This window comes from Mirounga angustirostris, unplaced genomic scaffold, assembly GCF_029215605.1.
Source record: "Mirounga angustirostris isolate CCGP_5_RB_7025 unplaced genomic scaffold, mMirAng1.0.hap1 SCAF_6, whole genome shotgun sequence".
NCBI lineage: Eukaryota > Metazoa > Chordata > Mammalia > Carnivora > Phocidae > Mirounga > Mirounga angustirostris.
Window position 1 is genome coordinate 107,762,751 of NW_026991714.1, and position 283,968 is coordinate 108,046,718.

Sequence of the window (283,968 nt, forward strand, 5' to 3'; positions counted from 1 at the left end):
TGTACTGTTTCCTGCAGGTACATTCTTGGGGTGACTGCTGTGGGAGGGGAGCCAGCAGTCACTTGACCCCGTTGCTGGGGACCAGGCCTGTTAGTCTATGGGGTTGGGGAAGGGGCATCGGACCCAACCCTGGTGGAGGGCTGGGGCCTGGCCAGAGCCTGCTGGGCACCTGCTGAGTTCCAGGAGTGTGGGAAGAGGATCTGGTGTCCAGAGGCATCTGGAGAAAGGGCCAGACTGGGACTAGGAGGCCTGTGGTCAGCAGGGGGGTGGTCTCTGCCTGCATCCTCCCGCACCTCTCACTCTGATCCACCTCTCACCTCCACCTTCTTTGTCTCTCACCCACCGTCTCTCTTGGTCTCTCTGTCTGCAGGGCCTATGGGTGGAGGGGAGGCCTATACAGAGGGCTCAAACGTAAATTTTTGTTATATTCGAATAAAAACATATGGATGCTCATATTTTGGAGTTAACCACGTTTTGGCATATTTCCTTCTCTCTTTTTTTAATCTGGGACCCTTACAAAGTGGAACCGGCCCCCTTTAGCCAGGTCGTGTCTGTCCCTCAGGTCTCTAGACCTTGGGAAACCCATTAAAAGGAGCTCACGCTCTGTCGCCCCAGCCTCCTGGCTGCGCCTCCCGCCGGGGCCGCCAGGGGTCGCTCGCGAACAGGCCCGAGGGGACGGGCGGGGGCGGGGCCTCGAGGCCGGCCCGGCCAATAAAGGCGGCGACGCGCGGCCGTGGCTGACTCTGTCCTCTGCGCGCGCGTAACTGTCGCTTCCGTCGTCTCCGCTCCTACCGCCGCTCTCCCGCCCCGACCTGCCCCCGCGATGCTGGCGCTGCGCTGCGGCCCCCGCCTGCTCGGCCTGCTCCCGGTCCCGCGCTCCGCGCCGCTGCGCCTCCCCGCGCTCCGCGCTTGCAGCACCAGCAGCGGCGGCGGCGGCTCCCGGGACTCGTCCTCCGCTTCCCGGAACCCGCTCGTGTACCTGGACGTGGGCGCCGACGGGCAGCCGCTGGGCCGCGTGGTGCTGGAGGTGAGCGCACTGCACCCGGCCGCGCCGGCCTGGGCGTGGGGGACGCGCCCGGCGCTGTGCGCGACTCGCTGGGTGACCTTGCCCCCGACACCCGGCCATGGGCCTCAGTTTCCCCATCACTAGAAGGGCGCATCAGATTGGTCTCTTCCGGTGTCCTCTCGGCACCTTGGAGGCGGGAAGGAGGGCAAGTGTGGAGGAGAAAGTTCAAGGTCAGGTCGTCGACTGTGAGAGCCCGGCCCTGCTGGCTGGCCCCGGCGTCGGGGAGAGGTCCTGAGACCTCGCGGGGTCAGCGCCCAGACCCGGAGCTCCGGGGCGGGTGTCGGGGTTCCCGGCAGCGGGCCGGCGGGGTGCGCTCACGCGGCGGCCCTTGCATAATGCAGAGCCGACCCGGCCCTGCCCCCTCGGTGGACCTCACCCGCCTCCGGGCGCTGGGGCAGGAGCCGAGGTGGTTTCTGGCAGGCCAGCCGGCCTCCTCTCGTGCAGGGCCCCCCCGGGCTGACCCGGGACGGCCCCCCTGCAAGTCGGGGCAGTGTCCCCGGGGCCCTTCACCCCAACTCCAACCCCCCCCCCCACGCTCTCGGACTCGCAAAGTAAGAAACAAATAGGGGGAACAAACGGGGTCGGGGGGAAGCTCAGGTGTAGCCCTCAAGCCCGAGGCCCTTTTGAACAGAGACCTCCGTTAGTCCTCCGTTTCCTCTTCTGGAAAATGGAGACCACCCTCCTTCTCCCTTTTATTTTAGTGGTTCCGCACCAGGGTGGCTCTTGAAGCTTGGAGGCAAGAGGCCTGCTTGGATGGGGCTCTGGTCTCCCCTTACCCACCCCCCACCCCACTCCCCTGCCTCTCTAAGCCTGTTTCCCCTCTGCGCATTGAGCTTGGACTGGCCTCTCTCCCGGCCCTGAGTCTCTGATGCTTGGGGCCCAGCTGTTGTAGCTCTGCCAGTTTTGCCCCTGGAAGTAGGCCAGGATGGCACTGTCCTCTCTTCCGATAGATAGGGAAACCGAGGCTGCCTCCTCCCAGCCTGGTTTCAGGAAACAGCTAGCAGAGATGATAGCTCCCTAGGCTGCCTCTGGGAGCCACAGGCATGGAAGGGGCTCCTTGGCCGCTGTGGGGGTTGGGTGGTTGAGGAGGTTCCCTCGGTCACCTGCCTCTGGACTGACCATCTTCTCTTGTCCCTCTTCTCGCCCCACAGCTGAAGGCAGATGTCGTCCCAAAGACAGCAGGTAAGACGGGGCTTGGGGCCTTCTGAGTCTGGTCCAGATGGAGGACAGAGGGGCCAGGCCAGGTGGGTGGGATGATGAGAGAAGTTGGGGCACAGAGGCCCGTGACCAGATGGGAATTCCACGTGAGGCTCAGCTGCTGGGTACCCTGGGCCAGCTTTCTGTCCCTCTCTGAGCCTCGGTGTTGGCCCTGCCCACCAGGCCAGTAGAGCCTTGGAATCAGTAGAAGCACATGTAAATTTCCACCAGGACCACTTCCTCCCCGCTGGTGCCCGATGGGGCAGTAGCTACATGGCCCAGGGACTCCCTGCCAGGAGCGTGTGCTCTTGTCTCAGTGCTTGGACACTGGGACACCGAGCTGTAAGAAGGAGGTGACTTGCCCCGGGTCACACAGCCAGAGCAGACCTAGGGAGCGGGCCTGGGGTCTGTCCACCCCCTGTTCACCTCCTAGGGGGTAGAAGGGTGCTCGCTAGAATGAGCAGTGACCCTGCAGTTGCGGCCTGGCCCTGTTGACCTGCCTCTTCCTTCAACCCTCAGAGAACTTTAGAGCCCTGTGTACCGGGGAGAAGGGCTTCGGCTACAAAGGCTCTACCTTCCACAGAGTGATTCCATCCTTCATGTGTCAGGTATGGTGGCCCTGTCTGCCTCGGTTCCCCGTGTGTGAGGGGGGGTGATAACAGGGGCCACCTTGTAGGGTGGTTGTGAGGATTAATGAGATACCGAAGGGAGAGCGATGGATTACTCTGTGGGCCTGTCTTCTCACCCAGAGACGGTGGAGCGGGTGGGGCGGCCCTGGCCCTTGAGCAACAGGGCAGTGGCAGGATGGGCTGGCTGGCGGAGCCTGTCGGGGGGACCGGCATTGAGATCTGGACGTGCACGGGGGCGGGGAGTAGATCTTCAGGCTTTGGAGGACCAGCGTATTCAGGCAGTCTCTGACCAAGTCCCCCTGTATGTCCCACTGAGCCCTTGGCACGCTTGGCGTGGGAGATAGGGAGGGAGGGAGACAGCACCAACAAGACCGAACAGGTCTGGACTCGGAGCTTCTCCTTCTAGAGCGGGGCATCTTTCTTGGTTAAATGAATGTTCTTTAGTCATATGTGCTGCCTGTTTTTCAAAAACATCAGTAAGGCTGTGTCAGAAGTTTGGGAATAGACGTGGACAGCAGGAACTTCCCCAGGGGTCGAGATCCCAGCTGTGTGGGGGTCATCCTCTGTTAGGTTAGACCCTGCTAAGACAGGGATTGGGGTCTTGAGGCCCACAGACCATAGAGGCAGGGGCATGAGTGTCATGATCTCTTTGAAGTCCTTCCAGCCCAGAATTCTCTCCCCCATTCCCTCCACTCCGACCTGGGGCTGTCATCCTACTGTGGTGAGTGGCAGTGGGTGGGGGCTGGGCCTGCTGACGTGTCAAATGTGGTGACTGCAGGGATGGGAAGGGAGGCTGTGGCCATGGGACAGGCCTGGCCAAGCCTGTGGCTTTCTGCCGCAGAGGCCCTCCCAGCTCTGCCCGAGGGAGGATGTGGATGACGCAGGAGCTGGAGGGGCTGTCCTGAGCCAGGCTAGGGTCTTCCTCTGAGCAGCATCGGGCAGGGGCGGGTCCTTCCAAGGCTGGAGGGCTCTCTGAGGCATGAGTTGGCAGCACCGGGAGGCCCAGGCCAGGGTTTTGAATCATCCCTGTCTCGGGACACCCTGCTGGCATTTGTGGGTGCTTAGGTCAGGCTGGTCGGGTCATCCCTATCACCTGAGGATCATATCTCCATGAGACCTTGGCCAGGGGCTGCGGCTGGGGCTGACAGCCACTGGGCTCTTCTGGCCACTCCTCCCTTGGAAACCTCGGGCAAGCTGTGAGGAAGGATACCGGGCCTGGGGGGATTCCGTCCTGGGTCTGCAAGGCGTAGGGAGGCTACCGGGCCTGGCGAGGGGGGAGGTGCCAGGCAGGGAGTGGGGCTCAGCATAGGGAACTGGCTCTGTGCTGCTCCCCCGACAGACCAGACATGGGCACTGGGTCCCTCCCCTGGCCACCTCCCTGTCTCCCCTCCAAGAGTGTGGGTAGAAAACTCTAGGTCACTACCTACGAATCATCTCAGAATGGCCATTAGATCCTTTGAGAATCATTTAAAAAACTTGCCCAGATTAAAAAAAAAAGTGAATCATGTGAAAGGTAGGGTAGTTATTAATGGCAGAAAATATTGAAGCTTTATTTTTGCTTATTTTCCTTGTTATTTTATGAGTCCGGACAACCTTGGATGTTTTCTGACCCCTTGGCCTGCGGGGCTTCTGGCTGGGTGGGCCCCAGGTGGGTTGGGGGCCACCTCCTCACGCCACGGCAGCCTCCGCCTGACAGTTCTGGGGGGTGGCCGCTCAGAAGGTGCTCTGTGCTCACAGGCTGGCGACTTCACCAACCACAATGGCACCGGGGGCAAGTCCATCTATGGAAGCCGCTTTCCTGATGAGAACTTTACACTGAAGCACGTGGGACCAGGTGAGTGGGGGCCGCCGTTCCCCGGTCTGAATGCCCTGAGCTCGGCCCGGATGCTGCCATGCCCACCATGCCCACCATGCCTGGGAGGCCGGGACCGATTGCCCATATCCGGTGATGCTCCTTCCCTCCTTCAGCACTCCGGGTTGGAGTGTTGGTTTTCCTGGAGCTTTGTCATGCTGAGCTCTCCATTTAAAAAACAAGCCTTCCTTTGAGACGCTGGGAGAGAAAGCCTTTCAGCAAAACCCAGCGTTGTGTCACGTTTAAGACCCAAGATACAGAGTGCCAAAGTCCCATTCTGGCCCTGCCACAGAGAGCTTCCACAAGGCCCTCTCGTCCCTGGGGCAGCACGGGTGGGCAGGCCCCGGGGAGCTGCTCATCCTCTTCAAGCTCCAAGACCGTCAGACCCCAGTGGCCTTGTTGTGGGGGGAGCAGCGGCTCTTGTCGGTAGCTTCCCAGCGAGGTGCCTCCTGGGGCAGCATGGCTTCCTCCTGCCTGTTTTTTTTGTTTGTTTGTTTGTTTGTTTTTTAAAGATTTTTTTTTATTTATTTATTTGAGACAGAGAGAATGAGAGAGAGAGAGCACATGAGAGGGGGGAGGGTCAGAGGGAGAAGCAGACTCCCCGCCGAGCAGGGAGCCCGATGCGGGACTCGATCCCGGGACTCCAGGATCACGACCTGAGCCGAAGGCAGTCGCCCAACCAACTGAGCCCCCCAGGCGCCCCCTCCTGCCTGTTTTTGCAGGTGTCCTGTCCATGGCAAATGCAGGCCCCAACACCAACGGCTCCCAGTTCTTCATCTGCACCATAAAGACAGACTGGTGAGTCCCCCGCCGCGGGCTGCAGGCCCGCTGGGCATGAGGGGTGGCCTGGCAGCCAGAGGAGGGTCTGTGTGCTTCTTGGGGAAGGTGGCTTGAGGCTGCACTGCCACCTTCCCCAAGGGGCAGGAGCCCTCAGCTGGGCTGTGTGGCCATGTGGGAGAAGGACCAAGTTTGTAAAAGGACTGAGGGAGAATGTGGGTTGTTCTTACAATTGTGTCTATGTTAGGCTTCCATTTGCTGTCAGCTGGAATTTTCTCCATGTGTTGTGCAAAAGGACTTTTACCACATACGTTTGGGACCTGCTGCAGAACCTACCAGGCCTCAAGATGGCCTGTGGAGGCAGCCTGGTTGCTTGGTTTAAACTGTTGTTTCCCGGCTTACCTCGAGCTTGGGACGCACCTTGGAGCTCTCTTGCCCACGTGCCTGTGGATCCCACCACCTAATAAGTTCCTCTGCCCAGAGTCGCCTGTGTCCTAGCTCTGAGGCATATGGGCTTGAGGGGACAATAGCTGGCCAAGAGCTAATTCTTTAATAAAGCCCATTTCCTAGGACTTTAGGAGACCTGAGTGGTAGGTGGGTACCAGCTGTCTCTGGCCCCCAAGCCGGAGGGGACAGACATGTCAGGGCGTAGGCAGGCCGTTGGCTGGCTCCGCCTGTTCTTCGCTCCTTCCGCGGAACCCCCAGCAGGGCCTGCAGTGCTGCCCTTGGCTGTAACCAGTGTTGACCTTGCTGCCACTGGACTAAGCTGCCTTTTGGATTCTTGGAACTCTCTCAAATGGAGAGCCGTGCTTGCTATCTTGGCTCTTACCTTGCCACTCATGACCATTAAGATGGTCCTATTTACACGGACCTCTTATTTCTTGAGAGTAGTTGGATACCCTGTTCACTCCCTGTGAGGAACAAGAATAATTCACTTTCCATAGCTGAGGTTACCAGGATTCAGGTGAGCGTTGGTGGTATAGTGGTGAGCATAGCTGCCTACCAGGATTCAGGTGAAGTGGCCCGGGGGCAAGGTCACACGGCAGGGCAGGCAGCACGTGCCCCGGAAGGGAGGGACCCTCTGGTGTATTTGGGGGAGCTCCGCAAGGCTTGATACCGGAGCCGTAAGGGGTGGGTCCAGACTTTCAGAGTGAGTCCCTTCCAGAATCGCTGTCTCCGATAAATAGTTCCATGACCAGGTGACAATGACATTGGGTGGCATTGCACTACTCTTATTCTTCCCTGGCTCAACTCACAGGTTGGATGGCAAGCATGTCGTGTTTGGCCATGTCAAAGAAGGCATGGATGTCGTGAAGAAAATCGAATCTTTCGGTTCCAGGAGTGGGAAGACGTCCAGGAAGATCGTCATTACAGACTGTGGCCAGTTGAGCTAACCGGCCTCGGCCACAGGGTGCTGGGCTGGTAGTGGCCGCCCACATGGTGACACACCGAGGCGGCCACATCGGACGCCAGCAACAGTGCCCCGTCCGGTTGCCTGCGTTCATGCCGCTGTCACTGCGTGCTGGAGGAAGGCCTCTGCAGAGCGTCCGCTCTCCACTGGGCCCGCCACGCTGCTTCCCCAGTGTCCGCCCTCCCTCACCGCCCCATTTCTGGACAAGTATCACGGACATGATGTCACCACTCCTCATCAGGCCTTCTCTGTGATCCCCCAGCCCAAGTTCACCCGTGCCTTATACTTGGGGGGGTGGTGATGGCTCAGCTTTGGGGACAGGTTTCTGCCTTTTCCTCGGCCGAGCGGGGAAAGCCAGCCGCCGCAAAAGGGCCATTATATCTGGGTAATGACCTCTTTTAATTGGAATAATTTGACTAACAAGATTGCCAAGAAATGAAGCTGTGGCACTTAACTACTCCGTGCCATGGCAGGACCCCAGTTGGTGGCCGAAGCCACAGAACCCCAGAGCCTGGCCTTTGGAACGTAGTTGGGGCTTTTGTGCACGGTCCTCGGCCACGGCATTTACCCCCGGCCACTGTGAATCCTCTTGGTTTGCTGCTGGGGTTTTTGAGGAAGGGTCCGTGGGGGTAGAAGCAGACGAACCTGGGAACAAACCCACTGCGTACTGTGCCTAGTCCGTGAATTGGTGAAGAATGGAAATGGCCCAAACGTGCTCTGGAAGAAAGCAAACATGTCTTTTCTGGAGGGCTTTGATTTTTCTGTGTTTAATATATCTACTGATTTTGTATATGGTACACTTGTGGGACATTTATTTGTGTTCACTTGAAATGTGAAAATAAATCCTATTTTCTATGAAAGACTATCTGGCGTCTGGTGGTTTTAGGAAGCAGGGTTTATAACTCTAGTATTTAGAGCCAACCTTTATTGAGTTCCCGCACACATGTCTGGGCTATGCTGAGGGCTTCTACTTGGACTATCTCAGTTAATCAGTCCAGCAACCAAGGACAGTACTGTTGCCCATCCTCAGAGATGAGATGGGCTCAGACAAGCGATCTTAGCACCCACCGCCTGTCCGTGAGCACTGGCTGACTTTCCCCCGCCCCCAAATCCCAGCTCCACTTCTTGGTGACCCCGAGTCTGTTTTCCTCAGCTGCATAATGGGGTAATAGTAATGGGCCATCATTTTAATACACACTCGAGTGACAGGGATGATGACATTTCCCATGCGCCAGAGTCTTAGAGAAGGATCCGTATTCATCTAAAGTTAGGTGTGGAGTTGACTATCCTAGATTTGCCACTTACACTTGGGATTCTAGGTGATTCTGAACTCACCGGGAAGGCAGACTGGGGAGTGGGAGAGCAGGATTCAGAACTCAAACAGCCCCAGAGATGGCACAGTCTGAGCGATAGAAGAATCGCATTCTGTTCACAAGGTGAACGGAGTTACTTCACGGGGTTCCCAGAGTCCGATTATGTGTGCTTCCTGTCATTCTGAGGTCACAGTGGCTGGAGTTGGGTCATTTGGAGTCCTGGAGGGTTTCCATGAGGGCAGTTGCCAGAGTTCAGCTGCATGGACCGGGAGCTCAGCTAGCTTAGCAGTTTTTAAACAATTCTCAAGAGCCGTAGGGGTCCTCAGAACAAGGGGGAGACAAGGGACATGGGCCCCTAAGCTCCATTTTCAATCAGATACCCTCTTTCCTTATTGAGGCTCTACAACGGGTTTCACTTGAAGAATGAGCCCAACAGTAATCAGGATAATGGTGATAATAATTGGTGATTACTCATCCAGTCCAACATTTTACAGATCGGTGAACTGAGGCCCCAAGCGGGGTCACGATGTCACAGGCGACCCTGTGAGAACAGGGGTGTAGTACCTGGGACGCACCAATCCAGAGGGCTCCCTGTGGGGGGCCTCTCCCAATGCCCCTTGGTCCTCCCATCCCCACATACAGAGCTCTTGTGATTTCTGAGGTCAAAGCCACAACTTCTGTCCCTGTGGAGTTTTCTCTTGACCTCTGGGGACTCTAGGGAAGCAGTGATGCCGGTGACAAGTGTGAGGGGCAGCCCCTTGAGTTGTGACCTGCTGGCCCCATGGTGATTTCTGAGAGTCTCAGGGTCACAGAGCCTGTGGGGCTTGCGTCGTCGACTTCACAGAGCCTTTCCCTTTCCATGAGCGGGGAGTGTGTGTGTGTGTGTCCCTCCATCCAGAGGAGTGCAGTGTGGAGCAGGGGACTGGAATGCAAGAATTGCCTAAACACGGAGTTTCCAGAAGACGGGGCCATTCACTGCACTGGCCAGTTCTCTTCCAAGCACCCCGCCCAAGGGCCTGGACCTGGTCTTACTGGATCAAGCGGGAGCCTGATACACAGGTAAGAGGGTGACTTGCTGGCACGTAGCACCTAATGCATGAAAGAAACGGTGAGTCATACACATGCTGTCGGATGTCATCGTGTGATGCCATGGGAGCACAGGGTGTAAATATCTGGAATATCCTTTTTCTGAGACAACACATGATAAGCTTTTCAAAATGACTTCGCTGAGGTGTGATTTGCACATAAGAGAACTCACACATTTTAAGTGTACAGCTCCATCACTTTTGACAAATTCACACACCGGATTAAGTTCTGGAGCATTTCCATCTCTCTGGAGCTGCCCCTGTGCGCCTTCCCAGGCAGCCGCTGAATCCCGTCACTGTATATGACTCGCGCCTATTCTGGGACTTGGTATAATATGGAGTCATGCAAGATTTGCTTTCTGTGCCTGACTTCCTTCGTGGAGCGTGTGTGAGAACATGGGAGAATTTAACGCACCTCTGGACTCTCATGTGTTGCTCCATGAAAGGAATGTCTGTGAATGTTTCCCGGGTCTGGTGAGGCTGGAAACAATGCTTCTAGGAATCCTGGGGTGCTGGTAAAGCACGCACATGAGACCTATTGAATACAGATCTCTGTGGGTAGGATGTAGGAATCTGAATTTTAAGATAATAATTCTGAAGTTTGAGAATTTGAGCACAGGCCAGGGTGGGCGACATTCAAAAGGAAACCACTAGACCACTAGCGTCATTGGATACTTCTGGAAACACTTTTTGCTGGAAGCTCTGGGGATCTGGAGCAAGCCCTCCACTTACAAAAGGTGCCTCGTGACTCTTGGATGGTGAGGGCGAGCAACCTGTCCAGCCCAAGCTTTGTGGGCTACTGTTCTTCCACAGGGCTGGCAAACATGGCTTCCCAACGCCACAGCGTAGTGAGGTGCCTTTGAGGGGAGGACCCCTGTGTGGGGGCCTCAGCTCTTCCTTTGTCATCAGGAGGAGGGTCTGACTTGGGTGGGTCCAGACTGGACAGCATTTCTCAGTGAGTGGCTTCTGGGAATCAAAAGTCAGCTGGGTGTCCGGGCCACTGGAACAGAGTGGGTTGAAAAAGTCTTGGCACCACTGAGCCTCCCAGATCAGTCTCAGCCTTAAGAGGCTGTCCAGAATTATGATGGTATTATTATTATTATTATTATTATAACATTATGACGGTTAATTTTATGTGTCAATTTGACTGAGCCATGGGGTGCCCAGCCATTTGGTCAAGCATTATTCTGGATGTGTCTGTGAGGGTGTTTCTGGAGGGGATTAACTTTCCAATTGGTAGACTGAGTAAAGCAGATTGCCCTCCTTGGTGTGGGTGGGCCTCATCCAATTGGTTAAAGACCAGAATAGAACCAAAAGCTGAGTAAGAGGAACTCCTCCTACCTAATTGCCAGAGCATCAGCCTTCTGCCTCCCAACCGAAACATCTGCTCTTCTTGGGGCTTGAGTCTGCTGGCTTTTGGACTGGAGCTTACACACATCAGTGCTCCTGGTTTTCAGGCCTTCAGACTTGGACTGGAGCTACACCAACGGCTCTTTGGGGTCCCCAGCTTGCCAATTGCAGATCTTGGAACTCCTCAGCCCCCATAATTGCATGAGCCAATTCCTTATAATAAATCTTGTTCTATATTTATATATATATATATATATATACACACACACACACTATTGGTTTGGTTTCTCCAAAGAATCCTGGCTCATTTTTTCTTTTCTGCTTATAAAACCAAAATATGCTTGTAAAAATTCAAATGTTACATAAATATATAATATAGAGAATCTAAATTACCTGTAACCCTATTATATTAATAGTCAGTATGGGTTTCTGCATTTGCTTAGGGTATAGAATGCTGCAAAAAACACTCTTGCCCCAACAACCGAAAAAAGGCGAATAAACTATAAAGTCATGACTTTTCTTGAGTTCATCAGAAAGGCAACTAGGCAATCTGAGTTCTGAAGAGAGAGGACAGCCAAACCATCTCACCTATGGCAGGAGCACTGCAGAAAGATCCGGCCACAAGACAAGTGAGGAAGATGAAATCCAGTAAAATTTTATTGAATTGTTAAGGCAAAGGATGGACTAATTTGTCTGGAATGGCTGGGGCCCCTCCGCGCAAAGCAAGTTCACATTCACTTTCAGGATCTCTTCCCCAGGCCTCCACTGGATGCTCAGGAGAAGGGCCCGAGACCTGCCTCTCTGCTGAGAGTCTGCAGTGATTTTCAGCTCTTGGCATGAAGCCTTGCTCACTTCCTCAGATGCTCTCCTATGAAGCAAAATTCTGAATCCACTAGGGAAAGGGCCATATTCCCTTCATCCCCAGGAAGAAGTAAAAGCTCATGCTGGCTGGGGGAAAGATAGAAGAGAACATCCTGTAACCCCCTGGGAGGGGCAAGAAGCCATCCAGGGCCCGAGAACCCATTCTGATACCAACCAGAAATCAGCTACCCCTGGAGAAGAACAAAAGTGCACCCAAGACATGCCTAAGACTGAAGCCGGACCAGGGTAACATGCCCCTACCCGAAGCTGCGGGACAAGGAAAGGCATGGAGAGGGATACCGTCTATGCTGCCCCAAGCTGGAAGTAAGGTACAAACACTGAGAAAAAGGCTGCCACAGCCCAGCTCCACCCCAAGCCCAGGTGGCTGCTACTGCAAGAGTCTGCATGTGGGCCTCTGAAGGTAAGGACGGCGACCACGGAACCCATCCCAGCTCAACTCCTGCCTACATCAACTAGTTCCCCACGACAGACCCGAAACAAAGAGCAGCATGCCCACTGCCCAGAGCGCACACTATACCTGCTGTCTCTTCTGTTGTGCAAATAGCATTCAGCATTCAAGGGAAAAACACTGTTGATAAATAAAGCCGTCAACAGAATCAGGCTCAGATATAACCCTCCCAGCTGGGGACATTAAAATAACTGTGATTAGTATGTGGAAGTAACTAGTAGGAAAGATGTACAACATGCATGAGCAGATGGGGAGTAATTTTAGCAGAGAGAAATGGTAAGAAAGAGTCCAGCGGAGATACTACAAGGAAAAAATATCTATATATACCGAAAATGACACCAAAAATGGAGATGTCGGGGGATGAGTTCAACAGTAAAGTCAGTACAGCTGAGGAATGTATCTGATTTGCCAAAGGATTATAGATATGACACCAATGGACCATCAACAGAAGAAAGAACAGATAAATTAGACTTCATTTTAATTAAAATTAAAAATGTTTGTGCCACAGAGAACACCAACAAGAAAGTGAAAACCCACACAATGGGAGAAACTATTTGCTGATGCTAGGATGTAAAATAGTCCAACTGCTTTGGAAAACAGTCTGGCAGTTCCTGGGATGACTGCACACAGAGCTACCAATTCCACTCCGTGGTATGCACCAGAGAGAAATGAACATCTACACAGCGACTTTTATGCAAATGCTTACAGGAGCATTACTGATAACAGTCAAAAGGTGGAAACAACCCAAATGTTCCTCAATGAGCAAATGGATCAAAAGTGGTATATCCACATGGTGGAGTATTATTTGGCTATAAGAAGGAATGAGGTGCTGATCCACGCTACGACCTGGGTGAGGCTTGAAAACATCATACTCAGTGAAAGAAGCCGGTCACAAGAGACCACAAACTATATGATTTCATTCATATGAAATGTTCAGAACAGGAAAATCTATAGAGACGGAAAGTAGATTAGTGGTTACCTAGGCTGAAGGGGTCGGTGTCGGTGGGGGGCTAAGTGGGTGATAGGTAAAATGTATGAGGTTTCTTAATGGGACGATGGAAATCTCCTGAAATGAACTGTTCTGGTGGTTGCATGTATCTGTGCCTAGACTCAAAACCATTGAATCGTGCGCCTTAAATGGATGAATTGTATGACGTGTGAACCATAGCTCAATAAATAGGCTTAAAAATATATATTAGCGAAGTCTCACAATTCTTTGGGTGTATGATCTGTTTTCTCTGGAGTCCTCTCGTTCCTCTGGAAAATGCTGAGATTTGACCTAGTTATGGGAGCGGTGGAGGTGGGTCTTGGGCATGGCTGTTCAAAGCATCTGCCCCAAATGAAGTGCTCACAGTGTTTGTAAGCAGAGACGCCTGTTCTTCTCTAACACAGAAAGTCGAGCTATTTCCACTCGCAAGGGGGGGATGGGATGACATGAGGGTTCAAGCTGTTAGTTTCATTTGGGTCCAACCAGATGTCCCCATTACAAATTTCGGGATCCCATTCTTGCCCTTTCACATGAAAAACTTAGGGAGACTATGAATTTAAATGAACTTAATGAATGGAAATTTAATTCAGCAACCTACACAATTAAATGTTGGTTTGGTTTTAAGGGATCTCAGTCTAGTGTCTGTAAGAAATGAGAGAATCTTTTCAGAGTTGTCATGGAAGCTCTCTGGTTCTTGACCAGAACTTAAGCTGAGAATTTGTCATTTTCTTTTGGTAAACAGTCAAGCATGCTCAAAATAATTCATCCCACATCACAGTCCTTATGGTCATCATCACTGCTGTAATAATCAAGTGGGGCAGCCACCTGGCCTCCCAAGGCACATGCCTCTCTCGTCACATAACCACAGGAGATAACGTGATTCATTGTGATGTCACTGCATGCCACGCATTGCTAGTATTCCACTGCCCACTAGCAGGTAGTCCAGCGCTGCCTTCAAGCCTGAGGACACAGCCAAACAAATCTCTAAATCCCATCTTTGTGGGGTTATCCCCTATGACCACTGGCCAGTGTTAATTCTATATTGGTCAGGGTCCAAACAGGATAGAGAAACAACACAGTAATTCATACAGGGAAGGTTGAATATAAAATTTATATGCGGGCACAAGAATAGACACATAGATCAGTGCAACAGAATAGAGACTCCAGAAATAAACCCATGCTCTTATGATCAATTAATCTATGACAAAAGAGGCAATAATATACAATAGGGAAAAGACAGTCTCTTTAATAAATTGTCTTGGGAAAACTGGACAGTTACATGCCAAAGAATGAAACTGGACCACTTTCTTACACCATACACAAAAATAAACTCAAAATGGTTGAAAGACCTAAATGTAAACCTGAAACCATAAAATTCCTAGAATACATAGGTGGTAATTTGACATCAGCTATAGAAACATTTTTCTAGATACTCTTCCTGAGGCAAGGGAAACAAAAGCGAAATTAAACTATTGGGACTACACCAAAATAAAATACTTTTGCACAGCAAAGGAAACCATCAACAAAACAAAAGGCAACCTACTGAGTGGGAGAAGATATTTGCAAATGATGTATCCAACAAGGGGTTAGTATCCAAAATATATAAAGAACTTCTACAACTCAACACCAAAAAACCTTAATCCAATTAAAAAACGAACAGGGGATCTAAATAGACATTTTTTCAATGAAGACATACAGATGGCCAACAGACACATGAAAAGATATTCAATATCACTAATCATCAGAGAAATGCAAATGAAAACCACAATGAGATATCACTTCACACCTGTCAGAATGGCTAAAATCAAAAACACAAGAAACAACAAGTGTTAGCAAGGATGTGGAGAAAGGGGAACCCTCTTGTATGTTGGTGGAAATGCACACTGGTGCAGCCACTGTTGAAGGCAGTATGGAGGTTCCAAAAAAAATTAAAAATAGAATTACCATATGATCCAGTAATTCCACTACTGGCTATTTATCCAAAGAAAATGAAAACACTACTTTGAAAAGATATATGCACCCCTATGTTTATTGCAGCATTATTTACAATAGCTAAGATATGGAAGCAGCCCAAGTATCCATTGCTAGATGAATGAATAAAGAGGATGTGGTATATATATACAATGGAATACTACTCAGCCATAAAAAAGAATGAGATTTTGCCATTTGTAACAACATGGATGGACATAGAGGGTATGAGGCTAAGTGAAATGAGTCAGTCCAAGAAAGACAAATACCATAAGTTTTCACTCATATGTGGAATTTAAGAAACAAAACAAACAAACAAAAAAGACAAACAAAAACCAGACTCTTAAATACAGAGAACAAACATGGTTGCCAGAGGGGAGGTGGTTGGGGGATGGGTGAAATAGATCAAGGGGATTAAGGGTACACTTATCATGATGAGCACTGAGAAATGTATAGAACTGTTGAATCACTATATTGTGCACCTGAACCTAATATAACATGATATGTTAATTATAATTGAGTAAAAAAAATTATTAACCATAACATGGGTTTATCTACTAAGGGGAAAGAGAACTCTGAAGAATTAAGTGTCTCTCCAGCGCCCTCTACTGATAAAGTTTAATATAATTCCAGATGGCAAATGAGAACTGTTAACAGTATCACAAACAGGGCAAGGGAGAATTTAGAGCTAAGAGACAAGGATCACATGTGGTGCATTGAGCTTTGCTTTCTTATCCAGTCTGACAATCTCTACCACTCAATTAAATGTTTAAACCACTTATATTTAATGTAATTATCAATATCATTAGATTTAAAATGACTGTCATGCTATTTATTTTTTCCTTGTCCCATCTGCTTTTTGTTCCCTTCTTCTTTTGGATTGAGCTTTTTCTCTCAAATGATTCCATTTTATCTCCATTATTGACTTATTAGACTTAATTCTTCATTTTATATTTTTAGTGGTTTCTCTAGGGTTGCAATATATAGTTTAACTCACCACAGATTACCCACAAATATATTGTACCTCTTTACATATGTGTAAGAATTGCTGGAACATATAGTAATTTTATGTTGACTGTTTTGAGGAACTGCCAAACTGTTTTTCAAAGTGGCTACAAAATTTTACATTTTCACCAGCGGTGTATGAGAGTTTCAGTTTCTCTACAGCCTCACCACACTTCTGATTATCTATCTTTTCAATTCTCTCCATTGTAGTTGGTATAAAGTATTATCTCATTTCAGTTTTGATTTCACTAATGATATTGAGCATCTTCTCATGTGTTTATTGGCCATTTGTATGTCTTCTTTGAAGAAATGTCTACTCAGATCTTTTTTCTGTTTTTAAATTGGGTTGTCTTTTTATTGTTGAGTTGTAAGAGCTCTTTATATATTCTAGACACAGTCCTTTATCAGATATGGGATTTGTAGAGATATTTTTGCTGAGTTAAAATTCTAGGTTGACAGTTTCTCCTTTAAGTAATTTAAAGATGCTGCTTCCCTGTCTTCTGGCTTGGATTTTTTTTCCCCCTTATGCAAAGTGTGCTACAATTTTAATCTTTGTTCTTCTGTATGTAATGTACCCTTTTCCCTCTATCTACTTTTAAGATTTTCTATCTGATCTTAAGCAAATTGGATTATGATGTAATACATGGTTTTCTTTATATATTTCTTGTGTTGGGTTTATTGACCTTCTTGGGTTTATAGATTTTACAAATTTTGAAAATTTTTCTTTTTTTTTTTTAAAGATTTTATTTATTTGACAGAGAGAGACATAGCGAGAGAGGGAACATAAGCAGGGGGAGTGGGGGAGGGAGAAGCCGGCTTCCAGCTAAGCAAGGAGCCCGATGTGGGACTCGATCCCAGGACCCTGAGATCATGACCCGAGCCGAAGGCAGATGCTTAACAAATGAGACACCCAGGCGCCTGAAAATTCTCATTAATTATTTCTTTATATATCTTTCTCTTCTTCCTCTCCTTTGGGGATTCCTAATTTGTATATTAACCCAACAGGAGTTGCCCACATCTCATTGATGCCCCGTTCTTTTTTTTTTTTTTTTCAGTCTTTTTATATTGGTGTATTTCATTTTGGATAGTTTCTACGACTATGTCATCAAGTTCACTAATCCTTTCTTTTTTCAGACCACCACCACAATTTTATTCTTAAATAAATGCTCAGTCTAAAGCCAGGTTAGGCAGACAGGTGGGCCTAATGCAGAGGAAGTGCAGGTTTTACTAATCCTTTCTTCTTTTCATTTGCTGTTAATCTCCAGTGTATTTTTCATATTTCAGAGATCCAAAATTTCAGAAAAATTTTTTCATCACTAGAAGTTTGATTGAGGTATCAAAAAATATTGTTTCCATGTTTCTTTTTAACATGTTCATGCTTTCCTTTACCTTCTTAAAAATACAGAATAGAGTTATAACTACTTTAATGTCCTCTCATCCATTATCTGTGTGATTTCTGTGTCTGCTTTTACTTATTTCTACTTCTTTATATGCCTAACTTTTAATGGATGCCAGACATGTTACCTTATTAAAATGTGTTGGATATGGTTGTGTTCCTGTAAATATTCTTAAGCTTTGTTGTGGAATGCAAATAAGTTATTTGGAGATCATTTCATTCCTTTGAGGCTTGCTTTTGAGCTTTGTTGAAGAGACCAACGCATCTGTTAGTGAAGGACTAATTTTGTCCCACTTCTGAGGTCATATGGTTCTCAGTGTTCTGCCCTGTTTATTATGAGGTTTCTCAATCTGGCTGGTGGGGACTATTTCTGTCCCCCTGTGAGCTTTGGGCATTTAGTTCTGCCTGTTCCTTCTGGGGTGGGCAGTGGTCCTTCGGTCAGCTTTGGGTCATCTCCTCACACGTAGGCACCTATCTGTTCTCAGCTAACTGGGTGAGGGGGCCCCTCTGCACAGGTCTGGACCCTCTCTCTGGGATCTTCCTCCTCTCCATGCCACTTTCCAATCTCAGGGCAGCTGTCTTCTTTCCAGTGTTCTGATTCAAAAATTCTACCTAGCCTCTGCCCGTTAAGTTCCCCAGTCTGTCTCCTCCAGTAAGGGAGCTGGCTGGGCTGTGTGGCTTCTCCTGTCCCGCCCGGTGACCCGGACACTCAGTCCAGGCAGTACTCTCTGCAAACCACAGGCCTCACCTCATTTGCTTGTGCTTCCTTTTCTCAGGAATCCCTGTTCTGTCCAACAGCTGGGCCCGTTGTGTCCCACGTTTTGTCTGTTGATTTAGTTGTTTAAAGTGGGAGGGTGACTCCAGGCACTCTGACCCCAGAAGCTGAAATCTTCTGTATTTTTTGAGTTGTTTACAAGGGGAATACTTTCCCTTCTTACTTGGGTGATATACAAGTCAGCTCAGGGCGGGGGAAGTGGCTGTGGATGCCCCCAGGCCCTTCCAAGAAAAAGCAGCTGGCCCAGCTGCCCTCAGCAAGCTGCAGGAGAGGAGTGTGGGTCAGACCTCACTCTCCCTCAGGCAGCCCCGTCCAATACCGGGCAGCGGGTAGCGTTGCAGCCTGTCCCTCGCCACAACTGTCCACGCTCCCACTAGGCCAGGCCTCCTCCCCGCACCAGCCCCAAAACTGTATGGATGATCCCAGGACAGCCTCTGGGATCACAGCTCAGAGGAATCATCAGAGCGAAGGATTCTAGATGGAGCCAGATGCCCTACTGTGTAGGTGGGGAAACGGGCCTGGAGGGGCACAGCAATGAGATCAGTGACAGTAGCCTGGACCCTGGCTCTCCTGACCCCAGATCTTCCTGCTGCACAAAACAGAAAGGTGACTAAGAAAAAAAAATCGACCAATCAACAGGTACGTCACATTAATAAAAGGATAAGGACCATATGATCCTCCCCATAGGTGCAGAAAAAGCATTTGACAAAGGACAACATCCATTCGTGATAAAAACCCTCAATAAAGTAGATTGAGAGGGAACATACCTCCACATCATAAAGGCTTTCTATGAAAAACTCACAGTGAATATCATCCTCAGTGGGGAAATACTGAGAGCTTTTCCTCTATGGTCAGGAACAAGACAGAGACCGTCCACTCTCACTGCTTTTATTCAACACAGTACTGGAAGTCCTAGCCTCAGCATGCAGACAACAGAAATAAAAGGCATCCAAATCAACAAGGAAGGAGTCAAACTTTCACCATTTGCAAATGGCATGATACTATATATAGAAAACCTGAAAGACTCCACCAAAAAACTACCAGAACTGATAAATGAATTCAGTAAAGTTGCAGGATACAAAATCAATGTACAAAAATCTGTTGCATTTCTATACATAATAATGAAGCAGCAGAAAGCGAAATTAAGGAATCAATCCCATTTACAATTGCATCAAAAATAATAAGATACCTAGGAACAAACCTAACCAAAGAGGTGAAAGACCTGTACTCTGAGAACTGTTAAACACCGATGAAAGAAATTGAAAATGACACAAAGAAATGGAAAGACATTCCATGCGCATGAATCAGAAGAACAAATACTGTTAAAATGTCCATACCGCCCAAAACAATCTACACGTTTAATGCAATCCCTACCAAAATACCACCACCGTTTTTCGCAAAACTATAACAAATTTAAAATTTGTATGGAACCACAAAAGACCCCAAATAGCCAAAGCAACCTCGGAAAAAAAAACAAAGCTGGAGGCATCACAATTCCGGACTTCAAGCTATATTACAAAGCTGTAGCAATCAAGACAGTACAGTATTGGCACAAAAACAGACACATAGACTAATGGAACAGAATAGAAAACCCAGAAATGAACCCACAGTTATATGCTCAATTAATCTTCAACAAAGCAGGAAAGAATATCCAATGGGAAAAAGAAGTCTTTTCAACAAACGGTGTTGGGAAAACTGGACCACTTTCTTGCACCATAAACAAAAATAAACTCGAAATGGATTAAAGACCCAAATGTGAGACCTGAAACCATAAAAAATCCTAGAAGAAGACAGTAACTTTTTGACATCGGCCATAGCAACTTCTTTCTAGATAGGTCTCCTGTGGCAAGGGAAACAAAAGCAAAAATAAACTGTCAGGACTACATCAAAATATAAAGCTTTTGCACAGCAAAGGAAACAGACAACAAAACCAAAAGACAACCGACAGAAGGGGAGAAGATATTTGCAAATGACATATCAGATAAAGGGCTAGTATTCAAAATATACAAAGAACTTATTAAACTCAACACCCCAAAACTGAATAATCCAATTAAAAATGGGCAGAAGACATGAATAGACATTTTTCCAAAGAAGACATACACATGGGCAACAAACACATGATAAGATGCTCCACATCACTCATCATCAGGGAAATGCAAATCAAAGCCACAATGGGATGTCACTTCACACCTGTCAGGATGGTTAAAATCAACAACACAAGAAACAACAGGTGTTGGCAAGGATGTGGAGAAAGGGGAACCCTCTTACACTGTTGATGGGAATGCAAGCTGGTGCAGCCACTCTGGAAAACAGTACGGAGGTTTCTCAAAAAGTTAAAATTAGAACTACCCTATGACCCAGAAATTGTACTACTAGGTATTTACCCAAAGAATACAAAAATACTAATTCACAGAGATACATGCACCCTGATGTTTATAGCAGCATTATCTACAATAGCCAAACTACAGAAACAGTCCAAGTGCCCAAGAACTGATGAATGGATAAAGAAGATGTGATATAGATAGATATAGATATAGATATAGATATAATAGAAAATTACTCAGCCATAAGAAAGAATGAGATCATGCCATTTGCAAGGACATGGATAGAGCTAGAGTGTATTATGCTAAGCAAAATGTCAGCCCGAGAAAGACAAATACCATATGATTTGACTCATATGTGGAATTTAAGAAACAAAACAAATGAGCAAAGTGGAAGAAAATAAAGAAAGAGGAACCAAGAAACAGACTGTTAACTATATCAAACAAACTGGTGGTTACTAGCGCGGGGTGTGGGGGGGTGGCAAGATGGGTGAAATAAGTGATGGGGATTGTCGTGATGAGCACTGGGTATTATATGGAAGTGCCGAATTTAGTACACCTGAAACTAATATTACACTGTATGTTAACTAACTGGAATTTAAATAAAAACTCTTATGTTTATTTATTTATTTTTAAAGATTTTATTTGAGAGAGAGAGAGAGCAAGAGACAGTATGAGTGGGGAAGAGAGGGAGAAGCAGACTCCCCACTGAGCAGGGAGCTTGACCCTGGGATCATGACCTGAGCCAAAGGCAGTTGCTTAACCGACTGAGCCACCCAGGTGCCCCCAAATAAAAACTTCTTAAAAAAGGTAAAATGATTGACTTTTAAAAACAATAATGCTTCAAATCCTTCTATAAGGAAATGACAGATACATTACTCAACAAAGAAGTACAATCAGCTCTTAGACAAATGAGGCAGACCTGTGTGTTAACAGGGCAAGATGACGATATAGACAAAGCTGGTCAGAACAGCATGTCAAGTATAATCCTGTTAACGTGTGTGTGTGTGTGTGTGTACATCACATGCACACAGATTTGTAGAAGCAAAAAGACTATGGAATGATATGGCCAAACCCCTGACAGTAGCGCTCTCTGGGGGAATTTGGGCCACTGGGTATTTTCACATCCTAGTTCCTATTTCCCTGTGTTATACCCACTTCATATCGTGCATTCATTATTTTTATAATCAAACTCAGGTATTAGCACTTGCCGATATTGTTCATAGGTGATGAGGCAGGTAGCCCTGTGCAGGTGAGGTCAGGACTTAACCTGGATTTGGGGAGGAAAAAAATTCCCCCCAGGAAGTTGCTGTTCTCAGACTCTGCCACCAGAGGGAAGCAGAGGACCGGCCGATTGTTGCAAGAGGCCTGAGGGGCGGCGCGGTTGGGGGGTGTGGGGGCTTCTGAACTGGCAAGGATGTCAGGCAAGAGAGAGCCTGACCACAAGGTTTGAAGCAGACTCCACTGTGGTGCGGGGCTGGGGTCAGTTTCCAAGGGAGAGGAGGACGAGATACATTCTAGGCAGAGGTTTCTTGCCTCAGCCCAAGGAGGAAACTGAGGCAGAAGCCCAGTCAGCACTGAACTAACAGGGTGTGGGTGCCTGGGGAGGGGAGGAGAATGGTCTACTGCCCAAGAGCCGGCAAATCTAAGTCCCTTCCCAGAAGCAAGGCCTGGGCTCCACATCTGCCTCCTGGTCAGGGTGAAGGTTTCAGAACACAGAGCTCAAGGGTTAAGAGGCAAAGGCGGAGGGAACCGGGGCTCAGAGCGGGAGGTGACTTGCTCAGGACAACAGCTGATAAGTTGTGGTTCAGTGTCCAGTCCATCTGACCCAGAATCCCTGCCAGGATGAGGGTGGGCAGGCCGAGATGGAGGTCGAGGCAGGTACCATGGTCCCAGACTTGGACCCCAACTCGCCCCATGGGCTGCAGGAGCTGCGTGTGGAGGGGCCATGGAGGCCGAGCCCGACCTAGAGGAGTGACCAGAGGTGGGGGCGGTGGCACGATGAGAAGGGGGTAGAGGGCACTGCTGCTTGGCTCCCAGCTTGGTCTGCATGGGGACAGGAAAAAATACTCTTCACTTCCTGGACCAAGATGCAGGATGTGGGAAGGTGGCTGGCCTGCGTGCACGGCTCTGGGGGGAAGGAAGAGCAAGGATGCAGGGAGAAGAGGCACAGATGCTGGGCCTGGCTGACCCTGGGGACAGCGGAGGCAGAAGCAGTGTTCCCCCTCATCCCCCCGAACTTTTCAAGGGGGTGGCGGGCAGGTTGGGGGCCGTGATGGGGCTGGGCCTGGGCTCTGGCTCCCACACGGCCTGCAGGAACACCACAGGGCCTGCACTGCGTGGTTATTGGCTCTGAGCAACTGCAGGAAGGCTGGCAGGCCAGGCTGGGCGGGTGTGAGGGGGCTGAGGACAGGCCAGGCCAGCCCGGATGTCTGACTGGCTGTCTGGGAGGGCACACACCTGCAGGAGACAGGCATTGGGCCTTCAGGGCTGGACATAGCCCTGGGGACAGATGTCTCTGGGAGGGGGTCCAGGGAGGGGCTCTACTCTTGTAGCCAGATGAACTTGGACAAGTCACTCCACCTCCCCGAACCTCAGCTTGCCCATCTGTCAAATGGTACCCATCCTCACACCCAGCTCCCATCACAGGGTGTTTGCAAGCATGGAAGTCACATGCTCAGTGGCTGGGGCAGCAGGGGGCCCGCTGAATGCTGGCCAGAGCTTATTTACTCATTTATTCCACATTCAACCTGCCAGGTGCCAGGCCACATTGGCGCTGGAGACACAGAGAGAGCCCTGGCGCCAGGCGAGAGGACCGTGGAGGGCTCTGGGTGTGGGTGAGGCCATGTCTGGGGCGCGCCCCCACCCCCACTCACACCGACACTTTGCCTCGGTGCACTCCCTCGGCCTGGCTCCCCTTGCAGCTCGTCTCCTGCCCAGGAGTGGAGAGTGCAGGACATCAGGCCCCAGGCACCCATGCCTCACGGGAGCCAACCTCACCATGCTGCCCATCCTGTATTCTGGATGATTTAGAACCAGAGCGCAGGCCTCGTCTCACCTGGCCCCATACAGCCTCCAGCATCTAATAGACGAGGACGTGGTGTTCACGCCCCTGATGCTGTCTCTCAACTGTCTGAGATACAAGGATGGACTTTCGCTCCCTGTGTCAGGTCAAGGGTTGGGGCTTGGCTTCTCCCACCTACCTGAGGGTTCCGCGGTCCCCAGCTCTTGGGGAGGGACTCGTGGGGAGGCGGATGGGCAGATTCACATGGGGTCCATGACTCTTCTGGCTGGAGTTTCCTCCTCCCTAAAAGTGACCCTTGGGTCAGAGGGGTCAGGGAGAGGGGCCACCCTGGGGACCCCCCAGCTTGTGGACACTGCAGGAGCACTGTTCTGGCTGGAGACGGTGTCCCAGGGCTCCCCACTCCCACGGGACTCCCCAGGGGCCACAGCCAGGCGTGTCTGTGGGCGGGTGTGAGTGCATGTGTGTGAATGTGTGTGAACACGTGTGTGGTGGGGCGAGGTGAGCGCGGGGCCTCTAACAGCTCTGGATAAAGTGGGTGTGTTTAGAGGGGCCTTTGTGCCTGAGGACAGACTGTTCCTGGCTCTGCACAGCGTCCCAGGGAACATCCAGATGCCTGACCTTGGAGGCGACAGCCCTCCCCCCGCAGGCCGCCCCCCCTTGTCCCAGGTCCTCCTGCCCCTTCTCCCTCTCCCAGAGGCCATGTGGGAGCCTGGCCAAGGCAGCCCTGGCCGGGGAGCCGCTTGGGTGGTGTTTGGACCCTGGGTTTCCCAGGCCAAGGGGAGAGGGGTCAGGGTGTCTGAGGGCAGGCGGGGGCCTGACTCCCAGCTCATTGCGGGGCCCAGCCACAGCTCAGGGCACCAGACCTGGCCACAAGGGAGTCCACGGGGAGTCTCCTGTCAGGATCAGAAACTGCACCGAGTGTGGAGGTCAGAGGGCGCAGCAGAGCACCCCACTTGTCAGTTTGGGGCATCATAGCCCCCTCTCCCCCCGGGCCTCCGTTTCTCTACCTGCCATATTGGCATACTGTTCCCTGCCCTGGCTCCTGCCGGGGCCGTTCGGGGCACCCATGGGGCCAGCGAAGACACGGGCCTGCGGCTGGATGGCGGCGTGGCCCAGCCTCCCGGTGTGAGGAGTCACAGCGCAGGCCCGGGGGACGAGAAGTGGCCGTCACAGAGCGTGTCCGCCGCGGCCTGCCAGGGTGGCACCATTGCCCGCGGCATGCGGATAAGGACGCGGAGGCCCAGCGTCACACACTCTGAGAAGGGTGCTAGGAGCCTGGTCTAGGTCCCACGAGGGGTCCTAGGGCCCCCAGTGGGCGCTGGTGCTGAGACGGGAAAGGCGCGGGGGTCGAGCGCTCTGGCCTTGGCCTCCCTCCCCGTGTCTAGAGCAGGCACCGAGGGGGCTCCGTGCGCCAAGGCCTGGGCCCAGCCCCAGTGCTGCCTCCACACCCCTGCACGGGGCCTGAGAACTCGGGGCTCAAACCCCGCCGCTGCCACCTGCCCGCCGGGCGAGCCCGGGCAAGCCTTCCTCTGGGGGCCTCGACGTGGGCCCATCAGAAATGTGAGGGGTGCGAGCCGGTGTCGGGCTCCCAGGGAGGCAGGGGCAGGCCCAGCGCGGGGCTGTCCCCTCTGGTGCCCTGACACCCCTTTCCGAGGTGGACTCTGCTCTCTCCGGGGCCTCGCAGCCAGCTGCCTGACCGGAAACCCTTCCTGTCCAGGGGAATTACTGGTTTGCACAGCTCCGGGAGATGGCGAAATGCAAGCTGTGTTTGCCTTGGGTTTGTTTTCTTTCCACGGAAAACAAAACCAAACACACACATGGGCGCAAGCACACTGACACACCAGGGCAGATAACCGAATGTTAACCTCGCGGCCTCTGCCCCCACGCACAGTGGGTGCCCAGTGAGCGCCTGCGGGGCCAGTCAGTGGGCCTGGGGGCCCTCGGGGGGGGGGGAGGCTTGGCTGCCCCTCTGACTTCCTGTGTGATCTCTGGCAAGGTGTTGCTGCCTGAGTCACGGACAATGGGAGCAATGGAGCCACGTCCCTGGGGAACCCCCGGGTGCCAAGCCAGGCACTGGGCCTGGTGCTTACAAGGCCATCTGACCTGTCTGATCTGCACACTATCCCTGGGGAGGCCGGGGCTCAGAGAGAGGCGGAGGCATGGCTCAGCCTCCCACGGCCAGGGGCGGCAGGGCTGTGCGCACAGGGACACTGACAGAGCAGGGTTCCGGTCCCCGGATCTGTGCAGATCCCTCCTGGGGAGGGCGCCCCCTCCTGGGCTGCCAAACAGGCACTCCGAGGAGGTGATCCCCGCTTCCTCCTACCGTGCTGGGGTTGGTCCCCTTCTCCACTCACCTGCTTGGCTCTGGTTCTGAGTTCAGGTTGACTCTGGCCCTATCGACCGCATCACTCACCATGAAGGCAGGCATCTGGGGGTGAATGTGCTGGCAAGCAGGGAAGGGCTTGGTGGCTTCTGGGAGTCACTGGACACTCCAAATAACACAGGGGGCGCACTCCCTGCTTCTGAAGTCGTACTCTGCTCCTGCCTGTTCCCCGCCCCTCCCCCACTGTGGCCCCTGATCCCAAAGATCCACATTTTTTTCTCTGCTCTGTCTCAGAGGCTGCAGTCTGGAGGCAAGGGCTGGCCCACAGACACATGGTTTGACCTATATACTATTTACAACTTTAGTAGGCTAGTTGCCAAATTTAAAGTTGGAAAATTTCACATAACCACCTGGATTTCCAGGACATCCCCACCCCCATCTAAGCAGTATTTTCTTAGATAGCAGTAACTGGCCGGAGCTGAGGATGGGGTGCCCCGCCAGTGTGGTCAGAACCTCTGCCCACCGGCTTCCCCGACCCTGACATCACCATTGGCCCCACAGGATCATGAGGGACCGTTTCAAAGCCTGACATTTCTCGACATTGTACATTGGACTTCTCTGGGGGCTTTAAAGACCTGAGGACACAGGCCAAGTTCTCGAGAATCTCTGGGGTGGGGCCACAGCTCCCATCGCGATTCCAGTGAACAGCAAGATTGAGAGTGACCAGAGCACTGGCCCCGGGCCAAGGGGCCCCATGTGTGGGTGGCTTCTCGAGATCCATGACTTCCTGTCTGTGGCTCTCAGCTAGAGCCCCACCTTGTGACAGCCTGGCCTCATCCTGGCTCATTCAGAAGAGAGAGATCCTCTGTTCCCTCTCCTGGGGACTTCCCAGGAGGCCTGGACACTTCTGATTGCTCATTGTGTGATGCCCGGGGTCTGAGGCCCAATCCTGGACTTGGCAGGAGGGCCAAGTGTGGCCACGGCGGTGGGGCCCAGGGCTGCTGCCTCCAAGGAAGATTCACTCCTATATATGGTCACCCGGGAGTCCCACTGCTGAGCTAACGTGTGACCTAATGTGCTGACAATCTCGCCCAGTCTGGGGCCCGAGTTGGGGAGGGCCCTGACTCTGGAGAGAGTGTCCACTTGGGGGCAGAGGGGCTGGGAGCAGGCAAATCAACGGCGTGGAGGCAGGGCAAGGACTGGATGACCCAGACCCAGGACAGGAGAAAGGCAGCTCGAAGTCCTTCCCACCCCACTTGGCCTCATCAATCTGTGAAGAAGTCCAGCTCCCCACTGATGCTCTGTGTAAACAAGGAAACCCATGAGCCTTTCTTGCTTTTAAAAGTTCTTTTAATACAGCATGAGAAGGCTATATTGCTATAGGCAAGCTGTATACAGATTTTCCAGGAATAAGGCACACAACGGAATGCCATCCCGAGGGCAGCCCTTCGGAGAGGTCGGGAGCCTTCTCCATGCACCCTCCGAACTGGGCCCACGGGTTCTGTTTGTCTTTTCAGCTGGACACACACGTATTAACAGATACAGACACGGACAGGGTCACCACACGGGAACGGAGGAGATCCGACGACGAGGTTGGCGACAGACGGCGATGGGCCCTTCTGCCACCAGCCCTTGGGGGACGGCTCAGCCACCTCCCTGAAAGCTGGAACGCCTCCCAAACTTCAGGATTAGTTGTTGCACTGGGCTACAATGTAGTGATGTTGGATTAAATATTCACTTAGAGTAGATTCAACTCTATTAGATGTTGGAGGGCAGGTGTAAGGGCTCTAGTTGGCACATCCTAGTTCAAAGAGCATGGGGCTCAGAGGCGAGGCTCAGATGGCCAAGCCCCAAAGAGGGGCACGGAGAAGTCTGCCTCCCATTTCCTCTTCCGTCCTGGGCCCGGCTGACCCGAGCCCTCCACCAGGCCAAGGAGGCCATCTCTGGAGCTGAACAACCATGGCGGGGCTGGTTAGTCATCCTAGGCTGGCTGCGTAATACTGCGAGGCCCCTTCCTCCCCTGGCCCACACCCTGCCCCCCGACAAAGTTAATAACCATAATAACAAGATAAGAACAAGAAGGTGCAAGAGAATGGAATACAATGCTGTGTTCGTTACCCTCAGCTGAAGAGGATCAAAGGGGTCACTATTCCCTTTTTGGCTACGTATCTAATAATAGCTTCCCTTAAAAAAAAGCAATACTTTCCAAAATACACATATGTATAAATACAGGACACGAACATATTAATAAGTCTAAGCACTTGAATAATATGCTTGGCTACTTAATACTGATATTTTCATCCAAGGAAAACAACACAGAATAACAACAATATGGCTTAAAGAATTGCAAAGATTTTTTTTTTCCTCCTCAGAATTATGTACCAACTTCATATAATATTCTATGTAGACAATATTTCCTTCTTAATGTAGTTCAGTTGCATACTTTTTACAGATCAAAGCATAGTAAAAAATCAAACCAAAAACAAAACGAAACAAAAAAAAACCCAACAACAGGAAAAAAGAGAGTTCTCACCATAAATATTTTCTTGCAGCTCAACCAGAAGGTTTGCAAAAATATGTCCAGAAATCTTCATTTGATATTCTAGTGCCCTCCTGAAAGCTCCGAAGTTTTGAAAATGCCTTTGTTTTTTTTTAATCTCAAAAATCGAGCAATTATATTTTTCTTTTTTCTTTTTTTAAAAAAAAGGCCCTCAAATATATACAGACAAAGATCACTGTGAAGATTTTTTTTGGGAGAAGGTAACAAATTCAGTGTCGTGAGAAAAATTGGTAACCAGAAGAAATTTTAACATCTATGATTTTTTTTCAAAATACACACATAGTATTTTTCTTAAAAAAAAAAAAAGGAATTCTGTGTCAAGTATAACTCAAAATAAATACAAATTCACAAGTAGAACTATCGAATACTTCATATGGGTTAAACACTGTTATCTCTCAACTAGATCACTAGATCTACTGACTGCAGGCGATTGTCCCTTTTGAACATACAAACCACACACTTTCTTGTTTCCTGGGCTCTCGGGCCCTCTGAGCACTTAATCCTCGCGGTACCCGGCCTGGACAGCATCGCTTCCTGCTGCCCACAGAGAGCTCCCATGTTTAGCCAGACAGAGCCATGCAGGGGTGGGGAGTGCGGAGGGGCTGCCTCGGGCAGGAGGGCCCAGCCCCCACGTCGGCCAGCTCTGCACAGATGGGGGGGCCCGGCAGCTACCAGCTGGACAGGCCTACTGACAAGGTCACTTTGGGGTGATATCCCATTTCCTACTGGCCCGGGGAAGGCTCTGGCCTCTAGCATTCTGGAGCCTGCATTCTTTTTAGGGTGTGGGCTGCCCCCACCACCGCAGCACGGTTGGCAGGCTCCGGGCCTCCTGGGGCCAAGGTCCCCCTCTGGGGCCAGGTCCCTGGAACGGCTGGGAGGGATTCCTCAGTGGCATTGTCGGTGGGAGGCGAGGGTGTTCACAGTTGGTTGCTGGGCACTCTGCCCCTCTGGGCAGCAGGGAGGTGGCCACGGGGCTCAGGCTGGAGCAAACACCCTCTTGTTAAGTGCTCAGAGGGCACAGCCCCCCGACATCTCCCCTGCAGCACCCCTCCTCCCCCAGGCTGCAAACGCACTCATGCCATCTCTTCAACTTGCTCCCTGGACCCCTGGTTATCACTTCACTGTAACTCCTCAGTTGTACACAGTATTTTCATTTGAAAACAAAAGGCGACCGGGCCCCAGTTGGGTGACCTTGAGCCATGGTAAACACTGAATTTCAGGTCCATTTCATGGTCTGATTTTTTTTTTTCCACAGAGGCATAATGTTAGGGCAAAATCAAGTGACCCAGTCCTGCCAGCCGGCTCTCTCCCTCTCCCTGGGAGAAAGGAGGGATGACAGGACAGTAAAAATAGGGCTTCTCATGGGGGAGAGAGGAGAGAGGCGAGCGTGATCCCTCCCGCCAGCCAGGACAGCGGTCTCCCTGACCAATGTGACTTGCCCAGAGGCCTCCCTGCTCCCTTGGGAGGTAGGAAATCATTGTCCCCATTTTATAAACGAGAGGTTCTGTAGCTTACATTGGGGTTGCCCTGTGTGAGGGGGGGATCCTTCTCCCTCATTTTTGCAGGGGTGGGGTGGGGACATCAGGCAGGGCAGGGGTTACAGGCGGTGACGGGGGGAGGACCGGCATCCCTCAGCTCTATCCTAAGTGACTGACGGGTGACCGTGCGCAGTGTGGTACTCGGTGGGCCTCTCCAGATAAAGCTCCACATGAACCCCACAACACCAGAACTGAAATGAGCCTGTGTGCCCTGGAGCCCCTCTCTCACTTAACCAGTGGGCGCCCTGAGGGCCGGAGATGAGAAGTCCTTCCCGAGGCCTCGTAGTGTGTGAGCAGCAGGACCGGCACAAGAACCTAGGTCTCTAGACCACCAGGCCTGTGTCCGTCCTGCCCGAGGGCCTTCCCTGCCGGGCCCTAAGGCGTCGATCAGGGGGTAGACCCCAGCATGGGTGGGGGTGAAGGAGAAGGGTAGGGAAGGGGCCTGACAAAATCCAATCCCAAGCGGGAGAAGTGTGTGGTGTGGGGCGGGGGAAGGCGTTGTCTGATGGGCCCCAGGTCACACCGTGGAACCCTGTCCAACATTCAGCGCCTCCCTGTCCCTGACCTCTGGGTCTAGGGTGTGCAATGTTAATGATGTCACAGGCAGTGGGGTTCGGGGCTCATGGTGGGCAGGGGGCAGAGATGCCCACTCCCCAGCAGCTAATAGAACAAATGTCAGCTCACCAGGATTGCTGACTCAGACAGGACAGAAACATAGGGCTCTCTGAGAGTGGCTTTGCACACAGGGCAAACTGGAAGGTTCTGGGTAGAGAAGGAGGCCTGGCTAGTCTTGGGGAGACAGTCCCCTGCAGGCTTTGGGATTCACAGTACATTTAGTGCACTTGTGGCCAATACAAGGCTGCTCACCCCAAAGGGAGTCTCAGAGGAAGACCGCCGGCAGGGGACACCAAGGGCTTTATGGGGTCCTGGGTGCTGACCTCTGCTCACCCCTGTCTCCTGCACACAGACCCCAGGCCCACCTGGAGAGAGCCCCAGAGAGCCGGTGTTCCGTGGGGGCGGCCGCGTCCGTAACACTGTCAGCACACACGAGACGAGAGCGTAAGACACCCCTGCCCGGCGCGTAAGGCCGCGAGGCTGCCCCCACGCACACAAGGACACGCGGCAAGGCGGGCGGACACGGAGGGGCATCTCCTGCGGCGGCGGGGCCGGCTCACTGCACCCGGCGACAATAGTAGCCCAGGACCTTGCACTTCTCGCAGAGGTGCTGGGGGTGCTCCTTGCTCTGGTCGGACACGTCCAGGCCATCGGGCTTCTCCAGGGGTCTCTGCAGAGAGGAAGGGGGGAGTGGAGAGAAAGACAGAAACACAGAGAGAGGCAGGGAGAGTGAGACAGATGCAGAGAGAGGCACAGAGAGAGCACGAGACAGACAGACAGACAGACAGACAGAGGTGGGGGTGCCCGGAGAGAGAGCCTGGAGTCACCGAGGTTGTTTCCCTAGGGGCTGGGGGCCCTTCCTGCCCCTTGCCTGTGGCCGGTGCGCGGCCCGGGGCTGGGGCTCCTGGACCCGCACGGTCTGGACGCCACTTTGCCCTCCCCCAGGACTGTCGGAGCGGTCACCCCCGAAGTTCACAAAAGCCCAGGACCCAGGCAAGACGGTGGTGCACGGACATTACCCGGATGAGGGTAGCGAGGCCCAGAGCGAGGAGGACCCAAGCCCACATCTCCTGACCTCCAGCACACCCGGGGCTTCTTCCCAGGCTACCTGTCACTGCTGTGCTTCGGGCTTGGGGTAAATGAGCCCTCAGCTCTGTGAGGTTAGCAGCCAGTGCCCCTCGCCCCAGGGCCTGGCACAGTCCTCGCCCTGTCCATTGAGTGGCCAAAGGAGCAGAACTCCACGTGTCCCAACAGGGAAACGGAGGCCCAGAGAAGGGAGGTGGCTTGCCAGACCTGCGATGCTACTCACGCACTATGTGAGCTCAGGGGGCCTCAGTTTCCGCATCTGGAAAGTGGGTCATCATTGCACATCGGTTGTGGGGCCGTGGGAAGAATCGGATGTCGAGATGTTTGTAAACTAAGCAGCATGAGGCATGCAGGAAAGAGCACTGCTGCAACATAAGGAGCTCCCTGCTCCCTCTTTCCCTCCCATCCTGGCTCACAAAAGCCAGCAGAGACTTGTTTCCCTGGAAAATTTATGGAGGCTATTAGGCACACCTCCTGAGGCACAGAGTTTCTTGGCTGGCAGGCAAAGCCCCCAGCCCAGAACGCCCACCTGCAGAAGGGTCCCCTGCCTGGATTGCGGGGACTCAAAGGAAGCTGGTCGGTGACAGCTGGGATGCACATGCTGAGGAGAGGGGTCAGGAAGCAAAGGCTGCTGTGGGGTCACGGAATCTTGATGTCAATGGCCGTGACCAGGGATGGTCCTGGAGGGAAGCTGCGGGCAGACTGCAAACCTCCCAAAAGCAGTACCTGGCTTTTCTGGCCCCTCAAGCAATACCCAGCCCAAAGCGGACACTGAGAGCAGTCTGCAAAATGGAAGAGCCACAGGGCTCTAGGAGGTGAGCACGGAAACGGTGGAAGGGCAGGGCTCTGATCCAAGGGTCATAAAACCCATCTCTGTGCTTTCAAGCCTGAAGCCACGCAGAGAAGGTGTGCGAAAAGGACAGGAGCCTTGGCCTTGTCCAAGGGGCTTTAAGATGACCGCTTTCCTGGCCAGGGGAGAGGAGGAAGAGTTTAGCTTGAACTACGTACAAGCTGTGCAACCTTGGACAAGCCACCTGGTCCCTCTGATCCTCCATCTTCCCATCTGTAGGAGGGGGCGTTGGCAACACTTTTCTTGTGGGGTCCTTGTTACAACTCAATGGAAAGAAAGAGCAGAGCAGACAAAAGCTCTTCGTATAGCTTGTTATGATTACTGATGGGGGGGGGCGCACCACCAAGGAAAGGGGCACTGAGGCGGTGATTTCAAGCTGGAAGGCCCAGGAAGACCCCCTGACCTGCTCTCCCAGACATCTCAGGAAGACCAACAACAACCCATGGGCACGGCCTGCAAGCTGGGGCTGGGGAGCTCCCTGGCAGCCGAGCAGCCTGGCTGTAAGAAGGGCTTCCTGACCTGGAGCTGAAATCTGGCTCCCCATCCCTCCACTCTCATTATCACCTCCACACAAGGGCCACACACTCCCATAGGTCTGAGAGAGGCGACCCTCAAGTCTCCCCTCCCCCAGATCAATCAAACTTGGCCTGGTTTCCAGCTCTCCATGCTGGCCAGGGCGCCTCCCTGAACCTGTCTTCCAGGTGGGGCCACAGAGACCAGAGTCGGCAGGCCCCACGCCACCCCTGCCCCCCATGGTTTACACCCCACAAAGCACTGCCACGCAAACCCTACCACCTAACCTGACAACCTCGCTGCGAGAGGCATATTACTCTCCTCATTTTTTTTTTTTTAAAGATTTTATTTATTTATTTGAGAGAGAGAATGAGAGAGAGCACATGAGAGGGAGGAGGGTCAGAGGGAGAAGCAGACTCCCTGCCGAGCAGGGAGCCCGATGCGGGACTCGATCCAGGACTCCAGGATCATGACCTGAGCCGAAGGCAGTCGCTTAACCAACTGAGCCACCCAGGCGCCCACTCTCCTCATTTTTTACAGACAAGGAAACCAAGGCTCCAAGACAGTAAGGGTCTTGCCCAAGGGACTGCAGCTTCACCAATCTACCCAGGGCTGCCGGGTAAGAGCTTTCTCCTCTAGAACCTCAACGCACCCTTCCGTAACCTGGGTGGGAGCTTAGTAACATATACTGTGTGCCTGATGGAGAGACCAGGAACTGAGACGACTGTCTTAAAGCACTTACTAGCCTTCAAGAGCTCTGTAAGACTTAATAATGGCTGTGTGACCTCTAGAAGTTACTTAACCTCTCTGTGCCTCAATTTTCTCTTCTATAAAATGGGGTTACTAAGAGTACCTACTTGATAAGGTGTTTGTGAAGAGTAAATAAGATCATACATGCAAAGTGCTGGCCAGTATTAATAGCATGTATTATCGCTACTATCGTTAGTATTATGGAGGGCTGGGGGCAGGCTAGGGGCAGGGAGCTAGCTGAGTCCCCGGGGAAATGCCCCTGCAATATCTTCACCATCCCTCCTCCTTGGCCGTGACCCCATCCGTGCCCTTGCCCTCCACGGGTCTGGGCTCCGCTGAGTGGAGGAGCTAGGGGAGGCCGTCAGGACGACTCCCCTCCACCGAAGGAAAACATCCAGCTGCTGGGATAGATCACCCCAGGGCCGTCCCCACCCCCAGCAGGGAGGCAGAGCCCTTCAGTGTTTTCTTCTCATGGGGGGCAGGGGCTGCAGCTGGAGCCTGACGGGAAACAGATGTGGCAGGGGAGGGAGGAGAGGGAAAGTGGAGGGTTCTCAGGGGATGGATGCAGCACAGGTCAGAGCTCGGTGGGGGGGGGGGGGGGTTGGAGCAGGAGAAATAAAGCAGCCCCTCTCCACCACGGGGGGCTAGGGGGTGGGGACTCCCAAGTCCTCCTCTCAGCTCTTCAAAGGCCCCTGATTGCTGGGGAGTAGGGTGGGGGCACCCCCTCCCCACCCAGCCTGTAATCTCCCTGAGGGAGAAAGGCCAGGAGAGAAGCACGCGGAGTCCAGGAGAGGAGACTAGAGGGGCTAGGCGGTGGGAAACTGGGTCCTAGGCCCCCTTAACATCGCCAGGCCGAGGAGCCTTGCTCAAGCCCTCTCATTTCTCTGGGCCTTAGTCTCCCGGCTGCATGCAATAGGGCTCAACAAATAGGGCTGTCTGACTGCAAGAGGGGACGAGCAGAGCCGCATATTCTCAGATCCTTCCGGATTGGGTACCTACACAGAGGCTGAGCCTGAGCGTCAGGGTGCACTGCCTCCCTGCCTGGGTTGCAGAGGGTGTGAGCATTATAAGCACCAAGGCTCGCAGACCCCCAGCACACACCCAAGCCCCTGTACATCTGAGCCCCCACAGGAAATGGGGCCTTACCGACTCCCCTCCCCAGCCCGCCACCATGACCTGGCCCCCCTGCTGCCCTCCCGCTCTGGCCCCAAACTTGATCCTTCTTCACGAATCCCAGTTTCTCTACTGACTTTGGGTAAGTCACTTACGCCCCTTGCCTCAGTTTCTCCCTCTGTACAATGGGAAACCAATAGAGCTGACCGCATGGGGTAGCTAAGAGGTATCAAGTACTGGTACGATTTTTCCCTTCTTGCCCTCTCCCTTCACGGGGATGCACCTGCGGCCTTGCCTCCTCTCTCCCGCCCTGGGAGCACGCTGAGCCCTTTGCTCCGGCACCCCCAAGCCTGTGCGGCTGAGCGGGGACACATACTGATGGCTGCCTAGCCTCAGGCCTGGGCTCCCCACACTTCAACAGACTGTCTCCAAACACAGCTGCAAGTGCAACTCCACTTGTCTCCTGCGGACCCTGGGAAGACCACGTGGCTTCTCAGGGCCCTGCTTGTTCTCCCTGTAGAAGGGGGACGAACAGAACACCGGGTCTGAGCACACAGTACGCAGGAAGGGTGTGGGGGCTGCTCAGCAAACGGCACCCAGAGGATGATGCGGGCCAGGGTTGCCCCAGGCACCAGTTGCTAACAGGCTCCTGTCTCTCCTGTTGGAAGGCCTGGCAGCCCTGGAACTTGGTCCTCCTTCAGCACCTACTCAGATCTGGGTCCTGAGGAGCCCTTGACGAAGTGCGCCCAGTGAGAGAAGCCATGAATCCCGCTGAATGGCACTGGCCATGCCCAAGGGGCCCTGGGAGAGCAGAGTGCAACCCAAAGGGGAGTGTGCTCTTAGTCTGACAGAGTGGGCAAGGGGTTTTTGGACTGGGGTCTCAGACCTTCTCAGGAATTGGCAGGAAATCAGGAACCAGGACACCGTGTCTCCTTTAAACTGCCCACCCCTGGCCCCATAGCCTGGACATGCTCCTAAAACACCGGGCCTACCCACTGGGTCATCAGGCCTGTCCTGGCACTGCTGGGCCTCAGTCTCCCCCTCGACGCCATTAGGATGTGGGCCGGGGCCTGCCACTCAGGAGACCCCCGTCCACCGAATCGCCATGGCCAGCTTTGAGTCTATTTGTCCGTGTACCACAGTGTGGCTGATGGGAACCACAGAGACCCTCGGGGGCGGTTGGGGGGGTGGGGAGGGAGGGTCTGCAAACAGAGGCAGTGGAAGCCAGCATGAGGGGCATGAAATTACAAAATGTTTCCACCACGAGAATCTGCTCAGAAGGCTCCCCCGTGCTCCTAGTAGAATAAAGACCAAATTCCAGGCCACAGCCTCTGAGCCAGCCCCATGCAGCTGGGACCCCACCTCCAACCTCTGCTTCATCTCTCAGCGCCCCCAGTGCTCTGTGCCTGACCCTGGCCTCCCCATTTTGCACACGCTGTCCCCTCCCCCTCGGCCACTCCCTTGCAGCCCCCTCCACCCTCCACCAGAGCTCAGCCAACATCAGTGCCTCAGGGGAGCCTTCCCCAAGAGCCCCAAAGCCCACCTCCCTTTCCATCCTGCCTCTGCCCCACCCCCCCGCCACTGCTCCCACCATCCTTCTCAGTGACTCAGCCTCCACAAGGAGGACTGGCCCCAGCCCTGGCTCCTCAGTGCCCCCACGATGTCATCAACATGACCTCTCCCACCGTCCCCTTGGCCGCACCCCAGACTCGGTCTTCTTCAGAACCCTGCTCCCTGTGCCGCCCCACCCAGTGCAGGCCCCCCGCTCCACCTCCCTGCCCATCAGGAACCCCCTGGCTCCCCAGGATCACGCACCATCACACTTTTGCAAATACACCAACTCTTCAGCCTTCTTCCCTCGGAAGGTGAACCTCTGCCCTGTGCCGCTGTCCCCAGACTCTGGGCCGCATCTGCCCCGTGACCCCCGCTGGGGCAAGTCACAGAGCCAGGCTGGCAGTGCGGGTGAGAGTTATGACCTCACACACCTCCCAGCGCCGGGGATGCAGCTTGATCTCTCCAGGAGGCCCACTTCCTCCTTCGTCCTTCCCCAAGGCCACCTACCCCTCCTCACCCTCATGGCTAGTTGAAAACCTCCTGTCCCATTTCCCTGAGAAGACAGAAGCCTTGGAAGGGAAGCTCCTCTTCTCTGCACCAGCAAACCCACCAACCTCCCTAACCACCCGCCACGTCCCGCCCCCCTGAGCCCACGGTAAGGCATCACCCTCCCCTGCCTATATCATCAAACTTTCGCTTCCTTCTGGCTCCTCATTTGCCTGTAACGTGCTCCAGGCCTTCCCATCTCCATCATACCCGCCTCAATGCCACCTGTCTTACTGCAGCGACTGCCCCATCGCCCTGCTGCTCTCCACAGTCAAAGCCCCTCGAGGAAGAGGACAGTGAAGGTATTCCCTCTGCAGCCCAGCCCCACAAACCCCTCCCTCCCCGGTCATGGCTCCGCAGCCACTGCCCCAGCCAGCAGGTCCCGTGAACCCACATCCCCACTCTGCCCTCACTCCTGACCTGCAGGGCATCAGCTTCGTGGCTCGCAGAGCCGAGATGCAGTTCAACAAGATCTCCACGTCAGAGTGGTGCCCCATGAAGTTTGAGGACCACCTCCTTAGTGCCAAATCCCAAGGGCACTTTTCCACGGCCATGATAGCTGACATCTCTGCACCAACCACACCTGTCCCCTCAGATGGCACAGCCCCGACCCCAGGACTCTATGCTCCTCCATGCTCCTCCTTGATGGACTTCTCCTCCATCTGACCCCCCAGTGTTGGGCTTCTGCAACACATGGTCTGGGGAATTTTGTCTCCACTTTGTCTCCATTCTGCAGGAAATCTCATCCACTCCCTAAATACCTTAAGGTCAATGATGCCCAAGTATGTAGGAGCCACCATGACTTCTCATATGAGCTGCAACATAACAAATCCAACTTCTTGACATCTCAACTTAGATTTCCAGGCACATCTCAAATGTAACATGTGTATCAGAGAACTCTTGCTTTTATCTGGGACACCTGGGTCTCACCCTGCCCTGCCTCCAGCCCAGGCTGCCCACCCCAGTAAGCCCATCTCCATCCACTCAGGTGTGACTGTGCTCATGGATTCCTGCCCCTCCCTCACCTTCCACATCCAACCGGTGACACTTTGTGTCCAACCCAGGTCCAAGGCCAGCTCTTTTCCCAGCATGCACGGGACTTTAGCCATGACTTTCCCACTGGTCTCCTTACTTTTGAGCACCCAGCTGCACTAAGACTAATCTCTGCATACATCAGAATAGTCATCTCAAAATAAAGCTGAAAGCTCTTTGCTGTGGGTTTTGAGTGGCCCCCAAGGCTGGGAAGCACCCCATTCAGCTTCCCACCCCATTCCTCTTGTTTGGTTCTCCTGATCCTTCACTGAGGTTTAGGCTTTGAGCACCCAAGTCCTTAAGGCCACAGGGCATTTGCACCAACTGTACGGTCTTCTTAAGATTGCTGTCCCCCCACGTGTGACAGGTCTGGCTTCCTCCCATCCTCCAGGTCCCAGAGTAAACAGACCTCCTCTTTGCAGCCTGCAGTGAGTGGATCCTCCGTGGGACAAGCTGCCTCACCACGTCTGCCCCCTACCCTCCAGCATGCCCATGTGCACCTTGGCCGCTAGCCCCACGCACGGTGCCTGGAACACTGGAGCTGCCCTGTGTACATGAGGCAACTGGGCGAACAAATGAACAAGACGCGTGTTCTCCGCAGTGCCCAGCTGCCCCACATCCCCGCTCATCCCGCAGTAGCACCTCCACTCATCAGTTTCAGAATTCACCTAGGTCTGCGGTCTCAGGGTCTTGCTGAACCTCCTTCCCTTCCCGGGAAAATGGTGCTCTCTCACTCCCATTTCAGAGGAGACCAGCAAAGGGCCAACTTGGAGAGATCTGGTCTCATCCTTGTCACATGCAGGAGTAAACTGAGGCCCAATAAGGAATAAAATCGGCCCCGAGACCCTTCAGAGAGCCCCTCCAGCCGCTGCCTCCCAGCCCCCAGCCCCGCCCGGCTCACCTGCTTGTGTGGATACACGTTGATGTGGCACTTAATGCACTCCTGCCCCATGTTGGCCCACGAGTTCCCGCTCATCCATTTTCTCTTGCACTTGGGACACTTGTACTCGCCGAAACAGCGTTTTTTGCCCTGGTACGGGGTCAGACCCTCGCCTTTGGGACGTGCCTACAGGACAGGAAGCAAACACAGGGCACTGGGGTCCACCAGGCCAAAATGATGCCCCTACAGGGTCCCCACAGTCTTCCCCGTGCAGGCGGGGGGGAAGGCGCCTTTCGTCCCCAGCCAGAGAACACCAGGGCCGCCCCCAGAGCACGCACGGGAATCCCAAGGCTGGGAGACCCGATACACATCTTTTCTAGATTTCAGGGAGCAAAGTACATGACAGTGGCCAGGAACAACTTCTCTGACTCACGGCATAAAAGGCATCTAGGGGTCCCATGCACCTGCACACAGGTGCTCTCCAGCCCCCGCCCCCCGGTGGTGTGGTGTGCATGGTCGCTGGCAAGGCAACACGGGCCCAAGTATGCAGTCTGGGGTGCAGTGAAGGGGTGTCTCCCCTCCCCCGGGGCCTGGCCACCAGCTCCCTTCCTGGAGGCCATTTTCATTTCCTTACCCCAGCCCGGAGGTGGTCTCTCCATTTATAAACACACGCAGCATACGCGGATGCACACACATCCCTGACCCTCATTACGCTCGGTTCTACGCCTTCCCTGTTTTCATAATCTCTCTCGGGCATGTTAGTATTATGAGATGCATAATGACATATCTCTTCCCTGCATCAGGACACACAGACCTACTGACTTGCGCTTAACAGCTATACCAGCATGGAGTCTCCGCGAGGTCCCGTGTCTGCCAGGCGCCATGACGGAGCCTCTGGGTGGGTGCACTCTTGAGCTCTTATCACAGACAGCGAGTGCTACAGTGAAGAATTGCGTGGGTGTGTGTATCACATTTTGCGCAAGGGAGAGGACATTTGTGGGATAAATTCTCAAAAACAAAACTGCGGGGTGTGTGCACTTTTAATTTTGAAAAGTAATGACGAGTTGGCTCCTGCCTCACCACACTGCAGGGGCACCAAAGTAATGACCCGTCTGCTTGCCAGAAGTTTCCACCATCGCCAATCTAAGAGGTAGAAAATCTCAGAGCGGCTTTGACGTGTATGCCTTTTATTACGAGCAACGGAGAATTCCCCATGCATTTAAGAACCGTCATGTTTCCTTTGTTAAGCGTTGGTGTGTGTCCTTTGTGATCTTTTTTCTGCTGCGGTTTGTTATTTCTCTTGTTGATTTGTAACTGCGCTTTATCTATTAAAGAGACTGGTTCTCTCTTGCATGGTGTTTTTGTTTTAAACAGCTTTAGTGACACAGGACTCACATCTCCACATTTCACCCGTATAATGTATACAATTCAATAGGTCTCAGTATACTCACAGAGTTTAACAACCATCACTACAAGCTAATTTTAGAACATTCTGTCATACTCCCCGGAAAGAAACCGTGTATCCATTAACAGTCACTCAGACAGACTACCTCCACCTTCTCACCCTCCCCACCCCCTGGGCAGCCACCAGTCTATAGATTTCCCTGTTGTAGCTAGTCCGTTAAGAGGAATCATACAATAATTGTCCTCTCGGGCCAGGCTTTCTTCTCTCCGTGTAATGCTTTTAACCTTCATCCAGGTAGTAGCACCTATCAGTACTTTATTCCCTTTTGTTGCCAAATAATACCCCATTGTATGGACACGCCATGTTTTATTTACTCATTCATCAGATAATAGGCATTTGGGTTGTTTCTAATTCTTGGCCACTATGAATAATACTGCTATGAACATTCATGTACAAGCTGCAGGGTGTTTTATAAAGTTGGATTCGTTACCCCAGTATTGAAAATGGAAGATGTCCCATAGAACTACGACCACATCGGTCCGGAAATCTCAGTGGTGACCATCAGCTGGGGCCGAGGAAGGTCCTCTCCACTCCAACCAGCGGCTCCCCGCATTGATGTCTTGTCCTTGATGCTTGTAGGCTCTGGGTCTGAGACGGGCTTAAACACAGGTTCTACGCTGGGACTCTTCAAAGTATGGGTCCTAGACTGCATCAGCAGCATTCCCTGGGAGCTTGTTAGAAATGCAAACTCTCGGGGTGCCTGGGTGGCTCAGTTGGTTAAGCGACTGCCTTCGGCTCAGGTCGTGATCCTGGAGTCCCTGGATCGAGTCCCGCAACGGGCTCCCTGCTCGGCAGGGAGTCTGCTTCTCCCTCTGACCCTCCCACCTCTCATGTACTCCCTCTCTCTCATTCTCTCTCTCTCAAATAAAAATAAATAAAATCTTTAAAAAAAAAAAAGAAAGAAAGAAATGCAAACTCTCAGGCTCCACCTTAGATCTACTGAATCCGAATCTGCATCTTACTGAGAGCCCCAGGGAATCCATGTGCCATTATGCTTAAGCAGCTCTGGGCTACGAGGTGATCTGTTTCTACAGGAGTGTTTCTCTGGGTAATTGCCCATTAATGAAGGAGTGCATAAAGGTTAAGCGCCCATACTCTGGATCCAAATCCTAGCTTTGTGATCTTGGGCAAGTTACTTCACAAGGATAATGACAGGAACTACCATATAAAGCTGTTCCGAGGATTAACCGAGATAATACGTGGGAAACACTTAGGACAGTGCCCAATACATAAAACAGCAGTGTTAGCTATTATTATGATTTACTAATACAGAACAACAGCAGCATATAAAAGTGATAACTGCTTCCTTCGGGAATCATGTCTCTTATTTCCAGGAGCCAGTACCACCACTTGGTGACAGCCTACTAGAATTTCAGGCAAAACACTGAAAAGGGACATATGTGCTGAGTATGTAAATCTAAATCTAGAAAGTGACAAGAATATTGCCCTGATCTTTTGGGTCTGCTGCCGAATGTCTTTTACTGGCCTTCCTGGCAGCCATGATATCCTGGGAAGGAGGTTCAGTCTGAGCTCTAAGGCAGGGCTGGCTCTCAGCACTGGCAGGTCTGTGAGAGCGGCTCATCATGCCAAGGGGAGCGCTCAGCGTGTAGTCAGCGTCCAGGCTCCAGTCAAATTGCAGTAGAGGGCCTCTTACTTACGCCTCTGAAGGCACTTTGAGCTCTGTTGGTCTCAAAGTGTATGTGGGTGTGCAGTGAGCCCTCTAACCCCTCCCGGGGCCACCTTTCCTACCTGGTGCCTGGAACGCACGGCATCTAAGCCACCCCAGCTTCTGTGGCCTCCCTTCCTCAGTAATCCTGAAAGAAGTACTGCGTGAACTCTTCCCTAGTGTCTCCATTCACCAAGGCACCTCCATTCAGAAGGGAATGATAGGGAGGCCTGGGGGGCCTCACCAGTGGTAGGATTTGAGACTCCTTGATTGAAAGAGGCAATTTGGGGGCCATCGCCAGCCAGGCCCACTCTGGGATCTGGCTCCACAGGCTGCTGGATTCTGAAACTGACAGGTCCTGCAACTGGGGCAAAGCGGGGGCCAGGCATCAGAGGGAGGGGGCACTCAGCCGAGTGAAGGGTGAGGATCTGGGGCGGGGGGGCAACAATTCGGTTCCCAAAGAGTCTCTGCTTCAGAAATGAGCAGGAAGGAAACCCACACGAGAAAGATGATACAGAGTGTGCCCCAAGACTGAAGCAGGCGGATGAGAGGCAGGAGCGGGGAGGGGGGGGGTAGTCGGGAAACACCACAACACCAAGTAATTAGAAAACCAGCCTTCTGGAGCCATCCATCACGGAGTGTGAACTGCTGGGCAGGGCCCAGGGACGGGGGCTCCGGCCTCCTGCAGGACCAGAGGTCCTCAGCACACCATTCCCACCCTGGGAGGGCCCTGCTCTGACTCCCCACTACATGGGATGTGGCCCACACCACGGATGTCATGGCCAGATGCTGGTGATGGCATTCCACCTCTGCCTGGGACGATCTGGGGGACCCTCCATCAGTGTCTCCACCTCTCTGTGCCTTGGTTTCCTCCTCTGGAACACTAGGAGGATGGAAAGGGCCCACCCCCCAGCGCTGCTGGAAGGATGGGATGCATTCATGCCTATGAAGATGTTAGCTGGGTGGCTGGGCATTGCAGGGGCTCACTGACCATCAGCAACTTCAGGATGATTTTCTGCTGGAGCTGGTAACAGCTGCATTCTGGGTGAGGCAGACTCTGGGGCTGAGACCAGGGGGTAGAAATCACAGGAGGAAAGCTCCGAAGATGGGAGGGGGCCTGGGTAGAGGCTGGGCTCACTATCCCCGGTGGGGGGGGAGGTGGCAGCCAAAAAAGAGACTGCGTTAGGTGTCTTCACCTTCTAGAATTTTCAGAGAGGAACCAAGAAAGATAGAGGAAGGCCTCAGAAGCTCTGCAGGTGCTGCTGGTAGAGAACAGAGGAAAAAGCAAAGAGGGCAGACGTTTCTGAGGCACCACCATGGCCTGTCAGGCTCCCACTCAACTCTCCCCATAACCCTGTGGGGCAAGGAATATCATCAACCCATTTAACAGATGGGGAAACGGAGGTGGCACGGGGAAGGAGCAGGACATGCCAAAGAGCTTCCAGCGTGTGAGGAGCAGGACTAGGCCCGGCAGGCTTTGCCACAAAGCTACACTTGGCTGCCCTTTGCTGTCTGTCTCTCCGTAAGTGTGTCCCCAACCACGAAGCTGAGGCCTGTGTTCCGGAGGAGAAACCCCCCAGTCCCTCTGCACAGCCCAGCCTGGTGGTTTTGCCCTCCTGCGGGCAGAGCAGAGAAGTGACCTGCAGGGCAGGGGTGAAGAGGCAGTGGATGCAGGGAGGGGAAGACGGGCCAGCGGGCAGCTCTCTCTGCTCAGCAGTGAGGAGCCGCTTCCTGGAAGGACTTATTCCAACACTGTTTATGATTACAGAGGAGGGCAGGGCCAAAGGGAGGAGGAATTTTTGATGGAACAAAGACTTCTCTACCCGCCCCCCCCCCCCACTTTCCCCCTGCCTCCTCCCAGAAAGGCCAGCCTCTTCTCATAAAGTTCAACATGAAACAGACGGTGACTGCCCACGGCTCTGCAGGGGCCGCCACCGGCCCTGGCTGTGGGAAGGATGCCAGGTCTGACCTGCTCTCTTGACCCGGGCCCCTGCCACGTACTCCTCTGGGGAATCACATCAGCCAGCAACCCGGGCAAAACTCACTGGCGCTCAGACACCACCCCCCGTAGCACAGACAGGGCCTCTGGGGGTCAGAGAGGCAAGGCAACTTGCTCAAGGACACACAGCAGACCAGGGACTGAGCTGGGAGGTGGGGCTGCATCCTCGGACCTCCATACCATGGCTAGAATCCCCACACAGGGCAGCCTGGGAAGTGGACAGTGGTGGCTGCTGTGGGGGAGGGAAGGGGGAGCTGGGCCAAGGAGCAGCGAGAGCAAAGCAGGGCGGGTTGTGGGAGGGGCTATTCAGGCAAGTTTGGGAAGAAAGGAGGGTGATGCTGACACTATCTGGGCACTTCCTCAGAATGGCTCCGTGCTTTTTTCCCAACAGCTCATGAGATTTCTTACGGTTGATGGTAAGATGGTGAGCTCCCTGTCACTGGGGGTATGCAAACAGGGGACTGGGTAAACAACTATCAGGAAGGCTGCCGAGGGGGCCTCTGTCTTGGTCAGGCAGTTGGACCATGTTATTCTGAGGGCTCTTCCATCTCTGTAGTACTCCAACTCCTGTTGCTGGAGAAGGCCAACCAGCAGGTGTGGAGTGGGGGCCCTCTCAGACACTGCTGGGGGTGGGGCTGAACAGGCGTATTTCCTATTAGATTCTTAGAGCACAACTAGGCGACAAGCCTTCAAACTTTTAGAAATGTCCATTCCCCCAGCAAATCTATTTCCGGGCAACCGTCCTAAGGAAATGATCAGAGATGTGGACCAAGAGGGTGTTCAAGAATGTTCATCACGGCATGATTTATGACATGAAAAACTAGAACGGGCTAAACACTCAACCCCAATGCTCTGGTTCCCTCAGTGATGTTACACTCACTGGATGAATGACAGCGAAGCCATTAAAATCCTCACGAGGAATTTTTTTAAGGGTTTGGGAAAATGTTCATAAAGAAAGCAGGACAAGTGATAGGCTATAGCGGTTCTCCAGAGCCAAACCGTAAAAAGGAAAAGTGGGCATGAAAAGGGCCGGCAGCAAGAAGGTCAGAAGCGTTCAGAGGTTGCCTCCGGGAGAGAATTCTCTATTCTAATTAATGAACTGTCTTTAATGAGTAGGTATGACTTTGATGGAGAAGATGATGACGGTTCATCAGCCGGGCCAGCCAGCCCCTCCTGCCCACGAGGGGGCGCCCTATGCTTTCCCAAGGTGGTGGCAACCCATGGAGATGGCAACTCAGTCCATACTTGCCCCCCTCTTTGCCCCTGCAGGTGCGGCCGCTGGGGCCCACGTGCTGGACGCTGGCCGACCTCTGGCTGCCGGCTGTCCTGTCCGTAGAGCTGCCCTGCCCCCAGCCACGGAGCAGACTTCCCACCTCCTAGATCCTAGCCGCTCCCTCAACTGAGGACAGCTGGGAAGTATCCACACCTGTCACATGACATAAGAGCTTGGCTGGTCACTCTGCCAGTCAGTTTCCCTGCCCCTGCTTCCTGGAGTCCCACCCAGAGTGAGTAAGCCTTGAGGGTGAAGCTTGCTCTCCTCTTGGCCCCTTTTCGATAGAGTCCCTTTGGCAGGGAGAGGACATTGTCGTCTTTGGTTAGTTTGTGGCAGAGAATCCCGGGGAACCTGGGCCCAGGAGAGGGCAGCAGGGTGGGACTGCTGAGGCTCTGTCCCCTACATGTCAGCACTCCATGCCAGGTTCTGCCCCAGGCCTCTGCTCTCGGGATATAGGCTTCCAGCTGTGGCCCCAGCTGCAGGCCGCACCCCAGCCCTTGGCCGCACCACCTCTGCCTGCCTGGGAGGGCAGCCTGTGGCCAGCCAAGCTCTGCGACGGAGGAACAACCACACTCCTTTTAAGTCTCGTCAGGGCCAGGCTCTCTTTGTATTCTTACGATGACCTCCACCTCATGCGCTAGGCACGAGCCGTCCCAGGTTTCCGACAAGAACACTGAGGCACAAAAAGGTTAAAATGACTTGCCCAAGGCCACACTGCCAGCAAGTGGTGGAGTCTGGATTGGAACCCAGGCCACCTGACTAGAGCCCACTCTCTCAGTTGCCCTGCCAGGCTTGCGCAAAGATGAGGAACCCGCCCAGCCAGGACGCGGAGAAACAGGGATCGGCTGCTACCGTCATGGGTCCCGGCATGCTGGGTGGCCTTGGGGGCATCCCTTCCCCTCTCTGGGCCTCAGATTCCCCATCTCCAGAATAAGGGTGGCACTGACTGCTGGACCTGCTAGACAGGGTCACTTTCCCTCCAAGGCCCGTAAGTCAACGTGTGCCTGGCAGCCCCACTCACTCTCCCCTCTCCGCTGCGGAGCGCGAGGCCAGCAGCCCACGGTGCATCCAGCAGAGAGGCAAGGGCTGTAGCCAGGAGAAGCAGGGGGAGGAAATAAGGAACAGATGGGCTCCTTGCCGGCTCCCGGTCCCACCCTGTCTGCATGCTCTCCTGCAGCCGGGTGCCTGAGGTGCTCCTGGCCCAGAGTCGAGAGAGGAAGAGCCCTGGGTCTCAGAAGTTCGAGATGCCCTTCTATACGGAGGCTGAAGGGGCAGGGGTGGCTGGCTCATAGTCCCAGGATCCTTTGCGCAGCTCTGCTGGCCCTTCCTGGATAGTTCAAGAGGGTTCTGAGAACCCTTTCTGGATGTTAGGGGTCCTCCCTGGGGGAGGTACTGCCCCTCTCCTGGATGCTCCTCTCTTGAGCCCCCCTTCCTCCGGCCCACCTCTTTGCCCTCCCTGCTGTCTGGGTCGATGGAGGGTGAACAGGGGCTGTGGCCAGAGGCCCGGGCTGTGGCCAGAGGCCCGGGCTTGGGCCCTGGCCCTCCCATGCTCATCAACAGTTTCTTTACCTCCAAGTGAGGGGGCTGCTCTGGAGGAGCTGGGACGCCGACATCTAATGAGCACCTACTATGTGCCAGCCACTTCCCAACCACAGCCTCCCCATTTGACGGAAGAGAAAACTGAGGCCCAGAGAGGCCAAGCAACCTGTGCCAGGCCCCACAGCCATGGAGCCAAGACCTGAACCCAATCTGCTAGCTCCAAAGCAACACTTCCCTCCTCTCCATGAAACAGCTGTGGGAAACCAGAGAACAAGCCTATTCCTAGGAACATGATCTGACCTCCTCTGGTGGTCAGGATCCACCTCTGACCTCCAGCCCCTGGCCCCCACCTCAATTACTCATTCATTCAACTAACAGCTATTGAGTACCTACTCTGCACCAGGCCCAGTGGAATATTCCAGAAAGACAGATGAGGAATGTTCTCACAGTGGGGCCTTCCAAAGGGCTCAGCCCCGTGACCCTTTCTCCAACTGTGGCCCACACCAGTCATGGACACCATCAACCTCACACTTCTAGGCTCTGGCCCAACTGAGACTCACAACTGTAGAAACACTCTTGGACCCATATCCTCAGGCTGAGGCTACGCTTCACCCTCCCAGGTGACACTTGAGACGATCTCTAATCGATGCAACAGCCCTACAAAATCAGCACTCTTAACCCTAATGACAGAGAAGGAAACTGAGGCTTGGGAGGGGGCGGTGACTTTGTCCGAAGTCACATAATTAGTAGGTAGTGGGGGGAGGGCAGGTTCTGAGCTCAAGTCTGTCCCGTGCTGAGACCCACACTTTTCCTTCCCTGCTTTGGGGACCCTCCAAAGACCCCCACACTCACGTGTCCACACACACACGGCCCGTGGAGGCAGGCAGGAGGGCCGCCTCGGCGTCTGCAGCCTGGTCCAGGCAGCTGCAGGCTCCGAGGAGGCCCCAGAGGAAGCAGGGATCAGAGGGACAGGTGGGCTGGGCCCGGCGGCCCGCAGGCTGCTGGGAGGGAGGAAGGACGCTGCAAGAGGCCACCCTGGGTTTCCTCTGGAGCCTCAAGGGCCCCCTTGTCTGAGCACAGGCGTCCTGGCCACCTCCCCTGGCCCCCTCCCCTTTTCTGGGTTCCTGCCGCAGCCCAGCATGGGCCCAAAAAGCCCAGCCTCCTGTCACCCCTCCCGCCCCGTTCCCAGCCCAAAGCCACCGCAAAAATGCCATCCTGATTCCACAACACTAGGGTTTGTCAAAGTGCCGGGAACAATGGGAGCTTTCACAGTGCCAGGAAAAGGTCTCAGGAAAACCCTGGGGAGGGGGCATGGAATGGGAGTGTAGAGAGGAGGGAAGGGCCGAGAGAGAGAGAGAGAGAGAGAGAGAGAGAGAGAGAGAGAGAGAGGAAAACAAGGTGGTGGGGGGGGGCAGAGAGAGGCAGGGCAAGGGAGGCAGAGACATCAGGAATAAGGGACGGGGAGGGTGGGGTGGGGTGAGAGCCGAGAGTGAGCAGGACAGGGCAGCAGGATGGGGCAGAGTCTGGGACAGGAGGACCAGGGAGTGACAGGACGAGGTGCGAGAAGGCGGGAAGCGAACTAAAAGGGAAAGCGGAAATGGACACACGGAGACCAAGGAGCCCCTCCAGCTCCCCCCCGCCGCACCCCCACATGCCCCCAGCTCGGTGCCTGTGCCCCGAGGAGCCCTGGCGACAGTGGGGCAGAAACCCCTCTCTCCAAACGCCACCCCGAGGCCAGGCAATGGGAAGCACTTTGGGGCTAAACTTGTTGGAAAGCAAACACTTTTGAATCACATGAACAACCACTCCCTGAGTTATCTGTTTCCTGCTTCTGGCCTTCCTCCACTAGCAAACCGCATGGATCAGAGCTCAGGGGTGGGGAGGGGAAGAGGGGCCAGTCCGAAGGGGTGAAAAACATCCGAATCATAGCTATTGCAAAAGATGTGGATTGTCCTCCCTCGTGGGCCTGCAGAGAGCGCCGCGGCCGCTGTAGGAGACGGACGGCAGACTTGCAATCACCCTGCGGCTGGCCCAGAGCTGATGCCACTGAGTCTGAAAACCATTTGTTCGGAGGGGGCCTCCACGTCCCCGCACATCCCTGTTCGGGCGGCCCGTCCGCTCTGCGAGCCCTTTCTCCTGACTGTGCCCCCTTCTCCCGCTGCAGACACAACCTGGGGTCAGCCGGGCAGCCTCCCCCAGGTACTTTAATGACCACAGCAGGCTTGGACACTCCCCTACCCCACCCCCACCTGCAGGACTGAGGCAAAACACCGAAGGCATTCGGGACCCTTCTCCATGGGGCCCAGATGACCTTCTAACCTTAGCGGCAGCGACTCCCCCTCCTACAAGACCTACACTCAACGTCGACAAAATCATTTTCTGCAAAAGCTGTGTCCTCCTCCCCACCCCTACCCCTGCCCCAGGCCTCTGCTCTTGCTGTTCCGGATGCGTCAAATTTTTCTCTACCTGGTGAATGCCCCTGCATCCTTCAAGGCCAAGCTCAAAGGCCACGCCCTCCGGCCTCCCCCATCCCAGACAGTTAACTGCCCTCCCTGAGGTGCTTAGTCCATCCTCTGAGTCCCAGGCTCCTGCGCTAGCTGAGAACCCTCCCACTGCCTCCCCAGAGGAGGCCCCAGCTCCCAAACTCCCAGGGGACTTTGTGGCCTGCACCACTCGCTTGGCTGCGGGTCATGTCCTGCCCTGACCCTGCCTCCAGCATGCCAGGGATGATCCAGCATGCCAGCGATTTCATCCCGAATTTAACCATTTCTGCCTTCTCGTTTCCCACCAGTCTGTACATGTGCTGTGGTGACGAGGAGCCCTCCCGTATCTCCTGCTTCCCTCGGAGCACCGGGCGGGGCTCAGAGCACATGGGCTCTGAGGGGACCCTGGCATGGACACTGCCCACGATGGGTGAAGTGTGAGGGCCAGGGCTGAGGTCACACTGGCAGGAGGGGGCAATGCTGGGGCAATGCTGGGTCCTGGTGTGGGCTCTTCTGAGGCCGTCCCTCGCCAGGCCAGCCAGATGTGACCAGCCCAGTCCTACCTGCTAGAGGAAAGCTCTGCGCAATCCTAGGGGCGCTGCTGGGGACAGGAAGGTTACGGTAGAATACCCAGTGGTGATCTTCACCTGGGATGAGGCTTTGGTACAAGGGCCACAGCCCTGGGAGGAGGGGACAGGGGAACTCAGCTCAAAATAGCGATGGGGGAAGGGTGTGGAGGGTGGCCCAGAGCCAGAAAAGAAATCTGATCTGTCCTGGCCGGTAAAACGCTGAAGTCAGCAGTTTAGGGCCACTCTGGCTGGGGCCAGGGCTGGGGCTCCCACGGCGGCCTGGAGGGAGGCTGTAGGCCCGACCTCCAGCCTCGGTTCTGTCCTCACATCAGTCTCTCCTCTCTCTGGGCTTCCATCTCCTCCTCTGGCCACGGAGGGGTAGAAAGAGAAGCAAGATGTCCACCTCTGAGAACCTTCAGCAGGTGAGTGCTGGAGCTTGAGTCGCTCGGGAGACCATAAGCACCACAGACGGGAAAGGACCGTGCTGAGCGTCCACCGCGCACAGTGCTGGCCACGCACCTGACCTGCAGGTGGCTTCATCATGACCCCATTTCCAGATGAGGAAACAGAGGCCCAGAGAGCTTTAGTCACCTGTCCAAGGCCATCCAAGCAAGTAAAAGGCAGGCCTTGAACCACTCCAGTCTTGTTGGCTGTTGTCCAATTCCCTTGTTGCCAAGTGAGGTCCCGAAGGCCACGGACTGGTTTCAAGGCCACCTGTGGCAAGTGTAATTGGCAGAGCAGAGGTGAAGAGGCTCCTGTGGGCCAGCCCAGGTAGCTACCAGCTTTTCCTGTGGTTCCACGGTGTCGGACGGAAACCAGAGAATGGGCTATGGGCAGGGGGGTGGGTGTGCATACGGACCCGGGTGAGTTTGTGTGCAGGCATGCATATGTGTGCGTCTCATGGTCACTGCCAGGCATCAGACCACGGCACAAACCTCCCTGTGCTCTTCCCCTTCAGGGTGAGGACCTAGCAGAGGAAGAGAGGCTCTTAGGTGACTTTTCCAAAGGTTCACGGGGAGGCAGAAGCCTCCCATTTCTCACCTCCATAGCCCAGACGGAAGCAGACCTTGCTTCCTCACCCAGGAACTAAAAAAGTCTGCAAAGCCATCCCTTCTCCCCCTGTCCCCAAGGCAGGAGTGCTCAGTGCAGCATGGCTCTGGGGGAGCTCTCTGCTTTATGCCCCCAGATGCTCCGTTCCCCTCCCTGGGCCCCAGGGTCTCTGCTACAAAACCAGCACATTTCCTGCCTATGTGCAGCATAACCCCCCCGGGCCACTCCATCTTCACTCTGACCCCTACAGATGAGGAATCCAAGGCACAGAGAGGTGGGGAGATTTGCCTGAGGTCACACAGCCAGGAAGCAGGAGATCCAAACCCAGGCCTGGCAGACCGCCACAGTACCACGTGCCTCCCAGAGGGTCTCCACTCTGATTTTGGGGAGTGGGCATTGGAGGTGTCCTTGCCCTTGTCTGGGGGCAGCCCCACATGGGGAAAAAGTGTACCCATCACTGGAGTGGGAGGCTGGCTAGTGGTACTCGTTTTCACATTCCCCTCTGTGCACACCAGTCTTTCTATCTGGCATACCTTGTCTCCCACCCCCATCCAGTGGAAGCTTCTCCCCGGAGGCTTTCCTTGCCCACTTCTGCCTACAGGGACCCTCCTGGTCTCCAGACCCTGGGGGGCTCATCTTGTCGCTCTGGGCCCTGACCCCTCAGGCGGCACAAGGGCCCACTTCGTGCCTGTGAGGGCACGGGGCCCTCTGCTGGGGTTCTGAGCCAGATCCTTTAAAGTGCTGGTGGGGTGGCATGAGCCAGACACACAACCCTGCCCTCACGGAGTGTCTCTGCCAGAAGAGTGGTGCAGGAACCAGGCTGACCTGTGCTAAGTGTCTCACTTAATCAGCACAGTGGGAGGAATATCGACCCATTTTCCTTACCAGGGAACTGAGGCTCATTTCCAGAGCCACCCAGCTGAGAAGTCTGCATTCCATTTCCCTGACCCGAGATGCCCACGCTCATAATTCTGGAGCACAGGTTGTTTCTCAGGCTTGAGCCTGCAGCCAAACCATCTGGTCGGCAGGGGAAGGGGTTTCGCTATAACATAGGCTGCTGGTTCCATCCCTAGAGTTTCGGAACCAGTAGGTCTGGGGTGGGCCTGAGTTTCTGCATCTCTCACAAGTTCTGGTGATGCTGATGCTGCCAACCCCGGGGACCCACTGTGGGAACCATTGCTCTAGATGATACTGATAGCAGTCCATTAAAGTAGGCGTGTCAGTCAGACGCTGTCTTCTCTGCCCTGCCCCCCTCCCCACATGCCCGTTCTACAGCCCTGGAAACTGAGGCACCCAGAAGGCAAATGACTAGCCCCAGCCATATAGGAAGTGAGGGCCAGAGCCGGGAATGGAGCGCAGGGCTCCTCGCCCCGGGAGCTGGGCTGACGGCAGGACGGAGAGGCTGCCGGGCTGGAGTGGGGCGACAGCCTGCAGTGGGAGGAAGGGCCATGTCTCTGAAAGCAGGACTGGCAGTGGTGGAGGTGGCGGCGGGGTGCTGGGGGAGGGCTGGCCTGGCCCTCCTGGCTCGGCCCCAAACCTGTGACTCCTCGGCATCTGGAAACCATCACAGGGAACAATGAAGGGAGCAGGGGGCCTGGCTGCTTGGGGCTCTGGCCCTGTCTGTTCAGGAGAGCACAGGAACTCAGGGCCCACCGGCATCCCCCCCTGCTGCTGTTTGCCTTGGCACTAGCACGAACGGCTCCCGAGGGGCCCCGCTATCAGGAGAAGCCAGTCCCTGAGCTACAGATGTTGGAGCTGGTGGCCAGATTGTGTGCCCAAAAGTCAGGAGATTCTGGCTCAGCTCCCTGCCCAGGTTGCAAGACTCCCCTGCAAGCTCACTACTGTGGCTCTCTGGGCTTCAGTTTCCCCACAGGAAGCTCAAGTACCACCCCACTGGGCTGGCGGCTTACCATGTCCGGGCATGTATGTGACCAGCTTGGTGGCTGGGCCTGTGTGGCCCCCGGGGGTCCCACCTGTCCTCTGCAGGCCAGCAGGGGCCAAAGAACCAGGCCCGGAGTGGGGAAGGGACAGAGGAGTGGTCACTGTGTGCACTTACCCCTCCCGCCACAGGGTCTCCCATTCATGCCCTCAACACTGCATGTACCGTGAGCCAACTATCTACGAGGCACTGAAGCAGGGTGGCTAACGGGATGGATGGAACCCCGGCACCCAGGAGCTTACGGTCAGGTGGGAAAGAAAAACCCAAGCATCTCACCCAGATCATTACACATCTGAAGCTGTGGGGTGCCACCACGGGCCAGCGGGGTCTCTTCTTCACAGAGGGGGGCCCCACGGCGGGGCCTCTCCCAGCTTCTGAAGCCTCACAACGGAAGGCTTCATCCCAGCTACTGCACGCCGCCACCACCAACATGCTCTGTGACCCGAGCCCAGCCCCTTCCCTGCCTGGGTCACAGTCTCCCCCGGGTCAGTGAGAAAGGAGGGAGGAGAGCCAGGAAGGCCAGGCAGGTCATCCTGGGTGTCACTCCAGCTCCTTGCCACCAGAGGGCTGGCGTGAGGAGGATTCTCCGGGCAAGGAGGGTGTGATTGGGGTGGTATCCACCTCACTGGGCCTGTGGGCGGGGGGCTGACAGGCACCCTTGACCTGTGCTGGCATTCCTGGCCCAGGCCCCTTCTGGTGCAAACCTTCTGCAAGTGGACAGCACGCAGGCTGGAGAAGCAGCCAGAGTTTGAGCCCCAAGGCGGAGACCATCACTTCCTTCCACCTCTGGGCCTATAACGGGCACTAGTCCTGCCCTGCCTGTGCCACACGGCCGTCGTGCCTTCAAAACAGGACCCTGGATGCAGGAGCACTTTAGAACTACGACTCTTCGTCCAGGAATTCTTCCCTACCAGCTCTCCCAGCAGACCCAGCCTTGCCCACCGCGGGCCGCTGTGCTTTGTACAAGGGATGCCCCGCTTGGTTGATGCGTCTGTTGCCTCGTCCTCGGTCTCCTCCCCAGGGGGAGAGACCGTCTGGGATTCTTCTCTGATCCCAGGGCCCAGCATGGGTCTGGCACAGAGCAGGGAGCCTCTGGGGAGGAGGTAAAGGACAAAGTGACCATTTTGGATCTTACTATCAGCCTGAAAAAAAGTAGCTAAAGGAAAAAGTCAGAAGGGGTTGGGGAGGCCTGGGGAGGGGGGCGGGCAGCAGCCTGGCAACTTCCTGGACAAGTATGCCGGCTGATGTTCCTGGTCCTCAGTGTGGCTATTGTCCCTGCTGGTCCAGGGACTGAGCTCAATAGGGCCTCTGTCCCTCCTTGGGCAGGCCGGCCCGCGCGGTGGCATCCCACCCGGGCAGCTGGGAGGCGAGGGCCGACACTTCCTGTCCCCACTGCGAGTGTTCAGAGGGGCAGGGGGAGGGGAGGGGGCTCTCAAGACAAGTGCCCATCTATGTCCCCCAGAGGAAGGCTGCCCAGCTGGGGGAGGAGGTTGGAGAAGGGAGAGCAGTGCTGGGGACTTGCTCACTCCTGTGCCTCAGCCCCTTTCCTCCCAACCAGCCCTCCCTCTGAGCTGGGCCACTCTGGCCCTCCTGCTCTTCCTTGAACAGGCCAAGCACATCCTTGCCTCACCTCAGGGCCTCCGTTCTTACTGTTCCCTCAGCCAAGACTGCCCTTCCCATAGACCTCTCCCATCACTCCTTCTTTGCTTCACCTGTCTCTAGCAAGCTAAAGCCAGGAGCCAAGGGTGGGGTGGCCAGATTAGCCTGGCACTTCCAGAAGGGTGGGGTGGCCAGATTAGCCTGGCACTTCCAGAAGGTCTCCGGCTGCGCATGGAGAACTGATTGAATGGGGGGAGGGACTGGCTGTGAGGACACCAGCTAGGGAGGAACTGCTGCCCCGTGCTGCTGAGAGGAGCTGCTGGTCCTGTCTGGGGAGCAGCGGCGGAGAGGAGAAGGTGCCGGACTCGGGAGACAGACAGGAGACTTGGCCCTGGGGAGGGAGAGCCAGGAGTCAAGAATGACTCTGAGGTTGTCTGGCCTCAACCATCCTGCGTGGCTATGGGGGTCGGCCAGGGACCCCCTCTTGGCTGGTGGTGGGGGCGGGGGAGGGACAAGGGGAGGGTGACAGCAGTGCCCTGCGGCTGGCAGTGACGATGGAAGGGGGACTGGCCGCAGCAGTGGTCGATGGGACAGCCCGGTGACAGCTGTCTGCCCTGGCTCTATCCCTGAGGCCTGCCCTGAAGAGCTGCCTATAAACCTGTCACCTGTGCCTGTGTCAGACGCCCCTGGGGACAGGGCCCATCCCAGAGCTGACGTGGAAGTGGGGGGGAGCTACCCTGCCGTGGTGCTATAATTACACACACACACACACACACACACACTCCCCTGCCAGGGAGCACACAGCCTCAGTGCAGGAAGGGCCACGCGGGAAACAGCTAGGCCACGGGAAGCTCCCACTGCTCCCAGCTGCCTGCTCAGCCCCAGAACAATTGATTCTTCAGAGCCCAGAAGGAGGAGTCAGTGGGAGAGGTTGAGTCTCAAAAGGGAGAAGGCCCAGGAGGAGAGGAAAGAGCCGGATGCGGTCTCTGGGGAGGCGAGCCACTTCCAGAAGCTCTCCCAGCACCTCCTGGAACCACCTTCTCAGGGCTGGGACCCCACCATGCTCCCTGAGAGCCTCCACGCCCAGGAGATAGCTGTTCAACCTGTCTCCGGCCACGTCACCCGGACGGCACGTCGCCCCTCCCCAGGGATGACGGCAGGGCAGTAACTTGGTACAGGGATCCAAGACAAGCCCCCCAGAAGCCCACCATCCCTGGGCCCTGCTGCTCACCCGCACGTGCTCCTTCCCGGTCCTGGTCTCCTACCCGTGCCTCACTCCCAGCAGCCGAGAAGGCCAGGATGGCAGGGTGGCAGGAAGCTCCTAGGAGATGCTGACATGTGGAGGCCCTGGAGCAAAGCCTCCTTGCTCTGCCCACAAAGGGGCATTGAGCCCGTGCACCGAGCTGGGCCCTGGGCAGCCACAGGTCTGCAGACACGCACGCACGCACGCACCCCCCACAAGGCATGACACGCACAGGAATGTCCCAAGGGCACACACCTTAGATGCCCTGCCAGCACCATTTTAAGTCAACCCACAGGGAAGCGAGTGGTCAGGAGGACAGCAGCGGCCCTTCAAGCTGCTCCAGGACCCAAAGGGAGGCCGGTCTGCCGAGCTTCCGGTCAACCTCGCGGCTCCCCGGGGCTTGGCGGCAGCGTGAGCCCCTGTGTGAGCGGGTGCACCAGCATATCGGCGAGGGGCAGACGTGCCAGGGTGCACACTCGGAGCTCCGTGCACAGAGCCCCTGCTCTACACCCATCTCCACAAGCTTTGGTGGGGGGCAGGGGGGAGGCCCAGCCACAGGCGGCTCTGGGTTTCTCAAAAGGACACAAAGGACTGCCTGGAAAGCTGAGGGAACCATGCTGAAGGAAGGAAAACTGCAGCCGCCCTTCCCTGTTCTGGAAAATGTCTTTCTATGCCCTGGCGGCCTGAGGAGGTGGCCGCCGTCTAGCTCCGGAGCCAGCCAGGTGCAAAGTGCAAGAGAGCGCTGGCCGGGCAGCTCCAACCTGGGTTCGAGTCCTCCTCTGCCGTGACCAGTTGCGAGCGCCCGGGGGAGTTGCTGAACTTCTCTGAGCCTCGGTTTTCCATGGCTCCAGGGGGAAGAATGACGAGTTTTGGGTGGGGAGCAGAGGAGATTTAATGAGCTGATGAATGCAAAGTGCTTGGCCCAGAGTTGGGACCCCGGAACTAGCGGGGCTCATCATCATTATAGGGACACCCACCTAAAAGCTCAAATGCCCACGGCCTCTATACTCTTTCTTCCCTATCTTGCCAACCTTTTTAAAACCCAGGAAAGTGTCTGAAATCCGAAATTACCCTCCCCCAGTAAATATAAATAAGCCCAGTTTCAGTCTCCTTCAGCAACCATGAGGAACAGGCCGGAGCCAGGCTCAGGGCTGCGGGTGCGGAGTGGGCAGTGGATGAGGCTGGCCTCTGCCCCGTCCCAGCCCGTCCCTGTCAGGGTTTCCTGTATAGAATCTCAGTTAATCCTCTAACCAAAAAAAAAAAGAATCTAGGTTAGGATCCACCGGTCCCCAGAGAGGAGCTTTCTCGAGGTGACACAGTTGAGTACGCCCACCCCACGCCCCACTGCTCCCAGCCCACCGTCTGCCTCCCAGTCTCCCAGCCTGACGTGCCCTGGCGCATGCCAACACCAGTCCTGGGGGAGTGTAACGGAAGACGGTGTGGTCTGGCAGGCAGGAAACAGCCAGGGGAGGTCATGTGGGGCAGGGAGAGCCGCTCCTGGGCCTGGTGAAAGCCGCCATGCTACCGGCCAGGAATGTGTGATCCTGAATTGCTGGGCTGGTCCCCATCACCACAGAGGAACCTAAACATTGACTTGGTCCTATAGAAGGTCCGTGGTTCTGTGCAGAAAGCAAGGCCTAAGAAGGACTGGCTGGAGGGCGCCTGGTAGTACCCAGATGCTTAGAGGAGTCCAGGCCCTGGGCACCCCACTGTCAGGCAAGTCACCTCCTGCTTCTGGGCCTCAGTTTTCCCATCTGGAATCAGGGTGTGTGCATGTGTGTGTTTAGGGGCAGGGCTTTGGATGGGATAGACCCTAATGTCTTGAGCCAAAGCTGACACCCTGGGAGATGACAGCACTAAGTGAGCCCAAGATGCTGCCATGCACATCACCCACCGGCCTTTCCGCTGCGAGGTCAGACATGCCCTCATACTCACCCTGCCCTCCCCTCCTCTACCGCGATGATACAGCCGGAGCCGGAGCCCAGAGGGCTCGGGGGGGGGGGGGGTCCTCTGCTCTCCCCACCCCCACTCCTTCCCCCAAGAGAGGCCGTCCAGGCCAAGCAGGGGAGGGGGCACCATCCAAGCTCTCCCTGGGGAGACAAATGCCAGGCTCCAGGCCCTGGCGTCCAACTGCCTGGATGAAATGACAGATCACAGAGTTGCTGAATTTAGAATTGTTTTTAAATGTTAGTACCGTTAAGAGCTTAGATTTTTAGGATCCTTGAAAGTCAGTCTAATAATATGTTAGAAGCAGAGATGCAGGGGATCCTCATTTTAAAGGACAATAATAACAGCAGGTTGAAATACAGAGAAGCGTGGATGAGTACAGAATCGCACGGTTCAGATATGGAATGATTATAGAACCTCAGATTCTTAAAATCATACAATTCAGAATAACCAAGTGTCAACAATCATGCTGCATAGAAGCCTACTTCCAGAGAACGTAACACTTCGTAATCATGTGATCTAAGAAATCTGGGATTGAAGATCATACAGTGTTAGAAGGGGGACCACTGGAATGTCCACTTCCGAGTTTCATGGAATCCTGTCATCTTGTATTCCTGGGACCTCAGAAGGACAACGATGATTTGCTCACTTGCAGAGGCCCTTCCCCTGCAGCACTTGCCTGAGCTCCCCACCACTTCAGACCTGGGCAAAGGTACACACCAGAATCACCTGGAGAGCTGAAAAAATGCCACGGGTAGGCCTACCCCAGATTTCCTGAATCAGAATTTCTAGCACCAAATTTTTAAAAAATTCTCAAAGTGATTCTACTGTGAAGTTCCAATGGAGAATCACTGATCTGGTCCAACTTTCTTCCATGCTACAGGTAAGCAAACAGAATTCCAGTAATAGTCCAAGGACCACGGCAGTGGTCCCTACACCAAGGTCAAGCCCCTTGGCCTTCCCTTGCTTCCTCTACCTGGACCCCTCTATCTCCAGGGGCCCTGTTCCCAACTCGCTGTGTCTACCTCATAGCCCCCCTGCTCCAGGGGTATTCCCAGTGGTCTTGGGGACCAAGTGGGCCAGGACAGAGTGAGACACCTGGAAGCTGCTGGACTCACAAAGCCAGCCCCTCCCTTCCCCCCACCTGCATGCTCCAAGCCCTCTATACTGTTTCAAAGGGTGGCTAGAGGGACACTAGGAAGGTCATCAAGGTCAATCCCAAGCGTCCAGAGTTGCCTGTAATGAAGAAATGCCCCAAGCGTGGGGAGTCAGAAGCCTGGGGTCCTCGCTGTCACTAGCCTGCTCTGTGGCCTTAGACAAGTCACCTGGCCCATGTCAAAACAGCCTAAGGCAGAAAAGCTGGACAGAGAACCTCTGGAAATCCCTTCCAGCTCTGCCTCTTGACCTCTCGCAACATGGCTACACATTTAAGGGGATGGGGGCCCTCAACATCCTTTGCTAGCTTGTTCTCAATTAGTAAGTTCCTTCTTATGTCCAACGCAAAACATTCCAGCCACTGTTCCAGCCCTTTGCCTTTCCGCATGAAGATGGAGACAGTCTGGGCACAGACGCCCTTCCCTGGCTCAAAGGCAATCCCCAGCTTTCCTGCACCCTGGCTGAGGATGCCCCCCTCCCCAGCCCTGTTGCAGGTCGGGCTGGCCTTGCTGACTCACAGGGGGGCTGTACTCCCAAACAAATGGGGGTAGCCTCATCAAAGCCACAGAGGCTGTCAGAGTTTGAATCTGATGTGCTCCTATCAGGGACAGAAGCCCTGCTGGGCCAGAGTGCTTCCTAAAATGAGATGGGGATTTCCACCCAAGAACCTCTATCGGCCTATGGAAAGGTGCCCCAAGAGGCAGGCTCAGAAATGGGGAAGTAGGAGTCCAGATATTCCTTAGACCAAACTGTAATGTGCCCAACAGTCACCCGGGAGTTTGTGAAAATGCCTATTCTGATTCAGCAGGTCTGGGGGAGGGCCCAAGGTTCTGCATTTCTGGCAAGCTCCTGGTGATGCTGCTGCTGGTCCACGGAACACACTTTGAGAAGCAGGCCTTTAGATGTTCATAAATAAAATATTTTTATTCTGAAGAACCCCTTACTTTTGTTCAGCTTGGCTTGCAATTCGTTCCAGCCCTGCTGGCTCGTGAGATCCACACAGCAGCTTTGAGGGGCAGATGGGATGTATATCACTGCACAGAAGGAGAAACTGAGGTAGAGCAAGGGCAAAGGGCTTGTTCTAAGTCACCCACCTGGCTGTGTTCCCTCCTCTAAACTCCTCCTCCTGTGACTGGTTAGAACCACACAGCTTAGCAATGAGTGGCCTCACCCAGCAACTCCCTGTCCTGTCTACCACGCAATTGTGTAGGCCTGGGGGGTAGAAGCCAGCTCCTCAGCCCTGAGGCCTCTCGGGGGTGCCCAGGGGGCCCTCACTGAACTGTCCTGGTTACTGATCCAGCTCCTGATGGGCTGAGTAGGTGGAACAGGGGGGTTAGGAATCAGCCAGGCTGCAGAGCCATGCTCCTTGGGCTCAAATCCCAGCTATGTCCTTGGCTCCTGTGTGACCCTAGGGGAATTCTTCGCTGTCTCTAAGGACATCGATGATATGCAAGGACCCAGCACGGTCCCTGGTACATGGAGGATGCTCAGCCGATGTTAGCTCCCTACCTTCCCTACATTCCAATGGAGTCTTGTTCATTTCTTCCTTCCTTCCTCACAAATTTATAGCAGCACAGCCTCTGAAGCAAGACCTCCTGGACTGCATCTGTGCTGTGTGACCCTGGGCAAGTCACTTACCCTCTCAGGGCAATGGGGAAAATAGGATCCCCAGCCCAGAGGGCTGCAGCAGGAAGTAGATGAGTCAACATGCGTAAAGTGCTTAGAGCAGCAGCTGGACGTAGTGAGCGCCCCCCCCACCGGCAGCTAATGTGCCTTCTCGCCCCTCCAGATGACGGCCCCAGCTCTGCAGCAGGTGCCCCAGCAGACACAGGCATCCAGGGTCAGAGCTGCAGAAGCAGTGAGTACTTGCTGAGTACTCACTGTGTACCAGGACTTCCTGGGCCCACCCACCCCTGCCCCAAGATCATAATCAGAACACAAAAATACTAAGCTGGTTGTGTGCGGATCTTTGGGGAACACAAAGGAGGGAGTAACTGATGAATAGGGACAGCTCGAAAGGCCGGTGGGAGGAGGGGACCCCCAGCCCTGTTTGAGCTTCGTGCTCCCCAGCAAGGGGCAGAGGAGCTTGGGCTTCTGGCAGGTTTTACTCCTTGTCATCATGCTCACCACCTTGGAAACGCATCCCCCTCCTCACCGTCACCCCAACCTGTGGGATGAGAGACTGGCTCCCATACAAAGCCTCCCTCCCTAGCCAAAGCCAGGGAAGTACCAGGATACAAGGCAGCGAGGAAAGCCTGGGGCAAGAAGGGGGCACACTTTCTCCCACGGCCTGGTCTTTGCTTGGGTCAGAGCACAGCAGGTGCGCAGTGTGTCCTAGGGGACAGAACCATTCTTGTGGGCCGAGAGGGGCAGTGGGAAAGGCTGGGCCCTGGAATGGGGCCGACTTGGCCTGATCCTCGCCAGCTGTAAGACAAGTTACTTAACCTCTCCGCGCTGCTTTGTTACAAAACAAAAGAAGGAAGAAAGGAAGTGAGGGGGAGATGAAGAGAGAGAAGAAGGTAGGGAGACGGACTGCAGAAACAGCGCAGGCTAGAGGGAGAATCGCATCAGCCAGTGACGGGGTGCTTTGTAAGCCAGGCAAGAGGGAGGTCTCATTTCCCCTGGCTCCCCACCCCACTCCATGGGCATTCCTTCCCGGCCCCTGCTGTCCAATTTCTCTGCAGCCCAATCTTCGACATGGTGGGGAGAGAGCCCAGCCCTTAAAGGCAGGCCAGGTCAGTGGTGCCCAGTCCCCGAACCCAGAGGCCAGGCCACCTCCTTCCCCAGACAAAACCACGGGGTGCAGGAGGACCCAGAGCAGGCTCTGTCCCCGGGCACCACCCCAGACATGGTAGGAAGGGATGCTGCTGCCGTCACAAATGTATCTCCAGGGCCCAGGCACAGAAGAGGGCTGGTATCAGAAGCCCACATGCCCTCTAGTCATTCAGGCAAACGTTCTGTGGGCGGCACTTGGCTGCTCGATGGGCAGTGGGGGCAAATGGCACAACTAGACAGCTTTCAAAACCCACCTGCCTGCCTCACCACCTCTGGAGCTCACACAGGTCCTGACGCGGGCTCCCCGGCTGACCCCATTTCAGAGGCTCAGGCAGTGTGAGGGCTCAAGGGCAGGACAGGCTAGGCCACAGGTGACCAGCTACTGAGACGCAGGCCTGGGATAAGAGCTGCCCCCAGAGCTCACGCGTGCCCCTCTGCCGGCCAAGCAGACACAGCCCCCGCCTGGGCCAGGCCCCCAGAAAGTAGGACAGAGGGTTGTGTGAGGATCAGCCCAGGGCTAGGCAGGGCTCAGCAAGACAGGGAAGCAGCAAAGCGGGGGGCATGGAGGGGCACAGGAGGATGCTCCACACGAGAGGGGACATGTGGGCTGGGCTGGGAGAAGATAGGAGAAACTGAGAGAGAATTACCGGCCAAGGGCATGGCACCGGAAAAGTCCCGGGGCATGGGAAGGCTCAAATCTCAAGTGGCAAACACACGGGCATTGCCTCCTGGAGCCGCGCTGGGGCCACATTCCAGGCCTGGAGCAGAGCAGAGCCCGCATCATGAGGAGCCTGGTCTGTCCTCTGGGCAATAGATGGAGAGACAATACAGGTGAGAAGCCACTGAAGACCTGGGTTGGGGTGCTGGTTATGAAAACTGGGGTTCAGAGAGGAGAGCCTGTGGGTCTAGGATGGCTGGGAAAGGTGCCTGAGGGAGGGGGATTCCTCTGGGCTCTGAAAGAGGGTAGGAGGGAAGAGATGAGGGAAGGGCCCTGCAGGGTGGTGGCGACGGCATGAGCCAAGGCAGCGGCTGAGAGTCCCAGGTGTGCGCGCGTAGGCGCAGGTGCGGCGTGCACCTGTGTGTGTGGTTAAGCGGCCTGGCGGGGTGGGGCAGGGAAAAGGAAAGAGGAAGGTTCAGTGCCCGTTGCGTCCCAGGCTGCTTCTCATCTACCTCATGAAGCCAGGCTCTTCACAAATGAGGGCCAATGAGGCTCGGGAGGCCCCACAGTGTACTGTGTAGGACTAGCAAGGGCTGCCGTTTACCAACCGCCATGCGATGCCAAGCTCTGTATCATCTGCTTTGCCCACACATTTCCCACAAACACCCTGCAAGGTACGTGAGCCCATTTTACAGATACCCGGGTACACTGTACGACAAGCACAAGGACACGCAGCTGGGAAAGGGCAGAAGAGCCGACTGAGCCCAGCTCTGTGAGATTCCACCGCCCTGCACTCTCCCATCCTCAGTGAGGTTGAGGGGGCCAAGGGATGACCCCGTCAGAACCTTCCATGGTTCTGAGCTACTCTAAGAGGAAAAAACTATGTGAGAGGGGCAGGCCAAGAGCCTGGCACACAAGAGGCCACGGGCAGGTAAGGAATTAATGAGTGAGTGAATGGGATCCTTCAGTGTTCAGAGGAAAGCAGTCCCTTTGGGCTTGGAGAACAGGAGAAACCAGAGAAGGCTGCCTGGAGGAAGTGACACTGGGGAGTTGTTCAGTCCAAGGATGCAACTGCTTGGCTCCAACCCTCCAACCACTAAGCCCTGCAGGTGGTTCAAGGACCAGGGATGGGTCCTGGCTCCCCGTTCTGCCAACATCCCTGTCCCTCGAGGCCCAGCGGCAGGGGATTGAGAAGGTAAGGCCAACTGACACGGCAAGATTGCTGGGGGCTCTGAGACACCATCTGTGGTCCATTTAAAAGGAGAACTGGCAGCTGAGGATGTGAAACTGGCCCTCTCGGACTCTTTCCTGCCAGGCCCGGGACAGCAGGAAGGATGTACAAGTGGCTACCCAGGGAGCCCCCACACCCTGCACCCCGCCTCTCAGTCCCTCCCCCCGCCCCCCACCCCCGCAGCTGCTCCCACTTGTCTGTGCCGGGGCCAGCACTTGGCTGGGCCAGAGGGGAGCTGACAGCCCACAGGAGGCACTGGGCATCTTCCAGCCATGCCCCAGCGCTCTCCTCCTAGAGCACCCACTTGGGCAAAATGGAGCCTCCAGGACCCAGTCCCTACCTTCCTGTCCTTCAACAAACCTGGGTGACCCAAAGTCCTAAGAGGCTGCCCCTATCCCAAGGCTCCTGACGATCCCTCAGCCCCTTTCTGGCCCGTCCCAGAAGCAGCCCCCTGTGTGGGACCAGGATGGGATGGGAGGACTGGGCCCCTCTGATAAGCCCACAGCCCTAAAGCACTTTCTCAGACCTCTGGAATGTCCTAAAACAGTCTGAAATAGCCGAGCATAACAGTAGGGATGGTCATTAACACAATCACAACAGCTAACACTTGGCGTGTGTATGAGGTGCCAGGCTCTCTGTTAAGCACTACAGATGAGAGAATTCATTTATCCTCACAACACCCCACGATCTTCATCTTACAGAGGAGGAAACTGAGGCCCAGGGACATTCCATTAATTTTCCCAAAGACACGCAGCTAGTCCATTCCAGCACTGGGGGTCGAACCCAGGACGGCTGGCGTCAGGGTCTGTGTTCAGAACTACCCCACCACAGGGACGGGGTCTCAGAAGAGGCTGCCACACTGGCTCTGGGGTCCTTCTCCGGCGTCAGCACCTATGCCGACCAGGAGGCCCTCCACAGTCCCCCGCCAACACCCATCCCGGCTAACATTCCCCGAACGCTTGACACATTCCAGGTCCTGTGCCAAGCAGCAGGACGTCACAGCCCAAGCCCCTCGGCCGGGCGGCCAGCCCCAAGGTCCGGAGGAACCCCTGCAAAACTACTCCGTATACACGCAAGCCACCAGCCCCGGGCCAGCCCTTCCTTGCTGGAGTCACATAATGATGCTGTTTGTCTTCCCTCCTTCCCTCCCTCCCTTCCTTCCTTCTTCTCCCCTCCTCCTTCCTTCCTCACTCTATGGATCCTTCATAACATGTAGTCCTGGCCCCATGCTGCGAGAAAACCTCAGTTTCCCCACCAGCATACTGATGGCTCTGAACTAATCAAGGATCCTGAGCCCAAGGTTCTGCAGGGAAAATCCTGTGTACCCTCAGTCCCTCTCTGCCTGTCCCCTTCCCAGGCTCCAGCCCCTCTGGCCCCGGAGGACACCTGGGCCTGCAGTGAGGGCAGGGCTGGAAGGGGGCGGGGGGGCTGGAAATCCCAGGTAGGCATCAGACATGGGTTGGAGGTCACAGCTCTCCCTGCCTCCTTCAGAGCCCCCCAGGGACCCCAGCCTGCTCTGGCCTGGGGAGCAGTCCAAGGGCTGGGGTCCAGGGGCTGCAGAGGTCAGAGTGGGGGAGAAGGAGGCCTGGGCTAGCCTTTGCTCTTCCCTCACCTCTTGTTCCTCGCCTGAGCAAGACCCTGAAACTATTTACATACCGCCTCTAAGGTTTCAGCTGTTCTAGGATCGATTCTCTCCCTGCTCTATTTTTCTTCTTCTTTTGCAATCTCCAAGTAACCCGAGCCGCCAGATGGGTGGGGGCGATGATTGTTTTCTGTCTGACATCTGGATTTCATTAGCAGCCCTGGGCATGCTGACTCAGGAACGGCAGCTCCCCTGGGCTCAGGCCCTCCCCGGACCCCTCACAGGGCCCAGTCCTTCCCTAGACACAGGAGGTACAGGAGATGACACCCCACAGACCTCCCTCAAAGATATAAGCAGCCCCCTCCCCACCACCACCAAGAACGTCCTGGGAGCGAGAGAGCCTGAGAGCTTGGAGGATTTCTGCTCCCAGCTCAGTGCCTGATGGGAGGCTGCCAGGCTGAGTGTGGCTGGGCCTGACCGCCAGGAAGGGTGGACAGAGGGCTTAGGGCAAGGACACCGGGTCCTGGATGTCCTGCCCTCATCCACACCCCTGCCTCCTCCATCCAGAGATGTGAGTGAGCCATCAGGGCCGGGAGTCCTGCATGGACCCCAAATCGCAGATACATTTTGGAGATGAGGAAAGGTGGCCCAGAGTGGTCACCACGCCCCAGAGATGGTACCTTCTTACAGTGTCTGGAATTTGTCCCCTCACCTCCAACCTTTGCTCACCCTTCCTTGCCCAACATCTGGTCTTATCATCCGTCCACGTTACTGGACTGGTTTTGTTTGCAGTCTTGCCTCCTCCAGCCCGGCCTCCAACTGCCACCAGTGTGAGCTTTCAAAATGCCAATCAGAGCATGTCACCCAAACCCTTGGGTGGCTGTCCCCTGCCCTCCAGATAAAGTCCAAGTTTGTGCAGCTTGGCACACAGGCCCTTCACCACCTGCTGTGGCCACACCTCCCTCTCCTCCCCTCAGGCACCCAGCGCGCCAGCCACAGCCAAGGGCTCGCGCTTCCCAGAAAGCACAGCCTCGTTATTTACACGCTTGCTTGGAAGCCTTCCCCACCCCAGTTCTAGACTCCTCCTCTTGGAGGCTTCACATGAAGCCACAGGCCGAGCCGGTCCTGCGCCACAAACCTCAACCAGAGCCCTGGTCATCCGGAACAGCCCGCAGTGTTTCTGTCTATCCCACTGAGGACAGGGATGGAGCCTTATCGAGCACGGGCCTGGCACACAGTAGGAGCTCAGAGATGGCTGGGCAACTGTAGCGTGTCTGGGCCCAGCTCTGTCCTGGGCAGATTATACATCCTGGGCACAGAGGTGGCACCGAGCCAAGCCCCCACCACAAACACCCATACCCATGCAGGTTCCAGCGGGCTCAGAGCAAAATGCTACCACTTGGGTCTTCAAAGCCTGCCACGCTGGGGCGCAGAAACCAACATGAAATGCGCAGGTGAGCCTGCAGGTGGGCCCCGCAGACAGCAACCATGCCTCTCTCAGAGCCAGCTGGGATTTCTGCTGCCACCAGAGCTGGCAGCCCCAACCCACCCTGGCCTTCCTGACTGAACTGGGGGCCGCAGACACCCTGGGGCTGGGCCAGTACTGCAATCTTCCAGACATAACAACTTGGCCAGACTAGGTCTGTTATGGTCTCTACTCACATCGTCCTTGCCGCTCTTCATTTCCAGTAACCCATCTTTGTAAAGAACCCTGACTAACAAAAATAAATAAATAAAGAACCCCAACTTTCTGAAAACTAATGATACTCTACATGTGAACTAAAATCTAAAAAAATTAAAAATAAATTAAAAAAATAAAGAAACCTGACTTTCTAAGATTGACAGTGGAGATCAGGCTGGATGCTAAGGCAGATCATAGACCCTAATTTAAAAAACATGGGCTCTGGGGGCACCTGGGTGGCTAAGTCAGTGGAGCATCTGACTCTTGATTTCAGCTCAGGTCTTAGTCTCAGGGTCGTGAGATCGAGCCCCAAGTCGGGCTCCATGCTCAGCGGGGAGTCTGCTAGAGATTCTCTCTCCCTCTCCCTTTGCCCCTTCCCACCCCCTCTCCCTCTTAAAAAATAAATAAAAAATAAAAAGTGTGGGTTCTGGAATGAGGAAGGCCTACGTTCCAATTCTATCTTTGCTGTTTTCTAGCTACATGACCTTAGGTAAGACACTTAACTTCTCTGGGCCTCAGTTTTATCATCTGGCAATTGACCTGATAGAGCTTTTGAGAGAATTAAATGAGTTAATGCATATTTCACACCTAGCTTAGTGGTCAACTCAGCACGTACAGACTAGCATCACTGTTGTTAATATTATTATTGCCCTGGAACTCAACGCCTGGCACAGGGTGGAGATAGCTGCAGGCACAGGGTTTTCAAGAACCGAATGGTAGACATTCTTGACTCCTGGACATTTTAGGGTCAGTACTGACACTGGCTGGAGATGGACCTTGGCCCAGGCACAGCCTCACCCCCCAAAAAGGGGCTGCCCTTCAGCATCATTGGTAATTGGTTTCCAGCACCTTCTGCATCTGTTTCAGGGGGCTCCCAGTCTTCCTGTAAAGTGCCCAATCCCCCTCACACTGCCCCCTGGGACCTATGAGAAGCCCATCAGTCCAATGGCTGAACTCTGGACACCTCTCTCCACCCTTAGGATTGGAAAAGAATCATTTAACAGAGTACCGGGCTCCTGTACACTCTGTAGTATGTCCTGGGCACAGAGGTGGCACTGAACCAAGCCCCCACCACAAATACCCATATGCATGCAGGTTCCAGTGGGCTCAGAGCAAAATGCTACCACTCGGGTCTTCACAGCCTGCCACGCTGGGGTGCAGAAGCCAACATGAAATGTGCCAGTAAGCCTGCAGGTGGGCCCCGCAGACAGCAACCATGCCTCTCTCAGAGCCAGCTGGGATTTCTGCTGCCACCAGAGCTGGCAGCCCCAACCCACCCTGGCCTTCTTGACTGCACTGGGGGCCACAGAGTATCTCCTGGTTCCTGTATGCCACCACCCAGGCTGTCGGCAGTGAATGCCTAGGATTCCACACATTCTACCCCCAGTTAGACCATTTAAGATTTTAAAAGCACTGAAACCACTCAAAAATCATCCCACAAAAGGGGAGAAGAGAAAGGATCAGAAAAAATATTTGAAGAAATAATGGCTGAAAAGTTCCCAAATCCAATGAAAAACCTTAATCAACAAGGAGCTCAACAGAGTCCAAGTAGGATAAACACAAAGAGATTCACAAATAGACACATTGTAGTAAAACTGCTGAAGCTAAAACAAGGAGAAAATGTTGAAAGCATCAAGAGAAAAATGACACATCATTTACAATGGAATTCCAATAATATTAACAACTGCTTCTCATCAGACATGGAGGCCAGAGGGCAGTGGGGTAACAGTCAGTGTGCTCAAAGCAGGGAGAAAAAACTGTCAGCCAAGAATTCTATACCCTGCAAAGTTATCTTTAAGAAATGAAAGTGAGATAAAGACACTCCCAGATAAACAAAAGCACGGATTTCATTGCTGGCACACCAACCTTTCAAGAAATACTAAAGGAAGTTCTTCAGGCTGAAAGCAAGTGACCCCAGACATAATGCAAATACACATGAAGAAACAGGAGCTCTGATAAGGTGGTTATGTGATTATAAAACACAGCACAAATGAATTTTTCTTTTCCTTTCTTCTCTTAGTTGATTTAAAAAGCAAATGTATAAAAAAATGTATATTACTGCACTATCTGTCCTATAACATTTGGAAATGTAAGATATTTGCCAATGGTAGCACAAAGGAGTCAGGTAGAAGCAAATCTGTCTTGGGCTAAGGATATGACTCCAGGTGGTAACTTGAGTCCACAGGAACAAATGAAGAGACCTAGAAGCTGGAAATAAAAGAGCTAAAATGCCAAAAGCTATGGACATATAACTGCTCTCTTTTCTTCTTCTAGCTTCTCTAAGACACATAAAATTACATGAAGTAACGATTATAACAAGTATTGTTGAATTTGCAACATACAAAGATGTAATACGTATAACAATAATGCCGCAAAAATCAGGAAAAGAGAATAGAGCTATAAAGGAGTCATATTTCTAGATCTCACTGGAATTAAGTTAGTATAAGTCTGAAGCAGATTTTATATGTTACGGTATGTAAAATAAGCCCCAGGACAGCTACTAAAGAAATAGCTTTAAAAAGTGAAAAAAAATCATTAAAGAAATCAAAATGTCACGTTAGAAAAGTATCACTTAATGCAAAAGAAAGCAGTACAGAAGGAACAGAGGAAACAAAAAAGACATGAGTAATTCAGAAAAGAAAACAAAAAGTAAAACAGCAGACCTAAATCCAACTGTATCAATAATCTCATATATCAAAAGAGCATTAATATAGCATTATCGATAATATGAATGGATCAAACAATCCAAGCAAAAGGTAGGGATTGCCAAAGTGAGTAAAAAGTGAACCAAGATCCAACTACATGCTGTCTACAGGAGACACAATTTAGATCTAAAGATAGGAAAGTAAAAATGAACAAAGATCTATCATGTACATAAGGAAGCTGGCTATATTAGTATCAGAAAATAGACTTTAAAACAAAAATGTTACTAGAGATAAACAGGGACACTCTAGGACCATAAAAGGATCAGTTCATCAGAAAATACAACAGTTATAAACATAGGTATAGCTAACAAAGGAACACCAAAATACATGCAGCAAAAACTGACAGAATTGAAGAAAAAAGGGGCACCTGGGTGGCTCAGTCATTAAGCATCTATCTTCGGCTCAGGTCATGATCCCAGGGTCCTGAGATCGAGCCCCACATCGGGCTCCCTGCTCTGCGGGAAGCCTGCTTCTCCCTCTACCAGTCTCCCTGCTTGTGTTCCCTCTCTCGTTATGTCTCTCTCTGTCAAATAAATAAAATAAAATCTTTAAAAAAATTTATAAAAAAAAAAAATTGAAGAAAAAAATAGTTAATTGAACAATACTAGAGATTTCAACACTCCTACACTTACAATAATGGTTACAAGAATGAGGCAGAACATCAGCAAGGGGACAGAAGACACCAACAACACTGTAAACCAACTAGACCTAACAGACACCTACAGAACACTACAACCACCAACAGCAGAATTAATTCTTCTCAAGTGCCCACGAACCATTCTCAAGGATAGCCCAAATGCTATGAAACAAACCACAACAAATTTAGAAGCACCAAAATAATACAAAGTATGTTCTCTGACCACAGTGGAATAAAAGGAGAATCATTTTTAAAACACATTTGGGAAACTCACAAATATGTGGATATTAAACAACACACTTCTAAATAACCAGTGGGTCACAGAAGAAGTCACAAGGGAAATCAGAAAATACTCTGTGATGAACGAAAAGGAAGATACAACACACAGAATTATGGGATGCAGCTCAGAGGAAAATTTATACCTGTGAATATCTACATTAAAAATAGAAGAAAAATGTAAAATCAGTAACCTAATCTTTCCATCTCAAGAAATTGGACAAAGAAGAGCAAACTAAACCTAAAACAATCTGAAGGAAGGAAATAATAAAGATTAGAATGAAGAATTGAAAGCAAAGACTCAGAGCTTTCTGCACACCCATGTTCATAGCAGCATTATTCACAATAGCCAAAAGGTGGAAGCAATCCAGTTGTCCATTGATGGATAATTAGATAAACAAAATGTGGTCTACACACATGCACGTACACACGCACACACACACAGGAATATTATTTGGTCTTAAAAAAGAAAGGAACTTTCGAAACTTGCGTAAATGAACCTTAAGGACATTATGCTAAGTGAAATAAGCCAATCACAAAACGAAAAATACTGTGCGATTCCACTTATATGAGGTCCCTAGAGTAGTTAAATTCATAGCAACAGAAAGTAGAATGGTAGTTGCCAGGGGTTGGGGGAGAGAAAGAGATGGGTTATTGTTTAATGGGCACAGAGTTTCACACAAAAAAAGAGAGTTCCATGGATGGATGGTGATGATGGTTGCCCTACAATGTGAATGTACAGTTGACCCTTGAACCACGTGGGGTTTGAGGTGCCAACCCCCAGAGCAGTCAAAAATCTGTGTATAACTCATGACTCCCCCCAAACTTAACTACTAATAGCTTTACTAGTAACAGAAATAGTCAAGTAACCCATATTTTGCGTGTTACATGTATTCTATACTGTATGTAATAAAGTTTGCTAGAGAAAGGAAAATGTTATTTAAAAAATCATAGAGAACATAGTTACTGTACTGTATTGTATTTACTGAAAAAATCTATGTATACGTTCAAACCGAAATGATTCAAGGGTCAACTGTCCTTAATACCACTGAATTGTATATGTAAGAATAATTAAGATGGTAAATTTTATGTTGTATATATTTTACCACAATATTTTAAAAGATTTGAGTGAAAAATAATGTAATAGAGAACAGAAAAACAGTACAGGGAGTCAAATAAACCAAAATTTGTTTCTTTGAAAAGTTCAGCAAAACTGACAAATCTTTAGCTAGATTGACCAAGGAAAAAAAGAGAGAAGACTCAAATTAGGAGAATCAGAAAAAGAGGGGGACATTATAACCAACCTTACAGAAATGAAAATGATTGTAAGAGAATACCACAAACAATTATATTCCAATAAATTTGATAACTTAGATGAAACAGACAAATTCTACAAAATACACAAACTACAGAAACTGACTCAAGAAGAAATAGAAAATCTGAATAGATCTATAACACAAAGAGATTGAATTCATAATTTTACAAATCCACCCAAAAAAGAAAACCCAAGCACAGATGGCTCCACGAGTGAATTCTACCAAACATTTAAAGAATTATTTTTTTAAAGGTTTTATTTATTTATTTGAGAGAGAAAGAGATAGCATGAGGGGGACAGAGGGAGAAGCAGACTCCGTGCTAAGCAAGGAGCTCAGTGTGAGTCTCAATCCCAGGCAGACGCTCAACTGACTGAGCTACCCAGGTGCCCCTAAAGAAGAAGTAATATTAATTCTTCACAAACTCTTCCAGAAAATAGAACAGGATAGAACACTTCCCAAATCATGGAACTGATAATTACTACTTGAAAGCAATATACTAAGTGAAAAAATCCAGTGACAAAAGACTGCATATTATATGATTCTATCTTTATGAAATGTCCAGAATAGGCAAATCTATAGAGATAGAAAGTAGAATATGAGTTACTAGGAGTTGGGGAACCAGGGTGGGTAGTGATAGCTAAAGAGTATGAGGTTCCTCTTTGAGGTGATAAAAATGTTCTACAATTGGGGACGCTTGGCTGGTTCAGTCGGTGGAGCATGCAACTCTTAATCTCAGGGTCGTGAGTTCAAGCCCCACACTGGGTGTAGAGATTACTGAAATAAATAAAATCTTTTAAAACAGTGTTTTATAATTGATTGTGGTAATGGTTGAGCAGCTCTGTGAATATACTAAAAAATCATTGACTTGTACATTTTAAATGGGTCAGTTATATGGTATGTGAATTATATCTCACTAAAGGTCTTACCAAAACAAGCATTCCCACTCCACTTTTAAATATTATATATGCTGAGCTCATAATATTTCATTTGAAACAGAGGTTTCCATGGCTTATAAAAGCCTTGTCTGCCCATTCCTTCATTCCGGAAGACTTATACTGAGTACCTGCTGTGTGTGGTATCTTGGACCAGCATGGGGGTACAGAGATGAATCTAGCCCAGCACCTGCCCCTGGAGCTTGTGGTCAGCTGAGGGGTGGGGAACATCTAATTATATTCCAGCCTGCCAGAATACCTTCTACCTTGCCAAACAGGCACACTCTCCATTGTTACCCAAGGGATAACAATGCTAGCCAACATTTATTAAGTGCTTACCAGACACTGTGCTAAGCACTTTCCATGCATTCCTTCTTTGAATCCTCACAACATTGCTATGTGTTAGTGTTCTCATCAGCTTTGCTTTACAGATGATGAAACTCTTGTGAAAGGTGGAGGAGGTCCTTGGGCCTGCAGGAGTCTCTGATAGAATCAGGTTTGAGGTGGAGCTGGAAGAGGGCCTCTACCAGCTCAAGAGGGAAACTGAGGCCCCAGGCCATGAGCATCTCAGCCTGGACTGGTATAGGATGCTCAAGAAAGCAAAGAGCATGGAGGTCCCAAGACTGGGGTTCTCATAGACGTTCTGCCCTCTCCCCAGCACTTCAGCTCTCTGAGACTATTTCTTCACCTATAAAATGGGGCCGGTACTTCTTCTGCAGAGTGAAGACACTATGTAATCCATATAAAGGAATATAAAGGAAGAACCAGGGTTTGCACTGTGCTGGAAATCAAGAGACACTGAGGTCAGGGACCGCCTGCCCCCACATTTAGGAGAGGGCCCAGGCATGCACACACACTCACACACACACACACCTTCACCATCCCTCCACCTCTGCCTCATCATCCCTTGCCTTTGGATACTGGTCACCCTTCTTCCAACAACCTGCCAAGCCCACTCAGGCCGTCCTTTTCCTGGAAGCTTTCCCAGGCTGCCAGCTTAGAACAGGCACACCTCCTCAGAGCCCCAAGAGCCCCTGTTGGTACCTGAATGTCACCTGCTGGCTAGGGTTAAAATTCCGGCACCTCCACAGACTGGCTCAATGATTCTGTATGAGTGCTTGACTCACTCAAAGCATCATATAACAAGAGGCTAATGAGAGACTTGAGACACCGGGTAATTGTGAGCACAGGCTGTAGGCAGGAGATGATGAGGGAAGTTTCCAAGGTATAGTAAGTGAGAGTCCCCTCGCAGGGGCTCAGCTGGGGAAGGTACAAGGGGCTGCTGCCTGGGTGGGCCAGGGGCACATCCTTGAGGACCAACCAGATCCTTAGCTGCCTGTTTGCTCCTCATCCCATCCAGAGAACCCCTGGGGGGTAGGGGCCTTACCCTGCGCTGAGATCTCCTCATGCCAAGGGCCCCTGGTTTACTGCATATACTGAGGGCAGACAGGGCCCACTAGAGTGTGGGGTCTGGAGGACAGCCATCAGTGGGCCAGCTCCCATACTCAGGGTCAGGGGCGGACTTCTCTTGACCAAGGGTGAGCGGAGGCTGAGTTCACTGGTATACACAAATCCCCAGGACTTTTACTAAAATGCAGTCATGGGTTGGGCCTAAGATTCTGCATTTCCAACAAGCTCCCAGGCAACACTAAAGGACCTAAAGCATGGCACAGCTATTTCTGAGAGGAGCAATGAGCAACAAGCACATCTTGGCCTCCCATTGGTCCGGAGGCACCCAGCCCCACCCAACCACACCCTGGGCTTCCACCATCTGGAGGGTAAGACTACACGGATTTTCTGAGTTTCCAGGATCCCGTTTCCATTACATATGTAAAATAAAAGTAAAAATACACATTATAAAAACATTAGAAAATATGAAAAAATAGTAAGAAAAAGAATCGCGGATCCATCTTGTACTGTATTTAAAACGACCTTGACCTCTCTCCCCAGGATGTCAGAGCCATGTCTGTCGGAGTCAGGGGTCATTCTCTGAGTGGGATCTGACCCCAGGAGCCCCACGCTGTCACAGTGAAGCACTGGGTGGGAGACAGGGGCTGCTCTCCACACTCTCGATCTCCTGGCCCCTTCCCACCCCAAGAGAGATGCCCAGCCTGTGGTGCCTGAGGCCTTCACCCAGACCTACCCTGGAGACACAAAGAGGGGGGTAAGGACCTCTCACCTCCCCCCTCACAGGCCGGAGACTGAGGAAGCACAACAGCAGAGGAGGGAGAAGTGGGGTCTGGGGGAGGGGGTACACATCTGGATTCCTGGCCCAGAGCCCGCATTCCTTCCCTGTGAGTGTGAGGAGATGGGGTCTCTCTCGGGAGAGCTGCGAGGAGGCTGCTGGCCCCCGTCCTGCCCCACTGTAACAGGACGCACCCTGGCAGGAAGACTGGTGGAGACGTGAAGGCCCGGAACCTCATTTGCGCGTCCCTCACCGCAGTTGCTCACTAGCCAGGGCAGGCCCAGGCTGGGGCTCTGTCCCGACCACACCAGCCAACCTGGCCTCAGAAATACCAGAGGGGAGAAAAAGGTGGAGACCAGAGGGCCACAGGGCCGCTTGTTTGTGGAAGGGGCCCTGGGGCGGGGAGTGTGTGGGGTGGGGGGCTGTTCGGCCTGCTCTACCCAGGGAAGCGGGGCCGCCTTACCTGGGGGCAGTCCTTGATGTAGTGTCCTTTGTTGAAGCAGAGGTGACACAGGTAGTTGGGGGGGGGCCTCTTGCTGGGCTTGCGGGTCTCAGAGGTGAGGGTCAGGTCCGAGAAGTGCTCAGTGAGGGAGCTGAGGCCATCGGCGATGTTGTTGAGGGAGCCGTAGGGCGAGGCGCTCTTGTACATGCTGCTGCTCGGCGCCTGTGGGGGGACAGAAGCTGTGAGGGCTGCCCAGGCCTGGGCACACTCGTTTGCAGCCGTGGCCTCGGGGCAATATCCATGGGCACGCGCACGCACATGCACACCCGTGAATTCACACGGACTCCCGAGCTGCCCGGGGGCTCCGGCCTCCTGGAGCCTGAGTTCATATTCTAACCGTAGCTGTCCGTCTGCGGGCAAGCCAGTGAACCGCCCCCTCTGGAAAACAGAAGTAATGATGGCCACCTCCTAGGGTGCCTGTGAGGCTAAAGTGAGGTCACTTTATCTCCCACCTGGCACTTAGGAACCACTCAGTAAGCAGTGAGGAGGAGGAGGAGGAGGAGGAGGAGGAGGAGGAGGAGGAGGAGGAGGATTATTAGTTCTTTACACACCACCAGGAGGTAAGAAGGCGTCGTAGAAAGCAACCTGTTAGATCTGGGGCTCTGCCTTTTACCAGTGCTTTAAACAAGTCACTTATCTCTGAGCTGACTCCGTTTCCCCATCTTACAAGAGAGAGGAGCATCGGCTTGTAGGATTGTTTCCATTGTACAGAAGAGAAGAGTGAGGTTCAGCACTCTGCTGGGTCTCCTGTGGCACGAGGCCTGTGCAGACTGTGTCCGGGGAGCCCCGGGGCTGGCCCAGGCCTGCCCTCGGGGAGCCCGGGAGGGAGCGGCCCACCTCTCCCACCTCTCCCACCCACAGATGACAGGAACCAGATGTCTTGCCTGGCTTCAAAGCAGACGCGGCCCAGGCCCCCTCCTGGTGTATACAGCCTCTATTTATAGGAGTCACGGGCTCTGGGCAGCCAGGCACACTGGAATTTGGCAAAGGTGGGGCCTGTGGTGAAGCTGGCAGGGAACAGCCATGGTCCCCTCTTCCTGGGGAAAGGCCAAGGTTGTAAAGAGGCAGCTCCTGCAGGAGGGTCAATGACAAACCTGGGCACGGGTCCTGGGCATCCTCTGGTCCCAGCTCAGGTGCTCAAGGACTCCAGGAGGGAACCATAGACCTTGGGGAGCCTTGAGTCTAATGGGAAGACAGCCTTGTTCCTGGAAGTTCCCAGGCCGCTAGGGGAAGAGAGCCCCTGCGAGGAGGTGGCCTTAGGCTCCCTTACGAAGATGGGGCAGATGGAGGTTCAGAGTGGGCACAGTCCTGCCTGTGTCCCCTGAGTGTGGGCAGGGAGGGAGGGGAGCTGAGAGCAGGCCCCAGGAGATCAAGTACCCCTCCCCCAACCAGGACAGATGCCACCCCTCACACATGTACACCTCAGCCTCCCTATTTGTTCCATCTCTGGGGGCCTGGCATTCCCTCCTAGAGGACACAGCCCTCACCATCTGGGGACCACCACTCTTCTTGGCTCCCTGGACACTCTGCTATGTGGCCTGGGGCCAGTCCTTTCCCTCTCCAGGCCTCTTTTCCCACTCCTATAGGCTCAGACTGGAGCCTAGGATCTGGAAAAAAAAGACACAGATACCACATCCAAGGCATCCACGCCAAACACATAGTCAGTCAGCCTATGATGTCTGGGCACGAAACTCAAAGGCTCCTGATGACCATCTCCACTCTACCACTGCCCAGGGCTACCATGAAACCCAGGACCAGTGGAAAATACCACACAAACTTGCATTCAGTGTGAGGGCAATTCTCCAGCTCTCAGAGGAGCCAAGAGAGAGTGGTCCATCCTGACAGGAAGACGGTCTCCCATCCCTGGAGGTGTGCGAGCCGATTCCAGACAACCTTAAGGAGCGTGCGGAGGGGTCCAATGGCCATGGGATTCGATGATACCCGTCACATCTACTGAGCACTTACAATGTCCCAGGTACTGGAAACTGTACACTTACTAAGATAGCTGATGCTCACCACAACCCTATGAGTCACTGTCCCATTTTACAGATGAGGCAAGAATGTCCAAACTTGTATTGAACGCCTTGAGAAACTTTTAATAAATACAGTTTTCTAGGCCCCACTTCAGATCTACCTACCAAAGCAGTCAGTCACCTGGGACCGAGAGCCTAGAACCTACCGTTTTACTGTGGTAAGAAATACATTACATAAAATTGACCATTTTAATTATGTTTTTAAGCATACGGTTCCATGGCACCGGGTACATTCCCGTGACTGTGAGACCATCACCACCATCCATTTCCAGTACTTTTTCATCGTCCCAAACTGAAACTCTCTCCCGCTGACACACTAACTCCCCGCTCCTCCCTCCCCCAGCCCAGATCTGCATGTTCAAGCTCCCCGGGGCAGTCTGTCCAGACCGCCTGGCCCTACCTGGCCTCAGGAGCACCTGGACTTTCCACCCACCCAGGTTTCTCCTGAGCTTGAGTGGAGGCCCCTCCTCACCCAAACTGGCCTGAGGGAGGACAGCATCACCACGGCCTCCCGGAGAAAAGTTCATCCAAACAAGAAACTCCAAGCTCCAAATGGTGTGACTCACCCTCATGGCTGGGAAATGCAATTTCACAAATAACAACCCTCTTCATTTCTCCCCCCCGTTCTTTCTTTTCTTTTTTTCTTTTTTCTTTCTTTTTTTTTTTTTTTCTGGATAAGATTTAAGCAAGTTCACAGGAATCGGGACTGTTTTGGCAGCAAACTGTCAAGAGGAAAGGGAAATCTGGTGGGTGCCAGAAAGTGCATTAATTACACCCTGAACAGCCTCTTCCCCCCTCTTGTGGCCACACTGCCCTGCCCACGGGTGACCCCTCGGGCGTCCCTGGGCAGCCAGAGGCCTCCGAGCAGCCTGTCCTCTCCCCAGCAGCTTCACACCTGCACCCCCCACCTCACGAGGGTCACAGCTTCTGTCCCATGAGCAGCTCCGGGTAGAGAAGCGCAGGTAGAGCTCTCCTCTTCACCGCCTCTCCCCCGTCCCTTGGGGGCTCTGGCCTGTCCCTTCTGGCGGCTCCAGCTCCCCAACTCAAGAGGACACCACGTTTGAGCAGGAAGGACAGAGCAGACAGCTGACCCAACCGCTCTCACGTTCCAGATGGAGAAACTGAGGCCCGGAGAGGCCCGGGGCACAGACCAGGGCACACAGCCAGGCCTGAGGGCCACGAGTCCTGCTTGCCGGCTGGCTAAAAGGGCGGGCGTGGCAGCAAGCTGTTTCCTCTCCGAAGCCCCAAGGAGCTCCAGCCATGGAGGTGAAAGGCGAGTTGCCTCTCAGCCCTCTCCACGGCCTGCAGGGACTGGACACGCCGTGTTCCCTCCTCTCCAGCTGCGGAGTCAGGCCCGGCCCCGGGCTTCCCATCTGTAAACTGCAACCCAGAACAGGGACGGAGGGCAACATGGATGATCCCGGCAGTCCTGCTTTCTCAGGGTCCAGACACCAGCTACTGAAAGACACCCCCAGAGCCCGACACGCAGAGGGCACTTGGTCCCCATGGGCACCACCTGCTCCGAGTCCTGCTGCCTATAGCTGGAGGGTGAGGCCCAGCGGGAGCGGCCCTTCATCAGGTAGCTCCTAACTCCCAAACAGCCACGCTGCTCCACCTGGTGTCCCACGGGGCACCTGCTTCCTTCCCTCTAGTTCTGAACTGGCTGTCCCCCCCACAGGAGGCCCTCTCTGTGTCCATCCAACTCCCTCCAGGACCTGGCCCTCGATCTGGTCAGAACTCTAGTGGTGTGGCCTTGAACCCACCCCTTCCTCTTACTCAGGCCTCAGATGTCCCTGCCTCCTCCAGGGGCCTCCTGGACCTCACGGCCTCCTGTCCAGCAGGGCTAGGCTGGATGGGGATCACCCCGTGACTCTGCTGACCCTTGACCGAAGGAGCTCTGAAGCCTCTCCATTTCCCCACAAGGCTGGACATATCGAAAGGCAAAGATTCTGCAACATTCCGTCACCCCCAGAGCCCAGACTGTTTCTGCCATTCCTCACACCTGCCACTGTCCTGGGTGCAGACCATCACAGGCAGAGAAGGGTCTGGGAACCCTACTTGAAAGACGAGGTGATGAATGCCCTAACACCTTAAAGATTTAAGTTGGGGGGTCTCCGAGTTGTCATGGACTAAGTCAAAGGCACTCTCACCCTAAAGATTAAGCTGCTCTGGGCACTGGTTAAGGGCAGCCCCACTACTGTGGTGGATGGAAGCTACTAGACCCAAATCACCAGCCTGAAGGAAGAGACCACCTCTCCTTCCTCCCCACTCCCAGCAGCTAGCGGTTAGTGTGGGATCCTCATACCATACCTGGGGGACAGAGCATTGGGCTCCTGCCCATTGCTGGAACTTCTCCAAGGCTCTGGCTTGGCTGTTGGGGAAAGTTAGAGGGGAAGATGCTGAAATCTATTCTGATCCTGCCTGTGTCATAGACTTGACTGGATCCTTTCACTTTCTTGGTTTTCTTATACCTGCAAGAACACTATTTGGATGGGCATTACTGGCCCCATTTTACAGAGCTGGAAACTGAGGCTCAGAGAGGCTGAGCAACTTGCCCAAGGTAAAAGAGCCAGCATGTGGCTAAGGGGAGATTCCCACCCAGATGAGCTGGCCTGTTATATTTCAGCTCCTACATGGCTTCCAAGGCTTGGCTTCTCCTACGGTAAGGAGAGCCAGAGGAAAACACAGGTGGGGACCACTCTCCCTGGGCCTGCGACTTCATGTTGCCAAGCCCCTCGGCCCTGGCAAGATGAGGCACCACCTTCTCTGCGCTCTGTGAGGGGTCTGGGCCCTTGGACTGGGGGTTCTGCGGAGGGACCTGGGGTGTGGAGGCTGAGATTTCCAGGGCTGACTCAACCGGCCATGCTGTGCTTTCTCCTTTCCCCCCTCCCAGGACAGGAAGAGGGCGCAGCGGGAGGGGGGCAGACAGGAGTGAGGGCAAGTGCAGAGAAGCCTGCTCTGGAGAGAGGAAACCAGTGCAGAGAAGAGAGGAGAGACAGAAGCGCACCTGCAGAATAGGACACGGCAGTGGGCAAGGCTATGAGAAGGGGAGCGTCTGAGGACGTGTGGCCAGAGCAAAGGCTGAGTCCTGCCTCCTCCCCAGACCAGAGATAGCCCTGAAGTGGGGAGGAGGGACTCTCTGATCCTAGTCCCCAGCTCTTCTTTCATCAGCTGGACAACTGCTTTCTTATCCCAAAAAGTCACCCCACACGCCCTTCCAGACACACAGACACGTGCACACGCGTGCACACATACACACCCACACCCCTCTCTTTAACACAAGAAACCATTCATTTCACAAATGGCTCCACCCCTTCTCCAAGGGGAGCTGCACTTCTTCTACCCCTAGGTCTTCCCCCCGAGTCACCCCCCCCACCCCCCCACCCCTGATCCACAAGAACAGGTGGATGTGTGCTGTGCTCAGGGACAGAAGGGGACAACCCGCTGGCAGGGCAAGGAGTGGGCTGATGGGAAAGTGAACTCACACCTTGACTAAAGATTTCTCAGCTGTGGTCAGAGCCCAGCTTGGCTCCTGTTTCTGGGGTCCAAAGCTGACCTGTGGGCCAGGAAGGTGGCAGGGCTAGCCATTGCCAGAGGCAGCTACCCCTCGCCCAAGACCCCCAAGGGCTCCACGGCCTCCTGGAGGCCCATTCACCCACGCGTGCCAAACACAATTCCCCATACGCAGCCAGAGCTCAATGAAAGATTCTAACTTAAATAAGCGGTCCGTGTGCCTTTTGGTGGGGTGGGGGGGGGAGAGAGAGAAATGGGGAAAAGACCCTGAGAGGGAGGAGCACGGTGGCAGCAGGACACAGCAGAGAAGCCCCAGGGAGACCCTCCCTCCGGACTCCATCCCTCCGGCTCCCACCCAGCTCACCGCTCACCTGACAGGTGCCCACATTTTATAGCCCTATGCCCTCCGCCCCACTAGAGCGTAAGCGCTGGGGACCAGCTGCCTCTCACTTCCAGAATGTAGTCATGGAATGAAAGCAGAAAGCATGAATTGGACAACCTAAGGGCTGAAAGGGACCCTAATATTCAGCCAGTCCCCGGTACCACTGAGGTTTGCAGCCTCTGGAGCAGGGGGCCTCGGTTTGGGGTCTGTTGTCGTCACGGGGGGCGCCATGACCCCCTTGAAGTCACGTGCAAAGGCGTGTCTGTGTGCGTACATATGCCTGTGCTCTGTGCATGAGCGCTGAGAACTCTCGTGCTCTTCAGATTCTCGAAGAGGTCCATAACCAGAGAAGGTCAAGAACCCTGAGCGCACCTAAGTTTCTGCTGGGACACCTCTAGGGACAGGGCTTTATGATCTTCCAAGTCAGCTCTTCCCAGGTAATCAAGCAATCCATAAGCATTTCCCCGGTGAGATAAAACAGGAGATAAGAGGCTGAGGAGAGCATTCACGTGGTCACAAGTCACCCATCCACCTAACCACTGAGCACCCGAGCACCTAGTCAGCCCCAGGCACTGCCCAAGCAACAGCAGGTGGAAAAAGACGGGATTTCCACTCTCAGCGTGCTGACAACGTAGCTGATGTGACAGACCCACGTACAGCGGGTGTCCCTCCGCACTAGCCAATGCTACGGCACGCTTCACCAGAAGCATGGACAGCTCTTCTGTCATGGGCCACAGACGCTGGAGGGAGGTGTGCTCCCCCGTGGCAGCTGGGGGACGCCTCTCAGAGAAGGGGCAGCCTCTTGTGCCAGAAAGAAGTTGGAATCTGTCAGTTGTTGAGGGCAGGCAAGAGTGTTTGAGGTACGAGCAACAACCAGTGCAAAGCTTAGTGTCTTCACAAAGCTTCACGATATGGCCAGAGGAGGACAGAATAAAAGATTATACTCCACCACAACTAGCCCCACATCGCACAGACCAAGCCTCTTGAGACCTAGGCTGGAGCCCCGGTCCCACCACTGATGCCCTGACTATGTCATCCTCCTCTTGAAGAGCATTGGTTTCCCCACCTGGACAATGGGGACGCTGCACACAGACTATGACATGAGACAAAAATGCTAGTAAATGCTCATGGCCATCCTCTGACTCTCTCAAGCCAGGCCATCCTTGGACTTCCGTCCCCTGGAGCCCCACGCCGGGTTCCTGGGGAGGGGCTGGAGCCGTGGGTACCACTGAGGTACGGACACGGCAGGACAGCTGGGACCTGTGACCAGTGCCCCAATGCCTACCACTCCTCAAAAGGTCTGAGGCCGGAGACAACATGGCAGAGGCACTGCAGTCCCTGGTGAGTGCCTGCCCTGCCCCGGGGCCCCGAGAATGACCCAGGGGATAGCCAGCACCATGAGCCACAGAGCCAGCTGGAGCTGGAATCTGGAAGAGTGCCAGATGTGGTTCTGCCACTGACGCTGAGGGTGACTGGCCAGGCCTGTTTTCTCTTCTGTAAAACGGGGGCTCTGAAGAAAGAGATGGCAAGAAGAAAGCACCACCCAAGAGTAGGGGACTGCGACTCGGGGCCATCTTCTCTGCGAGGAGCCCCTTTGCATGCTGACAGAGCCTGGCTAATTACAAATCACTAATCCTGCCTGCCTTCCTCCCTCCCACCTGACTCAGAAGGTCCCCAAGTTGTGGTCTCCCCTCTGAGTCCAGGCCTGCCCAGTCAACTTAATTTGATGGAGTGAGGATCAGGCCACCTCAGCCTTCAGGCCCTCGAATGATGGTCCTCCTTGCCTGAGTCAGAGCTCAGCTTCCCAGGGCTGGCCAAGGGAGCCAGGCAGCCTCCCAAGCTCTGCTGGGCCAGAAGGCCCATTCCTCCTAGGACCGGGCGCTGCCCCCTCCCCGCCAACCACACAGACCACAAAAGTTGCTAGGAACGAACTCCAGCCCCAGAAGCCCACTCTCAGGCCCGCTGAGGCAAACCTCCATTCTCACACAGACATGTGGCTCTGTTCACACATCCACACTGGTCAGGCAGCCTGGGCTCACCCGCACCTGTGGACGGCACAGGGACACACAAAACCTTCACAAGACTGTCAAGACCTGGGGGCCTTTTAAAGCAGGACACCTTGGTGGCTCCTTGAGTGTCTAACAGCCCTGTCTGCGGAAAGCCTTGTGACACCCCTCCTGCTGTTCTCAAGCCTCCCGTGGACAGACCAGGGCTGCAAAGGGGGGTCTTCAGTGCTGCAGCCGATTGCGCTGGGGAGAGGGCTTGGGTCAACAGCTCCTGGAAGAACGTCCTGAGGGTTGGAAGGGATGTGCCTCAACGGAGCCGTCCCTGCGTCTAGTGATGTTCAGAAGAACACTGTCAAATGTTCTACGCCAAAAACATTCTCTGGTCAAATACTGATGGAAGTGCGGGGCTAAAGAAAGGTAAATAAGTTTCCATGTTGCAGGGCTTCTCAGAGCCTTCACAATGCTGGGGGGGGGGGGTAGCATTGTGTGTCTTTGACCCCAAAGCCCATCCCCCCGCCTCCACAAACCATCATTTGACTGTAGGGCCATGTCTGTCTATCCCTGGAGGAAGAGGGAAAGATAACGGCCCCCCTCAGACTCTGACCTGGAATGGGACAGCCATAGCTCGCTCCCCTTAAGGGAGTACAGGTCCAGGCGTCCCTCTGAGGGGCCCAAGAGCTAATGCTCAACAATGAGGGGTACATCTCCTTTTCTGGAGGTAGAGTCCCACAGCCCCCACGCTGCTGCGAATTTAAATTCCAAGCTAAACCTGGCAGGGAAGACCTCCCCCCAGAAGCCACCCAACCCCCATTCCCTCTAAGAACGGCCTTCCTTGGGTACCTAAGGGGAGAGAGGAGGGGCTCAGCCAAGAGCCCCAGGAGTCTCTCTACAAAGACATATAGTTGTTGCCACAGATCAGGGGTTGAAACTGAAGCTCACAGGGCCCATATTCTAGACCGAGGCCTTTTTTAAAAACCACACCAAGTGTCTGTGCCTGCTTTGGCCTGGCACCCTTACCACAAGCTGAGAAGCTGAAGAGCCCCCCCTCAGCATCCAAGACACCTCCTGGTGCTTGCTCCTGCCCTCGTACACGGACTCTGCCGTCTCTCTCAGCTCCCGGGGCCAGTGTTCCACTCAGAACCCTTGGCTTATCTTCAGCTTCCAGAGCTGAGGTTCCAGGGGCACAATGGGCTTCTGTGCCCCCATGTCCTCAACCCCCCCGCCCAAATCCCAGCTGCATTCATGGTGTTTTGCTATTGTGGTGGGAGCAGCCTGGGGGTGGTGCAGGAGGGGGTGGGCTCTTGGCACAGGGACCGGTGCAGACAGGCCATGGTCAGCGGTCAGCATGCAAGTCACATCCGCAGGCACTGCCACCAGGCCTGCCAGGCCTTGCACAGAATGGCGATGCTCCTGAGTCCCTGGGTCCCTTCGCAGAGTCCCCTCCGGCCCCCACATGATTTGCTTCTTCTCCAACCAGCCCCTTGGTGGCATTCAGGTGGGGGGTAGTTTTTCATGCCTTCTCAGCCAGTTGCTATTGTGGAGCCATATTAGGTCACTGGCTAAGCCCTGGACGCAGGAAAGCCCAGGAGCACAGCTGGGGCTGCAAGAGGGTTTAGGAGGCGAAGCGGGTGAGGGGTGAGAGCAAGTGAGTCGAAAGCCAAGAAAGCCTTCCGAAAGTCCGCCGGCACAGCCCTCCAGCCCCTCCAAGGAAGCCACTGGCCTGCAAGCGTAGGAGAAGCCCCTCTTACCTCCCCCAACTCAGCCTGTCTGCTCGCGTACGTATCTCTCAAATCCCACACATACCACCCTAAGGGGCAGCAGAGACTAAATTCAACAGATGCGTAAACTGAGGTCGAGACAGAGACAGGGTGTTCCCCCAAAGTCAAGTCATAAGAGACTTTTTTCTACCATTGTTCTGCATAACCTTTACCATCTCCTTTTACACTAGCCCCAGAGAAGGAATGTACCTCTTCACAGGGAAACTGGGGTGAGCAGCAGTGAAGTGACCAGAGACAAGTTTCGCTGAGGTCCAGCTGGGATCCTGGATGTTAGACATTTCCAAGAGAAGGCACCACATCCTACCCCTACAGAAGACCTTGGATGGCCCCAAACTCCCAAGCCTCTCAGCAGGGACCCACATTTGGGGAAGAAGGCCACCATCGGGTAGGAGCTGGGGGAGGCTAGTAGAGGCTGATGATTATGGACCCCCCACTTGACCTGTGAGGGGTGAGAGTTCACGGTCACGTGGGTCATGGTCACTGTCCTCCCTTGGGATTCCCACAGCACCTGTGCGAAATTACCTACCACTCACATTGTATCATCTTATGTATCTTCTCATCCGGGGCCCCCACTGGCCTGTCCCTGCTTCCCCAAGGGCCCACACGGAACTCAAGAAATGTTTGGTAGGATAACAACTAAAAAGACCCAGGCAGGGAGGAAACACCCAGAACCTGTACCAAAGTCACTGGTCACTGCAATCAATTCCCTGAAGAGGTGGCAAAGTCTCTTATAAGAGAGAAGGATTCCCAGCCAAGAATAATTCCTCCCGTGGAGAGAGTGCTTTACAGTTTACAAAGAGCTTTGGTAGATAGATGCTTTCGCCTGGCACCAAGGGGTGGCTCTCCAGACCCATCTCCCTGCACTATGCCCAACCGGCCCAACACAGGTCAACCAATCCTTCTCTCAGCTCGCCTGGTACTGGCCCACCTCTAGACCTCAGGCCAGCGTTTTATATGTCCATGTCCCCTCCTCGTCAGTACTGGCAGAGTTGAACACATTATGGGACCAGAAAGGGAAACCCTCTCCCTTCCCCCTCTCATCCCTAGCACACTCACATATTCACAGGCCCTTCTCCCTGACCCATTCAGGACTCTGACTCTCCTAAAACTAAATGCCGTGCTCAGGTCCAGAAGGAAAAGGAACCCTCAAGTGTGTCCTCTCCTCCACTCCTTCCCCCTGCGCTTTTGCAGGGAGAGCTGCCAGAAGATGGATGAGTGAAGGCCACAGAAGGGTATCTGCAATTCCCAAAAGTGGCAGGAGTAAATGGGAGGGGAGGGGGAGGAGGAGTCCAGCTCAAAGGAGAGAGGAGTGGTATCTAGGAAAGCTCTGGAGAAGACCTCTGAAAAGGGGCTGGGAGGTCCTGGCAATCTGTGTATTTATCTGGCTGGGGAAGACTCGCTGCCCCTTCCACTTTGTAACCGAATCCACCCAACAGGCAGACTTTGCAAAGGAGCCAGCCCAGGTTTCTGGAGAAGGCACTGGGCAGCTGAAACCTCTCCCCCTGGCTAGCCCCCCTCCCAAGAGCTCAAGAGGATTTCCCTTTCATTTCCTTCCAGGCTGGGAGGGCGGGGGACAGCGCAGTCTGTGGGGTCAAGCCCTCACAAACCACTTCCTATGTGGCTGGGGGAGGGCAAGCAGCTGGAGGATGTATCTGGGGGTCCCTGTGTAAGAAGAGCAGGAAAAACCCTGCTCTCCAGGGTGCCCTTCGGGTCGGCCACCACCGAGGTCGGAGGAGAAAAGATTTTAGGCCCCTGCGGAGGAGCTCTGAGCAGAATCTGCACTCCCGGTCCCAGCGAGCGGCGGCCAAGAGGGGGATGGGGTTGGGCGTGGGAAGGACACTTGGAAGGGGCTCTCCGCCCTGGCCGCGCCCGGGCCGTCTGGAGAGAATCCGGAGCCCCCCGCCCAGCCGGGGCTCACCCCAGTCCCCTTAGAACAGGGCGCCCCGGGCTGGGATAAGGAGCAAGAGTGCCCCGCCCGCGCCCGAGCTGCTCCGAGCCGGGCTCAGCCGGGAGGTGACGCGCTCTCGGAGCCCCGGGGACATCGGGCGGCGAGTTTGGCAGAGCAAAGCGAAGCCAAGCCAAGCAGGGCCGGGCAATACGGAGCCGGGCCGGGCCTGGCCAGGAAGAGCGGGGCCGATTGGAAAAGGCCCCGCGCGGTCGACGGAGGGCGGGGGCGCGCGGGGGCACCCACCTCTCCGCGCTGCAGCTGGAAGAAGCTGTTGAGATAGCTGGAGTGAAGGGGCGAGCCCAGCTGCTCCGGGCGGCCCTTCCCGAAGGCCAGCTCTGGGGGCGCGGCGCCGGCGGGCGGTTCGGGCCGAAAGGCATCGAAGGCGCTCGCCTGGTGCGTGTCCTGAAGCGACAGGTAGACCCAGTTGAGCAGCTGGGCGGGCTGGTACACCGAAGCGGCGCTAGTGTCGATGGCCGACAGCAGGCTCATTTTGCGGCGGCGGTGCCGGCCCCTCCCCGGCCGCCCGCTTGCGCCCCCCCCCCCGCAGCGGAGGGGCGGGCACCGGGGAGCCTGCGCCCGCTGCCCACCGCCCGAGCCCCGACGGCGATCGCCCAGTGCCGTGCGCCCTGCGCTCTGCCCGCAGCCACCGCCGCCGCCGCCGCCGCCTCCCCCCGACTGCAGCCGCAGCGCGCGCGGGCGGAGGAAGGAGGCAGCGAAAGTTGGGCAGGAAACTTTTGGGCCCGCCCCCTCCGCGCCGCCCGCCCCGCCCCGCCCCGCGATCCGCTATCTGCCTCAGTGCTGACCCCTTCGGCTCCGTGCCCGGGGGCGGGGCCCACGGAGGCCCCGCCCCTTATGTACCGTCCTTGCCTTCCATTGGCTGTCTCATTGAATATGGAGCAGTAGTGGGGCGGGGCCAGCGGGGAAATTAGGGCTCATCTGTGTTTGCAGCGCTCTGCTGGCCCGCCCATGGGCGGGCCCCTCCCAGGCCCCACCCCGCCCCCCCGCCCGCCCTGCTCCCGGAGCCTGCCGGAGCTCAGGACTGCCCCGGCCTAATCAATCTGTTCTCGCTATGCTTGGCGCTCTTCTGTCTCTCGTTCTTCTAAATCCTCTGCAATTATTTCATTTTCACTCGTTTTTCTTGCCCTGTTTTTCTTCTTTTCTCATTTTCTCTCCGCTCTCTTTCAGATTAGTATCTCCTGTGTCTCTGTCTCTGTCTCTGTCCGGCTCGTTGTCTTTTTCTGTGGTTCTGTCTCTCTTAAGTGCGTGTGTGTGTGTGTGTGTGTCGTCTTTTCTATTTCCGTCTAGTCTGATGTGTTTCTCTGTCTCTCCCTCTCCCCTCCCAGACACACGCGGGCGCGCGCGCATAGACACACACACACACACACACACACACACACGCCTCCCTCCTTCCCTCCTCTCGCTATCACCGTAGGACCCTCCCCCTCCCACTTAATTCCTTCCATCTGCGGAATCGCTTTGCGGGCCGGCTCCGCCAAGGGGGGCCCGGGTTCCTGCCCCAGGAAGGACTCCCCGCCTCCTTCCCTCGCCTTCCCCCCCTCCCCCTCTCCCTTCTCCTATTTCGGTTCTGCGCCGGCCTTTTCCTCCGCCCAGACCCCCGGCCCCAGCCCAACCCGGTGCCTCCGCGGGCCGCCAGGACCCCAGATGGGACTGCGGGAGCTCGGGAAGACGACTGTCACCCATCTTCCAGAACGACCCAGCTACTCCAAGTATGCCTGGGGGGAACCTCCGCCCCCTTCCCCTCCTCCGCCTAACACACCCCGAAGCCCAGGGCCTTCACCCTCTCAGTCTGGGGCAGTCATCCGGCGCCTGCGCTACGCCATCGCCAGGGAACTGGAGGCAAGGCGTCTGGAGGGGACCTAGTCACCTCTCTCACCTCACCCCTGGCTCTGGAGCCATTCCGCCAGGCGTTCAAGTGCCAGGTTGGCTACCTTCCAGCTCAGTGACCTCCCCATGGCGCCTAACCTCTGCGAACAAGCCTATTTTCTCCTCTGTAAAATGGGGATGGTCAGGGTCCTTCCTCTGGGGATGTTTATGAGCTGACCAGTTTGAGTTTGGTAAGCACAAGGCATTCCATAAAAGTCAGCTCTCCACCACCCCCTCCGCGAGGATTTCTCCCACTACCTGCACAGATAGCATCTGTGGGTGCTTGGACCTGAATGGGCTTCAGGAATGTGTCCCCCTTGCCCACCATGTCACCAAGAACCCCTTCGATGTTTTTGTCTCAGATCATTCGATGATGTCAAAGATTCTGTCTATCAAACGATCTGTGATTATTAATACAAATGATAGTGCTTATATCAGGTATATTTTAATATATGTTTATTTTTCAGAGACCTATCCCTTTACATTTTAAATCAGTGTTCAATCTATTTGTTTAAACAGAAGGTACACATTTGTTAGAAATACATGTGATAACTCCTGGAAATATTTGGAGTCATCTCTGGAACTCTACTACTATCTTTAAGGTTCCAAGATGGGAGGAGGAGGAATAGGATTTAAACCACAGACTTAGACTTTCCCTGGACATTTTAGAGAAAACCGTTGTTCAGAGAGGGCACATCTTCCAGTTGCACAAGCAGGCAGTCGGGGAGCACAGAGGAGACCCTGAGACACCCAGGCCCAGCCCAGAGCTCTCTGTCTCTGCCCCCCATTCTCCTTCTGGGTCAAGGGAGTCCTGTTACATAGCAGTGCTCGCATTTTTCCCCATTATGGGTGGCACATTCACCCTGCTTCATGGGCCAGCAGGTACCACCAGGTATAAGGCAATAAACAGGAAGCAGTGAACCTATGGAGGAGGGCTAGCTACTCAAAACCTTTCTGTCATGGTTCTCAGCCTGAAACTCTGAGTCTGTCACCTGCCCAGAGAGACATCTGCTCTGGGGTTCCCTGTCCTTCAATGATTGGCTGCTGTGAGGGTTCTTGTCATACCTGGCAACCCCGCTGGTGGCCTCTGCCCATTTTTCCCCCTCCCCACACCCACCCCTGCCCCATAGTTCCCACACAGGCCCTGCTGCATAGAAAGTAGATGATCCCCAAGTGTTTGCTAGGTGGAGGGCTGAATGGAGGGTGGGAGGGGTGGCCCGATTTTGCTCCCCTTTGAAGCCTGAATGGCTCCCTTGGTTTTGCACTTTGCTTCCTCCTCTTGCCCACAGCACACCTGCCCAACACGTGAGCTCCGTACCCAATGAGTAATCAATAAATGTGAACAACTGACAGGCAGTTTGCCTGAGTAGCAGCTGGTTGCCCTGAGGTCAGCCCCTCAGCCAGTCCCCAAAGAGTCCCTGAAACAGCACCTCCTGTGGGATGGGAGGTGATGGGTGCGGAGGGCCAGATGGGTATCAGGGGCCTGGGTACCAGGCTCAAAAGACCCACCCAGGCCCAAACTCTGTGCCTCCCCTCGCCCCCTCACGTACACATCAAGAAGCCTTGCATTTAAATGTCAGAGGTCCTAGCCTAAGCCTTCGCTTCAGAGAGCAGGAGGCCCCGTGGCCCAGAGAAGGAAAGCGACTTGCCCAAGCTCACCCAGGAAGCCTGATGGCTAAGCCACCTTTTCCTAATCCACTCCACATCCTCATTCCCCTCTCATTGGTCCTCATCTGGCAGTCTACTGGTGTGGCAACTCTGGCCCCAGAAACGGAGGTAGGAGGGAATCCCAGGCGAGGCTTACTTAGGTCCCTGTCCCCTTCCCTTTCTGGTACTCGGTCTACCTCATGGTCTCCAGAATGGGACAATGGAGAAAAGATTGGATTTGGAGAACAGAGACCTGAACAAGTGGCCTTGGGCAAGTCTCTGCCATCTCTTTTTAAACCTCCATTTTCTCAATTACTGACTGAGGTGGTCAAGTGAGGATGTGAACAAGAGGACGGTGCTTTGCTAACTCTGAATAAGCCACCATTCAAAAGGGAAGCATGGTATTAATAATTGAAACAAGAGAAATACTCAATTTATCTGGAGTGGTGGTTGAGAGGAAAAGGATGCGTGGAGGAGAGTGTTTGTCCCTAAAGTTCCCCAGACAATAGTCTGATAGATGTTTGGGGGAGTTTCAAACCAAGAGCTTTGAGCTCAGAGAAGCAAGAGGAGCAAGCAGAGGTCTCCGTGGGGGAATCAGCCTCAGTTTGGGCTTGAAAGGCAACCAGACATTTGCAGAGGAAGAAGAGGGATCTTCATGACCATGTGCTGGTTGATGCTGCTTATTTCCCTAAAGCATATAGCATGGTGACTTACAACCCTTAGCCCTCTTGAACCTGCCTACACTCCATGCCTCAGCAATAAACAGCAAAGTGCACCCTGGGAAGGCTGAGTGTTGTCTCTCCTCTGGGCCAGGGCTAGGCATTGGGTTCCTTTGGACTGTGTGTTGACACAGAAGGTGTCGGTTTACAGCAGTGATAGCAAAATGGCAAAGACTCTCTCCGCATGCGCCACTGCCCCATCCCCCCACCCAGGACAGAAATCACTGAGCGCAGAACTCTTCCCCAGACATGACTGCAGATTCCTTCTCAACACAACACTCTGTGTCACCACGAAGGGTGGAGTTGACCCAGAAGATGAAGACTATTTACTGTCTCCTCTTCCCATGGACACAGAGTCCTTGTTGCCAGGGCATATAACTCGGTGACGGCTAGCTCGATTTCAGCATCTTCATGCAAGACTCTGACCGTCAAACCCTGGGGGCAGCCTGACCACTCCGGGCCCCACCCACAGACTCATGACTCTTGATAAAAGAGCCACAAAAGGTGAGGGGATCCATGAACCTTAAACTCAGCCACCCATTCTGTGTCGGTTCCGAGTTGTGGAAAGTGCCTGGGCCTTTGGAGACGGTCCATTTCCCAGCTGTGACTTTGGCGAATTGATTATCCTCTGCTTGACAGTTTGCTCATGTACAAAATCTTCTCCCTTACTTGAACCCCAGGACATAGGAAGGCATTGGATGCTCTGATGGCCTTGGCCTCTGGCAGGCCCTCAGAGGGTGCTTGCTGGGTTTCAAGGCTGGACATGTGCATGAGCATGAGGGGCACCAGCCTGGATGTCAGAAGCCTCGGGTTCTCTCACCTACCGTTGTGCATGGCCCGGGGCAAGCTGGCCAAAGGCCCTGGACATCTGATCCCCAGAAGTCATCGGAGCAGGCCTATAGGCCCCTGCTCCCTGAGGAATAGCCCTCAGAAAAGTGCTGGGGCAGAGATGGGTCCTTCTTCACACAGGAGCTAGAGGAAGCCATGTTTCTCCTCCACTCCTTTCAATTTCCCATCACCTTTTCCTTAAAAACAAAAAACAAAAAACAAGCTATATACATTTTATCGATAGCCCCTTAGCAAACCTCAATCTGTGCAGATATCCTGGGCCCCCAGGGCTGGAAAGAAGATGCCTGGTCACTCAGGACCTGTGATCAAAACGTGGTCCTGTCCTCTTGTAGAGCACTTGGGGGAGTGGCTCTGGAATTTCCATGTATTTAGGCTTATGAAGCATCTGTTTGGAAAAAGGGGATTAAAACACCCTAAAGTTGAGTGCATAGCACTCTCTACACTGTTTCGGGAAAAGTCTTGCCCATATCAAAGAATGGAGAAAGTTGGCTGATGGAGACTTTGGGAGGGGCTCAACCTGGCCCTCGAGGCACCCCTTGACCTTTCTTGCTTACTTAGACAATCTTTCCTTGGCCACCCATGAATAAAGTCCAAACACCTACAGAGCATGATGTTCAAGGCCCTGTGGGCCTCTGGCTATTGACCTCCTTTGTACCCTAATTGCCAGCTCAATCTACCTTCCAGCTTCTAAACCACATGTGTTTCCCCCACCCCCACCCCCAGCAAAATGAAACAACTGGCCTTTCCCACTCATGCAAGGCCTTCTTTGCCTCAGGCCTTAGCATATGCTGTTCCCCTGGCAGGAATAGCCTCCTCTGTTAGCCTCTTGGCAGTCTGCTCTCACCCTTCAAAACCTAGCTGAAAAAATGACTACCTCAAAGAAGAATTTTGTAATCATAACCCCCGTTCTTACCCTCACACCCGCCCATTCGATATTCTTTTATTCTTGATTAGAGGGTGTTTGCATGGCATTATGATGTTCATAGAATGGTCAGTCCTCCCTTCCCACCCCCTTCCACCCAGCAACACTACTGGACTATGACTCCTTTGGCTGACTCAGCACTGGAGCAGAACCTGCCCTCTGTTTACTTAAGGAGTGAGTGAATAAACTCAGCAAAGCTTTGTGGTTTGTGGACTCAGACAGGAGACCGTCAACTCTGATCTGGAACAACTCAGAGACTCGAGGATTGCAGAAACACAGGGGGGCTCTGGCAAGAAGGGTCACTGTTCACTAAGCGTCCATGTCCTCTCTCCACTTCCCAGCCTCCCTTGCAGCTGGAGACAGCATGGGACTTGTTCTCGACAACGGGACAGCGAGTAGAAGGAGGGTGTCTCTAACGAGGCGGCAAGACGAGGTGTGTCTTCCCCGTGGTTTCTCTCTCCCGTTCTTGAGATGGGAAGTGAACGACTCCACGACAGAAGGGGGCAGATCACTGCAGGAGATCTGAGGCAGAGAACCTCCCAGACTGTGATGTGCACTACGGACAAACTTTCTGCTCTTCGGCCACTGAGATTGGGGCTTATTTGCTGCAGAAGCAGTCTGCTGTAGCTCAGCTAATGGAGGGGCTCGAAGATGATCTGGTTCAAAAACCTCTTTTTACCCATTTGAAAACTAGTAGTGAGAAGAGGAAAATCATGTGGCTTCTGGCTCTGTGATTTTGAGTTGGCCCCTGAAACATTAGGGGGTGACAGCAATCACATCTTCTGATATCCAATGCCAACCTTGTCCCTCTCCCTCAGCCCAGCTGCATGCAAGGGCATTAACCATAACCCTAGCTTTGTAACATTATTTTGCAATTAATTATTTATAAATGTAATCAGCCCCTGCGAACAAACCAGCCAACATAAAAACTAGGACCTTGGCAATGACTTGTATATACCTATGAGGTCTACCCCTAGCCAATCCCTCAGGCTCCCCAACCCGACATAATCACCGTCTGGAACCATTTCCTTGCTTTTCTTTTTTTTTAAGATTTTATTTATTTGACAGAGAGAGATACAGCAAGAGAAGGAACACAAGCAGGGGGAGTGGGAGAGGGAGAAGCAGGCTTCCCGCGGAGTGGAGAGCCCGATGTGGGGCTCGATCCCAGGACCCTGGGACCATGACCTGAGCCGAAGGCAGACGCTTAACGACTGAGCCATCCAGGCGCCCTTCCTTGCTTTTCTTATTTAGAAAGTCCTGCCTCATATATGTGTATTCTAAAAATATATCTTTGCTTTGTTCTTTTACATGATTATAAGGGGGTCGTGCTGTTTGAAATCTTTGAGACTTACTTCTTCCACTTCTCATAGTACTGCTAAAGTTTAATCATATTAAAGTCGTGTCACTGTAATTCATTCATTTGGATGCTATATCCTAGGCCATAGTGCAACTGAGCTCACCCTCCACTCAGCCACTCTCCGGCTGATGGCTCTGGACACAGTGCACCTAGGACTTTTCCTGACATACACTCATTCATAAGAGCATCTCTTGAGTATATGCATTTGCTGCATTGTAGAATATGTAGAGGTTCACCTTTTCAAGATACTGCTAAATGTTTCCAGCATAAGAGGTCCCGTGGGTCGACACCCTCCCCAACACTTGATTTCAGACTTTTTAATGTTGCCACAGTGTGTGTGCAGTTAGTCCTCTTGACACTGCGGCAGGCTCCCTGATTTCCCTGGACCTCAGTTTCCAAATCTGCTGCAGGGCGGTGATACTCAGAGGGCCTCCAAAGCTCCCAAAGTGGAGATGACGTGGAGACTGGGTGGTGTCTGTGTGGGAGACATGAAGCCAAGGAGCAGAAAGGCAGCCTTGCTTCTGCCGTGGCCCTCACAGCAGGCCGCTACTCCCGTCTGAAGCCTGGGGACCTGGCAGGAAGCAGAGAAGGAGCACCTGACCCGCAGAGCTGGGTGCTCAGCTGGAATACGGGAAGCAGAAGCAGGCAGAACATGCACGCTCAGGCTGGGAAAAGATTCAGACCCTCCCGAGAGGCCAGCTCCTCACAAACCCAGGCTTGGGGGGTTTTCCTGTTGGCTCCTGAAGTGATATCAAGTCAAGGATATTGTTTACCCTGGTCTCTGCCATAGATAAGACAGAGAAAAACAGCTCCAACAAAAACATTGATGCCACCAGCCCTTCCTGCTCCTTGCCTTCCTGGTTAGAGTCCTTGTCTCCTGTGCTCCTTCCTCCCTCTCCTTCCAGAGACTGTGATTCAGGCCCTGACGCCGTGGGGGATGGAGGAGTGGAGGGTGAGCTCAGTTCCCACGGTCATGACCTCCGTGGGCTCCAAGCTCCGTCTAACCCTGGACCTTCCGCGTGTCGGAGCTCAAGGCTCCAGGGCAGTGGTGAGCTAGAGCGGGCTCACCCCTCTACAGTTACCCTCTGTAACTCACTGGAGCAGACTGTTCCGTGTGTACGGATTTTGTAGGCCAGTTGTTAAACACCGCCATTATTAAACATTAAATTATATAAGATTACAATTAAATTACTTTGAACACAAAGGTAGTAAATACTCAAAACTCATCAAGTCCTAATGATTTTATTATGCCTTACTGTTACCTGTGCTCTTGCTAACAAGAGCATTCTATTTTCATGGTAGAAATGCTAATGGCGTGTTCCTGTGCATCTCTTCCCAGTATACATTGGTCACCTGAATCCGACCTTGAAACTGGCGGGAGTATTTATACCATGGAAATCAGTGAATGCTACAAATCAAGGATCTTTTTTTTTTTTTTTTTTTGGAGAGCTAGTTGTTAAACATTAACCACTGCTCCTAGGCACTTCCTCCAAATCCCCCCTCTGAGGTCCAGAGAGGGCTTGAGATTTGCCCGAGGCCACACAGTGAGTCATGGGTGGTACAGAGAGGAGAGTCCAGGCCTTCTGAGGCTTCCACCACAACACACACCACACTCGTCCCGTGGGTCTGTGTTACTGTAAACTCTCTAGATATGCAGAACGCTATCTCATTTTTTCTCCATTTTTAAAGGAAATTCTTTTACAATGGCTGTGTATTATCATTGTCAAAAATGTAAGCCACCTGTGATCCCACCAGCCAATGATAACCAGTGTTAACGTTGTGATATACATCATTCTAGTCTTTTCTCTTTCTCTTTTAACATTAAAGCAGATCAAAAACTTCGTGTACCGTTTACGGTCTGAATCCTGTTTTTGTTTTTCAGCTCAGCAAGATAATATGCCATCTTTCCAAGTCAAGAGTTATCCTTCTCCAAAAGATTGAGTACCTCTTTCCGTGACAAGAGCTACCTTTTGCAGTCAGACAGAACTGGTTTAAATCTCTGCTCAGGTAGGTATTTGCTATGTGACTAAGGACCAGGAAAGTAACCTCTCTGTGCCTCTTCTATAAGATGAAGACAGTAATAACCCCTGTTTCATTGCATTATCCTGAGAATTAAAAGAAGATGCATAATGCTTTTAACACTGCTGGGCAGAGAGGAAGCTCTGAGTGGCTATTAACTAAGTTTTTTGTTTTGCCTTAATGTTTCACCATGGGTTGCTTTCTACCTGTTGTGTGCTTTCTCAGGAGCTGATGCTAAGCCTCAAGCAGGAACAATTAAGAGGAGTGAAATTGCGCTGAAATTGACATTGCCCAAACAGAACTCTTGATTACCTGCAAATCTGCTCCCTCCCCATGGTAACCCATGTCAGTAATCAACACTGCTGTTCCCCAGCAACCCAAGCCAAAAACTAAGTCATTACTAATTCCTCCCTCTCTCTCCCTTTACATCTAATTCATTAATAAGTCCTGTCCATGCTGCTTCTAAAATACATCCCATGTCTGCCCATCTGCCTCTGTCTTCACCGCCAACATCCCAGTCCAATCCTCTATCCTTTTGTATCTGGATTTGTGCAACACCCTCCTCACTGGTCTTCCTGCTGCTCCCCCTTGCTTCCCCCTACTCCCCCCACAATCTATTTTACACCCAAGGGCCAGAGCAATATTCTAAAAGCAGTGTAACCTGTAGGTTACAACCAGTTAGTGGGTGTGAAATCAATTTAGTGGGTCATGACCTGATTTCATTTTAATGAAACAGAAGAATTGGGACTATCAGAATACACGGCACCAAATATCTATTGTTTTGTGACATTTTTGTTTTATTTTGATACGTTTAAAAACCATGTTTGTAGGGACACCTGGGTGGCTCAGTCTGTTAAGCGGCTGCCTTCAGCCCAGGTCATGATCCCAGGGTCCTGGGATCGAGTCCCATGTCGGGCTCCTTGCTCAGTAGGGAACCTGCTTCTCCCTCTCTCTCCCTCTGCTTGTGCTCTGTCAAATAAATAAAATCTTTAAAAAAAAAAAAAAACCATGTTTGTATACATACCTGGTGTACCTGGTCATGATATAACGTATATTTCTTTCTTGTGGGGGTGTGTGTGTGTGTGTGTGATAGGCACACTTAGCATAAGATCTACGCTCTTAACAAATTTTTAAGTATACAATACAATATAGTTAACTGTAGGCACTCTGCTGTATGCTAGATCTCTAGAACTTAGTCATCTTGTATACCTGAAACTTTGTACCCATTTCCTCCTCCTCTCAGCCCCTGGCAACCATGGTTGCACTCTACTTCTATGAGTTTGACTATGTTAGGTTCCTCATGTAAGTGGTATCAAGTCATATGTCCTTCTGAGCCTGGCCTATTTCATTTAGCACAAAGTCCTCAACATGTATTTCTTTTTCTTTTTTTTTTTAAGATTTTATTTATTTATTTGACACAGAGAGCGCGAGCACAAGCAGGGGGAGTGGCAGGCAGAGGGAAAAGCAGGCAGAAGCAGGCTCCACGCTGAGCAGACAGCCTGATGCGGGACTCCATCCCAGGACCCCGGGATCATGACCTGAGCCAAAGGCAGACGCTCAACGACTGAGCCACCCAGGCGCCCCTCAACATGTATTTCTGAAGCTACCGTTCTAAAACATCTATCAGATGCCACTACACTGCTGTTCAAACTTCTCCGACAGCTTCCAGCCCACTTGAACCAACCCCAGAGACCTTCCCCTTTCCCCAGGCCCTACAGGACTGCCCTGCCTCTCATCTCAGCCTCTCTTTTAGACGCTGGCCTTCTTTTCGTTCTTCTAACATCCTCGGCTTGTTTACCCCTTAGGGTTTCTTAGGTTACGAGCCAACTCCACTGCCTGGGCCACTCAGCCCCAAATATGTGCCGGGCTGCACGCTTCATACGGGCTTCACCTCAAACATTGCCTCCCTGCTCACATATCTGTTCACTTACGTATTGGCTGTGTCCCCCCAACTTCACCCATCTCCAAACCAGGATGTCAGCCCCCTGAAGACAGGGGCCTTGCCTAGCACGTGGCACACAGTAGGACATCGCTATGTGTTGGTGGGTCAGTGCACTGACCGAGCACCTAGGAGCTCTCAGTGTCTTCTCACACCTGGAAATGAGCTCGCAGCTCTCCCTGAGCACCTCCACACAACCGCCCTTGTGACCTACTACCTAACTCACCGCCCCCCCCACCCCCCCACCACCCCCACCCCCCGCCCCGCTGCCGCCAAAAGAGATAAGAGATGCCATAAGGTCACTGAGCGAGTACGCAGAATGAGGAGTGCAGCCACTGTCCCCTGCTGCCCCTGGGCTCCCCGGCCGGTAGCCAGAGGCTCTGTCCTTGAGCCTACCTCAGGCCCCAGTCCTGTGGCAGTTCTGGCTCTTCAGACCCTTTATCAGATGGTTTGACACCTTTAGTCCTTTTAGCTTTGTTATTTTATTTTGCTTTATTGCATTTTTTTTTTTTTTTAAAGATTTTATTTATTTATTTGAGAGAGAGATAGCGAGAGCAGGAACACAAGCAGGGGGAGTGGGAGAGGGAGAAGCAGGCCTCCCGCCGAGCAGAGAGCCCGATGCGGGACTCGATCCCAGGACCCTGGGATCATGACCCGAGCCGAAGGCAGACGCTTAACGACTGAGCCACCCAGGCACCCGCTTTATTGCATTTTATTTGGGCTGTATTTCATTGCACTTCAGTATTTTATAATCACAGTCCACAGCTTCTGTATTCTGGCGAAGGCTAATGATTTACTAGGAAATCCTGAGCTTTGGTCATTTTTATTCTCCCTGCATCTCCCTCCCTCCCCAGTGAAAGCTCTCTCAGGCTGAGCCCCCCCCCCCCGCCCTCCCGGCCCCCCCCCCCCCCCACCGTGCCCCACAGGCTTGGGAAGAAGGCACTACGCTCCCCCGGGCCTTCCCCTTCTGGGTGAGTTTCAGGGTTTGCCACAGCTCCCCCATCCACCATGCGAGAGCTGATGCCCTTCCCAATGTTGTGGGCCCCAACGCCAGAGCCTCAACAACACCTCCCTGAACCTTGGTGTTCTCATCAGTGCTTTTGGCACTGGGATCTGTGCTGTGCCTACTTCTTAAGGCTGAGACAATCCAATAAAATAACAGATGTGAGCACCCTTCGTGGACTCTGAGGCTCAATCTGATAGTGAGCAAGTGTGCACAGTCATGAACAGAGAGCACTCTCACTTACCCCACAGACATTCCTGTCCGGAAGCTGACTTGGCTGGTTTTGAGTCCTTTCCCCATGCTGGTCACCCTCCTCAGGCTGATACTCTTCTCTCAGTCATGCTCAGACCTGGCCCTGCCCTACCAGCCTCCCGGGCCACTAACAAGGCTCTCTGATTCCTATGGCCGCTCCGGCCTCCTCATCTTCCTCTGGATTGCCAGGTTTAGCAAAACAAAACAAATAAACCAAGAAATAAGGCTGCCCAGCTAAATTTGAATTTCAGATAAACAACGAAGAAAAAAATGTTTTTCGTATAAGTATGTCCATGAAATATTTAGGACATACTTATACTAAAAAACTATTCGTTGTTTATTTGAAGTTCAAGTTTAATTGGGTGTCATGTACCTTATCTGGCAACCCTACTTCAGGGGTTTCCTCAATTTGCCTTGGGTCGATCAACCTACATCACATTCTGCCTTGGTTTCGTTTTCCGAAAGGGAAACATAATTTTCAAGAAAGTTATGAGACTGAAAAAAAAAATGCTTGAGAAAGTCCAAAAAAGTATGACTCATATATGAGGTTGAGCAAATCTTATTCTCCCCCAGGTCTGGGGGTGGTGTCTGTGTCCTCCACTGTCCCCACCCAAGCTTCCCACCCAGGCTCTTCTACCTCTTTAAAGCCCCTGCTCGGCGAGCTTCCTGGCATTGGTCACGCCACCTTGCCTGGCTCTGTGCTCAACTGCCTGCCTGCCCCATCAGTCCCTGATGACATCATACCTGGCACTTTATCTTCATCTTCCCCATCCTGCGGCCTGCCATTGGCCTGACTGGCTAAGAAATGAATGATCACCTGCCTCAGTTTGCTCAGGACAATCCAGGCTCATGCCTATTACTCCTATGTGGACTGTAGATAAAGAAAGCCTCCTTTCACTTGCAAAAGTGGACAATCCATTATATGCTGACCCATCGTCTCCCTACACTTTCAGGTCCGTGACTGGTCCTTCTCCAAGGACTGTCACTGCCACTGCCCTCTGGTCCCCCTACTCCCCCCAGCCATACTCTGGCCATGTCACCCAGAGCCACCCTGCCTCTGACATTGAGAATGCAAACATCACTCTTTGACCATAACTGCTCTCCTTCCAACTGACTGGGTAATAGCCCAGCTTCTCTTACTCCCTTTTTTCCTTTTTTCCCCATCTACCTTCCATGTCTTGGCACACCTTGTCAATCACTCTTGTAAAAATCCCTCTGGTCCCATTGGCCCTGCCGTCTCACCTGGGTGAGAAATTTTCAGGATGGATTCATTCATCACCAGCCTTCTCTGGTGACGGCCTGAGCCGTCAAGAGCTGCTGGAGAACCTCACACAATCAGACAGTCTGAAGTCACTAAATGCTTGGTCTTGGCAAAGACAGGAAGGAATATGTGCTTCTGGAGGGATGCCCTGACTACAATGTGGAGCAGAAACTGGAGGGGAGGGCCTGGCAGGCAGGAAACCAGAGAGGAGTTATTCATTTACCAAGACTTCATTGAGTACCTGCTTTTGGTCATGATCCTGGTCATCATTAAAGCTTTAATTAATTGCATGGGCCATGGGAGAGAGAAGGAAGAATGTAATCAGGAGTTGTCAAGGAAGTTTGGTGGGGTATGGGGAATCTGCAAGAGCAAAGCTCTAGAAAAACACCCAGCTCTCTGGCTTGGGTCACTGGATGGTCAGGCCTCACTGAGACTGCAAACATGGGGAGAGAAGAGAAGCGAGGTTTCAGGGAGGGATGAGGAGCCCAGCATGGACAGCCTGGGCACCCAGGCCCCAGGTGAACAGGTGGATAGGCCTGGGACTAATTGGATATGCAAGTCTTTGGGAAAGATATCTGTGCTGAGGTGCCAATGTGGGAGATTAAAGAAGAGATTAAAGCGAGATCGGACGAAAAGTTGGCTCTGCAGTAAATGATTACAACTTAGCAAGCCCATCCCATCAGACATTAGACACTTACAGACCTCACCTCATTTGCTCACACAGCCACCGTGGGACATCAGTCACATCATTTCCCAGATGTGAGGGAGACACACTGAGGTGTTAAATGACTTATCCCCAATCACACTTGGATTAAGTGGTAATCCAACACAGAAACTATTCTCATAACAAAACCCGGATTCTTTCCATGGCCTCTGAGTTTAGCAGAGACATGGGACTCTTGACCCAAACACCAACCCAAATACCCACAATGCGCCAGGGAGGGAGCTGAGATCCAAGACAGAGAGCCCTGTGGGACCTGGCACGGGCGCTTGGTAGGAGCTTTCTAAATGATGCCAGATTGGAATGTGCTAGTGAGTCCTGCCAAAGCCCATGGGTGTGGGCAGCTTGGAATCTGAGGCTGGTCAGTTGTGGTCCCCATCCACTGCTTAGGACTGGTTTGCCCCTGCATGGCCTAAGAAGATCCCCACAGTCCCACAGGGGTCAGCTCTAAGTCAGCTGACCAGAAAGAGCTGCTGCCACAGAGGGTCTCTAGAGACTAGGAGCTGAGCAGCCACCCTCTTCCATTCCCTCTGTCTGGCTGCCTCCCCTGTGTTATTGCCCTTAGCCTGAGCTGACGGTGCTAGAGACTTGATTTTGCTCAGGGAGCACATTTACCCTCTTGCAGTGGGAGAGGCAATGCCAACTCCCAGCCCCCATCATCACCCCAGCACTTGGCTTGGCACAAAGCCAGACTTAGCGGAAATTCTTTCTATTGGTGGGCACGATCCAAGCAGGTCAGCCGCTCCTGACCCCCTCCATGGTGTCCAGGGGCCACCCCCTTCTCTGGGGCCTTCACGTCAAAGTCATCTTCAGTACCTGTGAAGGGGAAATAGATTTGTTCTGCAAGATGAGGTTCGACCCAAGGGAGGACTTACTGGCCTCTGGATCATTATCGTCCTCCTCATTAAAGCTTTAATTAATTGTACAGTGTGAACTTGTTTTACGAATTGGTCACTGCCCTGGGAATTCGTAATCTGAGACAAATAGACTTGTTCAAGATGCAAGTAATAGAAAAGACATTTACAAACCTCAGGCAGAATTCAGACCTACACAGATGGAAAGAATCTGAACTTAAGGTTGAAGACTGAGTTTACCTTCGATATGCCACCAAAAGCATAAGTAACAAAAGAAAAAGCTGGATAAATCGGACTTCACCAAAATTAAAGATCTTTGTGCTTTAAAGGGCACCATAAAGAAAGTGAAAGGGCAACCCACAGAATGGGAGGAAACATTTACAAATCATACATTTGATTAAGAATCTGTATGCAGAACGTATGAAGAACTATCGTCACCTATTAACAAAAAGACAAATGACCATTTAAAAAAAAAATGGGCAAAGGACTGAATAGACATTTCTCCAGGGGCACTGGGTGGCTCAGTTGGTTAAGCATCAGACTCTGATTTCGGCTCAGGTCATGATCTCAGGGTGGTGAGATCAAGCCCTGCATCGGGCTCTGCACTTAGTGGGGAATCTGTTTAAGATTCTCTCTCTCTCCCCTTTTCTTTTGCCCCTCCCCACTCTCTCTCTCTTAAAAAAAAATCAGTAGACATCTCACCAAAGAAGAGCAACAAATGGCCAATGAGCACATGAGGAGATGCTTCATATCATTAGTCATTGGGAAAATGCAAATCAAAACCACAATGAGATACCACTTCACACCCACTTAGGATGGCTGTTTTTTGAAAAAGGAAAATAACCAACATTGGTAAGGATGTGGAGAAACTGGGGGTGGGTATGGAAAATGGTGCAGTTGCTGTAGAAAACAGTTTGGCGGCTCCTCAAAGACATAAACACAGAGTTACCATGTGACCTGGCAATCCTAGGCAGATGCCCCAAAGACCTGAAAACAGGGACTCTGACCAACAGTTGTCCACACCTGTTCTCAGCGGCACTCTTCCCAGTAGCCAAAAGGTGCAAAGAACCCAAATGTCCATCAGCTGATGAATGGATAAGCAAAATGTGAAGATCACCAAGCCATGAAAAGGAATGAAAGGGATGAAGCACGCTACAACGTAAACCTTGAAACGTTCTTGTAAGCGCAAAAAGCCATATGCCAAAGACTTCATTGTGCATGATTTCATTAATACGAAATGTCCAGAAGAGGCAAATGGATAGATATCAAGAAAGCGGTTTAGGGGTAGCCAGGGGCTAGGGAGAGCAGGGGCGAGGATGGGGAGTGATTGTTAATGCGTGTGGGGTTTCTTTTCCAGCGATGACAATTGCCTGGAACTACAGAGGGGTGATGGTTGCACACATCTGTGACTACACTAAGAAACCACTGAATTGTATACCTTAAAAAGATGAATGCATGTTTGTGGATTATATCTCAATTTTTTAAAAAAGCTTGAGTGTGCACTCCCAGGTCCTGGAGGGACCCATTCTCCAGTGCTCCCATAGGGCAAACTCAGACTCTTGCTTGTTGCCTCCATCTTGGGCTGTGTCGAAGAAACAGGACAGCAGGGGGGCTGGAAGGAGAGTGCGTGGAACAGGAGCCCTCTCGAAGTAGCTTGAGCCAAAGGGAAAATTTGCCAGGGAGATGCAGGAATAGCTCATGTTACCTGAGGGGTGGCAGGGCGGGACTCTGGAGGAGTGAAAACAGGAAGGGAAAGCTGTCAGGACCCAGGGCAGGCCCCCTCCCAGCCTCTCTCAGAGCACTGCCCCAAGCCTCACCTCGGCTTATGTAAGAATCCTTATGACTGCCCTTCAAAGGTCCTATTTACCTCAAGAGCTCAGCACTGGCTAACATCTGACCCTGACCATCTATACTCCAGTTCGAGGAGACATAATCTGATTGGATCAATCCAGCTTCTGGATTGATTCCCCCAGGGTCAAAAGTCCACCCACAGTCCCATCAATTGGACCTCAGAAGAGGCTGGGGGACGTGGGCCACTCCTTCGGTAATCTCAGGATGCTTTGCACTGCTAAGCGGTGGGACAGGCAGGGCTGAAGAACCCCTGAGCCAGGGACTCAGTCAGTCATGCTATGTCTTTTGTCTCTGCTTCTCTCTGTGTGTCAGCTGGTGCTTCCCATGTGGCTTCCAACAGCTTCGGATCTACATGCCTTCAAGAAAGAAAGATGCTTCCACTTTCAACATGATGAGTCCCAGAGAAGAACCCTGGTTAGCCCAGCTTAGGTCACGGAGAAGGTCAGATCAACGGGACCCCGGGGGATGAGTAGTAATCTGGCACGGCGCTCCCTCTATACACACGTGAACAGGGTTGGGACAGTTCCCAAGAAGAGAGAGGGATCAGAACAGCAGGTGTCTTCTAGAAGGTCTATAGAACTTGGAGGTTGGGGACAGGGTAGGACCACTGCCCTATCTGTTCATTATGTGAGGGTATCTTAGAGGAAGGCAGGAGTTCAGGAATGTTTCCGTGATAGAAGTGTTACCATCTGAGTTGCAGGGCTACCAGAACAAAAGATTAATAACCGTCTCAACAGATCCTGATAATCCGGGGAGCATCGAGGGAAGCTTTCACCACTAAAGCTCCATAATATACACATCTGTTAAGAACCTGGCCCACGCCGGGTGCTTTCACTTTCCCAGAATGCCTCCAAATGAGTTCTTTTCCCTGTTTTTCAGATAAGAGAAACTGAGGCTCAGAGGGGCAAAGTCCCTCATCCCAGTGGAGCAGGATTCACTGGAGGACTTCTGACTCCAGCTTGGATTCTTTCCATTGTTGTGTACTGCTTCCCTCTTTGCGGACCCCTGAGGTGAGGAGAGGTCAGGGCTGGGGCTGGGTGTGGGGCCTTGCTGAATGTGGCCAGACGGGAGCAGCCTAGACCTCAGGACTATAGCCACAGGGCACGTGGCCATCGCGGGGCACTCCAGAGCTCCCATGGGAACTGCTGGGGTGGGAGGCAGGCAGAGTGTTTGTGTGTCTGGGAGTTCACATCCTCCAAGTAAACACATCCATGAGGGAACCGGGGCGCCTCCCTGTGACTGAGACCGTTCGATTGGCTTCTGAGCAGTAAACTGTAGCTGACCTGGAGACACCGGCTGATACTTCCGAAGAAACCCATCTGAGGCTCCACCGCCTCCAAGATGCCTGCCCAAGGACCTCCCCCAACCCCCTACTCCAGATTCGGAGCCCTTCTGTGGCCATCATGTGGGAGATGAGAGGCCTGGCGGTGGTCAGCGTGCTCCAGGGAAGTCTTGGAGGAAATGCCATCACTGTTTACACATCCCCGTGGGGCTCAGATTGAGGGCAGACGGAACAGATGTGTCCTGGAAGCCCCAGAGAAGACATAGGAAGATTCCAACCCGATGTGATGAGAGACTTCCAGTGGTTAGAGATGTCTCCAGGACAAAGGTGGGTTGCTGGGTGAAGAGCATTGGAGGTATACACATTGAGATTGAATATCACATTGGAGGACAGATGAGGAGCAGTGTAGGTGGATTATGCTAGGTGACATTCTTAGTCCTCTCCCAGCCCTGAGCTTGCAGGTTTCTGTAGTCTTCCTCTTGGAAGCTTTATTTCCATTCCATTCCTTTTGTTCTAGAGAATACTCACGTGATGAGCTTTGCCATTTGCTTCCCAGGATCCTCCCCACCCTCCCAGCATTCCAGAACAGCTGCTCTTCCGTTCTGGTGGGACCGGCCCCACCTCAGCACTGGGGGGAGGCCTGGGTGAACCTCAGCCAAGGAGCATGAGCCCATCTCTTAGCCCACCTATCACTGTGGTGGCTGGGTGGGCAGTAACTGAAGACAAAGGCAATCAGGACCGAGTATTCTCCTGGACACGGGTTTCATTTCATATGTGGGCATGGAGGACCTCAGCAGGACAAGCCTCAGTGCACCCCAGGACTGTGGTGCACCAGCTGTGGGAAGGACTGCTCCCTCTCCCAGCAGGCAGGACTGAGGAGGCACACACTTGGGGTAACAGATACACTCAGCGCCCTCCCCAGAGCCCCTGTCCCATTGCCAATTGCCAACTCTGGCTTTTTTGTTTGGTTTGGTCTTGTTTTTTTGGTCTGAGGCTTTTTTTGGCTGCTGGAACCTACTGTGCCTGCTCTCGGCACAGGCCAGAAGTACCAGGGCCACTGGGTGGGATAAGTGATACATGGTTCTACACTCTTCCCCAAAATTCCTCAGTGGCCTTGCACTCCAGTTCTCTAATTGTCTAGATAACCCTTGATGGGCTATTTCCCTTCCCAAGTCAGTTTGCCATTTTCCTGCTCGTGTTTCCTGGGATCATGTCCCAAATAAACTACTTAATCTCACATCCTCGGCTCAGGATCTGGGGGAAATCGAGCCTAAGTACCCAGCTTGCTGCTGACAGCCATCCTGAAGCCTTGTGAGAGCTCGTGTAAGGATGAGACCAGGACCATGGGAGAAGGTGGGGCAGGAGAACAAGGCAAAGTGGGTCCCTGGGGACATCGATGAGCTATGGGATCCACACTTGCTGGAAGTCTGCCTTTTCTCTAAACATTCCATTTCTGTGAACCGCACGTTTTCTTTCTAGTTTAAGCCAACTTGAGTTGGGGCTTCTATCACTTGCACCCAAAAGCATCGTGGGTGATCTAATTCACAACAAGGAGAGCCCCCAAGCATGGCCTTGGAGATTGGGGTGGCAGACAGTGAATGTTGGGTGAGACAGGGAAAGAGCATGCTGTGGAGGTCAATGTCACGTGGACCCTTCAGCTCGGCCACCCAGCAGAGCCGCTTACTTGGCCTCTCCTAGGCTTGCTTCTTCCTCCCCGAAACAGGATGGTGTTACCAGGCTTTCAGGATTATGGATAGTTTTGAAAAAAATAACACTTGAAAAGTAGCCAGCACATAGCAAATGTTTAATACACAGTAGTTATCATTGATAATAGGAGAAGGAGGAAGAAAGGAAGGAGAAGGAAGAGGGGGATTTCATCTTGCCCTTGGACTGGTACAGATCAGAGTTGGGAGGGAAACAGGGAGTGGTCTGGCCCGACCAGAGAGGAGGCTCTATCTTAGGACACACAGGAGGTGAGGAGAGCCGGGCACAGCTGCAGAGCACCTTCTGAGCACCAGGCACGATTCTGAGCCCCTTTTCCCTTGTTCATTCCTTTCATCATCAGGAAAACCCAAGAGACACACACTATTATGACCATCACTCACTGGTCTGCAGAGAAGGAAACTGGGGCACAGAGAGGTTGAGTAACTTGCCTGAAGTCTCACAGCAAGTGTGTGGGCAGAGACGGATTGGCACACAGGCACGCCCCGCTCCTAACCTCTGTGCTCTCCTGACTGCAGCCCCAAGATAAGGGCATCCCTGCAGATGTTGAGTGGCTTTAATTACAGGATGGGTTCTCTCCCACAGGCAACGCAGATTTACTGGTACAGGCCTGGCAACAGTGAGAACATTGCATAAGCCCCTGGTCACTGGTGAAATGGCTGTGGAATCATTCTAGGAACAAAATTTTCATCCCATCCTTCCCATGGGAACAAGACCTCCTGTGTAATTTCCAGTGGGGAAACCAGAGAGCTGGGAAGCCGTTTTTAACCCCACTGAGAGATGTGCTAATGATGCAGGAGAAAAAAATGGAGGTTAAAATAAACTCTAAGAAAAACTCGCACATGTTTATGAGGCCCTAAACTGTGCTGTCGTAAGAGGCTCGGAAACCTCCCTCTCCAAAGAAAGCAGACTTTGACTCATCTTAAGATGGCTTAAGGGCTGAAGGAATACCACAAGGCCCTTCAAAAATGAACCCCAGGAGAGGAGATAGGTGTTCTCTCAAGTTTCAAGTCACACAGCTGAAAGAAAATAAAGACAAAAGGAGCTGGACGTAATCACCATGCTCTAGCTGTACTCAAAGCCACACCCCCACCCCCCACCCTTGTGGAAGTACAGGTGAACATTCTGACAATGCTATGCGTGGACTTGAGCACTTAGGCAACGGGATGGAGGCTGACTTCTCACTGTCAGAGTAGGAGGTTACAAATAGGTAGGAAGAAGAGGCTAGAATAAATGCATATTTGGCTTAATATAGATACCATATAGATGGCTACATATAGGAATATTTATAGGTATGTATATACACATGGCTTAGTATACATACAGATATCTTTTTGCTCTATCCGCTGAGCAAGCCTGGAAGCAACAGCATCCCAACATCAGTGCGCACACCCGGTACCCAGATTTTGGTTTCTAACACTACTCTCCAATAAAAGGAACCAGGACTCCTTGGAGAAATGGTTGATTCTAGAACTGGGGCAAGAAATACACAAATGAGCCAGGAGCATCTTGCAGTGCTAAAAAGTAAGAAAGTGCTCTCTTGTGTGCTCTCCCTCTCTCTCGTGCACGCACGCGCACACACACTGCACACACAACGATGGGGACACGTCAAAGGACACAGGAGCCAAGTGAAGGAGTTCCTAACAGCCAAAGCTAGAACCATTTGAGCAACGAAATAAAGCAGCATTGGATTACAACTCAATGTATAAAATAAAGGTCCATGAGTCTATACTGATATAAAAGAATAAACAGAGAACAGGCAAATCTCCTGCACAGAAGAATTCCACATAATCTATATTGATCCTCTGCCCTTAAGGGGGTGTAACATAACTCCCCAATCCTTAAATATGAGTTGGGCACAGTGACTTCCTTCCAAAGATCACAGTATGGCGGTGGGGGAAGGTGGAAAGAGCCACTTTAGAGTGGAGAAACCTGACAAATAGTACCTCGGCCAGGTGACCAAAGTTACCCTCATCAGTGATAAGCCATGTTGATATTATGTACTCTTGATAGAATGTGATGAAAATGGCACCATGCCTCTCTGTGGTCTTTCTCTCAAGAACACATAATCCTGCCTGATCACTAGAGAAACTTCAGAAAAAATCCCAACTGAAGGACATTCTACAAAACACCCAACCAGTACTCCTCAAAATTGTCAAGATAATCAAAAACAAGGAAAGTCTGAGAACAGTTCTAGCCAGGAGGAGACTAAGGAGATATGACTGGACACAGCAAGTGTATTTTTTTAAATCCATGGAAGCAATAAATCCTAGATAAAACTAGCTAGAACCCAGAACACTTGAAGAATCTACTCAACAAGCAGATACAGAAATATTTTCTGATAAGAGTATTTTGTTCAAGTTCACTCATTATAAGAACAGATCAAGGATTAAAAAAAAAACTGGGTCTTTGGATGAACATGACAGAAAAGTACAAATTTTAGTAAAATCTAATCTTAGGATGACAGAGAAATAATTCTATCATATTTGTATTAAAAGGGAGTTATTAGAAACTAGTGTAAAGTACATATACTCTCATATCATCACTTCTGATTTTAAAATTTAAGTCCACAAGCACCATAAAAAGACGTTAGATGTTATTCTTGTAGAATATGAAGACATTGGGGGAAAATGAAATTTTCCCTTTGGAATGAACTCAATATATTATGCCCCCCCCCCAAACAGTCTAAGAACAAGTGTAACCCCTGGAGCCATTCCCTCCCTCGCTACACAGGTTGGGGACTGTCTGTTCAGCTCAGCAGAAGCCTGAGGCTTCATTTTCTGGACAGGATAAAATGAGGATATCCAGACAGGAAGACAGCAGGCACGGATGAGTGGAGAGTATTAAAAATGGGATTAAATGTAAGTTTACTTAAGAGATAATGTTGAAACCTTCAGTCTTCTTCCCCCGCTCTAATCTTGAAGCACCAGCAGTGAGGCATATAGGATCCAGGCATGGACTGCGTAGGCACTCCCTAACAAAACGTCTAGCCTGATTGCCTGGAGAGAAGCCCAGAGTCGCCAAGCACCCCTTCGACACACACATGCATACACCCACGCACGCACGCACGCGCATGCACGCACAACATCCAGTCAGATGTTGGGGTCTTCCTCAGGCAAGAAGACAGCCAAGAATCACCTATCTTTTGAGGAAAGCCTCTACTAAGAGACAAAAGCAACTTGGAAGAAGCAGAGGCTGTGTAGGGAGAAAACATACGAAAAATGGTCATGAATATCTTCAGAGAGATGAGAGAGATTATTGTATACCTGAGGCGAAAAGAGGAACCATAAGAAAGAGCATCCAGAGGAAAAAAACTAGCCCTTAGAAATTAAACACATAATTAGAACAAAAGTTCAGTACGTAAAGAGAATGAAAAAGACACGCCAAAGACTAGGAGAACGTATTTGCAAAACACAGATGTGGTGGAGCCTTGTAGTTAAGATATACAAAGAACTCTTCAAACTGGGAGCGCCTGGGTGGCTCAGTTGGTTAAGCGACTGCCTTCGGCTCAGGTCATGATCCTGGAGTCCCTGGATCGAGTCCCGCATCAGGCTCCCTGCTCGGCAGGGAGCAGGCTTCTCTCTCTGACCCTCCTCCCTCTCATGCTCTCTGTCTCTCATTCTCTCTCTCTCAAATAAATAAATAAAAATCTTTAAAAAAAAAAGAACCCTTCAAACTGAACAATAAGGAAACAAGCGACCCAATTAAAAAATAGGCAAACTATCTGAACAGATTCTTTCTCAAAGAAGATATACAGATGGCAAGTAAACATATGAAAGGTTGCTCCACATCATATATCATTAGGAATTACAAATTAAAATAATGAGACACCACTACGTACTTATTAGAATGGCTGCAGTCCAAAACACTGACAACACCAAGTGCTGGTGAGCATGTGGAGCAACAGGAACTCTCATTCATTGCTGGTGGGAATGCAAAGTGGTACAGCCACTTCAGAATGCAGTCTGGAAGTTTCTTGCAAAGCTAACCATAGCTTACCATACAATCCAGCTCCTTGGTGTTCACCCAAATGAGTTGAAAACCTTTGCCCACACAAAAACCTGCACGTGAATGTTTATAGCAACTGTATTCATAATTGCCCCAAACTAACGGCAACCAAGATGTTCTTCAGTAGGTGCATTCAAAAAGTATCAATACAAGCAAATTATTTTGAAATATGGAAGTAAATACCAGCAGAATTGTTAAAAAGAGTTGGAAGTAGTTGCTTCTGGAGAAAAATAAACAATGAGGACAGGGTAAGAAACTAGTTTTTGTTGTAACAAAAGAACAATTTGCCTCTTTGACTGTGTCCATGGATAAATGTGATAAAAATAAAAACAACAACAAAAAAAGAAAAATAGAAAAAGAACTGGAGAGAAAGGAAAGCTCACACATAGACTGAGCACCACTCTGAGCCAGCACTGTTCCAGACAGCTCCTTGTGCTTTTCCTCACTGATTCCCCCCGCCCCCAACCATGAGCATGCATCACCTCCCCTATGATGTAGGTGAGAAAACAGAGGCCCAGAGACACCAAGACCCTGCCTGGGGACAGATGCCCAGCAAGAGCTACTCAATCTGTCCATATCCTCTTCCCACTCCTTCGGGCAGCTCTTACCAACACATTATTTTTCTTCTGAGTTAGTTCCTCTAAGGAGTAAAGGTCTGGTCCCTTCCCCAGTGCCTTCCTCCAGCTCCTGCTGACTTGGGGACATAACTCTGTCAGTGGTTTAATTCAATCCAGATGGAAGGCTCCACTTGGCTCTTAAAGCATGCCCTTTGAGAGTGCTGAGATTTGCAGATAAACCTTGAGATGTGAGAGGAGAGCAAGAAAACAGGAGGGTGACAGCATATGAAGTTTGGGGGTGGGGGAGTCACTTAGGGATGAGTTTGAACCTGATGGAGAGCCTTCTGCACAGCTGTGAGGCCTGTGGCCAGGGTTTGGGCCTTGGGCCACCAGCCCAGAATCTTAGAGGCAGAAACTCATGTGCTCCGCCCATCACAAATTCCCCAAACACTTTTGAATGCCCAGCGGCAGGCGTTGGGGTGGGAGCTGTGGTACAGTGTTGAATCAGACATAAACCTCTGCCTTGAGGGATTCATGGTCTAGCAAATGAGACAGTAAGATGGGCAGACAGATGGGTATCCAAATATTTATGGTCCAGTGGTACCAGAAAGAAACATTACAGTAGAGGCAGGGGCAGTATAGGAGGAGGACAAGAGTCAGAGTCTCGAAGGAACTGACATGGAGCTGGGTTATGAAAAATGAACAGGCACATGCCGGGGAAAGAAGTTGGGAGGCCCACCCCAAGCCAAGAAAAGAGCAGGTGCAAAGGCATAGTGGCTTGGAAGGATGGTTAATCATAGAAGCAGGGTGAGAAAGAACTCTAGGGTTGCTTGGAGCAGTCCCATATAGCTCGGAGGAGGGGATGTCATGAGACGTGGCCTCCATTCCTGGTCCTTCCTCTTGCGGGTGGTATGACCTAGGGAAAGTCACCTGTACTCTCAGGGCCTTGGTTTCCTCATATGTTTAATGAGGAAGGTAGATTTGAATTTTTTAAAACAACATGAAAATAATATATTACATTGTATTCTTAAAAAAAAGAAAACCCAAGTTATATACCTGTGTGTGATGAAAAACAAGTTTCTTGGCCCAATCCTCCCTACCTCTGACTTATGTCCCTAAGGCAACCTCTTTTAATCATTTATGTTTTTGTTTATTGAAGTCCTTAGTCTCTGAAACTCTGAATAAAATGTTTATGGATCTGTTTTTTGATTTACTGACTTTAGGTAGTTTATTGACTTCGTAGTATGAAAAACAAGAATTTAGTTGGGATGCCTGGGTGGCTCAGTCGGTTAAGCGGCTGCCTTCGGCCCGGGTCATGATCCCAGGGTCCTGGGATCAAGTCCCATATCGGGCTCTTTGCTCAGCAGGGAGCCTGCTTCTCCCTCTCTCTCCCTCTGCTTGTGCTCTCTCTGTCAAATAAATAAAAATCTTTAAAAAAAAAAAAAGAAAAACAAGAATTTAGTTCACATAAACTCCCTCCTTTGTCTCTTCCTCTCTGTTCTATCTTTCTATCTTTCTATCATCATCATCTAACTCTGTGTTCTATTATTTATATTTGAACATTTTTAAACAATGTACTTATACTTCTATTTAAATGTAGTAATCCTTTCCATCACCTCCCAGACTAATGATTATTTAACGTCTGTATGCAGTAATGAGAAGCTCACTTTCTATATTTGGGCATCTCTGATTCTGAGAACATCTTTCCTCTTTTAAGTTTAAAATTGCCTCTCTGTAATTTCTTGCCAGTGGGCCTAGCTCTTCTTTCCAGGGTCTCAGTGTCAGGCAGCTTGCTGCTTCCCGGGTCAGTCGTTTAGAAATAGGATAGCTGCATCATGACCTTCTTCGGGCTTAGCTTTTGTAAAGCGAACTGTAGCACCTCTCTTCCTCCAGCCGCCCTGCAGGGTCCCATCCCTCACCATCTGACCATGCTGCCCACAGTGCAGTGCCTACAACTGCCCACAGACTCGGGGCCCATTTCAACACTCACAGTAAATAGTAGGTGTGCAAATGGGTATTATTTTCTTAAATTTTCTTAAACTCTCAAGCCTGGGAACAGCATGAGGACCAAATATAGAAAACAGTGGCAACACAATCTCTCTTCACTTTAAAATGTCAGGTCTTAATACGACACAAAATACGTACTGAAAGCTCAGTACTGACCATGCCTTAGTATTGCAACCACAACACAGCCCCGAGCATGGAGTTGTGTTCAAAGCAGGTGCTCATATGGGTTTGCGCCTGAACCCCAGACCAAAAATACAAGCGGGTTTGTGGTTTTTCACTTGTTCATGCAAAATAGAAAAATTGAGGACAACATAGGAAATATTTTGTAAAGTTAAATTTATTCATTTAGAGGACTTTTCTTTATTGGGGCCCTATATTCCTCTTCCTTGTTTTGATATTAAAATAAGAATATAGATCTTAAAATTTGTATTTGATTATTTTATAAAAGGATGGGTGATTCCCATTTAAAAGCTCCAGGAACACTTTGGGAAAACTGAAGTGCAGATCAGATCATATTTTTTAAACTAATTAATTAATTAATTATCTTTGTGAGGAGAGAAAAGGCACTTGTGCACAGGTGGGAGGGCAGGGAAGAGCAGAGGGAGAGAGAATCTTAAGCAGACTCCATGCTCAGCTCAGAGGCGACACAGGACTCGATCTCACGACCCTGAGATCATGACCTGAACCAAAATCAAGAGTCTAATGCTTAACCCACTGAACCACCCAGGCGCCCCAAGATCAGATCATATTTTAATGGGTTTCTTGGAAGTATTAAAAGTTGGGAACTTCATGTTGTCTTCTAAATTGAGAGTGTGGGGTGGGTTTGCTTATAGGCCCGTGAAATCCGAAATCCAGGAACCACTGGGCTAAATAAATGAGTGGAGAATGGAAATCCAGGTGGTCTCCGACTTCTGCGGCAATGTGAGCTGGGGGCCTGCATTAGGCAGCCTTGATTGAGGAGATGGTCAACTGGGAAGGGCCCCGGGTCAGCTTGCTGGCTCTTGGGCTGTGGAATGGGCTGGATGTGTGCGGGCCTGGAATGAGCCTTGTTGTCTTTTCCTCTCTTCGAGCTGTCCTCCAGGAGGTCCTGTGCCTGTACTCCTCCTCAAGAAGGAAGGGCGGAAAGAGCTTTTGTTATACTAAGATGGGTAGAGCTGAGCATCCAGTAAGTGACAAAAGAGGAGATATAAAGGGGAGTGATTTGAGGCCAGAACCCCAAGAAGTCCCAGGCTGGGTGGGCTAAGGAGATCTGGGAAGCCTTCCTGGGGGAGGAGGAGTCTGTTTAAGCCAGTGTGTAGGCCAGAGTTGGGGGAGGCATAGAAGTGCCAAAGGTGCATGATGTCTGCAGGGACCATGGAGGGAAGAGTCCAGTCAGGCCTGATGGTAGTTAGGGTGATCTTTCTATATGTAAGCAGGTGTTAAACACGGGAAAAGGGGTTCCCTGTTGATTAATTTGGGGAATGCTACATTTAACAAGTCACGCAGCCTTCTTTACCACAGGGCTTTTAACGTGGTGGTATGACCTGAGAATCTTTAGGAAGCAAGTATTCCGTGTTCCCCCAGTTATGGACCCTTTACTCAGAAACTGCTCCAGAAAGTAGGCAGAAGAGCGTGAAGAAGCTCGCCTGGCTAAGACCATGGCAAGCGTGATGGACGTTCTCAGGCTCTCAGGCTTCCCTGTGTAGGAGAGGAATGTGGGCTGAGTACTAACCACGCAGATTCCCGGGCCCATCGCCCGATAAGAGCTCTGGAGCAGGGCCCAGGAATCCATGCGCCTAACAAGCTGGTGCCCAGGCAAGGGTTCCAGCGGCCACACTTTGAGAACCGGCAGTGCAGGTAAGACAGTATCAGTGATCCGAAGGCCTGGAAACTACAGTTCAGACAGCGGTCACCGATCCGAGCCTCTGCCGGGGTAAGGGGCTGAGAGCTGAGAGCTTCTCATCAGCTCCTCCTCCCTCTGCTGTAAGGGTGGGGGTGGGGAGAGCGGAGCTGCCCGTGCAGCCCCGGGAGGACCCAGCAAAGCCACTCGTCTTCCCCCTGGTGTCTGAAATCAGGTACTGCAGGTCAGGGCTCGCAGACCCAGAGAGCAGGCCGGCCAGCAGCTGCCCCTGGAAAAGTAAGGGGACAAGGCTCAGGTCAAACCTTGCTTCTTCCAGGAAGCCTCTCCTAACTTCCTCACCCTCTCGATGCTCCTGCAGTGCTCATTTCTGAAACATACCACCTCACTTTGCTACACCTCCTGATGTCTCTAAAACAGTCATTTTTGAGCTTATGCAAACACTGATAGCATTATCTCATTAAGTGGGGAGCCTTAGGGATACTGTCGACAGCTGAAGGTCTATGGATATTAATTAGAGTTACAAAGATAGCAACCAAGGAGCAAATGCCAGGGATATAACTGAAGGGAGAAGGGGGAGGGGAGACAGAGAAATTTCCCCTCCAACGTGACCCAACTTCAATAAAGTAGATAATCTAGAGACAGCAGAAAGGCTACCCACTGTCAGGCTCATCTATATGACATTGTGGAAAAGGGAAAGTCATGGAGACATAAATTAGCTCAGTGGTTATCAGAAAAGATTTGGGGATGAGCTGAAGACAGTAGTTGTTTTGCAATCAGGCTTGGAAGCGGGAGGAGGCGGAACCACACGGCAGAGCAGGGGTGGGTTAGAGAAGGTCCCAGAGCACACCCTACCTCCAGAGACCACGTGGCAGTAGTGGGGAAAGATCAGCCTGCTCAGCCAGCACACAGAACCCTCCCCACCCTGCCTTGGCCACTGACTAATGTCTTAAGGACGTGAGAGGCCCAGAAAATACGCTGCCAAGGATTCCATGAACGGCGGGTCACAGGATCTGGGGTAGAAAACGAGATCAACAGTAAGAGCGACTGACTTGATTAGAGCTCCCCATGTGCCAGGTACGGTGTGCTGTGGGCGTTATAGACATTATCCCATTTAATTCTCACAACAATCTCAGGGAGCTGTTACTACCCCATGTAACAGAGGAGGGGACCGGAGCCCAGAGATGTTAGGTAATCTGTACAAAGTAACACAGCTGGTAAGAGAGGATGGGATTTGAACACAGGCAGGCACCTCTGGCTTCAGAGCCCTTGGCCTTAACCAGCACTGCTCTCTATTGCCACACAGGCCATCTCCCACCGTCCCAGTGACAGTGGAGTCTCTTCCCCCACCTTCCTACAATGCACCCATCCTGCCTTGGTCTGCGCACCTCTGTTGGCGGGTACTCACTATTTTCCCAGGAAGGTCGTGCTTAAATGAACTTGAAGTTGACTTGTGAACACAGGCACCCACACTCACTTAGCCCTCTGGGCCCTGAGTTAGCCGTCAGGGCCGCCCACCAAACATTGCCACCTGCTCTCGGCACTGGGGAGGATTGTGCTTCCTGGCCTCCGGGAGTTAGGTGTCCCACGTGCCTTCCTCTGGCCAAGGAAATGGGGACAGACCCTTCATAGGCCAGTGTGCAGTTCACCTCCTTCTTATACTGCAGTGTTTGGGGTGCTCACGTCTGGGGGAAACCCCACTCGGCTTGGATCCCTGAGTGACTAGGACGAGCAGAGCCCCCACCTGATCTGTGCTGTGCTGTGAGCAAGAAGTAAGCCTTGGCTGGGTAAGCGGCTGAGATTTGGGGATTGTACATTACCGCAGCAACACCTAGCCTCGCCTGGCTGCACAGGCCACAGAGCAAGTCAGCCTGTTCAGGGCCAGCAACAATCCAGCCTCCCCCAAATCTCTAAGCTACATAACCCCAGTTTTTCCAGCTGAGCCTCCCATGACTTGGTTAGCTGGCTTCTTCCCTGCTCTTCTCTTCTGGATACACTGCAATGTGACAACTAGACACAACACTTGGCAAAGCCTGTTGCCTCTTCCCTCCTCCTCAGTGCCCTACCCTAGGGATGCAGCCCGTGTTTCACTAGGCCTTCACCAGGAAGGCAAGGCCAGCTCCGCCCCTGGATTCCATTCTGACTTGCCTGGCCCTAATGCTTAGGGGTCTGGATAAAGAGAGGGCTCAGGATTTAGAATTAAACTGACCTGGATTTTTAATCTTGGCTCTGCTACTAACTTAACTGGGTCACTGTGGGCAAGTTACTTAACCTCTCTGAGCCTTTTTCTCAAATGAAGAACAGATATAATAAGACCAACACTGAGATAGTTGTCAGTATCAGGTAAAGTACCCAGCCCCTCCCTGGGGTCCGGTGGCTCCGTGCAGATGCTATTTCCCTTCCTTTCCCCCACTCCATCTCCTTTAGACTCCCAAGATGGGGAAAGGGGAAGGCATTTCTGGAATAAAGCTCCGGGTGACTCCTGTACCATGGCTGTGCCCTAAGCCAAGTCTCAGCCCAGTTGTGGGGGGGGGGGGCCCTCCTGCCCTCCCTTGCAGGTCGCAGCTGTCTCCCCCCCCCACCCCCCATTCCAGGGGGCTGCCCCATGGGGCTGGGGAAGAGGGAAGTGGACTCCAGGCTGCAGATGTTCAGTGCTCAGAGACGGCTGCTGAGCTAATCCCAGGGCTGTTGGCAAGGCTGGGCCAGAGCCTCAGAAGTAGGCTTCCAAGAGGCCCTCTCCTGCCTGCCGGCTGCCTGTGGCTCAGCTCGAATTTCCGAGGCCCCCAGCTCAGGAACAGCTGCGGGGCTGCCCCTCCCCCGCATCGCTCTCCTCCCTTCCCCCCACATGAGTCAAAAGGACAGTGTTGCTGCGCTAGCTGGGGGTCTGGACGGGACCCAGACGTCTCCCAGCCACTCAAACCAATTCTCTGAAGCCTCAAGGAGCTCAGGGCCACGGGGTTTCTTGGGCTTTTCAACTTGGAGACACGTTTCCTGCTGCTCTTCTCTTGGCGGAAAACCCCCGGTCGGTCCGGCTTTGCTGCTTGCATTTTTGCGCCCCCCGCCCGGCTGGCGGTGCTTTTCGGGATACCCTCTATCCAGTGCGGTGGGGTGGAACTGGACCTGGGGTGGGGTTCAGCAGCAATCCCACCTACAAGCCTCCCCAGCCTCCGCCTCCCCCCAGGTCTCCACCCGCCTCTTCTAACTGCCTCCGTTCCCATGTCACCAGCATCACCACCCCCCGCAGAGGGGTGTGCGTGTGTGTGTGTGTGTGTGTGTGTGTGCACGTGCCTGTGGGTGTGTGCTCACTACCATTTTCTGAATGCTTGTTACAGGAAAAGCTTGTGTTATTTTATCCTCAGCTCTCTTGCTTCTTCTCTTTGACAAACACGGAAATAGACAGGGTGAGAATCTTGTTCACAGAGATAGGAAATGACAAAGCCAGGATGTGACCCAGTTTTGATGCTCTGATGACTTCTGCACCCATGTCCTTTCTCCAGCCAACCATGGAGCTTGGGAAGGACCAGTCATCTGCCCGGGAGCATGTGGGGCAGCTACGTGATTTACCCCCACTCGGATACGGAGCCCCACCTGAGCCATGGACGTATGTGCTCCTTTAGCTGAACACGTTTCAAGAGTGACACTGAGGAGAGCCTGATTTAGCTGGGCGGGGGGGGGGGGGGGAGATCCCCACCATCCCAGTGTGCTGGGATGAAGCGTGTTGATGGGATGGCAGAATCTGTCACCCTCGGCTGGGTCCCCAGGCTCTGTCACAGGACTGCTCCTTTTCGGGTTGGGAGTGTTCCGGGTGAACATAAGGGTACTTTTCATGAATGACCTTAAAATACAAGCCAGCGTCCACCGAAGAAACCAGGTTTGAGCCAAGGCAGGGAGAATACCTGCCCTCCTGGGTTTGTTGAAGGATCACGTGGAAGGGTCCACCAGGTGTCTCCTAAGATGTTCCCAAGGGTAATTTTGACATTACACAGTCTCTGCCTATGATTACAAACTAAGCCCAAGCACGAACAGTTGTCCCTTACTCATGGGGAACTTGCTTCTAATGGTGAGATTCCAGGACGGGAGAGAAGTCTGGGGAGAGCCTGGAGACCTGGGGCTTCCAGGGACCTTGGTCTCACTTCGAGGTCCCTGGAGTTCCCTGTTGCTCCTCCCCATCAAGATTTTCAGTGTGGGGCAATGCAGGAGTGTTGGACAGAGAATGGGATCTGGGCTCCAAAGTGGCTCTTCAAGGGGACCCAGGGCATGTCACTTATGCTCCATGTGGCCCCCGCTTTTCCCATCTGTCAGATGAGGCTGTTGGACAAATAATCCTACTGAGACTCTGGGGGCCCCTGGGGACCCCATCTGGAATGGGGAGGGCTCCAAACCCTGGCCCAGGGGGCAGCACCAACTCTAAGACTTGCTGTATCTTGCCTGAGGCCCCTGGAAGCCTCTGCCCAATACCGGTGGTTGCCTCTGGTTCAGGGCTGACTTCTGGATCTGCTTCCAGAAGACAGTATCATCACCTCATTTTCCAGCCCATCCCCTTTCCAATACCTCCATCCCCCTTCTGTCCCTCTGTTGTGAAGCTCCCATGTTCTGGTACTGTCCTGCCCAGGCCTGCCCTTCTGCAGAGCCTCAGGCTCAAGTCCTTGCCGGACTCCCCCATAACCAACTAGGTGCCCCCATTCCCTGAAGAATTGCCCCTTGCCCTTTTCCTCTGTTTCAAAAGTCTACATTTTGGCTTGCAATAGTCACAGGCCCAATTTCCTTTCACCTCAACTTTCTGAGCCTTAGCTTTGACATTTTGAAAGAGGGGCTACAATAATAACAGTAATTCCAGCAGTCACCATGTGTTGGGTGCTTATAATGAGCCAGGCTAAAACTCAAGTCCTTACATACAACTCAACACCAAAAAACCCCCAAAAATCTGATGAAAAAATGAGCAGAGGACCTGCATAGACATTTCTCCAAGGAAGACATCCAGATGGCCAACAGACACATGAAAGGATGCTCAACATCACTCATCATCAGGGAAATGCAAATCAAAACCACCATGAGATGTCACCTCACACCTGTCAGAATGGCTAGAACCAAAACGACAAGCAGTAACAAGTGTTGGTGAGCATGTGGAAAAAAAGGAACCCTCTTGCACTGTTGGTGGGAATGCACACTGGTGCAGCCACTCCGGAAAACAGTGTGGAGGGTCCTCCAAAAATCAGAAATAAAAAAATTAAAAATAGAAATGCTATATGACCCACTACTGGGGATTGACCCAACGAATATAAAAATACTCATTTAAAAAAATACATGCTCCCCTACATTTTTTTGCAGTATTATTTACAAGCGCCAAGATATGGAAGCAACCCAAGTATCCATCCATAGGAGGATGGACAAAGAAGATGTGGTATATATATACAATGGAATATTACTCAGCCATAAACAATAATGAAATCTTGCCACTTGCAACAACATGGATGGATCTAGAGGGTATTAGGTTAAGTGAAGAAAGTCAGAGAGCGCCCAGCATTGGAAGCCAAAAGTCCTGTTGTCATCACTCAACCCTTGGGGTGAGCATAGCCCCAACCAGAGTTGTCCCCAAAAAGTGCCATGGGGACGGTGAGTGCAAGCGAGCCTGACAGGCACCATCCTGCCCAGACAGCATTATGACAGCCCCCAAGGCTTGCTGGGACAGCAGCTGGGCAGAGGGTCCTGAAGAGCCTGGTTTGCTTTGGCCTTTATTCAGATCCCGTGGCCCATGGCTGAGGGAGAAGAGGATGGGAGGAGAAGGGAAGGTGTGAAGGAGGGAAAGGAGGAGAGAATGAGCTCCCGCAGAAGCCTCTGAAGCTTCTGGCCGGTGAGTGGAGTACCTGGTGTACAAAGCCTCATTGTGCCTGAGTCTCACCGGAGGCCTCCTGAACACCATCAACTGGACAGGGCTTGGGCTGTCCAGGTGGGGAAACTGAGTCCCAGAAAGCAGCAGTGGCTTGCCCAATCGGTAGCCAAACCAGGGATCAAACCTGGATCTTCTGATTCCCAGCATGGGCTTGCTCTGCCTTCTAGACATTAGTGCGGGGCCTGGGTGCGGGCTTGCAGGGGCTGTCCTGCCTCTCCCGTGGGCCCATTCCCCAGCCGGGCAAGGAAACGAGCGGGTCAGTCTCCTTGCATCCAGTGGGCAGGGAACGGAAGAGCCAGTGCTGGAGCTGGGGCCCTGGTTCCAGCTGCCCCCCACGGCTCCCGCAAGCCTCTTCTGCCCTTGCACCTTCCCTCTCCCTCTGCAAAATGGAAAACTTTAGTTCCCTGGCAGGTGGTTGCAGGGCCAGGTGGGACCATACCTGGGAAAGGCAGTTGCAGGCTGTAAAGCCCTAACCCGAGGGAAGATGAGCTCATGGACTCCTCTGGCGCATCGCGGCCCCCGGGGAAGGCAAGGTCGGGCTGTCCTGTCCTGCTAGAGGAGGGACTGGACCCAAGTGTGTATTTACCTCACCCTGCTCTGGGGTCGGCTTCAGGCTCCGTTGGCCAGGAACACAGCTGAACCAAAGCCTGGCCCTCAGCCCTGGGAAAGAACTACACACAATGACAATGTGCTTTCATCTGCCCACCTCCCCAGACATGGGCTAAATTAAGTGCATCCCAGGCAGCAGATCCGTCCCTATAAACTGCACACACTCTTCCTCCCGCCCCCTCCTACCCGCAGCTAGAGTTGACGGCCGCCCCAACCGCAGCCCCAGGGGCTGCCCTCTGGCCCCTGGCTGTCCCTGGTGGGTGAGTGAGTGGGGGCACAGCATAGGGAGGGGAGCTGCCCCCATATACCCTCACCACAGGCCGAAGCCCAGTAGGGGCAAAGTAGCCCCTCCCCACCTCCCGCCTTCCCCTCTTGCTTCTACATATACTTTTCCAGCCCCTTCTAAATGTTGCGCCCTCTTGTCCAGGCTTGTGAAAGATAAAAACGGATCCCTGCCCTCACAGACCTTACATTCCCACGAGGGGCACAAAGAGGGGACCTCCTGGTAAATTGAGCAGTGTTCCAAGGTGGCGAGTGCTACTCTGAAAACGGAGAAGGAAGAGACCCCTGTGAAGGGGTCACGCGTGCCAGTGAGGTAAGGGGGACGAGGGGGCATTGCAGTGTGAAAGAGGGAGGTCTGGACAGGCTTCCCAGGGAGGATGGCGGCCCAAGCCACCGGACCTCCCCCCGCCAAAGGATTTAAGGTTTTAGATTGCTGGCATCTGGCATTAGTTTTGCCTTTTTTCAGGGGTGGGAGGACCTAGAGTGGTTGACAGGGCTATTCTGGGTCAGGCTCGGGGACAGCTTCTCTGTGTCCTGGGCAGGGGGGAGGCTCTTCTGGGGGTGGAAGTCCCTCCTGGAGCTCAGAGCAGCTGGTATGCCTCGGGGAGACCTGCGGTGGGGATCGGGCCAGAGTGAAATCCCCATCCGTGCCAAGCATTTGGGCCTTATTTACACTGGGCCTTATTTAAAACAAAAGAGGGCGCCTGGGTGGCTCAGTCGTTAAGCGTTTGCCTTCGGCTCAGGTCATGATCCCAAGGTCCTGGGATCGAGCCCCGCATCGGGCTCCCTGCTCGGCGGGAAGCCTGCTTCTCCCTCTCCCACTCCCCCTGCTTGTGTTCCTGTTCTTGCTATGTCTCTCTCTGTCAAATAAATAAATAAAATCTTTAAAAAATAAAAAAGAAAAAAAAAAGAAACCCCAGTCGACACACTGCAACAGGCCTTGGCGGGGCATGACATGTGTGCGACTAGAGGCCGGGGTGTTTGTCCCAGACCCGCATACACACACACACACACACCCCACACCGCACACACTCACACATACTGCTCATCACACATCCACCCACGTGATGAGAACATACCCACCACACACACACACACACCTACTACATCACCAGACTCAGAAGGACCCACCACCCAGACGATCGTCACATGGCAGAGACCCACACCCCATATGCACACACACAATGTATGACAGAGCCGGCTCACATGGGCATGCGTACACACACACATGTCCGCACACACATTGTATATCCTCCCACTACCCCATACGCACACACCACACACCCCCACACTTTGTCGCACGTTAGGAGCGCGCCTACCTAAAGCGTCTACACAAGCTCTCTCTGTCTCTTACATAGTTGAGTGAGTTCTGACTTCCTGACCCAGTCCATCTGACAACCACTTTACGATTTATTTAGTTATTTATTTATTTGAGAAAGAAGGAGAGCGAGTGAGGGGAGGGGCAGAGAGGAGAATCTCAAGCAGACTGAGCGGGGAGCCCGTCGATGCAACTTGGGGCCCAATCTCAAGACCCTGAGATCATGACCTAAGCGGAAACCAAGAGTCGGGCGCTTCACCGACTGAGCCACCCAGGCGCCCCCTTTCTGACAACCACTTTTATCTCTGTTCCAAGGCAGCTCGGACTGGAGTGAGAAGGTCAGAATTTTCTATGTGTCGCTTCATAAAATGCCCACTAAGGAAGGGACTTTTTCTTTCATCACGCAGAGCTCTCTGGGACAAGGGGAAGATCCTCGGGCATACATATCAGAAACCAGCTTTTACTCCTAGCCTGTTGGCTACCGGCTCATGTATGTCACTGGGCAAAGATACTTTACTCCTCTAAACCTTAGTTTCTTCATCCGCAAAATGGGAATGAAAACTGCGTTTTCCGAACTTCTCAGCTGGAGTGAAACTCCATGCGAAACGGCTTTGCAGCTTGAAGCAATGGCAATACGAAACGGGAATTTGGGTGAATTGTATAGGCTTTGTTGCCTAACCAGGCAGGAAGCTCGGGTGGGTGGGTGGACGGCATGTCTTCTTGTCCTTGGTCTCCCCTGTGGCTTCCAGAAGGAGGCTTAGTGGAGTCACATGGAAATCGAGATGGGATCTCTTCTCATCCCAGGACCCAGCAGGAAGTGCTTCTTGCCAGAAACCATTCTCCCATGGGCTGTCCAGGGCTGAGAAGTTGGGGATGGGGAGGACAGCAGGGCAGGGCAGAGAGCCTAGCTGGGGAGGAGAGACAGCATCACCAGGCCTAGTCTGCCTACCCTGCTCAGGGCTGACACCAGCCCACTCTGCAGAAAACACTGGAAGGATGCCTCTGCTGCAAGAGAGCTTCTCTGTGCGAGGTTATAGTTGCTCTGAGCAGTCGCAGGGCTGGGGGTCCTGGGTAAGAAGGTGACTAGGCCCCTGGGGCACACTGTAAAAACACGCAGTCAGCTCTTAAAGCTTCCTGGAAAATGGGGACTCTGTCCTTCTCAAAATCCACAAAAGGTTGTAATAGTTTGGGTGGGGGCCCCAGGTTGGCAGCTCTGAGTCACTGCTACTTTGACAATCCTAATGGCACCGTCGGGAGCTGGGGCAGCAACCCTTGTCTGGGGACTAGGCTCACTCATTCTAGTTTTCCTGCCCTGTTGGGGTTCTGCCCTCATCTTCTGAGGTGTTTGCATTCCAGCCCAGAAGATTGTGGGGTAGCCTGTAGTCTCTGCCCCAAAGGGCAGGGAAAGGAGCCCTTCTTCTGGTCATCCTCTGTTTGTCACCCCTCCCCGCACTTTCTTCCCCTTTCTGCTTTGCACTCGGGGAGGCTCACCCCTGTAGACCAAGTCCTCCTGGCTCCTCTGCCTCTGGTTAATGATCAGGTTGACCAAAGGGAGGCGCAGGGGGCTTCTGGAGGGCAGGGGAACGAGTCCCATGGTTATTCCTCCCTGGCTCCCCTCCCTCCTTATCAGCATGTCTCCATCACCAGGTGTGACTTCCATGATGACAGTTCCCTCAGGAGACCCCTCTTCCGTGGCCCCGGCTCTCAAGGGGTCCAGAACACAGTTTCCTCTTCCAATCCCAGCAGCCTGGGGTGGTACAGCCTTCCCACTGGGGCTAGTCTCTGGAGCCTCTCCGTTTCCTGCCTGTTCCCCTCACCTGCCCATATCTCTGTCAGTAATCTATTATAGTATCATCACGGGGGTCACCTGAGGCAACTCTGTTTCCTGTGGAGACCCTAACCCATACAGTCCTTAAGCGAGAGTGATGTATAAACATCTGGCCCAGATGGAATATTCTTGACTCTTGGTGTCTAAGCTTTGGGTCATCATCAACAACCCTTCTCCCTCTTCTCTCCTTGCAGATACTGCTTCTCCTACTGTATTTCTTTCTAGATGTGCCAGTGTTCCCCCCCGCCAAACATTGGTCTGAATATCTTCCATTAAATAAAAAATGACTATAGGGTCACCTGGGTGGCGCAGTCAGTTGAGCATCCAACTCTTGGTTTCGGCTCAGGTCATGAGATCCAGCCCTCCATTGGGCTCCACACTCAGCAAGGAGTCTCCTTGAGATTCTCTCTCCCTCTCCCTTTGCCCCTCCCATTCATGCATCTCTCTCTCTCTCTCAACTTAATAAATACATCTTTTTTAAAAATGACTATCTCAGGGCGCCTGGGTGGCTCAGTCGTCGCGCATCTGCCATTGGCTCAGGTCATGATCCCAGGGTCCTGGGATCGAGTCCCTCATCGGGCTCCCTGCTCCATGGGAAACCTGCTTCTCCCTCTCCCACTCCCCCTGCTTGTGTTCCTGCTCTCGCTGTGTCTCTCTCTGTCAAATAAATAAATAAAACCTTTTTCTAAAAAATAAATAAATAAATAATAAAAAATGACTATCTCAGTGCCTGAATGAATTGGCTGAGAACCCGAGGGGATGAGACTGCCTCTCTCAGGTTCAATCAAAAACTTGGGGACCCCAGAGTCAGTTGTCAACATCCCTCTTTATGCAGGAATCATGTGAGCTAGCAGATGGCCAGCCAAGTTCTGCTTGTGTACTTCCAGAGATGGGGAGCTCAGTACTTCTTGAAGTAATCCATCCTATTTACAAGTGGCTTGCTCTAATAAGAAGCTAGAATCAAAATCTGTCTCCCTCTAATTTCCACCCACAGGACACCGTTGTGACCTTCACACAAGTCTGCTCCTTCTTCCACACAGTAGCCCTTCAAAGACTTCAGTAGCTGTGTCCTCCTGAATCTTCTTTTTTCCAGGCACTTTGTGTCTAAGACATCCTCCATGTGGACCCTGATGCTGTGTACCAGCACAGTTCACACGGTTTTTGTTCATTAAGTCCCACACCTGACCAGTGAAGGCTGCCCCTTCCCCTGTTACGCCTAGGTGGGGTGAAACATACTCCATGGCCAGCAAAACATAGCAAAACATAGCAGGTTCCCCGCCTTTGAAGGCCAACTCTGATCATTTCCGTCACCGGTTTCTATCCCCAATGTCACCCAAATTCCAAGACACTCCCGTAATCATGGACCCACAGTAGGTGCTCAAGAAATACTGGTTCCCTTTCACCTTGCATGATCATCTCAATACCTTCATGTTATCATTAATCCAATAAAGAAATAACATGTTTCCAGCACATACTACTTCTGGAAGACACAAAGCTATTTAAAATATATTAAGGCTTCACCAAGGGGCGCCTAGGTGGCTCACTCGTTAAGTGTCTGCCTTCGGCTCAGGTCATGATCCCGGGGTCCTGGGATTGAGCCCCGCATCCGGCTCCCTGCTTCTACCTCTCCCACTCCCCCTACTTGTGTTCCTTCTCTCTCTGTGTCTCTCTCTGTCAAATAAATAAATAAAATCTTTTTAAAAAATGTCTTCACCAAAAGGAAATAATTACAAAGACATGTTTCCTACCAACAAGAAGCTTAAAATAAAATATAAATAAGCGGGGCGCCTGGGTGGCTCAGTTGGTTAAGCGACTGTTTTCGGCTCAGGTCATGATCCTGGAGTCCCGGGATCGAGTCCCGCATCGGGCTCCCTGCTCAGCGGGGAGTCTGCTTCTCCCTCTGACCCTCCCCCCTCTCCTGCTCTCTGTCTCTCAGTCTCTTTCTCTCAAATAAATAAATAAAATCTTTAAAAAAAATATATATATATATATATAAATAAGCAAGTGAACAATGATAAAACACTGTAATAAGTGTTATGTAGTCCCTCCTTCCAAATTTTTGAAAATTATTCTACATAGTTAGTTTTCCTGGAATATTTTAGAGTGAGGTAGTATTTCAGTCCTCTTAGAGGTAACCAAACACAGAACATGCATTTGTATTTTTAAAAAGTTATCATTAGATTCTGGATATATTATATCTTGAAGTACACGATAATAATTTTTTCTAATTTGTACATTAAAAAATTTCCTTGGAGTAAATAATTTATTCTTTATTGATTTACTGTATTTTATAGGTACTTAGAAGTTTTCATCCCCAGAAGCCCATGGAATAACACTTTTAAAGTGTTGAAAGTAAAAAAAATCTGCCAACATAAAATTATACCCATTGAAATATACTTCAAAACTCAAAGTGTGGGGTTGACATCATTTTTATTAATTAATTAATTATTTAATAAAATGACATCATTTTTATTAATTTCTCAAAAGATTTGTTTATTTATTTTAGAAAGAGACAGAGCGTGTGCACATGCGGTGGAGGGAAGGGTGGTGCAGAGGGAGAGAGAATCTCAAATTGACTCCTGGCTGAGCGCAGAGCCCGAGGCAAGGCTCGATCTCAGGGCCTTGAGATCACGACCTGAGCCGAAATCAAGAGCTAGCTGCTTAACTGACTGAGCCACCCAGGTGCCCCATGACATCATTTTTAAATCTCCCCTAATCATCACATGTAAACAGAGCAACTAGACAGCAAAACCAAAAACTCATGGACAACACAGCAGAAATACATGATAAAATTATAGCAAAAACAAAACAAAAATTCTGATAAGACTGATCAAGGAAAGAGATAAAAATGACCAGTGTCGGGAATAAAAAGAAGACACTATTTAAACCCTACAGATATTAAAAACATAATAAAAGAGGGCCTCTGGGTGGCGCAGTCAGTTAAGTGTTGGACTCTTGGTTTTGGCTCAGGTCGTGATCTCAGGGTCCTGAGATAGAGTCCACTTGGGCTCCGCTCTCTGCATGGGATCTGCTAAAGTTTCTCTCCCTCTGCCTCCTCCCATGCTCGCTTGCTTGCTCTCTCTCTCGCTCTCAAATAAATATAATAAATCTTTTAAAAAAATAAAAATAAAAAATAAAAAGATACTAAAGGAGTATTATAAACTACTTTGTCAATAAACTTGACAATATAGATGAAATGCATTTCTTTGAAGGATACAAATTACCAAATCCAAATTGTCCTATATCTATTGAAGAAATCAGACCAAAGAGAATCTACAACTAAGCTATTCGAATGAGTAAGAATATTTAGCAAGGTCACGGAATACACAATCAAAATATAAAAAGAGCTTGCATTTCTATTCACCAGCAGCAAACAGAAAAGATACATTTTTAAAAGATGCCATTCATAGTTGAAATAAAAGATACAAGGTGCCTAAAAACAAATTTTGCAAAAGATGTATGAGTGGAAAAAAAGTGTAAATCTTTAGGAAAAATATTAAAGAAGACAAGTAAAGAAGACATAGACCATAGTCATAGATTGTAATATTCAGTACCTTAAAGATGCTAATCCCCCACAGCTGACTTATAGATATAATATTATAATTCATACAAAAATCCCAACAGGTTGTCCTATGAAATTTGATGAACTATCTTAAATCTTATTTGGAAGAGTCCAAAGCCAAGACACTCTTGAAGAACAAGATGGGTACTTTACCAGACATCTAGAATTACTAGAAAGCCATAGCAATTAACACAGCGTGGGTTTGTTACAAAGACAGACCAATTAACAATGACATGAAATAAAGAGGCCAGACACAGACCTTCCTTTGTTCAAAAACCGCATTCATGACCAGACTGCAGTTGCAGATCTATGAGGAAATGATGGACTAGTCAATTAATAGCATCAGGACAAATTCTTATCCATATGGGGAGAAAATGGAGTCAGATCTCTCCTTCACACCAAGGGGGGAGAATCAATTTTAAAAAGTTGTAATAAATGTGAAAAGGCAAAGCTGGAATAATTCTAGAACAGAGTGTCTTCATGACCTCAGCGTATACAGAGAATGTTTTCTTAAACTCGGAAAGTAAAATAAATACAGGAAAATGTTGATAAGTACAACTACTGTATTTGTTTCCTACTGCTGCATAACAAATTCAGCACCCATTTGTTGGCTCACAGATGAGCAGCCCAGAAGCCCACCCACAGCATGGCTGGGTCCCCAGCTCAGGGTCCTACAGTCCAAAATCAAGGTGTTGGCTGGGCTGTGATCTCATCTAGAACCCTGGGTCCTCTTCCAAGCTCTTGGGATTGTGGCAGATTTAGCTCCTTGAGGTTGTAGGCCTGAGGTCCCCGGGTCGTCGGCGGCTGTCAGTCAGGATCTGTTCTCAGTTCCTAGAGACCACCCTGCATCACCAGGGAGCCCCCCTCCCTCTTCAAAGCCAGCAGTGGTACGTCAAATCTTCCATGCTTTGAATCTCCGACTTTTTCTGTTTCTGATCTCTAGACTCAAGTTTAAAAGGACCATGTGACTTGGTCAGGCCTACCTGGTTAATCTCCCACTTGATTAACTCATACTCAGCTGATTAGTTACCACAGTCACATCTGCAAAATTCCTTTTGCCACAGGTGACACAATCACCAATGATACCTGTCACATGCGCAGGTGTTGTCCATACTCTGGTGGAGGGACATTATACCAGGATGAGGGTCATGGCGGTCATCCTAGGATTCTGCCTAGTACAACTACATTATCATTAACAACTTCTAGTCTTCAAAAGACATTTATAAGAAGGTAGAAAGGCAAGCTACAGAATGGACAAAAATTTACCAATATACATAGATGATAAAAGAGTTGTATCTCAAATATATTTTAAAACTCCTACAGATTAATGAGGACAAAAAGACAAAACAAGAGAAAACCAGACAAAGAAATAAACAGGCATTTGACAGAAGGAATGCAAAATAATGAATGTATGAAAACATGCTCGTTATTAATTGGGGGAAACCCAGTAAAACACCATTTCACCCTCACCCAATTAGCAAAACTGTAAAAAAATCTGAGAGCATCGAGTACTTGCAGTGAATTTGGAGTAATGGGAACTTGCACACACTTCTAATGTGAGTTTCCATTAGGGCAACCTCTTGGGATAATGAATTGTAATTATCTCTAAAGTTGAAAATGCACCTGGTCTATAACCCAACAATTCCACCCCCTGAGTATATACTTGACAGAAATATACACGCATGGATGTCCAAGGGAGCAAAAAATCTGGAAACAATAGGAAACGATTCAAATGCCCTCCACAGTAGAATGTGTAAATAAATTAAAATATATTCATATCATAGACGACTTCAGAGGCAACAATATGGTTCCATTTCTTAAAATTGGCGGAGACTACACAGGTGTTGGTTCCATTCTTCCTTCGAGAAGTCTTTTCAACTCCTCTGTCCCTTCCCCTGAGCAGAAAGAAGTCAGAGGAGGACAGATGCTTCGAGATCCGGAGCCTAACCCACAGCTTCACAAACAAGGAGACAAGGGAAGAGGACACATGTCAGGCTTTCCAAGGGCTTCTCTTGACCCGTCCTCTTTTCCGTCTCAGTGCCCGTCTGTAACATTCTCTTCCTCTTTCAAGGTCCTCCTTTCAGATGCTTGTAGACCATCCTAATCCACGCACCCAGTGAGAAACCCAGAGTTCAGAGAGGCTGAAGGATGTGCTCGAGGCACACAGGCACGGGAAGGCGGCTCTAGCTCTCCGGCGGCCGTGACCTCTTTATTGGCAGCATCCAAGGTTAATTCCTATCTCTCTTCTATAGCATCTTTGCAGATAGTCCCTTATAAACAGTAAACGTTCAGCAAATGCCACCTCCTCCCTCCTGGGTCCTTAGCTAAGTTTACACAAGAGGTTTGCAGAACTCTTATTTTGAGGCTGCTACACAGGAAATGACCAGCAGATGACAGCATTTACCTTTCCTGGCTCCTAACTCTTCCCAATTGCAAGCATAAAGGGAGAAATGTTGGATTGTCCCTTCCCTTCTCCGAACTCAGCTGTCAGTATGTCCTAAGTGCCTGTTTCTCCCGTTCAAAGCACTCATCTGCCTACTCCCTTGCTGAGAAAAGCGTACTCTGCATCTGCAGAAACTCTGGTATTAGACACTGAAAGCGGAGAGCAAAGGGATATGCAACAAGGACATGAACGCTCTTACTCCCTACAGAGCCTTATGAAATACTGATTCCCCCCGCAGCGCTGGGATACAGTGGGCAGAGAAGGCAGCTTGCTTAAGGTTCCCATTTTCATTCAGGGAAACAGGCTCAGAGAGGCAGGGCAATGTGCTCAAAGTCGCACAGCAAGGTCAGGTTTTCTGACTCCTAATCCAATGCACCCTGTTTTACCAAGTTAGTTCTCAAAGGCAAAACCTAACCTGAAGGCATTTTTCAGCCTATATATGCAGACAGGAGATCTGAAAGTTAAAACACAACCCAAAAGGCTATATGGTGAATAATAAAGGCACAGCATAGAAAATGTGTGGGGGCTCAGAAGAGCACACCGTACCATTTTCAGGGTGGGGGTGTGTGAAGGACTCTGAGGTCAGGGAGGAGCTCCCGGAAAGAGAGGAGCTCTTACCCTTGAAAGTAGTCAAGATGTACAAAAGAAAAGGAGAGGAGGTGGAAATTGTAGATCAGGATGGCAAATGTGTGGCCTGGGTCCGCTACTTCCTTCATCCTTTTGCTGCCTGAAGAACCCATGCCCATGACAGACATCATTAATCAATTGTCAGACTCCTTCGCCCTGAGCCCAGGGCCTGCCCAGAATCCATTTTAGCACAAGGTTCTGGGCATTCCCTACCAACGCATCGAGGATGGAGCGACAGAGGAAGGCTCCTTGCTCCTCCCAACCCCGCTCTGCGGCCTCCCTGCTTGCTTGCTATCCTTTACTGCTCACTTACTGGGGGCCAGGAGCTGTGCTGAGTCCTTTATAAACACCTTCCATTTAATCCACTTGACCACAAAATCTCAGTTTTACAAGTAAGCAAAACTGAGGCACAGAGGTGCTAAAAAGCTCTACACGGCAGAGCCCGTGTGTCTCCAAGCCCATGTGTCTCCAAAGCCCATGCTCTGAAATTGCTAGAGAGTTGTGTAAGCCAGTATGGGGGAAGGGCTGTGGTTTAGGCCCTTGATGGGAAGGTAGTAACAAGACTAACGGGGCTGTGGTAGACACTGAGTCCCAGAGAACGGAGGGCATCAAAGATGCTTTGTTTGCTCATGCATTCCTTTGCCATATATTTAATAAGCACCTACTATATGCCAGATGCCTTCTAGATGTTGGGAGTATAGCTGTTAACAAAAGAGCCAAGACACCCCGCCCTCAATCGGGGGAGTCTAACAAATAAGTAGGTCAGCTGTACTATATGTCAGGTGCTATGGGGAAAAGGGTGGAGAGAGCCATAAGGAGCTATATGGGCTTTCAAGTCTGGGAGATAAGGGATGGCCTGGGCGCCTGAGTTTTTTGGAGGGACTGAGGCAAATGGAGATAAAGCCCTAATGAGGTGGACCCTGAGGCTCTCAAGGCAAATAATGGTGGTGAGGAGTACGTGTGGGGAGGAGAGAGGGGGGCCTGACAGCAATATGAGGAATTCCAGAGGCCTTCTTCACTCTGCCGAACGTGATGTGGCTGGGGGAAAGGCAGTCTTATCCAGAATATACAGGCTCCTGAGCCCCCTCTGACTCTGGTAGGTGTGGGATGGAGGCAGAGTTCCATGTATGCATCATATAATATTTGAGCACTGGGGCATCTGGGGGGCTCAGTCGTTAAGCGTCTGCCTTCGGCTCAGGTCATGATCCCAGGGTCCTGGGATCCAGCCCCGCATCAGGCTCCCTGCTCGGCGGGAAGCCTGCTTCTCCCTCTCCCACTCCCCCTGCTTGTGTTCCCTCTCTCACTGTCTCTCTCTGTCAAATAAATAAATAAATCTTAAAAACAAAAACAAAAACAACATTTGCACACCTAAGGGAATCGATTTCATTCTTCAAGGGTCTCTGACCACTACCAACATCCGGCCCTGTGGATGGGGTTGGAGCAGAATGGGAGGTGAATTTTCAGCTTCTGGGCCCTTACTCCCAGCAGGGCCATGAGTAGGCACTTACCATGCCAAAAACAGTAGAAAGTATCAAAACTGGTGTTTGTCACTATCGACAAGTAGCTTGGTGTTTAGTTGGTGGAGGAAAATGACTGTCCATGAGTCTGTTCAATAGGAACCCAGGAAGCCTGCTGTTCAGAGCACAGTGCCCTCTGTGTGCCCAAGCTGACAGACGGATTAGTTAGGCTTTGGGAGAAATAAATATGCAAAAAGAAAATGGGCTTGGGGCACCTGGGTGGCTCATTTGGTTAAGCATCTTGTCCAAACTCTTGATTTCGGCTCAGGTCATGATCTCAGGGCCCTGGGATTGAGCCCTGTGTCAGTCTCTTGTGCTCAGTGTGGAGTCTGCTTGTCCCTCTCCCTCTGCCCCTCCCCTGGCTGGTGTTCTCTCTCTCTCTCAAATAAATAAATTAATTTAATTTAATTTAATTTAATTTAAAAAAGGGAAATGGGCTTGCCCTGCTAGGGTTCAGGTCTCCCTTGGGTGCCATGAGCAATGTGGAAGGGAGTGGAGAAAGAGGAAGAAATGTCAGCCTCCATAACTAGGACAGGATTTTAGAAGTCTCATGGCCAGTTCTTTCATTCCATCTTGCCACAGAGTTCAGTGCCTTATGGAGGCTTTCTTGTGGCCGCCAGGGAACCACGAATTGTGTTCTTCACTTGGGGTCTGTGAACATTCTAGGAGTAGTATACCCCCTGAGCAGGGTGGATTAGTATACATATGTGCACATGCATGAATACATGGATCCATTCATGTGTGTATTCAGCTTTCTTCAAATGCCCCTAATGTGTCTATGCTAGTTATCAATTTATTACTTTTCAGCTCCAAATTCACCCGCAAAGAGCTGCTGTGTGCTAATGGGCAGAATCCCCATAAGCATCTTGCCTTTACAGTGAGCATACTGGTAAGCCTTCTCAGCAGAGTGTGCTGGGAGAACTCCACAGGAGGAAGGGGCTTCTGCCGCTGGTTTTCGCAGGTGTCGGACATCCTGTGGTGCTCTGCCCCAGCTATGTGTCCAAGAGGTCCCCCAGATACCTTAGAGTCCTGTCCAGCCTGGTGATCACCTTCCGTCGACCCTCCCAACACAGACACTGTGTGATCCTTGCCGCCCACCTACACTGCTGTCTGACTCCCTCTACCTGCCCACAGATCCCACCACCAGGTTGTGACTCACCTGTGCTCAGGCAGATTGCTTCACACTTGTCTAGCAACTGAAGACCAGCTCAGGCCAAGGCACCTGCAAATGTCTCCACCATCCAAGGGGCTGCCATGATACCTTCTCCAACAAGGTCTGACCCACAGCCTTGAGAGGTGGCCGCCTTCTGAGGTTGTATTCCCTTCCTTGGGTTCCCTTTCTCAGCTGTAGGGAGAGTTGCCCTAGAGGGTTCTCTTTACATCCTATAATTATGCTTTTATTATAGCATAATATTATTTATAGCAAACTCCCATTGCTTAAACCCCAATGTGGTTTCTGTCTCCTGATTGGACCTATACTGAGAAAGTACCTGTGCCTCCCCAAAGATCCACCATACCTAATCTCGGGTCAAACAAAAATAGAAAACTCTCAGCTCATTGCTTAGCACACAGAAAACAATAAATCTAAGTGGCTATGTTACTACTCTATGTCAGAGGTGGAGATCAGTTCCCCTGCTACCAAAGGGTTGGCAGCTCTGGAGAATCTCTCTTAGGCACTTCCTCCTGCCTGTTTAGCTTGAGCTGTATTCTCCCCTGGGGTGGCAGTAAAATAACAGGAAAGTAGAGCTATCATTTATGGAACACGCTCTTCATAGGAAGTGGTGTGTCAAGAGTTTCATGTGTATTATTAGTCCCATTTGCAGATGAAAAAAACTAAGGACTAAAGAAGTTGGAAAGTTGCCCAACATTTCACAGCTGGCCCAGGAAGAGTTGGAATTTGAACACTCATACATCCTATCCCAAAGCCCAAACTCTTAACCACCATGATGAATTTCTGCATAGCAAACATCTATTGCTGCGTCAAGCTCTGTGCTAGATGATTCACAGTAGTTATATAATGTGTTGTCATAACAACTGTGTTTGGCCAGCAGTGTTTTGGTTCCTGTCATACAGATCATGAGACTACATTTCTTACCCAAGGCCACTCAGCTAGTGAGCATGGGGGAAGGATTTGAAATTGGCCCTCTGACTCCAGAGCTACACTTTTAATATCTAGAGTATACTGTTTCCCTGGCTCCCATAACGGAAGTGAATGTTGGGGGCAGAAAGTACGTAGATCTGGAGACCGGGATGGGTGCAGCATTGGGAAACACATGGCGCTTGACTTCATATATGGTGCCCATTCATTTCCAACCATGCCATGTGTGATAAAAGACAGACAGCTAGTGAGGGAGGACAGAAGACTCGATAGGCCTCTCTCCCGTGTCATCACCCTACTATACCTGTCCTAACCCCAACTCTGTGTGAGAGGGATAATCTGCAGGCACTTCTATAAGACTGGTTTGGAGAAATGTATGTTGGTCTCCAAACTTCCTCTAGGGAGGGGATTCCCTGACACTCAAGATGGTAGGCACAGCCTCTAGAGCTCCTTGCCAACACCCCATGCTCTGATTCCATTTCACCAACGGTGCCAACCTGAGTGATTAGTCCCCTTTGTACAGTCTCATGGTTCTTTATCAGCTTAGCTCTAAGACCCTAGCAGCAGATAGGGAGAGGGAAATAGGACCTATTATAAGATCCAGAGTATTTGCAGGTTGCTTTAAAAAAAAAAAAAGGCAACTATTCCAGATAGTGAGACCAAATAATACATTCGTTTCTACAAGTTGTCCTCTTGGAGAGGTCGCTATGGACATAACAAGCATCACGCTCAATGACATCCCTGCAACAGACAGGGGGTCAATGTTCAAAGCCATATTTTGCATAATGTCCCTCAGTATAGATTGAGGGCCACCAACCAAAACATAATCCACTAGAAGTACATCTTTAAGAAGCCATGGGAGGCACTCAAGCACACAACTGCGCTGCTCCAGCTGAATTGGTAACATATATACATTTAAGAATATGTGTCTAGAGATTGAATAAAACACATACTTCAGGGCGCCTGGGTGGCTCAGTTGGTTAAGCGACTGCCTTCGGCTCAGGTCATGATCCTGGAGTCCCGGGATCGAGTCCCGCATCGGGCTCCCTGCTCGGCAGGGAGTCTGCTTCTCCCTCTGACCCTCCTCCCTCTCATGTTCTCTGTCTCTCATTCTCTCTCTCACAAATAAATAAAATCTTAAAAAAAAAAAAAACAACACATACTTCATAGGTACTTGTCCAAAACAGCATTTCTTTTGGCCAAACTTTTAAAAAGTACATTGTGGCTCTAGGGCTGAAATTCGACTTGGAATGTTGGTACTTTCCATTGCCATTTAAGAAGTGAGCCACATGCCTTAATAATAAACTCAACCGGGACTTCAATTCAATCCTCTGAGGAAAACTCAGGGGCCAGGAAGCACATGTTCCTAAAGCAAAGGCCAACACACATCCCCTCCAAAGTGCGTCAAGGGAGTCCCTGCTGGTAGAGCCAAGAATTGCTTTAGGAGAAACCTGGAGAGTTCTCTAAGAATGCCACAGGCAGGTAACTGAAGCCCCACAGTTCCACCTCATACTGTGCAATGGCGATAAAAATCAGCCTGGAGAAACAGGAAAGCAGGTGTGTAACCACAGGGCCTATTTGGCCACACAGGCAAATACCTGCAGCACATCTCATTTTGAACAGCAGGCCCTGCTAGTTAAACGTTGTGGAATGCACTCCCAAAGTAACCGAACAAGGTAGCTCTCTGTTCATAACTATTTTCTATAAATCCCCTAAGGTTGGAGGATATCTCTTAAAATGATTGCTTCAGATCCAGAATTGGTAGTCCTTGTTTCTGGAGGTAATAAGATGGTAGTATCGATTGTCTATTAAGACCATTCTGAGGGGCGCCTGGGTGGTGCAGTCGGTTAAGCATCCGACTCTTGGTTTCGGCTCAGGTCCTGATCTCCGTGTCATGGGATTGAGCCCCATGTCAGGCTCCGCTGCACTAAACACGGAGTCTGCTTGAGATTCTCTCTCTGCCCCTCCCACTCGTGCTCTCTCTCTCTAAAATAAATAAATAAATCTTAAAAAAAAAAAAAAGACTATTCTGAGTCCATGATATCAAAATCAGGTAATTTGCATCCTGGAGAATGCTTAGCTTTCTGTTCTCCGGTAAAGGGCAAGGATGGCATGGTGATACCACATTTCATGACTTGCCTGGCACAGACACTGACCCTCCAGAACGAGCATTAGCTGGGGAGCTGCACTGAGTTCAGCAGGAAAACATATATATAGCCCATCCAAATGTGGTCTCAAGTGATTAAAGATAAAACTAAAAATTAGAGGAGCTATCTTTGACACCTAGCGTAGTCCATATCCTTCCCTACGTATCATGTCAAAGGCTGGAAAAGGATCTGCAAAAGTCACAAACCATTTAATACAATTTTTGGCAGATTTTACCACAAGACCCTATAAATTATAGCAGATGACTATGCTCACAGCTTGTGAGCTGGGCAAGTAGGTCAGGTTTGCAAACTATTAAGCAAAAGCCAAGCTATGGATCTTGCTTACACATGCTGGAGTAGGGTGACCAATTCATCCTGGTTGGCCAGAGACTCTCCAGTTTCAGTAATGAATGTCCTGTGTTCTGAAAAACGCCCTTGCCCCTGGCAAACCAGGCTGGTTGGTCACTCTCTCTGGAGGTCTTCCTTTCAGGCTGGTGATCCTAAGTTGGATATTCACAGTTAGGGATGAGGCACAAAACAATGACTGGAATCTCTGCGTGGCAGTGGGGCTTGTTGACTGATGGTGTTCACTGCAGGGTGTTCAAGCCATCAGTCAGCTTTGCATTGAGAGAACCAGTAACTATCAGTCATTGGAGGACATTTGTCTGGGCTGCTCATTTTCTATAAATCCCCTAAGGTTGGAGGATATCTCTTAAAAGGATTGTTTTATCACTGGAGGTCAAACCTCCAGTTCCCTGCTTATGAATTTGAATCAGGTTTATCACCTCCTGGGGACTAGGGTCCCATGATTCAATATGCAGATTTTTGCTTAATCTTTGTGTAGACCCATACCCTACCTCCTCCTCCCAAATTCATTGTGCTTCACATATCCTATTCTGCAGTCTCCATAGTTCAACTTATATGACAAGTGTTCTTTCTCCACAGGTAGAGGGAACTTCTGCTGAAGGGGCTAGGGAAAGTGACTAGGGTTTCTACCCACATCCCTGTTCCCATTTGCATCCTCATACTCTACCTTCCATCTGTAAGGCTAAGCCTTGCTGACTCTGGGGGTGGGTGGGGAGAATCAGCTGCTTCTCCTTGATTTCTCCCTCTGGGGCACCCAAGGTAAAGCGTCCGCTTTTCTACCAAGTCAATTACCACTCCACCATATGTTTTCGGTCTTCAAAACATTGTTGGGGGTGCCTGGTGCCTGGGTGGCTCAGTTGGTTGGGCGTCTGACTCTTGATACCCAGCTCAGGTTTTGATCTCAGGGTCGTGTGTTTGGGATCCGCATTGGGCTCCATGCTGGTTGTGGAACCTACTTAAATAATTAAAAAAAAAAAAAGTGTTGAAATTTTGCACACCATTTTCTTCTCTCATTCCTTTTGCCTTTGCAGGTTTTCACCTATGCTATTCCTTTATTGCCATGGTATTAGGATTTGGGGAGGGTGAGAAAAGAGATTGTTGACAATCAACCACGTTTCACTGGACACATCCATTGTTCTAGTCTCTTTCTGTAACACCTGATGGATGGATGGTGGCTCTTCTGGAACTCTCTTCCATGTCTATTATCTTTTCTTTTCTGGTTTATATTTATTTATCCCTTTCTGTTTTCAGGGAAAATTGCTTGGTCCAATCTGTTAGGTCACTAGCTCTTCAGCTACATACATTCTACCCCTTAGCTCATATACTTGGGGTGGTTTTCTTTCTTTAATTATAATTATATTTTTTCATTTCTAACATCTCTAATTGGTTCTTTTTCATTTCCTCTTGTTTGAGAATATTAATTATACTTACTTCAAAGCTCAGTACTGTTGCCTTATTTGCTTTGTTGAATCTTGGAATCTGGAGGCAGACAGCTTGGGTTGGCAGAATTGTGGCTCTGTGCACTAAGCTGTATAGCTTTGCAGCAAGTTACTTAATCACTTACACCTTAGCTTCCTCCTTTGTAAAAGGGGATAAACATAGTCCTACCCGAAAAGATTTCTGGTCAGGTTCAAGTTTCTTAACATATGCAATGTGTTTAGAATAGTGCCTGGCACATAAATGCTCAGTAAATATTAGCAATGATTATTATGTTTCTTTAGTTATAAATCTTTCTTTCGTGGATTGGTGCTTCTCAAATGGTATTTAATTTTTTGGCAGTGAACTCATGTCTGCCCATGCAATTTCCTGCAGAACATCTGTTTGCATAACTCCCTCTGATGGAGGGATGAAAACCACTTTGCATATGTGTGTTCCACACACTCAGAATGGGCAGGATGGGCAAGATGGGCAGGGTGGACCCTTGGGTGGATGCTCTTGTATTTGGTCTTTGGGGCTTAGCGGCTACCCTTTTCTCCTTGGCTTTGCCATCCCTCTGGGCCTTGCCCTGTCTTTCACTCCCTCATATGTGGAGACAAACACTCCCGCCTTGGCCATCTTGTCTTCAAGGGTGGGGTTTAAGGAAATGTTCAGGAGTCTACTCATCTAGCTGCTCCTACAGTGAGTGTGGCTCACCTTCCCATCAGTAACCTGTTAGCTGCCTTTTGTCCCAGGCCTCCTCTACCTCAGGCATGGAGTGTCCTTGTTGCTGGTCCTGCTTTTGTAGTAGGTAGTATAGTACACACATTCAAGGATATATGTACTAGGTGCTCATGTGCTAGGCTGAAGTGTTATATCTCACTCTGTCTGCTTTCAAGTTCTCAGAAATTCTTCAGTGCTTCTAATTCTCCAAGACTTATTTGTCATCTTCTTTAAAAATACCAGTTCTTTCTTTCCTGAAATTTCTGGAGCTTGGGGCTGAGGAGATAGACTACAGCACGTGCTCAGTCCCCTATCTTGAAGGAGGAAGTCCGAGAGCTTCCGGAAAAGATGAAAATTAAGCAGAGTCTTGGAGGATGAGTAGGAGCAACCAAGGTGAAAAGTGAAGAGAAGGATATTGCAGGCTGAGGGGACTAGATGAACAAAGGTATGGGGACATGACATGGTATGGAGGGGAGGATGGATTACAAGCAAGCTGGCATTTTGAGAGAGGCAAGAGTTGCATGTACTGCAAAAGAAGAGGCAGGGTATGGTCTTATGTGTCAGCCTAAGAGCTTAACCTTATCCTGGGGAGCATGATGGTCCTAAAGGAGTGACACAGTCGGATGTGAGGGGCAGATCTGAGGGGCATGAGACTGGGGGCCAGTAAGACCAGTTAGAAAGCTCTTGCAGGGGCGCCTGGGTGGCTCAGTGGTTAGATGTCTGCCTTCGGCTCAGGTCATGATCCCAGAGTCCTGGGATCGAGCCCCGCATCGGGGTCCCTGCTCGGCGGGAAGCCTGCTTCTCCCTCTCTCACTACCCCTACTTGTGTTCCCTCTCTCACTATGTCTCTCTCTGTCAAATAAATAAATAAAATCTTAAAAAAAAAAAAAATAGAAAGCTCCTGTGGAGTCCAGGCTAGAAATCATAAGGGCCTGAAAACTAGAACAGTGGTACTTAACCAATGGAAAGTAGGGGTCAGATGCAAGAAATATTTAGGAAGAAAAATCTATAGATAGGGAGGATTTTCTAATAGTATTGGTTTTCTTTTTTTTTTTTAATTTTTATTTATTCATTTGAGAGAGAATGAGATAGAGAGAGCATGAGAGGGGGGAGGGTCAGAGGGAGAAGCAGACTCCCTGCCAAGCAGGGAGTCCGATGCGGGACTCGATCCCGGGACTCCAGGATTATGACCTGAGCCGAAGGCAGTCACCCAGCCAACTGAGCCACCCAGGCGCCCAGTATTGGTTTTCTTTAGTAGAATAGAAAGAGACCTCAGTCTTCTTCCAGTATGGTCAGATGGTTTTGTAAAATTTGCAGAAGTAAGCTATTTGAGCTGCGAACAATTAATACTGCTGGTAGTATCATGTCGTAAGGGCCAGGGGCAGGCTGCCCGAAATATACCCAAATGGTGTATTGATTATTTTGAATTGAGGCTATTTGGGAAAAAGCAGGCGCAAGACACTCAGCCCCTCCCAAAAGCAGGAAACAAATCTCCCATACAAAAGGTACCCTCCCTACACTAAGAAGTAAAAAGACATCCTTATCACCAGATAGGAATTTTAAAGCCAAGAAAGCTGTAGAAACAAACCCTATTATTTTTTTACTAATTTACTATCTCGGCCCCAAATCTGCTTAGAACTTCTTCCTAATCGAAGCTCTCCACTATTTTCTTTATCCTGTCAATTCCTCAGAAATGTATCATCTCTTTGTCTAAAAAGTATAAAAACTGCCTGCCTTGGTCATTTCTTCAGGGCTCAATTTCAATATTGGGCCTCTGTGTGCACATAATAAAACTGTCTTTTTTTTTCTCCTATTAACCTGTCTCATGTAAATTTAATTCTTAATCCCAGAGGCACCTGGGTGGCTCAGTCAGTTAAGTGTCTGCCTTTGGCTCAGATCATAATCTCAGGGTCCTGGGATCAAGCCCCGGGTCAGGTTCCCTGCTCAGTGGAGGGCCTGCTTCTTCTTCTCCCTCTGCCTCTCCCCCCACTCGTGCTCTCTTGCTCACTCGCTCTATTGCAAATAAATAAAATCTTAAAAAAAAGAATACATATTAAAAAAATTCTTAGTCCAACTGGAAGAACTTGAAAGGTAGAAGAGGAATTTTTCCTTCCCTACACTGTATATTTGTATCACTATTGTCAAAGTTGGAAATAATTCTAGCAAGTTTCATGTGTGGGTAATGAGATTTCTGGGCATTTAAGTTTTCTTGTCTAAACTTAAACATTTCTTTAATTGGTATGGGTATTTGCCAGCTTGTCATGGATATTCTTATTGTAGTGGTAAGTTGAGTTTTGTGTTATTCTTGCTGATGTAGTTCATAAAAAGTCATAATAAAATTTCATCTTTCTTGGCCTGTGCATCTAGAATTTATAGACTCTATCAGTATAAACCACATGATATAAGTTAAGATGTGATACAGTCAGATACAGAAAGCATTTAATTTCACACACAGGCAGCACTCCTACAGTTGGTGCCATATTACACAGAGTGCTAGTAAAATATATTTCCTGAAATTGTTTTTAAAAAGATCTATTTCTATATGTTTGTATGTAATCATTGCATTTGTTGCCTTATCAAGTATATTCCCTATGGGAGGGCTTCCATTTTAAATGGGTGTGGATGAGGGGTGCCTGGGTGGCTCAGTCAGTTAAGCTACGGACTCCTGATTTTGGCTCACATCACGATCTCAGGGTCATGAGATAGAGCCTCACGTTGGGCTCCATGCTCAGCGCAGAATCTGCTTGTCCCTCTGCCTCTGCTCCTCCTCCAGCTCACATGCTCTCTCTCTCTCTCTCTCTCAAATAAATAAATAAAATCTTTAAAAAACAAAACAAGGGGTGCCTGGGTGGCTCAGTCGTTAAGCGTCTGCCTTCAGCTCAGGTCATGATCCCAGGGTCCTGGGATCGAGTCCCACATCGGGCTCCCTGCTCAGCGGGAAGCCTGCTTCTCCCTCTCCCACTCCCCCTGCTTGTGTTCCCTCTCTCACTGTCTCTCTCTCTCTGTTGAAAAATAAATAAAATCTTAAAAAAAAAAATAAAATAGAAAATAAAAAATAAAAAACAAAACAAAAAATAAATGGGCCTGGATGAGAATAGACTTACATGCTTAAAACTTCATACATACAATCGTTGGAAGAATTTTCCATAGACTGGTTTCTGGTTCCAAACATATCAAATCTTGTTTCTCCTTCATTGCCTACATATTTCTGAAAACAGGTGCTATAGGACATGTTTATTATTGAACATCTCTGGCTCTTCTGGCTGAATCAGAGCCATATTCCTAGAAACCGTTCCTACATTGAAAGATGAGCAGTAACGTAACCACACACAGAAGTGACTGCAAATGGTATGAACATATCCTACTAAACCCTAACTAAGCGAAACCCCAGCTCCCCTTTTTTTAGCTAAATCCCAAAAATACCTACGGCCCCTCTGCTGTGAGGGGTTTTTAGGGAACTCAGGATAAAAAGAGCCAGATGTCTTAATTGTTTGTATTCAAAATAGCTTACTTTTGCAAACTCTACAAAAACATTGGACCACAGAAAAGTGTGCTAAGCCTCTGCCATGAAGAACCCGTAGAAGTGAGGGGCCCTGCAGTGGTATCTCAGCTGAGATACAGAATCCAAGAGAAAAAGCAGGTTGAGCGGGAAAGATGGTTAGTTCACTTTTTGACATTATAAATTTGGGTTTTATGAGGGATATTCTGGTAAAGGTGTCTAATAAACAGCTATTTATTCATATCTTTTTAATTCTAGTATTACCTCTCTATTAAACAAAGAAAATTCAAACATTCCAAATGGAAGTAGGAAAAGAGAAAAAAGAAACAAAGAGAAAGCGTATTTCACATGATAGTCAAAATATTAATCCACCTGCCTGGCCCCTTTACTAACTAATAAGAGACTTGAAAAAGGTGCTGGAGGGCCCCCTGTGATAAGTATTGCCCCTTTTGTTCCTAGATCAGGGGAAGATCATGGGTGGGGGTACTATGAGGTCTCAAGGCAACCACTATTTACCAAACAGGATGAAAGAATTTTGATTTTTTACAATTTACAGCATTTTAGCATGTGTTTTAGGTGAATATCAGCCTTGAGTGTATGTGTGTGCGTGCATGCCCCCGTGTGTGTATATGTGTGTATCTCCTAAAAAGGGGCAGAGATAAGTCCAAAAATTTCTGTAATCATTATTAAAATAAACTAAACGCACCAATTAAAAGCAGATACTCAGATGAACTTTTTAAAAATTGTTAAAAAATTGTGTTATTTCCAAGAGATGAACCTAAAGAACAGTAAAGCTTGAAAACAAGAGAGGAAAAACATATACCAGACAAATACTATCTTAGATAGCAATATTAAAGAGCAGGCAATTTTTTAAGGAGAAAAGTGATAAAAGAAGATAAGTCATCAAAAGATAAACCAATTATGAACTTGTGTGAACCTAATAATTTGTCCTCAAAATTATAAGGCAAAATGAGATCAAATTATAGGGGGAAATTGGCAAAGCACAATAAAGGTAGAAAACGTTAAATCAACCCTCTCGGAAATCAACGGCTTGAACAGAAAAAAACCTGGGGTATAAACAAGCTAAATAACTAGGTTAGCAAACTGGATGGAGAAACATATAGAAAGAAGCTTGTGCATTCACAAAAACTGGGACATTAAAAAAAAAAAAAAGTCTATCAGGCCACAAAGAGGTCTCACCAAATTCCAAAAATCTCTAAGCATTAAAATTAGAAATCTATGACAAAATGTTTTTTAAAAAACCATGGAAACATGCTTCTAAATAATCCATGAATTAAGGATAAAATCCTAATAGAAAAAAAAAAAACCAAAATATTTATAACTGAGAGATAACAAAAGCATGACATGTTAAAACTTGTGATTTGTAGTTAAAGCAGGATGTAGAGGGAGATTTCTAGTCTTAGATACATTTATCAGAGAACAACAACAGAAAGATCTGGAAAATAAGTGACCCAAATGTTCAACTCTAGAAACCAGAAAAAGAACACCAGAGCAGATCCAAAGAAAGAAGGAACAGAACTACAAAGATAAAAGCAGAAATGAAAGCAGTAGATAATTTTTTAAAAAAGAATGAACATGATTTAAAAAAAAAATAGGGGGGGGCGCCTGGGTGGCTCAGTTGTTAAGCATCTGCCTTCGGCTCAGGTCATGATCCCAGGGTCCTGGGATCGAGTCCCACATTGGGCTCCCTGCTCTGTGGGGAAGCCTGCTTCTCCCTCTCCCACTCCCCCTGCTTGCATTCCCTCTCTCGCTGTGTCTCTCTCTGTCAAATAAATAAATAAAATCTTAAAAAAAAAAAAAAATAGGGATGCCTGAGTGGCTTAGTTGGTTAAGCGTCTGCCTTTGGCTCAGGTCATGATCCCAGGGTCCTGGGATGGAGCTGGCTTTGGGCTCTTTACTCAGCGGGGAACCTGATTCTCCCTCTGCCTGCCACTCCCCCTACTTGTGCTCTCTGACAAATAAATACATTTTTTAAAAAAATAAAAATAATTAAAAGTCAATTGTAAAGTCTGGCCAGACTGATCAGAAGCAGCCTTTCTGGATCCTGTCCTCTACACTTCCCTCTCATCATTGACCCCAAGGATCCTTTTTTTTTTTTTTTAGATTTTATTTATTTATTTGACAGCGAGAGAGACAGCGAGAGCAGGAGCACAAGCAGGGGGAGTGGGAGAGGGAGAAGCAGGCTTCCCGCTGAGCAGGGAGCCCGATGTGGGACTCGACCCCAGGACCCTGGGATCATGACCTGAGCTGAAGGCAGACGCTTAACGACTGAGCCACCCAGGCGCCCCCCCAAGGATCCTTTTTACAAGCCTGTATTTTGTGAGGTATTTGCGATTTATTTGTTTTTCCACTAGAGAAGAACTGTGTTTAGAGCAAAGGAGTTTTCTTTTGTCCCTGTCTCTGGGGCACCCAGCACAGGGCCGGTCACATTGCCTGTACTCAAACACTGTCTGTACAATGACTCAACATAAGAAAGATTATAAAGGTCCTGTGCTACTCAGAGCTCTGAAGCACCTGACCGGTTTACAAGGCACTCGCTTCCCCTTACCTCATCTGATGTTTGCATCAGCCCCTAGCAACGATGAAGCAGTGGTCACTTTACAGATTTTCATAGATCATTTGGAAGATTTTCTAAGCGAGAACACCGAGGCTCAAAGAACTTCCAAGTGACAGGACCCAGGTGTTTGCGGACCAAACTTTTCCCCGACACAAGTGTCCCAACCGAGTCGGAGCTCAACATGACGTTTGTTAAAAATAAATGGTTGAAAGTCACAGAAAGGTGAGCACAGTGGTAACTATCCCCCATCCTGGGCCTTGAAGAGCTCAGTCCTGACGTAGGAAAGTGTGTGCTACACGCAGAAGGAATTCCGCCCCTACTGATTTATTTTTTTTAAGGTGGTATTTAAGGAAGCAATAGCTCATCTACGGAAAAAGTGAGCCATTCAAAGAAGCTTGCCTTTGAGGCCGCCGGGAGCCGCGGCACGGGCGGCGCCGGCGCAGGGTGTCCAAGCAGAGGCTTGGGTGGGCGCCAGGTGTGACCTTCCCCGACGAAGCCCCCAGCCCAGGGCGCACCAGGCGACAGACGCTCTCTCGGAGGAGCGCCGCGGGCTCGGCGGGGGCTTCGCTCCGACGCCCGCTCCTGATGCGCCGCGGGCACCCCCACCGCGGTAATACCCAAGCCTGGCCGAGTCTCCTGGTGCCACTGACCCTTGGCTCGTCTTCTGCTGGGGGTGGGGGCGGGGCATTTCCTCCGAGTCGCACTGGAGCCTTTGGCTTGAGTTTCACTCTCATCCGCCCACTCATCGCTGAAAAATGCAGTTCAGCCCCGAAAAAGGGCCGCGCCTTTGCGGGGACAGCGGTGTTGCACAGGCCGCGGAAAATGACTGGGTCCCCGAGGTTCGTAGTCGGGCGGCGACTGGCTGGCGGAGGGCGCGGCTTCCGCCCGGCACCACCAACCCTACCCAGAATCTCCCCTTGGACCTACAGCACCCCAGTCCCTCCCTCTCTGTGCGCTCTGAAAATGGAAATAGGACCAGCAGTGCTGTTCGCAATAGCCCCAAACCGACAGCAACCGAAATGTCCTTCCCTAAGGACCTAGGTGACACGCACGTTTGCGCACCCCTTGGGTCCTTGGGAAGAACCAAGTAGAACAAGGTGCGCTTGCAAGGAAAGACCCTCCAAGATGTAGTGAGTAAAAAAGCATGTCGCAGAAAAATACTGCAACACCGTTTTAAACAGTACATCTAGGTGAGTATATACACACATAGAGTGCTGCAGAGAGAAAGATCTGGAAGGGCACACCTAAAAGTGAGCTGGAAGAGTAAAGTGTGAATCTCGGTTTCTAAAAACTGCTTTTAAACTACCATATATTCATTTATTACCCGTGCGAGCTTTTTTTTTTTTTTCCAAAAATAAACTCTTTTAGAATAGTTTTATATTTACAGAAAAAATGAGAAGTTAACACTTGGTTTCTTCTATTATTAGCATTTCCTATTAGCATGGTGCTTTTGCTACTGTGAAGGAGCCAATAGTGATGCTTTATTATTAACTGACGTCCATAGTTTATTTAGGTTTCCTTAGTTTTTCTCTAATGTCCTTTTACCAGGATCCCCTCCAGGATGCCACACTACATTATTTTCCTATCTCCTTAGGCTTTTCTTGGCTATATTCTTGGGAGGAAGACCACATGGGCACATCGTATCACTAATGATTTATCTCTCTGGACGTTGACCTTGATCACTTAGCTAAGGTAGTTTGTCGGGTCTCTCCACTATAAAGCTACTCTCCCCACCCCCACCTCCATACTGTTGCATGACCTTCCTATTGTGGAAAGCCCTCTTTACCTGAAGGAGAGTCGCTAACAATGGTACACAGGGCTGGAGGGGGCTTGGGGAATACCCACCCGGAGAACGCGGCTCAGGGCGCGACTGACGGAGGAGGCGGGCGTAGCGGGGGGCTCCTCGCCGACCTCCCGGCACCGGCGGAATCCCCTCCCGGTCCAACAGCGCCAGAAGGCCTGCGATTAGTCCCGCGCCCCAGGAAGCGTCTCTCTGCGGGTTAGCCCTCCAGGCAATCACCTGGGGGCGGGACCGCGCTCCGGCCCCACCCCTCGCCCCGCCCTGCCCCCAGCGCGAGAGGCTCCGCCCCGGGGCGCGCTGGGCCACCGCCGAGTTTTCCGCCCGGCGGGCTCCTCCTCCGGCCCGGCCCTGACGGTTGCGACGCTCGAGGAGTACGCCGAGTGCCCCGAGAGCCGGAGTGGGACAGAGCTCCAGGCCGACCGAGGCGCCGGGGCCGGGACGCCCGCGGAGATAGCCGCCGTTGCCCGCGGCCCCGTTCGCCCCTCGCGGCCCCCACCCCTGTGGTCAGTGGCCAGTGGCCCGGTAAGTGAGGGCTCCCCGGCCCGCCGGAGGCACGGGGCGGGGCGGCGGCAAGGGACCGGGTGGCGGCAGAGCGCCGCGGCCCGGCCGGTGAGCCCCGGACCGCCCGGCGCCGGCTCCCGCCGCGGCCCTGCGGCTTCCAGGTTGCACGGCGGCACGGCGGTTGGGGGGTGGGGGTGGGGATGGTGGTGTCGGGCTGTCGGGCTGGGTCCCGACGGGCTGCGTCGGCCCGGCTGCCCTGGCTCGATCGGCCGCGGGGGGCTGCCCTCCCTGTGGGGTGGGCGGTGCACAGGCCGGCCCCCTGTGGCCAGGGCCTCGTGACTGTGCTGCGCGGCTGGGGTCGGGGGTTCAGCCCCTCCTGGGTGGGCGTGGGACGACTGGGTGAACTTGCGACCAGGTGAACCTGCGACCAGAAGGCGACTGGCTGCTATGGGGATGGCCGGTGGCCCGGGCCCCTCTGACCCAGCCGAGTTCTCGAGAGTGTAGGTGCCCTTCCGGCCTGTGCTAAGGAGAGCTCGCAGAGGAGGCTGGCTTCATGAACTTTCCTCCTGAACCGGGAGGACGCAAATCCTGGGAGCTGCTGCTGTTGGAGATTATTTGTAAGGCCCTTTGAGAGAATGCGGAACCATCCCGGGCTCTGTGTTCACCTGTGTGTTTACCCTCTCTGACTTTCCCCTTGAGCTACAGTTTCAGGGAGGGATTCTTGAACTCTTCTCTCTCCCTGGGCTCCACCTAGCCTGATGAAGGCTTAAAAGGGCAGAAACCCAGTTTATTGGTTTAAAGGACAGTTGCAAAGTTCCCCTTCCGAGGAGAGAAGTTAAGCTAGCCTGTTCTAGCCCAAGCAAGTTACAGTTGGTCCCCAGGGACATTTCTCTCCGCTCCCCCCCATCAGTGACCTTGCTTTGCTTTGGGTATCCAAGGTATCCAGCCACTCTGCTCTCTCTCCCGATCCCCTCTCCCCCACGCTTTACTTCTGGCTGCCCTGACCAGGGATGAGCCTCTTCCCTGCTCCCACAACAGGAACAAAAGCTTGCAGGGGAGGGCAAGGCTGGGTCCAGGAGCTGGACAGGCAGGGTGTGTTCTTTTGCTCACTCCTAAATGGCTCTCATTATGTTCCTTCATTCCTTCCTTGCTTCAATCCATTGTTGGGGATTCCAGGAAGATTAACAGTGCTCCTTTCCTCAAGGCACACTCCTGTGCTTCTAGGTGGTCCCTGACAAGACAGATCTGGTGAGGTGCCAGGGAAGTCTGTTGCCCCTGGCATTGGGTGCTCAGTACCTCAGGATCCTGCATCCCTCCATAGTCTTATCTCTTACTAGTCTCTGTGCCTTGGTTTCCTCATCTTTAAAGTGGGGGTAATAATACCTACGTGATGGGGCATTGTGAGGATTAAATGAGTTAATACTTTACAACCATACAGCCCAGGCACTGAGCTGAAATGGTGACTGTTAGGCCATACCTGTGTGCTTTAGGTGGATGTCATCCACATGGGGTAAAGCTTACGGCAGGGCCTGGGACAGAAGTGTCAACAATAATAATACAGTAATAATAGCTGTCGTTTCTTTCCTGCAGCTGGAGGTCCAAATTGAACTGCTCTCCTGCTAGTTCCTCTGTTGTAGTTCATGTTGTTCTGCCCTCCTGGAATGCCCTCCTCCCCTATCTCTGCCCATGATTCCCCACCCTCCTGGGAGCCATCCAGGGGCCTGCTCCTAGGAGGAAAGGACAAGACATACTCTGAGCCCACGCAGCCCTCCTCCTCCACTCCTTTGGCATCACTTCTCCCTACTTGCCTTGCTTAGTATTTGTATGGCCACGTGTCTTATCTCTGCCCTGTCCATTGTCTTTGGACGGCAGGGGCTGTTTCTTACTCCTCTCCTGGTCTCACAGCACCCAGGACAGGCCTTGCCTAATATATGTGCTCAGCAGAATTTCACTGCGCATAAGAGGCAGGCCCAGAAAGTAAGGTTTTCCTTGATCTTAGACCTTGAAGGCTGGGTTTGAGTAGGCAACAAAAGAGAGCCTGAGATGGAAATAGTCCAGATTGAGAGGTGGCAGTAGGGGCTGCCTGAGAGGCCCCTTTGATTCCCTTATGGAGCCAGGGCAAGGGTAACAGATAGGGCCCACCCTGGATTGCTGTACCTAGAAGGCCAAGATCAATTAGTGATGCCTTGCTCATGTGATTCTGGGGAGGATGGGTAGTTTGGAGTGACAGGAGTTAAGAATCCAGCCAGAATAGGTTAGTGTGGGTTCTTGGGAATTCACTGCAGTACAGAGAGACAAAAAGCCGGTGTAGGCAGGAAGTGAATGTAGAAAGGAAATCTGCACCGAGTGCTGGGGATCTGTGCAGAGAACCCAGGGCCTTTCTAGAGCTCTCTCCCTCCTTCCTCTTGGATTCACCTCCTTCGTTCCTCTCTCCTTAAGCCTGAGGCAGCTTCTGGCACTTGATCCCATGGCGGGGGGCACTCGGGGAAGAGTCTGTGTGCTGGTGTCCTTCACAGTCCCAGCCAAGCAGGCAGACTCAGGTCTTTCTGGACTTTTCCCTACAACACCTACTGATGCCATTGTCCCCTGGTGCATCAGGAATTTGAGTGATCCTGGATAGGAAAGCTCTTAGGGGAAATGAAGAAACTGAAGTTTCTTTGTTGGGAATTTGCAATTTCACAAGGAGTTGTTGAAATTCAGTGGAGCTTTCTAATAATGGCTGAAAACGCACCGCAGTAGGCCTGCTGACCCTGGCCCCAGCACCGCATGAAATGAGGGTCTGATGTCAGCCGGTGGTTTGAATTTGGGAGGATCCTAACAGTACATAGGGCCCTAACAGTAACTCGAACATGCTGATGGGAGAAAGTAATGGGTGAGGGCAACCGAGGACTCAGGAATCAAGAGTTCTCATCCATTTTGGGTCACTGGGACAAGTTGTGGAGCCACACAGGGTCCTAGTGTTCTGGATGGTAAAATGCCTACCTCATATGGTTGTTTGCAGAATCTGGTGAGATGTTTGCAGAGGGGGTTTAAGATCAGTCAGGGTGTGATCATGACAATGTTAATCTCTTGGGTGCATTACTGCAAGAACCCTTGAGATGGGCTGGAGTGTGCAGATGGCTGACACCTGGCTCTGTGATCCCTTAGTGTCTGATCTTCCAGGGGCTTGTGCTCCTGAAAGTCCCACTGCCTCAGCAGAAAAGAAGGGAAGAATTGCTCCTGAAATTGCAAGGGAAGTCTGGTGTCCCTAGCCTTTGTCACCTGGAGCTTCGGGGGGAGGCTGGCTGGGAGGATCATGAGCTGAGATGAATTGGAATGAAGGTGGAGAGGAGAAACCCAGAGGGGCTTAGCTGGGCAGGGGGAGCATGTAGCAGATTAAGCCTGGGAGTGGCATCTCTGGGCGGGGAAGGGTGTTAATGTGGGGGGGGGGGGGTGCTGGTGATAGCAGATGTGAGTTTGTCATGTTCACCTAAAAGGTCACGGCTATTTTTAGGAAGTGGGTGACAAGGCATGTTTCTGTTGAACCAACATTAATGAGTACCCACTGTTTGCCAGGCCCTATGCTACGTGCACAAAAGCACCAGTCCACCCCACCCACCCTAGGTTGTCTGCCTGGATTCCCCAGAGACATGGGATACTGGATGAGAACCAGGTCTGGAGGGTGGGCAAGATCATGATCGTGAATTCAGTTTTGGACATGGAGCATTTGAGGTGCCATTGGGGAACCGAGCAGGCAGCTGTGTCTGGGCTAGGGAGACATTTTTATCTGCTATAAAGACATTGTATCTGCTATAAAGGACATGATGAGATTGAAGAACTCACCTTGAACAGCTGAGTAAAGGAACTGTGAGCCCAGGAAGGAGCTAGAAAAAGAGCAGTCCATGAAGGGGAAGGAAGAACCGGACAGTGTGAGGTCGCAGGAGCCAGGGCGAGTCCACTTCAGTAGGAGGGAGTGGCCGGTGGTGGCTGTTGTTGCTGTGGGAAGTGACAAGGGGGACACTCAGCACGTTAGCTATGGCTGTTCTGCTGGGGTGTTGGTGTAGAAGCCAGATTGTAGTGAATGGGCGGAGGAGTTGCAGGAGTGCAGATCTGGCCATGCTGAGTGTAGACAAGCTTTGAAGGAGAGGGACTGGGTGGTGCTGGGGGAGGCCCGCACTGAAGGGGTGTTTGTTTCTGTTTCTCAGCTCATCCTTTTCCCATTCCACCCGGAGGAGTTAGCAGTGTGGGTGGCCTGCAGCCCAGGGGTCCCCCCTCCATCCCTCTGTGTCGTATGGACACAGGGACCTGTAAAGGTTTGCTTCTTCTTCTTCCTTTTTTTAAAGATTTTATTTATTTGAGAGAGCGAGAGAGAAAGCACAAGCAGGGGGAGGAGGAACAGGAGAGGGAGAAGCAGACTCCCCACTGAGCAGGGAGCCCGATGCAGGGCTCGATCCCAGGACCCTGGGATCATGACCTGAGCCGAAGGCAGACGCTTAACCGACTGAGTCACCCAGGGGTCCTTGTAAAGGTTTGCTTCTTTCACAGAATGGATTCATGCTGCACACCTTACTCCGCAGCTTGTGGTTTTGATTAGTTTATCACGGGCAGTAACTCTGGGTGAGCGGTGCTCAGGGTTAGTAGCCACTGTAGAATGTTCTATAGTGCAGAGGGACCACAGTTTATACAACCTTTCCCTTATTGATGGGTGTTGAGACCACTGACTGTTTTTATAATTTGAAGTAGTGTTGGAATAAACAACCTATAGGACCCTGATTGGGATGTCATTGAATGTATTTATAAGGAAGAGTTGACATTTTTATATTAATTTTTCCAAATCAGGGACAGATCACAGGCCTTGTAATACATCTTTAGTAGATACTATGAATGGTATTCCAACTGGATTTGCTAACCAGATAATTTTTTTGTATCCTTTCCACTTTTTTTCTGTTTCTTGGTCATTAATTTCAACCTTTATCATTATTCATTCCTTCTTACTTTTGGCTTATTTTGTTGCTCCACTTTTAATATCTAAATTGGTTCGTTTATATTCTTAGTCTTTTACTTTGATTTAAAAAGCATGTAAAGCAGGGCGCTTGGGTGGCTCAGTCGTTAAGCATCTGCCTTCTGCTCAGGTCATGATCCCAGGGTCCTGGGATCGAGCCCCGCATTGGGTTCCCTGCTCAGCGGGAAGCCTGCTTCTCCCTCTCCCACTCCCCTTGCTTATGTTCCCTCTCTCGCTGTGTAGCTCTCTGTCAAATAAATAAATAAAATCTTAAAAAAATAAAAATAAAAAGCATGTAAAGCTCAACATTTTTCATGTGTAGACAGCTCTAGCTGGTGGGCCTTTGAAAGGCACACCATTCTGTTCCTTTATGGTCACCATGTAGATCAGGGATTTTTTTTTTTTTTTTAAGTTTGTTTGTTTATTTAAGTGGTCTCTACACCCAACACAGGCCTCAAACTCGTGACCCTGAGATCAAGAGTCACACATTCTTCCAGCTGAGCCAGCCAGCTGCCCTGCCATGTAGATTGGTCTTGATCCAAGGATGTTTTAGAAGACAGCATCCTGAATTTCTAAGTGGTTTTGTGGGGAGTATGATCACGTTTTAATGTGGACTGCTGGTTTTATTGGGTTATGATTAGTGAATGTGATCAGCAAAATTTCTTCTCGCTGGGCTGTATTAAGATTTTCTTTGTGGCGGGCGCCTGGGTGGCTCAGTTGGTTAAGCGACTGCCTTCGGCTCAGGTCATGATCCTGGAGTCCTGGGATCGAGTCCCACATTGGGCTCCTTGCTTAGCAGGGAGTCTGCTTCTCCCTCTGACCCTCTTACCTCTCGTGCTATCTCTCATTCTCTCTCACTCAAATAAATTAAAAAAAAAAAAAAAAGATTTTCTTTGTGGCAACTATATGATCCATACCAGAAGGTTTCACGGACAAGAAAGGCTATGTATTCTCTTTGGGGCACAGACTGTAGATATATCTGTTAACTTGAGCTTGCCTGCCTTTCCTTGCGTTATTGGTCTGTCAAATTCTGAGAGATGTTCCAAAAATTCTCACTATAATCTCTATTTAAGTCAGGCTATACTTATATTTGTTCTAGATGTAGTAATCTGACATCCATGTTTGGTGTATGCAGGTTTATCAAGCTTATCTTTGCTTGGATGCAACAGCGGGGGGTGGCTACGTGCCACGTTATCTGTGTTTTAGGAGACTATATTGCCAAGGGTCTGGGAAAATCCTTTCTTCTTTACAGACCTAAAATGAACAAATAAGTGTATTTTGTAAGACAGTAAGTGAAAGGCTCAGAAACATAGAGGCAGGCATCAGCCAGAGAGGGTTTACACCAGGGCCTGTTTCAGTTCAGGCTTATGGAGAGCAAGTGGTGCTCGGATCTCCCCCACCTGCTTCTCAGCTCCCCAATTGTCATGAAATAATCCGGTCCCAATGGTCCCCACGATAGTCAACTTCTTAGGAGGGATGGGTATAATAATAATTGCCTGCAAGCTCTGGGGACAGGTCCAGGTACTACTTCTCTCCCTTTGTGGTTCTTGCTCCTTCCTTTGCATCTACAGACAGGGACAGCTCTGACTGGCAATTACACTGTTCCTTCCTCGTTTGCGACAGCACAGGGCCTTTCTCCATTCTGCAAGGGATGTGACAAAATAGTCAGTACACAAAAATGTCCCAAGGCCAAATGTGAGCTATGAAGACTTGGGCCCTGGCCTGGGTGGCTCAGTCAGTTGAACATCCGACTCTTGGTTTCGGCTCGGGTGATGATCTCAGGGTCATGGGATCGAGCCCCGTGTCGGGCTCCAGGGTCAGCGGGGAGTCTACTGGAGCTTCTCTCCCTCTGCCTACCCCCTCTAAAAAAAATAAAAAATAAAGACTTGGGCTCCCAAGTCTTAGGCTCTTTTCTGTGCTTGTGTTTTAAGTCACATCAATGGGTTTGAGGGAAAATCCTAGTGAGTAGTGTCAAAGTCCTGTGTTTTCAGGTAAAGGCAAGTGGCTGAAAATGGACTAGAAAAAAACCTCAGCCTGCTGAGGCAGGATTGTTGAAAAGTCCCCAACATATTTTTAATATAAATATTTCCACTTCTCATTTTCCTTTGTGTTTACTTAATATGTCTTTGCCAGCCCTTAATTTTTAATCTTTCTTTTTCAGTGTTGGGGCACTTGGGTGGCAGTCTGTTGAGCGTCCAACTCTTGGTTTCAGCTCAGTTCATGATCTCAGGGTTGTGGGATCGAGCTCCATGGCGGGCTCCACACTGAGTGTGAGCATGGAGCTTGCTTGAGATTCTCTCTCTTCCTCTCCCCTTCCCCTGCTTGTGCGTTCTCTCTCTCAAATAAATAAATCTTAAAAAAAAAAAAAAAAAAAGACGATGTTTCTTTTGTGCTCAGCACATGACTGGGGTTGGAGGATGGCAAAAGGCAGTGATAACAACAAACCAAGTTTGGTGGTTTCTGTCTTTGATAGAGAATTCAGACTGTTCACATACCAGATATTCTTGATTTTATTCCTTGCATCTTGTTTTCTGTTTATTATTTATTATACTTAGGTGTTCTTTCTGTCCTGATTTCTGCTGACTTGGGTAGGTTTCTCATCATCCCTCTTCCCTACCTCTCCTACATTACGATTCAGGTTTGGTCGTGGATTAAGAGAGGAGCTCCCCTCGCTCTTCAGAAATTGGAGGCCAGGGTCAGTGTCTGCTCCATGAGGTCGTCCTGGCACCAGGCTCCTTGTATAAAACTGCCCCCAGCATTCTCTAGGGCTGAGGTTTTCAAATGTGAGCATATGTAAGAATAATCGGCAAGGTTTGTTAAAACACAGATTTCTGGGGCCCACCCTTAACGGCTCTGATTTAGGAAGTCTGGGGTGAGGCCTGGGAATCTTCATTTTTGACAGCCACCCCCGCTGTTGCATCCATGTGGGGACCATCCCGGATAGCACTGCTCCAGGGGCTTCCCTTCACCCATGTGAGCCGGGGCAGCTGATTTGCAGGGCCGGGCCCTGCCTGGTTACCAGGAAGGCTTGGAAACTAGTCCTTATTTGAGGCTACCGTGTGCCAGGCAACGGTTTGTGTTCTGTGCCGGAAGTAAGAGAGGGCAGATGGTTGCAGGGGACAACCAGAAGTTCCTGGGACACCACCCACTGCTGTCCTTAATTTGAAACTCGTGCTGCGCTTAATTTGAAACTTCAGCCTTGCCATCGGCCAAGCCGCTATTCCTTAGGTCAGGAAGCGGGAATGGCCTGTCGCGACGGCGTCAAAGCCAGCAGGCAGCGCGGGGCACGGCCGCCGCCCACCCCGTGGGGTGGCGCAGGAACGACCAGTAGCTGCTGCCACCGCTTTGCTGAGGCTCTGAGGACCCTCGCTCCTTCTAGGCTGCCCCCCCCTCACCACCCCGCCCCAGAGTCTGGTCACTTCTTCATTTTGTCTTTCCCAGGGTAGCCTTTACACTTCCCCAGCCGGGGGGGGGGGGAGGGCACCCAGAAGGGAGCTGAGTGGAGGGAGCCGGCGTGGGCCGTGCCTGCGTCCGACCGGAAGCCCGGAGACATGCTTCCGGTCTGTGTCCTGCCTCCAGCCAATCCTGAGACGGCAGGCAGATCCGCTCTGCCCTCGGGGCCTCGGCTCCCCGCCGTAGTGAAACGGGCCGGTTGAAGCAAATGATTTCAGGAAGGCCACGTCCAGGTCCAGTATTGTAGGATTCCTGTGTAAGCCAATGCCAGGGCACCGGGAACTGACTTTTATTTCTAGGACGTGTCTTTCAGAACTCGCTCGCTCAAGTTCAGCCCTCTGGTAAGGCTTCAACACTACCCCATTGCTCCTCGCCCAGCCTCCCTTGTCCGGAGCATCTCCAGGCTGCTCAGCCCCAGGTGCCAGCCCTCCGAGGGCAGTCTGAGGCACGGCCTGGCCAATGATTGACGCAGGCTCCGGCGAGTCTTACTTCATGGCCTGTGGGTGGGGAGTTCAATGATTAACAGCACCTTGTGCAGGCTTTTTGTTCAGTGCCTGGGAAAATATGGTCAGGGTTGGGGAGTGCTGCCTGGGGCTCTCTGGCTTGTTTCTGTGGCTTCATGGCACTGTGCCCGCACCCGAGAGGTGAGGCAGATCCCCATGAGGGCAGGGCCCTGGGGCTCTGCCGTCCCTCCAGCGGATGAGGCCACTTACGCCCTTCCTAGCAGAGTTAGGGATGTTCATACACCCTCAAAACACTTGCAGTCCTGCCTTGCTTGGTGTGGGAGGGAGAGAAGAGACTGTCCTTGCTGTGTCGTCCTCTCTGCCCCTGGAATTCCTGGAGCCTATGCCCCAGAAGCTCTGACCAAAGAGGCCATCAGAACAGGTGCCACCCAGGATGTGGAAGAGATGAATCAGGGTCCACTGGTGTCCTGTCGCCGTGGCCAGCCCTGTGCGAGCCAGTGGCAGGAAGGGGAGAGGCCTGTCCTACAGCCTGGGCTCTGCGTCTTGCACTGAGAGGCCTAAGAAATCGTAATTCTGGCTCTGACACCAGTTGGGTGTGTGACCCTGGCTTGTCAGTATCATCTCTGAGCCCTGGTTCCCTTGAGGTGGTCATATCTATCTTGTAGGAACATTGTGAAGATGAATGAGGTGATATATAATGAGGTAATACATGTCTCGATCATAGGTATTGGGAAAAGGGGAGTATTGTTCGTATACTAGAGGATATAGAAAACATTTTAGGCCAAGTGCTGATAAGTTCCAGGAAGAGCAATCATTAGGGGTGGAGAGATCACGGTGGGCTTCCTGAAGGAGGTGGGGCTCTATCTTGGCTAAAGGAAGGCCAAAATTGACACAGGCTTAAGGAAGGCATAAAGGAGCCAAGGAAGACAGACCGGGTAGAGGGAACTGACTGAGCAGAAGTCCTGAAGATAGAAAGTGCCAGGATAACACGCTGACTGAGCCACAAGCATGTAGTTCCTGTGATTCTTTCCATCACACATACACCTCCAGGAACCTGCCATTTTCTTGCCATGGCACAGTGTAACTCTTGGCCCAGGGCCCTTTGGCAGAGCTTAGGATCCCCTCCTGCACAGGGGTAAGCCCATGCCTGAGATCTGAAAGAGAATCTTCTCTACTGTGATCTGTAGGCTCGGGATCTCTTTCCACTTCCAGCAGCAAAAGGTTGGCCAGAGACTTTGTCACCCTTAGAAGAGAAGCTGCTGGTAAGTGTTATTTGAAGGAAAGGTTTCCTGGGGATTCTAGGTGAGGCTGGGGGACCTCAACCAGTTGGTACTGGAATAGATACTCTCTCGTGTCTTCTAGGTTTGAAGGGACTGAGCTTCTCCCAAGCCATTTGAACAGGCACTCCCTGCTGCCTTGCATCCTAGTCCTCCCCATCACCCCTCTTCCCCCAATTCACTGTGAGCGAGGATCTGTGACAGGCTGTGGGCTTTCGGATGGCTCGTTGCCTCTTAACTGGCAGGGCCCTGGGTGATGTCATCTGTCCCTTTGACTACACGTGCAGGTGCCTGCAGGGAGAGCCCAGCTTGGGACGGTGGGCAGCTGAAGTAGGCACACCTAGCTGAAGGGGTGGTCGCTGCCTCCCTAGCTGTGTGCTGCCACAAGGAAATGTAGGACCTGTGTTGCCAGATCTCCTATTTTCCATTAAAAAAAAAAATTTAAGTCAGGCCCAGCTCTTTTATAGCCCCCTCCCCTCCCCCCCCAGGAAATAAATATGAACTTCAAAACCCTCATGGAGCCCCAGGTTTTGGGCAGCACAAGTCCACAACCATGGACTCCTTGCAGGCTCACCCATTTAATAAGTGAGGGAGAAAGATGCCCAGAAGAGCCTTAGGTTGGTCAAAACCCATCAGAGAGAAGCCAGTTCTCTAGACTCTTCTCCCACCTTCCTCTCCCAAAGAATGCATTTCCTGATCTCTGCCATAATCTCCATTCTTCCAAGGAATGGCTCTTAAACCCCTTAGGGGTAACTTCCTGCAACTGCTCTATTGTATTTATGTCCCCAGGCAGAGGGAAAGCCTGCTGCAGGCCAGGACTTTTGTTTTATCCTATCCTCCTCTTTCCCCAGGTAGCCTAGCCCAGCCCTGGGTGCCTGTCTGAGCGCTGAAGTGGAATTACTGTGAAGATAATGGAATGTAAGCTTCAGCTTCAGGAGGCCCCCTCCCCCCACCTCACTTGTCAGGGAGGGGTCCTAGCAGTGAATTCGCAGAGTCCTAGCAATGTTGTGTATTCATTTTCTTAAAGAAGACCCCCAAAAATCGTATGAGCTCCAGGCTCCGCAAAACCAGGACCAACCCCTGTAGATGCAGTGACTGGTTGGCATCCTGTCTTTTGGACAGTGAGCTCTTATTTTGGGCACAGGAAGTGGGGGGTCCTGGGCCAGCCCTCTTAGGATCTTGCTGTGTCACCTGGGCATGTCACTTCCTCCTCTCTGGTTGTCAGTTTCCCCCTTTGTGAAATGAGAGCCGAGGTGGCATGGGTAGGAATGAACTGAGTCATTGCTAGGGCTGAGTGAGCTCCCGTGCTCCAGCTGCGTGGTCCTGGCGGGTTGGGGTGTGATTGCCCCGCCCATGTAGACTACACTGCCAACCTTTGCCCTCCCCAGAGCATTTGCATTGCTGGCTGGGTGTGTCTGGCCTGGCCACGCACAACCTCTCACAGCCCCGAGCTTCACCATGGTGGTTCGTGTTGACGGATAATACAAGGGAGCAAAGCTTTATTGAGCTTTTATTCCCAGACCTGCAGGAGAGGCAAGCACCTGGTCCTTCCTTTCTCAGTTGAAATAGTTGATTTTGTGGTCTTGGTGGTTTATTGCTTCCCTTGTCAAAGGAAGCCTCCTGGGTTACATAGACTTGCACACGGATCTTTTATACAAGGAGAGCAGAGGCCTTTTCAGAGAGAACACCATAGAAGGATCTGGAAGGAAGGAGATCACTGTCCATGTTAGTTTTCTGTTGTTGCCATAACAGATTACCACAGACTTAGTGGCTTAGAATCACACAACTTATTTTGGTGGTAAAATATACATAACATAAAACCTACCATTTTCAGCATTTTTTAAAAAAGCGTGTAGTTCCAAGGCACCAAGGACATTCACACTGTTGTGCAGCCATCAGCAGCACCCATCTGTAGAACTTTTCCATCTTCCCCAACTCAAGCTCTGTCCATGAAACAGAAGCTCCCCAGACCCCCCTCCTCCCCACCCCCCGCCACCACAGTCGTCTCCACCTGCATTACGCTGCTCCAAGCACCTCCCAGGAGTGGAATCACACAGTGTTTGTCTGTCCGTGATGGGCTGATTTCTCTGCGCCATGTCCTGTCATAGCACCTGTTTCAATCTCCTTCCTTTTTAAGGCCGAATAGTATTCTCTTCTGTGTTCTCCACTGCGTTTTGTTTATCCATCCCTTTGGATGGACATTTGGGTGCTTTCCACCTTTGGGCACTTATAAATACTGCAGCTGCAAGCTGTGGTCTCCATAGGTTCGGGGCCCTGCTTTCAGGTAAGTGCACCCGCCGTTCTCTTTGCCACAGCGGTTGAGCTGCTTACCACGCCACATTTCTCTCTGACACTCTGGTCTCACGCATCTCCTGGTGTTTGTGGGTGGGGTGGTATCTTTTCTGGAGGCTCTGGAGGAGAATGCACCCTCGTCTTTCGCAGCTTCTAGAGGCCATCTGCATTCCTTGGCTCGTGGCCGCTTCCTCCATGGTTGGAATCCCTCTCATGCTTTGGATCTCTCCTCCTCATTTTTTCTTTTCATCCTTAATCAACCGGGAAGGGGTCTCTGCTCGGGAAAGGACTCATGTAATTAGGTTGGGCCCACCTGGATGGTCTAGGAGACCCTCCCCATCTCAAGATTGGCAGTCTTCACCACACCTGTGAAGTCCCTTTGGCATGTCAGTCACATGTTCATAGACTCTGGGGGATCAGGGTGTAGACTGTCTGGGATATTTTTTTTTTAAGTTTTTTAAAATTTATTTGAGAGGGAGAGGGAGAGAGAACCCCAGGGAGGCTCCGTGCTGAGCATGGAGACCAACACTAGGCTTGACCCCATGATCCCGAGATCACGACCTGAGCCAAAACTAAGAGTCAGATGCTCAACTGACTCCGCCCCCTAGGCACACCTGGGATATTTTTGAAGGACCTCATCAAGGAACCTGATGGTGCCCTGATCTCGGGCCTTGAAAAGCCCTCTGCTTCACCCCTTCTCCTCAGCATTGTCCTGAGACACCCCATAATTGTACAGTTGGTGAGGCATACTCCTACTATGTGGGCTGGACACCTGATACCAGACACTGAACGATTTGGGTGTATGTCCAGGATCTTTAATGACCCTTTCCAAACATCAGAGCCTGTCCTCTTTGGCCACTTGGGAGACACCAGCGCTGTGTGAGTTGGTCACAGAGGTAAGAGAGCTGTCCCATACTTTACAAAGATCTTTTCTTTTTTTACTTCATTTAGTCCTCATATAACTCCAAGGGAGGGGGGCTGGTCATATCTTTGCAGACAGCATGGAAGTTCAGAGAGGTAAAGTTACCCCGGGAAGGTCACACAGCAAGTGGTAGAGCCAGGACCCAGACCATAGGTTCCAAGCTAATGCTTCTGAGGGAACAAGTTAAAACTAACGGAGCACCTACTACTGTATGCTGATACACTCCATGGTGGGTAGCTTTATACGTGTGTATCAGTGTATCCAATCCTACAGCCACTTAGTAAGATAGATAGATGTGTCTTCCCCAATTTTACAGGTAGCAAAGAAGGCTCAAAGAGGTCAGGCAACATGTCCAAGACCACAGAGCCAGCAAGTGGTAGAGCTGGACTTGGAATCATCGTCCTTGGACTTGAAACCCTGTGTGTCACCCTAGTTCCTCCGCAGCAGTGTTAGAAGATGCTATCAGAGCTGTGTGGGCTGTGGGTAAAATGCATACAGCAGAGTCGAGAAGTTTCCTGTGACTGTCCTGTGATATTTGTGGCTCTTGATGGGGGAGCGTGGGTTGTTGTGATGATGGGGAACAGGTTTAGAGTGTGGGAGAGTCATTGACGGTAGAAGGCCCCACAGAGTATCTGGGGTTGGACGTTGGTGTTACTTAGACTGCATGACCAGAGATGAGCCACTCGGCTGCCCCTTTCCCCACCCAGAGGAGGGAGGGGTCCAGGGAAGGAGCTCCCCCAGTTCCCTCCGGGCCAAGCCACTGAAAGTTGTGTTGTACAGACAGTGACCGCTGCAGGGCATGGAGGTGCTGCACCCACGGGCGCCCAGGTGATCCTGGAGAAAGGGCGCTTGGGCTGGACTTGGTGGGAAAGGGAGGGACTTGAGAGCTAAGGGGGCGGCCAACAGGGCTCAGGCACCCCCCGCACTGGTTAACATCTGCCGGCCTCTCCTGCTTCGCTTCTCAGGTGGTCCTGGGAGAAGCCCCTTCTGCCAAGGTGTCACTGGGAGCAGTCTCCCCCAGGCGGAAGTGGTGAAACACAGACACAGACCTCTCTCCTCGGCCTGCACTGCACTTGGAAACAACCCACAATTTCCCTTTTTGGGGTGGGGGGTGTTCCTTAGGGCCTGACCACAACTTGGACTTGTCACTGCCACTGTGTCTGTCACAAGAACCTTGGCATCTGCAAGGACCGAGGCCTGAGGCCTCGTCACGTTTTGGGCTTGGGTGTGAGCCGATGTTGACACCATGTATGGGTTCACCTTCATTTTCCATTGCTCAGAAATCCCAAATTGGGATTGGCCTTTGACTAAGTTCCGGCCCTTCCGGAAGCCGGTTTGGTGTGGTGTGGGGGGAACCGTCCTGTGAACAGGAAGGAGCCAGGTTTGTGGGAGAGCTGTGCTGTGGAGGGGTGGGAGGGAGACCCACGAGCACAGACTGGTGTGTGAAAGTGGTCACTCCTGCCTCGCTCCTCCCCAAAGAAGTGCGGACAGCAGGTGCCTGGGTGCCTGCAGGCTGGAGCTTTGTGCAGGGACGAGGGGGCTGCTTCTCCGGATCCCTCCTCGCGGGCAGTTTCTTCTCCAAGAGGCCTTTTCAGAGGTGCTTCTCCCCGCGCACCTTGCCTCCTGCTGCCCCATCCGCTTCTTGCCTCGGCTTCCCTGGCCCCTACCATTCCTGGGGCTTGGACCGGGCCCCCGGGCACCCAGGCATGCAGAAGGGAAAGAAAGAAAACTTTGCCAGTTCCCTGTAGGTGGACTCCCCCTTGGACTCCCTCTTGGGGAGATGGGAGCATCCACCACAGCTGCTCCCAAGACCTATTGCTCCAGGGCTGGGTGTGGTGTGGGAGAACGAACTGGTGGGGGGCTGGGTTCCCCTCGTCACACCCTCTGCCCCCACCTCTGGTGTTACTCCCCGACTCCACATCCTCTCCCTGCACTGCCCCCATGTTTCTCATTCCGAGTATTAGCAAATGGCCCTCTAGTCCTGTTTGCTATTCTATACTGGAGAAACGGGTATCATGAAAGGTTAAGGTCTGGCTTCAGAGTTCATGTTCTTCCCACCACCCTATCCTGCCTTTGATGAAGTACCTGGGGTCACAGTGAGGCCTGATGTCCTGATTCCTAATCCCAGGCTATTCCATCACCGGTGTTTTTCAGTTTCTGAGATACTAGTTTCTGGGGCCAGTGAGCTCCATGAGGAAGTAGAGTATAGCATAGGGGTGAAAGTCCTGGGCTTTGGAGCCTGGCTGCCTGGGTGTGAATCTTGGCTCATTTTCTACCTGTAACCTTGGGTGAGTTCCATAATCTCTCCATGCCTCAGTTTCCCTATCTCTAATAGGGGATCATAATCTTAGTGTTTGTTTTATAGAGTTGTTGTAAGGTTGAATTCCATGTAAAGCACTTAACAAAGTGCCTAGCACCTAGTAAAGTTTTCATATTCAGTAAATGTTAACTATTGTTATGATTGCCTAATAAGCTGGAGAAATTTGGGGATAAAGTTAAGCAGGCTCCTTTGTTACAGGACTTCTCAGAGCCTTTACCATGCTATTACGAATTGGCATTTTGGGGAGGGGATGTAGTAGGCAGCATTTTCCAAAGTTTTTGGACAACTAATCTCTCTATCCTTTTAAATTGCATCCCTCTAAATTCTCAACTTGCAAGATGTTAAGCTGATGTCCGAGAACACAGTTCAGGAAGCACTGAGCTGTACATCAAGCTGCTTGTTTCTGCTTGCCAAGGTTGAGCTGGGGATGGGGGTCCAGGTTATTGCTGAGCCAGCTCCGAGTGACTGTATGTGGCAGAACTCTGGCTATGCCTGGCTTCCCTCCTACCCTGTAGGTATGGGGACAGGGAAGAGGTGTGAGCCTAGGCACCTGAGGATCTCTGGAACCTCCTGGCCATGAGGAATGGCCTTGGCAAACCCTGGTTCGAAGCGTATTTACTGCACTTCCTTCTGCCCTGGGAGGAGGGGTCTTATGGTAGGTCACCTGTGGTGGGACCGGCTGGGACCACCAGATAAGCAGCCTAGCTCAGGTGGTTTTGCAGCGTGGCTCTGTTAGGAGAAAGCAGGCAGCAAGCAGAGTTCTACCATGACGTTCTCCCTAGTGTGTGTGGGGCTTGAGTAAACAGTGTCCCTGGTGTATTTTAGCTGCAAAACTAAGGGGGTTGAAAATTAGACAACCTTCAAGGTCCTTTCCAATGGGAACATTTTGGGAGTCTGTAAACCTGGGATTGGGGTAAAAACCTAAAGAGGTATTCCCTTTAGGAGTCCTAAAATACAAAAGGAAGGACACAGGGAAAGCCCCCTCCCACTCCCACCCCCCCCTTCACACCCATGGGATAGCAAGGTCTGGGGAGACAGGGACCCGGCTCCAGGTCATTGGTTGGGATCCTTTTCTATAGGAGATTCTTAGAAGTGGATTACCTTTTTTTTTTTCGAGAGAGAGAGGGGCAGATGGAGAGAGAATCTTAAGCAGGCTCCGTGCCCAGCGTGGAGCCAGACGTGGGGCTCCATCTCACGACCCTGAGATCATGACCTGAGTTGAAATCAAGAGTTGGAGGTTTAACCAACTCAGCCATCCAGGTGCCCCAAGGAAGTGGATTACTTTAAGTAGACGTTTCTGTCTTGCTTTGGGCCTCATTCGCAACCTGTCTGGGTCATTGCCTCCTTTTATCCAGCCCAGTGACCCAGGGAGGAATGCCCACCACTCCCAGGGCGGTGTATGGAGGCCAGGAGCTGCTCAGACTGGCTGAGGGTGGGCTAACTCCTCATCTCCCAGAACAGTGCCAGGAGCAATGCCAGGTAGGAATGTGTACCATTAATTACCCCTGAGTCTGCCCAAACCTAGCATGGTACTGGCGTGAAGAGAGTTTGCAGATAAGCAAATAAATCTCTTGCTTTAAAACAGTTGTATACACATGTGAACAAACATAAACCATAGATACACACACATGCACATGCATTTATGTGTGTGTTTGGGGGGGGTCTTGAATTACACATTAGAAACTGCTCAGTGGCGACCTTTGGGTAGAGGGTTAGACCTTTGGTTTTCACTTTGTGCCTTTCTGATTGTATTTGAATTTCCCTGCAGTGTGTTCTAATCTTTTTATTTTATTCTTTTATTCTATTTTTTTTTAATTTTTAGTTTTAAATGTAATTTATTTTTTTAGAGCAGTTTCAGGGTCACAGCAAAATGGAGTGGAAAGTACATTACTCTGAACACCATCAATATCCCTCATCAACACCCCTACCAGAGGGGTACATTTGTGGCAATTGAAGAATCTACAGGGACACATCCGGAGTTCATAGTTGACCTTAGGGTTCACTTCTGGTGTTGTATGTTCCATGGTTTTGACTACTGTACCCACCATTTTAATACCATACAGAATAGTTTCACTGGCCTAAAAAAATCCTCTGTGCTTTGCCTATTCATCCCTCCCTCCCTCTGTAATTCCTGGAAACCACTGATCGTTTTACCAATGACTAGTTTTACCTTTTCCAGACTGTTGAGAGTTGGAATCATGCAGTATGTAGCCTTTTCTCATTTGCATGTCATATCCCTGCATGTCTTTTCATGGATTGTTAGTGTACTTCTTTCTAACACTGAATAATATTTCCTCATCTGGGCATTTATCCGTTCACCTACTTAAGGACTTCTTGGTTGCTTTCAAATTTTGACCTTTATGAATAAAGGTGCTATAAACATCTGTGTGTAGGTTTTTGCGTGGACAAGTTTTCAGCTCACTGGGGTTAATACCAAGGACTGCTGGATCATATGGTAAGAATGTGTTTAGATTTTTTTTTTTTTAAAGATTTTATTTATTTATTTGACAGAGAGAGAGACCGCGAGAGAGGGAACACAAGCAGGGGGAGTGGGAGAGGGAGAAGCAGGCTTCCCGCCGAGCAGGGAGCCTGATTCGGGGCTCGATCCCAGGACCCTGAGATCGTGACCTGAGCTGAAGGCAGACGCTTAACGACTGAGCCACCCAGGTGCCCCAGAATGTGTTTAATTTTGTAAGAAACCGCCAGACTGTCTTCCAGAGGGTCTGTACCATTTTGCATTCCCACCAGCAGTGACTGAGAGTTTTGGTTGCACTGCATCCTCACCAGCATTTGGTATTATCACTGGTTGGGACTTTGGGCATTCTGATAAGTGTGCCGTGGTAGCTCGTTGTTTTATTTGCAACTCCCTAATGATGTCTGATGTGGAGCATCTTTCATGTGCTCAGAAGCCATCTGTGTGTCTTCTTCAGTGAAGTGTGCAGGTCTTTTGCCCATTTTTTAAATCAGATTTTTTTCTTACTGTTGAGTTTTTAAGAGTTCTTTTCTATATTTTGAATAACAATTCTTGATCAGATGTGTCTTTTGTAAACTTTTTCTCCCAGTTGGTGGCTTGTCTTCTTTTTATTTTTAAAATGTATCACTAGAGAATCATCTGAGCTGCATGACTTAAACTCTATATTTAAATTCTTGCATCAAAACAGATTGAGGTCTTAATATTAAAGGATGAATACACAAATGAATACTCCACAGCCCCGAGGCTGGGGAAGGCTAGTGGAGGGGTCATCCCACAATAGCCCCCACTCTAGTCCTGGGCCTGCTTGGTTTGCTGCTGGGCATGGAGGGGCGGGAGGTCTCAGGGGTGATGCTTCCAGGCCTCAGCCTCTGCTCAGCTTCAGCCTGCTGCACGTTCTGGGTCCCGCACCAGCCTTCTGGGGAGGATACTTCTGTATCCTTGTGCCAGGCATAGCACTGCCACCACCCACCCATCCTTTCCCTTTCATGTGCTGGAAGTCAGGCTGGACTCCAGGAGGTGTGCAGAGCCCAGCCTTCCTGGAGGCCCCCGTCTCCATCTCCCCTGGTTGAGGTGGGGAAACAACAGGGCTCTCCGTTATGGCAGGGGGATGAGTGAGTGGGAGGAGTAAGGTTCTTCTTGTTCTGGATGATTCTGCCTCTTCTGCCAACACAGCATTTCTAGATTCCTGTGTTTGAGGACTCTGGCTACTGCCCGCTCGTGGAGCCCTTGAAATTTAACAGTTATACTTGCAGATGTATACACAGCTTGAAGAAACAGGCCCTTTTCCCAGTCCTTGAGAAGTCTCCTGTATAGCTGCCATATACTTTCAACATTCACCTGGTACTCTTGGTACTCTCTGGAGAGCTTGGTTCTGATGGGATCCTGGGATGCCCAGGTCTTGGTGCTTGTCCTCAGAGCTGACTACTGGGAATAAAGGCTGGATAATATAAGCAAGAAAGTGTCCCAGTACCTACAAGAAAGGAGTGTTTCCTGGAGTGTGGAGCACAGAATCAGTTACATCAGAATCGCTGGGGGTGGGGAAGGGGTGCTTGTTTAAATTTCAGAGTCCTTGGCCCAGCCCAGGTTGAAGGGCCCAGAATGACTGGGGCCAAGGCATAGGCATTTTCAGCAAGCTGTCCAGGTGATTCTGACGCGTGATGAAGCAGTGCCACCCAAAGTGTGGTCCATAGTCAAGTAGCATCAGTGCCACCGGGAAGTGTGTGGGAAATGCAAATTTGGGGGCCTGTCCCAACCCTACCGATTCCGAGACTGTGGGGAAGGTAACCAGCAGTCTGAGGTTTAACAAGACCCATAGGTGATTGTTTTGCAGACTGAAGTTTGAGAAGCCAGAGGGCCACAGCTGGATGAAATCGAGTGCCTAGTGGCAGGGGGTTGGCCCTAGTGGGGAAGCAAGGGTGGTGTTTGTGCCACACAGTCCCCGGAATGGCAGGACTGGAGGCTGGAAGTGCCCCAGAGGCTGGTTTCTAAGAATTGGAACAATCCCTAAAGAGGCCAGCTGCCTGCCATGTGGAATACGCTCTCTCCGGTGAGTCCCCGTGTCAGTGTCCGGACCAGAGTGTCTGCAGAATGGGCGAAATACCCCGGCCTGCCAGAACTGCTGACGGACAGGAGGAGAGCCTTGGTCAGTGCAGAAGGTGTCATGATACCTGTGGACACCAAAGAGAGAGCAGATCTGCTGGATTGTAACTCACTGTGTTCTCCTCCGTGGTGGAGAGCCAGTGCCGGGCAGGCAGCTGGGAGGGGAGAGCAAGGTGCGGAGCCCCTAGAAGCCTACTTGAGCTCACCTCCGAGTGGGGATGGTGCCAGGAACGACTTCACCCGGTACAGCAGGCCCTCCTGGTGCCTGGAGGTACCCGAAGACTGGACGATGAGCAGATTTCTTAATGTTGAGAAAGGGGAAAGCAGGTAGACATTATGAGTCGGAGAGCCAAATCCCTGCAGTCTCTGAGTTGGTTAGGCACTGGGGGCAGGGATGGTGCACCCCGAGGGCGCCCCAGGTCATCCAGCTGCCATGGCTGTCCTCCTGGGCGTTACTAGGCAGGTAAACCGGGGGCCTCTAGGCATGGGCTGTGTGTTCGAATCCTCATCTGACACGGGCCCTCTGTACACCGTCGTGGAGTTGATGGGGAAGCGTGTGTGGCGTCGTCAGGGTAGAGTTAGGGGCCCGAGTGCCGGCTGCGTGGCTGCACCTGCTGCTGTCGGGCTGGGGCGTGGTTGGCCGTGACGGTTCAGGACTGTTGTCCTTGGCTCTTTTCCTACCAGTTACTTGGAAGAAAGCAAATGTCTTTACCGAACGCTTACCAAACAAAGCTGGGCACTAAGATGTTTGACGTTGAAATGTCCGGACACCTCAGCGGGCTGAGCAGCAGGCGGAATGCGAGGGAGGAGTTGGACAGGATCTGCACCAGGGCTGCTTGTCCAAAACACTCCGTGTCCCAACCCAGGGAGGCGGGGAGGAGGGAGGTGGTGGTCCGGCCCTGCCCTGTGCTCTTAGGGGACCACAGCTGAGGCCTTGGGTTCTGAAGAGAGCTCCGAGACAGAGAAGGGAATAGTACTGCACAGAGGAGGTGTAGGGAGATGAGGCTGCTCTCCGGGGAGGGCCAGACTGGGGATTTGGTCTCTGGGGGGGAGGGGAAGACCCAGGGGGCTCACTGCCAAGGGACAGCTTTCGACTCCTGCTGGGCAGTCTGCGAAGCCCTCCTGGGAATGCGTGCCATCACCCTGGGAGCAGCTTGAGGCTTCCCTGTGGTCCTGCCCGGGGCAGGGAAACGTGAGTGGACCCTCTGGGTCTGAGTCCCGTGGTGCATAAATAAATGCAGTAGTGCTAACCCCAGGTTCCAGGCCGGGCTGCCTGCAGCTGAATAGAGCCTGTGTGAGGTATTCAAATCTTGGAAGAACAGCCCTGGCCTCAAGTGAGCTCAAGAAATCGCCACCTGAATGGACTTTTTTTAAAGTTGTTTTTTTAACAGGCAGTACATACATGTGGCCAAAAAATGCAAATATAAACAGTAAGCTTCATGTCTATCCCCAGTTTTCCCTTCCAAAGACAACCAGTGTCACTGAGTTTCTTGTTTATCGTTCCAGGGATGGTGTGTGTCTGTGTGTGTGTGTGTGTGTGCATGTGCGCACGCGCGCGCCCATACCCCACCAAGTTCGTCTGTTTACAGCTTCTTTTAAAAAAATGTTAGCTTAGTAAATACACAGTTTATACCTTGATCAAGAATGATGATCATTTCATATGCCCATATATAGAACTGGCTAATTGTAAAAATAGCTACAGAGTGCTCATTGTACGGATCTGTTCAGATTCACTTCACCAGCCTGCTGCGGATGCATAGTTAGAGGTTTGTTATCACAGAATGCCCCAGTACAATCCACGTCCCTGTCCCTTCACACAGGCATAAGTGTGCCCGGGAAATAAATTTCCAGAAGGTGAGTTTCTGGTTCAGAGCGGGTCATTTTACATGTTGACATCTCTGGGTTTGTAATTGGCGACTCTAGCATCTTAGTGTGGGTAAAACCTTCCGTTCCTTTTCTATAACTGCTTGTTTATATCATTTGAGTTTCTCTACTGGTCACTGGGTTGGGTTTTTTTTTTTTTTTTTTTTAATTACAAAACATTTTCCTTAAATTTGTTATTTCTCTTGTCTTTCTGTTGTTTTCCTTATTTCTTATTGTGCAGAACTTTAATTTTATGTCTTATATTTAAATCTCTGGTCTGGCTGAGATTAGTTTTGATGATGGAACAGGGTAGTACCCAGCTTTTGGCTTGTTTTTTCCCCCCCCTCTGGCCATGGGTGGGGCCTTTTGGCTTCATTCCTCTGGGAGGAGAGGTGAAGGGTAGTGAGGGGTCTTTGGTGCCCAAAGCTTCTGCTTAACAGTGATCTCCAGAGGAGAAGGGTGTCAGGGACACGACCGCCGCTCATGCTGGCCTCGTGCAGGGCGCTTCCTCTTTCTTCCAGCAGAAGGTTCCTGGCCCATCCATCATTCGGATTTCCAGGCTCTCCTCATCAGCAGGGTCTGAGGATTCCGGCAGGAGGGTCAGGCTGAGGGCAGGACCCGGGAGGGCTTTGGGCTGATGGCTCAGCCAGCCACAGGGAGAGGAGTCAGAGCAAGGGCACCACCACGGGGCCCCTTAGCAGCCTCACCGCGGTGCGCAAGGGAAAGGGTCTTCGGCCCACGCCGCAGGTGGCCAGTCCTAGCTCTCTCCAAGGTCACTAGGCCACCATATGGCCTTTCGCAGCTCTGCCTACAGTCACCTCTGGACGCACTGACCAAAACACATCCCCACGCCCATCATCCCTGTGGGCCCCGTAGGGACCGGTGGCACCTAAGGAAGCCCTTCAGCCTCCTTGCAAACACCATGCGCAGATCTCCAATGTAGCTCTGAAGGGCCCCTAGAATCCTGTAGGTGAATGATGGCATCTAGTGCAGTGGTTCTCAAAGTGGGATCCTTGCACCAGCAGCATCACCTGGGAATTAGTTAGAAATGCAGATTCTGGTTCTGCGGTGGAGCTCAGCTACATGTGTTTAACAAGCCCTTGGGGAGGTTCTGATGCACATATTGCAGTTTGAGAACTAGGTTGGGGCCCGATGTGCAGGGGGGAGCAGGTCACCTGGGGTCAGCAGGTGTGATGGTGGAGGGGGCCTGCAGGTCCCCTGACACCCTTACCTGTCCCTGGACACCTCTGCAACTGCAGCAGCCACTGGCGAGCAGGAGGAAGTAGGTTGCACGACAGTCTGAGTGGCTCGGGTCGCAGCAAATCTGGGTCCCTCCTGGGCAGTTTAAGTGGGTGGGGCATGGCAGAGGGGTCTGTATACAGAGGGACTTTGTGAGAGCAGCTGTTCCACCCAGGGCCAACAGGCAAGAGCCCTGGGTTCCAGGCCTTTCTCCTTCCCTACTCCTGATCTGCAAGTCACTTACCCTTTCTGAGCTCCAACTGCCTCACTTGCCCTCATTCCAGATCCTGGATCACATGAGCCCTCCTGAGGTCTCTTGTCTCTAGCAGTGAGGATTTCATGCCGTGCTCCCATGCCTGATGAACCAGAGGTTGGAGAATGAAAAATGTAGCTTGGGGCAGATCCATGTTGGAGGCCACCGTGGATAGCTTGGGGTCTGTAGGCTGGGCACAGGGGACAGGGGCTCTGGCTGGATGGTGATGAAGACACTGGAAAATAAAGACAAATAGACCCGAGCCCCTGAGAACGAGGCAGTGCCGGCTCGCCTCTGAGGTTAGAGAACAGCTCCACACGCTCAGCGTCCCGTGTCAGTAGAGGTGGGAGTGAAGCGTGGGGGAAAGGGGTTTGCGGGGAAACGTAGCCACTCACACGTGGTGAGCCCTGTCGTGGTGTGTGTGGGCACAGGTGCGGGCTTGCCCCTGGTCGCCCTTTCTAGCTGGGGGCCCAGCAGGTGGAAGGTAAATTGGGTTGGCCCAAGTCAGGCCTGATGCAGCCTTCCTCCTGCAGGCGCCTGGCCTGTGGCAGTTGCTGGGCTCAGCAAGGCCGGTGGGTGCTCCTGGCAGAGCCTGAGGACGCTTGCTTTCCTCTTCCCTTTCAGATTGAACCATGAGCTACCCAGGTTATCCCCCGCCCGCAGGCGGCTACCCCCCAGCTGCACCAGGTAAGAATGTCTGGGGCGGGCAGGGGAGGGAATGCTCTCTCAGCTCAATGTCCAAGTGCGGACAGGGAGAGAGTAACAGTGCTTTCCAGTCATCTCCTCTCTACCCTAAGGGCGCAGCCAGGATGGGGAGGGGCTGGAGAAAACCCTGGACCCAGGGGCCCAGAAAGGCCTGGATTTGAAGCCCTTCTGGAAAGCCAGGACGAGGCCAGGACCCAGTTTCTTGCTTTATTAGCTGATAGCAGCAGGCAAATGCCTTCTTTTCTCTGGAACTCTGTTTTCTCCTTTGCACGTGGTGCCCCGTATCTCTCCTTCACTGGGTTGTCCCTGAAACTAGTGAGATAGCCCAGTAGAGCCCCTGGCTCCATGTCCTCCAAAGCACCGTTCGGTGACAATTGCCCCCCGCTCAGCAGCAGGGCCCCCTGCCAGGAGAGGAAGTGGGGGCAGTCGCTAAGGGTCAGATGTCCCTGCTGCAGCTCCAGAAGCTGTGGGCTGACAGCACTGGGCCTGTACCCGAGGCCAGGCCGTCAGAACCCAGCCCCACCTACACCACATCCCTTCACAAACACATCAGCTCCACTGGCCCTGGCCCTTCCCAGGTTCCTGAAATGAGACTGGGTCTCCATGGTAGGGGAGCAGACGGGGGGATCATTCCAGGCTGGTCACCCCGAGGTTGCCTAAGCCGTGCTGCCCCTTGCCCCATAGGGCCAGCAGGCACGTTCACTTCCCCAGAGCAGAGGTCCTTGAGTCTGAGCACCCATGACCCTGCAGGCCATCTGTGCCCACCCTGCCATTCAACAGGCGGAGAACAGATTGGGAGCAGGGAGGTGGCTCAGCCACCGTCACGTGGCGTATCGGGTTGAGCGGGGCCGTTTCCCACCGAACGAGGCCCAGCCCAGGTGTGCCAGTGCCGGCCTCATGGTTAGTCTTCTGCCCGGTAGGGATGCTGCCATTGTGTCCTACCACCACCACCTCCACCACACGGAGCAGCAGAGAGGGAGCAGGCTGGGGATTCCTGATCTGCAAGTCACTTACCCTTTCTGAGCTCCTCTGAGCACGCTGTCCTCAGTGGCCCGGAGCCCTGGATTGGAAAAGCTAAACTCGAGGCCCTCAGGGCCTGCTCACTGCCCTGGTCAGAAAGGCACCTAACAGGCCAGCGGCCCACATGATGATGCTGGCTGTGGCCTGGGAGCCCCTTGTCCCAGTGCTGGCCGCGGCCTGGGAGCCCTTGCACAGGCTTTAGGTCTTCGTCCTCATCCAGGAAGTTTGAGGCAAGCTAATCATCATCCCCACGTGTCGGCTGAGGAAGTTGAACTAGAGGGGCTGAGGGCCCCACCCCAGGGCACACACCTGGTCCCTCTGGGTTCAGAGCTGGGGCTTTTTACCGCTCTTCCCAACTGCCCCCTCTTGTAGGGATGGGTGTCTGTGTTGCAAGACCCAGCCCTGTCTCCTTCCACCTTGCTCTCCCTCCCTTCACAGACTTGTCACTGCAAATAACCCAGTCGGCAGGACACCCACCCTTCCCTGCCATGCTTTCCCCTCACTGTGGGTTCTCAGTGCTCTCTGAGCTCACGGCTGTCATGGGCTGAGCACAGTGACCCCGAATCATCTATTTTTATGTCTGTGTTTCCTTTCCATGATGGTGAACCCAGGAGGGCAGTTCTGTCCTTGGTCCTTGGCCCTCCTACCTCCTTAATCCCAAACACTCTTGGGAGGGTTTGCTGATCCCCACCTTCCTGCCTGGAAGGAGGGGGAAGTTCCCTCTTTTCTCTTCCTCCGGCAGCGGGATTGGGTTCAGCTTTCTTGCCTGAGTGTTTCTGTGGGGTCTGGAGTGCTGTCCGCCAGGCCCTGCTTTGGCCTCCCCTCCTGACCGCCTGAGAGGTTGATGCTCTGCCTTTCCCTGTGGGGAGTGCCGGCAGGCCACTAAAGGGCTTAGTGTTGCTTTCAGGTGGCGGTGCCTGGGGAGGTGCTGGCTACCCCCCGCCCAACATGCCCCCCATCGGGCTGGATAACATGGCCAACTACGCAGGGCAGTTCAACCAGGACTACCTCTCGGGAATGGTGAGTCCAGCCCTCCTGCTGGGGCTGCCCCTGGGGGTCACACCTGCATGGCCAGACGGACAAAGGCTGCTGGCTTGAGTGGCTTCACAGGTGTCGTGTGTGTGTGCCTACCTGTGGACACCGAGTATTGAGCTGTGTCTTCGAGCGAAGGGTTTTCGCTGGGGCTCTCTCCGCTCACTGTCCTCTGCATCTCGATTTCCCATCTGTGAAATGGAGGGAAGGGGCATGCATTGGGTTGCCCGGTCTCTCTCAGGTCCCTTTCAGCTCTGAATTGGATGGGGGCGGTGCCTTCATACAATATGTATTGAGCGCCTTTTGTGTGAGCGCAGCGTAGGGCCGGGAGGGAGGTGAACGTATGTGCGCGTGCATGTGCATGTGCGTGTGCGGTGTACGTGTGGGTGACTGTTCAGCCCCGGCCTGGCTGCGGGTGCCTGGTAGCATAGGCAGACATGCTACTTTCACTTGTTAATTGGTTTGTAGAAGAATATATTTTATAATCTAGAAGCAAATGCTTGCTCAGTGTCAACCATGCAGCCATGCGCAGTCTCATTTGTGCCAGGCTTGTTCTAGGCACCGGGGTTATGTGAATACAACACATAGAAATCTCAGCCCTGAAGCTCCTGGGATGACAGACGGTCACCATAAGTAAACTGTGTGGTGTTAGAGTAAATAAGAGCAGATAAAGGGCTCAGGAGGACAGGTAGAGGGGATGGGGGACAGTAGTTTCAAGTTGGGTGGTCAGGCTGGACCTCGCTGAGAAGCCAGGGGTGCTCGGACTCTGAGCTCTGAGCGCTGCCGGGCTCAGGCCAGGGAAGGATGGATGGACAGGGTGTGGCCATCCTCCTCAGGGGGCCGTTCATCTTATGCTTGCTTTGTGGACTTTTCAGGCGTCCAACATGTCTGGGACATTCGGAGGAGCCAACGTGCCAAACCTGTACCCTGGGGCCCCCGGGGGTGGTTACCCTCCCATTCCACCTGGGGGTTTTGGGCAGCCCCCTTCTGCCCAGCAGCCTGTTCCGCCATATGGAATGTATCCGCCCCCTGGAGGAAACCCGCCCTCCGGGATGCCTTCATATCCGCCCTACCCAGGGGCCCCTGTGCCAGGCCAGCCCATGCCGCCCCCTGGCCAGCAGCCCCCGGGGCCCTACCCCGGACAGCCGCCAATGACCTACCCTGGGCAGACGCCCATGCCACCTCCTGGGCAGCAGCAGCCAGTGCCAAGCTACCCAGGATACCTGGGGTCTGGGACCGTCACCCCTGCTGTGCCTCCAGCCCAGGTGAGTGCCCGTCCCGTTGCCCTTTGTCCAGGCTTGGGTGCCAGAGGCCTGAGGCTCGTGGCCCAGTGTCCTCTGCCAGCTAGGCCAGGGAGGGTGCAGCGGATGGAGAAGGGCTCTGTCCTCCATTTATAGCTTCTTGTTTTAACGGTGTTGTTTTCTCTCACACTCCCCACCCCCAGTTTGTATTCTTTTTTTTTTTTTTTTAAGATTTTATTTATTTATTTGAGACAGAGAGAATGAGAGAGAGAGAGCACATGAGAGGGGGGAGGGTCAGAGGGAGAAGCAGGCTCCCTGCCGAGCAGGGAGCCCGATGCGGTACTCGATCCAGGGACTCCAGGATCATGACCTGAGCCGAAGGCAGTCGCTTAACCAACTGAGCCACCCAGGTGCCCCCCCCCCCGTTTCTATTCTTAAAGACCTTGGGGAGCTGCCCTGTTTCTCGCAGCTTGGTTAGATGTTCTGTGTGCGAGTTGGATCTGAACATCCCAGGGTACTCATCATTCCTCCTGTGTCATTTACTGCCTGGGCTCTGTGCTTTGTAGGAACGGTCTGGGCCCCTAGCCTCAAGCCTTGTGCCCAACAGGGCTTAGTCTTCAGTCCCCCGAGGTGCCTCTCAGGCTGGTCTTAGAGGGTTCTTAAAACCTCCTTTGGCTAGGGAAAGATTGTTGGCAGTTCCTCCGGGGCTGCTCTTGGCTCATTTTGGAGAGCATTTCGTGTTTGCAGTGCCTAGAATTCATTGTCATGGTTACGTGGCCAAACCAGCCAAGCACAGGGCTGGTGGTATGTGCTTGACTACTATTATTAGACGGAGGGTCCCTCTCCTCCCTGCCCCCACACTCCCCTACCCCTGCCCTAGTCTCCATCTTCCCTCTGCCTTCCCCTTCATCCCTTCTCCGCGCTTCTCTTCTTAACCCTGTTAAAACCGGTGGTGCACCAGCCCCAGAAGGTAAGCCACCAGGAGACCACTTAGGAAGGAAGATTTGTTTGCTGGGTGGTGCAGCTGTCAGTGTCAGGAAGGGATCCGGCCGGCAAGCAGGTCTGAGAGCCTAGAGAACAGTGCTAGGAAAAGCAGAGTCCGGGAAGTAGGGAGGCGGTGTGTACCATGGTAAGGGCCGGACACCGGCATTTCTGCAGGGAACGTCTTTCTCTCGTTTGCACCGAGGTGCTCCATGGACTACCCAGACCCTTTCAGGAGGGCCCTAATACGTGCTCACGTGTGCTATGGCAGTGAGCTTCCCAGGGCTGCCCCCCCATCAGGAACCCAGGCCCCGTCCTGGAGGACCTGGGCATAGGGCGGATTTTTAGCATCAGGACTCAGCTAGAGACGGGCTTCTAGCCACGGGAGCCAGGCAGAAGCCTCAGCACCAGGACATGAGGATATCTAATGATCACAGTAGGCTCACTCAGTTACTGATTACGGGCTCCTTCCGGTACCCCAACTTGTAGTAAAAAAGGTCACTTTCAGAGTCTGGGGCGGGGAAGTCTTGCATTTGGGGGATACAGCATCTTACGTGAGTCTGTTTGTCCGAGCAGTTTGGAAACCGAGGCACCATCACAGATGCTCCTGGTTTTGACCCCTTGCGAGATGCCGAGGTCCTGCGGAAAGCTATGAAAGGCTTTGGTGAGGAAGCCTGGGTGGCTCGGGTCCTAACTGCCCCCCTGACTCGCCAGCTCCGTGCGGGGTTGCTGGGAGGAGGGAACCCGGTCCCCGTGGTGGTGGTGGAAGAGGAGGTAGATGTGGGGGTGCATTTGGGATGCCCAGGAGAATGGAAGAGCCCAGGCCAGGGAAGTCTCCAGTGCAGAGCATCCCCATGACCCCAGCCCTGCCCACATCCACCTCTTCTTCCGCCAGGGACCGACGAGCAGGCCATCATCAACTGCCTGGGGAGTCGCTCCAACAAGCAGCGGCAGCAGATCCTCCTGTCCTTCAAGACTGCTTATGGGAAGGTGAGTGGGGGAGGGTGGCAGGGAAGGGAGGCCTGGTCCCCACTGAACTGAGGCATAGCCTCTAGCACAGCCCCACTCACCCCTGCTTTTCTTTGGTGCCAGGTGAGCCTAGATCTCCTGGGTGGGCAGTAAGGCCTATTAGGGCATTTTCTGCTGCCCACCCAGCAGTGACCTCTCAGCTGATGGCATCTTCTAGAACAGAAGGATGCTGCGAGGGGGAACTCCAAAAGTCCGCAGGGCACTGAGGTTTGATGAGAGGCACCCAGAGGTCTGGGTTCTAGCCCTGGCTCTGCCATGACTCACAGAGACCATGGACAGGTTATTTCCCTTTAGCTCCCACTGGGCCGGTTTTTCCTCCTGGGGACCCAGGCTGCTAATCCCTGCCCTCTTCACGACCACCCTAGGAGGTGTAGCTGGGAGAGGAGCTTTGAAGGAAAAGGCTTGCAGTTCTGCACAAATGCATGGGGATGTATTTTGAAGTTCTGGGCTTTTGAATCTTAGGTAAACACTGGGTAAGTTGAATAGACTGGTTTTCTGGCCCAGTGCTTCTCCAGCTTGAATGTGGGTCCCCTGGGCAGCTGATTGAATTGCAAGCTCCAGCTCTGCAGGTCTGGGCTGGCTGAGATTTGGCTTTTCTGCCAGGCCCTGGCTGATGCAGATGCTGCTGGTCCTCAGATCTGGGATGTTGTCCCTATTAGTCACCTCGTGTGCATTCTCAAAATAGGTTTGTTTGTCTCTTTGAATATTCGATCAGGATTTGATCAAAGATCTGAAATCTGAACTGTCAGGAAACTTTGAGAAGACAATCTTGGCTCTCATGAAGACCCCGGTCCTCTTCGATGTTTATGAAATAAAGGAAGCCATCAAGGTGTGTACATGTTTGTGTGTGTGTGTGTGTGTTCCTTTGCTCACATGGACACACAGGCCAGGGAAAGGCCTGGACTGCACGGTGGGGCTGAATCCGTTCATTAGCTGCCGTTGTCAGTGTGGTTCCTGGATCCTCTCGGGTTGGAGTCCAAGTGCTGTAGAAAGGGTGACTTCTGGTGACTCCCCAAGAGGCAAAACAGGTGTCATTCATCATCGGGGGCATCTGAGTCCATCTTAACAGCATGGTGGCAGCGGGGTAGTAGAGCTGGTGGTGACATGATGGTAGGAACGGGGCAGAGGCCTCGGGTGGTATCATCCTCCTTCATTTAGGACTCTGCGTGAGCAAATGACAGAAACACTCTTGAGGGGTTTAAGGGAAACAGGTGCAGATTTGGTTATGAGGGTAAAGGTGAGCTGCCCGGCTTGAGGAAGGGCAGGGACCCAGGCAGGATTTCTCTTGTCTCTGCTGCTTCCCAAGTGCCCCCTTCAGTCTTCATCTGCCGGGGGCAGAGGATCCCTGTTGACTCCACTCCATTTACCTCTCAGAGATTCAGCCACAGAAAAGACCAACTGTCCCTTAGTCCAAATTCCAAATAGGAGCAGACTCTGGCCTACTTGGGGTTTACTTTCCGCCCCTGGTCAAGTCACTTGTGACCAAAGGGAGTGTTGTCTGCATTCCAAAGTCTCATGGCTCCCAAGACCCACAACAGGTATCCCATGGTTGGGGAGGGGGCAGCTCCCACAGAAGGGGGACATCCTTGTGAATTGAACAGGTGCTCCAGAAGGAATCTATCATTTTTCAGAGGCTTGATAGGCACAATGACTCTTCCTGCCCACAAGAGGAGAGGCAGAGAATTCAGTATGGAGCCTGGAGGGGGGAGAGGACCCCGCTGAGATCCTCAGACCCGCCTTCTTCTAGGGAGGGGTCAGGAAGCAGCTGGGGACAGCACCCAGGAGCGGCCCCCAGGCCTCTGCCTGGCCCAGCTGCCGCCCCCAGCCGGCTTCACGAGGTGGTGGCAGTTGTGGAGTATGGGAAACCACACGGGGCTGGGGTCACCTGTCACTGACGAGCCATGTGTCCTTGAGCAAGTGTAAAATGGGACTGCGGACGCCCTTTCTTGTGGCCTGTGGTGAACACTGAACTCGGTGGCTAGCAGAAGCTCTTTGCAAGCTCTGAGGAATTGCAGTTGTGCTCATCATGAAAACAGCTCCCCTGTGCCGTGCTTCCCACGTGACTGGCACTGTTCTAAGTGCTTCACGTTCGTAACATTTAACCCTCAGCACTTTGCAGGAGGTAGTAGGTGTTAGCGGTGCTCCCATTTGATGCGCAAGGAACCTAAGGCACAGAGAGGTGAAGAAGGGCGCCCGAGGTCACACAGCTAATAAGCAGCAGGCCCAGATTCAAGCCCGCCCAACAGCCAGGCCGCTGCCTGTGTCCTCGGCCTTTTCCCCGCCCCTGACGTGCTCCTCTCTCTCTCTCTCTCTCTCTCTCTCTCTCTCTCTCTCTCTCGGCCTCGTTGGTGCCGCCTCTTCTAGATGTCTTCAGATGCTCCACAATCCAGTCCAGGACTGTCCTCTGTCCACATGTCTACTCTTGCTTTATACACATTTTTCAGTTGTGTCTTGTCTCGTTCATGAGCTGAGCTTGGAATAAAACAGATCTGGGTCCACATCTCAACCCACCATTTACTGTGTGGCCTTGGACAAGTCACTACACCTCTCTGACGCTCAGTTTCCTGGTGGGGGAATGAGCATGGTCCTTTATGTGACCTCTGTTCATCACCATGTCACTGTCATGACCTGGGACTTTTCGGGGCCTGGGGCGGTGGCAGGGAGCTTGGCTGCCTCAGGCGGCCCCAGCGGGGCGTGGGCCTGTGCTGGTGGCTGCTACTGTTGGGACTGGTGCCGTGGGGCACAGGGCCCCTGCTCTCTTCCCTGGGTGCCGGAGAGGGAGCTGTGACAAGCTTGTGGTTTGTGCTCTCTGCCACCTTAGGGAGCTGGCACTGACGAAGCCTGCCTGATCGAGATCTTCGCCTCCCGCAGCAACGAGCACATCCGGGAATTAAGCAGAGCCTACAAAACAGGTTAGGCTGGCGCCCGCCCCTCAACCCTCCACAGACTCCTGTGCTTGCTGGGCCTTGGCCACACCCTCTCCCACGGCCTCTTAGACCTTCCTGGACTTCTTATCGCCTCATCCCCTGCCCCGCCGCCAACACGTGGGGCTTTGATCCAAGACCCAGCCCTGCCCGCTGTTTGCACTCAGGGCAGGTGACTGAGGTAAGGGAGGGGTAGGAGGGAGAGCCTCTAGGGTGCGGTTTGGGCCGAGCCTGACAGACGGCAGGTCGGCCTGGAGGTCACAGCCCCGTGACCCTGGAGGGCCGTGTGGACCACCTGTCTCGTTGTACCCAGGACTCCTGGGCCCTTCTCTTGCTGGTGTCTGCTGCTGACTGTGGCTGCAGGGTGGGCCTTCCCTGTGTCTCCCTTTCAGAATTCAAAAAGACCCTGGAGGAGGCCATCCGAAGCGACACGTCGGGGCACTTCCAGCGGCTCCTCATCTCTCTGTCTCAGGTACCTTTCCCACAACAGAGCTCGGGGCTCAGAGCAGAGAGAGGTGGAAAGGGCACAGGGACGGGGGATGTACGCAACTGTAGGCAGCGGCCTTGACCGTACCTCCTGCTTCCTTTCAGGGAAACCGGGATGAAAGCACCAATGTGGACATGACACTGGTCCAGAGAGACGCCCAGGTGGGTGTGATGGCCAGGTGCCCCAGCTGGGCTTCCAGAGTCAGGGGGCGCCCCCCACTTTCTTCTTGCTCCATGAGGGAGGAGCTCTGAGGTGGAAAGAGCGATGGATAAGGAGCGGGTTCCAGATGCTGTGAGTCTCGGGTGGGCTCTGCTGCTTATCACCTGTGAGACCTTGAGTGTCCCCCCGCCTCTGTAGGCTTCTGATCCCGCCCTTGGCGCGAACCTGGGAGACAATCAAATATGACAGGAGTTGGTAGGTCATGATGGGTGTGGGATTTCATGTGACCTGGTCCTCTTCCTGTGGTCGGTTGCATATGTCATTGTGTTTGCGGACAGGCAGACTTTCCACTTGTCTGTTTTGTTTTTTTTTTTAAAGATTTTATTTATTTATTTGAGAGAGAGAGAATGAGAGAAAGCACATGAGAGGGGGGAAGGTCAGAGGGAGAAGCAGACTCCCCGCTGAGCAGGGAGCCCGATGCGGGACTCGATTCTAGGACTCCAGGATCATGACCTGAGCCGAAGGCAGTCGTTTAACCAACTGAGCCACCCAGGCGCCCTCCACTTGCCTGTTAATGCTTTTGAAGGTTGGAGCCTAGAAACCAGCTGTCACATTAGTTGTGCAGCCTTGGAATTCTGCAGCCGGGCATGACTGTAGACAGACGGCGAAGTTCTCTCCCATTCCCTCTGTCCGTCAGGTCGTTTGAGCACCTCTCTAGAGGAGCTTGGGTTTCCCACGGATGAACTCGGATCACAGCAGTTGTGGCTGGAGAGAGCCGCAGCTTTCTAGTGGGATGGAGCTGGCTAGGCCTCTCTCCCCCTTTGTCGCCCCTGCCACCCCCAGCCTGGCACTCCCCAGGAGCTGCCAGCGATCCCCTTCTGTCTGCTGTCCGTCAGGCGGAAGAGGACCTCTGTGGAGGGGCCTCTTTGTAGGGCTGGAAGACAGCTGCTCTCTGGTCTGGTCCATGTCCTTTCCAGATGTGGAAACGGGTCTCAGAGAGGCTGACCCTTGTGCCTGGAGGAACCTGGAGGCAGGGACTGGATAAGGGCCCAGACTCCTGGCTTGTTCTATGTATCCCGGCTGCACCCCAGATGTCCTCCTTCAGGGTCTGCCTTAACATCTCCCCTGGCTTGAGACATGCACTCCCATTTCTGCACTCAGGGCTGGGCACACCCAGGCTCCCAGCTCTGTTGCTGCAGTGGGAATTTTCCTGTTCCCACTTTCCTGTCAGACAGGCCTGGCCATTCCCTGGCCGAGGCAGAAGCTGCCTCACTTTCAAGGTTTTTTTGTGCCCACTTCTGTGTCTTCTTAGTTATGGATCTGTTCCTGCCTCACCTTGACCTGTGGGGTCTCTGAGCCCCTGGTGGCTGCCCTCCTCCCCTGGCCGTCGGTGCCTTGAGATCCCAGAGCCACTACCTGAGGCCTGGAGAGTGTTTCTGGGCCATCCGGCATGGGGGGTTGCAAATTGGCAAATATTTGGGTGCAAACTTGCAAAAATTTAACAGGGAAGTGCAAATTCTGCCCTTTTGCAAACATTATTATGGTATACACAGGGAAACACAGGGAAAGTGCCTGCCACATACAGTCCCACACTCAAAATTGCAATCTGTTCATTGTCATAGTATTTATTGCCATAATATTTAGTGTTCCCCCTTACAGATAGGGAAACTGCTTATAAAGATTGAGAATTTCATATAGAACTCTGGATTTCTGGCAACTGTGGGTTCGTTCTCCTCTATTAAAGTCCCCAGCAGGTGCTGAGAAGTGATCGCCCCTCTGCGTGCTTACCCTTTGTCCCCACCACCCTCTGGCCTCACAACTGGCCTGTTCCCCTCATTTAAGTTGCCCAGCTAATCCCTTTGGGCTTTCAGGTTTGTGACCCCACATCTCATCTGACCTTCGCATTTCAGAGGTGAGGAAGTGAGGCTCCATGAGGGCCGGTGGCCTGCCTGGAGCCCCGTGGCAAGTTGGCAGCAGAGCTAGGACTCCAGCCCAGCCCTTGTTCTGTTGTCCCTGTTGTACGCTGCTCCCTTGCTGGGGTTAAAGCTGTCCCTTGCCTGTCCCGGCCTCAGCTGGCCTTGGTTCTCCTGGTCCTGAGTGCCCTGCCCCCGCCCCCCGCCCGCCAGCCTGCCTTAGAATCCTCTGTTGCCCGGTGAGACGACGAGTGGATGGTGTCTAGTTCTGCACAGTGCATGGAGCACAGCCAGGGCCCCGCCCCCATTTCCTTCCCCAGTGGGCCTGCACTGGTCCTAGGTGACCTGGGCCCAGGCTGCGGGGTGAGGCTTGCACTGCATGCCCGTCTTCCCCTCTGCCCAGGAGCTATATGCAGCCGGGGAGAACCGCCTGGGAACAGACGAGTCCAAGTTCAACGCAATTCTGTGCTCCCGGAGCCGGGCCCACCTGGTGGCAGGTAAGGCGGTCCCAGGCCTCCCTAGGGCCAGATAGATGAGGGCAGACAAGGTACGAAGGGGAGACAGCTAGCAGGAACACTTGGCAGTCCCACTCCATAGGGCTTACTCTTCCTTAAAAGAGCCCCCTGGTGGCGATATAAAAGATCTTAGCAGCGGGTTTCCGGTGTTTCTGCATGCATCTGGTTCTGGAGGAAAGCAAAGGAAGAGGTGAGAGAAATGGCAGCCTCCTGCTGGCAGGTGTCTTTATACACTGGAATGTGGAAATTAGAGCTGAGAGAGCCTTCAAGAGCACCTGATCCGATGCTTTCCAAAGCGTGGCATACAAAAATCAGCGTAACAATTGATCATACAGTGTACAAAAGTACATTGTTTACTCATTCATTCAGAGTCTATAAAACAAGCTCCTGCCATGGGCCAGGTCCCGGAGTGGGCGTGGGGAAGCAGCAGAGCACAGGATTATGGAGTCATTGCTGTTCTGAGGCTCACGTTCTTGTTCTGGGAGACAGGCAGTAAACAAAAATTAAGTGAAATCGGTACCAGCTGGTAAATCCTTTAGTGACAGACAATAAAGTTGGCAACAGGGATAGGGAGTGGTGCAAGGGTCAGGGATGGTGCTTGGGGTGGTCCTTGCTGAGGTCATGACATCTGAGTTAAAAACATGACAGAGCTGCCAAGTGCAAAGGCCCTGGGGGGGGCCGGGTAGGACTGAGAATGACAGCCACACTTAGCAACACGGTGGGGGCCTGAGTGAACACCCAGGCCCCTGTTCTGTGCACTCACTAAGGCCAGAGCTAGAGTTGGCACGTGGGTCTCCACTGGGCCACCTGCCTCTCTAGGAGCCTGGAGTCCCAGTGCCGTGGGTGCTCAGCGTGTCCTCGGGTAGGCTGTGGGGCCGGACAGGTGTTAGCTCATCGTCCCGCTGAGAGACAAGACAGACACATGAAATGATGGAGAAGGAACGTGGGCATGGACCGGAAGTGAAGGGATTTGAGAAGAGAGCGAAAATTCTGTCAGTGTGAGTGGAGGGGTGCTGGGTGGGGTAGTAAGGTATGACTCGGGTGAGCCATGAGCTGATGGGAGCGAGGTGCACGCGTGTTGTGGGGTGAAGAGCCTGCCTGACTTGACAGCAGGGTGGGTGGGCCCGGTCAGTGGGGCCGCCTGGGGTACCGCAAGCTGAGGGGAGAGGCAGGCTCTGGCAAGGCTCTGTGTTCATTTGCTCGGGCGGCCACAGCAAAATACCACAGACTGAGTGACTTACGTGACAGATACTCATTTTCTCACCGTCCTGGGGGCTGGAAGTCCAAGACCAAAGTGTCAGCGGGTTGGTTTCTTCTGAGGCCTCTCTCCTTGGCCTGCAGATGGCCAGCTTCTTGCCATGTTCTAAAATGCTCTCTCCTCCGTGTGGGCATCCCTGGTGTTTCCTTGTGTGTCCAGATCTCTTCTTACAGGGCCACTGGTCAGATTGGATTAGGGCCCACGCTAAGGGCCTCGTTTTAACTTAATCGCTTCTTTAAAGGCTGTACATCCAAATATGGTTACGTTCAGGGGTGTACTGGGGGTTAGGACGTCACCATATGACTTTGTGGGGACAGAATTTAGTTCGTTATTTATCTCTTCTCTCTTTCCACTAGTTTTCAACGAGTATCAGCGGATGACAGGCCGAGACGTCGAGAAGAGCATCTGCCGGGAGATGTCCGGGGACCTGGAGCAGGGCATGCTGGCCGTGGGTAGGCGTCCCGGGCCCGCCCAGCCGCCGGCCCACCCGGGGCTGCTCCCCCTTCTCTGGCTGTGGGCTAGTGGCGAGCACATGATCCAGGATTGCTAAATCCTGTGCCCAAATGGTGGGAAAGCAGCCTGCTTCCCGGCGCACGGCATAGCCGTACCTCCAACCGCCCTGGCGGGGTGCTGTTTGTATTTCAGGCGCAGCTCTGGGGCAGGGAGCTGCCGTGTGGGCACTGGTGGGAGAGCGACCAGCTGCTCTCCCGGAGGAAGATGACTCACATCCTGCCAAGTTTCCTCTAAAAATACATCCCTGCAGGCACTTGTCAGATGTGTGTGATGGAAACACGTGGAAAGATTTTTACTTGCAACAGCAGAACAGGCCCTTGCTCAGGAAGGCTGGCTTCGCTCCCGGCTACGTGGGGCGCCTCTCGCAGGGCCCGCCCCCTCTGCAGCAGGGCCCGCCCCGCCCCACGGCCGCCCGCCTGCTCAGGCCTCGCAGCCTCTCCGTACCCTGTGGGGAAGGCACCGTCTGCCCGTCTTGAGCTGTGCTTTTCTTTCTTTCCTTCTTTCCTTTCTTTCCTTTCTTTCTTTTCTTTCTTTCTGACTTATTTATTTATGTGAGAGAGAGTGAGAACTAGAGAGCACACACACACAGGGAGAAGGGGAGAGAGAAGCAGGCTTCCCGCGGAGCAGGGAGCCCGATGTGGGGCTCGATCCCAGGACCCTGTGATCAGGACCTGAGCCGAAGGCAGACGCTTAACGACTGAGCCACCCAGGCATCCCACACTGTGCTTTTCTTGGAGCCTTCTGGCCGGGGCAGATGGCGGGTCCTCCCCATTTCCCCGCATGTCCCCATGACACAGGGATCATGGCCTTGAGACACTCATGCCACTCAGCCATCCTTCCTCCATGAGGCTCACAGCCGCTAGGTTGCCCCATGCACTGGAGCAGCCAGATTTCTAACCTACATGGCTCCTTTCACCACACTGTTGCCCGGAAGGAGGTCGAGGTTGGGGTCCGGCATGTTTCTATTCCAAAGAGCCAGAGCCAGGATCACAGATAATTGAGCTTGGAGGAGAACGAGGAGAGGAAGGTGGATGTGTCCCATGCGGCCTCTCACAAGGACACTTGTTCTCTTCTCTGTGGCCCCTTGGACTGAGAGTTTTCTGCAGATGGAGTCACACTGTTTCTCTCTCCTAGTGAAATGTCTCAAGAACACTCCAGCCTTCTTTGCTGAAAGGCTCAACAAGGCCATGAGGGTATGTGCCTCCCACGTGCAGGGATCTGGGCAGGGGATGGGGGGTGGGTGTCTCAGCCTGACCTGTGACCCCACCCTTGCTCAGGGCAGAAGGTGCAAGGAGAGCCACCCCTCAGCCAAGAGGGCAGAGGGCCCATGGGCGGGAAGGTGGGACAGTAAGGAGGCCCATTGCTCATGCCCTTGGTGGACTCTCTTCAGGGAGTGGGAACGAAGGACCGGACTCTGATTCGCATCATGGTGTCTCGCAGTGAGATCGACCTCCTGGACATCAGAATGGAATATAAGCGGCTGTACGGCAAGTCGCTGTACCACGACATCTCGGTACGGCCCTCGGGGGGGATGAGCAGGCTGCCTCCTGCGGGCCTCCCTGGCCACCCCCTTGTCCCCTGTACCTCCCTGCTCGGAACTCTGGCCGCCTTGGCCCCTGCCGTGCGCAGGCGTCTTGCCTGTGGGCTTCGTACTTGCTCTCCTCAACTTCTCCTGGTTTGTCCATTTGCCCCCAGACTCTTAGAAGCTCCTGAGGGCAGGCTGGGTGTTGACCCTGCTGGCGCCCCCCACCCTACGTCCCCAGCACCCACCACCCCTGCTGCTCAGTAAAGGAGGGGAGGGGGAGTCCTAACACCAGCCTCAGAGAAAATACAGGGCCTCCCCACCTTGGTACCCGGTCACCCTGTGAGTCTGTGACCTTTTGGTGAGGACTCCCGTCCCGAGGTGATGAGTCCTTCTGTCACCTGGCCGCATGGCAGAGACAGCCCTGGAAGCACCTGGGCGCCAGGGCTCTGGGGTCATTCGGCCTGCAGTCCAGTCTGGCTCTTCTCACTTGCTGACTGTGTGTGACCTTGAGCAACTTCCTTACCCTCCCTGAACCCCAGTGCCATCATCCCCAAGACCAGGGTAACAGTAGTCCCCCCAGGAGTTCGGGAAGTCTTGAGCGAGGCGGTCCTTGTCAGGCACCCGGTGTCACATGCGTGTCTCAGAAGCGCTAGCTTCGCTTTTGCCCCCGTGCACCGGGGCCGGCATGACAGAAGGAATTCCTCTGTTAGGTTCTGAGCCTGTGTGAGCCTTGAAACTGGAGTCACCACAACCAGCTTCTGATTTCTGGCTCCCTCAGATTTCATGTTGGGCCTCTCACGGAGAACAGCTCATCTCCATTTTCTGGCTATAAAACTGCTGCTGTTCATCGCAGAGGATTTGTGGTTATTCACGAAGTGGCTTCCGTGGGCCCGTGGGCCCGTGGGCTGCTGGAAGAAGCTACAGGCCTTGCCCCCGGGGACGGCCATGGTGGGAGGAAATGGTCAGATGTTAGCTAAGCATCGGGCTCATGGCCGGCTCGGTCGGTAGGGCATGCGACTCTTGATCTTGGAGTCATGAGTTCAAGCCCCACGTTGGGCATAGAGCTTTCTTAAAAAATAAGTAAATAAAAAATAATATTTAAAATATGTATATTTTAAAAGAAGCTACGTGCACTCTGCACTTCTGATGGGATGTGACAGAGTCAGGAGGAGGAGAGGTCGGGGTGAGCTGGGATGCCCAGATGATGACAGTGCCGTGCACGGACGCTCCTGTCACAGTAGACTACGCCCCAGAGCGCATGTCGTATGGCATCACGTGCAGCCTCAGTCCAGCACAATGAAGACGCACTGAGAAAAGACCACCACGAGTTAGCCCTGAGTTCGGGGCTTGGAGGGCTGTTTTAAATTTTGCATGTTTATTTATTTTTCAAATTCTGGCTTTGATCATTGGGGTGAGTGCAGCTGTCTTCTTTTCAGCAAGGGCTTGGGGAGGCTGAACTGCACGCTCCGCGCTGAGTTAGGGGCGCCGTGACGCCGTGTGCGTGGGCCTCCCCGACCCTGGGGCCAGCGTGGTGGGGAGTGCCCCCCTTGGAAAATCAGGAGGTTAGGAGGCCACAACTGGCCACGGCTCCCTTCACTGATGTTTTCCTTGTTTCTGTGACCAGGGAGACACTTCGGGGGATTATCAGAAGATTCTGCTGAAGATCTGTGGTGGCAACGACTGAGCTGTGACTGGTGGCTCACACTTCTGTCCACCTGCCAGCAACAGCGATGCCAGGAAAAGGTCAAAAGAATGTCCATCTGTTTCTAACAAATCCACAGAAGAGCCCCCCAGGTGTCCCAGTGCAGCCCGTCCGTCAGTAGAGCCTTGGCCCATCCTCCACCTCCGCCCTCCTCTCCTGCTCCGCACATAGTGCTCGTGCTGTAGGACCTGGGTCCCTCTCTCAGGGTGCCTATCCCCCCCGCCAGCCCTCATGGCCGCTTGCTGCTAAAGTAGATGTTTTATTCCTTGACTCATGCAGTCAGTCCCTTTGGCTTGTGGCTGAGACTGTTGGCTTCCTATTAGTCATGTAATTTTATATCTTTATTTGGAGACACCTTTTTTTGATAGTCCTTGCCAGACAGATGCATACAAGTCTTTGCTGCATACACATTTTGGGTGAGAGGTTGGCGGGGGAGCGCCGTGTTCTCAGTAAGGAGTAAAAGGGAAGACCTTTAACAGTAATCTTAGCGTCTGGTGAGAATGTGTCCTCAGCTTTGTTATTGCCAAACTCACTTCACTCCTTAGAGTTTTCTTAGGAAAGAAAAAAGAAGAAGGAAAAGGCCAGAAAGTCATCTGTTCCTTCTTCCATGCAAAACCATGAGAACAAAGTCAGCTCCCTGCCAGTGACAGGGTTTCTTGTAACTTGGAATGTGCCTTAAACCTGAATGTCAATAGCCAAAAACTTTCTAAATTAAAGTCAGCCAGCTCTGGAACATTTTGGAAATGTTTCCCTGGTGCCAGTTTGTTTTCTTTTGCCTCATGATCCTGCCTGTAGCTCAGGGTTCTGGCCTTAATATCCAGTGAAAATTTATGTGACTTTAAGTAGAAACTTACGCTCAGGAAACTCTGAGCATAGGTCATTTACGGTAGCCCGGTTGTAAGGAATGAGAAGGGAGGTTCCTGAAATCCATGCTCGGGACCCAGATGCTAAAGAGGTGTGAGGATTTTGCTCAGATGCGGGCGTGGTATATAGTCCACCAAGGATGAGGTAGGAAGAGTGCAGTCCTTCATCCGGGTCCTGAAGAAGAGGCACGGGCAGGAGGGCATATGCATGACTCCTGGGGTAGGCCTCATGGCTGGATGCTGGAGAGGAGGGTGGGGACAACCCAGAGAGGCACAAGACTGGTGCCTCCCCCCAGGGACCCTTTGGTCTGAGAGGGTGCTCCTGGCTGTGGTCCTGGTGGGCCTTTGGCCCCTTGGCTGGTGGTGGGTAGGAGAGGGTGAGTCCAGAAGGGGCAGAGTTTCCAGACAGCATTGTTCTGTCCAGAAGCCTGGAGCTTGCCTTGCTGGCCAGGGGTCTGACCTCCTTTGTTGGGAGTTTAGAAAGGAGAGAATTCAGGGACTGAGGTGGGAGATCAAGCCAGCTGGGCCCTGGCAGGGACCCCAAGGAATGGCTTGTCCCCAGAGTAGATGTCTGCCTGGGAATACCCCCCCTCACTCTCCCCTGGACATACAGAGAGGAGAGGATGGCCCAACAGGCATGGGGCAGCCATGAGCGAGACCCTAGCCTGCTCCACCTAGACCCACCTGCCTGAGCCAGAGAAGTTGTCATGGGCACTGGAATCGATGGTGGCCCCGCTCTTCGCTTCAGGTCCCCCTGCCTCCATGCCTGCAGCCTCTCGAACAAGACCCTGCATGCTTGGCTGGGGCTCCCCTAGGGCAGGCTCTTTGCTCTGGGGTGCCAGGTGGGCCCTGCCTGGTGGAATGGACTGATTGGCATGATAACTTGCCACACACCCGGGCGGACCCCGGCAGACTGCTGAGCTGTGCCGGGGCCCACATTCAGCCCCTCTCTAGGGAGACTGGAGATGTTCTGTGACATTCCTTTGCCTCCTTGTCTCACCAGAGGCACCCTGGTGTCCATCAGGAAGTTTCTGACTGTACATGCGTTTACTTTGGTCCTCAAAGAGTTTTCAGGCATTTGATTTATTGCCAACATTTAGGTACTGAGAGATTCCATATTTTTTAAAAATCTGGAATTCTGGCTTCTCTTGAAAAATTAAATTCTGGCAATCCTGCAGACCAGGAGCTGCTGAAACCAAGTTGCAGCTGCCCCCTTTAAGCATGCTCTGTTTTGCCACAGGCCCTACCACTCCCTGTTGCATGTTACCTATTTGGCCCCTGTAGGCCTTTAAGTTTGAGACCCCTGGTCCGCACACTTGGGGACCATCTGTGTTCACCCTGGTCTGGGTCCTAGTTTCTCTCTACCTTCCTGTCCCCAAAGCTACTCTCTTGGTCATGCCCATGGGACCCAACTCATAGTAAGTATGGGCTGGAGGACAGCATGAACTTTTCGCTGGGTTCTCTCCAGGGGTAAAGGCATTTACTGCCTTCCAAGGTCAATGGGAGGTTATTAACTCTGTTGATTATGCTCCAGACAAAAAAGACGGGGAGGGAGACCTTCAACATTACAGGTCATCTCGTTCTGGGAGAGAACTACACTGGATGGTGTTTGTTGTTGTTGTTGTTGCTGTTGCTGTTGTTGTTTTGCTTCCTGGAGGTGTTAGTCAAGACCAGTTCTTGCTACACATCTAACATCACTTCCAGAAGAACTACTAGAGGATGAGATACCAGGTGAATTGAGCCCTGAGTGAATTCTCAGCAGCTGTGGGGCATTGGAAGGAACATTGTGTTAGGGGCAGGACCGGGACTAGGGTGAGGCAAACGAGTCACTTGCCTTGGGTACAAAATTAAAGAAACCATCCTTGCTGTATATTGGGCTGTATAAGGGTGCTTACGTTGTGGATGGGGAAATGGTCCTCAAGTCGTGGTTCTGAAAACCCTAGTGTGCATCAGGATCATCTGAGGAGCTTGTTAAAATGCAGGTCCCTGGGCCCCAACCTCACAGAGCTGAGCAGGCCTGGGGGTCAGGAAACTGCTTCTGTATCCTGCTTGCCTTGTCATTCTGATGCTGATCTAAATGCCCCTGAGCTGAGACAGAACTGAGATAAAGGTGTTCGTTCACACAGAGGGCAGCAGGTGAGGTGGAGGCAGCCTGTGTTTGGAATTCAGTCAGGTGATGGAAGATGGGACAAGTCTATTCCCAGCTTTGGAAAGAGGGATTTGAAAGACGAACCTCTGCAAACGCCCATGGTCAGGGCAACAGCTGGGTGACCATGCCATGTCCCTCCTCTTGCTTTGGCAAGCAGTTACAGCTCTAGCTTAGCACTTAGCCCCTTTTTTTCTGCTGTCAGTTCCTTCCTGCCCTGGCTGATGGAAGTGGAGTCAGACTTGGAAACAGAAACCAAGCTAAATCATCACATATGATATCTTCCCCAGGCAGATAACAGCTTAAATTTTCACCCCATCAAACCTGAAAGCTCTCTCTGGCTGTATTCCTTTAAGAGATAGGGACATCATTACTCAGTCCTCTACCTGGCCCCTTACAGGGACCTTCTCAGTAAAAGATGCAGTCAGTGAAGCCCTCGGCTCTACAAGGGACTCCTACCCTCAGCCCTCACTCCTTGGAAAGCTCCCCTTGGCCCAACACTGGTGCCCGCTCTAACCTGGTTCCTTCCTACAGTAAGAGTTGACATTGTCCTGAAGCAGAAAGCACCAATCTGGGAGTCAGGTATCCTGTCCTGATCTCAGGTCAGCCACTGATTTGCTCTGTGACCCTGAAGTAGTCCCCTCTTTGGGCCTTTGTTGTCCCTTTGTAAAATGAAAAGACAAGATCAGAGCTTCTTAAACTTGAGTGTAGTCAGCAAAAACAGTGGAGTAGGGACCTCCGAAATGTACCTCCTACACAAAAGCAACAAATAAGATGGCAAGAACTGTGAGAATCAACTTTATCCAAACTCTGAAAACTAATGGAAAGTCTGCAACAACCAGACAAACGCCTGAGAAAAAAAGTCTCAGTGAGAAGGTTTTGTCGGAAACCATGCAGGACAGAAGGCAGTGGGATGACCTATTCATTGTGCTGAAAGAAAAAAAAATGTCAACCAAGAATCCTACATCTGGCAAAACATTCTTTAAAGATGAAGGAGACATGAAAACATTCCTGGATAAACAAAAATGGAGATGGTTTGCTGCTAGTAGACCTGCCTTATAAGAAACACTAAAAGTCCTTCAAGCTGAAATGAAAGATACTGAGCAGGAACTCAAATCCACATGAAGAAAGAAAGGATGTTAGTAAAGGTAACTGCTTAGGTAAACATAAACATTACTATTAATATATTTTTTGATTTGTAGCTCTTTTTTTTTTCCTGTATGATTTGAAGACGACACCAAACAACATTGTTTTGAAAGCTCTAGCCAAAGCAATTAGGCAAGAAAAGGAAAAAGCATACAAATTAGAAATAAGTAAAACTTCTATTCACAGATGACATGATCTTATGTAGAAAATTATAAATCATATCTACACTAAAACTAGTAGAGCTAATAAATGAATTGGGCAGAGTTGCAGGATATAGGATATATGATCAAAATACAAAAAGCAGCTGTGTTTCTATATAGTAGCAGTGAACAATCTGAAAATGAAATTAAGGTCCTATTTATAGGGTACCTGGGTCCTCAATGGGTTAAGCATCTGCCTTCGACTCAGGTCAGGATCTCAGGGTCCTGGAATCGAGCCCCGCATCAGGTTCCGTGCTCAGTGGGGAGTCTGCTTCTCCTCCCCCTCCCCCCCTTGCCCCTGCTTGTGCTCTCTTTCTTTCTCAAATAAGTAAAATTTTTTTTAAAAAAGGTCCTATTTATAATAATATCAAAAAGAACAAAATATTTAAGGATAAATTTAAGTTAGTGTAAGACTTGTACACTGAAAAAAAATACAAAACATCCTGTGCTCATGGATTAGAAGACTTAGTATTGTTGACATGGCATACAGTCTGCAAATTGATCTACAGATTCAATCTAATCCCTATAAAAATTCCAGCTACCTTTCTGCAGACTTGGACAAGCTGATTCTAAAATGCATATGGAATTGCAAGGGCCTGGTCCCAAACAGACAAAAAAAGTGTTGGAAAAAGTCAGGGATCTCACACTTCTTAATTTCAAAACTTAAGCTACAATATAAAGCTACAGTAATTCAAACAATGTGATACTGGCATAAAGATAGACACATGGATGGGACAGAATTGAGAAACCTAAACATCTGTGCTTAATTGATTTTTGACAAGGGTGCCAGAACCATTTGATGGGGAAGGAATATTCTCTTCAACGAATAATGCAGGAACAACTGAATATGCACAAGCATAAGAATGAAGTTGGATCCCCACCTCACACCATATACAAAAGGTAATTCAAAATAGATCAGAGAACTAAATAAAACAGCTAATGCTATAAAAATCTTAGAAGAAAACAGGAATAAATATTCATGACCTTGGATTTGGCAATGGATTCTTAGATATGACACCAAAAGCATAAGCAACAACAACAAAATAGATAAATTGGGCTTCATCAAAATTAAAACTATTGTATTTCAAGGTACAAGAAAGTAAAAAGACAACCTACAGAATGGGAGAAAATATTTGTAAATCGTATATCTGATAAAAGCCTAGTATCCACAATACATATAGAACTCTTACCACTCAACAACAGAAAGACAACACAACTTTAAAAATGGGCAAAGGAGGGATGCCTGGGTGGCTCAGTCGGTTAAGTGTCTGCCATTGGCTCAGGTCATGATCCCAGAGTTCTGGGATGGAGTCCCACATCGGGCTCCTTGCTCAGTGGGAGCCTGCTTCTTCCTCTCCCCTCCCCCCTGCTCATGCTCTCTCTCTCTCTCTCTCTGATAAATAAAATCTTTAAAAAAAAAAAATGGGCAAAGGACTTGAATAGACCTTTCTCCGAAAAAGACAAATGGCCAAGAAACGCAAGATGCTCATCATCATCAGGCAAATGCAACTTAAAACCACAATGAGTTACCACTTCACACCTAGTATGATGGCTATAATCAGAAGGACAGATGGTGAAGATGTGGAAAAACTAAAACCCTTACGTACACAGTGTTAGTGGGAGTGTAAAATGGTATAGTGCTGTGCAAACACAGTTTGATGGTTCTTTAGAAACTTAAACGTAGAATCACTATTAGACTCAGCAATTCCATCCCTAGTTAGAGACCCAAGAGAAATGAAAACGTGTCTACACAAAAACTTGTACCTAAATATTCATAGCATTTATAGCATTATTCATAATAGCCAGAAAGTGCAAACAATCCAAATGTCCATCAGTTGATGCATGAGTAAAATGTGGCATATCCATCCAATAGAATATTACTCGGCTATAAAAGGGAATGGAGTACTGATACAGTCTGCAATATGGATGAAACCTGAAAACATTGTGCTCAGTGGGAAAAAAATTTGACACAAAGGCTACGTATTGAATGATTCCATTTATATGAAATGTCCAGAATAGGCGAGTCCATAGAGATAGAAATATTAGTGGTTTCCAAGGGGTGGTGGGAGGGGAATGGGAAGTGACTGCTTATAGGTACAGGGTTTCTTTGGGGGGTGATGAAAATGTTCTGGAATTAGCGTACAACTATGTGAAGCCACTGAATTTGTGCAGTTTAAAATGATTAAAAATCTGAGATTTATGTTGTGTGAATTTTACCTCAATAGAATACTTTTAAAAACTGCACACAAATTTGCACACATATCCCCTGGGGATCTCACCGAAATGTAGATTCTGATGCGGGATCTCTGGGTTGCGCCCCAAATTCTGGATTCCTGCCAGGCTCCCAGGTGACGCTACTGCTGCTCATCTGTGGCCACATTTTGAGTGGGGAGGCTACTCGGAGGGCCCTTGCGCTGTGTCACCTTAACCTGGGCCTCCGGTGCCTCAGCTCTGAGCCCACTCCCGCCCTGTCTGCCCCCATAAATAGGGAGGGAGCCCCACAGGCCGCCTGAGGTCTCCCCGTCTGCGCCCGCAGGAGGACCTGGGCCTCAGGGCCTGGGAGTAGATGGAGAAGGGGCTGTGGCCAGAGGGGTCACTGCCAGCAGACACGGGGGGCCAGGGGAGCAGCTTTTATTTTGCACCAAGCTGAGGAAGGCGGGCCCAGAGGCACGGCTGTGTCCTCGGAGGAGAGCTGTCCCACAAGTGGGTCACTTCCAGGTGCTGGGCAGCTCAGGCTCCGGGGCTCCAAAGCGATCTGAAAGAGAGGGGGCAGCTCGGGAGTGCTGCACGCCCCTCCCCGAGCCCGGAACTCCTATGCCAGGGAACACAGGGCACAGGGAGGGCGCAGGGGGCAACCCCCTCCGACGCCCCATCAGAGGGCTCTGTGGTGGCGCAGGACGGGTTCCCTGCAAGGGACCCGAGAGGAGCCCCGGAGCTCTGAGGCGGGCACACGGCCAGAGGAGGCGGCGGCGGCTCTGCGTCCCGGGCAGTGCTAGGCCAGACCCACGGGAACTGCACCAGCCCTTCCAGAAGCCCTGACCAGATGCCGGGCTGCAGCGCCCCCAGGCGGGGGTGGGGGCGCAGAACTCGCTGGGTGAGCTGGGGGACGCCTCCCCACTCGGCCCCTGGAGGAGCCGAGGCCTCTCCGGCTTGTCCAGGCCACACCTGTGCGGTGGTGGGCAGCCATCCCCAGCCCGAGCTGTCCCCTCCGCTGCGCGAGCCGCTCACCGTCTCCGAGGAGGTCGGGGGCGGGGACCCAGGGCCCGGGGGGAAGGTTCCAGGCCAGTTCCTCCAGCTGAGCCAGCAAGCCTTTCACTTCTGCCTCCAGGTGCTCCACTGTCTTCTCCACCGTCTAGAACAAGAGAGACGGGAGCGGGGCGTGGGGGGAGCGAGGGACAGGAGGAGTAGGGCACGAGAGTGGTGCCATGTCTTGCTTCAAGAGCCACATCCTAAGGGACACCTGGCAGCCCAGTGGGCGCATCAGGGAGAGAACTGAGTGCCCGTTCTGAATTTGTGCGGCCTCTCAGGTCCCCAGATGACAGAATCCGAGCGCTTCACTCTCTAAGGCCGCTCCTGGCTCTGGCACGAAGCGACGCACTCCCTCAGTCACACAGCCAGGCGCGGAGCAACCCTGGGATTCCTTTGTCCCTTTCCGGACTTCACTGGGAGCCCACATTCTTTTTGTCGCCCCGCCCCCTGGTGGCCACTCTGCCAAATGACAGGTTTGGGATTTTGAAACGTTTTTTAGTCCGCGTCCGCGTTCCTAACTTCTTCCTGAATGAACCCCATTAGCAGTCTGGTGAAACCTACAGACCCCTTCTCAGAAACACACTTTAACCGAAAAAAAATTAAGCATATAGGATTTCCACGGACCCCAACTGCGTTAAAACCTTATTCAAGTACTAAATATTAAATCTTTGATGTAAAAATGTATGTATTAATTAACTCATTAAATAACATGATCTAACATCAGGTCTAACAACTACTGTAATTTTGACATGCTGATTAGGATGAATGATACGTTGATATATTCACAACAACTATAATGGGATGAAATTATCTGTGATTTCTATTGAGAACAAAGTCACAGTACTGGTAATACTACATGGTTTGTTGTCTACTTATAATGAATGGGAATGCTAAATTTCAGTTAAAAGTTTGTGAAAGTAAAGTGTAAATCTTTACAGACCCCAGTGTTACAAACCATGGCTGTGTAACAAAACCCAGTGACTGAATGTCCACCGTCTCGGTGTGTAATGACGTGGAGATCTCGAGCTGGATGGAAGCAAGGTCCCTGCAGAGGCAGAGTCTGTTGAGGGCTGGTGAGCTTTACAGCCCTGGCAGGGCAGGGACATGTTTCACATGGGGGCCAGGGAGCAGGATTGGCCTGGATTTCCCCCCATTTTCCAAAGCAAGCTTCTCCTGAGCCCTAGAAAGCTACCAGCCTGGCAGGTGGTCCTGAAACTGCGTGTCCTCCCAAGTCACCCTGATTACCTCCTCTATGACGTCTAAACGGTCGTGGACAGCCATGTGTCTGTCACACCCTGCGTTCCAGGCCGGGTCTCCACGGGAGGGCACAAAGGGCTCAGCAGCTGTGGGAAAACAAGCCTTGTCACCATTTCCTATACACTAGAGACCCCTGCAAAGCACTGGGCTCCACGAGGTGGGTCCTGAAAACAGTCACAAAGAGAAGCAAAGGGAGGCTGAGTGTGGGTCAGGGCGTGAGGATGGGGCTGCCCCAGTCACTCGCTTGTCTCTATATGGCCCCGGTCACCTCCATAGCCAGGTGGGCTTCTTCAAGGAGGTGCTGCCTGAACTCTGTAAGGTAAGGAAGGGGGGAAGTGTTCCCGCCGGACAGAATGGCATGTGCAAAGAGGGAAAGGCATAAAATGGCACGGTTCTGTGCCCAAACCCTCAGGGGGGTTGGGGTGGCTGGAAAGTACAGGGCGGACGGGAGGAGAGTGAGCATGGACACAAAGCCGGCTGCCCCAATAAACAAACCTTATTTGGGGGTTTATTTCAACAGAAGAGTCACATGGTCATATACGAATTCTTTTACATACAGAGAATGGATTGGAGGGATTTGTCTGTGAAGGCAGGGAGTTATTGCAGTAGTCAGTGTAAGAAGTTATGAGGCAAGGCAGTGCAGTAGGAGTAGTGGATGGAGGAGGAGGAGATATTTTAGCCATCGCATTGACGTTGGTGACTAGTTAGTAATATCGGACATTGGATGAGTAGTTATTGTGTACCACATAGTACGCTAAACACATGTGTGAACTCAATCAACCTTTACAACCACCTATTTAAGATCCCCAGTTGATGCACAGAGGGGTGAAATGCTATGTCCAGCGTCACACAGTGAGTAAGTGGAAAGCCTGAGGTTCATCCTGTTCGGCTCTTGGTTCAACACTTTTCTCCCCAACATTGGTTCCTCCTTGGTTCTTCTGGCACCAGCCAGTCCTCACACCAGAAGTCTCAGGGCCCTGGTTCTGAGCTCAGGTTTCAGTGTTGGTGGCCCCGAGATGCCTAGAGGGCATCAGAGTTGGCTGGAACCTTGGAGAACCCTGATGCTCAGGAAGAAGGCTACTGCCCCCAAAACGAAGCGAAGCAAAGAGCTTCACTGAGGATGAGGCGGTCAGCATGGGCTAAAGCAGCAGGGAAGTCTAGCGAGATAAGGATGGAAAGACAGAGCAATGAGAAAGTCATTGCTAAATCCCACCCCAGCATTGTTCGCGGAGTAGTGAAGGCAAAGCAGAGTCTAGATGCCATGGGACGAGAGGGAAAGAGAGGTCCAAAGGTAGAAACTGGGATCCTGGGAAGCTTGGCTGTGAAGGGAGATCAGATCACATTGTCTACAGAATGTTTCTTGTTGTTTCTGTTCTTTGAAGAAACAACCACACTGACAGCCTGAAGGACAGTAGAGCTGAGGAGAGGACAGGCTGGGAACCCAGCAGTGTGTGGGGGGGGGGGGGGTTGGGGGGGCAGAAGCAGTGCTTGAAGGAGCGGGAGGGGGGCAGCAGAATTGGTAAAGGCAGACCTCTCCTCAGAGGGCCAAGAAGTGGGGTGAGTTCTCACCTGCTGGCCTCTCTTCACTCTGTAAAGGAAGAGGGGAATCATTGGCTGGAAATGCATGTTGGCTTACGAAAGAGGAAGCTAGTTGTGAAGCTTTCAGGAATTCTGTGTGTGGGGCTATTAAACACAGCCATGAAAATGGGACGCACGGTGAGAGTATTTACATCATGGAAACCAGCAAATGACTTGTTTTTGTCTTCATCTTTGTTTTTGCGAGCCACTTGATCAACAGACCACTGGGGAGGGACCTCGAATACAGAGAGGACTTCAAAAGGAGGTGAAGAGAAGGACCCCACACCAGGGGGAACGCTGGAAGCCAGTCCCCCAGCGAGCTGCCGAGCAGGCTGGGTACAGAGTGGCCAGGACAGGGGGCTGGATGGAGTGGAAGCTGGGGGCTCTGACAGTGTGGGGGAGAGCAAGGGAGCAAAGGATTGATGATTTGACCAGCATGGAGTTAAGGGGATGAGCTCTGGAGTCTAGCTTGGATAAGGAAGGAAAGGGGGCCAATAAGAGGGCCAATAAACTGGGAGAAGTGGAGGGGGCTGACAGGACTGGAGGTCTTGGTAAGATGATGGAGTAACACAAGGAATGAATGGTGACAGACATTGTAGTTTCAGCTCTGAGAGGTGGAGCAGCTTCCTAGTGACAATATCAAGGTTGTGGTCATGGATGTGGGCATCTGAGGCAGAGTGGGGGCAAGAATTATTGGACTTGATCTATCTAGGTGCAAAACTGTTGTAACTCTAAGACCCTGGTGTTGGCTGGGTTGCCCAAGGGGACATGCAGAATCACCCAGAAGGCTGGCAGATCTTGAGGTAAGGACAGAGATGGCGAGCCATTTTGCTGGTGATGAACGCATAACTCTGGGAGGTTGAATGACCTGCCCAAGGTCACATGGTCAGCAAATGACTGGACCCCAATCACCCTGGCCCTCTCTTGACCCCACCTCAGCAAGTTGGCCTTCCAGAGCTCTGCCAGAACCTCCCACACACACACACAATCCTGAGATATTCCTGTTCCAACTCTATCTGGGTCCCAACTCTTCGATGTAGGGATGAGAACCAAGAGCAGAGACAAAACTTCCTTCCACTATGAGCATCTTTTATGGAGAGCAATTTGTTTCTATATTCTCCTTTTCATTATTTCCCTCCACTGAACTTCGAAAAGCCTCTTCAAAAGACAATGGTCTTGTTGATTTTGGGGAGGGGGCAGACATGACAGTGGTACTTTGGTTATTTTTTCCATCTATGTGTGGCTGGAATGAGTACTGGTTGTTTTTAAAAGGGAGTCTTTTAATGTGGTATATATATACAATGGAATATTATGCAGCCATCAAAAGGAATGAGATCTTGCCATTTGCAATGACGTGGATGGAACTGGAGGGTATTATGTTGAGTGAAATAAGTCAAAAAGAGAAAGACATGTACCATATGACCTCACTGATATGAGGAATTCTTAATCGCAGGAATCAAACTGAGTGTTGTTGGATGGAGTGGGGGGTGGGGTGGGAGGGATGGGGTGACTGGGTGATAGACACTGGGGAGGGTATGTGCTCTGGTAAGCGCTGTGAATTGTGCAAGACTGTTGAATCTCAGATCTGTACCTCTGAAACAAATAATGCAATATATGTTAAGAAAAAAAAAGAAGAAGAAGGTAGCGGGAGGGGAAGAGTGAAGCGGGGGAAATCGGAGGGGTAGATGAACCATGAGACACAGTGGACTCTGAAAAGCAAACGGGGTTCTAGAGGGGAGGGGGGTGGGAGGATGGGTTAGCCTGGTGTTGGGTACTGAGGAGGGCACGTTCTGCATGGAGCACTGGGTGTTGTGCACAAACAATGAATCATGGAACACTTCATCTAAAACTAATGATGTAATGTATGGGGATTAACATAAGAATAAAAAAAAAGTAAAAAAAAAAAAAAAGGGAGGAGTCTTTTAGAGATCCATACTGAAATACCTAGAGATGAAATGCTAGGATGTCTTGGGTTCACATCAAAGTAATCCAAGCCCGGGAGTGGGAGGAGACATGGGCAGCCAAACAAGATTGGCCAAGATGGATAATTGTTGAAACTGAGTGGTGGGGACATGCGAGTTCATTCCACTCCTCTCTCTACTCTTGTATATATGATTTGAAATGTTCCATAATAAAAGCCAGTTGTCTGATGGGGTTGTTAGCAAAAAGCAGAAGCCATCGTGGGTCGCATGCGTGGATGGGAAATGTTCAGGATGAGGGCCGGGGGCGGCCTGAGGGACCCCACCTGGAGGGCTGTGCTCCGTTCTGGGCCTTTGAGAGGCAGAAGCAGGGCTAGAGGCGGCTGTGGTGAAGGGACTCGGAAGCTTGACTCGTTTGTCTCAGCTGAAAGAACCGGGGAGCCCAGCTGAGAGAGGAAGGACTCCCTGGGGGCAAGAAGAGCTGCTCTCACCCACAGGGAGGGCTGTCCGTGAAAAGGGGGTCTGCCCAGTGGGGGTGTGGGTCCACACACACCCCTCCGGCCCAGGCTCTCCCCGGAGCCACGCCTGCCCCCTCCCAGACCCAGCTCGGGCGGGAGGAAGCAGTCTGACCTGGCTGGCCAAGTGTGAGGCTCTGCCAGCCCTGTAAGTCATGAACAACACGAGTCTACTCCCCTCCGCGGGCCTAAAACATCCTGTTTTCGACATGTCTGCAATGAGGTCTAACTTGGCTCCGAAACCCCTCTAGGGAAAAGGACTGGCTGAGGTTGCTCTCCGCATCGCACAGCACGAATCCCTCACATCTGGACAGGACGGCGTCCTGGGCTCCGCACCACCAGTGTCCGTGAGCTCATCCGAGGGAGAAAGCCGGGGCGGGGCCCTCACTCCGAGCCCGCACTGCTGCTCCCTCAGCCAGCCGGGCCCTCACCCCTGCACTGACCTCCCCGCGCAAAGGGCCGGAAACACCCAGGAGACCCCCGTTCTCGCCTTGCCTGGCCACGAATCGCCGTGGGCCCGTGGGAAACTTTCCTCTCCTCGCTGAGCCTCTGCCGCCCCCTTGCTAACACGGGGTGGGGAGGCCTGAGGCACTGCCCCCCCGGGTAGTCCATGCGGGATGCCCGTCTGTCTTGCCGAGGGGCCTCATAAATTAGCTACAAGGACAGAGCTGGTGTGAGTCAAGGACAAGTTGCTTCTTGGACCAGAAGCGCCCACAAGGCACGAGCTGGCTGTCTTCCATGTCTTTGAGCTCCTCCGTGGGAAGGGGCTCAGGGTGATGCCTGCTTCACGGGGTTGTTGGGGTGCTCACGAGTGGGGAAAGCTGCAGGGTGGCCGTGAGCGTGCTTGAGGAGCCAAGGCTGTGGTTCTCCATGTTCCCTTCCTTCCTATGCTCCCGCCCTGCCCCGGCCAGTTGGGAAATGGACCTTCTTGGAGGCCGGGTTGTTTTCCCTGGCCCGGCTCCCACTCAGGGCCTATGTGCACCCTGGATGGCGGCCATGGGTGGAACACAGTGCTCTGGTGAGAGCAGCCTGCGGTGGAGGCCGGAGGCCCCGCGGAGGTGCTGGGCTCACTTCTCCAGTTAAAGAGACATGGCCACCGGGTCCCCATCCTCTGAGGCGGGAAGTACGGCCTCTCCCCCATAAAGGCATAGGAGACCTTTTGTATCTGGGGCTTAAACGCTAAGAAAGCACGTACAAGTCAAGTGATTTCGGTGACAACACGTAATTTCTCAGAGGCGACCTTGAAAATTGCCGTGACTTCTGAATCATCGAAGACACTCCGCTTTGACCAGTGATGTATGTCACTTAAGGGTTAACTGTATTTGACCACATACAATATAACAGAATAATAAAATTTACCACATACAATATTTGTATTAAAATTTGTGATTCATTTAAAACCATCAGTGGTTTTTAAACTTATTTTTGAAAGCAGGATACTATTTTCAAACAATTACATGAAGAGCTCCAATAATGTGGAACTGCTCTGCTAAACCAAGAGAGAGAACCTTGAGCCCCTCAAGAAAGAGCTCAGATTCTGAAGCACTTCTTGGTTTTGTTTTGGGAGAGACACGTCCTCCTGTCTTCCTTGGATCTGAGTCTTGCTGATCACTCTGAGAGTACATCAATGTCATTCCAGTACATTCAGTATCTGATTGTGGTAGGTAAGCTGGGCTACTATCACAAAGGGCCCCCTCAACTTTGCACGTGTTTATTTTTTTTCTCATGTATGAGTTCAGAGGTAGACTGCAAAAGCCCACAAGGTGGAGGAGGTCTAAGAAGCCATCCAGAATGAACCTCTCTCGGTGTGCCGTGAAAAGCTCACAAGGCTTGGTGTTAGAGATGCAGTCCCACCTCCGGGCTTACTGATGGTGCTCTTTGCCCTCCTGCAGATAATGAGGGATCTGCCCCGCCAGGTCTACTTTGCAGGACTGCTGTGTTTGCTACTTTGCACGATTCAAGGGAATCATGCACGTGAAGATGCCTCGGAACAGCCAAGTGATGTGCAAATGCCCTATGGGGCAGCCACCAGGGGAGCTGAAGATGGAGCAAGGCAGAGATTGCTCCCCAGGGCTCCCCCTCTCCACATGGAGCCAATTCTCTGCTGGATCACTTCAACCAGTTCTCAGGATGAGACGCATCTATTCTAGGAATAAACCTCTACAAGGGCCCAAGGGATGTTTGGGAGGAACTTCTCCAACAAGGACACAGAGGGCTCAGTGCTGACCCGGCTCTCTGTGCTGTCTTAGAAGCCAGTCCCCTCACTGGACTCTGTTTCTTCACCTTTACAACAGGCATAACCATACTTTATATTGGAAGTTACTATGGATTAGTGATCACTCATGATGTACCAAGCTTTCTGCTGAGTGCTTGTGTACATTATCTCATTTGATCTATTAAGAGCTCAGTACTCTTACCTCCCTTTTTTACAAATTAGGAAACCAAAGATCAAAGAGATTGACTAACATGCCCAAGATTACACAGCTACTAGGCCGTAGGGATGGGATTTGAATCCTCCGGGCCCGACACGGTCTATACTGAGCACTAGCTGTGATGTGACCCTTTGTAAGTTAAGGGCCTCCTATCTTGGGGTCTCAGCTGCCTCCTGTGTAAGAGGGAGAAACTTAGCATGTCTGACTCCATGTTGCTTCTATTTCCCTTGCCACTGTGACCTGTAGCTTAGAAACTTCTGCTTTGCCCTGCACATAGGCATGTTAATCATTAAAGGAATTTTGCTTACAACCAAGACTTACAAAAACTGCTTTCTTACCCGAAACCTACCTCACTGGAGGAGGCACAGAAGTACCTACAGAGTTGACTATGCTACGTTTAAGATTTACAGGAACGATGTGACCAGATTCCTACAGGCAAAGATCAACTGACCAAGGACAAAGAAGTTACACGACCTTTTCCTTTTTTAAAAAAGACTTATTTATTTATATTAGACAGAGAGAGAGTGGGGGTGGCGGGGCAGAGGGAGAGACAGAATCTCAAGCAGACTCCCGAGTGCAGAGCTCGACACAGGGCTCAATCCCAGGACCCTGAGATCACCACCTGAGCCGAAATCAAGAGTCAGATGCTTAACCTACTGAGCTACCCAGAAGCCTCGACAGGACCTTTTTCAATGCAGACATCAGTCATCTTTTGACTCCAATCCCCTCCCACTTCCCCCTCTTCCTAACATAAAAGAAGCTCAACTCTCATCCTCAGACAGGTTGTTCTCTGGGACAATAGTCCACCATCTCTTCGTTTTGCTGGCTTTCCCAATAAAGTCACTTTCCTACCCCAACTTCTTGCCTCTTAACTTACCGGCCTGTCATTCGGCGAGCAAACAAACTTGGACACAGTTACAAAATGAGGGGTTGGACAGGAATGGGGCCAAGGGGATCTGTTCACATGACATCTTTGCAGCTGTCTTGGGGCCCCCCAAGAGCCCAAATGTGTGCCTTGGATCAAACTGTCTTTAAGTGGTTCACTCCCACAATATCCATTTGTGTAAGAAGAATGCCATGACCCTCACAACAGCCCTTCAGCCTCTTCCTCTTTCACTCGAAGCAGAAAGCAGAATCCCCATGGAAGACAGATGACCATGGGGACTTGGTAGGCAGTGAGAGCACGCCCAAAGGCCCCCAAGGCATGGGTGACAATTGGTAAAAGGACCAGGCTCTAGGACTTGAGACCCCTCTGATAGGAAAACAGGAAAGGAACTCAGCAGAAACCTTAATTTTTAAAAAGGGCTCTATAAGTATCACAAGCAGTTTGCTTCCATCAATACATAAAGAGTTTTTACAGACCAATACAGTACCACAATTGAGAAGTCTAAGACAATTCGCAAGAATTTGTAGAAATGACCTATATGCATTTAAAGAAAAAGCCCAACTTCAGTAGTAATCAAAGCAACAAACCATCTTAACGTATTCTTGCATAACAGCAGATGTTTCTAGATCTAACTACCAGTTTATAGACAATATGGGGGAAAAAGAACATTTAGAAGACTCCTGGCAGATACAGTCAGCTGAAATCTAATGTGGAGAACTTTATAGAACAAACAGCCCAGTTGCTTCCACAAATACATTTTAAGGAAAAGAGGGGGAAGAGAACTTACATATTAAAAGAAACGTAACTGGGGGCACCTGGGTGGCTCAGTTGGTTAAGCGACTGCCTTCGGCCCAGGTCATGATCCTGGAGTCCCGGGATCGAGTCCCGCATCAGGCTCCCTGCTGAGCAGGGAGCCTGCTTCTCCCTCTGACCCTCCCCCCTCTCATGCTCTCTCTCTCTCTATCTCATTCTCTCTCAAATAAATAAATAAAATCTTAAAAAAAAAAAAGAAACGTAACTGAAATATCAGCCAAAAGCAATGTGTGTACCTTATTTGGATAAAACAAAGCCAAATGTAACAACATGACATAATTAGGGACATTTAAACATTGATTGGATATTTGATGATATTAAGAAATTATTGTCCAGGGGCACCTGGGTGGCTCAGTCAATTGGGCGTCTGACTCTTAATTTTGGTTCAGGTCGTGGTCTTGGGGTCGCAGGATCAAACCCTGCATCAGGTTCTGTGCTCAGTGGGGAGTCTGCTTGAGATCTTCTCCCTCTTCCTCTGTCCCTCCCCCTGCTCGCTCTTAAATAAGTAAATCTTTTAAAAAAACTATCGTCCATTTTTTAGGGTGTGATAATGGTACTGCAGGTATGTTTATTAAAAGATTATTTATCTTTGGGGCGCCTGGCTGACTCATTTGGGAGAGCATGTGACTCTCGATCTTGGGGTCATTGAGTTCGAGCCCCACACTGGGTATACACATTACTTAAATAAATAAAACTTAAAAAGAAAAAGATTACTTATCTTTTAGAGATACTTAAGGAAATGTTTATGGATGAAAATACATGATGCCTGGAATTTCCTTTAAGATTATTGGAGGGAGGAGAGAGAATGCAGGTGACAAAGGAAACAAGACTGGCCACGAATCAGTATCGCTGAAGCGGGGCGGGAGGTACATGGGGGTTCACCATGCTCTTTTGTCTTTACATCTTAGAGATTTCATAATCAAAAGTTAAGAAAAACAATGGTAAATTGTCTGAAGTCTGAAAGATTCTACATAAAAAAATGTGAACTCTGGGTGAGATTACATTAACTTTCCCCCTTTTAAAAAAATCTGTAGCAAGGAGTGTGCATAATCAGAAAGGAAGTAATGTTTGAAAAGGGTTTTAAATTAAAGTGTATATACCAGTCACGACTAAAGGGGCCATAGAAAGTGGGTGGCAGCCAACTCCTCCCTCTAGAGGAGCACAGACTGGGCTTTGTGCCCTCAACTCCTGGAGGTGGGGACTCAGGGAGGAGGAAGGGGGGAGGAAGGGGGGAAAGTAGGGGGAAAGAAGGACCTGCACTGTGGGTTCTGTGCTGAGCACAGTCCCAGCCACACCTCACACAGCCTGTGAGGAGGCGGTTGTTGGTCCTCCGTAATTAATAGGTGGGGAAACTGAGGTTCAGAGAGATCAATGAAGCTGAGGGGATGAGAAGGGGAGCCAACCTCCTGAATTCCATGCTGGGGACTTCTTTCACTCAATTCCTGCAGCCAGCTCTCTGGAGTGGGTATCATTTTCCCCAGCTTACAGAGAAGGAAACAGTCTCCCAGAGGAAAGGCGACTCACCCAAGAAACTCAGCCAGGGACTGCCCAGGATCAGCACTGGCCTCCACCCTGCCCCTGGGCGCTCACTCCCACAGTGAGCTGTGTCCTGAAAGGCCCCGGGGCAGGAGGCTTCCGTCCTAGGGGCAGGGCACTTCACCTGTGTGATTCACATCCTCTGGCTCTGGGCTGATGGGTGAGCAGCCTGGCAGGGGCAAGGGCCCCCCTGAGGGAGTAGGAGGCCTGGATGCCTGGTGAGGCCTCTGGCTTGGAACCCCTGGGGAGACCTGAGCCTTCCCCTCACCTATATTGCTGGGATGAGCACCAGCTGCCACTAGCTGAGGACTGCATGAGACTCTGGGTAAATGCGAGTGTGGCTTATAAACTGTGAAGTACCACACGATGTGCAGAGTCTCGGGGTGGTGCAGTGAGCATCTGTGTGCAAGAAGTCTCTCTGCAGGGCGCCTGGGTGGCTCAGTTGGTTCCACTGCCTTCTGCTCAGGTCATGATCCTGGAGTCCCGGAATCGAGCCCTACATCGGGCTCCCCCTCCTCGGCGGGGAGCCTGCTTCTCCCTCTCCCTGCCACTCCCTCTCCCTGCCTGTGCTCTCTCTCTCTCCCTCTGTCAAATAAATAAATAAATAAATAAATAAATAAATAAATAAATAAATAAATAAGGCTCTCTGCAGCCGCCCCATCTGAGCCTCACCTGAGAAGGGGCAGCACTAAGGCTGTTGTCAGGGGAGGGGAGAGGGGACGGTGCAAGGCAAGGCCCCCAGCGGGGTGGAGAACCAGAGGGCCTCTCCCTCCTGCACCCCAAGCTCCCCAACCCCTCATCACCCAAGGCAGCTCAGGCCCTCAGGGAAGATCTCTGGAAGCAGGGAGACTGGCCTCCGCACCCAGACCGCAGAGCCCTCCGGGCCGGCCAGAGGGCAGGTGAAGCCGTGGCCTTTCTCCTGGGGTCGCCTGCCTGCCCGCTGGCCATGCGGGTCCAGGCCTGGGTCATCGCCTGCCGGAACTCAGCTTCTAAGGCAGTGCCCGTAACCCCAGGCCTGAGGGCCTCTGCAGGCCCTCTGGAGGCAGCTGGCCCCGGGGTACTGGGGGGATGTGTGCCCACCCTGCAGACTTAACCTCCCTCCCTGCGATCCTTGCCTCCTCTCTCTCTCCTCGGGGCGTCGGGTCTCCCCACTCTTTCTCTACCTTTCGGTCGCTCTCACGTCTCTGTTCAATCCCCCCCTCCCTGGCCCGTCCCCCCTTCTCCAGCTCTCTGCTCTCCCTCCGGCTCGGTTCCACCCCCGGCCCGCCCGGCCCGGCCCCACTCACCGGCGGCGCGGAGCAGGGCGAGCCCGGCCAGCGCGCAGAGCAGGGGCCGCATGTTGCCGGCCGGCCGAGCGCAGCGCAGCGTCTGCCCCCGGGGCCCGCGCCGGCCCGCCCGCAGGAAATGCTCGCCGCCCGAGCCAAAATTCCTGCGCGGCTCCGGGCTCTCGGGCTCGCGCGATCCGCCCCCTCCGGAGACCCCGCGGGCGGAGGGGTCGGCGTGCCAGCCTGGGCGCCTCCCCAGCCGGGCCCCCCGCCCCCCCGGGCGCCGGGGAGCGGGAGGGGGCGAGGCCTGGGCTCCGGGCCACCGCTCCCCTCGCCCCGGCGTTCAGGAGCCCATTTCACAGACCAGCACACTGAAGCGCCTTCCTCCGGGTCACCCACAGCTCCGGCCCCGGACCTGCACCCCGAGCGCACCGAGTGTGGAAGCTTTTCCCCGTCCACCTACGAATAGGTCATTAATTCCATCGGGCAGTGTCTGGCCCTGAGAGAGGGACGCAGAGGCGGTGTCTGCCGTTTACAGAAACTTCCTGTTCTGCTACCGGGGTCCCAGCAATGTTAAAAGATACTTTAAGGACTCCTGGGTGGCTCAGTCGTTAAGCGTCTGCCTGGGGCTCAGGTCATGATCCCAGGGTCCTGGAATCGAGCCCCACATCGGGCTCTCTGCTCAGCGGGAAGTCTGCTTCTCCCTCTCCCACTCCCCCTGCTTGTGCTCCCTCTCTCGCTGTGTCTCTCTCTGTCAAATAAATAAATAAATAAATAAATAAATAAATAAATAAATAAATAAATACCTTAAAAAATACTTTTTTCTATTTTCCCTTTTTTCCCATATTCTGATTATTAATCCAGCACCTGTGATGTATGTTGGCAATGTTTCCTTCCATTCTTCCACGGTCTTTAACTTTCTTTGCAGTGTCTTTCATTATCCATTGCAGAAGTTTTCGATATTTAGGTGACCACGTCTCTCAGTCTGTTCTTTTACGGCTTCTAGGTTTTACAACTTTTATGATTCCTCGCATCAAGACTATAAAAATACTTTCCAATACCTTTGCCAACTAGCATAAAGCATTTGTTAAGGTATAATCTCTGATCCATCTAGAATTTTTACATGGTTGCAAAGAAAGGGTCAAAGTTAAATTTTTTTCCCAAATGAGCATCTAAATATCCTAACACTCCTTCTTGCATAGCCACTAATCGGACCATAAGATAAAATAGCTATTCATTTCCAAGTGGAGTTCTGGAAAAATCTCTAGCCATCATGTCTGCCATAAGGTCAAAGAAACAAAAATGAGGGAACCTTATCATTTCAGTAAGGACTGAAACTCTTGTTTGATGAAACTAAACAGCCATCCCAGACCAAAACACAACAACAAACTCTGAGAGGTAGAAATAAAGGAAGTAGAGGGACATTTCCTTAACAAGGTAGCAGTGTTTGCCTCACAAGAACAATTCACATGTACAGGAGGGAGGGGAGAGGCATTCCCGGTTAGGCTAGGGATAAGGTAAAGACGCAAGCATATGGGCGCCTGGGTGGCTCAGTTGGTTAAGCGACTGCCTTCGGCTCAGGTCATGATCCTGGAGTCCCGGGATCGAGTCCCGCATCGGGCTCCCTGCTCGGTGGGGAGTCTGCTTCTCCCTCTGACCCTCCCCCATCTCATGCTCTCTCTATCTCATTCTCTCTCTCAAATAAATAAATAAAATCTTAAAAAAAAGACGCAAGCATAGGGGGCACCTGGTGGCTCAGTTGGTTAAGCGTCTGACTCTTGGTCTCGGCTCAGGTCTTGATCACAGGGTTGTGAGTTCAAGCCCCGCATTGGGCTCCACACAATGGAAAAAAAAGATGCAACTATAATCACTATTTATGCACAGTGTGATCGATGCAATGAAGCACAACTGAAGCACAATTCTGAAGGAGACACAATGTGCCTAATAGCAGAAGGGTCCATTGCCTTCTTAGAAAATCCAGCAGAACCAGAACAACCTGAGTTACTGCATGAACTGACTGGACTGAGATGAATGTCTGGAAATCAACTTAGTTCCACGTACCAACAGAAATCAGCCTAAACACGCACAGGAAAATTTCTGGGCCAGACGACATTAAACAGTTTGTTAATATCCTCCTTCCAACATTCTCCAGAAATGACCAATAAAATTAAAAATGGGGAAAACTGGCATCAGTGCCAGGAACTAGGGAAATATGTCAACCCTGTGCCAGGCCTCACAAGTCGGCGGCCAGGGCGACGAGTGACAATGAGCGTCATTGTGTCTTGTTACTCTGTTACTTGGTGACCTTCTTGGAACCTGCTCTTGGGCAAAGGCTGTCCATGGGTTTTCTCATTTAATCCTTGTGCCAATAAACCTATAAAGTGGGTATGCTTACCTCCATTTTTCCAATAAGATATGCTTGGTCAAGGTCAGAGCGGGGCCGACCCCAGGTGGAAAGCCAGGTAGATCTGATTCTAAAATCCACGCTTTTAAGTCGTGTCAGGCCTCTTGACTCTCAGGCCCCAGGCCATTAAGTAGGTAGTTTGGATGTCTGGGGGGAGGTGGAGGTGAGTAAAAGGCAAATGGGGTATTTGGGGGCTCAGAGTGGCAAGTTCTTGGCAGTCAAGGGGAAACACCCGTAGCATCCTGCGTAAATGAAGTGCTGTAACTTGCAGAGCCTTTTCATTCAACACTTCCTGTCACCCTGGCAGATTCCTTCAAGATCCTCAGCGTGAGGCTCAGAGAAGTTAAGAGGTGGCCCAGTGTCACACAGGTCCCATGTAGAAATGTGGGGATTTGCTCCCAGGGAGCGCATGTCTCCACAGGCCTCCCTGCAGAATGCGTGGGCCTCCTACCGCCGCTGTGCTGCCGGGGGCAAAGGGAGGGGAGGCGGGCAGAGGCTTGCTCTCCTAGCCGGCACCCAAGGCAAGGGGCCAGGGGAGACAGGAAATGGGGGCCCGCCACCTCTCAGCCCCGTGGAAAGGGCCTCAGTGGCTAGAAGTGTTGGAGCTGGGCCACACAAAGCCTCCTTGTCTTCCTGTCTCTGCAAGGCAAGACCTCAGGGCTGGGTGAGCCAGGCCACCTCCTCTCCACACAGATGGAGGCGGTGGTCAGAGGAAGCGAACCTGTGGGATATGGTCACGGATGTGTTCGTTGCCAAGTGGAAAGCGGTGGGGGGTAGGGGTAGGTGGCAACGGACAAGTTGAAATTTAAGAACTTTTGTTTTTAATCCTACTCCCTTTCTTGCATGCAGTCCTGAATCTTCCCAGATGGGAGAAGATGTAAGGAGATGGGAAAGTCTGTTGAGTACGGGAGACAAGAAGTGGGGGAGGGGAGAAGTTTAATATTAACAATGATAGGGGTGCCTGGGTGGCTCAGTTGGTTAAGCGACTGCTTTCAGCTCAGGTCATGATCCTGGAGTTCCTGGATCGAGTCCCGCATCGGGCTCCCTGCTCGGCAGGGAGTCTGCTTCTCCCTCTCACCCTCCCCCCTCTCATGCTCTCTCTATCTCATTCTCTCTCTCAAATAAATAAATAAATAAATCTTAAAAAAAAAAATATTAACAATGATAATATCAGTAACCACAGCCCCGAGAGCTGACGTTCACTGATTCCGACTATATCAAGCAGAGTTGGAAGCCCCGTGAGCTCCGTTTCTCGGTGACTTTCAGCGGCTACTGTAGGAGGTGGGTTCAGTGGTCATCCCAGAGCTTGGCAAGCAGCTTGCCAGCCGGTGTTTTCTAAAGCCATGAATCAGGCTTTTCTGAAGCCTAATGGGGTCTGGCAAGGTATCCTGCCTGCTCAGCTTTGAGATATTTTGGCAGATTCACATTGGTCCATGTCCGTTCAGGTCATCATAAAAGGCACTGACATTTCCCGAGAATGCGTTGGTGATGCATGATTCCAGCATCCTCCATGGCTCGGTGGGTGGGGGTCAGCTGGCATCTCCCCTAGCTCTTTGAGAATCTTGTCTGCAGTGCTTTCTTTTTTTAAGTTTTTGTTGTTGTTTATTTATTTAAGTTATCTCTACACCCCACGTGGGGCCTGAACCCACAACCCCCGAGATCAAGAGTCACACACTCCTCAGACCCAGCCAGCCAGGTGCCCCACTGCTTTCTAGGGAGATCTCATTTTGCTGCTCGAGGCTGGAGTTGGGGTAAAATGTAAACTGTCTCAGGACCCTGCTTGGCTGACTATTGAAAGCATTTCAGTTCGAATCCGTCTGTAGGGGAGGGAAGGAAGTGGGTTTAAACCCTGACTCTGTCCTCACTGGCTGTGTAGCCTTAGGAAGATGACCTCCTTTCTCTAAGCTCCAATTTCCTCACCAGCAAAGAGGGGGTAACAGTAACACTCCCTCCCGGCAGAAACTGAATTCCCCTGCCTGCCTCTGGTCTGCTTTCCCGAGAGCTCCTGCTCCTGGCACCACTCTTTCCTTGCCTTCTTTGCAGGTTGAGTTTCTTGAGGATAGAAAGGGTGTGAGCACTGCCTGACAGGCCTGCAGGGCCCCTCAGGGGGAGTTCAAGGCTTCCAGGGAGTCAGGAAAGTCAGCTGCTGACCAAGTAAGAGCCAGCAGCAGAAGCTGCTTCCAGAGGGAGGTTCAAAGTCCCGGCCCCATGAAGGTGATCTTTAAACACGAGGACTTTTCTTTTCTTTTTTAAAACATTTTATTTATTTATTTGACAGAGAGAGACACACAGCGGGAGAGGGAACACAAGCAGGGGGAGTGGGAGAGGGAGAAGCAGGCCTCGCACAGAGCAGGGAGCCCGATGCGGGGCTCGATCCCAGGACCCTGGGATCATGACCTGAGCCGAAGGCAGACGCTTAACGACTGAGCCACCCAGGTGCCCCAACACGAGGACTTTTCTAAGCACTGTTACTACATGCCTTCAAGATCGGTGGGGGGAATGTTTGGCCTGATTGTGGAGGGCCTTGAAGGTCACTCTCAGGAGATTCTGCCTTTATGCTCTGGGCAGAGGTGCTGGAAGGGTTTTTGGCCGAAGTGTGAGACAATCATACCCAATCCCCTTCTTCTTTTAAAAATCTTTTTCTGGGGCGCCTGGGAGGCTCAGTTGGTTAAGCGACTGCCTTCGGCTCAGGTCATGATCCTGGAGTCCCGGGATCGAGTCCCGCATCCAGCTCCCTGCTCGGCGAGGAGTCTGCTTCTCCCTCTGACCCTCCTCCCTCTCATGCTCTCTGTCTCTCACTCTCTCTCTCAAATAAATAAATAAAATTTAAAAAAAAAAAATCTTTTTCTTTCAAAATAATTTTAGACTTAGGAAAATAATACAGCAAGTTCCTGTATAGGCTTTACCAGCTTCCCCAAATACTAACATCTTGAATGACTACAGAAGAATTAGCAAAGCCAGGAAATTAACAGTAATGTAATAGAATTAAAGAATTTACAGTTTACTCAGATGTTGCCAATTGTCCCCCTACTGTTCTCGTTCTGGTCTAGAATGCCATCCAAGATCCCACAGTGCATTTAGTTGTCATGTGTCTTTGGGCTCCTTTAATCTAGAACAGCTGCTTTTTGTGTGTGTCTCAGAACTTTGAGGGTTTATCTTAAGAGTCCAGGTCAGTTATTTTTTCCTGTATAACCTTGACATTTTTTAAGAGTATTGGCCAATTGTTGTTTTTTTTTTTTTAAGATTTTATTTATTTATTTGAGAGAGAGAGAGAAGGAGAGACAGTGAGAGAGCACAAGCAGGGAGGAGAGGGAGAAGCAGGCTTCCCACAGAGCAAGGAGCCTGATGCAGGGCTCGATCCCAGGACACTGGGATCATGACATGAGCCGAAGGCAGACGCCCAATGGACTGAGCCACCCAGGTGCCCCTGGCCAATTGTTTTATAGAACGTTTTTCACCTTGGGTCTGTCTGATGTTTTCTCATGCTGAGCCTTGAGGTTATGCGTTTTTGGTGAGAGTCCCACAGAAGTGATGTCGTGTCCTTCCCAGTGCATCGAATCAGGAGGCACATGTGATATTGTCGTGTCTCATTACTAGTCATGTTAATTTGGAAGGATGATGAGGTAAAGGTGATGTCTGCCAAGTTTCTTTCTCCACTCTAAGTTATTGCATTTTGTTTTGTAATTAACAAGTATCTTATGGGGAGATACTCTGAGACTATACAGTTCTCCTATTTAACATCATACTTTCAACCTACTAAATTTAGCATTCATTGCTGATTCTTTTTTTTTTTTTTTAAGATTTTATTTATTTGACAGAGAGAGAGACAGCAAGAACAGGAACACAAGCAGGGGGAGTGGGAGAGGGAGAAGCAGGCTTCCTGCAGAGCAGGGAGCCCGATGTGGGACTCGATCCCCGGACCCTGGGATCATGACCTGAGCTGAAGGCAGATGCTTAACGACTGAGCCACCCAGGTGCCCTCATTGCTGATTCTTATCTGCAATATTTATTACCATTGGCTTTCCAAAGGTGATTTTCTATTTCCATAATTCCTTCTGCATTGATTAGTTGAAATTCAATTGGAAGGAAGAGTGGTCCCTTCTCTCCCATTTATGTATTTATTCAATTATTTCAGGGTGGACTCATGGATATTTATTTTATTCTCTGGGTTATAATCCATTACTAACATTATTTGTTTTGTTGCTCAAATTGTCCAAGATATGGCCACTAGGAGCATCTTCAAGTTGGCTCCTGTGTCCTTTTGAAATACTCCCATTCTATCCTGAGCACTTCCTTACTTCCTGAAAACCACAAGATGTTTCGGGCTCATCTCATATTCCCATTGCTCTCATCCTGGACTCAGTCATTTCTCCAAGGAACCTGGCTCCTTGTCTTGGAGAATGGTATTTAGAAACCAGGATTTTGGTGCTGGGTGCGCTCCTTGCTACCAGGGTGTAATTGCTTCTAGGCCTCTCAGCTGACAAACTAAAGAATATAAAATAAAGAACAGTTCTGAAGCTATTTTATGGGTATTCTCGGATTGAGAAAATAAGTAAATGTATTTAATGGGAGCTAGGTTCCTCACTGTCAAAGGAAGGAATTGCAAATAAGGAAAGGGGGAAGGGCAAAATGGGCCCTGCTGTGCTCGATCAGAATTGGAAATATCAGCCTCAACCCATGGCTTTGTATACAAAGGCAGATTGATAGATGCAGAAATAAATATGATCTAGCACTTCCACTCCCAGGTGTATACCAAATGGAAACACATGGTCACAAAAAGACATGGACAGGAATAGAGACCTTCACCGTCACCACAGTCCCGAAGCAGAAAACTACCCAAATCCCCATCGACAGCTGACTAGATCAACAGATCTACCCCTGCATGCAACAACATGGGTGAATCTTAGAAAAATACAATTCATGAAAGAAGTTTTCACGAAAAAATTCTGTATGGTTCACTTTACACAAAGTACGAGAACAGGCAAAATTAACCCATGCTTCGAGAACTCGGTGTTGAGTCCCTTCGTGTGTGCCCTGGTTGGCAGGTGACTGCAAAGAAATGAGGGGCCCCTCAAGGGCCCATAATGTTGTGTAGTGCGATCTGGGCACTGATCACATGGGTGTGTTCCAGTCTCAGAATGACCATATGTATACTTCAATGAAGTTTGGGGGGGCTCCTGGGTGGCGCAGTTGGTTGAGCGGCGGAGGTGGACTCTTGATTTCAGCTCAGGTGGTGATCTCAGGGTCGTAAGATGGAGCCTTGCATCCGGCTTCACACTGAGCACAGAGTCGGCTTAAGATTCTCTCCCTCTGCCCTTCCTGCTCGTGCTCTATCTCTCTATTAAAAAAAAACAAAAAAACTTAAAATAAAAAAAGTTTAAAAAAATCTTCATGTTGTCTCCATTTCAGCTCAGCTGCTGGAGCAACCCCCATTAACCAGAGTAAGAGCAATCTCTAAACTTCAGGCATTAAAGGGATGCCTGGGTGGCTCAGTCATTTAACCGCCTGCTTTTGGCTCAGGTCATGATCCCAGGATCCTGGCATCGAGTCCCGCATCGGGCTCCTTGGGAAGCCTGCTTCTCCCTCTGCCTGCTGCTCCCCCTGCTTGTATTCTCTCTCTGACAAATAAATAAATACATAAAACCTTAAAAAAAAAAAGTTTAATTCTTTCTCTTAATCCTAGTTGAGAAAGCCTGTGGGCAGTAATTGAAAGATCACGCAAATTGGTATGGACCTTTATCAACTCTCCTCTGGCAAACCCCCCACCTGCATGCTGCTGTCTAGACTTCACACGTGTTTGATGCTAGTCTTCTAGGGCTAGGACCCTTGATCCAGCCCCAGCTGGGGCTACAGAGTGGGAAGGGATTATTGTAGGCACACCCGACTAGAAGGGTGGGGAGGTATAGGGAAAGGAAGTGACTTGCCCAAGGCTACCCCATGCTGGAAAGGGCCAGATTACATCAGTAAAGGTCAATGTCAGTTACTGATCTTTCAGTTGTCTTCTAGGTGTTCTCAAGGAGGATTAGGGAAAGAACTAAACTCTAATACCTCAGGCTACCTTTTTTTTTTTAAAGATTTTATTTATTTATTTGACAGAGAGAGACACGGCGAGAGAGGGAACACAAGCAGGGGGAGAGAAAGAAACAGGCTTCCCGCAGAGCAGGGACCCCGATGTGGGGCTCGATCCAAGGACCCTGGGATCGTGACCTGGGCCAAAGGCAGATGCTTAATGACTGAGCCACCCAGGCGCCCCCAGGCTACTTTTGTAATGAATTGTGATGAGCAGGGCTTCTGTCCTATGCATTATTAAAAGATACATTCTTGGGGCGCCAAGAGAGAGCTCTGTCAAATAAATAAATAAATATCTTAAAAAAAAAAAGATACATTCTTTTTTTTCTTTCACATTCTTTGTGACCATGTGTTTCCATTTGGTATACAGCTGGGAGTGGAAGTGCTAGATCATATTTATTTCTACATCTATCAATCTCCCTTTAAAAAAAAAAAAAGGTGAAATGGTGTCTCTCAAACAGGTATAACACAAACATGTGTTAAAGATTTTATTTCACTGATTCAATAAGGGAATGAGGCCGATTATAATTGGTTCAAAGGAGAAGTTTTAAAAGCACAAGTGTATAGTGCCCCTGGGTGACTCAGTCGTTAAGCATCTGCCTTTGGCTTAGATCATGATCCCAGGGTCCTGGGATCGAGCCCCGCATCGGGCTCCCTGCTCCGTGGGAAGCCTGCTTCTCCCTCTCCCACTCCCCCTGCTTGCATTCCCTCTCTCGCTGTGTCTCTCTCTGTCAAATAAATAAATAAAATCTTTTAAATAAATAAATAAATAAATAAATAAATAAATAAATAAATAAAATAAAAAGCACAACTGTATAGAAGTAAAGGAATAGTGAAACAAATAAATGATGGAAAGCAAAACCAGCTTTTTCCAGAGTGGGAACTTCTACTCGTCAGGACAAAATGTGAATGTCTAGGGACAAGAAATATTTTTCATCGCTATCAGTTACCTCCTTTTTATAGGACTGCAAAACAGCTCCCATGGAACCAAAACCAAAATGCAGAACGAGGTGCTACAGGCAATGCATAGTTTTCCACTGAAAGAAAATTTCCTACGGTTTCCTCCCCTTTTGGTCAAAAACAATTTCATCTCTTCCCACGCAACTCATCGACAGTATCGTATCAAATGGATCTAATTGTTTCTGGCACCTCTTTTTATAAGGTGAACTAACAAATCTCTCGTGATTTTCCTTGGGCTTTCTGGGAGATCTCAAAGATCCTTAACAATTTTACTTTGTTTTACGTTTAGGATTGATTTGAGGAAGGCAAGGACCCAAAGTTGTCAGGAGATTTGAACACATAAGGTGGGATCATGGGTGTCTGAGAAATAATACTTGTCTACCTACTTGAAAGTGACACTAAAGAAAATGATATGACTGTAAAGATATGATATGACTTTAGCTCTCTCCTAAGCAAGAAACCTGGTTTTCTTAAACAATTAAAGACATAATAAAATCAACGTAAAAGTCAGATATTCTGGTAAAACTTGGAGTCTTTGCTTTCTAGGCAGATCACAGGGGAAAAAGAATAACCCTCCATATTATGGGTAACAATAAAACAGGAAACCAAGAAAATGGGGCCATCAACATTAAGAAATTTTTCTAATATTTTAAACACATTTTCCTAGTGTCTCAGACCCAGGCGTTATAAACCAAGGCAAACAAAATTCATTGTGTTTCATTTTTTTTCATTATGCTCTTTCATATTTTACAATAAACTGACTCTTTAGGATTGATCTCAGAGGACCCATGAGGTCAGAACTAATTTTGTAACACAGCTAAGATGCTATTAACTTGCAACACATTCATTTTTGCTATTTTCAAATGAATTACTAAATAAGCATTAAAATTTTTTTCGGTTTCAATTTTGAAGACAGTAAATATCACTAGTTATAACCCACAAATAAAGCTGTTTGGTGTCCTCAATATGCTTGAAGAATTTAAGGGAGTTTCACCAAACAAACAAACCAAAAACAAACAAACAAACCCCCCCCACCACCACCACCAATGTGAATCCTGCTGCTTTAGGAAAAAACTACTCTTTTCCTGGTAAAACAGAAGCACACACAGTTGAGTTTCTGTGTAACTATTGTTCTTAGCATAGTGTCAATCATGCGTAGTGATTATAACTTTTAAGCAAAGCAGCTTCTGTTTTGCAGAGAAAACCAGAGATTGGAATACTCATGAAGGTCCACTGTCCCCCATTAGCATTTTAGCAGACAAACAGAATTCACGAGTACACAAACACAATTCTCTGCCGCCATGTGCATCCCCTATAGTACAGCTTCTCCAAGTGGCAAAAATGAATACATTCATTAAAAGACCCAAAGATACAGGCTATCTGTAGCATATAAAAAAAGAAGCAAAAGTATATAAACTTAAATTATGCTTAGTATGCGTGTCTCAGTGTCCCATTTTGCTTAGAAATAATCTATATACCCAGTGAATATACACTAATCAAATCAATCAGTCCAAGGTTTTAAGTTACCTAAATATTCTAGAAATTATTTTCAAGCCATAAACTACAAAACATAACTTGAAAAATAAAATTCATTAGCATAACAATACAATTTTGTTAAACACGGATTTGCATTTACAAATTTAAACATATAAGATCTGCTAGCTTATTTGATGAGTAAATGTGTTGTCAGTTTAGGAAAAAACACACACAAGTAGAATACAAATGTATGCTCCTGTATACATTTCAAGAGTTACTTTATTCATGTATAAGCAAATAAACATGCATACATTCTGTTTCATTACAAATATTAGCATGTTTGTACACTTTATTTATCTCCACTTATTTTTTAGAGATCTTCTATTTCAGCACATAAAAGAACTTCTTTTTCTTTTACAGCTGCATAAGATTTTATTATCTCCTATCACAAATAATGCTGCAGTGAAAAATCTTGTCCATGCGTTATTTGCATGCATCAGAATAGATCTGTATTTCTGGTTCAGAGGCTATATGCATTTGCCATTTTGTTTGATAATGCCAAACTGACATACAGAGGTGACTCTGGCATACACTCTCATCAGCAGCGTGTAAAAATGCCTTTTTCCTCACACACGCTCCAACAAGTATGTTATAAAACTCTTAGATAGCCTCCTCAACATGATAGATGGGAAACTGTTTTCTGAGGATAATTTGAATTTGAATTTCTTTTATTATGAGTGAGGTTGAGTATCTTTTAAAATATCCAGAACCGCAGTGCCTGGGTGACTCAGTTGGCTGAACATCCAACTCTTGATTTTGGCTCAGGTCATGATCTCAGGGTCCTGAGATCGAGCCCCACGTCTGGCTCCAAGCTCAGGGCAGAGTCTGCTTGTCCCTTTCCCTCTGTTCCTCCACCAACTCACATGCGTGCTCTCTCTCTTAAATAAATAAATAAAATCTCAAAAAAAAAAAAAATCCAGAACTATTTGTATTTCCTTTTCTGTGACCTAGATTTTCATATCATTTACTCCTTTTTCTCTTGTCTTGTAAAGCTTTTCCTTATTGAATTGTGGGAGTTCTTTACATATTATGTCTTCAGCATATATCAAACTCTGCTATATACTTAGATCTGTTTCTGGATTTCCTACTCTGTTTATCTGATATGTTGGTATATTCATGAGCCTGCTTTTCATTACTGAAGCTTTGTAATGTGCTGTAATATCTGATAGGGATAGTTCCTCTTTGTCTTCTAGATTTTCCCCCTGATTCTTCTTGATTCCATTTTTCTATAGGAACTTTAGAATCAGCTCATCTGATTATAAAAAGTTCCCATTTGTGTTTCCTTTGTAGCTTGTTTAATTTATAGAGTAACTGGGGCGCCTGAGTGGCTCAGTCGTTAATTTATAGAGTAACTTAGGGAAAATCGACATCTCCCTGATCTTGATTCTTTCGACTCAAGAACATAGAACGTTGGGGCGCCTGGGTGGCTCAGTTGGTTGGGCGACTGCCTTCGGCTTAGGTCATGATCCTGGAGTCCCTGGATCGAGTCCCGCATCGGGTTCCCTGCTCGGCGGGGAGTCTGCTTCTCCCTCTGACCCTCCCCCCCTCATGTTCTCTCTCTCTCAAATAAATAAATAAAATCTTTAAAAAAAAAAAAAAGAACATAGAACGTCTTTCCATTTGTTCCAGTCTTCTTTTGTGTCCCCCAATAGCATTCCCAAGTGTTCTTCATGGAAATTGTTATCAGTTAGCTTTCGCTGTATAATAAACCATCCCCACACTTAATGGTTTTAAACATTAGCCATTCTTGAGCTCCTGATTCTGCAGGTTACCAATTTGGGCTGGGCTCGGCTGAGTGGTTCTTCTGCTGGTCTCTGCTGAGCTCAGGTGGGCTCACTTATGAACCTATGACGAGCTGTGGGACAGTGGGCACTCCCAGGTTATGATGGCCTTGTTGTTTGGGAGGATTAGAATGGCTTGGGACTCTATGGGGTATCTCACCCTCCAGAAGGTCAGTTTGGGTTTTCTACATGATGTCTCAAGTACATTGAGATTTTGGATTAGCTCTTTGAAATTATATGCAAAGTTGCATGCACATGTATGGGTGGGAATGTGTGTGTACTCAGGGCACAGTTCGATGCTTTTATCAAATCCTAAAAGGGGTCCATGATCCAAAGCTGTGATCTCCCCTGCTGCAGAATCGAGATAAAGGTTTTTGTTCTCCCTTCTCAATAGCAGGAAGCATCCTCCAACCTTGGGTTCATCTAGAGCAAAGAGGGACATGCAGCAGGTGCCAGAGACCAGGGTGCAGAGGCCCAGACCTACTAACCCCCTTCAGCAAACATTTCCTGTGAGGGAGCCCTGTCATCACCCTCATTTTACAAATGGGATTGAGAAGGGATAAGAAACCTGCCCAAGGTCACCCTGGACTCCAGAGCCTGCTCTCGACTGTGGATGTGTTCCAACACTATGGAAGGGCACCTTACTAAGGGGGTCACAGCCAGCTTGTGCCCTGAAGTTACACAGGCCTTAGACACTCTTTAAATCCTACTGACATTGAGAATTTTGCACCCCAAATCTGAAAACCACTGAACTAAGAAGAAACAGGAAGGAAGGAAGGAAAGAAGGAAGGAAGGAAGGTAGGAAGGAAGGAAGGAAAGAAGGAAGGAAGGAAGGAAGGAAGGAAGGAAAGAAGGAAGGAAGGAAGGAAGGAAGGAAGGAAGGAAAGAAAGAAGGGGAAAAGGAAGGAAAAAGTATAGCAAGTATCTTTGCCCTGGAATAATTCTGCTTTTAACTCAGTTCCCTAGGACTGAAAGGGTAGATGAGTGGAGAATTCTAAACTGTTCCTACCAGTCCGCAGATTTTATTTCTTTATGAACCTAGAATATATTGAATTATTTGTGTGTTGTGAAGCTTAAATGGGAGAGTCACATGTTTCCGACTGAGATATAAATTTAGTTTGTAAACTAAGCATTCCAGGGATGGCTGTCCCCTCCAGGCCACCATGTGCGCAGGAAGTCGCAGCCCCAGCAGATAAGCAGAGGGAGCGGGGAGGAATTCTGGTGGGCTGATGGCTGGGACAGATGTATGGTAAGCAGGAATATGTCATTTGGGGTCGATCTTAGTGAGGATATTTGCCTCAAAGCAGAAATGCTGATTCAGGCTCAGTGAGAGGTAAATCTGGTTGTACGGGGGGAGATTAGATTAGAATTTTTAGAATAGACAGGAATTGAACTTTAAATAAGTACCAGGCTTGTGAATCTCCCATTTGCTGTGGTTGAGCCGTGCGCCTTCATGAGAAAATACGTCTCTTCAGATCTCAGAACCCAGGGACTGTCAGCGACATAGCGTGAGCCACCGCAGGAACGAGGCTTCGCTAAAAACAAAACCAAACAAAACCAAACAAAACGTCAAGCACTGGCCTGGAAGGCAGGACGCGAGGCAGCTGGTTTCCCAACTCTGCCCCTTACTTGCTGTGTGAGTTTGAGTTTTTTTTTAATTGTTTGATTTTTTATTTATTTTTTAAATCAGAAAGAGAGAGTGAGCACAAGCAGGGGGAGCGGCAGGCAGAGCGAGAAGCAGGCTCCCCGCTGAGCAAGGAGCCCGATGCGGGACTCGATCCCACGTCGGAAGTATCATGACCTGAGCGGAAGGCAGACGCGGGCTGAGCCACGCAGGCATCCCGCTGTGTGGGTTTGGAGAGTTAGCTCATCCTTTCTGGGCGTTAGTCTTCCCCTCTGCGCAGGGAGGTGGTGGGTGAGAGGGGCCCAGGGCATCTGAGGTTCCCCGCACGGACGGCCAGTCCTTCCTGCTCTCAGCTGCCTTATTGGCAAGTCTGCCGCCTGCATTCCACCGCAAGGCCTCGCACTCAGAACCCAGGCCAGGGGCAGGCACGCGTAGCCCAGCGGCCGCAGAGGCTGGAGGTGGAATGAAGGGCGGTGGTTAAGATGGGTGTAAATGGGGCGCCTGGGTGGCTCAGTTGGTTAAGCGACTGCCTTCGGCTCAGGTCATGATCCTGGGGTCCCGGGATCGAGTCCCACATTGGGCTCCCTGCTCAGCAGGGAGTCTGCTTCTCCCTCTGACCCTCCTTTCTCTCATGCTCTCTGTCTCTCATTCTCTCTCTCTCAAATAAATAAAATCTTAAAAAAAAAAAAAAAAAAAAAAAAGATGGGTGTAAATGTGTGTAAATGCTTGGAACAGTGCTGGGCACATAGGCATGTGTTACCAACTTAATGATAATAACATTATTATTATCGTTTTTATTATTCAACGATCTTAACTTCCTACCTAATGTAGGAATTCTCTCTCGGGTGATACTAGACAAGTGGCTAGTCTCACTCTTCTTGAATACTGCCAGTGACGGGGAACTCACTACTTATCCCAGTGAATTGTTGTATTCGTGAATGGTGCTTCTGGAATTTTAAGGAATTTTAAAGCTGGAAACTTATAAATCATCAAGTTTAACTGCCTCAAGAGGAAACCCAGGTTCAAGAGGTGAAATGGTTTGTTCAGTATTGCATGGCTAGTTATATGGCATCCTCTACCCTCTTCTGCCTTCCGGTCTTACTAAGTCCATTTTCCTTCGTGCATCTGAGAGCCTTGGTGCTGCATCCACCAGTGCCCCCCACCTTCCCCAAAGAACAACTCCTGGAGGCCCCAGGCTCTCTGTTTGCTGGGCCTCTTTGGATCCCAGACCATATTAAAGGTTCACTGATCCACCCATGGACCCCAGGATAAGGTCGAGTTGTCTTTGCTACATTCTGCAAGACAGTCCCCTCCCCTGCCTCAATATCACATGGATCATTCAGCTTCGATCTATTCCTGGGCACACCCTTTAGGTTGCCCAGCCCCCTCCAGTCCCAGTGGCCTCTTAATCTTCACCTTGATCCTGCTTGAAGATATCTGGTCTCTGGCTCACAGGCCCTGGAGGCCAGTGTCCCTTTACCTCCCTCCTCCACCTGGTCTGGATGTGATGGTTACAGCTGAGCTCCTTGGGGCTATCTCCCCCGTGGCTTCTAGCCAGTCCTTCGTCAGACTCACATTCAGATGGAAATGTCTTTCCTACTTGGTGCCATTTCAAAGAGACATTTCAAATGGATCCCTTGCTTGAAGTAGAGGTGGAATATTTTCTATCTAAGGAATTAGATGGTGGAGTCCATTTTGAACATGTATTTCGTGGAGCTGTGTATCTCACTGTGAATATATTAACACCAAGGAATGATTTTATGCTGTGTTTTCATCTGTCATCCAGAACCAATGGGCCATGAATGCACATTACAAACATAGACCTTGGACTTAGAGGGATCCAGGCTTGATTCCTGGTTCTCCACTCCCTGGCTCTGACTTTAAAGAGCTACTCAATTTCATTAGGCCCCAGTTTTCTAACTGGGAAGATGGGAGTGGCACCTACTTCCAAAAGGTTAGTGAGGTTTAAAGGAAAGAATGCAAGCAAGGCTCTAAGCATAATACCTGGCTCACCATGAGAGTTCAGTTAACGTTTGCTCTTACTATTATCAACATAGAAGCCATTCTGTGAGATCCCTGCAGTTTCAAAGGAGATCATGGGACGACTTAAGGAATTCTGGCCTGTGGCCAACAGTGTGTTTTGCAACATGCGTGACAGGCCACCAGGACAACAGTAGTGACACATGGAACACTTAAATTCCATAATATATTTATTTTCAGTTTCCTAGGAGATACTCTGTAATACCCAGAACATACGCCCCGCAAGCTCGCCAACTGTGCAGATGTTAAAGCTTCGTAAGTGCTATAAATACCCCTATTCCATACACATATGCAATATACTATTGCCACATCTTTCATCAATGGCAAGAAAACCCCGAGGTCTGCGGATGTTTGCAATATGTGTACATTGCTATGGAGACAGTATCAAAGGCAGGCACCCATCCCATGAGCAGGATGGAGGGCTTTAGGGCAGCTAACAGTGATGGAAATAATTCTCACTCTTTACACACCATGCTTGGACAATATGCATAAAATGTTTGGGCGGTGAGGCATGCTGTTGAGAACAAGACTTTGGATGTTTCATCCAACACTGCTAGCAGGCAGCTTGGTGAAATATGGAGGATTCAGGGACCTAGGTCTGCCCTCAAACTGGCTGGATGACATTGGTGGTCACCTTGCTTCCCAGGCACTCAGTTTCTCCTAGTGTAAGATGAGGGGGGGTGTCCGGCTGAAAATCTCTGCAGTCCCTTCCAGCATGCTGCTTACGAGTGGTCTGCCAAGCATGATTTCAGTTCATAGCCTGTGTGGTTTAATGCCATTCTAAGTGGAGCAAAATTAAGGTAGATTTTTGGAGGCATCCAAATTGAGCTCTGCTAGTTGGCCAGCCTGAACTTTCTTTTTCTATTGTTACCTGGCCAGTTCACAGACAGGCTCCAGCTGCTTCTCACACTGTATTGGAGACAGATATTTCCCCCTCCAAGGGAGCAACATGGAATGTGAGCAACTCAGCTCTTGCGGGCAAATTGTCAAAAATTAAATGAAAATCAGATTACGTTACTAAACTCACACTGTCCTGGAAGTCCTTCTCAAGAGGCCAAAGTTTAGTAGCAATTGACATATTCCAACATGATCGGGTCTTTAAGTCCTAATATCTCACAATAGATTCATTTACATTAAAGACACTCGCTCACAAAACCACAATGTACATTTAGCACGAATGCATGCACAGCAACGTGTTGGAATTGTTGCCTGGGAATGGGGGCGGAGGGGACATGGGGATAAAAGGAAATAAAACAAGAAGGGAGGAGACACTGAGACTCAAAGACACAATGAAACTTGTGCATGTTGACATGGGTAGTATGTACTGGGTAACAATGTGGACAGAGCTGTCACTCAAAAGCCAAGGACCCTACTCCATTACACCGTGATGCCTTTCGTTCTTCAGCAGAAACAACAGCAATAAAGGATTGCAATGTGCCTTACTAATTAATCAGTTCTCTCAGGGGGGTGCTATGTTTTTACTTTGGAAAGTAAAGTACCTGAAAGTTTCCCTCTTTTTTTTTTTTTTTTTTTTTCTTCTTTTTCTTTTTCGAGAGAGCTCAGGCAGGGGAGGGACAGAGAGAGAATTTTAAGCAGACTCCACAATCGGTGCAGAGCCCTATGTGGAGCTTGATCCCACAACCCTGAGATCATGACCTGAGCTGAAACCAAGAGTCAGATGCTTAGCCGACTGAGCCACCCAGGCACCCCTGCAAGATTCCCTCTAATGGAGCTTCCTCTTTATTAGATCTTGTCTTTTTTGGGGCGATTTCATTTCCTGGTAGCAAGAAAATTAAGGTAAATTCATTCAACTTGGGTATTCTGAGGTCATATCAGGGGAACAGTTTCATTTCACTGAGATTTTAGAGGACTCTAGAGGGTTAGAAAATGGAAAGTTTTTCAAAATTTGGTTCTTAGCTTGATCTACCACTTACCCAGGGATGGGCCCCCCAAATCCTATGTCAGGTGTTTTGTGAAAGAGCCCGTTTTTGTCTGGAAAATCTACTCCACGGTGGGCATCTATTAAAAGAATTGACACCTAAGGAAAAGGCAAAATAAGAATATGTATTTGCTTTCATTTGCAAAATTACACACAGGAGGATAAATCAAAATTAATGATATCTGTTATGGGTAAGGATAAATAAAAGGGCTATTGTGGACATTGCTGCTATAAACATTGGGGTGCATGTGCCCTTTCAGATCACTACATTTGTATCTTTGGGGTAAATACCCAGTAGTGCAAATGCTGGGTCATCGGGTATCTCTATTTTCAACTTTTTGAGGAACCTCCATACTGTTTTCCAGAGTGGCTGCACCAGCTTGCATTCCCACCAACAGTGTAGGAGGGTTCCCCTTTCTCCGCATCCCTGCCAACATCTGTTGTTTCCTGACTTGTTAATTTTAGCCATTCTGACTGGTGTGAGGTGGTATCTCATTGTGGTTCTGATTTGTATTTCCCTGATGCCGAGTGATGTTGAGCACTTTTTCACGTGTCTATTGGCCATTTGGATGTCTTATTTAGAGAAATGTCTGTTCATGTGTTCTGCCCATTTCTTGCTTGGATTATTTGTTAGTTGGGTGTTGAGTTTGGTAAGTTCTTTATAGATTTTGGATACTAGCCCTTTATCTGATATGTCATTTGCAAATATCTTCTCCCATTTTGTCGGTTGTCTTTTGGTTTTTTCCTTTGCTGTGCAAAAAAAGCTAACTAAGCCTCTTGACAACAGTAGCACCCAGCAATGTTTTTGCTAAAAGCCTGGAGCCAGGGCTCCTGGGTGGCTCAGTCAGTTAAGCCTCTGGCTCCTGGTTTCGGTTCAGGTTATGATCTCCTGGTTGTGAGATCGAGCCCTGCATCCAGTTCTGCACTCAGTGCGAAGTCTGCTTCAGATTCTTTCTCCCTCTTGGGGCGCTTGTGTCTGCCTTGGGCTCAGGTCCTGATCCAGGGTCCTGGGATCAAGCCCCGCTTCTCCCTCTCCCTCTGGCCCTCCCAGCTTGAGTGCACTCTCTCTCTCTATCCCTCCCTAAAATGAATAAATAAAATCTTCAAGAAAGGAAAGAAAAGAAAGGCTGGAGCCATCTCTTTGAAATGTAAACCTCAAGGACAATGCTCCCTTCCCCCTCCTCCCCTTCCCCTGGTCACCATGGGAGGGTTCGCCTAGGAGCCTTGTTCCAAGATGTGACTACCTGCTCATCCATAGAGATAGATGTCTTATCCTCCCTTATGATGAAGGTAATTAATATGGGTGGTCACCCCAATGACCATGTGAGTTTGGGGGGAACTATGAACGAAATACAGCACAGGGAGTTGTCGGATCCTCTTGCGAGGACTAATTGTGATTTGTCTTGAGAATGTGTGTAGAATGGAGGGTGTTATCTGCTTGGCTGCATAGAAACGTGAGATTTCTGGGGCGCCTGGGTAGCTCAGTCGTTAAGTGTCTGCCTCCGGCTCAGGTCATGGTCCCAGGGTCCTGGCATCGAGCCCCACATCGGGCTCCCTGCTCTGCAGGAAGCCTGCTTCTCCCTCTCCCTCTGCCCCTGCTTGTGTTCCCTCTCTCGCTGTCTCTCTCTGTCAAATAAATAAGATCTCTAAAAATTAAAAAAAAAAAGAAGGGTGAGATTTCTTTCTGTCTTTGCAATCTCATGCTCAGATGCACACCATAGTCTGGTTTAGAGCTTATTCAGTAATAAGATAGTTTTCTTTCTTTTCTACATTTGTGGATAGGATGTTCTGGTTTGTCAGGAGATTTCATGTTTAACTTTTCCCCCTCATGTTACCTGTAGGGAGAGGGTAGGGATGGAGAACAGAATAAGACCTCTCCAAATACATCTTTTTATATAGTTTTGCCTTTTGAACTTTGTCAATGTCTTATATATTAAAGGATGTAAGATAAAATTAACAAGGCTAGGGAAAAAGAAAGCCCTGAAATTGAATACAAATTAGCAAATGAGCCCAAAACCTAACTGAATACCAAACCAATTAATAGCATATTCACAAGGAGACAATAAATATAACTCCATAACATATGTCATAATGTATTGAAAGGATCAAATGAGTGCAAAAACAGTTTGTGGTTGGGGTGCCTGGGTGGCTCAGTTGGTTAGGCATGTGCCTTCAGCTCAGGTCATGATCCCGGGGTCCTGGGATCAAGTCCCGCATCAGGTTCCCTGCTCAGCAGGGAGTCTGCTTCTCCCTCTCCCTCTGCCCCCCTGCCCTTGCTTGTGCTCTCTTTGAAATAAATAAAATCTAAAAAAAAAAAAAAGTTTGTCGTAGTATTGGCTGATGAACTGAACTCTTCTGAAACTATTTTGTATGTGTTGTAGCACTGAGTGATGAAGAAAATACACTGATGTGCAAACCAAGGCTCTCAATGTGGGCGGAGGCAGCACAGGGACAGGCAGGGCCCCGAGGGGTAGAATTGCAGGGACAAGCATCAGCATACACTCCTGATTAAAAAACAAAACGAAACAAAAACCTATATTCTTAAGTCTGTCCTCTGAATGATACTACTGCAAAGACACCCTTGACAGCAAGGAACACACCAGATCTTAGTTTCTAAATACCTTTCTTCAATTAAATTAGGAAGCCAAACAACTTGGAGAAATGGCTGATTCTAGGGCTAGGGTAGGAAAATCAGTTTGTTGAAAAGACTCAAAAACAGATAAGGGCATTTCAAAAGGACACAGGAACCACCTTGAAGGGCCAACTTGGAACATCAAAATAAATAATGATAGAAATGGTTTATAATATATAAAATTAAAAAGAATCCGTAAGTTCATAGTGATACTGCCAATATTAAATGAACAAATAAATGAAAGTAGGTGGAGCAGGGAGGAAGGAAATTTCTTCTTTGCAGAATGCCCACTAATCAATGTAAAAGAAATGACAGAAATAGGAAAATCACCAGTTTATAAGTATCCTGGTAAAAATTGGTTGAGGTGAGAATCATCAATGGATACTTCAACCATGGGGAACACGTGGTCCTGTGGTTTTAAGTATCAGCCCGCACACCCCGTATTAATTCAAAGGAAAGGAAGATGTCTTTAAAATGGAGAAAACCAACTTAACCAAGTAATGAAATTTAGGATCATAGATAATGGGACCAACATCCCCACATGTCTCTGAACTGATGCACTGAAAAGGACCTGGCTGTGCTCCTCCTGGAGCCTTTAACTTCAGTCTGATCACGAGGAGGCAGACAAAATTGGGGGCCATTAACCTGGGTGCTTAAAAAATGTCAGTCGTTAAAGGCTAAACAAAAACAAAAACAAAAGGCTGAGGAATGCTTCTAGATTAAAGAGCCTAAGGAAACCTGACAACTAAATACTTTGTGTGATTCTGGATGGGATCCAGGACTCTCCCACCCCCACTGTCCCAGAGGCTCTGAATGACATCATCAGCACAGTAGGGGAGATCTGAATCTGTCCTGTGTAGAGGATAATGTTCAACTTCCCGGGTGTAACAATTATGTAACACGCTTGTGTTCTTAGGAGAGGGATAAAGCAAATATGGCAAAATGTCACTAACTGGTGAACCTGGGAGGTGAAGGGCGCATGGATGTTCTCTGTACTCATGTAACTTTTCTGAAGGCTTAAAAATGTTCAAATAAAAGCGATTATATACCCTATTTTTGTCCGTATGACACTTGCACCTAATTCCTCAGTTCATGTTTATTTATCCCAATTATTTTCCTAAACTTATCAGTATATTTCCCCTTAAAAAGGCAACTATTTCAACTTAATGTCATGACCAGCTAACTTATCCTACTGCTCCCAGCCCATGCCACCCACACACACAGAACCTACCTGCGTTTCTGTGAGATTGCATGTGATTGCACGTGATTGCACGTGATCCATCCGCGTGGTCAAGTTTGAGCAGCACAGGATGCATCACTGGCGATTAGCAACCTTCCAGTAGAACTATTATTTAGTATGTTATAGTTTTACAATTGCTTTATCTAGATTATTTCATTTAAATTTACCATACTATTGTCATCCCAGCCACAATGTAAAATTATTCTTACTCTTTTTTAATCATGAAACTGAGATCCTCAAAGGTGACAAACTTGCCTAAAATCTTGTGGCTAGAGCCAGGTTAAATGCCACACTTCAGTCTCATCAAGTAGTGTAATACTTTTAAATTGTTACTAGTTTGCTGACTGTATCATTGATATGCATGGTGATTTAGGTAATGATTGTGCGTTATTCTCATATGTATCAGAGAAAAAGTATAATGAACAAACCAAACGGGGCATTTCATAGTTATTCCTGCCTAGGAAGATTTTTTAAAGCGAATTATGTGTAGCTTAGACGTGACTAGTGTTGTGGGGGTGGTCCCTACACGCCTGAGGTTTAGGGAATGCTTCTCTATATTATAGATGCCAATACTCTCATCTATAGTAATGTCAAGATTTCAATTTTAGTGGCAATTTTTATTAACGAATTTCTGTTTACTAGGAACATCTCGTGCAACAGCTTGGTACAAAGAAAAAGTGAAAGTTCTTTTGTTAGATAGAAGCTAGATCTGAGCAGTGGAAAAAACGCCCTGAAGCAGAATCCCAATCCTTGAAGGGGAATGATAGAGACTAGAGCCAGAGGCAGGGACGGTGATTTAAAAAATGCTACACATTGTAAGCCTGGGAGCTCAACCATCCCAACCTGTGGCTTCCAAGACCTTGGACCTGATAGATCAAGAGCCACACCTGCAGAACATGCGCTCTCCTCTTCCATCTCTGCCCCAGGGCAACCCCTAGACTTATTATAATTCATTTGCATTGCAAGTACAGCCCCATCCATGGAGAAAGGCTGCCCTGACCATTCTGGGACCAAGCTTGCAGGGTCAAAAACTTCCCCTCCCAACCTGTGGGAGGAGTTTTGCAAAAGTTTGGAGGAAGCCTCCTTTAAAGACCACCCCACTGTACTTCACAGCTCTTCCCAGCCCAGAAAGACCCAATAATATCCAATTCCTAAACAAACACTCCGAGGTACCTGTTTCCTCTCCCATTAATAAACTGCTCGGTGGGGGCACCTGGGTGGCTCAGTCATTAAGCGTCTGCCTTCGGTTCAGGTCATGATCCCAGGGTCCTGGGATCAAGCCCCGCATCAGGCTCCCTGCTCAGCGGGAAGTCTGCTTCTCCCTCTCCCACTCCCCCTGCTTGTGTTCCCTCTCTCGCTGTGTCTCTCTCTGTCACATAAATAAATAAAATCTTTAAAAATAAATAAATAAAAAATAAAAAAAATAAACTGCTCGGTGCTTGCTCCTTTCCTGCTGGCTGTCTTTATGGGAGCATGGAGCCCCACGTAAATCTTTTCATGGGAATCCAAGGATCGAGACCTCCATTCATACATATGACGCAGACTCTCCCACCCCTGACACTGTCATAAACATTTCCCTGAACAGTATCAGGGTGCCAAAGACATTTTCCCTAATCCACCTTCATGATTCACTGCAAACAAAAATAAGACAATCGATATACTCAACCCTATTTAAAAAGTTTAGGAGCCATCTTAAAATGTTTATAGAAATTACAAATATGGGAGACAACAGCTGGGTGGCTCGGTCACTTACACGTCTGCCTTCAGCTCAGGTCATAATCCCAGGGTCCTGGGATTCCCCCATCGGGCTCCTTGCTCAGCGGGGAGCCTGCTTCTCCCTCTCCCTGCCGCTTACCCCTGCTTGTGCATTCTTGCTAACAAATAAATTTAAAAAGAAGAAATTACATATACAGTATTTTGAATATGATTTTCAAGTGCCCACTGTGGAATCAGGATAGATCTCTTCTTCATAGAGAAATGTGAAATAATTACAGTCTCTGTAATTATAAAGAGAGAACTGATAAAGAGAGAACAGTTAATTCCCAATTTGATGTGGATAAGCAGTCTTGCAGCGAGAGGTCTCACACCTTTACAAATATATTACTCAGCTGCCCCACTAGCATCTTTTTGCCTGTGCCAATCAAGTAATGGGATAAATGATATTTATGCGAACCAAAGAGCTTTGATTAACAAGGCTCCAGGAAGGGCCCAGGCAAAGATAAAAATGTGACTGCACTGTGTTCTCTAATCTCAACGGCAGGTTCTCCAACTTTTTTGTTTGTTTTCAGGCCCTCCGTGCAAATACGTAGGGCTCTCAAAACAAGTTGTTTTGCTCAAGAACCTCTTTACACATCTGGAACATGACCTCTTAAGCCCAAGCCTTGTTTTAAAACCATGGCTTTAAAAACATGTTTAGATGTGGATTGCATGGGGTCCTGAACAAGCGGGATGTTTACGAGGAAACACTGCACACTGGCCTGTTACTGTTGAAATGCTGAGGTCATTAGTTGTGGGTTTTTCCAGGAGTCCTTTTTTGTTCTTCCAAACTATACATGCTCCTGACATCTTCAGGGTAGGGGCAGGAGGTAAGAAAACTGTTTATAGTTTGTCTGCCTTCCACGGTTGCTTCCATCGAGAGGCTTCTGGCTTTTTCTCATCTGAACTCAACAAAGATGTTTCTCCCATGTCACCATTATAGCTTCAGCACGAAGACGATGTCTCCATTTTTCTGTTCTTTTTTGCTTCACAGACTTAACTTCTACGCTCCTAGGCTGCGGAGGATGGGAGAAACACAAGATCCAGTTGGAGTCTGGCCTCTGTGTGATGTGGGGTTACTTCACCTCGATGGGATGCAGTTTATGGGGCTATAAAATGACCCTCACCATTTGCTGTAAGTCATGATAGGATTTTATACTTTTGGCATTTAAAAAGTAAAAATGCTCCTCTCACTTGCTGCATTGACTGTATCAGATGCTGAATGAAATATAAATAAAAACAAAAGGAAGACAAATCCTACAATGAAAGGAGACACTCATGTCCACCCATGACTCAGTGTGCGTGGAGTGAGGTGGGCTCTGGGCAGCTCTATAAGCATAACGAGGGGCAATATGCCCTACAATTAGGGCATTCTACATTATCAATGAAAAAAGCCTTGATATATATATATATATATATATTTTTTTTTTTTAAGATTTTATTTATTTGGGGCACCTGGGTGGCTCAGTCGTTAAGCGTCTGCCTTCGGCTCAGGTCATGATCCCAGGGTCCTGGGATCGAGCCCCGCATCAGGCTCCCTGCTCAGCGGGAAGTCTGCTTCTCCCTCTCCCACTCCCCCTGCTTGTGTTCCCTCTTTCGCTATCTCTCTCTCTCTGTCAAATAAATAAATAAAATCTTTAAAAAAAAAAAAAAAGATTTTGCTATTCCAAAGAGATAAGTTTGTAGGAACCATCTCCACCAGAAACAATTCATAGCCCATAATCATTCAGGGTTGTACTTTTACTTGCGGTCTCTTTTTGGGGCGAAGGGGCTGTCTCTCCCATAAATGTTTGCTTAACATAGAGAACGTACCCTACTGCATCATAGAAGGAAAATAAGGTCTAGTCCCTAGAGAACTAGGGACTGCCTAGGTGGTCCTCCAAGAAAGGAGCCCTAATGGCTCCTAGGTGACAGTCACTCTGCCAAGGTCAGGGGACACAGTCAGTGACCCTCCTGCCCTGACCAGTCACTAGGAAAAAGGTCTAGTCAGGTGAATGGGAGAGGTAGTCACTAGCTTCCAGTTAGGATCTCTGGCTCAGGAACGTCTGTGTTTAAGTAAGCTGGAGCTGGAGGGAGATGTTACAGAGTCTGGAGAAAATGACTAAGAATAGGCAGGTGTGAAAAAGACACAGGTTTCCTACCAGGGGACCCACAGGAAGGGGGTACCACCAATCAAGGGCAGTTCTGGGCTCTTCTTTGAGAAGAGACTACACTGAGTGGGTTCTACAGTTTCCAGATAACAACTGGAACGATACTGAACGAATGGCAAGCTAATTCAGTTTCGGTCTGCGGTTCAGAAAACACTGACAGAACACCTGTGTGCAAGGCAATGGCACATGTGCTGAAAACAAAAATCAAGCTAAGATGTGGTCCTGACCGGAAACAGCCATCTAGCAGTGGCCATCAGACCCCTGCACACCACAGTGCTGTGTCCTCGGGGCTGAGGGGAGGGCAGGATGGCTTCTGGCTGGCTCTATCAGGGAAGGCGTTCCGGATCCTCTCCTCTAGGTACTCAGCGTGTCCTCTGTGCCTCTAGGGTACTGCTCGGCCTGGCCCATTCCAGGCACTTGCTTATCTTATCTTTCTTGGTGTGTGAGAAATGGAAGTCGGAGAGGATAAGATCCTGCTTCCCAGGTGCCTAGTGTACGTGGAATTGATGTGTTGGGGAAATGTCACTCTGTCTTGGTTCAGAAAGGTGGAAAAAATTGGGGGAAAGGAGAGCTAAGATGGGGTGGTAAGGGTAAGGTGTCTTAGTCAGAAGGTGGGAGCAAAGTTATACCAACAAGCAGTTTTAGTACACAGCTTAAACCAGATGATACAAGGAGCACCAACATGGCCAAGGACCTCAAGCAGGTAGCTTGGAAGCCCTCAGCCAAACAGGTTAGTCTGCAGAACTGGGAAGCTTAAATCCTTTCCTATCATCTAGTCAAGCTCAACCAGAGCGTATGAAAGAATAATGAATAACTAGAAGGTCTTAAATTTCTGGAAAGGAGAAAGATCAAGTAAACTCAGCATCCCCCAGCATCTCCCCCACCCCCAAAACAGTGAAGTTGAATGTCAAAAGTGTAAAGAAAGCTTTTGGATATCTTCTTTAAGTTTGTTTTTGGCGTTTTGGTCTGTAAGCTATCAAGATGGAGAGAGATGCTATTCCAAAGAGATAAGTTTGTAGGAACCAGAGTAGTTGAGCCCGACCATCCGTGATGCCTTTAGACCTAAAAAAAACAAAAACTTAGTCACCAGAATTTTAATGTTATGGTTTCATAAGAGTTACTGTCTTCCATTAAAAAAACTGTATTCCTTCTACTTTCATTAGGTTTATTTTGCCATTTTCCTCCAGCTTCTTAATTCACATGGTTTATTTTCATTTTTTTGTGTGTGCATTTAGAACAGTACACTCTTCCCTCAGATGCAGTGTGGCTACTGCCCAGGGCACGGTATTATAAAACCATTTCTCATGAGGCTTTGAAGAGCAGATAGGGTTAAAAAGCTCCAGCACCAGGATGGCTTTAGAGGAAGTGTTTTGAAGGTAGAACAAATGTAAATCCCAGCTTGCCAACAACTAGCTGTGACGCTGGGCAAGTCACTCATTCTCTCTGAGAATCTGTTTCCTCCTCTGAAAAACAGGAATATCAGGGTGCCTGAGTGGCTCAGTCAGTTAAGTGTCTGCCTTCAGCTCAGGTCATGATCCCAGAGTCCTGGGATTGAGCCCCTCCTTGGGCTCCCTGTTCAGCCAGGGGTCTGCTCCTCCCCCTCCCCACCTCCCCTTTGTGCTCTCTCTCTAATAAATAAATAAAAATCTAAAAAAAAGAATAGGGATATCAGTATCTCAGCAAGTTTTGAGATGATTTATGAAATAACATACACAAAGTATTTAGTAAAAGGCCTGGCACATAGTAATAATAAACACTTGCTGCAGTCATTCAAACTAAACTGCTTAAAACAAAGCTCAAAAGAAAATGACCCAATTGAAGTGAATGGCTTGCTAGTCTCATCAGTATATAAAGAAGTCTCATGTGGATGACTTCTAATTTAAAACAAAATTTAGAAACAGTGTATGTAAAAACGATATAATTTTCCACACTAACAGATTAAAGGAGAAAAATCATACGATCATCTGGATAAATGCAGAAGCATTTGAAAAATTACAGCATCCATTCTGAATACAAGTTCTCAGCAAACTCAGAAATAGGATAGAACTTCCTTATTCTGATAAAGGAGGTCTACATGACCTAGAAAAAACTTCAGGCAAAATGTTGAAAGCTTTTCCTTTTTCAGCAACAATGGAAGGGCCAAGATGTATGAGAAATTCATGTTCATGCAGTATTACTTATAATAATAAAAGTGAGAGACTTAAAAGTCTATCAGAGGCGGGATTTGTGAAATACACTAAGGAACATCCACGTAATAGAATACTATGCACCAATAAAGTGATGAGGTAAATTCATAGGTACAGACATGGGAAAATAGGCATATGTGACAATGGGAAAATTTATAGAAGAGTTTACATCTATATGTACATATACTATGGTGGCTATGAAGTCAAACATATAGTCCAATCTAATCTCTGGTTAAAAGGAATTCACCAATTCCTTTTTATTGCTGAATAGTGTGATTTGGGAGGCTACAAATGTACATTCACTTAAATGTATTCATTCACTCATAATTCAAAAGGGGGATCTGTTCTGATGTAGAGTGACAAGTGATATACCACAACATACGAGACCATAAAGAAATGATTTCAAAAGCACAGTAAGAGTAACCTAAGCTCTCTACACCTGCTCTCCCTTCCCCTTTTTAAAAAAATTTATTTACTTGAGAGAGAGAGATAGTGAGAGAGAGCATGAGCAGCGGGGAGAGGGAGAAGCAGACTCCCCACAGAGCAGGGAGCCCGATGCAGGACTCGATCCCAGGACCCTGGCATCATGACCCGAGCCGAAGGCAGACGCTTAACCGACTGAGCCACCCAGGTGCCCCAAATAAATAAAATCTTAAAAAATTTAAAAAACATCTTAAGTCATTTAGGATTAAAGAGAATTTTTTTTTTTTAAGATTTTATTTATTTATTTGAGAGAGAGAATGAGAGACAGAGAGCACGAGAGGGAAGCGGGTCAGAGGGAGAAGCAGACCCCCAGCTGAGCAGGGAGCCCGATGCGGGACTCGATCCCAGGAACCTGGCATCATGACCCGAGCCGAGGGCAGACGCTTAACCGACTGAGCCACCCAGGCGCCCCTCCCTCCACCCTTCAAAGACCTGGACAGCAAGATGTTAAATTCGAGTCCTTTGGTTTTATTTAGAGGCTCCAAATGCTACAAGAGAACAGGTGTCAAATAATGGTGTCCGAGGGGTTAGACCACACACCTCCAAGCTAAGATTTCACTGTGAGGCTGAGGGACCATTGCAAAGAGGTACTAGTGCTGTGGCATTTCCTGTTGTAAGTCAAGTTCAAAGAACAGCATCAACAAAACCACCTGGAGAGCTTGACCTAAGTCCCCTGGAATTTGGGGGAAAAGATTAATATCTGATTCTAAAGTTTAAAGACTCAGGTATAGCGTACCTGATGGGAGATCAAAGATACATAGCTGCAGTGAGAACTGCATGTACTTGTGGATTTATCCCACTGGAGGGATGAGGAAGCTGTCACTGTGAGCCATCCGATCTGCTGGAAGGCCACAGGCACGGTGGGCTTAAAAGGGACCCTGTCCAGAGGCCCTAACTGAAGGATAGAAGAGATCTCAGTAAAAGAAAAATTCCCTCCAGGGGTGCCTCGGTGGCTCAGTCGGTTAAGCGTCTGCCTTTGGCTCAGGTCATGATCTCAGGGTCCTGGGATCGAGCCCCGCATCGGGCTCCCTGCTCAGCGGGGAGCCAGCTTCTCCCTCTCCCTCTGCCGCTTCCCCTGCTCATGCTCTCTTGCTCTCTCTGTCAAATAAAGAAACTCTTAAAATAAAAAAGAAAGAAAGAAAGAAAAAGGAAGAGGAATCGGCCAGGGGCAGGCTGGAGGAAGCATCTGAAGAACCATCAAAGGGACTACAGAAGATCCCTAGTGATGGCTGGCTTCTCAAAACTCCACCAGGGCCCCCTGGAGAAAAAAAGCGAACAGCGGGTATGCGACATCCATAGCTGCCAGCTGCCCGACCACACGGCAGACTGTGCCCTGTTTCCCCTAACTGCTGTCCCCTCAACAGGCCATAAGCAGCTGTTGCTAGCAAATAGGAAAAGGAGGTGGCCTGAGAGAGAAGCCACCAACTGTACTCTCTTCCCCACAGCAGGCTCCTGAGCCCCAGCTGCATGAGGGACTTAGGGACCAGTTTATGCTTTTAATAAACAGCCTGGACTAGACTGGACGGTATCAGATAGTGACTGGGAAACCTAGGGAAGTGCTTTGGATTTCATCCGGGGCTACGGTGGGAGGCAGACCACAACCCACAGGTAAGAAGACCTGGGTTGAGAGAGAACAGAGCTGCTTTCCGCTCCTCTCCTAGATAGGCCAGCTTGTTTCCTAAACCAGAAGATAGATAAGAGTAATATCATCTCTTTAAAGCACTTAGCAAGTACCTGGCATAGTGTACGCTCAATAAATATTACTTTTATTTTAAAACATGGTTGTTATAAGGTATCTTATTTCTCCCTTTTAGAAGTAATACAACAGTAATAGAGTGATAGTTCATCTTGACCAGAAGTTAACTGCAAAGTAATCTGGCATGACTGTAACCACCTCTTCATGACACCATACTGTCTGTACGTGCTTACATGAAGTACTAATGTCAGGAGAATCTTTCCTAAGCCCGCACACAGTATTAACTTACACTGGCACCTGCTGAGTAGGGTCGAACTGAGAGGTTTTCTAACTTGCAATGCATCCCAGAATTGTTTGGGGAGCTTGAAAAAAAGAACAGATTCCCATTTCAGAGGCCAGGCCTACCGAATCAGGATCTCTGGGTCTGGACACCAGACATGTATATTTCAAAAAGCTCCTTGGGTGATTCAGTTGTGAAACTAGGATTGAGAATCATCGGCTTACGTCAATAAATTGACTCTTTTTCAAAATACAAGGCAACCCCCAAATCTTTTGCTATAGGTGGAGCTATACAGAGAATTTTTTTTTAATGAGAAAAATCATCTAAATCAAGTAGTTAAATAATTAACTAACACAAATGAAATGAATCCATTAATTAAATAGTTACCGAGTACTCCTTCGAAGCTAGGCTCAGTATTAGGTGTGGAGATTCAATTCTACCCTGAGAATGTTCTCGGCCTACAAACCCATGAATTATTTAAATGTGGCTACTCTCAACTTATATTAGATACGAAGAGAAAAACGCTAAAGCACTATTAAACACACTTACTTGCACAAAACCATGGCGTACAAGGACTCTCCCAAGTGAATCAGCCAGGCAAGCCAATACCTAAAACAAAAGTCAGCCTAGTTTAAGGTGATGGTTATCTGCTGATGAAATCTAACACAGAAACCTCAATACCTTAATGTGAACCAGCAACACTCTGAGGTATCTAAAGGCAAGTAAGTGCAGGCCTTCCAGATCTACAGTGGAACTGGAGCTGCAGGGTCCACATCCCATTTCCAGAGCCCTGCTTACCCATTGTGCAGGAGGGTATGATGATGGTCCACCAAGTACTGAGTGAAGAGGCCCAGAGGCCCGAGGCTCTGATAAGGGATACTCTGAGGCCAGAAGACAACCCACTGCAAGAGAACCAGAGGCACAGAATACCTATTAAGTCACTTAAATCAGCAAATGTTTATTTTTGAGAGAGACTACTAAACAATCCCGATTCTACAAGAAAAACCAGAGACCACAGAATCTCTGAACTAAGTCATCTGGGCTTCCATTCTCCACTTCTGTTTTCTTTTCTTTTTTTTAAAAAAAGATTTTATTTATTTATTTGACACAGAGACACAGTGAGAGAGGGAACACAAGCAGGGGGAGTGGGAGAGGGAGAAGCAGCCTTGAGGACCCTGGGATCATGACCTGAGCCGAAGGCAGCCACTTAACGAGTGAGCCACCCAGGCGCCCCTCCACTTCTGTTTTCTAAAAGCTGTTCCAGTGGGAGATCTATGTGGAGGAAGCTATGTGGTTATCAGACTCAGTGCCCAGACGGGATGACTTCTATTCTTAGTGAGTTCCACCAAAAACATTATTTTATACAGATTATTAATAAGCTTTAAGTTTCTGTGCCCTGGCTAGCTTCTTTACTGCAGAGGCTATGGCTTGAGCCAACCCCCCCACTTAATTTAGAATCCTTTTTCCTTCTTTCATTTTTCCTACATCTAAAACTGGGAATGATCCACTTCCCAGGGCTGGAAAATAAGTACATCAAGTTTGTGAAGTGCTAATAGCAACTACTTAATCACATTAGGTTTTTGTAATCTGATCAACTTTCCCTTAGTCTCTATGCTGTAATCTCTGCCAGCTTAGGTTTTTCTGAGAATTAAGTGCCAACAGGTCCAAAACTTATTGTACCATTCATATCTCAGCCAAGAGCAGTACTACCTCTCCCATTAGGTCTTATGCACGTAAGATTTAAATAAAGCATAAAATATCACTGCACCCTCCAAAAAGGAACGGAAGGGGCAGCACTTGCCAGCTCCATAATTCCAATTTAAATAATAAGACCTCGCTACCAGGGCGCCTCTCGCCCTACGAGGGCCCGGCGGCCAAGAGAGATGCACCGCCTCGCCCCACGCCTCACCGCGAAAGAGCCCAGCGCCAGGATGGTGACCAGCGAAGGCAAACATCTGGCCGGACGGAAGTAGGCGGACGCAGCCCTGCCGGCCTCGGACTTCGTCACCACCATCTTGAAAGATCTACACACTGAGCCTTGGGATGGGGAGCCGTACCCGCCCCCGCCCCATACCGAGAAAGCCTGGGTAACTGGTTTCTCGAGACCGTGGGCAGAGGCGAAAGGCGCAGGCAGACAAGTGCGCCTGCGTCTGCTTCCGGGACCGGCTCCCCTCCCCGCGGGCTCCGGGCGCGCAGAGCCGGACTGCGCCTGCGCGACCCCTCCGGCCGGCGGACCCGGGTCCTGCGCTGGGGGGCGGGGGCGGGGGCGCGGTGCTCGCTCTCCTCGCGGGGCTGCACGCCGCTGCCGCTGCCCTTACCGTGTAATACCCAAAGGAGAGGGTGATGACGGTGAACCAGAACAGACTGCCCCTCTGGAAGTACGCATTATCGCCTGCTGCCGTCCGCATCGTTGCGGCGCAGCCCGGAGAACCTGAGACCCGGCGCCCCGCTGCGCGCGGGGTGGAGGCGGGACGGGGCTCGGGCGAGCGCTCCTCCCTGCTCCCTCCTCCTTCCCGGCACCCGGAAGCACCTGCGGGTTCGGGAACTCCGGCCGCGGGGCTCGCTGGGCTCTGGCCTCCTGGGCTAGTCGCATCTCACAGGGGAGACCCGCTCTGTGAGTGGCTCTTTCCCGGGCTTGTGAGAACGGTGTTGGAATAGGTGGTGCTTTCCGCCTCCAATAACCGCGAGTCCAAGGGAAGTGATGCTCTTCCTCTTCGTTAGTGAAGATGTATGGAACCATACTGCACAGCACTTATGAGCAGGGGCTGTGGGATAGATGACCTGGGTTTAAGTCCCAGCTCTGCTCCTCATTTTTGGCCTAAGCCTGTACCAGTCACTGTTAAACAACAAAAATTCAGCTTAGTAATTTGAAAGATCAAATTGGCTTTATTGAAGGGTTCGTGAATAGGGGCAGCACCCATCTAGCAAGTAGAAAGGAGCTCAGCTGAGCTGCGGAAAAGGAAAGTTTTTTTGTTTTTTTTAATAAAGGCAGAGAGAGGGCATAAAAATAGGAATTTATTAGCAAGGATTGCGTTGCTGTAGGCAATGTCGCCCAGGTAAAGGGTAAGGGGTCTATCTGGGGATTACCTCCAGGTGTTGACCAAGAAATTCTGGTGATTGGTTAAAGGTTACATAAGTGGGGGGCGGGGAGTGGAGAATGAAACTGCAGTTAGGTTAGGTATTAAGTCTTAATATGGGGCCTTAGTATGAGGTGTGGAATATTTCCATAACTTCTTCAGTTGACATGGGAAGGTTCTCTTTCCTCATTTTTTTACATGAGTCTGTTGGGCTATGTTTTATTTATTTCTTTATTTTTACATTTGCTTTTAACTCCAGCCTTTCTTTCTTTCTCTTTTTCTTTCTTTCTTTTCTTCCTTCCTTCTTTCTTTCTAACAATTTTATTTATTTGTCAGAGAGAGAGAGCACAAGCAGGCAGAGGGAGAAGAAGGCTCCCCACTGAGCAGGGAGCCCAATGTGGGACTCTATCCCAGGAACCTGGGATCATGACCTGAGCTGAAGGCAGGCATTTAACTGACTGAGCCTCTCAGGCATCCCTGGGCTATGTATTAAAGAATTAATACCAGAATAGGTGACACTGTCCATTTCCCAGATAAACCATAGTGCCTGTCAGTATTTGGGTTACCAGTCCTAAACAGTTTTTCTTAGTCCTAATTTCTTCTCATCACACTAACTTATTGGTTCTCATCTCTCTCTAAATATCTCTGCTTTCTCAGCTTTCCTTTTACTTTTTGTCCCCTAGATACAGGTTTTTCCTATGATCTTCTCTCTCTATTTGTAGTACCTTTGAGATTCAATTTTTGCCTCCATCTGGATGACTAAAACAATGTCTCCAGCCTTACCCTCCCCCCACTTTCCTGCTGGTCATCTTTACGAGGTGTCACACCCACACTTCAAAGACAAGTCCACTTTTATCCGCAGAGTCAGTCCTCACCAAGGCTGCCCTGATTATGTTAACATTGATTTCCTTCTTTGAGGAACCCAGACTCCCTCTCTTTGGTTGCCTTCATATCTAGTCAGCTGCCAAGACTTCTATTGATTAACATTACTAATCATCCTTTTGGATTAAACCATGGCTTAATTTCTGTCCTTCTTGGGTCATTCCTTCCTGTGTTCTACTGATGTGGGAAACAAAGGCAGAAGAAAAATTATTAAATTTCCTCACTACTTATAACCCATTGACGAGTCCTGGAAACAGGCAGAGTGACATTCCTCTAGGAAGTCAGCTGCCTCCATGTTGATACTTTGCTAAGAGCAAATCTTAGCCTGACCTCAGGATCCTGTGAGTCTACTTTAACATACAAAAATTCCTTTGGAAACTTCTTTATCTCTGTCCCCCAAGATACAGGTTAACAATTATCCTCCAAGCATAGGACCCACTGATATATATCTGAAGGGTCTCATGACAGAGTTTTTACTAAATAGTAATAAATGACCTTTCCCTAATAATAGCTAGCCCCCTCAGGGTCCTGAAAACCTTTCCAAAATACCTTGGAGGCTTGTGCTGTCCCTAACCCCCTCCCAACTTGAAGGTATATAATGGCCCACCCTCTTGATCCCAATGCAGCTCTTTCTGCCCACAGGTCCTGTCTCTGTTCTTTAATAAAACCATATTTTGCACTGAACATGTCTCAAGAATTCTTTATTGCCGGGCGCCTGGGTGGCTCAGTTGGTTAAGCGACTGCCTTCGGCTCAGGTCGTGATCCTAGAGTCCCGGGATCGAGTCCCCCATCGGGCTCCCTGCTCAGCGGGGGGTCTGCTTCTCTCTCTGACCCTCTTCCCTCTCGTGCTCTCTGTCTCTCATTCTCTCTCTCTCAAATAAATAAATAAAATCTTTAAAAAAAAAAAAAAGAATTCTTTATTGCCCTTCGGCTCTGGACCCCAACCATTTCCTACATCACCACCACTTCCCCCCCACATGCACTCCCTTTATCAAATTCGACCTACAGTTCTCTACAAAGTACAGTTCTCACCAAACTCTAACCTTACCAAAAGTTTTCAAGAACTTCCCTCATTTTAGGCTATTGTTTTTCTATTGTTTTTCAGTATTTCTCTCCTGGTGTTAAATTTGCAGTGAGGGAGATACAGGAGAAAAAACTCATGTTACGATAGAAGTTGTTGAAGAGGCAAAATGGCTAGGGTCAAAGGAAGCTAGGTTTTAACTTCATATCTTCCACCTCCATGGTCTGAGCCCAGCAAGTTACTAAGTGCCCTGTGCCTCCCCTCCCCACACCCCTGATTATGGTGGGGAAGAGTGGTACAGCCATGACCGAAGGGCCGTACCATTTGACTATCATGCCACATAAGGAATCCAGATGAAGGTATCAGGACAGCTTCAGTCAAATGTGAGTAGTTTATGTCAATCCATTAAGAACCCACAGTCAACTGGAGATGTCAGCTGGAGATTCAAAAGGATTTTGTCTTTTCTAACTCACCCCCTTCACATGTGACATGGGTAGCTAAAGTCTTCATCCTCCACTTGTCCTATGTTGCCATACCCTCTGGGTTGGCAAAGAAATATCTCACCCTTTATACTTTCTCTCTCCTTTGGATGGACTAGTACCTACACATTGAAGAAAATATAGGAGGGCGCCTGGGTGGCTCAGTTGGTTGAGCGGCTGTCTTCGGCTCAGGTCATGAACCTGGAGTCCGGGGATCGAGTCCTGCATCAGGCTCCCTGCAGGGAGCCGCTTCTCCCTCTGACCCTCCTCCCTCTCATGCTCTCTATCATTCTCTCTCTCAATCAATCAATAAATAAATATCCTTAAAAAAATTATTGAAAAAAAGAAAATATGGGAAAAGAGTTTGACAACCTTTGAGAGAAGGGAAAGAAACTTATTAGCAAAATATTAAAAACCATAGAGGGAAAGATAGAAATTTTAACTGCATCTAAATTAAAAACTTCATTCTTATGAGTGGCGCCATAAATCTGAAAAACTTGGAAGAAGCAATGCTTCAATATATATCATCAACAAATGAGTAAAGGGCATGAATCAGACATCCTTAAAAGAGAAAACTTGAATGGCCAAGAAACATGAAAAGATGCGCAACCTTAATGGCAATGAGGATGTGCAAAATAAAGCTCAATAAGATACTATTTTTTCCCGTAAGATTGGCCTACCAGGTATTAAGATACACTAAAAAGAACTATAATAATCTAGAACATCTGATATTTGAAACCCAAATCAAATCAATGGAAAGTGATACTTCAGAGATAGCTCTGACATATATCAAACCATTTACTTTATGTTAAAGGTAACATTTAAAATTAAGGAGGAAAAAAATGGACTATTCATTAAATTAGGATGACTGGTTATCTATTTGGGGAAATTCTCTTTTTAAACTCTACTCTCCTCCCTGCACAAATACACAAATACTGCAGTATCATGAAGTACAGAGACAGTAGTATCCCAGGGAGTGTGGTGAGATGGGTGAGCATGGGCTGATAAAACAACATCCCCCATAGTCTCCTAGGATTACCATCGGGAGGGGAATCTGAACATTTGGGATCTAGATAGAGCATTGTGTGTCCTGAGAATTAGAAGTAATTTGTTGTTGCAAGAAGGAACATTGCAAAGTTGAGTGAAGGAAGGTAACTCTGGAAAGGCAGGTAGGGTCCTGATCATCAATGGCATTAGGTGTCAAACTGAGGAATTTTGAGCCCTTTGGCAAGATAAGTCTGTGAAGATTTTTTTTTTTTTTCTTTTTTTAGATCAGTGGAGTGAAAATGGTATACATTGGATGGAAGTAAAATTGGAAGCAGGGGAATCAGGGAAGTTGAAAGGTAAAGTAGCATAATGGGGATGGAGAAAAGGTTCCATCATTCATTCAAATAGTCAGTAAATGTTTCTGAAGACCCGTTTGGTGTCGAGCACAGTGCTAGGCCCTGGATACAATGGTGAACAAGACAAATGCAGTCCAGGTGGGGACAGTGTAATTCTCTGACGACAGGCAAATCAATAAAGACTTAATTGAGGCCCCATAATTTAACCTTTTAATACCAACTGACCATTTTGACCTTAAAATTTGATAGCGTACATTCAGGGGTTGCAAACAGAGATGTCCTCGGGCCATGAATTAACAAATGAATGAAGGGGGCAGAGAGAATGCAGTAGGGTGTAGTGAAGCTGGGTGGGGGGGTGGGGGAAAGGAGGGTGTGTTTGTCCTGCCTACAAATCTTCAAAGGATGCTGATGATTGCTGCTGATTTGATTTTGTGCAGGATCTTGGCCTATGGGACTCTGATTTTTTATTTTTTTTTCAAATATTTATTTATTTATTTATTTTTATTCTTTCAGTGTTTAAAATTTTATTTTATTTTTTATTATTTATTATCTCTTTATTCAAATTCCATTTTAGATTTATAGAAGAGCTGAGCAGATATTTCTTAGAGTTTTATATATTCACCCCACATCCTCCACCTTCATACACAGTTCCCCTATTATTAATATCTTACATTTGTATGGTCCACTCATTAAAATTAATGAATTAATATTGATGCATTATTTTTAAATTTAAATTCAATTAATTAACATATAACGTATTATTGGTTTCAGAGGTAGAGGTCAGTGATTGATCAGTCTTATATAATACCCAGTGCTCATTACAGGGACTCTGTTTTTTTTTTTTTTAATTTTATTTATTTATTCAACAGAGAGAGAGAGAGAGACAGCGAGAGAGGGAACACAAAGGGGGTGAGTGGGAGAGGGAGAAGCAGGCTTCCCGCGGAGTAGGGAGCCCGATGCGGGGCTCCATCCCAGGACCCTGGGATCATGACCTGAGCCGAAGGCAGACGCCTAACCAACTGAGCCACTCAGGTGCCCCGGGACTCTGATTTTGGAAGTGGTTAGTTTAGAGGTGGCATAAAGTAAAAATTCAATAAATGTTTTCTGGTTGTTCTTACTGTTGTTAAACGTCAGTGAACTAAACTGCTGTGTTGTGGGAGGAAGAAGTGAGCAAATGCCTAAAATTCAGTTTGAGAAAATGCAATACATTGAATGGGCAATTTACATAAAGTCAACAAGACCCAATATGCCCAAAGCCAATTTGCCAAATTCACCAAATTTATGGAGTGTGGCTTTAATACTTCAATAGGGAAGTTATTATTTTTTTAAAGATTTATTTATTTGAGAGAGAGAGAATGAGAGAGAGAGATCACGAGCAGGCAGAGGGAGAGGGAGAAGCGGACTCCCCTGTGAGCAGGGAGTCTGACGCAGGACTTCATCCCAGGACCCTGAGACCATGACCCGAGCCAAAGGCAGGCACTTAACTGACTGAGCCACCCAGGTGCCCCGCAGACCTTTATTTTTATCCCACAAATCCAGGTGTTGATTTCCAGGGCTGGTTAACCCTTGCAGGTAGCCTCAGCTATTAAATACTAAATTATTACACAGGTGTGTAAATAGTTTTACTCTTTCTTGTGGAATACTGTTGCACATTGCTTACAATTTGACAGAGATCAACTTCTCATGAGCAACCAATATTTCAGTATGGGGTAGGGGATGGAAGGAAGTGAAAATACCTAATAATTTCCCTTTGAGCATGTAGGCTGAGAAAGAAAAAGAAAAGGGTTCACCTAGGGGCAAATGTAATGTCTTTGTAAAAACAAACAAACAAACAAACAAACAAACCAAAGAAAAAATGACTCAGACTTGGATATAATGAATACATTGTTACTTATCTCTGCATAGAAAGATTGTGGCACAGGGTAGGGGCTCAGAAATCTGTATGGCATAAATGAATGAGTAAAATACTCTTTCAAATATCTGTGTAGAAGGAAAATCTTGCATCTTCGAAGTAAGCAAACTGAGGACTAACCATATTTTTGGGCATTTAAGTTTAACTTTTTTAAAAAAGATTGATTGATTTTAGAGAGAGAGAGCGAGAACAGAGGGGAAGGGGCAGAGGGAGAGAGAGAATTCCAAATAGACTCCCTGCTGAGCACAGAGCCCGATGTGGGGCTCCATCCCGAGACCCATGAGATCATGACCTGAGCCAAAATCAAGAATTGGATACTCAACAGACGGAGGCAACCAGGTGCCCTTGGTTATTTTCTTTTAAAGTCGCCTGAAACTTATTTTCATAGCTCAGGAGGCAGATCTATAGGCCAGGAAAGGCAGAGACTATCACTGTAGCTGTAAATGGTCTGGCCTGGTTGGAGCTAAGAGTTTGCAGGAGGCCATGGAGTCTCAAAGGCCAGGCTGAAAGAAGTAGTGGCCAGGTCATGAAAGTCCCTGTTAGGCATTCTAGTAAGTTCTGACATTTCCTTGCAGGTGATAATTGGGAGTTAAGTATTAAAAGTTCACCCAAATGCTGGTTTTCTGAGCACAGAGATTGTATTTGTGCAGTTCACAGCCATATCACGGGCCTCGATGCACAGGACCTGGTGTGTGTTGGGCTCTTATTGTTATGGGGTATTTTTAAAAAGTTCAAAGGAGGGGCGCCTGGGTGGCTCAGTCGTTAAGCGTCTGCCTTCGGCTCAGGTCATGGTCCCAGGGTCCTGGGATCGAGTCCCGCATCAGGCTCTCTGCTCCGCGGGAAGCCTGCTTCTCCCTCTCCCACTCCCCCTGCTCGTGTTCCCTCTCTCGCTGTGTCTCTCTCTGTCAAATGAATAAATAAAAATCTTTATAAAAAAAAAAAGTTCAAAGGACTCAGTGGATATCCCTTGAAGCCAAGCTTATTATAAAGAATCTGAAGTAAGAGAGTTTTCAAGAAAAAGAAAAAAAGACTGGCCAACAATGTTTGATGACTTAGGGAGGAAGATTAACCATAAGACTGGGTAATTTAAGGGCTGACTTGTTGACCTTTGCCAGTAACGTCCAAAAATAGAGTGGGAACAGAAGCGAGATGGACTGGAGGTGAGGAAGAATGTAAGGCAAGTAATGTAAGGAAGTGAGGTGTCTGGTAAAAATGCTCGGGGAAGCAGCTTCAGGGAGGGGACACCTGTGAATGCAAGGTACTGAGAGAAAATATAAAACAAAAACATTTTTGATCTGAATTTTGAATTACTGGGAAGAAAAAAAAAGAAGGCCAAAGAAATCAGTTTTGGTGCAACCTTATTTTGGTTTGCGCTGCGCTCTCAGTCTCCAGTCTCTTCCAACCCTTCCTGCTTCCCAGATATTCCCCTCAGCTACCTCAGAGCACCTGCTTACTGCCCCAACAGACTGGCGCAACTGTCAATGCCTCTGACCCCAGCAGCCAGCAGACGACCCATCTACAGCAATAACTCACTGACGTGACCTCCCATGATTTCATCTGCCCTTCGAGTCTGTGCGTCCTCATGCTTTTTCTTCCCTTTGGTTGGTGACGCATGATCTACACTGGGATCAAGTCAGGAACATTGGGCTCCTGTTCCACTTCAGCCATTAACTTGCCCAGTCAATACCAAGTAATTTTTTTTTTTTTTTAACTAAGTTCTATGCCGAACTGCCGAGCGTGAGGCTTGAACTCATGACCCTGAGGTCAAGAGTCACATGTTCTACTGACTGAGCCAACCAGATGCCTCTTTTTTTTTTTTTTTAAAGATTTTTTATTTATTTATTTGACACACAGAGAGAAAGCACAAGTAGGCAGAGAGGCAGGCAGAGAGAGAGAGGCAGAAGCAGGCTCTCCACTGAGCAGGGAGCCCGATGCGGGACTCGATCCCGGGACTCCAGGATCATGACCTGAGCCGAAGGCAGTCGCTTAACCAACTGAGCCACCCAGGCGCCCAACCAGATGCCTCTTAACTTGTCCAGTTAAAACCCTTACTTTCATCTACTTTATGTTTCTCTAGGCATTTTCCTGTTTTTAGAGTTTGACCTCTCTGTGCTTCAGTGTCCTCATATGTATATTGGGTATAAGTAGTATCTATCCCCATTGGGCTGCTACAATTTAAGTTAATGTATGAAAACTCTGTGCTTTGGGCCTGCCACATAGATTTGTAGCAGTTTGGTTAAATAGATGGGGGAACATGTGGACCCCTCTGAATTCTGACAAAATAATCTGAAACAGCTGTCAAATAGATGTTGTGTTTTCCACACCTGGAGCATTAAAAAAAAAACTTTCTCCCACACATTTGGGAAAGTCCTACAGTTGTGTAGAAAATGCCAGTGAGGGGCACCTGGGTGGCTCAGATGGTTAAGCGACTGCCTTCGACTCAGGTCATGATCCTGGAGTCCCGGGATCGAGTCCCGCATCGGGCTCCCTGCTCAGCGGGGAGTCTGCTTCTCCCTCTGACCCTCCCCCCTCTCATGCTCTCTCTATCTCAGTCTCTCTCTCAAATAAATAAATAAAATCTTTAAAAAAAAAAAAAAAGAAAGAAAATGCCAGTGACCTGCAGTTTCCTCATCTGTAAAATGGGTGTTTCAGTTATATCAAAGGATTGTCTAAGGGTGGGGGGCGTCTGGGTGGCTCAGTTGTTCAGCGTCTGTCTTCGGCTCAGGTCACGATCCCAGGGTCCTGGGATCGAGCCCCACATAGGGCTCCCTGCTCAGCGGGAAGCCCGCTTCTCCCTCTCCCACTCCCTCTGCTTATGTTCCCTCTCTCGCTGTGTCTCTCTTTGTCAAATCAATAAATAAAATCTTAAAAAAAAAAAAATCATTCTAAAAAAAAAGGACTGTCTAAGGGATAAGAGGAATTAGCCAATGATCTAATGCCCATCATCCTTATTCAGTATTAATCTCTGGTCTCTCCTGTCTCCAGTCTCACCCAGTAGGGCTTCGTCAAGGACATATCAAGCACTGTGGGTCATCAGTGAACCATAGGAAGCTACCGTCCGCCGGTGGTCAGCAGCCTGTCACATTATCGGGTGATGGTGACAAACATGAGGTTAGAGGTCAGACTGCTCCTGCCAGAGGCTCACTCTGTGGTCTGAACCTCTTTGCCCCCAATGTCCTCAAGTCTAAGTGGGGAAAAAATAATACCTATTTTGTCAGGGTATTATGGGGATTAAATAAAATTAGCTTCAGTGGTGCTTTAAAGAATGGAGATTAGGTTTTGAAAAGGTGATGTGATCAAGAGGCGTGTCTGGGGCGGGGCGATCCAGGGCTCTGTGTAAGGTGGGTCTAGGGTGGGCACCTCGGGGGTATATTACGGCTGCTCGGACGCTCGTCGCTTTATCACTCGGAAGGACTCTGGGCTGGAGGCTCAAGGAGGCTCCTAAGGGTGAGTTGCTGTGGGGGGGAGGCAGACTACTTGATGTTCTAGTGTTTTGTAGGACTTTGAGCTTTCATTTTTTGAAAAGTGCAGGCCTAGAGGCTGGGGACAGCTCAGGTCGCATATGTGACTGGTTGCTGTACACTAGATTTGGGCAGTAGGACTTTCAGAGAGGCTCGGGTAATTTAAAAATGCACCTTTGGTTACATAAAAGGGATTTCTTGTTATATCCCAATAAAACTTGGGGGTGGGATTTAGAAAAAGTAGACCCAACCTTAATAAATAACAGACAATAAGGAACTGGCCTTAGAAAAAGATTTCTTGTATTTTAGATATACAGAAGTGTTTTGGGGTGAAACAATATGTGTAGGATTCACTTCAGAATTTGGAGGGGGTGTTGAGATGAGTGGAACGGGTGGCTTCATGAAATAAGATGGGCCGTGTTGCTGGACAGCAGAGTTGAGCGGTGGGATTGCCAGGGTCATCATACTCTTCTCTCTCTTAATTTTCATGGATGGCAACAAGTTAACGGATACAAAGTTTTAAAAAAATTTCCCAAACCAAAAGAGCTAGCCTGGAAGAATGGAAGTGGCCCTGGGATTTTAGTTTTTCCTACTTCACAAAGGATTCGATGTTCTGTGAAGTTCAGAAATCATTTGGAACTTCGCAAGCTTGCGATATGGAAGAGACTTGACACTCCCGTTCTTTGAGAAAGTAGATTCAGAAAATACAGGGGATCTTGACTTTTGATTTCTTTTTCTAGATGAACCCTTAAGTGAAGCAAGAAGGCTCTGTGGTCTGTTCAGCTGTGCCTTGTGTCTTTTGGGTGATACGCTAGTGAGTGAGATGTGAGTCATCTATCAGAGGCCACTCAACTACGGATTGGTGGACCCAGGAGTCCACTGGTCCCATCACCATCCCTGTCTCAGTGGCAAAACTCTGCATCAGAGTGATCCCCAAGCAATGGTGGCCCAGCAGCAGTGTGCCTTGAGGATGTGAAGCCCTCTGTGAAATTGCTCTAGAAATGGCCTTCAGCCCAGCGTCCGGAGAGCAGCCAAAGATGCAGAGTATGGCCTGGGAGGACCATAGCCTTCAGCACTGCCCCATGGGCCATCAGCCTCAGAGCACAGGTAGGTGGACTCCAGAGCCCTGATCCTAAGGGTCTGAGATGATACAAAAGAATGTCTGTTTGCTTGCAACTTTTACTGAGTTTCTATTATTTTTTTCACTTTTTATTATTATTATTATTTTATTTATTTGCCGGCAAGCGAGTGAGTGCGTGCACAAGCAGGGGGAGCAGCAGGCAGAGGGAGAGGGGCAGAGGGAGAGGGAGAAGCAGGCTCCCCATGGATCAGGGAGCCTGATGCGGAACTCAATCCCAGGACCCCGAGATAATGACCTGAGCCGAAGGCAGACGCTTAACCGACTGAGCCACCCGGGTGTCCCACTGGGTTTTTATTTTTAATAAATGTGCACATTTGCTTTTCAGAGATGCCGGGAAGTCTTTATATAGATTGATGGTGAGTGGGAGGGGATAGGGGATGTAGTAAAACCTCAAACCAGATCTACCAACCCCCTTTCCCCCCATCTTGGCCATCTCCAGCTGGTCTCCCTAAGCAAAGACCCTGAGTGCCATTTTGCCGTGAACAGAGTGCTCTCTTGCTCCCTTGTTAGTGTTGTGTGTTCCCAAACCCTACAGAACTTGGAGTCTGTTCACAACCAGTGGTTCAAGAGGGAGATCTGTGGATGTGAGGGTGATCTGGCTGTGACATCTCTCACCCCGTTGACACCAGGGTTGATTCTTGGCTGATCTGGTTGGCTAGGTGTGTGTCCCCACTCCATGTGCGTTTCTCCTTAAGCTGTGCATTCAAAAGAGGTCAACCTTCCCCGATAGAGGAGGACCCTTCCTTCTTCCGTGAAGTGTATACAAATAGGTGTGCTCCCCTGAACCTCCGAAGAAGCCCTCAAGCTGGAGAACTTTGACACTTCTCAAGGGCAATGGGTAGGAAAGTGGTATATATTGAAGTTTGTGGGGGAAGGTAGAGGTTTTTAAATACAGTGCTTCCTTTTACTTTGGACCAGCCTCTTACTCCCAGCCAAGGATCAAAGATTTAAATAAAACTTCCAGAGCTCAACTACTTTGTTTCCCATGAAGGAAGTTGTCCTTTGGGCTCAGGCCAACTTGCATGGGGTTAATGTTGTGGGAATTCATCCGCCTCCTTCCTCATCTGAGGCCCTGGGAGTTAAGGAACGGCACTGTGTGTCAGGCGTGAAGGCTAGATTTGACCTTCAGCTTCTGCCTCTTTTTGCTCATGCCCTTGGGCAACGCACTTACTGTCTTCCAACTTCTGTTACTTCCCAAGGTAAAAGGTGTGTAATAATAACTTCCCTAGCACCGTAAATAGGAATTATGACACGGGGAGCAAATAATTCTTGGGGGAACACTGTCTTGAGGGGTGAAATGATATGCTCATGGTCACACAAAAATAGGAAAGTTTTGGCCCAGAGAGATGGATTTTACAAAAAACAAAAACAAAACAAAAAATGGGGGCTTCTTTCCCTAATTCCCTTCAGGCCCTTTTTATTGATTTGTAGGATTGGGCTCAGCACAGATGAGATTAACAACATTGCTGGGTGTTCATTAGCTTCCACTTCGTGTAGGGGGTCACTCCGTACTGCCCTCCTTTCTTAATATTCTCTGAGGAAACACTTATGGTAAACAGGAAGAAAATTACCATTGTTAGTGTTTTCAAGACCTGCCTTGTCCACTGGATTTTTTTTTTTTTCCCCTGTAGCAGCTAATCTAATCTTCACTCCCACAAGTGGAAGTATCTGAGTGTGATATGCAGGTTGTGAGCGAGCTGTTCTCGCTGGGCAATTCCTTCCCTGCAGACTGACTCTGAATCTGTCTCTTCACTTGCAAAGTAGGGAGGGGCTCTTAATGAAGAAGGTTGGATTTGGCAATTCCAGGGTAATTTTTCTCTCTAAGCAATCTGTAGTTCTTTGTAGGTCATTTTGGGATTATTTCAGACCAGGTTAGGGAAGCCTGGGTCTTTGACATTGCTGTGTTGCTATGGATGGAGACCCAGGGCTAGGAATCAGCCTCCAGAATGCTCTGTTGTGGCCTTCCTCCCTCTCCTGGATCCAGTTAGCTATCATCTTTGGCTCTGGGTTACGGGTGGTCTGGAACGCAACATGGTCACCGTTCCCCTATAGTCTCTATGAGTTTCTGGGAGAAAAGGGGTAAGAGCCAACAGTTACTGTGTTCTTAGTATGAGCTGGGATTTACTCATTCATTTTTTTTTCATGGCTCCATGCTATAGATCCTCTTAGACCCTGTTAGGTGGAGAAATGGAGACTCAAAAGAGGTCTGTTAACTCATCCGGCAGCATTTAGGAAGGGCTGGAGTCCCTAGAGCCAATATTTGGAAATGTGTGGGGGCAGTTTTCTGTTATCTTTCTGACTGAGGGAGCTACTGTCAACCTTGGTGGGAGACAGTGAGTCCATGTACGAGTGTATGAGAGTTTTTCAGAAAGCACTGACCCCAAATGCCAATGGCTTCTCTGAGAATTAGCCCTGCTCTTGATACGTGTGCCGTGTCTTCACCTGGGAAAGGAGAAACAAGGTGAGAAGGAAGAAAAAAGGAACTTTCTGGTGAGGTCAGGAAGTCAGAAGCAGAAACCTGGGGCTGGTAGAAAGTAGAGACGATGCTCAACTGTTTAAAGGACACATATTGGGGGCGCCAGGGTGGCTCAGTGGGTTAAGCCTCTGGCTCTTGATTTTGGCTCAGGTCATGGTCTCAAAGAGTCCTGGGAACCAGCCCCGCCTTGGGCTCCCTGCTCAGTGGGGAGTCTGCTTGTCTCCCTCTTCCTCTGCCCCACCCCCTGCGTGCGCTCTCTCTCTTAAATAAATAAATCCTTAAAAAAAAAAATAAAGGACACATGTTGGGCAGAGACAAACTATGATGGAAGTTTTCTTTTAAGGGTTTGATTTGTGTTTCCCTAATGATTAGTAAAATTAAACATTTTTTCATATGCTTGTAGCCATTTGTGTATCTTTGGAGAAATATTTATTCAAGTCCTTTGCCCATTTAAATCCCGTTTGTTTTAATCTTGAGTTGTAGGAGTTCTTTATATATTCTGGATATTAACCCTTTATTAGATATGATATGCAGATATTTTCTCCCATTCCTTAGGTTGCCTTTTCAGTTTGTTGACTGTGTCTTTCGATACATAATTTAAATTTTTGATGTAGTCTGATTTTTTTTTCCCCTCTTGTCGCCTGTGTTTTTGATATCCCAGGAAAGGATTGCCAAATCCAATGTCATGAGATTTTGCCCCCATTTTCTTCTAGGAGTTTTTTATTTTTTAGTTCTGTTGAGATTTTGATCTGTTTGAGTTTTTGTATATGATGTAAGGTAAGGGTCCAAGTTCATTTTTTTGCATGTGGATATCCAATTTTCCAACCCCATTTGTTGAAAAGACTATCCCTTCCCCTTGAATGGTCTGGACCCTTGTCAAGAATCATTTGACCATATATGTGAGGGTTTATTTTGGGCTCTCTATTCGATTCCACTGGTCTACCTTTCTGTCTTTATGCCAACACCCACACTTATTCGATTACTGTAGTTTTGTAAGTTTTGAAATCAGAAGGTGTGAGATCTCCAAATTGCTCTTTTTCCAGGTTGTTTTGGCTCTTCAGGATCTCCTGAGATTCCAAATGAATTTTAGGCTGAATTTTTCTATTTCCACAAAAAATGCTATTGGAATTTTGACAGGGGTTGTACTGAATCTGTAAATCACTTTGGGTAGGGGCGCCTGGGTGGTTCAGTCCGTTAAGCGTCTGCCTTCAGCTCAGGTCATGATTCCCAGGGTTCTGGCATCCAGCCCCTCATCGGGCTCCCTGCTCAGCTGGGAGCCTGCTTCTCCCTCTCCCTCTCCCTCTGCCTGTTGCTCCCCCTGCTGGTGCTCTCTCATGTACTCGTTCTGTCAAGTAAGTAAATAAAATCTTAAAAAAAAAATCACTTTGGGTAGTATAGACATTCTACCAGTATTTAGTTTTCCAATCCATGAACATAGATATATCTATTTATTTGTTACATCTTCTTTAATTGTCTCAGCAATGTTTTTCAGTCTTGGTAGGTTGTGTGTTTCCAGAGTTTATCCATGTCATCTAGGTTATCCAATTTGTTGGTGTACATTTGTTCATGGTATTCTCTTGTAATCATTTTTATGTTTATGACATTGTAGTGGCCTCATTTCTGATTTTATTTTTTTCTTAGTTAATCTAGGCAAAGATTTATCAATTTTGTTGATCCTTTCAAAAAAACAACTGTTTTGTTGCTTTTCAATTTTTTTAATCTCTGCTTTTATCTTCATTAGATCCTTTATCTTCTGAGTTTGGACTTAGTTCTTCTAGTCCCTTGAGGTATAAAGTTAGATTGTTGATTTCAGATCTTTTTAAATGTGCTTGTTTAGAGCTATAAAATTCTCTTTTAGCAATGCTATCATTGCATCCCATAAATTTTGGTGTTATGTTTTTCATTTGTCTTAAGGTATTTTCTAATTTCACTGTGACTTCTTTAACCCAGTGGTGGTTTCAGTGTTGATTAATTTTCAGATTTGTGGATTTTCCAGTTTACCGTCTGCTATTGATTTCTAGTTTCATTCCATTATGATTGGGGGTGGGGAGGAGTATGATTTCAGTATTCTTTAATTTAAGACTTACTTTGTGGTCTAACATGTAGTCCAGAGAATGCTTCTGGTGCACTTGAGAAGAACGTACGTTCTGCTGTTAGTGTTCTGTATCTGTTTATTATGTCTGACTAGCTTATAGTGTTGTTTAAGTCCCTTATTTCCTTATTGATCTTTTGTTTGGTTGTTTTTATCCATTATTGAAACTAGGACATTGCAGTCTGTTATTATTGTATTTCCTGTTTCTTCCTTCAGTTTTTGTCAGTGTTCACTACATATATTTGGAAGCTCTGAGGTTTGGTTCATAAATATTTAAAATTGTTTTATATCCTTGGTGAACTGACCCTTTATCATTATATAAGGTCCTCCTTATCTCTTAGAACAGTTTTCAACAAAGTGTACCAACATGGATGCAGATTTCCTACCTTCTTTAATCTTTGTTGTCCTTCCCCCACCCTACCCCCATACATCTATATTGTGGGTTATCACATGGGTGTGAGCTGGCTTATTTTGTATTTCTTCAATTACTAATGAGGCTGAACATTTTCTTATCTGTCTTTTCCCCTGTAGTGTATGACTCTTTGTTAGGCTAAAGAAATCCTTCCATGTCCTGGCTCATAAATCTCATTTTCTCATAATTTTAAAGATAGGCCTTTAACCCATTAGTAATCTTACAAATAGGTATGAGGTAGGGCTTTACTTTTTTTTTTTTTTTTTTAAGATTTTATATATTTGACAGAGAGAGACACAGCGAGAGAGGAAACACAAGCAGAGGGAGTGGGAGAGGGAGAAGCAGGCTTCCCGCTGAAGCTGATCCCAGGACCCTGGGATCATGACTAGAGCCAAAGGCAGATGCTTAACAACTGAGCCACCCAGGTGCCCCAGGGCTTTACTTTATAAAAATTTTATTTTATGAATGGTTAGCCAGTGAACTGTCTTTTTATTTTTCCTCTAGATACTATCAGTATTCCCCAGTGCTTTTGCTTTTCCATTTACAGGTTTTTTAGGATCTCCAAATGAAGATGGTCATAACAAAGTAAAAGAAACAAGAGGGAGAAGAGTAATTGGAAAACCCAGACGTAAATTTACTAAGGATGAATTGTGCCTACTTAATCACATATTTGAAGATACTCCTTACCCTGATTTTATCACTCGAAAAAAACTGGCTGAAAGACTCTGTTGTCAAATATATGCGATTGATGTAAGTGAAATATTCAAAGCTTTGCTACATCTTTTGTAGACTATAGAGAATGTAAAGGAATTAAGAAAAACTTTAATAGCATGTCATGGGACAAAGTGTTGACATCTTGGTCACTTTTCTTACTCATCTCAATGTGGGTATGAATATGTTCTGTGTTTCCTGGAAAAATCTGATGCTTGTGAGGAAAGTCTGGAAGCAGAGACCAGTTAAGAACATACTGCAGTTATCTAGAATCGGGACAATGATGGTTTGGACCAGGCCACTGGTTGTGGAAGTACAGACAGCTGGAAAGACTTGTGTTATTTTCAAGGTGGGGCTGATCATTTGCTGAGAGATTTCTTTTTTTTTTTTTTTTAAGATTTTATTTATTTATTTGAGAGAGAGAGAATGAGAGACAGAGAGCATGAGAGGGAGGAGGGTCAGAGGGAGAAGCAGACTCCCCGCCGAGCAGGGAGCCCGATGCGGGACTCGATCCCGGGACTCCAGGATCATGACCTGAGCCGAAGGCAGTCGCTTAACCAACTGAGCCACCCAGGCGCCCTGCTGAGAGATTTCTGCATTCTATCTCATTGCATATGCAATAAAGAAGGCTCCAAAATGTTGGCTTAAGCAAATGGAAGATTGAAGTTGCCTTTAAGATAGAGAAGGCCTGGGAATGGAGGTTTTATGCCAGACAGAGGCACTAGAGTTTCATTTTGGACACAACGATGTTTGGTTTGCCAATTATACCTCCAGGAGGAGATAGGAAGTAAACAGTTGGGTACATGGGTCTGAAGTACAGGAGAAAGGACTTGTCTTGATAGTGCCCCCCACCCCCCACTTGGCATAATACCTCACAGCTTTAGTGGGTGCTTCACAACGAATTGTTGCATGAACCAATATCTTTTTTTTTTTTTAAAGATTTTATTTATTTATTTGAGAGAGAGAGAATGAGAGACAGAGAGCATGAGAGGGAGGAAGGTCAGAGGGAGAAGCAGACTCCCCGCTGAGCAGGGAGCCCGATGCGGGACTCGATCCCGGGACTCCAGGATCATGACCTGAGCCGAAGGCAGTTGCTTAACCAACTGAGCCACCCAGGCGCCCCGAACCAATATCTTTTTTTAAGTTTTATTTATTTAAATAAGCTCTACACCCAACATGGGGCTAACTCATGACTCTGACATCAAGAGTCACATGCTCATCTGACTGAGCCAGCCATGAGCCCCATCATGAACTGATACCTTGTTCAGGGGATCTCAGCTATGATTTTGGAAATGATTGGTGAATCATCAGCTGTATGAAATTTTAGAATTGCAATATTTTTTTATACACACAGTTAAGAAAATTATCATTTCTCTTATGTTATTGTCCATAAATCACTTGATTTGTTGGTTGCTTGACAACAGGAAGATCTAGGTTGGTTTGGAGGGTAAAAGTATAGGCAAATACTATGGAACTAATGATGTTCTATTGTAAAAGTTTCATGAACTGGAAACATTGTAAGGAAAATACAAATCAATGATTCCATACAAATAAGTAGAAAATCTGAACAAGGTTATAACCAGGAAAGAATTGAGTGGTCAAATAGAGTTGACTTGAGGATGCATGTGCTTAGAGAAAATGCCTATGATGTGATCAGGAAGTGAGCACAGCTTGGGGGAGGATCCTAGGAGGCTGTTGTTACACTAGAGAAAGTGAGCTTGTTTTTCAGTTGAGTCCTCATGAGATGATCTTCTAACCGGCCCTATAACCTCTGACAAACTGACTCTCGCAACTCTGCTTTCTGTAAAATTATCTATGTTGGACAGTTGTAAGAATGAGTATTTGGAGGTGTCAGGTTCATTGTGCCTAAGAGTTTTGTTTTAAGCAATCATCACGAGTGGATCAGAGATCCTTCTAGCTTCAGCGCTACTAATGGCCTAAAGCATTCCTGAGCTTGGAGACAGAGGGGGTTCCAGGAGTGAGCAAATGGGCAAAAGGACCCCCACTCAAACACTATTACCCATGCTGCATGACTGACCTACAGAAACCATGGCTTATTAGAATGGATTATCTAAGAAAGCATTGTATCATTTCCACCTCCCCCAAAGTCCCAGGGATTATGGTTGGCATGTATAACTGTCTTCATTTTAGGGAGAAAAGAACCGGGAGACTGGAGGTGCTAAGTAGAATACTTACGGTCACATAAAATATGCAGTCAAGTTATGAGTCAGGCTCTTATGTGTAGCCTTTGAAAACAAATTTCAAAAGATAATTTAGAATACATTGAGTCACGAGTTCATACTGGTGTGGCAGCTTGAGTAAAAGTAATGACAAAGCTTAACTATATTCTCTCCCACGTTATGGAACTGTGTTGTGGAATGATGCCAAATAAGCCAACTTGATCAATCATGAGTCTCTTTTCTCCTTAGAACTGGTTCCAGAACAAAAGAGCCCGCCTGCCACTGAAAGAGAGACAGAGAATATTTGCAGCTAGGAAACTGCATGCGTTCCCTATCCAGGGTCATTCACGTGGAAGCCTCCGGAACCCCCAGGCAGAATCTCCCATCTGGGCCCCTGAGCAGACCTGCTCCTCTACCCTGGAGGCTCTTCCAGGAGGAGTGGGCTATTTCTCTCCTGAGACACAATGGGTTCCCAATCAACAGGATGGCTCAGGGGACACTGGGGTCCTAGGCATTAAAAAGGAACAGAGCTATGCTTCGGAGTATCAGGGTGACATGGGGAATAGACTGTATGCCAACTATTCATCTTACAGCTACGAATCAGCGATCTATCTTCATCCTTCGACTTCCATGCAGTACTTCGAGAAGTATGGGCCTGAGACCAGGCAGAGCTGGAATGCGAGGGCCTTCATTCTGCAGCAAGTTTATAGTCAGCAGGGGGAGAGGCTGCAGCGGCAGCAGGCCTACTGTCCTTATTCACTGTATCAAGGACAGCAGCAGAATGGCTACTTGATGTCCTCCACAGCAACCTCGGCTTCAGAAGGATCAAGACAAATTGTGTTCCAGGATCAGCTGCTCATGCATCTGAATCCTGGGCATTTAGGGCAGCAGGTGCGCGCCTCCCTTAAGTCACAACAGCAGGGTGGGTGTTTTCAAACTAGTAGTGGTCAGGTTTCTGCTAACACAGGGTGAGCCAGAGAATGCAGCAGCTTTGGGATGAGGGGTCTGCAAAGGTCCACCGCTAGGATGAAGAATGTGGCTCCAGAAAATGGTTCTAAGCTTCAGAAAAAAACAACCATAGGTCATCATCCCGCAGTCATCCACACAGCAGCCCAAGGCAAAGGCCTCTCTAGAGCCTGTGCATAAATGCTGTCTTCAGGAAAGCTCCATGAGCTGATGATCCCTCCTGGTAGGGCAGCAGTATTCCCCAGGGCTCAGGCCCTTGGCTGTGCAGTTCATGGTGCTTTGGAGAAAAGCTGGATTAGAGTGTGGAGCGTAAAACCAACAAACACATGGAGAAGATAGCTGTCAATGAATAGCAGTTTGGGCTTCAAAAGAGGCTCTTGGACAATAAGATGTCACAAAATCTGAGAGTACCCAGTTGAACATCTAAATGCCATGTTGTTAGCCAGAGTTTTTGAGGAATAGCCTGGTGTCTGAATGTCCAGCTTTGAAATGATTTTCCTAATTTTGAGCTTTAGGATACAGAATCATTTCTCAAGCATTTTGGAGCATTTTCTGTCAGTCTGGTATGCTTTTTCCTACACTGTATAATGTGTTTTACATACTTTAGATTTTTAACCCAAATCGTGTCCTGCTAATTACAGAATAAAGCGTGTCTCCCACATCTTCCCAAGGCAGTATGACATATAGATCTACTTCATTTTGCAAATATCTCCCATCTGTTACTACAAATAAGATTGAGAGTAGGTGGGGAAATAGCAAGTGCAATGAGTATGATTTGCTTAGTCACTCTGCACAGCCACTAGGAAATATTTCTAGTTGATATTCCTATTGAAGTTGTGGATATTTGGCACCCCTGCTACCGGATGTATCCTTTAAAGAAACTTGCATGTACTTATACAACAGAGCTCCCAAATAAATCTCATGTAAGGTAATAATCCTGCATAATTCAAAATAGACTAGAACTATATAGTTGAGAGTTCTGGTATACAATGTTCAGTGAAAAATCAGTATTTATAGTATGACATTTATAAAAATAAGAGCTTCAGCAATAAATAACATTGATTATTCTTCGATGCACATACATATGCAGTAAAAAACAAAAACATGGACTAGGTTTACGTTCACTGAATTATGGAAAGTTGCATTAGGGCAAGTAGGAAAAGAAAATACCTTTTACATTATGAAGCATAGCCTATATTACTGAGTTATAATAGCAAGGGGTGGCATCATTGTCTATATTTCCCATTTCACATTCAGTATGATATTATGTATTATCAATTTCTGCCAAAGGAGTCCATTTACTTCTGATTAGCTCAGTTTATTTCCTCCTCCTCTACAGATTTTGAAAATTTTAATTCCCTTTTTTCATTAATTACCATAATACAATTTCTAATCCTGTAACCTGCTCATGTAGTGATTTAGATAGGTTTTTCTTATATTAACAGAATGTTTTGTGTTCTTGGAATAACCCAGTTAGGTCATGAGGTATCCTTATGTATTTCTGGATTAGAATTGTTAATATTTTTTTTTTAGTTGCTAATCATGGCATCAATAAGGCCTGTAATATTTTTCTTTATTGACACTATGTTTAGGGGTTTAGATCATGTTAAGATAGCTTTGGAATAAATTATGTATGCCAAGTCTTACTAGTATCTAAAATCTTAGGTAAAAATTTATTCATTAAATGAATGTCCTAATGAATCAGTTTGGTCTGATGTTTTCTTTATAGGAAGAGTTTGGACTAATGCTGTTTTTAAGTGATTATAGGACAACCATTTCTCCTTGAGCTGTTTTGGGCAAGTTGAGTTTTTCCCTAAATATATCCATCTCACCTGAATTCTCAAATCTAATTGCCCTAAAGTCATTGGAAACATCCCCTTTATGCCTAGAGCATATGTAGTAATGTATTTTGCATTTTACAATTAATATTTATACTTTCTATTTTTTTCTTTGTCATAGGTTTGGAAAGACCCAGGTAGTATGTATGGGTCCTGTATTTCCCTGTGGATGGGATTTCCGCAGGCCAAGGACAGTGCTAGGAGTCAGGTTTGGGTGGGTTGATGTCCCTGTGGACTGGCCCTGAGGAGCCCCGCTCCCCGCAGGGCCGTCAGAAGGCACCTGCTCCGCTGAGGTCCCCGCTGTCGCTCTCAGACTCTACCTGAGTGCGTGCGTGCGACTGCGGCGTCCAACCAGGAGCTGGTGCAAGTTTGGGGTGGGAGTCTAGGCTGGAGCTTCCGCAAGAACATTACACCCAGCTGGCGTGTGGAGTGTAGCATGGGGACTCCACAAGGGAGTCTTGTCACTCTCTGACTGCTGCGCCTGAGAACTGGGGACCAGAAGTGTCAAGTTCTGGGTCAGGTCCAGGTCCCTTGAGTTGTCGGGCGCCTCCTGTGAACGCCTGTTGAAGTGGGGCAAGCCTTAGGTGCAAGAAGCCACTGTTTTGCCTCTGGGGCGCAAATTGGGATTTACCGGTTAGCGATCTAGTCAGATCTTGGTGGGAAGAAGGTCAGAGCATCCTTTCCGTTGGGTGGGAGAGTTGGGACTCACTCCCGGCCCAAGCAGTCGGGACTTTGTGCAGGTCCGAGGTCAGGATTTGAGGCTGGCTGGTTGTTCCCCAAACAGCTCCAGCGGGGAACCGAGGTTGGAGAGGAACAGGAGGGTGGCAGGTGGCTGGCCAGCGGCAGAGGGGAGCCTGCTGCAGGGCTTTGGATAGTCCCTGGTCGCCGCAGCAACTCTCCTTAATGGCCTCTGTGCACTGAGACCCCTTCTGGCCGCGGAACAGGTGAAGGTCAGGTGGCTGGTTGCTGTATGCCAAGTGTTCAGGTGAAGAAAGTATTGAACCTCTTAAAGTGTGTGTTACTGGCTCGGCTAAGATGTGGTCACAAGGAATTCCTATGGGAAGTACCACAGGTATTTCTGTCAACTTACAAGTACTCCATTGGATCCCCTTCTTCATTCACTTCATGCCTTGGTAGCACGTCAGTCACAACAGTGTGGTTGAAATGGCACTTACAGATCTGCTGTTCATTTCCTCGGTCATAGGAGAAACCAACACAAGTCTTTGAGGTATACCCCAAGAAAAAGGCCCATGAGGAATATCTGCCTATTTGCATGTCCATTCTACAATTTCTATTTTTTTAAAAAGACTTTATTTTATTTGAGAGAGAGAGAGAGTAGGTTTAAGTGGGGGACAGGGGAGGGCAGAGGGAGAGGGAGAAGTAGACTTACCGCGGAGCAGAGAGCCCGATGCAGGACTTGATCCCAGGACCCTGACATCATGACCTGAGCCGAAGGCAGATGCTTAACCCACGGAGCCACTCAGGTGCCCCTGTTCTATAATTTTTTTTTTAAGTCACAGTTTTATCATTGCCTAAACAGAGACAAATGGAAAGAAGGAATAGTGGAGCAAACTTGATTTGTGCAAAGTTTGTATTAATTTCTTTGTAGTACATTCTATTCTATAATAAGGATTCAAGTTCAAGTTGTAAAATAAGTATTTCACATGGAAAAGATTTAGCAAAAAGCATTGGGAAATTCTTTTTTTGATGGATAAAATTGCCCCTTGGGACAACACCCTGACCTCCTTGGGGCACTGTCTCTCTCACTGAAAATGGTCTCAGCTGGAAAACGACACACATCTGCTTTCGATAGAAGAGCATACATGAGCTCTGCGCACATTACAGAGGATAAGTTGGAGCACAAGGAACTTAAAAAGACCTGGATGCTTCCATGTGGCCATTGTGTACCACAGAGTTGCTGGTCCATTCCCTGTGAATGTTTGTGTAATCTTCCATCAAGGCTTTATTAAACTATGATTTTTTTTAAAGTTTTTAATTTAAGTAATCTCTACACTCAGCGTGGGGCTCAAACTCACAACCCCGAGATCGAGAGTCACACACTCTTCCGACTGAGCCACCCAGGTGCCCCATATGATGGTTCATTCTTAAAGATCTGTGTCCAGAGAGGATCTGGATGCCTGCCCTGTCATGGCTCTGACCTGGTTCATGGTGAAGCCTCCCTGATGAGCCATGGCTGATATGCCCTTCATGGTATGAGCCCTGGAGCATTCTAGTTCATGCTGTTGTTTTAACAGATGGAGGTCCCACCCTTCAATTCCCCTTCAAGAAAATTCCTAAGTAGTGATTTGGCATGTTACAGGGACATTCCCTTGTACATAAAGGATATCTGAACTCCTGGGAAAATACTGTTCTTTGATCTGGGCCCTGGTGTTTCTTCTGTGAATAGCTAATACTTTGGTCCCTACCCTTGGGTGTAGACCTAATGATGTAAGTTAAACTGAGACCTCTCTCTTTCTTATCTTTAATAAAAATATGCCAGAAATGCAGTTACTAGCCTGACAGTGCCAGTGGGAAATCTTGTGCAGTTTTCTTGAAAGATTTGGCATCTAATGTCCTTCTGCTGGTAGGGTTGGAATATCTCACCCCTCACTGATGATGGACAAATCTGCAATGTCTCTTTATTCAGTGAATCAAAAGTGCTGCACCTTCCATCAGGCCCCAAGACTGGATTGATTGGTCTCCATTTAATAAATAGCTGTAGATATGGAAAAGCAGATCCAGGGAGGTCTTTATCTTTTTAATCCTTTTTCCTAAGGTACTAATAACACGCAAGGGCAGAGAAACATTTGGCCCACCCACTCTCTTCTTCCCATGTAGGAAACATTCTGAATCTTTGTCTCTTTAGTACACTGGGTCCCCTTCAGTTTCTTTTGGTGCAACACGTGAGTACTTTGGGCAAACATCTTCCCCACGATCTCTGATGTGATGAATCTTGTCCTATGGGTACCCCATTAAGCTTCAAACCCGAGAGAATGGCAAGCCTCTTGGAAGATTTCACTTAGAAAGTGTATTTTATGTCCTTCCAAAATACGTGGAAATTTTACTTTAGTTGAAACGGGGCAATGAAGTCTGTAGGGAAGGATCTCTGGAAACACAGGCAAGAGCTGAAGCTGTTCTCCATTTTGGGAATTTCTTCTTTGGGGAATTCTCAGCTTTGCTCTTAAGACCATCCACTGATTGAATCAGTCTCACCCAGTTGTCTTGGATAATCATTTGCTTTTAGTTAATTGGGAGGCCGGGGGTTGGCTTCCTTTCTCACTGCAGAAGAATTTGGGGCTTTAACCCTGCTCGCTGCCAACCTGAGGTCCAAAGGAGGGCCACCCAGGTGGGCCTGGCTGCCACTTTCCGGTCTGGAGGCACCAAAATGATATCATTTCTACTAGGCTCTGCTTTGTAACTTACGATTGTCCTTTGATATTGACCAAAGCTGAGGACACTGAGGCCAAGAGAGGGGCCTGGCTTACCCAGTGAAGCTTTTCCTGGGAGGTGCCAGGCTCCCCGTAGAGACAGAAGAGCTGCCTGGAAATAAGACCATGTCTCAAGTGGAGGAAGCAGAATGAGGTGCACACCTGTCTTCCCAGCATCTGGAGGGGGTTCTGGGAAGGTGGCAGCATCGAGGTAGCCCCTTCCACAAGAGTCCCAGTCATGCTGACATGCAGCCTATCCACGTGTCAGTGAGTCAGCTCTGTTCTCTCCACTCTGTGCCAGATGCTGGAACCAGCCATAATCAAGACGGACTTTCTGGAGATTCCAATGAAGCAAGAAAGAGGAGCATAAAGCAAATGTTCACACAGATCCAGAGTGACAATTGTGGGAAAGGGCAAGAAGGAAAAGCAGAATGTGCTGTTGGGAGGGACCAAGCCCGTCTATTACAGAGTTGAAACTTTCCAGGTACCCAGGAGGTGGCCAGCTGGAAGGGGACAGACCTTTCCGGCACAGAGAGTAGGTGTGAAGGCGCTGGAGGTGCGAGGAGAGGGCCTGGCCAGGAGCCTGAGGAGGATGGCAAGCGTGTACAAGGAGCAGCGAGCCAGCGCAGGCCCATTGCTGGTGTGGGTGCCCAGAGGCTGGCTGAGCCCCCTCTTAGGGACCATGGTGAGAAGCAGAGGTCTTGAGCCTAATCTTGGCAGCTTTCTATCTTAGAGTATGAGCTCCCCTGGCCTTGATCTGCTGAAGCCAACTAGAATTTCTTATTTTATGGATAATCTGATTGATCACATTCAACAAATACAGGAAACATTCACTGTGCCCGGCCCTAGAAAAAAATAGGACCAAAAAAGAGACTTTGTCCCTGTCCCTCTGGTCCCCTTCGGGAGGATGAGCTGCAGACAGCAGGTGAGCACTTAAGTAACTCTAAAGTAAGACAGACTGAGTTCGCAAAGAAACCCAAGGGCTGAGGTCCAGTGACCAGATCTGACAGTTACAGGAACTTGTCATGTTAATGGCCACATCTTTGAAACGCTTGTCACACTCACTGGAGTGTTTCCAGAAAACATAATTTAAGCTGAGCCTTGGACCGTGATAGAACTTTTTATTTTTAATATGTTTTTTCCAATTTAAAAATAATCTATGTTCCTAAAAGAAATTTGGTAAATATATAGGTTGAAAATCTGCACATCTAATAATGACTATATATTTTTACTTTAGGGATACAGATTAAGCCCTGCTAATATGGACATATCAGTACAAATATACATTTTGGAAAGGATGATAATCAATAATCTAAGTACACAAAGCAAGAGCTTACAGAAAATCCACAATATTATATGCAAACAAAATACGAAGCAATAGAAACTAGGAAAATTCATAAAACTAAATGAAAAAAGTAAGTATCACGAAAAAATTTAAATGTCAAAATAACAAAAGATAGTACTTTGGAATAAAGACCCATTTTAATAAAATTAAATATAAAACACGAGCAACTCCATTTCTCTATTTCATTTTCCCTCAGAGTTAAGGTAACTAGAAAGCTAGGTGAAACAGTTTCGAGCAATTCTCTTCTGTCAAGTATTTTGCCAAGATGTTTTTTTTCCTGTCATATAATGGAAAAATAACACACAAAAATCAAGAATTCTGTTTATAATTTTTACTGACAGTGGAAATATTACTGTGTGTATTCACTGATGGGGGAAGGATAATGTACTGGCTCAGGTCCCCCCCACCCAGGAGATAATGAAATCACACTTTGAGATTATAGAATACAGGTAGGTAATTGTTTAGGTAATTGTATCAGTACGATAATGATATTGTGTCTTTAGTGATTATATACAACACGACAGTAATTGACATAATTTTGAGAAAACCATGGAGTAAGAATTCATGAAAATTCCCAATTCATAGGCTAGTCTTTTTTTAGTCAATGTTTCAAACATGATTCATAACAAGAGTATTTAAAGTAATATATACTGAATTATTTTGAGTTAAAGTATTGATGTGAAAATGAAACTATGCTGGATTTCTTTTAGTTATTAAAGAGACAGCTATAAAGATACATAATTTTACCAGGTGAAATAGTATTTAAACTGGTGAAGAGAAGTAAAAATGTCTTTTTAGAGGTCAATGAGTTCAGGTTTTTGTATGCAATATATACTCTCAGATTAACCATAAGCTGTAATGACCTCAGTTTCTGAGGACGCTGGAGAGAAAACATTTTTCTTATCTCTTTATGTTATCTGTTCTCAGTAGGGGAGACAGGATTTACTCAAACCCCCGTAATGAAAGTGCTTCATGTGGGAATACCTGGTATTTCGCTATCAGAGAGAAAGAGAGCCAGAGAGCAAGAAACAGACAGGTAGGTAATTGTTTAGGGAGAGATTTGCTTTGGGAGACCTAATCGTGTCTTGAATCAGGGAAATTTACTTAGCATACCATGAGAATGACCATAGAAGATACGATAATTTGAGTTCAGATTGAGTGCTGTCCTGAATTTCATGCTAATATTTGAGATGATAATATCATTCCTAAAATAACACATTGCCTATCTCGTACGGATAGTATCCCACCAGCAGATGCCAAACCGGTTTTGTTCAATTGGACTGATGTTTGGAGTGATATAGACTGAGTTACATGACTAACATTCCTTTCCATTTAGATTTGGTTTGAAAGGCACAGATTGAGACAGATGACTGAGATCTGAGTGGGGCTGAGGAGACTATCAGACCCAGGGGCAGGACAACCCTCAGCTTAGGGTCAAGGTAAAAACCCACTAGTCATAATGCAGTTCAGCAACAGATCTCCTTGAGAGGGTAAACAATTATGCATATTTTTCACATTTTCTGCAAAAAAATGCTTAGATTAGGAACCCATAATAACAGGTTTTGGGCTTCCTAGTGTCAGAAATATAAACATCGTCCCACTGTTAGCTGGGAAAGGCAGGTTCTTAGCAAGAAAGACTTTGGATTTTCTGTTTCTGCTCTTGCTAAGCAGTCCTGCATCCTGGTCTTTTGTCACCCCAGGGGTTTTATCCAGAAATTTAAAATCTGTTGTATTTCTACACATGAGCAATGAACAGTGCAAAATGGAATTAAGAAAACAAATCTATATGCAGTCATATAGAAAATACTTAGGAATAGATTTAACTGGCACAATGAAAACTATAAAACATTATCAAAAAAATATAAAAGCTATAAATAAACGAAGAAGCATCCTTTGTCCATGTAATGGAAGACGTCATATTGCCAAGATGGCAATACTCCCAAAAGAAATCTACAGATTCAAGGCATTCTGTACCAATATTGTGATTGCCTTTTTTGGCAGAAACTGACAAGTTGACCCTAAGATTCATTTGGAAATGCAAGGAATCCAGAGTAGCCAAAACAATCTTGAAAAAGAAGCACGAAGTTGGAGGACTTACACTTCCCAGTTTCAAAACCTACTACAAAGCCATGTTAATCAAGACAGTGTGGTCCTTACACAGTTCTAAACATATAAATCAACTGAATAGAATTTTGAGTCTAGAAATAAACCCACACATCTATGGTTCATAGAGTTTGACACCAGTGCAAGAAAGTTCAATTGAAAAAGTATGGGCTAGGGGTGCCTGGGTGGCTCAGTCGGTTGAGTGTCTGCCTTCATTCAGCTCAGGTCATGATCTTGGAGTCCTGAGATGGAGCCCTAATATATATATATATAATATATATATAAATGGTAGTATATATATATATATATATATATATTTATTTATTTATTTATTTGAGAGAGAGAGAGCAAACAAGGAGGGGGACAGCAGGCAGAGGGAGAGGGAGAGGGAGAAGCAGGGTCCCTGTGGAGCAGGGAGCCCGACATGGGGCTCCATCCCAGGACCTCAGGATCATGACCTCAGTCGAAGGCAGACACTTAACCAACTGAGCCACCCAACCGCCTCAACTGCTCTCTTTTGATCACTTTATCCCCTCTTATTTTCTTCAATTCAATAAACTTGTTTCCCTAGAGAGTCTTTGTTTTATCTTATCTCACAAACCCCCTTCACCTTATCTTCTTTACCTGTATTCTCCCCTATATATTTCATATTCTTTACTCTCTTATTTTTTCTCCATTATAATTTGACTTCTCACCTGCTATCAATATTCATACTTTTAAAAATAGATTTGTTTATTTATTTTAGTGAGAGAGAGAGAGAGCACGTGAGCCAGGGCAAACAGAGGGGAGGGGCAGAGGGAGTGAGAGAATCTCAAGCAGACTCCCCACTGACCTTGGAGTCTGATCCAGGGCTTGATCCCAGGACCCTGAGATCATGACCTGAGCCAAAATCAAGAGTCGGCTGTTTAACTGACTGAGCCACCCAGGCGCCCCTATCAATATTCATTCTTAAATATTATTTTAAATGATCACTTGTATATTTTCTTATTGTGTTGACAGGTAGTTTAAAAAATACCTCCTATGAGATAATCATAGCTCTATTAGCTCAGAAGCAGATCTTCAATATATGGAGCTCAATTGCTAGTAGAAGCAGAAAAAAAAGATAATTTTAGTAGTGTGATAAATGGTAGGGAAAAGATAGGCCAAAAGTCCTCAAGAAGACTAGAAAAGTCTAACACAGAACATTTTCTTTTTACATTATATTATTTCATCTAGTTTATTTTCCTCTTCTTATGCTTTTCTTATTCTTCTCATTAAATATTCCATCACTCTAACAAAAAATGTTTCTATTCCATAAAAGAATATCTGTAGTGCCATAGAAATTTATATTAATAACATTCTAAATTCTAAATAAAGCTATATTCTATAGATTGTATTGGGGATTTAGTGAATTACTGCTACCATTGAAATTATTGTACCTTTGAGATGAAATTGACAATATTGTTCTTTTCTTTTTCAGGTAGGCAAATCTAATAATCACATTATAAGGTTACCCAGAATTTCAAATTCACTGGCTTTGTTATCAGATGGGTTTGGGTTCAAATCCAGCCACCACTTAACAAGGTATGTTAATATTGTTCTTAAAGCTTTTAAAGTACAATGAAAATGTGAGAATTACTATTTTAAAAAATTAAAAAGAAATATCTGGTACCTTGCCAGATATTTAGCTGTATTTAAGCAACAATAAATAAGTCTGTATAATAATGGTTAATTAAAAACTCAACTATTCAATGGAAAAGAGTAGCTCAACAACAACAAAAAAGGAATTTCATAAACTATTTTTTCCTACAAAAAAAAAGAAAGAAAGAAGTAGCTCATTAAAGAGCAGATCAGAGGAAATGTAAGCAATTTGCACACAGTAAATTTGCATAAATAATTAGGAAAGAAAAGAAAGAATATCCTTTATAATCTGTGCTGTGCAGTACAGTAGCCTTTACCTACTAGCCAGTGAGGACTTGAAATGTGGCAAATCCAACTAAGATGTGCTCTAAGTGTAAAATGCACACTGAATTTTGAAGACTTAGTATAAAAAAAAGAATGTAAAACGTATTTATTATATGCTAAAATGGTATTTTGGATATATTGAGTCAAATAAAACATATGTTTATTTCATTTGTCTCCTTTTTTCATGTTTCTAGTGTAAAATTAAAAATTATGTATAATTCGCATTATATTTTATTGAATAGCTCAGTACTAGGTAGGTGTAGGGGACATGTTCAGTGTCTCTGTCTGCCTGTCTGTCTCCTTTGTATTAATTGGGTTCATCATCATATACCTCCTTTCTTTTTTTTTTTTTAAAGATTTTTTAAAGAATTTATTTATTTGAGAGAGAGAGAGAATGGGGTGAGGAGGAGCAGAGGGAGAGGGAGAAGCAGGCTTCCCGCTGAGCAGGGAGCCCGATGCAGGGCTCGATCCCAGGACCCTGGGATCATGGCCTGAGCCTAAGGCAGATGCTTAACCCACTGAGCCACGCAGGCACCCCTCTTTTTTGTTTTTTAAGATTTTATTTTTAAATAAGCTCTACACCCAGCATGGGGCTCGAACTCACAACCCCAAGATCAAGAGTCATATGCTCTACCAACTGAGCCAGCCAGGCACCCCTTATGTGCCTCCTTTCAAGCACACTGCCTTCATCAGTCCAGGACTCTAGGAATGTGTGTGTACATGTACATGTCAATACACAGTCAGTTCCCTCAAATTCATTCCCCAAATCCTCTTCTCTCTCGCATAGTCATTTACAGCTTTGTACTTAATATGCATGAATTGTTGTGTGATGTTCTGTTCTGATTCTGATCTTGTCACCCAGGGCTATTTTTTCAGATCTCTGCATGTTAATGATTTAAATCTAAATGATTCTTAGTAACTTCTGTGTTATATTTTTTTCATTTGCATCACTCACTTTTATATTCACCTGTATCTTTTTTTTTTTTAAGATTTTATTTATTTATTTGACACAGAGAGAGATCATAAGCAGGGGGAGCAGCAGAGGGAGAGGGAGAAGCAGGCTCCCGGCAAAGCAGGTGGAGCCCGATGCAGGACTCGATCCCAGGACCCTGGGATCATGACCTGAGCCGAAGGTAGTCGCTTAACTAACTGAGCCACCCAGGTGCCCCTATGTTCACCTATATCTTAATTGGTGAATACTTTTGTATGTCTCCCCGTAAAGCTGTCTGTACTGAGTTTATATTCAGGCATAAAACTGAAGTGTCAGAGGGCATATACGTGTTCAATTCAATAATATTTCCGAATTATACTCTAGAATTAACATACTTGTTTACCATACCACCAATAGTGTCTGGCAGTTTCTATTTTCCCACGTCTTCACCAGCCCTTGAGATGATCTGTTTGATATTTTTGTCAGCATCATGGTGAAGTACAGTATCTTCCTGGTTCTCTGATATGTATTTTTGTAATTGTTAGTGAAGTTGAGTGTATTTTCAAAGGCTACCTAACCATTGGGTATCCCCTTCTGTGAATTATTGTTCCATAAATTGTCCAAGTGTCTTTTGGGTTCCCTGTCTTTCTCTTATGGTTTTTAAGTCTTTACATACTGACGTATGTAAGAGACACAAATAACATATTTTCAGTCGTATACATGGCAAATATTATCTCTCACTGTGTGTCCTGCTTTTTTGTTTTCTGTTGCATAACTTTATTGGATTTGGTGTGGGATATGTTATATGCATGTATACACACACATATATACATATATAATACATATAAATGTATTATATATGTGTATATACATATTTGTATATATACACTAATAAATTCCAGATGAAATCAAGTTAATTGTTACTAAATGATTAATAAAAATCTTGAAAGCAATCTTAAAAGTTGGAGGACAATTTTCTTATCTTAAAATAAACAGAAGGGGGCGCCTGGGTGGCTCAAATGGTTAAGTGTCTGCCTTTAGCTCTGGTCATGATCCCAGGGTCCTGGGATCAAGCCCTACATTGGACTTCTGACTCGGCAGGGAGTCTGCTTCTCCCTCTCCCTCTCCTGAGACTCCAGGATCATGACCTGAGCCGAAGACAGTCGCCCAGCCAACTCAGCCACCCAGGCGCCCATCTATAGCCTACTTTCTTTTTTTTTTAACTAATTTCTTTTTTTATTATTTATTTATTTATTTTTATTCTTATGTTAATCCCCATACATTACATCATTAGTTTTAGATGAAGTGTTCCATGATTCATTGTTTGTACATAACACCCAGTGCTCCATGCAGAATGTGCCCTCCTCAATACCCACCACCAGGTTAACCCATCCTCCCACCCCCCTCCCCTCTAGAACCCTCAGTTTGTTTTTCAGAGTCCATCGTCTCTCATGGTTGTCTACCCCTCCGATTTCCCCCGCTTCATTCTTCCCCTCCCGCTACCTTCTTCTTCTTTTTTTTCTTAACATATATTGCATTATTTGTTTCAGAGGTACAGATCTGAGATTCAACAGTCTTGCACAATTCACAGCGCTTACCAGAGCACATACCCTCCCCAGTGTCTATCACCCAGTCACCCCATCCCTCCCACCCCACCCCCCACTCCAGCAACCCTCAGTTTGTTTCCTGAGATTAAGAATTCCTCATATCAGTGAGATCATATGATACATGTCTTTCTCTGTTTGACTTATTTCACTCAACATAATACCCTGCAGTTCCATCCACATCGTGTAGCCTACTTTCTTGAGGAAGCAAGTGAAATTGTGTGATACTTACAGAATATAATTCTTTCTATTTTATAATCTGTCTCTGTAGTAAATCTCAAAAATGCCAAAAAGAATGTTCCACTATGTTCCATATAGTGTTTCAAGATCTGGGGTAGTATTTTCTTTTGCCCCTGGTAGAATTTTCCACTGTTATTTTATTTTCTGTGTACCAATTGATTTTATCAACTGATTTCTTCTATTTTTTTTTAAGATTTTATTTATTTATTTGACAGAGAGAGCGAGAGCGAGAGCAGGAACACAAGCAGGGGGAGTGGGAGAGGGAGAAGCAGGCTTCCTGCAGAGCAGGGAGCCCGACATGGGGCTCGATCCCAGGACCCTGGGATCATGACCTGAGCCGAAGGCAGATGCTTAACAACTGAGCCACCCAGGAACCCCGATTTTATAAACTGATTTCTAATTCTACTTCTTGGTGTTTGTGGGCCTCCTTAGGCATTGTTTCTAATTCTTTTTTAAAGATTTTATTTATTTATTTGAGAGAGAGAGAATGAGAGACAGAGAGCATGAGAGGGAGGAGGGTCAGAGGGAGAAGCAGACTCCCTGCTGAGCAGGGAGCCCGATGCGGGACTTGATCCTGGGACTCTAGGTCATGACCTGAGCCGAAGGCAGTCGCTTAACCAACTGAGCCACCGAGGCGCCTGGCATTGTTTCTAATTCTAACAAAGACACAAAAGATGTTTTTGAGTAAGGTGATCATTGGAATTTTGTTCCTTTCCAAACTTGCACTGGGGTTTCAGGGAATTCGCTGTCACTCATGGTATATGTTTACATTTCCTTAATCGACACATATCAGAAGAAGACCACAGATAATATTCTCACCCATCTGACTCTTTTTTTTTTTTTTAAAGATTTTATTTATTTATTCATGAGAGACAGAGAGAGAGAGAGAGGCAGAGGGAGAAGCAGGCTCCCAAGGAGCAGGGAGCCCGATGCGGGACTCGATCCCAGGACCCTGGGATCATGACCTGAGCCGAAGGCAGACGCTTAACGATCTGAGCCACCCCGGTGCCCCATCTGACTCTTTTAATATGATACCATAATTTGTAGAGGCATCCCAGAATGCTGTTTTCTTTTGGAATTAAGTATTTTTTGGATGTAAGGGAGTGATGTTCACTTACAGAGTTGCACGTGGACTTTTAAAAAAAATTATTATTACTGTTGTTGTTATTTAAAATTGATTTAGTGTTTTTATATTGCCAGATTTTGACTTATATTTATTATGTCAAGAAGAAGGCATAATTTTTTTTAAAGATTTTATTTATTTGAGAGAGAGAGAGAGAGCATGAGTAGGCGGGAGGGGCAGAGGGAGAGAGAGAAGCAGACACCCCGCTGAGCAGGGAGCTTGGCGCACGGGGCTCCATCCCAGGACCCAGAGATCATGACCTGAGCTGAAGGCAGACGCTTAACTGACCATAATTTTTAAGTTCACATTACAGATGCAGAAATCTAGGCTTATAGAGATTAAGTTGGCTGAATAGTATTGCCAGGACTTGACAACTGACTATACTCTTCGTCTCTACTCTATCACTGAAACTGTAATCTACATAAGGAGATAAATTATACACCTGTACCCATTAAACATAAGTAATAAAATAAGCAGTAAAGTAACAAAATAATTCCAGAAAATAGATTACTTGTGCAAACCCTGAAGATGAATTACTAAACTTCTTTTTTTTTATTCTTATGTTAATCCCCATACATTACATCATTAGTTCTAGATGAAGTGTTCCATGATTCATTGTTTGTGCATAACACCCAGTGCTCCATGCAGAATGTGCCCTCCTCAATACCCACCACCAGGCTAACCCATCCTCCCACCCCCCTCCCCTCTAGAACCCTCAGTTTGTTTTTCAGAGTCCATCATCTCTCATGGTTCATCTACCCCTCCGATTTTCCCCACTTCATTCTTCCCCTCCCGCTACCTTCTTCTTCTTTTTTTTTTTCTTAACATATATTGCATTATTTGTTTCAGAGGTACAGATCTGAGATTCAACAGTCTTGCACAATTCACAGCGCTTACCAGAGCACATACCCTCCCCAGTGTCTATCACCCAGTCACCCCATCCCTCCCACCCCACCCCCCACTCCAGCAACCCTCAGTTTGTTTCCTGCAATTAAGAATTCCTCATATCAGTGAGATCATATGATACATGTCTTTCCCTGTTTGACTTATTTCACTCAACATAATACCCTCCAGTTCCATCCACGTCATTGCAAATGGCAAGATCTCATTCCTTTTGATGGCTGCATAATATTCCATTGTATATATATACCACATCTTCTTTATCCATTCATCTGTTGATGGACATCTTGGCTCTTTCCACAGTTTGGCTATTGTGGACATTGCTGCTATAAACATCGGGGTGCACGTACCCTTTCGGATCCCTACTTTTGTATCTTTGGGGTAAATATGAATTACTAAACTTCTTAAGACTTAGGGTTACATGAGGTTTTCTTTCTTTTTTTTTTTTTTAAGATTTTTATTTATTTATTCATGAGAGACAGAAAGAGAGAGAGAGGCAGAGGGAGAAGCAGGCTCCCAAGGAGCAGAGAGCCCGATGCGGGACTCGATCCCAGGACCCTGGGATCATGACCTGAGCCGAAGGCAGACGCTCAACCATCTGAGCCACCCAGGCATCCCATGAGGTTTTCACTTCTGAGGAAGTTACATGTTGCTGTAAGACAAGAAACCAATTCTCCTGTTTCAACAATGAGAAAACACAGAGTTCCAAAGAATAAGTATTTGCGGTCATTAATAATTGAGTACTTTTATTCTCTTCTAGGGTCCATTTCCTCTTTGAAAAATATTAATAAATTCTTTTTTGATGCTTTTTGTGTGTTTGTTTCTGTTGTTTTTTTTTTTAACTTAAATTCAATTAACATATATTATTGGTTTCAGAGGTAGATGTCAGTGATTCATCAGTTGCATATAACATCCAGTGCTCATTACATCACGTGCCCTCCTTAATGCCCGTCATCCAGCTATCACATCCTCCCCACTCACCTTCCCTCCAGCCACCCTCAGTTTGTTTCCTATGCTTAAGAGTCTCTTATGGTTTGTCTTTCTCTCTGATTTCATCTTGTTTTATTTTTTCCTCTCTTCCCCTATGATCCTGTTTTGTTTCTTAAATTTCACATATCAGCGAGATCATATGATAATTGTCTTTCTCTGATTGACTTATTTTGCTTAGCATAATACCCTCTAGTTCCATCCATGTTGTTGCAAATGGCAAGATTTCATTTTTATGATGTCTGCATAATATTCCATTGTATATATATACCACATCTTTATCCATTCATCTGTCAGTGGACATCTGGGCTCTTTCCATAGTTTGGCTATTGTGGACATTGATGCTATAAACATTAGGGTGCAGGTGTCCCCTTTGGATAGCTCCATTTGTATTTTTGGGGTAAATACCCAGTAGTGCAATTGCTGGGTCATAGGATAGATCTATTTTCAACCTTTTGAGGAACTTCCATACTGTTTTCTAGAGTGGCTGCACCAGCTTGCATTCCCACCAACAGCATAAGAGGGTTCCCCTTTCTCTGCATCCTCACCAACATCTGTTGTTTCCTGACTTGTTAATTTTAGCCATTCTGACCGGTGTGAGGTGGTATCTCATTGTGGTTTTGATATGCATTTCCCTAATGATTAGTGATGTTGAGCATCTTTTCATGTGCTTGTTGGTCATCTGTACTTCATCTTTGGAAAAATGTCTATTCAGATCCTCTGCCCATTTTTTAATTGGATTGTTGGTTTTTTTTTTATTGAGTTGTATGAGTTATTTATTTATTTTGGATATTAACCTCTTATCAGATACATCATATGCAAATATCCTTTCCTATTCAGTAGGTTGTCTTTTAGTTGTTTTTTTTAAGATTTTATTCATTTATTTGACAGAGAGAGACATAGCGAGAGAGGGAATGCAGGGGAAGTGGGAGAGGGAGAAGCAGGATCCCCGTGGAGCAGGCAGCCTGATGCGGGGCTTGATCCCAGGACCCTGGGATCATGACCTGAGCCGAAGGCAGACACTTAATGACTGAGCCACACAGGCTCCCCGGTTGTCTTTTAGTTTTGTTGATCATTTCTTTCGCTATGCTGAAGCTTTTTAGTTTGAGGTAATCCCAATTGTTTATTTTTGCTTTTGTTGCCCTTGATTTGCAGTCGGATCAAAATAACAACAATAACCAAATCCTAGAGCTGAAGAATACAATGGCTGATCTGAAAAATTCAAGAGAGATTCAACAAAAAACTTGACCAAGCAGAAGAATAAATCAGTGAACTTGAAGGTGGATCTTTTGAAATTATCCAGTCAGAGAAGGAAAAAAAAAAAAAAGTGAAGTAAGCCTCTATGATTTATGGGACATCATCAAAAGAAATAATATATGCATTGGAGGAATCCCAGAAGGAGAAGAGAGATAGGGCAAGAAAGTCTATTTAAAGAAATAATGATGGAAAACTTCCAAATTTGGGGAGAGAAATGGAATTCCATGCTGACCTAGATCTCTAGGAGAAACATGAACATCCTAGAATGGGGAGGGCTGTGTGTTAATGATGAAAGAACTCTGTCATTTGGGGCCCAGGTGGCTCCACTATGGATCCTGCTTCAAAAAAAAACTGCCGTATGGGAAACAGAAGACTTTCCCTATGAATTGAGGCATTATAGATTCTACAATACTACAAGAGGATGCCACAAGGAGCATCAAAATCCAGGAACAAATTGGCACCACCAGTGGAGTGGCCAAAAGAGAAGCTTGGAGACGTGGGGCTGCCGGTATGTGGAACTAGGCAGAGAATCGATGCAAGAGATAAAGCCACAAGAATGTAGAAGCAAACAGAGATTACCTTTGATAGCAAAGGCAAGAGGGTGGGCAACTGTCTTACAGTAGTTGGAAGTTAGATTCTCCTTGGGGATGGCTGCCACAGTGTATCAGCAGCTCAGGGGTCCAAACTAGTCACCTGAGTAATGCACAGGGCAAACTTCAGCTGAGAAGATAAGAGGTGAGGGCAAGGAGGTTAAGGGAAGTCCATCCCATAAAAGGCAAGTGGAGGTCTCTCTGAGATCTAAAGCAGGAAATAAAAGAGTGACCCCGCCAGGTGGCGGTTCCCCCAGCCACTGCTCCCACAGGCTACAGCCTCCACGGCTTCTCCACTTGCCCCACCTCTGCCCGGATATGCCGAGCAGCTCCCAGCTCTTTCCCAATATCTGGGCAGTGATGTTGAGGCGAAGGGGGGAGAGAAGTGGGCACAGCAGGTCCTGGATCTTGGAATCCGCAGATGTAGGTTGCATTTGCAATAGGGGTAGATCATTGTGCAACTTGCCGGTCTTCTCTGGAGCTCAGATTTTTGGACATCTATAAGATACAGACACTGATGATGCCATTTAACTCACAGGGCTTCAGGGGGGTACCGGTGAGATCACAGACTGAGAGTTCTATAAACTCTAGGGCGATATGTGTGTAGTGATATGAATATCAGTGGCAGGTTTCCAGAACACAGGTGGGGGTGAGAGTAAGTCAACAAAGAAGAAATTGCCCCACTTCCTGGAAAGAGCTCTTAGAAGAACAGGGCTGGGCGGCTCAAGTTACAAGGTAGGCATAAATAGCTAGTGCCTGCCAAGGAAAGCCTAGTTGGACTGGAGATCCTGGAGTCCCAGAAGAAGCAACTGTGAGTGTTTCTGTCCTTTGCCCTCATTTTGTTTTCCCAATGCCTGGTGAATATCTCTCTACCCATATGGCTGCTTTATCCTACTGGTCCTGTGAAGGCAGGATCTGGGTAGCTATTCTGGTCTAGGAGGTTGATGGGTAGGGGGCAGAGTGGGGTAATGAGGAGTGCTCTTCTGCCCCTCACTGCTCCCTATGCCCTCTGGGCTGGGGGAGGGTGGATCACTTGGATGGCACCCACCCAGACCCCAGACACCATTGTCTGGAAGCCCCAGTGGAAAATGCAATTTCAACTTCTCTCGTAGTTCCTCTCCATTCCCCATTTCTTCAGAAAGAAGGCTGGTAGAGGAGAAACAGACCAGGCTTTCACGGGTCTGGGTTCTAAGCTCATCCACATACCAGCTGCCTGTGGGACATGGACATTCATACTTTTCTCATGGGTGAAGAAGTCCACCTCTGAGCCTTCCACAGCTGTGGCAGGCTCAGAGGTGGACTTCTTCCTCCTCAGGGGGTGGATTTCCCTGAGACATTCGGTCAAATGTTTCCTTTAAAAAATAGACTTACTGGACTAGGTCACTAATTTTCAGGGGAGTCATTTTTCTCAATAAAATCTGAATCTGGAAGCTTGGCGCGAACACTGTGGGTTGAGGGGGCTGCGGCTCTGCGCACTCCCTCTGTAGCCCCAGCTGAAACGCCTCATCTGAACCGTAGGTCTGAAAACCTGTGAGTTAGCTCTCTTCGAGGCCACTTCCTGCTACAGTGGACTGTGGGGCCTTCTATGGCATCTTGAGCTGCTGGGCAGAATGCCTGTTGCCTTTTGTTCTTCCCCAGATTTGGCATGCAGGGCCCCAGAGTTGAGATAGCTGCCAACAAGTGGACAATGCCCTTGCTCTGGCCTGGGTCCTTGGGTGCTCATGATCGAGCTTTTGCCACAAGTCCGGTGAAGGCCTGGTGACCCCCTCCTCCTTTGCACATGTCCCCCAGGCTTTGTTCCTAGCCTCTGCAACTCCCACAAGCTCTTTCCATGCTCATAACTTTACAATTTCTCTCTGAGAGAGGAAAGACGCCCAATATTGGAGGTGACTCAGGCCCTGTACCGGCCCTGGTGTCACTTAGTCCTTAAGTCCCAGGCAGTTGGTAACTGGATGCCCTACTGGACACCTGCTCTTTCTTATCCCCAAACTAGCCTTCCCCTGACCGAACCCATCTCACACGTCCCCTTCCGCCCTGAGGCCTTTCTTTTAAGTGCTCTTAGGTTGTTGGAGCAGAATACTACGTGTCCCAGGGGCTCTCCAGCTACTAACTTCATATCTCTGAGGACTTTCACCTGGATTCTCTGTGGGAATTTCCTTACGGAGACAGTGTCTAGTCCAGGGATGGCTAATCAGCTGGAAAACATGCAACCACATACCCATCCTGTGCTCAGGACAGACATCACTAAGCATCCAGGACTCTGACTCCTTTTCAGAATAGCACTGCAGACGACACGAGTGCTAGTCCATCCAAGGCAGCAAGTGAGAGGGAACGGGTTTGCCTTGTCGGAGCTAAGCCACCCACCTTAATAATACAGGCAGGGAGAAGGAGGTCCGGTGGGGAAAGGTCCTTTCCAGAACTACCCAGTGAATCCTTCCTGATTCATGGCTTCACGAATCATGACTTCAGTGAGGAATCATGACTTCATGGCTTCAGTGAGGAATTCTACATCCTAGCCCTGGTGCTGATAGCAGTACCCAGGGAAGACACAAGAAAGGACAACACGGGGCATCTGAAAGTAGGTGGATACTGCTGTCAACTCATGTCAGGGGTTCCATCTGGGTAACTCGTGCTCTCCCAGGCCAGACCATATGCCCACCTGGTCCCTCCACTCTTTTGGGAGCCCTGCTGCTCTCAGCCCCACAGGAGGGAGGGGGGTTGTGGAGAGGTGCTTCTCCTGACCTTCAGGAGTCAGGCCAAGCCCTAACCCATGTCCTAGGACCAAGAGCATGTCCTTTCTCTTTCTGTCATCTGCCTAGGCCATGCTTCTCCTCCCTCTCTCCATGCTGATCCTGCTCACACAGCCCCTGAGGTCACTGGGAGCAGAAATGAAGACCTATTCCCAGAGAGCAGCGGCCAGCACCTGCACCCTGATCATGTGTAACCCCGTGGAGAATGGCCTGCCCGGTCGTGATGGACGGGATGGAAGAGAGGGCCCCCGGGGCGAGAAGGGGGATCCAGGTAGAGCTGGGACCATGGGCTCGTCCTGGTGGAATGGGGTGGGCATTGGAATTGTAACCAATCCAGAAATGCTGGTTGTTCTGCTGTAGAAGGCTCAGAGGTGGACTTCTTCCTCCTCAGGGGGTGGGTTTCCCTGAGACATTCGGTCCTTCTGAAATGCTGTTTTACCATTTGAAAAATGACCAGCTGTTCTGAGCCCCCAGGTGCCTTCCTCCATTACCAGTTGCCCTGACTCCTCCCCCGGATTCTTCTGATTCCTCCCACCCCAAGAATGAGGAAATAGTGGGGACATGGAATTTGTGGTTCTCCAGAACCCAGCTCCAGGGACTTAACAGTTGGTCCTCCAGATTAAATGGTGTCTGTGCGGGGAGATAAATATTTTTAATACTGCATGAAGAATGGGAAAGAAGGAGGCTCAGTGGCCCCAGACTCAGGTCTGATCAAAAGGATTTACCCTAATACATTACGGAGA

General features: G+C 49.6%; 6 protein-coding genes and 2 long non-coding RNA genes across 18 annotated transcripts in view; 4 read left to right on the forward strand and 4 right to left on the reverse strand.

Annotated features, from left to right (window-relative positions):
- Positions 1 to 745: 745 nt before the first annotated feature.
- PPIF (peptidylprolyl isomerase F) lies at positions 746 to 7,792 on the forward strand. 3 transcript variants are annotated; one of them, XM_045878201.3, is made up of 6 exons: positions 746 to 1,027; positions 2,218 to 2,248; positions 2,783 to 2,871; positions 4,630 to 4,726; positions 5,467 to 5,542; positions 6,780 to 7,792. In XM_045878201.3, exons 1-6 carry the CDS (start codon positions 824 to 826, stop codon positions 6,913 to 6,915), a joined length of 633 nt encoding a protein of 210 aa, XP_045734157.1. In that variant the 5' UTR covers positions 746 to 823; the 3' UTR covers positions 6,916 to 7,792. The 3 variants fall into 3 exon arrangements, with proteins under 3 accessions (XP_045734157.1, XP_064450963.1, XP_064450964.1); XM_064594893.1 differs by lacking the exons at positions 5,467 to 5,542; positions 6,780 to 7,792 and adding an exon at positions 5,286 to 5,450; XM_064594894.1 differs by lacking the exon at positions 2,783 to 2,871 and having other exon boundaries at positions 891 to 1,027.
- On the reverse strand, positions 7,792 to 87,600 carry ZCCHC24 (zinc finger CCHC-type containing 24). 6 transcript variants are annotated; one of them, XM_064594890.1, is made up of 4 exons: positions 87,159 to 87,600; positions 75,217 to 75,417; positions 9,746 to 9,865; positions 7,792 to 9,334 (listed from the first exon to the last, which is right to left on the reverse strand). In XM_064594890.1, the coding sequence occupies exons 1-4, from the start codon at positions 87,402 to 87,404 to the stop codon at positions 9,218 to 9,220; spliced, it is 684 nt and encodes a 227-aa protein (XP_064450960.1). In that variant the 5' UTR covers positions 87,405 to 87,600; the 3' UTR covers positions 7,792 to 9,217. The 6 variants fall into 6 exon arrangements, with proteins under 6 accessions (XP_064450960.1, XP_064450961.1, XP_045734155.1 ...); XM_064594891.1 differs by lacking the exons at positions 7,792 to 9,334; positions 9,746 to 9,865 and adding exons at positions 9,873 to 10,330; positions 38,870 to 39,034; XM_045878199.3 differs by lacking the exons at positions 7,792 to 9,334; positions 9,746 to 9,865 and adding exons at positions 17,001 to 31,194; positions 38,870 to 39,034.
- Positions 87,601 to 87,958: 358 nt separating this feature from the next.
- Positions 87,959 to 112,971, forward strand: LOC123846590 (uncharacterized). 2 transcript variants are annotated; one of them, XR_006791318.3, is made up of 6 exons: positions 87,959 to 88,642; positions 96,176 to 96,300; positions 104,506 to 104,634; positions 105,073 to 105,203; positions 105,462 to 105,802; positions 107,783 to 112,971. It is a non-coding gene; the product is annotated as an uncharacterized LOC123846590 (long non-coding RNA). The 2 variants fall into 2 exon arrangements; XR_006791317.3 differs by having other exon boundaries at positions 105,073 to 105,802.
- A 16,664-nt stretch (positions 112,972 to 129,635) lies between these two features.
- Positions 129,636 to 148,567, reverse strand: LOC129045893 (uncharacterized). The gene is made up of 2 exons (XR_010412492.1): positions 146,501 to 148,567; positions 129,636 to 139,248 (listed from the first exon to the last, which is right to left on the reverse strand). It is a non-coding gene; the product is annotated as an uncharacterized LOC129045893 (long non-coding RNA).
- A 57-nt stretch (positions 148,568 to 148,624) lies between these two features.
- On the forward strand, positions 148,625 to 190,200 carry ANXA11 (annexin A11). The gene is made up of 15 exons (XM_045878202.3): positions 148,625 to 148,832; positions 173,073 to 173,135; positions 175,081 to 175,193; positions 176,081 to 176,470; positions 178,004 to 178,091; positions 178,323 to 178,417; positions 179,172 to 179,285; positions 181,278 to 181,368; positions 181,773 to 181,852; positions 181,972 to 182,028; positions 184,343 to 184,436; positions 186,069 to 186,164; positions 187,360 to 187,418; positions 187,616 to 187,738; positions 189,375 to 190,200. Exons 2-15 carry the CDS (start codon positions 173,081 to 173,083, stop codon positions 189,432 to 189,434), a joined length of 1,515 nt encoding a protein of 504 aa, XP_045734158.1. The 5' UTR covers positions 148,625 to 148,832; positions 173,073 to 173,080; the 3' UTR covers positions 189,435 to 190,200.
- A 5,588-nt stretch (positions 190,201 to 195,788) lies between these two features.
- PLAC9 (placenta associated 9) lies at positions 195,789 to 209,468 on the reverse strand. The gene is made up of 4 exons (XM_064594895.1): positions 209,279 to 209,468; positions 198,302 to 198,399; positions 197,036 to 197,159; positions 195,789 to 196,562 (listed from the first exon to the last, which is right to left on the reverse strand). Exons 1-4 carry the CDS (start codon positions 209,328 to 209,330, stop codon positions 196,516 to 196,518), a joined length of 321 nt encoding a protein of 106 aa, XP_064450965.1. The 5' UTR covers positions 209,331 to 209,468; the 3' UTR covers positions 195,789 to 196,515.
- Positions 209,469 to 232,084: 22,616 nt separating this feature from the next.
- On the reverse strand, positions 232,085 to 242,659 carry TMEM254 (transmembrane protein 254). Of its 3 annotated transcripts, XM_045878206.3 has the most exons (5): positions 241,942 to 242,194; positions 240,831 to 240,934; positions 240,582 to 240,641; positions 236,411 to 236,449; positions 232,085 to 234,253 (listed from the first exon to the last, which is right to left on the reverse strand). In XM_045878206.3, exons 1-5 carry the CDS (start codon positions 242,044 to 242,046, stop codon positions 234,241 to 234,243), a joined length of 321 nt encoding a protein of 106 aa, XP_045734162.1. In that variant the 5' UTR covers positions 242,047 to 242,194; the 3' UTR covers positions 232,085 to 234,240. The 3 variants fall into 3 exon arrangements, with proteins under 3 accessions (XP_045734162.1, XP_045734161.1, XP_064450966.1); XM_045878205.3 differs by lacking the exon at positions 241,942 to 242,194 and adding an exon at positions 242,351 to 242,659 and having other exon boundaries at positions 232,085 to 236,449; XM_064594896.1 differs by having other exon boundaries at positions 232,085 to 236,449; positions 241,942 to 242,193.
- A 38,570-nt stretch (positions 242,660 to 281,229) lies between these two features.
- The window catches only part of SFTPD (surfactant protein D), a 14,845-nt gene continuing 12,106 nt past the window's right edge, over positions 281,230 to 283,968 (forward strand). The window contains exons 1-2 of the mRNA XM_045876228.1: positions 281,230 to 281,286; positions 283,295 to 283,496. Of these exons, the coding sequence (XP_045732184.1) occupies positions 283,298 to 283,496 (199 nt within the window). The 5' untranslated portion in view covers positions 281,230 to 281,286; positions 283,295 to 283,297. The remainder of the gene's footprint in view (positions 281,287 to 283,294; positions 283,497 to 283,968) is intronic.

Bases quoted from the DNA above. Each gene is read 5' to 3' on its own strand.
- ANXA11 (XM_045878202.3), top strand. From the start codon at position 173,081: ATGAGCTACCCAGGTTATCCCCCGCCCGCAGGCGGCTACCCCCCAGCT. The intron at 181,369-181,772 runs GTTAGGCTGGCG...TCTCCCTTTCAG, and splicing joins AAGCAGAGCCTACAAAACAG to AATTCAAAAAGACCCTGGAG. The intron at 184,437-186,068 runs GTAAGGCGGTCC...TCTTTCCACTAG, and splicing joins CCGGGCCCACCTGGTGGCAG to TTTTCAACGAGTATCAGCGG.
- TMEM254 (XM_064594896.1), bottom strand. From the start codon at position 242,046: ATGGTGGTGACGAAGTCCGAGGCCGGCAGGGCTGCGTCCGCCTACTTC. The intron at 240,935-241,941 runs GTGAGGCGTGGG...GTTCTCTTGCAG, and splicing joins TGGCGCTGGGCTCTTTCGCG to TGGGTTGTCTTCTGGCCTCA. The intron at 240,642-240,830 runs GTAAGCAGGGCT...CTTTTGTTTTAG, and splicing joins CATACCCTCCTGCACAATGG to GTATTGGCTTGCCTGGCTGA.
- PPIF (XM_045878201.3), top strand. From the start codon at position 824: ATGCTGGCGCTGCGCTGCGGCCCCCGCCTGCTCGGCCTGCTCCCGGTC. The intron at 1,028-2,217 runs GTGAGCGCACTG...CTCGCCCCACAG, and splicing joins TGGGCCGCGTGGTGCTGGAG to CTGAAGGCAGATGTCGTCCC. The intron at 5,543-6,779 runs GTGAGTCCCCCG...CTCAACTCACAG, and splicing joins TGCACCATAAAGACAGACTG to GTTGGATGGCAAGCATGTCG.
- PLAC9 (XM_064594895.1), bottom strand. From the start codon at position 209,330: ATGCGGCCCCTGCTCTGCGCGCTGGCCGGGCTCGCCCTGCTCCGCGCC. The intron at 197,160-198,301 runs GTAATCAGGGTG...CTCTTGTTCTAG, and splicing joins GTTTAGACGTCATAGAGGAG to ACGGTGGAGAAGACAGTGGA. The intron at 196,563-197,035 runs GTGAGCGGCTCG...CCTCTCTTTCAG, and splicing joins CCCCGACCTCCTCGGAGACG to ATCGCTTTGGAGCCCCGGAG.
- ZCCHC24 (XM_045878198.3), bottom strand. From the start codon at position 87,404: ATGAGCCTGCTGTCGGCCATCGACACTAGCGCCGCTTCGGTGTACCAG. The intron at 75,418-87,158 runs GTGGGTGCCCCC...GTCCCCCCACAG, and splicing joins TCCAGCTGCAGCGCGGAGAG to GCGCCGAGCAGCAGCATGTA. The intron at 50,557-75,216 runs GTAAGGCGGCCC...CACTTGCCACAG, and splicing joins ACATCAAGGACTGCCCCCAG to GTGGCCTTGAAACCAGTCCG.